The sequence below is a fragment of the Hordeum vulgare genome, chromosome 5H (assembly GCF_904849725.1).
Source record: "Hordeum vulgare subsp. vulgare chromosome 5H, MorexV3_pseudomolecules_assembly, whole genome shotgun sequence".
NCBI lineage: Eukaryota > Viridiplantae > Streptophyta > Magnoliopsida > Poales > Poaceae > Hordeum > Hordeum vulgare.
This window is the reverse complement of record NC_058522.1, coordinates 395,338,393-395,626,750: the sequence shown is the minus strand read 5'-3', so window position 1 is coordinate 395,626,750 and position 288,358 is coordinate 395,338,393. Positions and strand designations below refer to the sequence as shown.

Sequence of the window (288,358 nt, the reverse complement as noted above, 5' to 3'; positions counted from 1 at the left end):
GGGGGAAGTTTCAAATCGTCAAGCGGAGTGTTGGGGTCCTCATACCAGATATTGATGTAGTCTAGGATGACTTTTGGGTCCATGGCCAGAGGAATGGAGCTGCCAGAAGCTTGAGCTACCCTCTCTTGCTTGTTTCTGATCATTGCTTGCAAAGTTTCATCATCATATTCATCACTACCCTATGATGCAGAAGGGACCGTGATGATTTTGCTTGGGCTGGGTCTTGTCCTCTCCCAGCAGTCACCTTAGTCTTCAGAGGAGTTGGTGAAGACTTTGTCTCTGAGCTGGTTGCAGCTGGGAGTGAGGAGCTGGAGGTAGCTGGCAGTGGCTTCAATATCGGCTTCTGTTCAGGTTTTGAAGCCTATGGTGGTGCTGAGGATTTTGGAGCTGAGGGTTTTGGCGCAGATGGTTTTGTTGGTGATGCTGGAGCTGATTTATCTTGAGGCTTTGAAGCCTTTGGTTTTGATGCCACTGACTTTTGTTGAGGAATTGCCGAGCCAGAAGTCTCAGCAGCAGAGGAAGTAGCGGCAGTTGAAGCAACAACAGATGATTCGTTGAATTTCCTCACAGCAGCATCTGCCTACTTCTTGAGCTTTGCCAAGTGCTTCCTCTTTTCGTCAGGATAGTCATCAAGGGTCTTGAGGCTTGTGGGATGTGCTTCTTGATAATCCTCAAGTGGAGCCCGTTTCCCAGGAGGGTTCAGAATGAATTTCATCGCATATTTGGGAGTGACGAATCTGTACTCCTTCCACTCCTTAGCCCATCGGCGTTCTATCCTCTGAAGCCGAATTTTTCTCTTGGCCATAGTTTCATGTTCATCAGGGGTGCAGTAATCTAGGTATATATCCTCAGGGATGTCTAAGGCTATATTCTGCTCAAGTTTCTTGCCTCCCTTTTGCTTCCTGTCATCCTCCATTTTCTTCAGCTGAGGATTTTGCTGATGAGATTGAACTCCTGAGGACTGTGATGAGACTTCAAGAAATGCTGCAAATGAGTTAATTTGATGAGAACCGAGAGATTCATCAGCTGACATGTGTGTACCTGTGAACAGAGTATAGTTGCGAGGAATTTGGAGAGGTCATATGCGTTCTCAGATTTGAATAAAATGGAAAAATTTGACAGTTGAGGAATTTGCCTAAGCATAATGTTCTTGGGTTCCAGAGTTGTACAGATCCGAAAATTCACACAATTGAGGAATCTCGTGAAAATCTTAGATGCTTAGTGAAGTCATCAATAGTGTGGTGATAAGCAGTGTTTGAGGAATCAGATGCATATGGATTCTTGAGGAAAAACAGATTTCACATCTCAGAGGTAAAATAGTAGATCAAACTTGCTGTAAAAATAGGGTTTTTATTTACCCTAGATGGCGCACACGAAGAACAGAGAAGAGTTGCAGGGAGAAGCTCTTTCGGTGCGTGTCCAATGCGCCATAACCCGGCAGCAGAGGACGTCTACGGTGGCGGCGAACGAGGATGGTCTGACTCCTGCATAGTTTCGGCGACGGAAAAGTCGAGGCAGCGAAGCTCTTCTTCGCTGGCGACGAGACTTCCAGCGGTGGCGCTAGGGTTCGGTGCTTTTTCTGTAGCAGGAGTGCGATGGAGCGAAGAAGTGTTTTACCGAGGGGGATGGGAACATATTTATAGCCAGGTAGTTACTGTTGGCGCGAAGAAATCGGACCAAATAGCCCCTGCCTCTACATCTCCACAGGACACGTGTAGCTTACGGGCAAAGCGGTGGAGATCGTGGTTATCCGAACGAGGAAAGTGGGGTTCAGTTATTGTTCATTAATTTTTTTTGAAGAATTGAGGATTTTGTTACAAAATCATCGGCTGACAAGGACGCAGTGAGGATTTCGAACAAGGTTTCAAGTAGAATGCATATGCTGAATTGAATAGACTGGATGAGAATAGCATAGAGGGAAAGTAGGGTCCGATCACATTCACTTAGATGGAATATCAACTTGAAGAAATAGCTATAAGTGAATGCTGTTGAGGACTTGAAATCACAGTCTATCTAGGTAAACGAAAATCATCAAGTATTTTTGAAGATTTGACTAACTTGAGGATTTTGTGATAAATCGTCACAATGATGGAATTCAGTTTTTTTTGAAGAAAAATGATTTTGAAGAACAACTGTTTTAAAGAAACTCAAATTTTGAGGAAATTGAACTTTGAAGAAAATCAACTTGAAGAATGTTGATTACAGACGCCGCGTACAATTGTTGTAGGGCCTTGAGAATCAATTTCTTTGTTGATTTCTTCACACTCAGAGTGATATTCTTCATTAGTTGAGGAAAATCGAGTCATCGTGTGTTGCACATAAGTCATCAATTTTGCATAAGTGTTAGGATGTGTGCATGTTTTTAGAAAACATTTGAAGATTCTAAGATATTTAGCTCACACCGCAACTTGCAAAATCTTTTCTCATCCAAGGGCTTAGTGAAGATATCTGCCAGTTGATCATCGGTCTTCACATGGTCGATGAGGATATTGCCCTTGAGGACATGGTCCCGAAGAAAATGATGACGAATCTGGATGTGCTGGATCTTCGAGTGCTGTACTGGGTTGTATGCAATCTAGATTGCACTCTCATTGTCGCAGTAGAGAGGCACATTCTTCATGTTGATGCCGTAGTCCTTAAGGGTTTACTTCATCCATAGCAATTGAGCACAACCTGAACCAGCAGCAATGTACTCAGCTTCGGCAGTGGAGAGTGATACACAGTTCTGCTTCTTTGAGGACCAGCAAACTAGTGATCTTCCGAGGAAATGGCATGTGCCAGATGTTGACTTGCGATCCACACGGTCACCAGCATAGTCAGAATCAGAATACCCTACCAGATGAAGATTTGAGCCCTTGGGATACCATAATCCTAGTGTTGGTGTGTGAGCTAAGTATCGAAGAATATGCTTCACAGCCTTATGGTGTAATTCCTTCGATTTTGCTTGAAAACGTGCACACATGCAAACACTAAGCATTATATCTGGCCTAGATGCACATAGATACAATAAAGAGCCAATCATAGAGCGATATACCCGCTGATCGAACTCTTTACCATTTTTGTAGCGACCCGACTCAAAACGAGTCAAGCCTATGTGTTTCTGTGCCATCCCTGGATCAGTATGCTGGCACACACAGTACATCAATGTATATATCAAAGTGCAATCACATGTAAAAAGCGTAAAACTGATATATACCTTAAATATTTCAGCGGAAGCAGTCAAGGGAGTGGAGTCCCAATAACACCAACGGCAAGTTGAGTGTAGACCGTAACCCTGAATCGTACTCTTACTCGTCAAAGAAACATATCTGCAACATAAGATGTTGCAGCCGTGTAGGTCAGCATATTGAATATGCCGGCAAGTCACATAAGAGAGGGGTGATAAGTAATCATCTATACTATATGCATATATGGTAGGTGGGGCTATAAATTTTTAGCGAAAAGCAAGTTTTCTCCTACATCAAGAGAGGCTAAAAGCAAAATGTTACTACAAAGGTTGGTTGTTAACGAGATGGTTCCGCCAACCAGTTCTCGTACCCGAGTTGTCAATAATTACCCTCATCAAATATATATATAATGGTGTTGAGAAATCCAGATAACTTCAGTTCCTTTGGCTCAAGTTGTCCATGACCGTGGACACGGCTAATCGATTAGGTTTGAGTACTCTGCAGAGTTTTGCACACGTTCCCCACAAGATTTGATCGCTTCCGTGTATGTCCTCGCACTTCGGGGTGTTTGAAGACCGGATGATCAAAACATGGTCTTTCAACGGGTCCCTCTGAATCCCTGTCGGTGCCCATCCATTCCTACCGTTCTTCTACATCTGCTAGCACCGCCTGTCCAGAGTCGCCGCGTTGTCCAACCAAGCCAGAGCCCATAATGACTTGTGGTTGTGTAGGTAAGCCTTGGGCCTTGAAAATATCCGTCCGTCTCTTTGAGCCTGGGTGAAGCTTTCCGCAGGATGACATGGCCTCTCCAGCATCCCGGGCATCCACTGGGTTTTCCAGGGAGCCGATCAACCATCCTTCACCCAGAGTTGCATTGCGTCCGAGGTCTTGAAAATCTTTTCTTAACCGGTCTTGATTATTTAATCAACCTCGCATCACTCGTGTTATGCACTCAACCGAAATCCCGTCTACTCAAGCATAGCAATATGAAATTTGTCGTCCCGGGCCAAGTATCGGGGTTGTTGTGTGCCTACCACATGATACTACAATCTATACTAAAATTCCAAGTACCTAAGCAGCATGCAATTGGGGATAGGATGGTAGAACTACGATGCATAAAACATAGGTGATAGTATGATCAAAGTGACTTGCCTGGTGATGTTGACGAAGAAGAATTTCTCGAGAAAATAACTTGATAGACTACTCGTCACTCTCCGATGAAATCTATATAACAAACATATCATTCACATAAGCACTCATACTAGCAAGCATTCTAACAATCAAAACAAAAGAGAGAGCGAATAGGAATCTGAAAGAAACTTCAAATAAGACTAGGGAGTCTTCTACTACGTCAAACACTAAATAGTTTTGTCTAACAGAAAATAATAACAAGGAACTAAGATATGAGTTTAACTAAGATAAAATAAAGTATTTTTCACAAAACCTTGTGAAAGTATTCCCAAACGGGATTTGAAACAACGGTGAAAACAATTGCAAGTTACTAAGGAACTAGAATTGATTTCATGAAAACAAATAAAAATTTGTTGCAAAACTACTGTTAACTAACAGAGACAAAACATAACAATGTTTCTGAAATAATAAAGAAAATATTTTAAAACAAAGATAGAAAAGGAATTTGCCGAAATCCTAAAAGAGGTGAAACAGAAATTGTTTCATATGGAACAGTGAGCTAAATTTTTTACTACTGATACATAAGATCACTAGTGATCAGTACCAAAAGGAATAAAATTAAAAGCTATTTTTAAACTCCTGGAATAGGCAAAATAAGGTTTAAACTAAATCTGATCTAACTTATATTTGAAAATTTCAAACATAGACAAATTATATCTTTCTAAAAACTACAGGAAATTTGTGAGCTACTGGAAAAAGAATCACTATCATTGGACTTCGGGATCAAAAGTTGTGACCAAAACAAAATTGGAACTTTCTGTTTTTTGCAAACAGGCAGAAAAAACTGAAGCTAACTATCTACAAATAGGGGGTACACGTGGCATGTTGTGATAGGTTGCGGGAGGTGTTTGCTGCTAACTTAGGAGCAAACGGCCTAGTCTTAACAAAAACCACTGGCTCATAGTATAAGTGAATATAAACCGCTGGTTTACTCAACTAAACCGAAAGGGTACTAAAAGATCTAATCTACACCACTGGTTAAAGATCTAAGGGCTACTACATAAAACAAAAAGAAACAGGAGGTGGGTGGAGACTTACCGTGGCTGGAGGTGCTCCCGTGGCTGCCAATGGCCGAGGTGGAGGGGGCTCCGGTGGGGTGGGGAGGGGCCGACGGGGGGGGGGGGAGTGCTCCGGCGGGGGTGGGGAAGGGGGCCGAAGGGTGGGGAGGCGAGGTGGAGGGAGGGGGCTGCAGGGGGGGGCGAGGTGGAAGCTGCTGCTGTTCGCTTGTGATGGAGATGGGAGGTGCAGCAGGGGGTGGAGGGGTGGCGGGGTGGCAAGGGGGCGGCGGTGGAGGAAGCCGAAGTGGAGGAGGGGGGTGCCGCGAGGGAGGAGAGGTGGAGGGGCCGGCGAGGTGGAGGAGGAAGCTCCTGTTGGTGCTCTCCGGTGAGTTTCCGGTGACGACTCCGGCGAGGTGGGGCACGAGCTAGGGGCGAGGAGAGGTGAACTTTTCGACGGGAATGGAACGAGCAGAGGTAGGGGCTTCTTATAGAGGCGACGGGAGGCGCCGGGAAGGTATGTGCGTCGCGAATCCCGGAGGAGGGGATCTCCTCTCCATGGAGGGAAAGTTTCTCTGTCACGTGAAAGGAGGAGGAGGAAGAAGATGATCTTCTTGGGCCAAGTTTGGAAAGCTCTTAATGGGCCAGGGGGTATTTCCTAATAAAAGTAATCTCCTTCCTATTTTCAAAACTAGGAAACTAAAACATTAAAAAGGAAATCAAATCAATTCGGAATAAAGAGTTTTTTATATACTAAAATTATCAGAAAAATAAAATATAGATGATAGGCATTTTTCCACGGCAAAAATAAAAACTTCAGAAAAAATTATTTTCACAAAATTGCCTAAAAGGTTTATTTTCTTTTGCAAGTAATTTTCAAATGACCCTCTAAGCTTGAGGGTTCAAATAACTTTCAAAATGCCCGTGTGTTTGAGGGTCATGTTCCTCCTCTCTTTTCTGTTTGACAGAATGTATTTCCCGGCATTTCTTGCACGAAGAAAACAAATGGAAATGCAAAAAGAATTCAATGCAAATGTCTCCGTTCAAATTCTTTGTAGTTGAAGAAGTCATGTCATCTTCTCTCTTTGTTTTTAAATGATTGAATTTGAATTCACCGGAGAAGGGGGAAAGTCATTTTATTCCCTCTCATTCAAAAATTTCGAAAAGTTTCAAATTTCACACAAGTTTCAATCACTTAGCAAACAAACAAACAATCAATCTAATAATTATATTAACATTTCAAAATTTATAATTTTGGGATGTTACAATTTTCATCAGTGCGGAGGTGGCCGTTGGTAGATATTGGAGTCTTGGCACCTTTGCATTCATGCATGTCGAATTTCCTCAGAACATCCTTGTGGTATTTCTCCTGTGATATGAAGATTCCATTGCGTTGTTGACGAATTTGAAGACCTAAGAAGAATTTCAGCTCCCCCATCATAGACATCTGATATTCTTCACTCATCATGTAAGCAAAATCATCACTATATCGTTTGTCAGTACAGCCAAATAAAATATCATCGACATATATCTGGCACACAAATAGCTCATTATCATAGGATTTAGTGAAAAGAGTTGGATCGAGTGAACCAGGTTTGAAGCCTTTCTTCATGACGAATTCCTTGAATGTATCATACCATGCCCGAGGGGCTTGCTTGAGACCATAGAGCGCCTTTTTCAGTCTGAAGACTTTGTCTGGATTCTTTGGATCCTCAAAACCTGGAGGCTGAGCAACATATACTTATTCCTCAAGCTTACCATTGAGGAATGCACTTTTCACATCCACTTGATATAATATGATGTTATGATGATTAGCATAAGCAAGTAGTATTCAAATAGCTTCAATTCTAGCAACAGGTGCAAAAGTTTCACCGAAATCTATTCCTTCAACCTAGGTGTAGCCTTGGGCTACAAGTCGTGCCTTGTTCCTCACCACTTGACCATCCTCATCTTGCTTGTTTCGAAAAATCCACTTGGTTCTGATGATGTTGTGCTTGCGAGGATCTGGTCGTTTGACGAGCTCCCATATGTCATTCAGCTTGAATTGAAGAAGTTCGTCTTGCATAGCTTGGATCCACTATGGTTCCAGGAAAGCCTCAACAACTTTTGAGGGTTCTGTGATAGATAAAAAGGAGAAATGCCCACAAAATGTTAACTAAGTGTGAAACTTTTGAGCGAGTGAGAGGACCTGGCGCGTTGATGTCATTGAGGATTTTGTCAAGTTCTACTTCATTTGCAATCCTCGGATGAGCTGGTTGAGGATTTCGTCTCGGCTGAGGAAGTGGTTCTGGAGCAATTTCCTCAGGAGCACCTTCTTGATTTTCATCAGTGATGGGGATGGTTTCTTCATCAATTTCCTCAGTGGGAACAATGTCTTCAGTAGGTTTGAGGTTTATTGCTTCCTCAGGAGACAACTTATCTGGATCAGAAGGCAATTGCTCTCTTTGCGAGCCATTAGTTTCATCGAACTGCACATCTACAGTCTCAACAACTTTGTTGTGATAGTTATTGAAGACTCTGTAGGTGTGCGAGTCCTTTCCATAACCGACCATAAAACCCTCATGTGCCTTAGGTGCAAATTTTGAGCAATGGTGAGGATCTCTAATCCAACATTTTGCACCGAAGACTTTGAAATAACTGACATTGGGTTTCTTATCAGTGAGGAGTTCATATGAGGTTTTCTTGAGGAATTTGTGAAGATATACCCTGTTGATGATATGGCATGCAGTGTTGATTGCTCTAGGCCAAAAACGACAAGGAGTCTGATATTCTTCAAGCATGGTTCTTGCCATCTCAACCAGAGTCCTGTTCTTCCTTTCGACGACACCATTCTGTTGAGGAGTATAAGGAGCAGATAATTCGTGAGTAATACCAAGTTCATCAAGACCAGCGTTTTTGAACTCTGTTCAATTATCACTCCTGATATGTTTGATCTTGATGCCGAAGTTCATCGATGCCCTTGAAGAAAATCGTTTGAAGATTTCCTGCACTTCAGTTTTATATAAGATGATATGCACCCATGTATATCTGGAATAATCATCAACTATGATGAAGCCATATAAAGATGCTGCATTTGTTAGTGTGGCATAATGAGTAGGTCCAAATAGATCCATGTGAAGCAATTCGAATGGACGGGTAGTAGTCATGATAGTCTTCGAGGGATGCTTGGATCTGATCATTTTCCCAGATTCACATGCACCACAGACATGATTCTTGAGGAATTTGACTGATTCGATGTCGATGACATGCTTCTTCTTTGCGAGCGTGTGCAAATTCCTCTGCCTGCATGACCTAGTCTTCGGTGCCAAAGCCATCCTTCTGAGGTTTTTACTAGTAAGCAAGTGGCTGGTTGAGGACCTGTAGAGAAATCAACAATGTACAAATCCCCTCTTCTGACACCTTCGAAGACTTTGGATCTATCAGATTCCATGATGACAACACATCTATATCTACCAAAGATAACAATCATATCAATATCACAAAGCATCGAGATTGACATGAGGTTAAATCCAAGGGATTCAACAAGCATCACTTTGTCCATATGCCTATCCTTGGAAATAGCCACTTTGGCAAGTCCCAATACCTTGCTTTTACATTTGTCAGCATATGCGATTTGCTTCAGGGGTGATAGAGTTAGTGGCATATTCATCAGCAAACTTTTATCACCAGTCATGTGATGTGTGCAACCACTATCAAGAACCCACTCAGTACTCTTGGGTTTGTCACCGTGCAGATGAATTAGTACAGCTTACCATCTCATATGCTTCAGACTTGAAGAATATGATATCAATTTCATCATAACAGAATTATAAGGACGTGTGAAATATTTCTATTTGATCAATATTAGCTTGCGTCCTATCAAGCATTTCCTCAGGTCTCCAGCAAGTTCTTCACATGATGATTTTCATCTGGAGACCTGACCTGCAGAAGTGATTAGTTCAATTTCTTCACCACCCACATTTGAAGGGGTGGTAAAGCATTCATCATCCTGCGAGCACCATATGAGAAAGGAGGCATTGAAGGTAATACACTTCTCTTAGCAGTAGGGGGTTAAAGTACTCATATGAATATGCAGAGAACTAGTTTGAGGATTTATGAACATAATGATTTGAAGAGTAACGCTCATATTCATATTCCTTGTAGTTTCCATGCATGTTAGAAGCATTAGCACGGGTACAAGCATAGTTTTGACCAGTTGAGGATTTTGATCCTCTTGAAGACTTTGGTCCTCCTGAAGAATTTGATCTGGGGTTCAAATTCTTCATAGGTGATGTCATGAGGACATTTACCTGAAGATTTTGAAGACAACTTTTAGGAACCCAGATTTTCCTCAGGGGAGGGCCATTCCTGCAGTTAGTTCCAACATATCGAGCAAATACTTCACCAGCTTGATTTTTGAACAGTTTATAGTTGGATTCAAATGACTCATCTGAGGAATAGGATAAATTACATGATAAGCCAGTTAGATTGGATGGATCAAAAGGAGGCCTAGTAGCAGCAACCCATGAGGTTTTGAGATACTGCTCATGTTTCCAATAGGATCCATCAGAATTCATTGTCAAGCCTCTTGAAGCGATTGAAGAGATTGCGAAGAACATCAACTCGAGAATCACGCTGGGTTGATACTCCTTCATTTACTTTGCACAGTCTCTCCCAGATAAGTGTTGGTGAGCCCAAATCACTTACTCTTCCAAACTGGCCTAGGCTCAGATGGCCACAGATGATATTCTTCGCTTGAGAATCAAGTTGCTTGAATTTCTTAACATCAACAACAGAGACTCTAGCAGAGATAATGGGGACGCCATGTTCCAGAATATACTAGAGATCATTGTCAATAACTTGTAGATGCATCTGCATCTTGGTCTTCCAGAAGGGAAAGTTCTTTTCTTCGAAAGTAGGACATGCTACAGTAACCTTAATCATGCATGAAGTAGAAATAACTAAAACTCCAGGTGGTTAAACCAAAATCACACAGAACAAGGGAGTACCTTGCTCTGATACCAATTGAAAGTGCGTTATATCGACTAGAGGGGGGTGAATAGGAGATTTTTAGAATTTCATCACTGAGGAAATTCCTTTTGAGGAAATTCCTCACTGATGACTAACTTACAGCGGAAACAGTAAAGGATCAGGAGTGCGAAGTTTCACTACAGCAGTTTTTCAGTATGAGGAATGTGAAAACAGATTGCACAGTGAGCAGGCATGCAGAAAACAGATGAGGATTAACTTGCGTGAAGAATTTGGGGTTGAGGAATTTCAGAGAAAGTCTTCAGCAAATTCTTCAAACAGTGACTGTGAAAGTCATCAACACATAATCTAAGGAATATAAAGAGTTGAGGAATTAGAACCCGTTTCACAACGAAGACAGTAGTTGATGACACAGTTCCAACTGCTGTGACAGTTCTACATCTGGTTTGGAGCGGCTTGGTATTGAAACCAAAAGACACACAGTCCCGAGACACATAGTCCCTACCGTATTCTTCTTGGGCTAAGAACACACAGTCCTCGCCCAATACTCGTGGTAAGTCTTCAGGGCAGACTTCCAAACCCTCACAAACTTGGTCACCCGGAGATCCACAATTGACCGCTAGATTGCTCTAGACCATGACGCCTAACCGTCTGGAGGATGCACAATCCTCAAAGGTAAAGGGCTTTAGTCCCGCATAGGAACAACTTCTTCAGTGCTGCTCAATCACTTGGTTCTAGGTTTGTGGTTTGGTGTTTGGGGTATTTCCTCACTGATGAATTACTCTCGAAGACTCTGAGGAATTGGGTTGCTTTTATGACAAGTGGTAGTTTCTAACGGAGCAGCCAACCAGCTAATGGTTGTGGGGGCGGCTATTTATAGCCTGGGAGCATCCCGACATGATCTGACACTAATGCCCTTAAATAATATGACTGTTGGTGTGGATAAGACCAATGATGTGGCGTGGCTATCGAAACGGTCGGAACCCTCAACTGTGAGAGTCCTCATGTCACTCATATTTCTCACTTGAGGCTTTTGGTAGGATTAGGCTTGGGTTGAGCATCATGAGGAAATTCATTCCAAAGTGTTACCTCGACCCCCTTTAACAGTACGGTGTTCCTATTACTCAAGTGTGAAGCAAACAAAACAGAAAGAGTAAATCTTCATGCTTCAAAGTCTTCAGAATGATTTTCTTCAGGACACACCGAATTACTCAATTTTAATATCTTCATGAGGAATATCAATTTCATCGCAGATTCTTCGCGATTCAATTTTTCACCTTCAGACCAATTTCTTCAACCGAAGATATACATTTTTAGGGGTCGATATTCATCAAATATTTCAAACTCCTCAGTGACTTATATGTGACAGCCCGACACCGACATTCCAGAAGATTCCCCTTTTCTTTCCGTTTTCGTCGTGTGTCTATTTTGTTTTGTCGCACCATCATCGCATCATGCGCATCATCAGCATTGCATCGGCATCCCGTTGCTGCTAGTTTTCAAAACTTGCATTCATTGTTAGTTGTCGGTTCTCGTCGTTGTCCGTACTGAGTCCGACCGCACATGCACGCGCCCGCGGCCTCGTCGAAACCTTGTTTTAAAAGTGTGCGTAAAACTTTCACTGATTGGGTTGAGATTTGACGTGCGGTCTTATTTTAATATAGGTAGGCCGCCTGTCAAATTTCGTCGCGATCGGAGTCCGTCTGGTACCCGAACGGTCGACCGTAGCGGCACCGTATTCGGTCTATCGTCGGAGGTGTCCCGGTGTTTTAAATCGTTGCCGCGCCGCCCGTTCTCCCTCTCGTCTCCGGATATCCCCTCAACACGGCTTCGTAACCGTTCCTGTGTTCGGAATTACCCAAATCCGACCGCACGGTTGGATCCGGAACGAAATTTCGCTAAACCTAGCCCCCCTTGCCTATATATAGGACCTCCCGAAACCCGAACCGGGTGCTCGTGACCGTTGGGTCCAGATCAACCCGGTTTTACCGCAAACTGTCTTCGGTTTGTCCATTGAACTCCCTAACCTAGCTATTTCTTATCTTCCGATTTAATCGGAGGGTCCAGATGCCATTTAGTCTAACCCAATTACCGTATATAGTCAACCTAGACCTAACCCTGGCGTACACAACCCCTCACCTCGAACCTCTCCCCTCTTCCCGACAACGCCGCCTCCTGCCCAGTATGAGAGAGCCCTGCAGCCGCCATCCTTCCCTCGATCTGCGAGCACCCCCGCAGCCCTCTCCGCTCGGTCCCACAGCCCGCGCGTGCGGCATCCCCAGATTCCCCCACCTGCGACGTTTACCCCGCCACCAGATCCCTGACGCCTCGTCCGAGGCATCGATCCCGCAGCGGGTCGTCTCATTTCGCTCGATGTGGGTCGAGCCAGATTCGATCGGGATGGGACTTGACTGAGGCAGCCATCCTCCCCAACGTCCTGCACGCTACTTCCCCGCCGCGTGGGCTCCCGCGGTGCCGAGCCCCCCCCCCTGCGTTGACTGAGCTAGTCCAGGCTCGATCTAGCGCGCCCCACGGCCTCACCGCCCTGGTGGCCCAACTCCCGTGAGCCGACGGCCCAGGCTCCTCCGCCCCGAGGCCCACCTCTCCACCAGCTCGGCCCATCCGCCTCGCCTCTCTCTCCAGCCCCGTTGACCAGCAGCAACTGCCGGCCCATCTCCAGGCAGTCCCGAGGTGAGCAGCTCGAGATTTCCCCCGCCTGTGCACATCTTTGCTATGCTGCGCCCCCAATTCGGCCCGTTTGTTATATTTTAGATTCCTGAGAATTTAATTATTTTCAGGAGATATGCTAGATATTTGAATGCCCGTATATTTTAATCCGTAAGTTTGATCGCGACGTGTAGTATATGGTTTTCTGGTAGTTTTGCACGTAGAATACGAATTTAAAACTTGCATATTTGTTTGACGTGTTTTAGCGTGCTATATGCATAGATTTACGTGATGTCCTAATAGAATAGTGCCCGTATTTATTTCTCGTGCGTGTCCGAATTGCCCGTATGCTGTGGTAGAAATGTCCATGTTTTAGGAACCTATTTTCATGTATTTTAGAGTAGACGTTGGTATTTTTGCGTGTAGGGATTGCCGCTAGTTTATTTTCCCATGTATAGGTTATTATCTCGCATTTACGTGTGGCGTTATTTTTGTTCTGCAACCCCACATATTTTATATGTTTCCGGGGTAGAAATCCATGGGATTTTTCTGTGCAGTTAGTTTTAGCTATTGAGCAAGTTAGTTCGCGCGATATTTTGCCATGTTGCCCTCTTGTCTTTTTCGTAGGATTTATTCCGTGCCTCGTTTGATTAAGTTTTCAACTAGAGAGTTCATCTTTGATGTTTAGTCTAGCCCCTGGTATTTTTGGTTGCAATAGAAATGCATGTTTAGGTGTGGTTTGCTTGCTCTCAAGTTGCTAGAAATAGTGCTAATTTGGAGGTGCTGAAATATTTCTAAGTCTGAAATCTGTTATATTTTGTTGATGTCTTGTCGTGCTTCTATCTTTTGTTTTGTACCTCTTTTGAGGTTGGTGCAATGGAGATGTTGTAGACCTTGTGTTTCTCTAGCATGCTGTGAATTTTAATGTCATTTTGAGTCCTGTAGCTATTGGTTTTGGTGCTGTCAATATGCCTTCAGGTCGAAAACTGCATTTTCATGAAGTGTAATTTTCACTAAGTCTGAAATAGTGTGTGAGATGCCATTTTGTGTTTTCTTTCCTTAGTGATCCATGATGCCATGGTAGTTGTTGTTAGTTGTTTGTTGTAGTGATTCTTGCCCTATTTCGTGTCATGCCTTGGTTGATTATATTTGAGTTGAGTAGCTCGTAGTTGTGGGGTGTAGAAAATGCTATGTGGCTGATTTTGGCAGATTGTAGTGATATCTTGTTTTGCTCGTAGTTTTTGAACCGTAGCTCCGTTTTGATCGTGTCCTACATGAAACTTTCTTAGAATCTCGTGTAGTTTCATTTTATCTTGCTGTTTGTATGTTTTGAACTGCTGGTAGCCGTCGTTGAACACATATTGCATTCATGCCATCATATCTTGTGGTGCTTGTAACTTTTGATCCGTAGCTCCGATGCAGATGTTCTCTATGTGTAAATTGCTTATAACGACACGTAGAATCACGTGAACCTATTTGTTTTGCTGTTTAACAACTAAATAAATGTGTTAGTTCTGATCTAGACAGAATTGTAAATTAACATGTGAGGTCGTCTCGGAGGTGCTATATGTCATTTCCGACCTCATTTAAAATGCCTAGATAGGTAGATTAATTGCGCTTCACCTCTTGCCATGTTTAATAACATTTAATATTGCCGAGTACCTAATCGGGATAGAACTAAATAAATAAACGTGGAGTTTCGTCAATATGCAACTTGTTGCATATTGAACTTCACTTAATGTGTAGTGTTTGATTGTGTGAATTGTCATGCCGTGACTTGCATGTATTCAGCTGCTCATGCATCATATGTGTTGTGCACCGTGTGATGAATTCCGTGTGTTGATTTGTGTTTCCGGTTTGCTTCGTCTCGATAGAGTTCCGCAGCATGCCGGATTGTGAGGACCCGTTCGACTACGTCGGTTCGTCTGCTTCATGGAGGCATTCTTCTTCCAAGCAGGATCTCAGGCAAGATGACCATTTCCCCAGATACCATTACTATCATTGCCATGCTAGTTTACTGTTTCTATCGATTATGTCTCGTTGCCTACCACATGTTAAATATCAGCCTCTCAACAACGCCATGAAAACCTTCAACCTGTTCAACCTAGCAAACCACTGATTGGCTATGTTACCGCTTGCTTAACCCTGTGTTAGTGTTGCTAGTTGCAGGTGTAGTTACTTCCATGTGAAAACATGGGTTCTTTGTTATATCACCATATTAATGCTATTTAATTTAATGCACCTATATACTTGGTAAAAGGTGGAAGGCTCGGCCTTTCTAGCCTGGTGTTTTGTTCCACCTTTGCCCCCTTAGTTTCGGCTACCGGTGTTATGTTCTATAACTGTGCGCTCCTAACACGATCGGGGTTGTTATGGGGACCCCCTTGATACTTCATTTCAGAGTAAAGCTGGTCTGGCAAGGCCCAACATTGGTACTACATTTGCCCAACATAATAATTCCGTTAAACTGAAATGCATAGGGAGTTAGCGCTACCCGAGGAGTAATTCTACATAATACAGGGGGCCAGTGATGTTCGTGTTGGTCCAAAACTAGAGCCGTTTGCGGGGCCAACCCGGGGCAACTCGGGAGATTTCTATCAGCCACCGTATGCTCTGCTCATCCATCGTGTCCTGAGAACGAGATACGCGGCTCCTATCGGGATCATCGACACGTCGGGCGGCCTTGCTGGATTAGTTTTACCTTTGATGAGATATCTTGTGCATCGGGATTCCGGTGATGCTTTGGGTAATCTCGGAGTTGAGGATTTCCACTAGGGAATCTAACGAGATCGCGAGCTTCGTGATTGAGGATTTATATGCGGCTTGTGGTAATTTGTGATGGACTAGTTGGAGCACCCCTGCAGGGTTAAATCTTTCGGAAAGCCGTGCCCGCGGTTATGTGGCAACGTGGAAACTTTGTTTAACACTGGTTCTAGATAACTTGAAGTTAACTTAAATAAAACTTGCCAACTGTGTGCGTAACCGTGTCTGTCTCTTTCGTGAGTTCTTTCTCCGATCGAGGACACGGTGGGGTTATGTCTGACGTAGGTAGGTGTTCAGGATCATTCATTTGATCATCAGTAGTCACGTCCGTTATGCGTAGATCTTCCCCCTCTTATTTCTTGTACTCGTAAGTTAGGCACCAAATATATGCTTAGCCGCTGCTGCAACCTCACCATTTAACCATGCCTCGCCTAATAAGCTTTGCTAGTCTAGATACCTTTGGAAATGAGATTGCTGAGTCCCCTATGGCTCACAGATTAGTACAACACCAGTTGCAGGTACAGGTAAAGGGTACTTGACGCGAGCGCGTTGATTGTTCATTTGGAGTTGCTTCTTCTTCTTCTTCTTCATCGATCTTAGATGGGTTCCAGGCCGACAGCCTGGGATAGCAAGGATGGACGTCGTTCTTATTTTTCTCGTTTGTTTTCGTCCGTAGTCGGACCCTGCTCTTACTCTTGATGATTACGTAATGTACTGATGTGACTCTGATGTAGCTTGTGGCGAGTGTAAGCCAATTCTATATATATATCTCTTCTTTTCAGTACATGTACTTGTAACGATATCCATTCTTGCGACACGACGAGATGCGCTTCTATCCCTGACGAGGCCTTCGTGCCAAACTGAGGATAGGGTCGCATCTTGGGCATGATAAGGCGGTATCAGAGCAGTACCGACCTAGGAGCCTTCTTGATTGATCGAACTTGGCCGAGTCGAGTCTAGTGAAAAAACTGCTTTGAGTCTAGTTATATATCGGAGAGTAGGATTGTTTTTTCTCCTCTTCTATGCTCTGGTGAGGAATCTTGACGTAATAATTTATTCTAATCCTCTTCTCACTCAAATTTTTTTTAGGATCACGCGGATATTTTTGTGATCTATATGATGCCGATGTGACGGAGTTCTGTCTTGGTGCCTCCTGTCTGACTTCATTTTCTTCCGGGGAGTTGAGCTCCAGGGGATTCTTGAGCACATCGTTATCATTCAGATTTCTTAGAATCTCAGAACGAAGGATGTTCGTAATTGCTTCAATACTAGTAGTGGCGAGATAACCCCGATGTCCCCAGTACTGGTGCGGATTGTTCGGGAGTACTGCCATACTTTGTATTGTTGTGATCACGAGGGTCTGTTGTAGATGAAGGTCCGAGATTCTGGTTGTGTGTTGACGGATGTGATACAGGTGACGGGTTAGTATAGGAGTTGTGTGATATTATTCCTTGTATCCGTGTACCAGATTGCATGGCCAGATATTTCGGGAATTCTTAGCTGGGAATTCTAGTAGTTACTTATAGGACAATCTTCCAACAAATACATGATGTTAGGTTGGGGTTCGACATCAAGTGGATGCGTTTGTTGACGGTCGACTTACAGCGGTACACGTTGTGTCTTAAAGAGTCCTTGTAGCTTGCTACGACTCGGGGACACTTCGTATGTCGGGTGCACTTCCTTGCACTTGATGGCTACTGTAAAAATCGAGCCCGTGCGATCCTGTCCACGAAAATATCGGACGAAATCTTTCTCATGAGTTTGTTCTGGCTTGTTTCATAAGCCGCACCCCTTGTGTTGTTGGAATACGGTAATTCAAGTTGCTTCGATGTCAAGTGGTGATTTCAGATCTTTCCTAAGAGGTGTTCTCATATTTTCATGTGGGAATGCAAATTCTTTTGCTCAAATCATTTGTCTTATTAATTCTTGTCAGCCGGAGTCATCTTGTTAATTCTTTTTCAACCGGTGTGGTTCTCTTCAAGTGTATTCTATCCTCTATAATTTTGCAAGATTATTCTCTTATTCCATCCGGAGTTCATCTCATCTGTCCCAAGTTGTCTTTGTTTTTCCCCGCCCTCCCGTCCTTTTCTTCAGTGTTTGGATTTCATCCAAGTGCCTTCTTATTCAGTGATGCTTCCGCTATCTCTTCTTCCTTTTTGTAGCCGGTGATTCATTGTGAACATTCTGAGGAGTCGAGTTCATCATTTCTTCATTTTGTTCCTTCCCGGTGAATTTAATTCAGTTGTCCGTGTTCATCATATCCGTTTCATCCTCGTAAATTATTTCCCATGTTGGGAATTCTTATGAGTCTTCTTGTTATTCATTCCTCTCTTTTATATCCGGAACGCTGAAGTTATCTCAGAGTTTCTTGTTTCCAATCCTTTTAATTATTTCGAGGTGCTAACCTCATCTAGTCTTCATTTGTACCGGTGCAATATCAATCTTTCTAGCAATCTTTTCAACGGTGGTTTCTTTTAGTGGGCCCATAACCCACAGGTTTTTCCCAGGATCTTATATAGCTCTTGTAATCTTTCCGGAAATCTTTAATTCTTTTCAACCATGACGTAAGTATGACTTTCTTCAGTCATATTATTTCTTCACGATCTATTCGAATTAATTCCCACATTTGGCTCAACCTTTCATTCTTCATTATTCCGGAGTGTCTCATTATCCTTGGTGCTGTTTCTCCTCATCATCCCCAGCTTGCAAATTCGAAGGAGTGTTCCTCTCAAATCTTGGTCTATTCTCTTGGATATTCGTCATTTCAGCTTCGTGTTATCATCTTGAATTTGTTCCCAATCATGAGAATCCATTTCTCGCTAGCCGGTGCTTTTCTGAGTTGTTTTTATTTCTCGTTCCTCCGAAGGCCATCATTTCAGAAGATTCTTCGTTCTCACCTTTCAGCTATCATCCTCAATTCTTCTCAATGGTTGTCTCTTCATTCATATCTCGATTATCCGGTGCTTTGTTCAAGTTTTCCTTCAAGTGGATCATGATCTTTTCATTCTCTTGTATCTCCATTAATTCTTGGTTTTCCCATTCAATTGTGAATTCTTACCGGTGCTTCCTTAATTTTACTTCAAGTGGTGCTTATCTCTCTGTCTCTTCAAGATTCTTTCAAGAAGAATAAGTGGTATGCTAAATCCGTTGCTTGTCATCAATTTAACTTGATGAACAATAAGCATAACATAATTCTTATACTTGTTCATAGTAATCTGAATTCTTCTTCCGGAGTGGCTCTTGATATCAATTCTTTATCTCATGTGCTTATCTTTCTTTTGCGAAGTTGCAAGTTTTCTCAAGTATTTCTTCGTGAAGCTTCATCTAAATCTTGGTAAGGTCATAATCTTATTCTTTTCTACCTTGTTATCTTTGCTTCATTCATTCGTATACGGAGGTCCTTCATGGTGGTTCATCAAGGTTTCAATTCTTTCTCAAGTGTTCTTCAAGATTCTTGTTGGAGAACCTCAAGTATCCTTTCTCTTGCATTTCAAAGTGCAATTCTTCTTCCTTTATCCTTTGAGGTGGTATTATAGCATTCTTGTTAGTGTAGGAGCCTCGAAGAGTTTTCCTTTAAAGAGTGAGATAATTAAACCCACCAATTCTATGATCATGAGATATTTTCAACCCGTGATTTCTTCATTGAGCTATCTTGCTTTGGATTTCACCTAAAGCTTTTCCTATGGATTGTTGATATCATGGTGCTTGTCATTAATCCAAGTTCTCAATGTATCCTCTTGGTGTAAGAAATTGTTCTTATATTGTTTCTCCCAAACAATCCTTGTTTCTGTTAGTCACTTCAATAGTTTGAAAAGGTTTCCATAAGCCCACTACTGTCTTGTTCTTTTCGTTGTTGTTTTTCCAACAACTTCGTTCAATTCTTCTCGCAAGGGTGCTTGTCAAGTTCATTGGAGTTAGTAGTTGTCATTCTTTTCTTCTTTCTCTTCTTCCGTATGAGCTAGTTCATATTCTCTTCTTCCGGAGGCATTGTGATGTTGCTCTTTTGAGTCTATTATGTTGTTCTACCAAGTTCATAGTGTTCCCTTGTTCTATTTAGTTGTTTGTTATGAATATTGTCTAATTCTCTCTTCTTATCGAATTTTTTGTCCCATTTTCCTACCGAAGTGCTGCCGAAATTTTCCGTGAATTCTTGTTTGTTTCTCATATCATTCCTCATCGCTTTGCAACCTTCAAGGATCGTTGGTTTCACTCTATGTCAAAGAAGCGACTAAGTTTTACCTCTTGTTTTCTCATCCTCTCCCCCTTTCATTCTTGGATCTCGGGGCGAGATCCTCTTGTAGTGTAGGACAGTTGTGACAGCCCGAGACTGACGTTCCAGAAGATTCCCCTTTTCTTTCTGTTTTCATCGTGTGTCTATTTTCTTTTGTCGCATCATCATCACATCATGCGCATCATCAGCATTGCATCGGCATCCCGTTGCTACCAGTTTTCAAAACTTGCATTCGTTGTTAGTTGTCGGTTCTCGTCATTGTCCGTTCTCAGTCCGACCGCACATGCACGCGCCCGCGGCATCGTCGAAACCTTGTTTTAAAAGTGTGCATAAAACTTTCTCTGATTGGGTAGAGATTTGACGTGTGGTCTTATTTTAATATAGGTAGGCCGTTTGTCAAATTTCGTCGCGATCGGAGTCCGTCTGGTACCCGAACGGTCGACCGTAGCGGCACCGTATTCGGTCTATCGTCGGAGGTGTCCTGGTGTTCTAAATCGTTGCCGCACCGCCTGTTCTCCCTCTTGTCTCCGGATTTCCCCTCTACACGGCCTCGTAACCGTTCCTGCATTCGGAATTATCCGAATCCGACCGCACGGTTGGATCTGGAATGAAATTTTGCTAAACCTAGCCCCCCTTGCCTATATATAGGACCTCCCGAAACCCGGACCGGGTGCTCGTGACCATTGGGTCCAGATCAACCCGGTTTTACCGCAAACCGTCTTCGGTTTGTCCATTGAACTCCCTAACCCAGCTATTTCTGATCGTCCGATTTAATCGGAGGGTCCAGATGCCATTTAGTCTAACCCAATTACCGTATATAGTCAACCTAGACCTAACCCTGGCGTACACAACCCCTCACCTCGAACCTGTCCCGTCGTCCCGACAGTGCCGCCTCCTGCCCAACACGAGAGAGCCCTGCAGCCGCCATCCTTCCCTCGATCTGCGAGCACCCCCGCCGCCAGCTCCGCTCGGTCCCACAGCCCGCGCGTGCCACGTCCCCAGATTCCCCCACCTGCGTCGTTTACCCCGCACCAGATCCCTGCCGCCTCGTCCGATCGAGGCATCGATCCTGCAGCGGGTCGTCTCATTCCGCTCGATCTGGGTCGAGCCAGATCCGATCGGGACGGGACTTGACCGAGGCAGCCATCCTCCCCGCGCCCTGTGGAGAGCGCCAACCGCCGCAACGTCCCGCTCGCTGCTTCCCCCCCCCCCCCCCCCCCCCCGCGTGGGCTCCCGCGGTGCCGAGCCTCCCGCCTTGACCGCGCCAGTCCAGGCTCGATCATGTGCTCCCCCTCGGCCTCGCCGCTCTGGTGGCCCAACCCCCACGAGCCGGCGGCCCAGGCTCCTCCGCCCCGAGGCCCACCTCTCCACCGGCTCGGCCCATCCGCCTCGCCTCTCTCTCCAGCCCCGTTGACCAGCAGCAACCGCTGACCCATCTCCAGGCAGGCCCAAGATGAGCAGCTCGATATTTTCCCCGCGTGTGCACATCTTTGCTATGCTGCGCCCCAAATTCAACCCGTTTGTTATATTTTAGATTCCTGAGAATTTAATTATTTTCAGGAGATATTCTAGATATTTAAATGCCCGTATCTTTTAATCCCTAAGTCGGATCACGATGTGTAGTATATGGTTTTGTGGCAGTTTTGCGCGTAGAATACGAATTTAAAACTTGCATATTTGTTTGACGTGTTTTAGCGTGCCATATGCATAGATTTACGTGCTATCCTAATAGAATAGTGCCCGTATTTATTTCTCGTGCGTGTCCGAATTGCCCGTATGCCGTGGTTGAAATGTCCAAGTTTTAGGAACCTCTTTCCATGTATTTTAGAGTAGACGTTGATATTTTTGCATGTAGGGATTACCGCTAGTTTATTTTCCCGTGTATAGGTTATTATCTCGCATTTACGTGTGGCGTTATTTTTGTTGTGCAACCCCACATATTTTATATGTTTTCGGGGTAGAAACATCCATGGGATTTTTCTGTGCAATTAGTTTTAGCTTTTGAGCAAGTTAGTTCGCGCGATATTTTGCCATGTTGCCCACTTGTCTTTTTCGTAGGATTTATTCCGTGCCTCGTTTGATTAAGTTTTCAACTAGAGAGTTCATCTTTGATGTTTAGTCTCACCCCTGGTATTTTTGGTTGCAATAGAAATGCATGTTTAGGTGTGGTTTTCTTGCTCTCAAGTTGCTAGAAATAGTGCTGATTTGGAGGTGCTGAAATATTTCTAAGTCTGAAATTTGTTATATTTTGTTGCTGTCTTGTCGTGCTTCTATCTTTTGTTCTGTAGATCTTTTGAGGTTGGTGCAATGGAGTGAGTTGTAGACCTTGTGTTCCTCTAGCATGCAATGAATTTTCAAGCCATTTGGAGTCCTGTAGATATTGGTTTTGGTGCTGTCAATATGCCTTCAGGTCGAAAACTGCACTTTCATGAAGTGTAATTTTCACAAAGTCTGAAATAGTGTGTGAGATGCCATTTTGTGTCTTCTTTCCTTAGTGATCCATGATGCCATGCTAGTTGTTGTTAGTTGTTTGTTGTAGTGCTTCTTGCCGTCTTTCGTGTCATGCCTTGGTTGATTATATTTGAGTTGAGTAGCTTGTAGTTGTGGGGTGTAGAAAATGCTATGTGGCTGATTTTGGCAGATTGTAGTGATATCCTGTTTTGCTCGTAGTTTTTGAACCGTAGCTCCGTTTTGATCGTGTCCTACATGAAACTTGCTTAGAATATCGTGTAGTTTCATTTTCTCTTTCTGTTTGTATGTTTTGAAGTGCTCGTAGCCGTCGTTGCACACATATTGCATTCATGCCATCATATCTTGCGGTGCTTGTAACTTTTGATCCGTAGCTCCGATGGAGATGTTCTCTATGTGTAAATTCCTTGTAACGACGTGTAGAATCACGTGAAACTATTTGTTTTTCTGTTTAACAACTAATTAAATGTGTTAGTTCAGATCTGGACAGAATTGTAAATTAACATGTGAGGTCGTCTCGGAGGTGCTATATGTCATTTCCGACCTCATTTAAAATGCCTAGATAGGTAGATTAACTGCGCTTCACCTCTTGCCATGTTTAATCACATTTAATATTGTCGAGTACCTAATTGGAATGGAACTAAATAAATAAACGTGGAGTTTCTTCAATATGAACTCGTTGCATATTGAACTTTACTTAATGTGTAGTGTTTGATTGTGTGAATTGTCATGCCGTGACTTGCATGTATTCAGCTTCTCATGCATCATATGTGTTGTGCATCGTGTGTTCAATTCCATGTGTTGATTTGTGTTTCCGGTTTGCTTCGTCTCGATAGAGTTCCGCAGCGTGCCGGATTGTGAGGACCCGTTCGACTACGTCGGTTCGTCTGCTTCACGGGGGCATTCTTCTTCCAAGCGGGATCTCAGGCAAGATGACCATTTCCCCACATACCATTACTATCATTGCCATGCTAGTTTACCATTTCTATCGATTATGTCTCGTTGCCTACCACATGTTAAATATCAGCCTCTCAACAACGCCATGAAAACCTTCAACCTGTTCAACCTAGCAAACCACTGATTGGCTATGTTACTGCTTGCTTAACCCTGTGTTAGCGTTGCTAGTTGCAGGTGTAGTTACTTCCATGTGAAAACATGGGTTCTTTGTTATATCACCATATTAATGCTATTTAAGTTAATGCACCTATATACTTGGTAAAAGGTGGAAGGCTCGGCCTTTCTAGCCTGGTGTTTTGTTCCACCTTTGCCCCCTTAGCTTCGGCTACCGGTGTTATGTTCCATTATTGAGCACTCCTAACACGATCGGGGTTGTTATGGGGACCCCCTTGATAATTCGTTTTAGACTAAAGCAGGTCTTGCAAGGCCCAACATTGGTACTACATTTTCCCAACATAATAATTCTGTTAAACTGAAATGCATAGGGAGTTAGCGCTACCCGAGGAGTAATTCTACATAATATAGGGGGGTCAGTGCTGTTGGTGCTGGTCCAAAACTAGAGCCGTATGTGGGGCCAACCCGGGGCAACTCGGGAGATTTCTATCAGGCCACCGTACGCTGTGCTTATCCGTCGTGTCCTAAGAACGAGATACGCAGCTCCTATCGTGATCGTCGACACGTCGGTCGGCCTTGCTGGATTAGTTTTACCTTTGACGAGATATCTTGTGCATCGGGATTCCGGTGATGCTTGGGTAATCTCAGAGTTGAGGTTTTCCACTAGGGAATCCGACGAGATCGCGAGCTTCGTGATTGAGGATTTCTATGCGGCTTGTGGTAATTTGTGATGAACTAGTTAGAGCACCCCTGCAGGGTTAAATCTTTCGGAAAGCCGTGCCCGCGGTTATGTGGCAACGTGGAAACTTTATTTAACACTGGTTCTAGATAACTTGGAGTTAACTTAAATAAAACTTACCAACTGTGTGCGTAACCGTGACTGTCTCTTTCGTGAGTTCTTTCTCCGATCGAGGACACGGTGGGGTTATGTCTGACGTAGGTAGGTGTTCAGGATCATTCATTTGATCATCAGTAGTCACGTCCGTTATGCGTAGATCTTCCCCCTCTTATTTCTTGTACTCGTAAGTTAGGCACCAAATATATGCTTAGCCGCTGGTGCAAACTCACCATTTAACCATGCCTCACCTAATAAGCTTTGCTAGTCTTGATACCTTTGGAAATGAGATTGCTGAGTCCCCTATGGCTCACAGATTACTACAACACCAGTTGCAGGTACAGGTAAAGGGTACTTGATGCGAACGCGTTGATTGTTCATTTGGAGTTGCTTCTTCTTCTTCTTCATCGATTTTGGATGGGTTCTAGTCCGGCAGCCTGGGATAGCAAGGATGGACGTCGTTCTAATTTTTGTCGTTTGTTTTCGTCCGTAGTCGGACCCTGCTCTTACTCTTGATGATTATGTAATGTACTGATGTGACTCTGATGTAGCTTGTGGCGAGTGTAAGCCAATTATATATATATATGTATCTCTTCTTTTCAGTACATGTACTTGTAACGATATCCATTCTTGCGATACGACGAGATGCGCTTTTATCCCTGACGAGGCCTTTGTGCCAAATTGAGGATAGGGTTGCATCTTGGGCATTACATTATAGATCTTGTGTATACTCATGAACACATTAGATACTTAACCTATAAGTCTTCAAACCACCAAAATCACTAAGGGGCACTAGATGCACTTACATTGATCCTATCTTGCAAGTTGTAGTCACCTTCTATGTGTTATGACCCGGCAACCCCGGAGTGACAATAGTCGGTCCACTCCCGGAGATGACCATAGTATGAGGAGTTCATGTATTCACTATGTGCTAATGCTTTGTTCCGGTTCTCTATTGAAAGGAGACCTTAATATCCCTTAGTTTCCATTAGGACCCCGCTGCCACAGGAGGGATGGACAAAAGATGTCATGCAAGTTCTTTTCCATAAGCACGTATGACTAAATACGGAATACATGCCTACATTACATTGACGAACTGGAGCTAGTTGCATATCACCCTATGTTATAACTGTTACATGACGAATGCCATCCGACATAATTATCCATCACCGATCCAATGCCTACGAGCTTTTCCTATACTGGTCCTTGCTAAGTTACTTTACCGCTACTCGTGTCACAATTGCTATACAAATGACTACTGCAATTGTTACCACCGCTACCGTTACTATCATACTACTTTGCTACTAAAACTTTGCTGCATATACTAAGTCTTTCAGGTGTGGTTGAATTGACAACTCAATTGCTAATACTCGAGAGTATTCTTTGGCTCCCCTTGTGTCGAATCCATAAATTTGGGTTGAATACTCTACCCTCGAAAACTGTTGCGATCCCCTATACTTGTGGGTTATCAAGACCTTTTTCTAGCGCCGTTGACGGGGGCATAGCTCTATTCTTGGAGTCACTTGGGATTTATATATGTTGATCACTATGAGTAATCCGAGAGATCCAAAAACTAAAGTCGTGCCCTCAACTACGAGCACAGCTAGGGAAATGCCATCTAGCTCTGCATTTGATTCACCTTCTGTTATGAGTAAATTTGCGACACCACCACCTACTAGTAATTCTGATATGTCGCCTGTGCTTGATGAAGCTACTTCTGCTATCCATGATGCTTATGATGATGCTTTGCTTGATACTAATATGCGACTGGGTGAATTTCTTGATGCACAAATTGCTAGAGTTATTGCTGAATCTGATGATACTTCTCAAACTGCTGAAATTATTGTAATGGAACCTGATGTTACACCTGTTAGACCTAGCTCTCCTAGATATGAATTGCCTAGTATACCTAAGGGTTATGTTATGGAGGGAGAGGTATCTGAAGACTTTCTTGCTTGTAAGGATAGCTATGATCTTGAGAATTTATTACGCAAGTGGAAAGAAAATCTCTGAATGCTAGAATGAAATATGATCCTAAGTTTGCTACTTCACCCATCTTTGTTACTGATAAGGATTATGAATTCTCTGTCGATCCCGAGTTAATCACTTTGGTTGAATCTGATCCTTTTCATGGTTATGAATCGGAAACTGTTGTAGCACATCTTACAAAACTGAATGATATAGCCACCCTATTCACTAATGAGGAAACAAATTCGCTATTAGTATATCCTTAAGTTGTTTCCTTTCTCACTAAAGGGTGATGCTAAAACTTGGTTTACTTCTCTTGCTCCTAGTTGTGTGCGTAGTCCCCAGGATATGATATACTACTTCTCTGAGAAATATTTTCCTGCCCATAACAAAACAAGTTGCCTTGCAGGATATATATAACTTTGTGCAAATTGAAGAAGAGAGTATCCCACAAGCTTGGGGGAGGCTTGTCGAGATACTTAAAGCTTTGCCTGATCACCCTCTTAAGGAAAATGAAATACTTGATATCTTTTATAATGGACTAACCGATGCTTCTAGGGGCCACCTAGATAGTTGTGCTGGTTGTGTTTTCAGGGAACGAACTATGGAACAAGCTGAAATTCTATTAAATAATATCTTGAGCAACGATAATGCTTGGACTATTCCCGAACCACCTCCGAAGCCAACTCCGAAGAAAAGAGGTATTCTATTCCTCAGTCCTGAAGATATGCAAGAATCCAAGAAATCTATGCAAGAGAAAGGTATTAAATCTGAAGATGTTAAGAATCTACCACCTATTGAAGAAATACATGGTCTTGATAACCCGACACAAGTAGTAGAGGTAAATTCTCTTCGTAGATTAAATGAGAGTGATATTCCTTATGATAAACCTGCTAGCTTATGCTTAGATGAATTTGATAACTTTGTTGCCAAACAACAAAGTTTTAATGATTATGTTAGCAGACAACTGAAACAAAATGCTTGTATGATTAATCATATAAGTGCTTGTGTGGATAGAAATGTTAATGCTCTTAAGCTTATTGGTAAACATGCTTCTATGGTCATTACTCAAGTAGAACAAATACTTAAGGCTCAAAATGACTTGCTTAATGAATTGAATGACAATTATGTTAGAGTTGTTACTAGAGGTGGTAGAATGACTCAGGAACCTTTGTATCCTGAGGGCCATCCTAAGAGAATAGAACAAGATTCTGAAGGAGTTAATACTAATGCACCTATTCATCCTGGTAATAGGAAAAAAAGAAAGATGATAGGAACTTGCATGCTACTAAACCTGTTGCTGATACACCTGAGAATCCAAATAATGTTTCTATTTCTGATGCCGAAACACAATCTGGTGATGAACATGATCCTAGTGATAATATTGATAATGGTGTTCATGTTGATGCTCAACCTAGTGATGATAATGATGTGGAGATTGAACATGTTGTTGATCTTGATAACCCACAGCCTAAGAATGATTTTATTGCTAGGAAGCATGGTAAAGAAAGAGAACCATGGGTTCAGAAACCCATGCCCTTTCCTCCCAAACCGTCCAAGAAAAAGGATGATGAGTATTTTGAGAGCTTTGTTGAAATGATTAGACCTATCTTTTTGCAAATCCGTTTGACTGATATGCTTCAAATGTCTCCTTATGCTAAGTACATGAAAGATATTGTGACTAATAAAAGAAAGATACCTGATGTTGTGATTTCCACCATGCTTGCTTATTACACTTTTAAGGGCGGGACTCCTAAGAAACTAGGTGACCCCGGAGTGCTCACTATACCTTGCTCCATTAAAGGAAATTATGTTAGAACTGCTTTATGTGATCTTGGAGCCGGTGTTAGTGTTATGCCTCTCTCTTTATATCGTAGACTTGAATTGGATAAGTTGACACCTACTGGAATTTCTTTGCAAATGGCCGACAAATCAACTGCTTTACCTATTGGCATTTGCGAGGATGTGCCTGTTGTGGTTGCGAACGTTACTATCTTAACGGATTTTGTTATTCTTGATATTCCCGAGGATGATGCCATGGCGGTCATCCTTGGAAGACCCTTTTTAAACACTGCAGGGGCTGTTATTGATTGCAACAAAGGCAATGTCACTTTCCATGTTAATGGTAATGAGCACACGGTGCACTTTCCGAAGAAACAATATCGAGTTCATTGCATTAATTCTATTGAAAAATCTTCATCGATTATTATTGAAAGCTTTGAATTCCCTATACCTACTCTCAAGATGAAATATGATATACTTGTTATTGGGATATGCACATCCCCATTGAGGTAACCTAGTGATTATTCGAAAATTCTCCGATTTTATGTGATTCGAAAAAAGTTTGTCAATGAGACTTGATCAACCTCATTGACGGATTTCTTTTGATGACCATGAGATGGATGAATCTAGAAGTCACAACCTTCTGTTCCCAACTTTTACTTTCTGTTATTTAGTAGAACAATAATAAATATAGCATTATTTCCCTGTTTTCTGCATTATCCGTTCAATAAAACAATGACCTGAAAATAAAAGTTCTCCAAATGCCATGAAATTCAAGTATGATTTTTCTGGAATATTTAAGAATTTCTGAGATAGATAACTAGTCAGGGGGATGCACCAGTGGGCCACAAGCCCAGGAGGCGCGCCCACCGCCCTGGGCGCGCCTGGCAGGCTCGTGGGACCCACGTGACCCCACTCCACTTATTCCAGCACCCATCTCCTTCGTCTACCTCGAGAAAAATCATTCCACAACTCAAACCCGTGTTCTTGCTCATTTTGCTGCATTTCTCGATCTCCTTGTGCAAAGCCCTATTCACCAAACTATTTTGGGGAATTGTTCCTTGGTATGTGACTCCTCCATTGATCCAATTAGTTTTTGTTCTAGTGCTTTATTCATTGCTTATTATTGTTGCCTTGGTGACCCTGTTCTTGAGCTTTGCACGTTAATTTTAGTTGGTCCCAAGTAGTATTGATGCATGATATGGCCTCTAGGCACTTATAGGAGTAGTTGCTATGAGTTTTGTTAAGCCTTGTTCACTTTTATTTCGAGTCACCAAAAATTTCAGAAATTTTCAGAGAAAGAAAAAGGAGTAAATGAGGAGGTTCCTAAGAGGCTCTTCGAGCCGTGACCCCAAGGAAGATGAAAATGAGAAGAAGAAACCCAAGTATCCGGTCCCTCGAGTTGCAGAAGTTCGAGCATGCGAGTGGCCAAGCGATGTGTTCTTACACGCCGTTCGTCTTTATGAGGAATTTTATTACTTGGTGGAGAACGCAGGCCTTACCGCATTTGTCGAAGATAAGTGTCCACAATACCTCCTCCTCACTAATACTTTCGTGCAAAGCTTTAATTTTTATCCGAGGAAGAGTCCTCCTATGGTTGAGTTCAAGTTATATGATATCCCCTAGCACATGTCACTTCAGGATTTCTGCAATGTTTGCAATTTACTTTAGGTTGGGGATATTCATGAACCTCTTCCACGGGACTTCGAGGCTTTCATTGATACTATTGTTGTACGACAGGAGAGAGGGGTGCCTGGTGCTAGAGTTGCTAGTGTACATTTTCAAGTCCTTCGGTATTTCTCATTATTCGTGGGAAAATGTTTGATTGGCCATGGGAAAGTTGGAGCTCTTAGCTCCCCAGATCTTGCGGTTTTGCGCGAATCTATTTATAATGATAGAACTTATAGCTTGGGTGTTATAGTGGCTCAACGGTTGAACACGAACCGTACCAAAGGCGTTGTTTGTGGAGGTATCTATGCTACTCGTCTTGCTAAACATTTTGAGATACCTATTAGACTGTACGAGGAAGAAGAGATGCTTCTTCTGAGAGATATTTAGATTATGATAGCATGGTTCGCCATGATTTTCTTCATAAAGATAATGATAAGAGGATGATTTATAACTTGGTATTTAGCCAGGGTACTCGTGAGACTATTACTTTGCCCGCTCCTTCTTTGTTCAACCTTCATCTAGGCAGGCACATTATTATGCCCTCGGACATCCACGCAAATTGGGGCATGGCGCCACCACAGGCACCCATGCATGAGCCACCAGTCGAGTACGAGATGCCAGTTTATCAGTGGGAGACAGAGGAGCTCACCCAGCAGTGGCAACCTCAGTACACTCCAGAGTACCCCGGAGACGGTTACTTCCCTCCACGGGAGTAGACGAACTTAGGCCAAAAGCCTAAGCTTGGGGGAGTACGTGTTTCTCACCGACTTTATATTCATGCTCACACATTCACTTTGATAGTCGGTGTTCACACTTTTCCACAGTATCATCCATGCTAGTTTACTTCTTTTTCTTGCATTCTTCTCGTGTGTTTGTTTAAAAATGAGAAAAACAAAAAAAAATAGTTGTAAGTTTACTTTACAGAATGCTTAGTGGTAATTAAAAAGAAAACCCAAAAAGATTTCCCATTCTTCTTTTGCTTGTTGGGAGCTTTCCCGTGTAAATAGTTTTCTTTTTCTTTGGGTCAAGGTAGAAGACCATGATTAAAATGATTAGTGGTTCCCATATGCATTATTGTTTATCTATCAGAGAGCCCGTATTACTTTGTCTTCTCCTCTGAGTTTGCTTGCAGATTCCAGCTTAGTCTAATACACGAACACTCTTATTATTATTCACATCATTCGGTCGTGCAAGTGAAAGGCAATAATGATGATATATGATGAAGTGACTGAGCCTGGAAAAGCTGGTATGAACTCGACCTATTTTGTTTTTGTAAATATGACTAGCTCATCGTTCCTAATTCAGCATTGTTATGAGAGAACCATGTTTGCAATGATGTAACATCCCAAAATTATAAATTTTGGAATGTTAATATAATTATTATTAGATTGTTTGTTGGTTGCGTGAGTGATTGAAGCTTGTGTGAAATTTGAAACTTTTCGAAACTTTTGAATGAGAGGGAATAAAATGACTTTCCCGTTCTCCGGTGAATTCAAATTCAAGCTTTTAAAAGCAAAGAGAGAAGATGACATGACTTCTTCAACTATAAATAATTTGAGCGGAGATATTTGCATTGAATTCTTTTGCATTTCCATTCGTTCTCCTCGTGCAAGAAATACCGGGAAATACATTCTAAAGAGAGGAGGAACATGACCCTCGAACCCACGGGCATCGGAGAGTGACGAGTAGTCTATCAAGTTATTTTCTTGAGAAATTCTTCTTCGTCAACATCACAGGCAAGTCACTTTGATCATACTATCACCTATGTTTTATGCATCATAGTTCTACCATCCTATGCCCAATTGCATGCTGCTTAGGTACTTGGAAATTTTAGTATAGATTGTAGTACCATGTGGTAGGCACACAACTACCCCGATACTTGGCCCCGGGACGACAAATTTCATATTGCTAGCATATGTCATTATGGGCTCTGGCTTGGTTGGACAACGCGGCGACTCTGGACAGGCGGTGCTAGCAGATGTAGACGAACAGTAGGAATGGATGGGCACCGACAGGGATTCAGAGGGACCCGTTGAAAGACCATGTTTTGATCATCCGGTCTTCAAACACCCTGAAGTGCGAGGACATACACGAAGGCGATCAAATCTTGTGGGGAACGTGTGCAAAACTCTGCAGAGTACTCAAACCTAATCGATTAGCCGTGTCCACGGTCATGGACAACTTGAGCCAAAGGAACTGAAGTTATCTGGATTTCTCAACACCATTAATATATTTGATGAGGGTAATTATTGACAACTCGGGTACGAGAACTGGTTGGCGGAACCATCTCGTTAACAACCAACAATGTAGTAACATTTTGCTTTTAGCCCTCTCTTGTTGTAGGAGAAAAATTTGCTTTACGCTAAAACTTACAACCCCACCTGCCATATATGCATATAGTATAGATGATTACTTTTCACCCCTCTCTTATGTGACTTGCCGGCATATTCAATATGCTGACCTACACGGCTGCAACGTCTCATGTTGCAGATATTTTTCTTAGACGAGTAAGAGTACGATTCAGGGTTACGGTCTACACTCAACTTGCCGATGGTGTTTATTGGGACCCCACTCCCTTGACTGCTTCCGCTGAAATAATTAAGGTATATATCCGTTTTATGCTATTTACATGTGATTGCACTTTGATATATACATTGATGTACTGTGTGTGCCAGCATACTGATCCAGGGATGGCACAGAAACACAGAGGCTTGACTCGTCTTGAGTCGGGTCGCTACAAATGACAACTTAGAGATCATAGTTTCTGATGCCATGCTTAATTAGCTAGGAGCTTATAATGGTTTGTCTTGGATGCCAACATGAATTTCAAAAGGATTATGATGTAGTATGATAGGATGGTATCCTCCTTTGAATGATTCAAGTGGCTTGACTTGGCACATGTTCACGCATGTAGGTGAAACAAAATCAACATAGCCTCTACGATATTCATGTTTATGGTGATTTATATCCTACTCATGCTTGCACTCAACATTTGTTAATTTCAATGCATATTGATGACTGTTGTCTCTCTCTAGTTGGTCGCTTTCCAGTCTTTTGCTAGCCTTCACTTGTACTAAGCAGGAATACTGCTTGTGCATCCACTTCCATAAACCCAAAGTTGTTCCATATGAGTCCACCATACCTACCTATATGCGGTATCTACCTGCCGTTCCAAGTAAATTTGCATGTGCCACTCTCTAAATCTTCAAATAATAATCTGTTTTGTATGCCCGAACCGCTCATGTGCTTACAAGGGGCGGCCAGTATCTTCCATGCTAGGCGTGTTATCCTCGATACGTGTTTATTCACTATCAGTCATGAGAAAGGGGCCGGTAATCGGAATGCCCAGTTCCACGCTCTAATCAAATGAAAAATATAATTGCAAACAGAACTCCCCCTAGATTGTTGTTGGTATGGACGGCACCCGAGGATTGGTCTAGTCGTGGAGTGTGATTGATCGGTGGTGGGGAGTCAAAACTTTACTATTCTGTTTGGGATCCGCCTATAATATGTGTAGCATGGAAGATGGTGAAAATTCCTGGTCAACGCGTTGACAATGAAAGCATGCCACCCAAAATTATTTATCTCTATTTTAAAAAGCTTGAGATCTGGCACCTCTGCAAATCAATGCTTCCCTCTGCGTAGGGCCTATCTATTTACTACTATTGAGTCATCATCTTCTTATAAATGGCACTAATTAGAGAGCACCTCCGTCATTTTTATGCTTTGCTATTAATTGAAATTGAGTATGACTGTGACTGGATCTTCTTTGCCATGAATTACAATGTTCAGTCAGCCCTTGCTCTTTGAATGTGCTATGCATTTAGGTTTTGCTTGTCTCAGAAAGGGCTAGCGAGATACCATCTATTCATATTGTATCATGATTGTTTTGATTGAAGTGTTGACGTTTGAAACTTATTATTATTGCTCGCTAGTTGATTATGCCATTGATATGAGTACACCATGAGACCTAAATGTTATTGCTTATGTGGTTAGCTTATGATCTTGCTGAAAATCCGAATATGAGTTAGACATAATTACAACAACAAGATCAAACAGAGTTCGTAAAAGTTTTTCTTTTGTCTCTTTCAGTTTGTCAACTGAATTGCTTAAGGACAAGCAAGTCTTTAAGCTTGGGGGAGTTGATACGTCTCCATCGTATCTACTTTTCCAAACTCTTTTGCCCTTGTTTTGGACTCTAATTTGCATGATTTGAATGGAACTAAACCGGACTTACGCTGTTTTCAGCAGAATTGCCATGGTGTTGTTTTTGTGCAGAAATAAAAGTTCTCGGAATGACCTGGAAACTTACGAGGATTTTTTGTGGAATATATAAAAAAATACTGGCGCAAGAATTACCCGAAGACACGGAGCCAGGGGCCCATGAGCCCAGGAGGCGCCCCCCTAGGGCGCGCATGGCAGGCTCGTGGGCCCACGTGGCTCCGTAGCCTCCAACTCCAACTCTATATAGTCTGTCTCGCCCAGAAAAAACCCTGAGAGAAGAGTTCATCGCATTTCACGATATGGAGCCGCCGCCACTGCCTATTCTTCCTCAGGAGGGTAGATCTGGAGTCCGTTCTGGGCTCCAGAGAGGGGAAATTGACGGCGTCGTCATCATCAACCATCCTCCATCGGCAATTCCATGATGCTCTCCATCGTTCGTGAGTAATCTCATCGTAGGCTTGCTGGACGGTGATGGGTTGGATGAGATCTATCCTGTAATCGAGTTAGTTTTGATGCGGTTTGATTCCTAGTATCCACTATGTTCTAAGATTGATGTTGCTACTACTTTGCTATGCTTAATGCTTGTCACTAGGGCCCGAGTGCCATGATTTCAGATCTAAACCTATTATGTTTTCATAAATATATGTGTGTTTTTTGATCCTATCTTGCAAGTCGTAGTCACCTACTATGTGTTATGACTCGGCAACCCCGGAGTGGCAATAGCCGGAACCACTCCCAAAGATGACCATAGTATGAGGAGTTCATGTATTCACTATGTGCTAATGCTTTGTTCCGGTTCTCTATTAAAAGGAGACAATAATATCCCTTAGTTTCCATTAGGACCCCGCTGCCACGGGAGGGATGAACAAAAGATGTCATGCAAGTTCTTTTCCATGAGCACGTATTACTAAATACGAATACATGCCTACATTACATTGACGAACTGGAGCTAGTTGCATATCATCTTATGTTATAACTGTTACATGATGAATGCCATCCGACAGAATTATCCATCACCGATCCAATTCCTACGAGCTTTTCCTATACTGGTCCTTGCTAAGTTACTTTACCGCTACTCCTGTCACAATTGCTATACAAATTACTACTGCTACTGTTACCGCCACTATCGTTACTATCTTACTACTTTGCTACAAAACTTTGCTGCAGATACTAAGTCTTTTAGGTGTGGTTGAATTGACAAGTCAACTGCTAATACTCGAGAGTATTCTTTGGCTCCCCTTGTGTTGAATCAATAAATTTGGTTTGAATACTCTACCCTCGAAAACTGTTGCGATCCCCTATACTTGTGGGTTATCAGTATCTCACGGCCCACTCGGTAATACAACATCACAAACAAGCCTTGCATGAAATGTGATACAAGTGTTAGTCACGGGATCTTGTATTTCGGCACGAGTAAAGAGACTTGCCGGTAACGAGATTGAAATAGGTATAGGGATACCGACGATCAAATCTCGGGAAAGTAACATACCGAAGGACAAAGGGAATGGTATACGGGATTATATGAATCCTTGGCACAGAGGTTCAACCGATAAGATCTTTGTAGAATATGTAGGATCCAATATGGACATCCAGGTCCCGCTACTGGATATTGACCGGGGAGTGTCTCAAGTCATTTCTACATAGTTCTCGAACCCGCAGGGTCTGTACACTTAATGTTCGGTGACGTTTCGGTATAGTTGAGTTATAGGTGTTGGTAACCTAAGGTTGTTCGGAGTCCCGGATGAGATCACGAATGTCCTGAGGGTTTACGGAATGGTACGGAAACAAAGATTGATATATAGGATGGTTTCATTTGGTCACCTAAAAGATTTCGGGCATTACCGGCAGTGTACCGGGAGTGACGAATGCATTCCGGGTTTTCACCGGGAGGGGCCCACCCACCCGATAGTGAGCCCAATAGTCCTAGGGTGGCGCACCAGCCCTTAGTGGGCTGGTGAGGCCAGCCCAAGAGGGCTATGGCACTATAAGAGAAAACCAAAAGAAAAGAAAAAAGAGAGGGAGGTGTGATGGGAGAGGACTCCTCCTTCCCAAAACGAATTGGAGTTGGAGTCCTCCTCTCCACTTCGGCCTACGCCCTATGGGGCTCCCTTGAGCCCCAAGGCTAGCCCCTCCCCTCCTCCTATATATACTAGAGGTTTTAGGGTGTTTTAGACACAACTTTTCCACGTGCAAGTCAAACCTATACCTCGTAGTTCTTCCTCTAGATCGGATTTCTGCGGAGCTCGGGCGGAGTCCTGCAGGAATAGATCATCACCATCACCGGCGTGCCGTCACGCTGCCGCAGAACTTATCTACTTTCCCGTCTCTCTTGCTGGATCAAGAAGGTGGAGATCGTCATCGACCTGTACGTGTGCTGAACGCGGAGGTGTCGTTCGTTCGGCGCTAGATCGGAACGGATCGTGGGACGACGGTAATTTGAATCATGAAGTTGTACCACTACATCAATCGCGTTTCTTTAACGCTTCCTGCTGAGTGGTCTATAAGGGTATGTGGATCCAATCTCCCTCCCATAGATGAACATCACCATGATATGTCTTCGTGTGCGTAGGAAACTTTTTGTTTCCCATGCAACGTTCCCCAACATGGTTAAGCAAGCGGTAACATAGCCAATCAGTGGTTTGCTAGGTTGTAGAAAGCTTGAAGGTTTTCAGGGCAATGTTGGGAGACTGATATTTAACACGTGGTAGGCAGCAAGACATAATGATAGAAATGAAACAACTAGCATGACAATGATAGTAATGGTATCTAAGGAAATGATCATCTTGCCTGAGATCCCGCTTGTAAGAAGAACGACTCCGTGAATCACACAAACCGATGTAGTCGAACGGGTCCTCACATTCCGACACGCTTGCGAAACTCTAATGAGACAAAGCAAACCGGAAACAAGAATCAACACACGATATTGACCACAAACATGCACGATATGATGCACACCCTAATATGATGCATGATCAGTTTCAAATATGCAAGGTAGGGCATGTTAATTCACATCACGCAAACACTACACATTAAGTGAAACTCAATATGCAACGAGTTGCATATTGACGGAATTCTACATTTAATTATTTAGTTCATTCCCATTTACTTACACGGCAATATTAGAATGTTGTTAACATGGCAAGGGGGTGACGCACAATTAAACTACCTATCAAGGCATTTTTAAATGAGGCGGGAAACAACATATGGCATCTCTGAAATGACCCCATGTGTTCAATTCTAAATCTATCCAGATTTGTCCTAATCACATTTTATGTTTGTTAAATGGCAAAACTAAGTGGTTCACGTGATTCTACTCGTCGTTCTAGTCCATTTACATATATGTCTCATCTCCAACGGAGTTACGGTTAATTAATTACGACCTAAACCATTTATATCACATTGACATGCAAAGCGAACCAAACATCATGCTAAACAGCTTTAAACATGCATGAGAGCTGGAAAATCCTAATCTACGTGAAATTCTACATGTTTTACATATTTAATTTGTCGTGATCCAATGCACGGTTTAAAAACTACGGGCGTTTGAAAATCTTGCTCTTTTCTAAAAATTACTAAATTCGTCAGAATAAAAAAAACCTACGGGCCAAAACCAAGATCTGGCCCGAATAAGGCAAGAGCGCAGGTTAGATACACTACGCACAGGGCAGGGAATAGGGCAGACTTCTTACCTCAGGCCTAGCCCGATGGAGAGGTGGAGCAGGCCGAGCTAGGCCGTGCGGGGCGATGCGGTCGGTGGAGGGCGCTGGTGCGAGGGATGATGTCGGGTCGTGGTTGGTGATGACAACAAACCATCCCCTGCAACGGCACCAGTAGAATGCTGCTAGCACTCCCCGGCAATGAAACTAGAAGAATGATGTTGATGGCACACCAGCGCGTGGGTTCGCAGCAGTTTTCGAGGGTAGAGTATTCAACCCAAATTTGTTGGTTCGCACGACGGGAGGTGAGAGAATACTCTCAAGTATTAGCAGCTGAATTTGTCAGATTCAACCACACCTGAAAGATTAGTATCTGCAAGCAAAGTAGTAACAGCAAAGTAGCGAGTAAAGGCAGTGTAACAAGCAATAGCAGCGGCAAGGAACAACAGTAGTGACAGCAGTAGAACGTAGCAACAGTAGCAAGCGACAGTAATAGCAACAGTAGCAGCAGAGCAAGACAAGTAACATGAGTAGCAACAGTAGTAGTAGCAGCAGCAGAGCAAGACAAGTAACAACAGTAGCAACAGTAGTAGTAGCAGCAGCAGAGAAAGACAAGTAACAACAGTAGGACAAACTCGTAGGCAATGGGCCGGTGACTTGTTTGGATGATATTCATCATGCAACAACTATAACACGGAGAGATATGTGGCTAGCTCCCGTTCGTCAATGTAATGTAGGCATGCATTCCGTGTGTCGTCATACGTGCTTAGGGAAAAGAACTTGCATGAGATCTATTGTCCATCCCTCCTGTGGCAGCGGGGTCCAAAAGGAAACTACGGGATATTAAGGTTCTCCTTTTAATAAAGAACCGGACGAACGCATTAGCACTTGGTGAACACATGAACTCCTCAAACTATGGTCAACACCGGGAGTGTTTCCGGTTATTGTCACTCCGGGGTTGCCGGATCATAACACATAGTAGGTAACTACAACTTGCAAGATCGGATCTAAAACACACATATATTGGTGACAACATAATAATTTCAGATCTGAAATCATGGCACTCGGGCCTTAGTGACAAGCATTAAGCATGGCAAAGTAGTAGCAACATCAATCTCAGAACATAGTGGATACTAGGGATCAATCCCCATCAAAACTAACTCGATTACATGATAGATCTCATCCTACTCATCACCGCCCAGCGAGCCTACAAATAGATTAATCACGAACGACGAAGAGCTTCATGGAATTGGAGAGGGAAGAAGGTTGATGATGACGATGGCGACGATTTCCCCTCTCCGGAGCCCAAGACGGACTCCAGATCTGCCCTCCAGATGAAGAACAGGTGGTGGCGGCACCTCCGTATCGCAAACGCGATGAAAACTCCTCCGTTTTATTTTTTCTGGGACGAAAGGGATCTTATAGAGGTGGAATTGGGGGCGGCAAAGCCGTGTGGGCCCCACAAGACTGCCTACCGCCACCAGGGGGGTGGTGGCGGAGCCAGGGCTTGTGGCCCACTAGCCCACCCCGAGAGGTGGAACTTGGCGCAGATATTTTTCTTATTTTCAAAAACTGCTCCCCGTAAATTTTCAGGACGTTTGGAGAACTTTGATTTTTGCACAAAAATAACACCAAGGCAATTCTCCTGAAAACAACGTCAGTCCAGGTTAGTTCCATTCAAATCATGCAAATTAGATTCCAAAAGAAGGGCAAAAGAGTTTGGAAAAGTAGATACGATGGAGACGTATCAACTCCCCCAAGCTTAAAACCTTGCTTGTCCTCAAGCAACTCAGTTGACAAACTGAGAGAGAAAGAAAAACTTTGACAAACTCTGTTTGATCTTGTTGTTGCAACTATGTCTAACTCATAACCAGAATTTCAACAAGATCACAAGGTAACCACATAAGCAAATGACACAAAGGTCTCATGGTAAACTAATATCAATGGCATAATCAACTAACGAGCAAATAATAATGAGTTTCAAATACCAACACTTCAATCAAAACAAGCATGAAGCAATATGAATAGGTGGTATCTCGCTAGCTCTTTCTGAGACCGCAAAACATAAATGGAGAGCACTTTCAACGATCAAGGGCTGACTAAACATTGTAATTCATAGGAACGAAGATCCAGTCATAGTCATACTCAATATCAATCAAAAGCAATGCATAAAAATGGCAGAGGTGCTCTCTAATTGGTGATTATATAAGAGGAGGATGACTCAATAGGAAAATAAATAGACAGGCCCTTCGCAGAGGGAAGCATTGATTTGCAGAGGTGCCAGAGCTCAAGCTTTGAAAACAAAGATAATAATTTTGGGTGGCATGCTTTCATTGTCAACGCAATGACCAAGAGTTCTCAATATCTTCCATGCTACTCATGCTATAGGCGGTTCCCAAACAGAAAAGTAAAGTTTTAACTCCCCCACCACCAATCAATCACACTCCACGGCTAGCCGAATCCTCGGGTACCGTCCATACTAACATCAATCCGGGGGGAGTCTTGTTTTACAGTTATGTTTTCGATTTAAGCATGGAACTGGGCATTCCAAATACCGGCCCCTTTCTCGTGAATGACTGTGAATAAACACATGTCGAGCATAACACTCCTAGCATGGAAGATACCAATAGCCCCCTATCACCACATGAGCGGTTTGGGCATGCAAAATAGATTATTTCTTGAAGGTTTAGAGAATGGCACATGCAAATTTACTTGCAACGGCAAGTAGATACCGCAAATAGATAGGTATGGTGGACTCTCATGGAAAAACTTTTGGGTTTAAGGAAGTGGATGCACAAGCAGTATTCTCCTTACTACAAGTGAAGGCTAGCAAAAGAATGGGAAGCGACCAACTAGAGAGCAACGACAATCATCAAGATGCAATGAGTTTGACTAACATTGAATGCAAGCATGAACAGGATATAAATCACCATGAATACGAACATCATAGAGGCTATGTAGATTTTGTTTCAACTACATGCATGAACATGCGCCAAGTCAAGCCACTTGAAACATTCAAAGGAGAATACCATCCTATCATACTACATCATAGTCATCTCAAAATCTATGTTGGCATTCAAGACAAACCATTATAAGCTCTCAGCTAAATAAGCATGGCATCAGAAACTATGATCTCTAAGTTGTCATTGCAAACATGGTTCTCTCACAACATAGCTAAATCTGGGTCGACAAGCGAGTCATATTTACAAAAACAAAATAGATAGAGTTCATACCAGCTTATCAGTCTCAGTCACTTCATTATATATCATCATTGTTGCCTTCCATTTGCACGATCGAACGATGTGAACAATAATAAGCGCATAGGACTAAGCTGAATCTGCAGGCAAACAGAAAGGAGAAGAAAAAATAATGTGGCTCTTTGAAAGCTAAACAGGTAAGCATGCAAGAACCAATAAACATTGTAACCAATATCTTCTACCTTGACACAAAGAAAAAAGAAAACTATTTACATGGGAAAGCTCCCAACAAGCAAAAGAAGTAAGAAAAATCTTTTTGAGTTTTCTCAAAAGGACACAAAACAAGAAAACAAGAAAACGAAAAGAAACTAGCATGGATAATACAGTGGCAAAGTGTAAACACCGGCTAACAAAGTGAAAGCATAAGCATGAATGTAAAGTCGGTGAGAACACATACTCCCCCAAGCTTAGGATTTTGGCCTAGCTTGGTCTACTCCCAAGGTGGGAAATAACCAGCTCCAGGATACTCTGGAGCAGACTGTGGATGCCACTGCTGTGTGAGCTCCTCTGGCTCCCACTGATAAACTGGTGTCTGGTACTCGATTGGCGGCTCGGGCACGGGCGCCTGTGGTTGGGCCAAGCCCCAATATGCGTAGATGTCCGCGGACATATTAGTGTACCTGCCTGCATGAAGATCAAACAAAGAAGGAGCAGGCAAAGTAATAGTCTCTCGAGTACCCTGACTAAACACCAGGTTATAAATCATCCGTCTACTAGCATCTCTATCCCGAAAATCATGGCGAACCATGCTATCATAATCCAGATATCTCTCATGGAGAAGCATCTCTCCTTCCTCTCCCAGTCTAATTGGTATCTCAAAGTGTCTGGCAAGATGCGTAGCATAGATACCTCCATAGACAACACCTTTAGAATGGTTCAAGTTCAACCGTTGAGCTACTATAGCGCCCAGGCTATAAGTCTTATCGTTATAAAGGCCTCCAGATCGCAAGACGGACATCATCAGAGAGGTCATGGTGTTGATGAAGAAGCCCTCTGTATCCGAATCCCCCCTCCGGCAGGGCACCAGAACGTGCCCCAGATGGGATCTTGCAAAGACAGAAGCTTGAGGCGGCGGAAAAGTACTTTCGATGATCTCCTCATTTTTTCTGGAATTTATGGGAATATATAGGCAAAAGACCTAGGGCAGAGGTGGCCCAGGGAGCCCACAAGCCTGGGAGGCGCAGGCCCCCTTGGCCACGGCTAGGGGGCTTGTGGGGTCCCTGGTGCCCCCTACCCTGATTATCAGGTTCCCCGATTTTCTTCTGTTTCGGAAAAAATCTTTTTGGAAGTTTCGTTCCATTTGGACTCCGTTTAAAATCCTCCTCTGAAATGGGTCAAAATAACAAAAAAACATGAACTAGCACTTGGCACTGAGTTAATAAGTTAGTCCCAAAAAAGATATAAAAGGCATACAAATCATTCGAAGTTTGACAGGATAATAGCATGAAACCATCAAAAATTATAGATACGTTAGAGACGTATCAAGCATCCCCAAGCTTAACTCCTGCTCGTCCTCGAGTAGGGAAGTGATAAAGACTGATTTTTTGATGTGGAATGCTACCTAGCATAGTTGTCCTTTGTAACTTCTTTCACATGACATGAATGTTCAGATCCGTAAGATTCAAAACAATAGTTTGCTATTGACATGAAAACAATAATACTTCAAGCAAACTAGCAAGGCAATCATGAACTTTTGAAATAACAAGGCCAAAGAAAGTTATCCCTACAAAATCATATAGTCTGGCTATGCCCCATCATCCTCACACAACTAATGTAAATCATGCACCACCCCGGTATTGGCCAAGTAATTATTTTCGCACTCTTACTTTCTCAAACTTTTTATAACTATCACGCAATACATGAGCGTGAGCCATGGCACTATAGGTGGAATAGAGTGTGGTGGTGGTTGTGAGACAAAAAGGAGGAGATGGTCACATTGACTCAGCGTATCAAAGGGTTATGGAGATGCCCATTAATAGATATCAATGTGAATGAGTAGGGATTTCCATACAAATGATGCACTAGAGCTATAAGTATGTGAAAGCTCAAAAGGAGAACTAGTGGGTGTGCATCCAACTTGCTTGCTCACGAAGACCTAGGGCAATTTTGAGGAAGCCCATCATTGGAATATACAAGCCAAGTTATATAATAAAGATTCCCACTAGCATATGGTGGTGACGAAACGAGTGGCTCTCTATCATCAGGAACATGGTGCTATTATGAAGCACAAGTGTGGAAAAAGATAGTACCATTGTCCCTTCTCTCTTCTTTTTATTTGGGATCTTTGGCCTCTCTTTTTTTGGGCTCTTTGGCCTCTTTTTTTTCCTCACATGGGACAATGCTCTAATAATGATGATCATCACACGTTTATTTACTCACAGCTCAAAGCTTAGAATGATGATGACTCTATAGGAAATGCCTCCGGCAGTGTACTGGGATGTGCAATGATCTAGCTTGCCGTATGACGTTGAAACATCTCGCTAGCTATATTCGATCATGCATTGGCAATATGAGAGTGACGACACAAGTCATGAGATGGAACGGTGGGAGTTGCATGGCAATATATCTCGGAATGACTATGAAAATGCCATAGTAGGTAGGTATGGTGGCTGTTTTGAGGAAGGCATATGGTGGGTTTGTGCACCGGCAAGAATTGCGCGGCACTAGAGAGGCTAGCAATGGTGGAAGGTGAAAGTGCATCTATACCATGGACTCACATTAGTCAGGAAGAACTCACATACTTGTTGCGAAAGTTTTTATTAGTAATCGAAACAAAGTGCTAAACGCATACTCCTATGGGAAGGGTTGGTAGGTATTAACCATCGCGCGATCCCGACCGCAACACAAAGGATGACAATCAATAGATCAATTATGCTCCGACTTCCTAACATAGCGGTTCACCATACGTGCATGCAATGGGAATCACTAACTTCAACACAAGTATTTCTAGATTCACAACACCCTACTAACATAACTCTGAATATTACCAAATCCAGTCTCAAAACTAATTGAGAGGAACCGAAACTTCTCTTTCTACTCAATGCACATGAAGATGGAAGTTTTTGTATCCTCTTTGGGTACCTGTCACCTTTGGGGACTATTTTCATAGCACAAGCCAACTACCAAGTCACACACCTCCGTGCTCTAAAAGATCTAAGTGAAGTACATAGATCAAAATTATCTAGCTCAAAAGATATAAGTGAAGCACTATGAGCATTCTAGCAAAATCACGATGAGTGCATGTCTCTCTCAAAAGGTGTGCGGCAAGGATGATTGTGACACAACAAAAAGAAAAGACTCCTCCGATACAAGACGCTCCAAGCAAAACACATATCATGTGGTGAATAAAATATAGCTCGAAGTAATGTTACCGATGGATTGAAGACGAAAGAGGGGATGCCTTCCCGGGGCATCCCCAAGCTTAGGCTTTTTGGTGTCCTTGAATTTGGCTTGGGATGACTTGTGCATCCCCAAGCTTGAGCTCTTTCCACTCCTTATCTCTTTGTCCATGAGAACATCACCCAAAACTTGAAAACTTCACAACACAAAACTTAAACAGAAACTCGTGATATCGTTAGCACAAGAAAACAAACTACCACCTCCTTAGGTACTGTAGCAATCTTGATTTCTATTTATATTGGTGTTAGATTAGTGTATTCTCACTTTTGCATGGCTAGTACCCCCCCCCCCGGTATTATCCATAGTTTCATCAAAACAAGCAACCATGTCAACAAAAATAGAATCTATCAAAAACAGACCTGTCTGTAGCAATCTGTATACTTTGTATACTTCTGGTACCTCAAAAATTCTGAACAATTACGACTTCCTGGGAAAAAGGCATATCAACCAGCAGCAAAAAGAATCAACTCAAAAGCTCTTTCAGAATAAAAATGAAAAATCATATCTTGAGCGAAAAGTTTCTGTCTTTTTCCAGCAGGATAAAACAACCATCACCAAGGCTAGTCATAAAGGTTTTGCTTGGCTCAAACACAAAAAGAAACACAAAAGACACTATCATAACAGAATTATGATGGTGTAGACTCAACAAAACAGAAAGAAAAAGATAAATTCATTGGGTTGCCTCCCAACAAGCGCTATTGTTTAACGCCCTTAGCTAGGCATTGATAGTTCAATGATGCTCACACAAAAGACAAGAATTGAAGCACAACGAGAGCATCATGAAGCATGTGAAAATCAAATCTAAGTCTAACATACTTCCTATGCATAGGCATTTTATAGGAAAACAGATTGTCAAGACAACCAATAGTTACCATATGCAAGGAAGAAGAAAGAGACAATATCAACCTCAACATGACGAGATGTAATTTGGTAACATGAAAGTTTCTACCACAATATTTTCCTCTCTCATAGCAATTACATGTGGTATCATAATCAAATTCAACAATATAGCTATCACAAAGGATATTCTTTTGATGATCCACATGCATGCAAAGTTGACGCTCTTCAAAAATAGTGGGATTATCATCAACTAAAGTCATGACTTCTCCAAACCCACTTTCAATATTATTGCAAATATCATAATCACCATGAGGTTTAAACAAATTTTCAAGATCATAAGAAAAATCATCACCCCATTCATGATCATTGCAACAAGTAGAGGACCTAGCAAAACTAGCATCCCCAGGCTTAGGGTTTTGCATATTTTTAGCATGATTGTCATTAATAGAATTTATAATGAAATCATTGCAATCATGCTTTTCATTCAAGGAGCCCTCGTGAATCATTTCATAAATTTCTTCATCACGATTTTTAGATTCATGCATCTCAAGTAAAACTCCATAGAGAAAGTCAAGTGCACTCAACTCACTAGTAATTGGATAAATATGATTGGATCTGTTAAAGAGATTAGCAAGTGGATGAGGATCCATATCAATAGATTTTCAGCGAGCGAAGATGCAAGCATATTGAAGACACATAGCCCACAAGCAAAGGAAAGACAAATGAAAAAGGCAAACGAAAAAGGCAAATATTTTTGTAATTTTTGTTTTTCAGAAATGGGGGAGAGGAAAACGAGAGGCAAAAAAAGTAAATGCAAGAGATGAGTTTGCGACACTTACTTGGATGAGTTCTTGACTTGATCCTCCCCGGCAACGGCGCTAGAAGTTCTTCTGCTACGGCAACAGACAACAGCGGCAGAGATTGACACGTTCACGGAGGCTGGGCTTGTGTTGGTTTTTCCCTTGAAGAGGAAAGGGTGGTGCAACACAGGAGCAGTAAGTATTTCCCTCAGTTTGAGAACCAAGGTATCAATCCATTATGAGAATCTCGTCAAAAGAGCTTGCACCAACGCTATAAAGGGGTTGTCAATCCCTTCAAGATTGATTGCAAAGTGAGATCTGAAGGCTGAAAGTGCAACGAAGTAAAAGACTAAGGCTGACAATATGGTCTGGAGTAGACCCGGGGGCCATAGTGTTCACTAGAGGCTTCTCTCAAAATAGCAAGTATTACGGTGGGTGAACAAATTAGTGTCGAGCAATTGATAGAACCGCGCAAAGTCATGACGATATCTAAGGCAATGATCATACATATAGGCATCACGTCCGAGACAAGTAGACCGATACTTTCGGCATCTACTATTATTACTCCACACATCGACCGCTATCCAGCATGCATCAAGTGTATTGAGTTCATGACGAACAGAGTAACGCCTTAAGCAAGATGACATGATGTAGAGGGATAATCTCAAACCAATGATGAAAACCCCATCTTTTTACCCTTGATGGCAACAACACGATGCGTGCCTCGCTACCCCTTCTGTCACTGGGTGAGGTCACCGCACAGTATGAACCCAAAACCAAGCACTTCTCCCATTGCAAGAATCATAGATCAAGCTGGCCAAACAACACCCACAACTCGAAGAGAATTACAAGGATATGAAATCATGCATAAGAGAGATCAGAAGAACCTCAGATAAGATTCATAGATAATCTGATCATAAATCCACAATTCATCGGATCTCGACAAACACACCGCAAAAGAAGATTACATCGGATAGATCTCCATGAAGATCATGGAGAACTTTGTATTGAAGATCCAAGAGAGAGAAGAACCCATCTAGCTACTAGCTATGGACCCGTAGGTCTATGGTGAACTACTCACGCATCATCAGAGAGGTCATGGTGTTGATGAAGAAGCCCTCCGTGTCCGAATCCCCCCTCCGACATGGCACCAGAACGTGCCCCAGATGGCATCTTGCGGAGATAGAAGCTTGCGGCGGTGGAAAAGTACTTTCGATGATCTCCTCATTTTTTCTGGACTTTATGGGAATATATAGGCGAAAGACCTAGGGCAGAGGTGCCTAGGGAGCCCACAAGCCTGGGAGGCGCGGGCCCCCCTTCGCCGCAGCTAGGGGGCTTGTGGGGTCCCTGGTGGCCCTGTGTCCTGATTCTCAGGTTCCCCGATCTTCTTCTGTTTCAGAAAAAAATATCTTTTTGGATGTTTCGTTCCATTTGGACTCTGTTTAAAATCCTCCTCTGAAAAGGCTCAAAAACACGGAAAAAACAGGAACTGGCACTTGGCATTGAGTTAATAAGTTAGTCCCAAAAAAGATATAAAAGGCATACAAAACATCCAAAGTTTGACAGGATAATAGCATGAAACCATCAAAAATTATAGATACGTTGGAGACGTATCAACCTACAACTGGTGTTCTAGTAATCTGTGAGCCATAGGGAGTCAACAATCTCATTTCCAAAGGTATGAAGACTAACAAAGCTTAATGGGTGAGGTATGGTTAAGTGGTGGTGCTGCAGCATGCAACTAAGCATTTGTTTGAGGTGGCTAACTTACGAGTACAATAATAAGAGGGGGATGATCTACGCATAAAGGACATGAACTACTGATGATCAAATGAATGATCCTGAACACCTACTTACGTCAGACATAACCCCACCGTGCCCTTGATTGGAGAAGGAGCTCATGAAAGAGACAGTCACGGTTACACACTCAGTTGGCAAGTTTTAATTAAGTTTACTTCAAGTTATCTAGAACCAGATGTTAAACAAAGTTTCCACGTTTCCACATAACCGCGGGAACGACTTACCGAAAGATTTAACCCTGCAGGGGTGCTCCAACTAGTCCATCACAAACTACCACACGATGTGACGGAATGACCTCGATCAGGGAAAGCCGTGATCTCCTCGGGTTCCTTTTGGAAAACCTCAACCTCAAGATAACCCAAAGCTTCCTCGGAATCCCTCACACAAGAAGCTCGAGAAAGGTAAAACAAATCCAGCAAGGCCGCCCGGTGTGTTGATGAACCCGATAGGAGCCAAGGATTTATGTTTGATGCTATAGCATGGTCGACTCTAGTATCTGGATAGGCTCCTCTGATCACTGGTCGGGGTATCTGATGGGGTCACCCACTAGTGGTAGGGTCATGGGCTAGACATCTAGGGGCCACCTAGGGACTCACATAGCCATTAAAGTCTAAGGACTGTAGATGCATTCAGATGCATACATAGGATCCACTCGAACCAATGAGGTCACATGGACGTCTTCTAGTCAGTCGGCCATACACCAGCACTCGGACTATGACGAGTGTGGATGACGTGGTACTTCAATAGCTGGGGGAATTAAAACCACACATGAAGTGCAGTCAAGACTAGTGTTACCAGTAACGGCCGTAGTTAGAGTTGCAGTGTCTAGTAGCGAGTGTAGTTACTCACATTAAATGCCCTTGTAATGATGCTCGGCGGGTCCTGGCGAAATCTATATAAGCCAACCCCGAGCTGTCTGACAAGGGTTCATCACTCGTTGTAACTAGACACCCCCAGAGAAAACATCAGCCTCACGCACGATACGTAGGGTCTTTACCTCCTTTGAGAGGGGCCCAAACTCGCTAAATCCGAGTAACATTTGCGCCGTAGCTAGGCTCAGCCCATCATTCATACCCCCAGTATTCACTATCAGGATCGTTCCCACGATATTTGTCACCCAGCATGGGGCTGCACGTCTAGCAATTTACAAAGCACGTGGAGTTTTCCGGTTACCATGATGAACATCGGTGGAGAGATCCTGTTCGATTCCCTCAGCTCCATCGGTGAGGATTCGACGTGGCTGCAGGAAGTTGCACTGGACACGGATGCGCTGCCCGCTCTCGGCGTGGCGCATTTCAGTGCAACTTCATTTGGAGTCCTACTCAGGGACCAGTCAATTACCTACCGTTCGGAGCCCCGTCACTCCGTTTTGCACCGTCGCAAGCGCTCCGGGCACTCTCGGCTCCACTGATGGATCAAGCATGCCATGGCTCTTCAAACTACGGCAGAGCAGGTGGCCACGATCGAGTCCGATGAGTTCACTCTCAACTTGTTACCTTCCTCGTGCGACTCTCCAACGAGTACGAGTGCGAGAGTAGCGAGGGAGCTGCAGAAATTCTGATTGCTGGCACTGTCGGAGCACCTCTTGGGTTCTCCACAGGAAATGCCCACAGACGTCATAAAGACGGCCACCACGACAACACCGACATCTACATTGCCCAACAGCTCACTCGGGATTAGTGGGAGCAACTCATGCAAAGGAATGAGCATTCCCTACTCACCCCTATTACCGGGACCACCCCGGAAGAGATAGCTTTGGAGACCACAAGTAAGGTGATGTCTACTATGAAACTTTATTCTAGTAGACGTTGTTGGGCCTCCAAGTGCAGAGTTTTGCAGGACAACAACAAATTTCCATCAAGTGTATGTCCTAAGGTTTATAAATCCGTGGGAGGTGTAAGATGAAGATGGTATCCATCAAGCAACCCTGTAATCGAATACAAGAAATCCCTTGTGTCCCCAACACACCCAATACAATGGCAAATTTTATTGGTGCACTGGTGTGGTGAAGAGATGGCGATGCAAGTGTAGTATGGATAGTAGAAATATATTTTTATATTCTGAATAAATAAAAATAGCGAGGTAACAAGTAGTAAATTGCGAGCAAAATATTGTAAAATGCTTGGAAATAAGGCCTAGGATTCATGCTTTCACTAGTGCAATCTCTCAGCAATGCTAACATAATAGAACAATATCATCACCCCTTAATGTGCAACAAAGAATCTCTCCAAAGTTCATAAGTAGCGAAGAACATAAAATAAAATTATTGTAGGTAGTAGAACCACCTCAAAGTTACCCTTTCCGATCGATCTATTTGGCTCTTCCTATAGGTGTCACACACAACCCTAGAGTTCATACTAAATTACATCATTGATACATATCAATCAACCCTAATGTCACTTAGACACTCCAATGTCACCACATGTATCTCCGGGTTAATTATTTGACATGCATCGAACAATTTCAGATTCATCATATTTGATCCACCACACAGAACTTCAAAGAGTACCCCAAGATTTCTATGAGATAAAGTAGGCTGAAAACGTGCAATCAACCTGTACGCATAGATCCCCAAGGTCATCGAAATCCACAAGTTGATGCCATAACATATATCAAGTGAACTAATAGAATACCCCATTGTTAACAGGGGTATCCACATGCAACCATACATCAAGTGTTCTCAAACCCAAAATAGTCAATCCAACATAAAGAGATCTCAAAGGGAAAGATTCAATTCATCACAACAAGATAGCAAGGGAACAACACCATATGATCAAACTATATTAACAAAGATCGCGATACATCAAGATCGTGCATCTCAAGAACACAAGAGAGAGAGAGAGAGAGATTAAACACATGTCTACTGGTACATACCCTCACCACCGAGGATGAACTACTCCCTCCTTGTCATGGCCTCCGCCGAGATGATGAAGATGGCTAATACGTTTCCAACGTATCTATAATTTTTGATGGTTCCATGCTATTATCTTGTCAAACTTTGTATGTCTTGTATGCTTTTTATATCTTTTTTGGGACTAACTTATTAACTCAGTGCCAAGTGTCAGTTCCTATTTTTTCCGTGTTTTTGACCCTTTTCAGAGGAGAATATTAAACGGAGTCCAAACAGAATAAAACCTCTGAAAATATATTTTTTCCGGAACAGAAGATACACAGGGAGCGTGAGAACCAAGGCAGAGGCCACCAGGGGAGGCCACAAGCCCCCTAGGCACAGCCAGGGGGATCGCGCCTAGCAGGCTTGTGGGCCCCCTCTGGCTCGTCTCCCTACTTCTTCCGCCTATAAATCCTCAAAAAATCCAAAACCACGGGAGAGATCCACGAAAATACTTTTCCGCCACCCCAAGCTTCTGTCTCCGCAAGATCCCATCTGGGGCACGTTCTGGTGCCCTGTCGGAGGGGGATTCGGATATGAAGGGCTTCTTCATCAACATCATTGCCTCTCCTATGATGCGTGAGTAGTTCACCATAGACCTTTGGGTCCATAGCTAGTAGCTAGATGGCTTCTTCTCTCTCTTGGATCTTCAATACAAAGTTCTCCGTGATCTTCATGGAGATATATCCGATGTAATCTTCCTTTGCGGTGTGTTTATCGAGATCCGATGAATTGAGGATTTATGATCAGATTATCTATGAATCTTATTTGAGTTTCTTCTGATCTCTTATATGTATGATTTCATATCCTTGTAATTCTCTTCGAGTTGTAGGTTTTGTTTGGCCAACTTGATCTATGATTCTTGCAATGGGAGAAGTGCTTGGTTTTGGGTTCATACCGTGCGGTGACCTCACCCAGTGACAGAAGGGGTAGCGAGGCACGCATCATGTTGTTGCCATCAAGGGTAAAAAGATGGGGTTTATATCTATTGCATGAATGTATCCATCTACATCATGTCATATTGCTTAAGGCGTTACGCTGTTGGTCATGAACTCAATACACTAGATGCATACTGGATAGCGGTCGATGTGTGGAGTAATAGTAGTAGATGCAGAAAGTATTGGTCTACTTGTCTCGTACGTGATGCCTATATGTATGATCATTGCCTTAGATGTCGTCATGACTTTGTGCGGTTCTATCAATTGCTCGACAGTAATTCGTTCACCCACCGTAATATTTGCTATCTTGAGAGAAGCCTCTAGTGAACACTATGGCCCCCGGGTCTACTTCACATCATATTTTCAGCCTTACACTTTTACTTTGTTGCACTTTCCGCCTTCAAATCTCACCTTGCAATCAATCCTGAAGGGATTGACAACCCCTTTGTAGCGTTGGGTGCAAGTTTGCTGTTTTTGCGCAGGTACATCGGTGCTTCATCTTGATACTCCTACTGTATTAATACCTTGGTTCTCAAACTAAGGGAAATACTTACTGCTATTGTGTTGCATCACCCTTTCCTCTTCAAGGGAAAAATCCAACGCAAGCTCAAGAGGTAGCACTGGCCATCAAAGATGATATCCCCTCCGGCAGGGTACTGGAAAGGCTTCACATGATTTATTTTTCTTTGATACTGATAGTTGAGGCAGTGGAGCAGAGCTTCAAGGTTAACTTTAGAGGGTTTATGGAATTATAGGAATTTTTAGCGCTGGAAACATGTCGGTCGGAGCCACATGGGCCCCACAAGCTAACAAGGTGCGCCTAGGGGGTGAGCGTGCCCTGTTGGCTTGTGGCCCATAGGTGGCTCCCCTCCGGTGTTTTTTCACTCCGGTATTTCTTATTTCCTCCAAAAAAAATCATAAAAAAGTTTCGAGCAGTTCCAAGAAGTTTTATTTTCCCCAGAAAAAACAATACCACGACAATTCTGCTTTAACAACGTCAGTCCGGGTTAGTTCTAAATAAATCATATAAATTGCATCAAAACCATATAAAAGTATTGTAAACATAGGCAACTATGGCATTAGTACTTCATAAATCATAGATACATTGGATACGTATCATCTGGCCAGTCTAGTCGATCGCGAGCGGCCCGACCGGCTCTAGAGGTCACTAGACAGCCGAGCGGCTCGGGAGCAATCCATCTCTAACCAACACCGCAAGCGATTGTTCGAGAATGATCACCCCCGCAGCTGCCATGTGATGCACAACCCGTTGCAGAACCTGGTCGTAGTCACTCGAATCGTTGATTCCATTCAGCCGTCTGATTCCGCAGCCGGGGAAGGCATTCCGCACATCCAGACGCTCGTGAAAACCACTTTGGAGCAGAATTCTACGGTGTCGTAGTCGCACAACCGCATCCACAACAAGTCCATCCGGGCGGACATGGTGTAGTCGGTCCATAGCCCGCTTGCATCGAGGAAGCACCATCGCTCCCCCCTCCGAGAGAGCAATATAGAGATCGCAGGCATGAGGACAGTCGTCACGGTCGTACGCCCCATCCGAGGGGTGGTTCATACGTACGGCAGTCCTATGACTATAGGCGGCCTTACAAAGATGACCGGAGGTGTAGGACCATTCGATGCAGAGAATATGTGGAAGAAGATTTCTGAGCACACCAGCTCAATTCTAGATCCATCATAGCCCACGGCATGGTTGATAGGGCCAAGGCAAGTAGAGAGCGGCCGAGTGGACAGGGCACATCTGGCCATGAATGTTTTAGCAGATACATCCGGGAGGCTGAGATACCCTCCAATTACAGGCTAGCAACGAGAATCATAAATTTTAACGACGAGTCAAAACAGGAGACTTGGCTCGAGGATTATCGAGTGGCCGTTCAGATCGGTGGCGGCAACGAGTTCGTCGCCATGAAGCACTTGCCCTCATACTAGAGGGGTCCACGAGGGCATGACTGCATCAGCTGGCCCCTGGCAGTATTTACAACTTGGAAGACCTGGACTGAGTGTTCGTCAAGACATTCAAGGGCACTTACAAGCACCTAGCCGGATTGACTGAGTTGCAGCATTGCATACAGCGGAACAAGGAGACTCTCCGTGAGTATATCCAATGTTGGACCACGCTCCGCAACACTACGGAAAATGTAATGGAATGAAGCCATCTATGCCATCAAGGCACGCATCCGGTACCACGAGCTCATCCTAATGTTTGCCCTGATTGATGTTCTATCCCTTAGTCTGGCTATGGAAATCACGAGTAGATACGCGAATGGCAAAAAAGAAGACTTCCTTAGCGGCAAAGGCCGCACCAGCGAAGCCCCTTACTCGGGAGGCAACGCTAGGAAGAAATAGAAGCGGAAAGTTGAGTCCACCGGTAAAGAGAGGTTGCAGCCATCCCCGAGCAAAGCAAGGGCAATACAAAGTAGAAGAATAAGAAAGACTGGGCTACCAGGAATAAAGGCGAACCAAAGGGAGGCATCTTGGACCAGCCCTGTCCGGTTCACACCAAGTGGGACGAAGATGGAAATCCCATCTAGCTGAAGCACTCCACTCGGGACTATCGTATGCTCAAGCAGGAGATGTGAGGAGATCCCTCCGAGGGCAAGGAGGACAACGATGTGGAAGGGGTGATGCTTTCGAGTACCCCTACATCGAAAAGGTCCTCATGATCTTCGCGGACATCGAGAGCAAGAGCCGACTGAAGGTCATCAACTCAGAGATCAACATGGCAGTTCCGACTCCCACCAATTATTTGGATTGACCCAAGACGCCCATCACATTCGACCAATGGGACAACCCAACCCACGTACCGACACCCGGGCAGCAAGCGATGGTCATTGATCCAGCTGTCAACGGAGTCCTACTGTGCAAAGTCCTCATGGACGGTGGCAGCGGGCTCAACATCATCTACGCCGACACACAGAGTGCGATGGATATCCCTCTGTCCCAACTAAGCAGGAGTAGCATGAAATTCCATGGGGTCATACCAGGGAAGAAAGTGAAGTCATTCAGACAGTTCGCTCTCAATTTTGTTTTCGGCGACGAAAAGAATTACCGGAAGGAACGACTTACGTTCGAGGTGGTCAAGTTTGAGAGTGTGTACCATGACATCCTAGGTAGGCCCACCTACGCACCTTTAATGGTCCGACCATGTTACGTGTATCTTAAACTTAAGATGCTAGGTCTGAATGGCGTGATCATAGTCACGGGTAATCAGCAACTCATTAAAGAGGGCCTCTAGAAGGGCTCCAAGATCGCTGAGGACCACATAGCCGTCACCCATCTCGAAGAGTACAAGAAGAAGGTGGATGTTGCGGAACTTCTCAGGTCAAAGAAGCCAACCACGGAGTCCACTTTTTAGTCGACCGGCGAGACGAAGCAAGTCCACGTCCATCCGTCAGACCCGAATGCGGCAACAACGAACATCTCCACATCACTCAGCGAGAAATAGGAAGGCGAGCTCATCCAGTTCCTCCATGAGAATTGGGACATCTTCGCATGGAAGCCGTCTGACATGGTAGGTGTTCCCAGGGAGCTGACTGAGCATCAACTCCATGTCGACTCGAAGGTCAAGCCCGTCAAGGAGCATTTGTGTTGTTCCATCACCGAGAAGTGCAAGGCGATTGGCGAGGAGATTGCTCGGCTCCTAGCTATCGGGTTTATTTCTGAGGTGTACCCCTCCGAGTGGATCACCAACATTGTGATAAGTCTCCAACGTTGATACTCATGATCAGCGTTGGATTTTCCGTGAAGAGGAACGGGTTATCACAGCACATAGTGGGTAAGTATTTCCCTCAGTTATGAAACCAAAGTTTATCGAACCAATAGGAATATCAACTACAACTGTCTTTAGCGGCTGCACACAAAAGATAAAACAACTTGCACCCAACGCGGACAAGAGGGTTGTCAATCCTCTTGTCTTGGTATTTGCAAGCAAGCGAGGTGTGTAGATAATTTTAGATTGCAAGATAAAATAAAAATAAGTAAATAACACCAAGGTAATAACGGTTAATTGAATATGTTGTCAATAGACTTGGGGGGGCTAATGGCAATATTTGTGGAAAATAGCATACGGCGGGTAAACAAATTAGTGTTGAGCAATAGATAGAAAAGCGAATAGTTATGCAATATTCACGGCAATGATCATGTGTATATAGGCATCACGTCCATAAACAAATAGGCTGACTCCTTCCTGCACCTATTACTATTACTCCACTCATCTACCGCTATCCACCATGCATCTAGAGTATTAAGTAAAATAGAGTAATGCATGGAGAACGATGACATGATGTAGACAAGTATAATCAAGCAATATGAATAAACCCCATCATTTTATCCTTAGTAGAAGCAACACAAAGATGCATCTTGTCCCCTTTTGTCACTGGGATATAGAAATTTGCCAGGTTGAACCTACCACAACCCACCTCTCTCACCAAAGAAATATCGATCTAGTTGGCCAAACTATTTCAATTGATCGGAGAGAATTACGAAGCTATCATAATCATGCACATAAGAATAATACAAGTATTCATAGGTGACTCAAATATTTATCATGAATAATCTATAACTCCAAAAATTCTTAACAATTAGGACGACCTGAGGAATTGGTATAGCAATAATGTGTAAAACATTTAGCTTAAAAATACGTTCGAGTAAAATCAGAGAAATTCCGCACTGGACGTCAAAGTTCCTGCTTTTGCACCATATCAATTCTATTTATCTTGCAAATCATCCCAAAGGCTTTACTTGGAACACACACGAAAACATAAAAACACAATCATTACAAAGGCAACAATCATGTTATCACAAACTAACAGAACATAAATGATAACTATTAGGTTGTCTCCCAACAAGCTCTTTCATTATAGCCATTAAGATAGGCGTGTGGTAAAAATGATGCTCACATAAATACAAGAATTGAAGCACAAAGAGAGCATCATATAACATGTGACAAGCACATTTAAGTCTAACATACTTCCTATGCATAGGCATTTTGTAAGCAAACAATTTATCAAGACAAGAAGTGTCTAGCACAATCAAGTATGAAGAATGAAGCACTAACAATATGAATATCAAGAGAGGTAAGTGAGTAACTTTACATGTAGGATCATATTCAAATTCAACAATATAGCAACCATGCTTTTCATTCGAGAAACTATCACGAATCACTTTATAGATTTCACAATTTTTAGATTCATGATTTTGAAACAAGACCTCATAAAGATAATCTAGTGCACTCTCACTACCAATTGTTGATCCACTTCGACTAGGCCGTGTCCGATCATCATGTGAGACGGACTAGTCATCAATGGTGAACATCTCCGCGTTGATCGTATCCGCCATAGGACTCATGTTCGATCTTTCGGTCTCTCATGTTCCGAGGCCATGTCTATACATGCTAGGCTCGTCAAGTCAATCTAAGTATTTTGCGTGTGTAAATAGGGCTTACACCCGTTGTATGCGAACGTTAGAATCTATCACACCCGATCATCATGTGGTGCTTCGAAACAACGATCCTGCGCAACGGTGCACACTTAGGGGGAACACTTTTCTTGAAATTTTAGTGAGGGATCATCTTATATACTACTGTCGTTCTAAGAAAATAAGAAGTGGAAACATGATAAACATCACAAGCAAATCATATAGTGACATGATATGGCCAATATCATCTTGCGCCTTTGATCTCCATCTTCGGGGCACGGCATGATCACCATTGTCACCGTCATGACACCATGATCTCCATCATCATGATCTCCATCACTTTGTCTTCATGAAGTTGTCTCGCCAACGATTACTTCTACTACTATAGCTAGCTGTTAGTAACAAAGTAAAGTAATCCCATGGCGTCATATAATAAATTAAGACAACTCCTATGGCTCCTCCCGGTTGTCATACTCATTGACATTCAAGTCGTAATCCTATTACAAGAACATGTTCAATCTCATACATCACATATATTTCATCACATCCTTTTGTCCATATCACGTCACATAGCATACCCTGCAAAAACAAGTTAGACGTCCTCTAGTTGTTGTTGCAAGTTTTACGTGGCTGCTATGGGTTTCTAGTAAGAACATTTCTTACCTACGTCACAACCACAACAATAATATGCCAATTGTAATTTACCCTTCATAAGGACCCTCTTATCGAATCCAATCCGATTAAACTGGGAGAGACAGACACCCTCTAGCCACCCTATGCAACAAGTGCATGTCGGGTGATGACCCACAAGTATAGGGGATCAATCGTAGTCCTTTCGATAAGTAAGAGTGTCGAACCCAACGAGGAGCAGAAGGATCTGACAAGTGGTTTTCTGCAAGGAAATATCTGCAAGCACTGAAATTATCGGTAACAAGTGATTGTGTGGTGAGATGATTTGTAGCAAGCAACAAGTAACAAAAGTAGCAACGGTGCAGCAAGGTGGCCCAATCCCTTTTGTAGCAAGGGACAAGCCTGGACAAAGTTTTATAGGAGGAAAAACGCTCCCGAGGACACACGGGAATTTCTGTCATGCTAGTTTCGTCATGTTCATATGATTCGCGTTCGTTACTTTGATAGTTTGATATGTGGGTGGACCGGCGCTTGGGTACTGCCCTTACTTGGACAAGCATCACAATTATTATTAACCCCTCTCGCAAGCATCCGCAACTATGGAATAAGAATTAATACAAATCCTAACCATAGCATTAAACTAGTGGATCCAAATCAGCCCCTTACGAAGCAACACACAAACTAGGGTTTAAGCTTCTGTCACTCTAGCAACCCATCATCTACTTACTACTTCCCAATGCCTTCCTCTAGGCCCAAATAATGGTGAAGTGTTATGTAGTCGACGTTCACATAACACCACTAGAGGAAAAACAACATACAACATATCAAATTACCGAACGAATACCAAATTCACATGACTACTACTAGCATGACTTATCCCATGTCCTCGGGAACAAAAGTAACTACTCACAAACCATAATCATATTCATGACCAGAGAGGTAATGAGTAGCATCAAGGATCTGAACATAAACTCTTCCACCAAATAATCCAACTAGCATCAACTACAAAGAGTAATCAACACTACTAGCAACCTTACAAGTACGAATCGGAGTCGCGAGACGGAGATTGGTTACAAGTGATGAACTAGGGTTTGGAGATGACATGGTGCTGATGAAGATGTTGATGGTGACGAGTCCCCTCCGATGAGAGGAGTGTTGGTGATGACGATGGCGACGATTTCACCCTCTGGGAGGGAAGTTTCCCCGGCAGGATCGTCCTGCCGGAGCTCTAGATTGGTTCTGCTCAAGTTCCGCCTCGTGGCGGCGGCGAATCCACGAAAAAGCTCCTCCCTGATTTTTTTTCCTGGACGAAACCCTTCATATAGCAAAAGAGTGGGGCAAGTGGGCCAGCAGGTTGCCCACAAGCCCTCATGGCGCGGCCTTGGGGTGGCCGCGCCGTGCAGGCGTGTGGCCAACCCCTGGCACCCCTATGGCACTTCTTCATGTTGGAAATATGCCCTAGAGGCAATAATAAATTAGTTATTATTATACTTATTTGTTCATGATAATCGTTCATTATCCATGCTATAATTGTATTGATTGGAAACACAGTGCATGTGCAGATACATAGACAAAACACTGTCCCTAGTAAGCCTCTAGTTGACTAGCTCGTTGATCAAAGATGGTCAAGGTTTCCTGACCATAGGCAAGTGTTGTCACTTGATAACGGGATCACATCATTAGGAGAATCATGTGATGGACTAGACCCAAACTAATAGACGTAGCATGTTGATCATGTCATTTTGTTGCTACTGTTTTCTGCGTGTCAAGTATTTGTTGCTATGACCATGAGAGCATATAACTCACTGACACCGGAGGAATGCTTTGTGTGTATCAAACGTCGCAACGTAACTGGGTGACTATAAAGATGCTCTACAGGTATCTCTGAAGGTGTTCGTTGAGTTAGTATGGATCGAGACTGGGATTTGTCACTCCGTGTGATGGAGAGGTATCTCGGGACCCACTCGGTAATACAACATCACACACAAGCCTTGCAAGCAATGTGACTTAGTGTAAGTTGCGGGATCTTGTATTACGGAATGATTAAAGAGACTTGCCGGTAAACGAGATTGAAATAGGTATGCGGATACTGATGATCGAATCTTGGGCAAGTAACATACCGAAGGACAAAGGGAATGACATACGGGATTATATGAATCCTTGGCACTGAGGTTCAAACGATAAGATCTTCGTAGAATATGTAGGATCCAATATGGGCATCCTGGTCCCGCTATTGGATATTGACCAAGGAGTCACTCGGGTCATGTCTACATAGTTCTCGAACCCGCAGGGTCTGCACACTTAAGGTTCGACGTTGTTTTATGCGTATTTGAGTTATATGGTTGGTTACCGAATGTTGTTCGGAGTCCCGGATGAGATCACGGACGTCACGGGGGTTTACGGAATAGTCCGGAAACGAAGATTGATATATAGGATGACCTCATTTGATTACCGGAAGGTTTTCGGAGTTACCGGGAATGTACCGGGAATGACGAATGGGTTCCGGGTGTTCACCTGGGGGGCAACCCACCCCGGGTAAGCCCATAGGCCTTGGGGGTGGCGCACCAGCCCTTGGTGGGCTGGTGGGACAGCCCAAGAAGGTCCTATGCGCCAAGGATAGAAAATCAAAGAGAAAGAAAAAAAGGGAGGTGGGAAAGGAGAGAAGGACTCCACTTTCCAATCCTAGTTGGACTAGGATTGGAGGAGGACTCCTCCTCCCTTGGTGGCGCAGCCCTTGGGGCTCCTTGAGCCTCAAGGCAAGCCTCCCCTCCCTCCTCCTATATATATGGAGCTATTAGGGATGATTTGAGACAACTTTTGCCACGGCAGCCCGACCACATACCTCCACGGTTTTTCCTCTAGATCGCGTTTCTGCGGAGCTCGGGCGCAGCCCTGCCGAGATCAGATCACCACCAACCTCCGGAGCGCCGTTACGCTGCCGGAGAACTCATCTACCTATCTGTCTCTCTTGCTGGATCAAGAAGTCCGAGATCATCCTCGAGCTGTACGTGTGTTGAACGCGGAGGTGCCGTCCGTTCGGCACTAGATCGAAGCGGATCGTGGGACGGATCACGGGACGGTTCGTGGGACGGTTCGCGGGGCGGATCGAGGGACGTGAGGACATTCCACTACATCAACCACGTTTATTAACGCTTCTGCTGTGCGATCTACAAGGGTACGTAGATCGGAAATCCCCTCTTGTAGATGAACCTCACCATGATAGGTCTTCGTGCGCGTAGGAAATTTTTTGTTTCCCATGCGACGTTCCCCAACAGTGGCACCATGAGCTAGGCTCACGCGTAGATGTAATCTCGAGTAGAACACAAAAGTTTTTGTGGGCGGTGATGTGCGTTTTTCTGCCCTCCTTAGTCTTTTCTTGATTCCGCGGTATTGTTGGATCGAAGCGGCTCGGACCGACATTACTCGTACGCTTACGAGAGACTGGTTTCATCGCTACGAGTAACTCCGTTGCTCAAAGATGACCGGCGAGTGTCGGTTTCTCCAACTTTAGTTGAATCGGATTTGACCGAGGAGGTCCTTGGATGAGGTTAAATAGCAATTCATATATCTCCGTTGTGGTTTTTGCGTAAGTAAGATGCGATCCTACTAGATACCCATGGTCACCACGTAAAACATGCAACAACAATTAGAGGACGTCTAACTTGTTTTTGCAGGGTATGCTTGTGATGTGATATGGCCAACGATGTGATGTGATATATATTGGATGTATGAGATGATCATGTTGTAATAGTTAATATTGACTTGCACGTCGATGGTACGGCAACCGGCAGGAGACATAGGGTTGTCTTTAAACTAACGTTTGTGCTTGCAGATGCGTTTACTATATTGCTAGGACGTAGCTTTAGTAGTAATAGCATGAGTAGCACGACAACCCCAATGGCGACACGTTGATGGAGATCATGATGATGGAGATCATGGTGTGACGCCGGTGACAAGAAGATCGTGCCGGTGCTTTGGTGATGGAGATCAAGAAGCAGATGATGATGGCCATATCATGTCACTTATGAATTGCATGTGATGTTAACCCTTTATGCACCTTATCTTGCTTAGAACGACGGTAGCATTATGAGGTGATCTCTCACTAAAATTTCAAGACGAAATTGTGTTCTCCCCAACTGTGCACCGTTGCGAGAGTTCTTCGTTTTGAGACACCACGTGATGATCGGGTGTGATAGACTCAACGTTCACATACAACGGGTGCAAAACAGTTGCACACGCGGAACACTCGGGTTAAGCTTGACGAGCCTAGCATGTGCAGACATGGCCTCGGAACACATGAGACCGAAAGGTCGAGCATGAATCTTATAGTTGATATGATTAGTGAAAGTGCGTTATATCGACTAGAGGGGGGGTGAATAGGAGATTTTTAGAATTTCATCACTGAGGAAATTCCTTTTGAGGAAATTCCTCACTGATGACTAACTTACAGCGGAAACAGTTAAGGATCAGTTGTGCAATTGTTCACAACAGCAGTATTACTGAGTGAAGATTATGAAAACAGATTGCACAACAAGCAGGCACGCAGAATACAGATGATGATTTACTCAAGTGAAGAATTTGGGGTTGAGGAAATTCAGAGAGAGTCTTCAGCAAATTCTTCAAACAGTCACAGTGAAAGTCATCAACACATAATACAGAGAATGTAAAGAGTTGAGGAGTTAGAACCCGATTCTTGGTGAAGACTGTTGTTGATGACCCAGTTCCAACTGCTGTGACAGTTGTACATCTGGTTTGGAGCGGCTTGGTATTTAAATCAAAGGACACCCAGTCCCTACCGTATTCTCCTTGAGCTAAGGACACAGAGTCCACGCCCAACACTCGTGGTAAGTCTTCAGGGGAGACTTCCAAACCCTCACAAACTCGGTCACCCGGCGATCCACAATTGACTGCTGGATTTCTCTAGACCATGACGCCTAACCGTCTGGAGGATGCACAGTCCTCAAAGGTAAAAGGCTTCAGTCCCACACAGGAACAACTTCTTCAGTGATGCTCAATCACTAGATTTGGTTTGTGGTTTCGGTGGGTGGTGTATTTCCTCACTGATGATTTACTCTCTAAAGCTCTGAGGAATTGGGTTGCTCTTATGACAAGTGTCAGTTTCTAGCGGAGCAGCCAACCAGCTAGTGGTTGTGGGGGTGGCTATTTATAGCCTGGGAGCATCCCGACATGATTTGACATTAATGCCCTTAAATAATATGACCGTTGGAGTGGATAAGATCAGTGACTTGGCGTGGCTCATCGAAACGGTTGGGACTCTCAACTGTGAGAGTCCTCATGTTACTCATATTCCTCACTTGAGGCTTTTGGTAGGATTTGGCTTGGGTTGAGCATCATGAGGAAATCTATTCCATGGTGTTACTTTGACCCCCTTTAACAGTACGGTGTTCCTATTCATCGAATGCGAAGAAAGTAAAACAGAAAACGAAAATCTTCACGCTTCAATTTCTTCAGAACAATTTTCTTCAGAAACACCGATCTTCTCAATATCAATATCTTCATGAGGAATATCCATTTCATCGCAAATTCTTCGCGATTCATTTCTTCAGCTTCAGACCAATTTCTTCAACTGAAGACATATATTTTTAGGGATCGATATTCTTCAAATATCTCAAACTTCTCAATGACTTATAGATCCTGTGTACACTTAAAAACACATTAGATACTTAACCTATAAGTCTTCAAACCACCAAAATCACTAAGGGGCACTAGATGCACTTACAATCTCCCCCTTTTTGGTGGTTGATGACAATTAGGTTAAGTCTTCAACAGGGATCAAAAATATGAAGTGTAAATGCTCATTTGAGGAATTTGAAAACAAGATTCACAGAGACTCCCCCTGAAGATGTGCATACCTTGAGGATTTTGCTTTTATAGCATATGCACATTGATGATTTATATCATGGAGATCTCCCCCTGAATCTTGTAAATCATGCATACATATAACATGTCATATGAAGAATATGAAGATGCATCATGGCAAATGGTATCTGACGAATTCCAGCATGCGTGCATTAAAACTTGAGGAATAAGCATGCGAAGAAAAACGTTCAAAAGCGTCAGAGTACCATCGGGCTTAAGTTACAACTCATTACATAAAAACTTCAGAAGAGCCAAGAGTTTGTAACTTAAATATAGTTCATAAGCCCCAAAAATAAATCCCGTTTGAAGACTAACTCTCAAGTTTCTCCCCCTTTGTCATCAAGTGACAAAAAGGGACAAACTGAGGACTAACGCCCGTGAAGACTTCATTGCTTGGCAGTTGATGAAGATCCTTGGCGCTTCTTGGGTGTGGTCTTCTTCCTTGGGCCTATCGCGGTGTCAAGTTGTTCCTCATCAGATTCGGCGGTGCGGAAGGACGAGAAGGAGCTGTCTTCAAGATCTGGCACTGGAATGGGCCTGAACTTCTTCTTGGGAGGCCACGACCAGTCAAAGTCCTACTCAAAGTTCAATTCTTCAAGCTCAGTCTGGGTCTTCAGATGTGCAAGGGTAGCCCAGGTGCGATCAAAAACCTCATGCAGATAGTGATGATTAAGCTTCACACTGTTCTGTGTCTCAGTGAGGGTTTTCACAATGGCACCAAACTGGCGTTTGACCCATTTGTGGTTGTGATCCACCTTCTGATGAAGAATGAGAAGAAGTTCTCTGGTGGTTAGCACGCGAGGAGGAACTGGGCTTGGCGGACGAGTCTCAGTGTCGTCCCATGAGGAATATGCATCTGGTTCTTTGAACTGGCCATCAAGGGGCCTGCTTCCTTCATCAATCACAGACTTGCCTTTTCCCTCAATGGGCTCGAAAGTCTTCTTGTTGACCCGGATAGGAGGCATATAACCAACATGGTTCTGGAAATCTGCGTGAAAGTTGATGCCTGTCCTTGTCCTGAGGAATCTCATGATCCATGGTGCATAGATTTTGTGATCATAGGGGCACATTGCATTGTCAGCCAAAGTCCTCAAGAACAAATCATGGATATTCATGGGGATACCGTGAATGATGTTGAAGAGGATGTTCTTCATGAGGCCGACGACATCTTCGTCATCACCATGGCCTTTGATTGGCGCTAGCACACTGCAGAGAATGCGGTAGACAGACCGTGGTGTGTACTTTAGCTCATGGACGAGGAATGTGGTTCTTGAGGGTTTTCCTGCAGCCAAAGGCTTCATGAGGACTTCCATCATTCCATTTGGCAGCTCACGCTCACCATAAAGCTTCACTGTCCCTTCTGAAGGAATTGGTACGGGCAGTTCTCTGAGGAGTTCAGACGCTGGAGCCTTGTAGTTAGTATTTTGGGTCATCGAGTCGAACACCCAAATGTTGATGTCATCAGCATTGCCCGAGATGTGCAGAGTTGAATAGAACTGAAGAATTAACTCACTATTCCAATCTGATATGTCGGAGCACATAGGGAGCAAACCTGCATCATGTAGTACACTGAGGACTGGTTCCATGCAGGGAATTTCTTCAAGGTCAGCATGAGGAATGTGCCTGTGCTGGAATATCTTGTTGCGGCCACATAGCACAGAAGCATAGTAGTTCATCTGTGTTCTTGTCCAAAACTTGAGATGCCGCATTTGAGGCTTGTCATAAGGATTCTCTCCGATGAAATACATGCGTTCCTCAAAGAAATTTTCTTTCTGAAACTTTGGCCTCTTCGAGAATGGCAGGCACTGAACTGGATTGAGATTGTGCTGAGGAATGGGAGGGGAAACAACCATGGCAGATTCTGGGTTGAGGACAATGAACTCATTGTCAGGGGCGGGAACATTTTCTTCAGCAGTTTCCTCAGGATGAGGAATTTCTTGTTCTAGCTGAGCATCAGGCTGAGGAATTTCTTCATCCTTCTCAGCTTGAGGAGTTTGATCAGCTTGTTCAGTGGGAGCCTGCTCAGACTAGACATTTTCTTCAGCTTGATTTTCATCAGCTGACTTTGCGGCAGAAGCAGATTCATCAGCTGCTGCAGCTGAGGCTTCAGTAGTCTCTTTCTGAGGAATATGAGGTTGAGGACTGTCATCAATTTGTATTTCCTCATCAGTATGCTCCTCAGAGGCAGCATCCTTCATTTCCTCTTCTGCCCTCATAGTGTGGTCACCAACGACGACCATTTCAAATGAGGGTGCAACATTAAGAGGCACCGGGTCCAGTGGGGCAGATTCTTCAATTTCCTTGAGGCGTTTTGCCTTAATCTTTTCTTCTGCTGAGGAAGCTTTTCTCTTCTTCGCTTCCTTCTCAGCGGCCCTTGTCTTTTTCGCGTCTGATGCAGACGGAATTAACTTCTTCACCTTTGAAGTTTTTGGGGAAGGTGTATTCTTAACAGATTCTTCAGCTGGCAGTGAGGAACCAGCTGGAACATAGTCATCAGCCTGCTTTGGTGAAGCAGCTGGATCGGTAGGGTTTTCAGTTTCATCAGGAGCGGTCTCAGTGACGATTTCTTCAATGGCTGGCTCATCAGCACGGCGCTCTTGGTATGGTTCCTCAGCTTGAGTAATTTCCTCCTCAACAGGAGATGCATCTTTTGGCTGTTCAACCAGGGGCTGAGGAGTTGGTGCTGGTGGGGGGTGACGTCTGTTGTAGTCATCAACAGCACTAGTGGCTAGCTTGATTAAATTGCTTTTGATGCTTGTTAGATCTGACAGTTTCTCACACTTGTCAGTCAAGACTTGCAGTTCTGCCTGGGTGGACACCAATGCTTCAGGCATCAGTTTGAGAACATTCTGCCTGAGGAATTTCTCCTTTCTGGCCTTTGCAATCTTGGCCTTCTGTTCCTTCCACTTGGCTTCGTTTATGAAAGTAGCCACCATGTGGCTGACACCAGGAGGAAGTTTCAAATCATCAATGGGTGTGCTTGGATCTTCATACCACACATTGATGAAATCGAGGAGGACCTTGGGGTCCATCGCCAGAGGAATAGCACTGCCTGATGCTTGTGCTACCCTTTCTTGTTTGTTCCTGATGATGGCTTCTAGAGTTTCATCATCATATTCTTCACTTCCCTCTGATGTAGACGGGACTGTGATGATTTTGCTTGGACTGGGCAGAGGTGCAGGTTCAGTAGTAGCCAAAATCTTCACATGGGGTGTTGAAGACTTTGTCTCCGAACTAGTTGCAGCTGGGAGTGAGGAGCTGGAGCTGGCAGTCGTAGTCTTTACGACTTTCTTCTGTACTGGCTTTGGAGGTGGAGCTGAGGACTTTGGTGTAGATGCGATTGGTGCTGAGGGTTTTGGCGCTGGTGGTTTTGGTGTGGACGGTTTTGGAACCGAGGGTTTTGGAGCTGAGGGTTTGGTGACAGAGGCCTGTGCAAAATTTTCTTGGGGTTTTGAAGCTTTTGCCTTTGCTGGCACAGACTTTGGTTGAGGAATCTCGGAGCCTGAGGTTTCTGCTGCTGAGGAATGAGCAGCACCAGAGGCAGCAGCTGAAGATTCATGAAATTTCTTCACTGCTGTTTCTGCTTGCTTCTTGAGCTTGGCCAGATGTCTTTCTTTTTCCTCTGGGTAGTCATCAAGTGTCATGAGACTTGAGGGATGAGCAACTTGATGATCCTCAAGTGGGGCCCTTCTGCCAGGAGGCTTCAAAGCGAATTTCTTCGCATATTTTGGAGTCACAAACCTGTACTCCTTCCACTCCTTTGCCCATCTGCGTTCAATTTTCTGCAGCCTAATCTTTCTTTTAGGCATAGTCTCAGGTTCATCATCAGGCGTGCAGTAGTCCAGGTATATGTCATCAGGAATGTCCACAGCTGTGTTCTGCTCCAGTTTCTTTCCTCCCCTCTGTTTCCTTTCTTCCTCCATTTTCTTCAGACGAGGAATTATCTGAGGATTTTGAACTCTTGAGGATTCTGATGAGCCTTGAAGAGTTTCTTCCAGAATCGCTGCAAATGAGTTAATGTGATGAGAACCGAGATTTTCATCAGCTGACATGTGTGTACCTGTGAACAGAGTATAGTTGCGAGGAATTTGGAGAGGTCATATGCTTTCTCAGATTTGAAGAAAATGGAAAAGTTTGACAGTTTGAGGAATATAACCAGTGGTTGAGGAATTTGCTTAAGCATTCTGTTCTTGGGTTCCAGAGTTGTACAGATCCGAAAATTTGCACAACTGAGGAATCTCGTGAAAATCTTAGATGCTTAGCTAGTTCATCAATGATTGTGGTGATGGATAGTGTTTGAGGAATCATGTGCGCATCGTATCTTGAAGAAAAACAGATTTCACAGGGGAGAGGTAAAATTTTAGATCTAATCTGTTGTAAAAATGGGATATAATTACCCTGGAAGGTGCGAGCGAAGAACACAAAAAAAGGTGGTGTTGGAGAGGTTCTTCGGTCAAGTGTCCAATGCACCCTAACTTGGCAGCAGAGGACGTCTACGGCGGCGGCGGACGTAGATGTTCCGTCTCCGGCGTGATCCTGGCGGCGAGAAGGTTGAGGCAGTGAAGCTCTTCCTTGCCGGCAACAAGACTACCAGCGGTGGCGCTAGGGTTCGGTGTGCTGTGGCAGGAGAGCGATGAGGCGAAGAAGATGATACCGAGGGGGTTAACGACATATTTATAGCCCGAAAGTTACTGTTTGGCGCGAAAGTTTCGGACCGAATAGCCCTTGCCTCTACGTCTCCGCAGGACACGTGTAGCTCCCGTACGATGCGGTGGAGATAGTGGAGATCGTGGCTATCCAATCGTGGGAAGTGGGGTTTCCGTTACTGTTCCTTTGAAGAAAACAATTTTTCGAAGATTTGAGGATTTTCGTTACAAAATCATCAGCTGACAAGGATGCAGTGAGGATTTTGGACAAAGTTTCAAGTAGAACGCATAAGAAGAATTGAATAGACTGGATAAGTATAGCATAGAGGGAAAAAGGGTCCGATCACATTCACTTAGCAGAAACATCAACTTGAAGAAATAGCAATAAGTGAATGCTGTTGAGGACTAGAAATCACAGTCTACCTAGACAAATGAAAGTCATCAAGTGTTTTTGAAGATTTTGCAATAGATCATCACAATTAAGAACAGCTGTTTTGATGAAAAATGCATTGTGAGGAATTTGATCATTTGAAGAAAATCCACTTGAGGAATTTCACATTGGGCGGTGGCGTTGCCCACCATATACGAATGTTGATTACAGACGCCGCGTACAATTGTCGTAGGACCCTGAGAATCAATTTCTTCGTTAATTTCTTCACATTCAGAGTGATTTTCTTCATTTGTTGAAGAAAATCGTTTCATCATGTGTTGCACATCTAAGTCATCAACTTTGCATAAGTGTTAGGATGTGTGCATGCTTTTACAAAACATTTGAAGACTCTAAGATATTTAGCTCACACCGCAACTTGCAAAACCTTTTCTCATCCAAGGGCTTAGTGAAGATATCAGCCAGTTGATCATCAGTCTTCACATGGTCGATGAGGATATTGCCCTTGAGAACATGGTCCCGAAGAAAATGATGACGAATCTAGATGTGCTTGGTCTTCGAGTGCTGTACTGGGTTGTAGGCAATCTTGATAGCACTCTCATTGTCACAGTAGAGAGGCACATTCTTCATGTTGATGCCGTAGTCCTTGAGGGTTTGCTTCATCCATTGTAATTGAGCACAGCAAGAACCAGCAGCAATGTACTCAGCTTCGGCAGTGGAGAGTGAGACGCATTTCTGCTTCTTTGAGGACCAGCAAACTAGTGATCTTCCGAGGAAATGGCATGTGCCAGATGTTGACTTGCGATCCACACGGTCACCAGCATAGTCTGAATCAGAATACCCTACCAGATGTAGATTGGAGCCCTTGGGATACCATAATCCTAGTGTTGGTGTGTGAGCTAAGTATCGAAGAATATGTTTCACAGCCTTATGGTGTGATTCCTTCGGTTTTGCTTGAAAACGTGCACACATGCAAACACTAAGCATTATGTCTGGCCTAGATGCACATAGATACAATAAAGAGCCAATCATGGAACGGTATACCTGCTGATCGAAATCTTTACCATTTTCATCAGTGTCGAGGTGACCGTTGGTAGGCATTGGAGTCTTGGCACCTTTGCATTCATGCATGTCGAATTTCCTCAGAACATCCTTGAGGTATTTCTCCTGTGATATGAAGATTCCATTGTTTTGTTGACGAATTTGAAGACCTAAGAAGAATTTCAGCTCCCCCATCATAGACATCTGATATTCTTCACTCATCATATAGGCAAATTCATCATTGTATCTTTTGTCAGTACAGCCAAATATGATATCATCAACATAAATTTGACATACAAACAGTTCATTATCATAAGATTTTGTGAAAAGAGTTGGATCGAGTGAACCAGGTTTGAAGCCTTTCTTCATGAGGAATTCCTTCAATGTATCATACCATGCCCGAGGGGCTTGCTTGAGGCCATACAGAGCCTTTTTGAGTCTGAAGACTTTGTCTGGATTCTTTGGATCCTCAAAACCTGGGGGCTGAGCAACATATACTTCTTGCTCAAGCTTACCATTGAGGAATGCACTTTTCACATCCATTTGATATAAGATGATGTTATGATGATTAGCATAAGCAAGTAGAATTCGAATAGCTTCAAGTCTAGCAACCGGTGCAAAAGTTTCATCGAAATCTATTCCTTCAACCTGGGTGTAGCCTTGGGCTACAAGTCGTGCCTTGTTCCTCACCACTTGACCGTCCTCATCTTGCTTGTTTCGGAAAATCCACTTGGTGCCGATGATGTTATGCTTGCGAGGATCGGGTCGTTTGACGAGCTCCCATACGTCATTCAGCTTGAATTGAAGAAGTTCGTCTTGCATGGCTTGGATCCACTCCGGTTCCAGAAAAGCCTCAGCTACTTTTGAGGGTTCTGTGATAGATACAAAAGAGAAATGCCCACAAAAGTTAACTAAGTGTGAAGCTTTTGAGCGAGTGAGAGGACCTGGCGCATTGATGTCGTTGAGGATTTTGTCAAGTTCTACTTCATTTGCAATCCTCGGATGAGCTGGTTGAGGATTTTGTCTGGGCTGAGGAAGTGGTGTAGTTGCAATTTCCTCAGGAGCATCTTCTTGGTTTCTGTCAGCGATAGGGATTATTTCTTCTTCAATTTCCTCAGTGGGAACTATGTCTTCAGTAGGCTTAAGCTTTATCGCTTCCTCAAGGGACAGTTTATCTGGATCAGAAGGCAAGTGCTCTCTTTGCGAGCCATTAGTTTCATCGAACCGCACATCTACAGTCTCAACAACATTGTTGTGATAGTTGTTGAAGACTTTGTAGGTGTGCGAGTCCTTTCCATAACCGAGCATAAAACCTTCATGTGCCTTAGGTGCAAATTTTGAGCTATGGTGAGGATCTCTAATCCAGCATTTTGCACCGAAGACTTTGAAATAACTTACATTGGGTTTCTTCTCAGTGAGGAGTTCATATGAGGTTTTCTTGAGGAATTTGTGAAGATATACCCTGTTGATGATATGGCATGCAGTGTTGATTGCTTCAGGCCAGAAGCGACGAGGAGTCTGATATTCTTCAAGCATAGTTCTTGCCATTTCAACCAGAGTCCTGTTCTTTCGTTCGACAACACCATTTTGCTGAGGAGTATAAGGAGCAGACAATTCATGAGTAATACCAAGTTCATCAAGATAATCATCAAGAACAGTGTTTTTGAACTCGGTTCCATTATCACTCCTAATATGTTTGATCTTGATGCCGAAGTTCGTCGAGGCCCTTGAAGAAAATCGTTTGAAGATTTCCTGCACTTCAGTTTTATACACTATGATATGCACCCAAGTGTATCTGGAATAATCATCAACTATGACAAAGCCATATAGAGATGCTGCATTGGTTAGTGTTGCATAGTGAGTAGGTCCAAACAAATCCATATGAAGCAATTCAAATGGACAGGTAGTGTACATGATGGTTTTGGAGGGATGCTTGGATCTCGTCATTTTCCCAGATTCACAAGCACCGCAGAGATGATCCTTGAGGAATTTGCTGATTCGATGCCAATGACATGCTTCTTCCTAGCAAGTGTGTGCAAATTCCTCATGCCTGCATGACCTAGTCTTCTGTGCCACAGCCATCCTTCTGAGGTTTTTGCTAGTAAGCAAGTGGCTGGTTGAGGACCTGTAGAGAAGTCAACAATGTACAAATCCCCTCTTCTTACACCTTCGAAGACTTTGGATCTTTCAGATTCCATGATGACTACACATCTATATGTACCAAAGATAACAATCATATCGAGATCACAAAGCATCGAGACTGACATGAGGTTAAAACCAAGGGATTCAACAAGCATCACTTTCTCCATATGCCTATCCTTGGAAATAGCTACTTTGCCAAGTCCCAATACCTTGCTTTTACCTTTATCAGCATATGTGATTTGCTTCAGAGGTGAAGGAGTTAGTGGCATATTCATCAGTAGGCTTTTATCACCAGTCATGTGATGTGTGCAGCCACTATCGAGAACCCACTTAGTATTTTTGGGTTTGTCATCCTGCAGATGAATTAGTACAGCTTACCATCTCATATGCTTCAAGTTTGAAGAATATGATACTAATTTCATCAGTATAGTAATTTCATCATAACAGAAATGTAAGGATGTGTGAAATATTTCTATTTCATCAATCATTAGCTTGTGTCCTATCAAGCATTTCCTCAGGTCTCCAGCAAATTCTTCAGATGATGATTTTCATCTGGAGACCTGGCTTGCAGAAGTGATTAGTTTGATTTCCTCACCACCCACATCTGAAGGGGTGGCAAAGCGTTCAACATCCTACGAGCACCATATGAGAAAGGTTGCATTGAAGCTAATGCACTTCTCTTAACAGTAGGGGGGTTAAAGTACTCATATGAGTATGCAGAGAACTGGTTTGAGGATTTATGGACATAATGATTTGAGGAGTAGCGCTCATAATCATATTCCTTGTAGTTTCCCTGCATGTTAGACGCAGAAGCATGGGTACGAGCATAGTTTTGACCAGTTGAGGATTTTGATCCTCTTGAAGACTTTGGTCCTCCTGAGGATTTTGATCTGGGGTTCAAATTCTTCAGAGGTGATGTCATGAGGACATTCACTTGTAGATTTTCAACACAGCTTTTGGGAACCCAGATTTTCCTCAGAGGAGGGCCATTCCTGGAGTTAGTTCCAACATATCGAGCAAATACTTCACCAGATTGATCTTTGAACAGTTTATAGTTGGAATCAAATGACTCATCCGAGGAATAGGATAATTCACATGAGAAGCCAGTTAGATTAGATGGATCAAAAGGAGGCCCAATAGTAGCAACCCATGAGGTTTTGGGATACTGCTCAGGTTTCCAATAAGATCCATCAGCATTCAATTTCCTCTCAAAGGGAATTCCTTCTTTCCTCGGGTTCCTATTCAAGATCTGCTTATTGAGCACATCACAAAGGATTTGATGTCCTTTGAGGCTTTTGTACATGCCTGTCACGTACAATTCCTTCAACCCTGCATTTTCATCAGTGACATTTGTGTTTTCCTCAAGTGAGGAAATTGACACAACAGGTGCAGTTGAAGAATCTGTAGCAGTGGTAGCATTTGAAGATTCTGGTGAAGAATTAGCAGTTTCACGATCAATGCATTTAAGACATGGAGGAATAAATTCAACTTGACTAGCGCTGATCTGTTGAGCTAGTAATGAATCATTGTCCATACGAAGATCATCATAAGACATCCTCAGCTTCTCAAGATCAAGCTTCCTTTGAAGAAATTCGTAGGAAATCTTCTCATGATCAGTGAGGAGTGTATCATAACGATCCTGAAGAATGTCAAATCTAGACTGAAGATTTTTCATGTCATCAGCGAGGATTTGATTAAGATTCATTTCTTCATTCAACAGATCATCACTTTTGTCTAGCAGTTTTTGAAGCTTTTCAAGAGCAGTTTGTTGTTTAGTGGCAATAATGGCAAGTTTACTGTAACTGGGTTTTTTGTAATCATCATGTTCACAGTCACTTGAATCAGAGGTGGAGGCATTATGTGATACCTTTGAACCTTTTGCCATGAAGCAATAGGTTGGAGCGAAGTCATCAGCATAGTCATCAGTATGGATGGTGCACTCATTTTCTTCAAGATTGAAGATTGACTTGCTGACGAAATTGGTTGCTAGTGCAAGACTAGCCTGTCCGGATTCTGAATCTTCTCCAGAGCCTTCTTCATCATCACATTCTTCTGATTCTGCCTCGGAATCCATTTCCTTGCCAATAAGTGCCCGAGCCTTTCTGAAGCTAGTCTTCTTGTGTGAAGAGGACTTTGATGATGAGGATTTTGAAGATTTCTTCTTTTTCTTTGAGTCATCAGAACTGTCATCCTTGTATTTCTTTTTCTTTGATTCCTTTCCCCAGCAAGGACAATCAGCAATGTAATGGCCTCATTTCTTGCACTTGTGACAGGTCCGTTTCTTGTAGTCCTCAGATGCAGATTCTGATTTCCTCATGTCTCTTCTTGATGATTTACCGAACTGTCCTCGTCGTGTAAATCTCTGGAATTTCCTCACAAGCATTGCAAGCTCTTGTCCAAATTCTTCAGGGTCACAACTGCTGTCATCCGTTTCTTCTTCAGATGAGGAAATTGCTCTAGCCTTCAGAGCTCGTGGTCTGGAATAGCTTGGTCCATATAGATCTCTCTTTTCTTCCTGCTGGAATTCATGAGTATTTATCCTTTCAAGAATCTCAGCCGGATCTAGCATCTTGTAGTCTGGTCTTTCTTGAATCATCAGAACTAGAGTGTCAATTGAGGAATCCAAGGATCTCAGCAGTTTCTTCACAACTTCGTGATCAGTGATGTCTCGAGCTCCCAGTGCTTGCAGTTCATTGGATATATCAGTGAGGCGATCAAAGGTGTCTTGGCAGCATTCATTGTCATGTCTCTTGAAGCGATTGAAGAGATTGCGAAGAATATCAACACGAGAGTCACGCTGGGTTGATACTCCTTCATTTACCTTGCACAATCTCTCCCAGATCAGTGTTGCAGATCCCAAAGCACTTACTCTTCCAAACTGACCTGGGCTCAAATAGCCACAGATTATGTTCTTCGCTTGAGAATCGAGTTGCTTAAATCTCTTCACATCAGCTGCAGTGACACTAGCAGAAACGAGGGGAACGCCATTTTCCACAATATACCAGAGATCATTATCAATTGCTTGCAGATGCAGTTGCATTTTGTTCTTCCAGAAAGGAAAGTTCTTTCTTTCGTAGGTGGGACATGGTGCAGTCACCTTGAACATGCCTGCAGTCGACATAACTAAAACTCCAGGTGGTTAAACCAAAATCACACAGAACAAGGGAGTACCTTGCTCTGATACCAATTGAAAGTGCGTTATATCGACTAGAGGGGGGTGAATAGGAGATTTTTAGAATTTCATCACTGAGGAAATTCCTTTTGAGGAAATTCCTCACTGATGACTAACTTACAGCGGAAATAGTTAAGGATCAGTTGTGCAATTGTTCACAACAGCAGTATTACTGAGTGAAGATTATGAAAACAGATTGCACGACAAGCAGGCACGCAGAATACAGATGATGATTTACTCAAGTGAAGAATTTGGGGTTGAGGAAATTCAGAGAGAGTCTTCAGCAAATTCTTCAAACAGTCACAGTGAAAGTCATCAACACATAATACAGAGAATGTAAAGAGTTGAGGAGTTAGAACCCGATTCTTGGTGAAGACTGTTGTTGATGACCCAGTTCCAACTGCTGTGACAGTTGTACATCTGGTTTGGAGCGGTTTGGTATTTAAATCAAAGGACACCCAGTCCCGGGACACACAGTCCCTACCGTATTCTCCTTGAGCTAAGGACACACAGTCCACGCCCAACACTCGTCGTAAGTCTTCAGGGGAGACTTCCAAACCCTCACAAACTCGGTCACCCGGCGATCCACAATTGACTGCTGGATTGCTCTAGACCATGACGCCTAACCGTCTGTAGGATGCACAGTCCTCAAAGGTAAAAGGCTTCAGTCCCACACAGGAACAACTTCTTCAGTGATGCTCAATCACTAGATTTGGTTTGTGGTTTCGGTGGGTGGTGTATTTCCTCACTGATGATTTACTCTCTAAAGCTCTGAGGAATTGGGTTGCTCTTATGACAAGTGTCAGTTTCTAGCGGAGCAGCCAACCAGCTATTGGTTGTGGGGGGTGGCTATTTATAGCCTGGGAGCATCCCGACATGATTTGACATTAATGCCCTTAAATAATATGACCGTTGGAGTGGATAAGATCAGTGACTTGGTGTGGCTTATCGAAACGGTCGGGACTCTCAACTGTGAGAGTCCTCATGTTACTCATATTCCTCACTTGAGGCTTTTGGTAGGATTTGGCTTGGGTTGAGCATCATGAGGAAATCTATTCCATAGTGTTACTTTGACCCCCTTTAACAGTACGGTGTTCCTATTCATCAAATGCGAAGAAAGTAAAACAGAAAACGAAAATCTTCACGCTTCAATTTCTTCAGAACGATTTTCTTCAGGAACCACCGATCTTCTCAATATCAATATCTTCATGAGGAATATCCATTTCATCGCAAATTCTTCGCGATTCATTTCTTCAGCTTCAGACCAATTTCTTCAACTGAAGACATATATTTTTAGGGGTCGATATTCTTCAAATATCTCAAACTTCTCAATGACTTATAGATCTTGTGTACACTTAAAAACACATTAGATACTTAACCTATAAGTCTTCAAACCACCAAAATCCCTAAGGGGCACTATATGCACTTACAATTAGCACAGAGATGCTTACCACTGAAACTATTCTCGACTCACGTGATGATCGGACTTGAGATAGTGGATTTGGATCATGTACCACTCAAATGACTAGAGAGATGTACTTTTTGAGTGGGAGTTCTTAAGTAATATGATTAATTGAACTAATTGTCATGAACATAGTCTAATGGTCTTTGCGAATTACGATGTAGCTTGCGCTATAGCTCTACTATTTTTTATATGTTCCTAGAGAAAATTTAGTTGAAAGTTGATAGTAGCAAACTTTGCAGAGGATTGTCCTCGTTGCTGCGCAGAAGGCTTATGTCCTTAATGCACCACTCGGTGTGCTGCACCTCTAGCGTCGTCTGTGGATGCTGTGAACATACGACATACACGTTTCTGATGACTACACGATAGTTCAGTGCAAAATACTTAATGGCTTAGAAGCAAGGGGCCGAAGACGTTTTGAAACGTCACGGAACATAAGTGATGTTCTAAAGAGATGAAATTGTGATTTCATGCTTGTGCCCTTGTTAAGAGGTACGAGACCTCTGACAAGATTCTTTGTCTGCAAAGTAAAGGAGAAAAGCTCAATCGTTGAGCGTATGCTCAGATTGTCTGAGTACGACAATCGCTTGAATCAAGTGGGAGTTAATCTTCCAGATGAGATAGTGATGGTTCCCCAAAGTCACTGCCACCAAGTTGTGAGAGCTTTGTGATGAACTATAACATATCAAGGATAGATACAATGATCCTTGAGCGATTCGCGATGTTTGACACTGCGAAAGTAGAAATCAAGAAGGAGCATCAATAGTTGATGGTTAGTGAAACCACTAAGTTTCAAGAAAGGCAAGGGCTAGAAGGGATACTTCGTGAAACGGCAAAGCAGTTGCTGCACTAATGAAGAGACCCCAGATTAAACCCAAGCCCGGGACTAAGTGCTTCTGTTATGAGGGGAACGGTCACTGCGGCGGAGCAACTCTAGATACTTGGTAGATAAGAAGGCTGGCAAAAGTCGAAAGAAGTATATTTGATATACATGATGTTGATGTGTACTTTACTAGTACTCCTAGTAGCACGAGGGTATTGGATATCGGTTCGGTTGCTAAGTGATTAGTAACACGAAGTGAAAGCTACGGCATAAACGGAGACTAGCTAAAGGCGAGGTGACGATACGTGTTGGAAGTGTTTCCAATGTTGATATGATGAAAACGTCGCACGCTCCCTCTTCCATCGGGATTGGTGTTAAACAAAAATAATTTTTATGTGGTGCTTGCGTTAAGCATGAACATGATTGGATCGTGTTTATTGCAATACGATTATTCATTTAAAAGAATAATAGTTACTCTATTTGCTTGAATAATCACCTTCAATGGTTTATTGAATCTCGATCGTAGTGTTACACATGTTCATGATATTGGTGCCAAAAGATACGAGGTAATGATGATAGTACCACTCACTTGTGGCACTGCCGCCTGAGTCATGTTGGTATAAATTGCATGAAGAGGCTCCATGATGATGGATCTTTATACTCACCTGATTTTGAATCACTAGTGACATGCAAATCATACCACATGAGCAAGGCCTTGTTTTCATTGAGATGAAACAAGATAGTAACTTGTTGGAAGTGATACATTTTGATGTATGCAGTCCAATGGGTGCTAAGGCACGCAGTGGATATCATTATGTTCTTACTTCAATGACGATTTGAGTGGATACAAGAGTATTTACTTAATGAATCACAAGTCTGACATATTGAAAAGTTCAACTCTGTTTCGGAGTGAAGTTCGTCGTAACAAGAGGATAAACTGTCTACGATATGATCATAGAAATGAATATCTGAGTTAGGAGTCTTGGTACGCAGTTAAGACAATGTGGAAATTGTTTCGCAGTTGATGCCACCTGGAACATCATAGTGTGATGATGTGTCTGAACGTCATAGCCACGCATTATTTTTGTATGGTGCATGCTATGATGTCTCTTATCGAATTACCACTATCGTTTATGGGTTATGCATTAGAGACAACCGCATTCACTTTAAATAGGGCACCGCGTATTTCCGTTGAGATGACACAGTATAGACTGAGGTTTAGAGAAAGCTAAACTGTCGTTTCTTGAAAGTTTGGGGCTTCACACTTATGTGAAAAAGTTTCACTCTGATAACCTCGAACCCAAAGCGGATAAATGCATCTTCATAGGATATCCAAAACAGTTGGGCACATCTCCCATCTCAGATCCGAAAGCAAAGTGTTTGTTTCTAGAAACGGATCCTTTCTCGAGGAAAGGTTTCTCTCGAAAGAATTGAGTGGGAGGGTGGTAGAACTTGATAAGGTTATTGAACCATCACTTCAACCAGTGTGTAGCAGGGCGCAGGGAGTTGTTCCTGTGGCGCCTACACCAATTGAAGTGAAAGCTTATGATGGTGATCATCGAGCATCGAATCAAGTTACTACAAATCTCGTAGGTTGACAAGGTCGCGTACTACTGCAGAGTGGTACGGTAACCCTGTCTTGGAGGTCATGTTGTTGAGCAACAATGAACCTATGAGTTATGGAGAAAGCAATGGTGGGCCCAGATTCCGACAAATGGCTGGAGGCCATGAAATCCGAGAGAGGATCCATGTATGAAAACAAAGTGTAGACTTTGGAAGAACTACTTGATGGTCGTAGGACTATTGAGTAAAGATGGATCTTTAAAAGGAAGACAGACGACGATGGTGATAAGTCACTATTAAGAAATGCTCCACTTGTCACAAAGATGTTTCCGACATGATCAAATAGTTGACTATGGTGAGACTTTCTCACTCGTAGCGATGCTAAAAGTCTGTTAGAATTATGTTAGTAGTTGTTGCATTATTTTTGAAATATTGCACATAGGATGTCAAAACATTGTTGTCACGCCCAAGATGCGACCCTATCCTCAATTTGGCACGAAGGCCTCGTCAGGGATAGAAGCGCATCTCGTCGTGTCGCAAGAATGGATATCGTCACAAGTACATGCACTGAAAAGAAGAGATATATATAGAGTTGGCTTACACTCGCCACAAGCTACATCAGAGTCACATCAGTACATTACATAATCATCAAGAGTAAGAGCAGGGTCCGACTACGGACGAAAACAAACGGCAAAAGAAGAACGACGGCCATCCTTGCTATCCCAGGCTGCCGGCCTGGAACCCATCCTAGATCGATGAAGAAGAAGTAGAAGAAGAGGCAACTCCAAATGAACGATCAACGCGCTCGCGTCAAATAACCTTTACCTGTACCTGCAACTGGTGTTGAAGTAATCTGTGGGCCACAGGGGACTCAGCAATCTCATTTCCAAAGGTATCAAGACTACCAAAGCTTAATGGGTGAGGTATGGTTAAGTGGTGAGGTTGCAGGAGCGGCTAAGCATATATTTGGTGGCTAAACTTACGAGTACAAGAATAGAGAGGGGAAAGATCTACGCATAGCGGACGTGAACTACAGATGATCAAATGAATGATCCTGAACACCTACCTACGTCAGACATAACCCCACCGTGTCCTCAATCGGAGTCAGAACTCACGGAAGAGACAGTCACGGTTAAGCACACAGTTGGCATGTTTTAATTAAGTTAACTTCAAGTTATCTAGAACCAGTGTTAAACAAAGTTTCCACGTTGCCACATAACCGCGGGCACGGCTTTCCGAAAAGATTTAACCCTGCAGGGGTGCTCCAACTAGTCCATCACAAATTACCACAAGCCGCATAGAAATCCTCAATCACGAAGCTCGCGATCTCGTCGGATTCCCTAATGGAAAACCTCAACTCTGAGATTACCCAAAGCATCACCGAAATCCCGATGCACAAGATATCTCATCAAAGGTAAAACTAATCCAGCAAGGCCGCCCGACGTGTCGACGATCCCGATAGGAGTCGCATACCTCGTTCTCAGGACACGACGGATGAGCTATGGTTACCACGCCAAACGCCGAGTTGCCCCGGGTAGCGTTAATAAGCTGCTCTGTTTTGGACTAACACTCATGAGGAGCACTGGCCCGGGGGTTGATTAAGATAGTCCGCGGGTGCCGGCGGGTCCCTATGCAATTTTATTAGGTGATTAGGCAAATGTAGTACCAATGTTGGGCCTTGCCAGACCAGCTTTAATCTAAAACGAATTATCAAGGGGGTCCCCATAACAACCCCGGTCGTGTTAGGAGCGCTCATTTATGGAACATAACACCGGTAGCCGGTAACTAGAGGGGGCAAAGGTGGAACAAAACACCAGGCTAGAAAGGCCGAGCCTTCCACCTTTTACCAAGTATATAGGTGCATTAAAATTGATAGCATTTAATATGGTGATATAGCAAGGAACCCATGTTTTCACATGGAAGCATCTGCACCTGCAACTAGCAATGCTAACACAGGGTTAAGCGAGCGGTAACATAGCCAATCAGTGGTTTGCTAGGTCGAACAGGTTTGAAGGTTTCATGGCATTGTTGAGAGGCTGAATTTAACAGGTGGTAGGCAACGAGACATAAACGATAGAATCGATAAACTAGCATGGAAATGATAGTAATGGTATCTAGGGAAATGATCATCTTGCCTGAGATCCCGCTTGGAAGAAGAATGCCTCTGTGAAGCAGACGAACCGACGTAGTCGAACGGGTCCTCACATCCGACACGCTTACGGAACTCTATCGAGACGGAGGGAAACGGAAACAAGCATCAACACACGATATTCACCACACGATGCACAACACATATGATGCATGAGCTACTGAAAACATGCAAGTCACGGCATGACAAATCACACAATCACACCTACACATTAAGTGAAGTTCAATATGCACGAGTTGCATATTGACGAAACTCCACGTTATTTATTTGGTTCACTCCCGGTTATCTACACGGCAATATTAATGTTGTCAAACATGCAAGAGGTGAAGCGGAAATTAAACTACCTATCTAGGCATTTTAAGTGAGGTCGGAAATGACATATAGCACCTCCGAAACGACCTCACATGTTAATTTACAATTCTGTCCAGATCTGAATTAACACCTTTAATTAGTTGTTAAACAGCAAAAAAAAATAGGTTCACGTGATTCTACGCGTCAAGGCAAGCAATCTACACATAAAGAACATCTCCAACGGAGCTATGGTTCAAAAGATACAAGCACCGCAAGATATGATGACATGAATGCAAAATGTGTGCAACGGCGGCTACGAGTACTTCAAAACATACAAACAGCAAGGGAAACTGAAACTACACGAGATTCTAAGCAAGTTTCATGTAGGACTCGATCAAAACGGAGCTACGGTTCACAAACTACGAACAAAACAAGAAATCCCTACAATCTGCCCAAAATCAGCCACATAGCATATTCTACGCCTCACAACTTCGGCTACACAACTCCGATACGCTCAAGAAAGGCATGGCACGGAAGAGGGCAAAAAGCACTACCACGAACATCTAACAGCAACTAGCATGGCATCATGGATCGCTAGGAAAAGAAGACACAACATGGCATCTCAAACACTATTCCAGACTTAGTGAAAATTACACCTCGTGAAAGTGCAGTTTTCAGCCTGAAGGCATATTGAAAGCAGCAAAATCTATAGCTACAGGTCTCCAAATGGCATGAAACTTTCCAGCATGCTAGAGAAACACAAGGGGTACAACTAACTCCATTGGACCAACCTCAAAAGAGCTACAGATCACAAGATGCAAGCAAGACAAGACAGCAACAAAATATAACAGATTCCAGACTTAGAAATATTTCAGCACGTCCAAAACAGCACTATTTCTAGCAACTTGATAGCAAGCAAAACACACCTAAACAAGCATTTCTATTGCAACTAAAAATACCAGGGGCTAAACAAAACATCCAAGATCAACTCTCTACTTGACAACTAATTCAAACGAGGCACGAAATGAATCCTACGAATTAAACAAAAGAGCATCACGGCAAAATATCTCGCGAACTAACTTGCTCTAATGCTAAAACTAATTGCACAGAAACATATACAACATGTGGGGTTTGCAACAAAAAATGATGCCACACATTAATGCGAGATAATACCTATATACGGGAAAATAAACTACCGGCAAACCCTACACGCAAAAATATCAATGACCGCTCTAAAATACGCGGAAAAATAGTCTCTAAAACATGGACATTTATACCACGGCATCCGGGCTATCCGTACTCGCGCGAAAAATAGATACCGGACGTTCCCCTATTGGGACAACACGCTAAACAAAGCATTTGGCGCATTAAACTAGCTCCAATAATTATGCAAGTTTTTTTATAAACGGGTTCTACTCGAGAAACTACACGAAAAGCATATAAAAATCATCGCGATCCGACATACGGATAAAAAGATAAGATCGTTTAAATATTTAGCATTATTCTGGAATTAATATATCGCCAGATAAATAGAAAATGCCGCTCGGGCCGAATCTGGAGCTTAACGGGCCTAACAGAACGGCGCAAATCAGCTAAGCCACGCCTAGGCGGGGAATAGAGGTGACAGCTCACCTTGGGGCCTCTCAGCCTGCTCGGCGGGGAGGAGGACCTGGGCCGACGGGGCGGCCCACGGGGCGAAGCGGGAGGCCGGGCAGCTCGGGCCTTGGCAGACCCTGGAGGCGGCGCTGGCGCTTGGCCTAGGGCGCTCGGCCCAGGCGCGCTGGGGCGGCCCACGCGGGCGACGGGCGGCTGCGCCTCGTCGAGCTCGGGTCATGGCGGCGCGGATCTGGCAGCTGACGCTGCTGGCGGCACCGGCAGGTGCATGGGCGGCCGAAGGGAGCGGCAGGGCACGAGGCGGCCTGGCGACGGCGGCTCGGCTTGCGGGGCGCGGGAACAAGCGGCGGCGCGACACGCAGGGCGGCGGGGCACGGGAACAGGCGGCGGCGCGACACGCAGGGCGGCGGGGCACGGGAACAGGCGGCGGCGCGGCACGCAGGGCGGCGAGGCACGACGCGGATCTGACGCGGGGGCGGCCGGCGAGCTTCGGGCAGGCGGCCGCCGGCGGGCTCGGGAGCGAGGCTGCTCGGCTGCGGGCAGGGGGCGCACGGGTGCACAGGAGGCGGCGGTTGGCGGCGGCGCAGCTGGGAGGCTCGGCGCAGGGACGAGAACGGGGCGGCGGTGGCGGCCGGATGGGCCTGCCCGGGACCGATCTGGGCTCGGCGGGCCCGCGGCGGCTGGGGGAGGAGAGAGGCTGTGGGGGCGGCTAGGGTTTGGGCGCGGAAAATGAGGCAGGATTAGGGGGAGGCTGTCTAAATGTGATGGTGGGGTATATATAGACAAACGGGGGGCTCGGTTAACCGGAATCGCGTTCCGGATCCAACCGCGGGGTCGGATTCGGACGATTCCGAACGTGGGAATAGGTACGTGGCCATGTAGAGGGGTTTACCGAAGACGAGAGGGAGAGCGGGCGGCGCGGCACGAATTTAAAAACACCGACAGACGTCCGACGGTAGCCCGAATATGGTGCCGCTACGGGCGACGGTTCGGGTACCAGACGGTCTCCGATCGCGACGAAATTCGACAGGCGGCCTAGCTATATCAAATCGCGACCGCGTGCCATGTTTCACCTCGATCCGAGGAAGTTTAAAACGCACATTAAAAACAGGGTTTCGACGGTGCCGCGGGTGCGTGCGTGTGCGGTCGGACTTAGAATGGACAACGACGAGGACCGGCAACTACTAGCGGTTGCAAGTTTTGAAAAACGGGTGGCAACGGAGACGCCGATGCAATGCAGATGATACGCATGATGCGATGATGCTGCGGCAACTGAAAATACCCACACGACGAAAACGGAAAGAAAAGGGGAACCTTCTCGAACGTCGGCATCGGGCTGTCACAATTGTTTCCTCGACGGTTTCCTTGAGCAAACATTGTATGTGATACAACCAGAAGGTTTTGTCGATCCTAAAGATACTAACAAGTATGCAAGCTCCAGCGATCCTTCAATGGACTGGTGCAAGCATCTCGGAGTTGGAATATACACTTTGATGAGATGATCAAAGATTTTGGGTCTGTACAAGGTTTATGAGAAACTTGTATTTCCAAAGAAGTGAGTGGGAGCACTATAGAATTTCTGATAAGTATATGTGGTTGACATATTGTGGATCAAAAGTAATGTAGAATTTCTGTAAAGCATACAAGGTTGTTTGAAAGGAGTTTTTAAAGGAATACCTGGATTGCGCTACTTGAACGTTGAGCATCAAAGATCTATGGAGATAGATCGAAAGCGCTTAATAGAAGTTTCAACAAGATGCATGCCTTGACAAGTTTTTGAAGGAGTTCAAAATAGATCAGCAAAGAAGGAGTTCTTGGTTGCGTTGTAAGGTGTGAATTTGAGTAAGACTCAAAACCCGACCCTGGCAGAATAAAGAGAATAGACGAAGGTCATCTTCTATGCCTTGGCCGTAGAATCTGAAGTATGCCATGCTGGGTACCGCACCTGATGTGTGCCTTGACTCAAAGTCTGTTGAGAGGTACAGAGAGTGATCCATGATTGAATCACTAGCAGCGGTAAAAATTTATCCTTAGTAACTGATGGACTAAGGAATTTTTCTCGATTATGGAGGTGGTTAAAGAGTTCATCGTAAAGGGTTACGTCGATGCAAGCTTTGACACTAATCCGAATAACTATGAGTAGTGAAACGGATTCGTATAGTAGAGTAGATATTTGGAGTATTTCCGAATAGCACATAGTAGCAGCATCTATAAGATGACATAAAGATTTGTAAAGAACACACGGATCTGAAAGTTTCAGAACCGTTGACTAAAACCTCTCTCACGAGCAAGACGTGATCAGACCCCATAACTATATGGGTGTTGGATTCGTTGGAATCACATGGTGATGTGAACTAGCTTATTGACTCTAGTGCAAGTGGGAGACTGTTGGAAATATGCCCTAGAGGCAAAAATAAATTAGTTATTATTATATTTCTTTGTCCATGATAATCGTTTATTATCCATGCTATAATTGTATTGATTGGAAACACAGTGCATGTGTAAATACATAGACAAAACATTGTCCCTAGTGAGCCTCTAGTTGACTAGCTCGTTGATCAAAGATGGTCAAGGTTTCCTGACCATAGGCAAGTGTTGTCACTTGATAACGGGATCACATCATTAGGAGAATCATGTGATGGACTAGACCCAAACTAATAGACGTAGCATGTTGATCGTGTCATTTTGTTGCTACTGTTTTCTGCGTGTCAAGTATTTGTTCCTATGACCATGAGAGCATATAACTCACTGACACCGGAGGAATGCTTTGTGTGTATCAAACGTCGCAACGTAACTGGTTGACTATAAAGATGCTCCACATGTATCTCCGAAGGTGTTCGTTGAGTTAGTATGGATCGAGACTAGGATTTGTCACTCCGTGTGACGGAGAGGTATCTCGGGGCCCACTCGGTAATACAACATCACACACAAGCCTTGCAAGCAATGTGACTTAGTGTAAGTTGCGGGATCTTGTATTACGGAACGAGTAAAGAGACTTGCCGATAAACGAGATTGAAATAGGTATGCGGATACTAACGATCGAATCTCGGGCAAGTAACATACCGAAGGACAAAGGGAATGACATACGGGATTATATGAATCCTTGGCACTGAGGTTCAAACGATAAGAGCTTCGTAGAATATGTAGGATCCAATATGGGCATCCAGGTCCCGCTATTGGATATTGACCAAGGAGTCACTCGGGTCATGTCTACATAGTTCTTGAACCCGCAGGGTCTGCACACTTAAGGTTCGACGTTGTTTTATGCGTATTTGAGTTATATGGTTGGTTACCGAATGTTGTTCGGAGTCCCGGATGAGATCACGGACGTCACGAGGGTTTCCAGAATAGTACGGAAACGAAGATTGATATATAGGATTACCTCATTTGATTACCGGAAGGTTTTCGGATTTAACGGGAATGTATCGGGAATGACGAATGGGTTCCGGGTGTTCACCGGGGGGGCAACCCACCCCGGGGAAGCCCATAGGCCTTGGGGATGGCGCACCAGCCCTTGGTGGGCTGATGGGACAGCCCAAGAAGGTCCTATGCGCCAAGGATAGAAAATCAAAGAGAAAGAAAAAAAAGGAGGTGGGAAAGGAGAGAAGGACTCCACTTTCCAATCCTAGTTGGACTAGGATTGGAGGAGGACTCCTCCTCCCTTGGTGGCGCAGCCCTTGGGGCTCCTTGAGCCTCAAGGCAAGCCTCCCCTCCCTCCTCCTATATATATGGAGCTATTAGGGCTGATTTGAGACAACTTTTGCCACGGCAGCCCGACCACATACCTCCACGGTTTTTCCTCTAGATCGCGTTTCTGCGGAGCTCGGGCGCAGCCCTGCCGAGATCAGATCACCACCAACCTCCGGAGCGCCGTCACGCTGCCGGAGAACTCATCTACCTCTCCGTCTCTCTTGCTGGATCAAGAAGGCCGAGATCATCGTCGAGCTGTACGTGTGCTGAACGCGGAGGTGCCGTCCGTTCGGCACTAGATCGAAGCGGATCGTGGGACGGATCGCGGGACGGTTCGTGGGACGGTTCGCGGGGCGGATCGAGGGACGTGAGGACGTTCCACTACATCAACCATGTTTCTTAACGCTTCTGCTGTGTGATCTAGAAGGGTACGTAGATCGGAAATCCCCTCTCGTAGATGAACATCACCATGATAGGTCTTCGTGCGCGTAGGAAAATTTTTGTTTCCCATGCGACGTTCCCCAACACTTCGGCCCAGTATTTTTGATAAATCTGGAAAAAAAATCCTCGTTGATTTTCACGGCGTTTGGAGTTGCGTAGAATAGGTATCTCAACTTTGCTCCACTTTCAGGCCAGAATTCCAGTTGTCGGCATTCTCCCTCTTCATGTAAACCTTGCAAAATAAGCGAGAAAAGGCATAAGAATTGTACCGTGAAGTGAAATAACAGCCCAAGAAGCGATAAATATCAACATGGAAACATGATGCAAAATGGACGTATCAACTCCCCCAAGCTTAGACCTCGCTTGTCCTCAAGCGAAAGCCTAGCTCAATAAATATGTCCACATGTTTAGGGAGAGAGGTGTCGACAAAACAAGATACGAACATGCATGCATCATGATCAATATCAGAATAGCAATACCAACATATAATCTCTCATGCTAAAGTGATAATTCCTTCACAAAGTAAAGCATGGATCAAGAACCTTACCGAGAAGTAACAACCGACAGCCTTTAGTCATTGAAGCTATTGCAATTTATCACAACATCAGAAAGAGTCAAATAAGAGCTTGTAAAGCAAATCCACATACTCAATCATTCTTTCGTTCTCTACAATTGCTACAACTCACGTGGTACTCATGAGATCAAAGTTTTAGCTGGACACAGAGAAAGATAGGGGCTTACAGTTTTGCCTCCCAACTGCTCACCTCAAGGGTAATGTCAACAATAATAATTCATGAATGCCTACCTCCAAGTTGACATATGAATATAGATATTTCCCAAGCATATGATGTTAGCCAAGATAAAGGAAAAATAGGGAATTGGTGAAGATCACCATGACTCTTTGAGGGACAAAAAGTAAAGGTACAAGATAGGCCCTTCGCAGAGGGAAGCAGAGGTTGTCATGCGCTTTTGAGGTTTGGATGCGTGTCACCTTAGTGCGGAGGAACGTCACTTTATATTTCCTCCTGTGATAAAGAACTTTATTATGCAGTATGTCGCTTTTATGTCTTCCTCATCACAGGTTCGTATAAAGCTTATTTTCCACACACTAATAGATCATACATATTAGAGAGCATTTTTTATTGCTTGCACCGATGACAACTTACTTGAGGGATCTTATTCAATCCATAGGTAGGTATGGTGGACACTCATGGAAAAACTGGTTTGATGGTTTATGTATGCACAAGTAGTATCTCTACTTAGTGCGGGAGGTTTGGCTAATGTGAGGTGGAAGCAATCATCACATGCTAAGGGATCTCTAATCATATAACATTGTTCGGAGCCAAGCAAACACAATTCATTATGTTGTCTTCCTTGTCCAACATCTACTTCTAGGCATGCAATAGTTTAGTGAGTGTTCACAATCATAGATGGTGTCAGAGATGACATATTTATATGTGAACCTCTCCTTCTTTATCACTTCCTATTAATTGCAACAATGAACAAGGTCTACATTTGCCTACCCTCAACAAGTTTCAATCCTCATTCTTTCTATATGTGAAGCCATCACTTCCCATAAGATCATTCCATGATCTTTCATGCTTTTGTTCTATTCTCACTCTTTTGATCATGGCAAGAGGAAAATACCTTCAACTAAGATACTCTTTATTATATGGCTCACGAGCTCGAATGCATCAGGGGTGACACAAAGAAAAACTCAAGACTAAAACACTAAGACTTTTAATCTACTAGAGAAAAAGAAAACTGAAAAGGAAAATTAAAACAAAGGTAAAGGCAAAAGATGTGATGGTGATACGATACCGGGGCAACTCCCCCAAACTTGGCACAAGCCAAGGGGATTGCCCATACCAATGCCCAGTTGTCTTCCTTTGGTGGTGATGGTGGAGTTGTTGCAACATGAGTTTGATCCTCCATCTTCCAAGGGATAGGTGCTCCATCATGGAAACATGAACGAGTCTCCGGAATCCTCAAATCTGCAGCCAACCGTATTGATTTAAATATATACTCATACTCACAGTTTTGGTTCTGCAGGTCATAGATCTGGGCCTGGAGTTGATCAAACCTGTCATAGAGCCTAGAGAGGTGCTTCCCAATGTCATTGGCGTCAATCCTGTGCTTGTTGGTGAACTCCGTGATCATCATGTGGTTGGCGTTGAGTCCATGCTCCACCATCCCTTGGCACTTGAAGACTTGTTGCTCCATTGCTTCGAGCCTCGTCTCCACGCTTCCGGTCTTCTTAGGCCCCTCAACATCACAGATGTGCAACATCACCTCACGCATCTCGATAGATTGAGGGTGTTGCAGCACTCCCGTGAGGTAGGGATTGATGACCTTCTCGAAGATCTTGTCCTTCGGAGCTTTTGGGGAAGTCATGGCGATCTAGATCTGCAACAGAAACAGGCTCGAAATGAAAAACAAAGGAAATTTGCATGATGCAGGGGTAAAACGAAACGGAAGTATATATAATGATTTTTTTTCAGACCAGAAGGAGTACCCCGCATGAAAATGGAGTCCGGGAGGCGCACGAGGTGGCCACAAGCCCTCACGGCGCGACCACGGGGTGGGCATGCGCCGTGCAGGCTTGTCGCCTCCTCGCGCACTTTCTGGACTACTTCCAATTTTTGTATTTTTTCAAATATTCCAAAACGGAGAAAATTTCCTACTGGAAAAGTTTTGGACTCTCTTTTCTTACCGAATCACATACCTCTTCGTTTTCGGAGTCTGAAACAGGCTGATAAATATCCCTTAGGTATTCTTCTGGAGTTATGGTATTGATAATATTGCTTTCAACATTTATGGGAGTACCTGAGATATAATGCTTGATTCTCTGCCCATTCACCACTCTCGGACAATTACCTTCCGTGTTGTTGATCTTGATAGCACCGGAACGATATACTTCCTCAACAACATAGGGTCCTTCCCATTTGGAGAGAAGCTTGCCTGCAAAGAATCTTAAACGAGAGTTATATAGCAAGACATAATCACCTACATTGAACTCACGCTTTTGTATCCTCTTATCATGCCACCTCTTAACCTTCTCGCAAGCTAATATCAAATAACCTCTTATCACCGGCAAGTTTGAAATCAAAGTTGAGCTCTTTGATTGCCCAATAAGCCTTATGCTCTAGCTCAAGAGGTAAATGACATGCTTTACTGTACACCATTTTGTACGGAGACATGCCCATGGGATTCTTATAGGCAGTCCTATAAGCCCACAGTGCATCATCGAGCTTCTTAGACCAATTCTTTCTTGACCTGTTGACAGTCTTTTGCAGAATCAGTTTAATCTCTCTATTGCTTAGCTCTACTTGACCATTGGACAGAGGGTGGTAGGGAGACGCAATTCTGTGGTTGACATCGTACTTAGCAAGCATTTTACAGAAAGCACCATGAATGAAGTGTGAACCACCGTCGGTCATTAGATATCTAGGGACTCCAAATCTAGGGAAGATGACTTCTTTCAGCATCCTGATAGAGGTGTTGTGATCAGCACTACTAGTGGGGATAGCTTCTACCCACTTAGTGACATAATCAACAGCAACTAGGATATGAGTATACCCGTTGGATTTTGGAAAAGGTCCCATATAATCAAAGCCCCAGACATCAAATGGTTCAATGACAAGTGAATAGTTCATAGGCATTTCCTGACGTTTGCAAATATTACCTATTCTTTGACATTCGTCACAAGACAAGACAAACTTACGGGCATCCTTGAAGAGAGTGGGCCAATAGAAACCTGATTGCAATACCTTGTGTGCAGTTCTATCTCCCACAAGGTGTCCTCCGTAGGCCTCGGAATGACACTTCTGTAGGATCTGTCCCTGTTCATGTTCAGGTACACAATGTCTAATAACACCATCTACTCCTTCCTTACAAAGGTGAGGATCATCCCAAAAGTAATGTCTCAAGTCAAAGAAGAATTTCTTCTTTTGCTGGTACGTGAAACTAGGTGGTATATATTTGGCAACGATATAGTTTGCATAATCAGCATACCACGGTGCACTACGTGAAGCATTGATGACATTCAATTGCTCATTGGGAAATCTATCATCAATAGGTTGTGGGTCATCAAGAACGTTCTCCAACCTAGACAAGTTATCTGCTACTGGGTTATCAGCACCCTTTCTGTCGACAACGTGCAAATCAAATTCCTGTTTTTCGTTGGATATAGGTGATCATGATTCATTATTACTGACATTATCCCTAAAATAAATAAATTGGGAGGCGAAAAATTAATCCCCTATCTTCCTATGTGTTTGATTGAAACTTCTTGTTATAAAAATATGCCTTGAGTGTCAACGATCATGGAAGACTAAATGATAGTTGAGTATGTGGAATTTGCTAAATCAAAGCTCTTACATAGACCCTTCCCGAAAATTATATGAATTGTCGTTGCTTGAGGACTGGAAATATAGTTTGCTAGCTTTCAAGAAAGTTTATGGTCTATACTTTAACATGTGAATAGCTTGTTACTAGATCATGAGAAGTTTTATGAGAAAAAAGTTGTTGTTTTATGATGCTAGAAAAAGTGATTGAAAGCTTGGGGATGCTCATACGTCTCCAACGTATCGATAAATTATGAAGTATTCATGCCATGTTTGCCTATGTTTTTAACACTTTTATATGGTTTTGATGCACTTTATATGATTTATTTAGAACTAACCCAGACTGACGTTGTTTCAGCAGAATTACCGCGGTGTTGTTTTTGTGCAAAAAATGAAAGTTCTCGAGATCGCCCGAAACTTATATTTTTTTTGGAGGAAATAATAAATATTGGAGCGAAGAACCACCACAGGGGAGCCGCCTGTGGGCCACAAACCAATAGGGCACCCCCCCTAGGTCGTCCCCTGATGGCTTGTGGGGCCCACGTGGGTCCGTTTGGCGTGATTCCAATGTTGAATAATCCTATATATACTCGAAACTCTAGAAATAAAGAGATACCTTCTGCTCCACTGCTGCAACTCTTTGTATCGACGAAAAACCAATCTAGAGAGAAAAGAGTAGCGAAAATAGGAGAGAAATAAAGAGAGAAATGCAATCTCGGAGGGACTCTCGCTCCTCCGGGAGCCACGGCGGCCAAGGAATAGAGGGGAGAACCTCTTAACATCTAGGGATAGTCCATGGAGGAGTAATCCTAAGGGGGGGACTCTCTCCCCCTCTCTTTCGGTGGCGCCCGAGTGCCGCCGGATGAACCATCGCTGTGGTGATCATCTTCATCACATCACCTTCCCTCATATATCTATGGCGGTCCACTCTCCCGCACCCCACTGTAATCCCCTACTTGAACATGGTGTTTCATGCCACATATTATTAATCAATGATGTGTTGCCATCATATGATGTTTGAATAGATTTATGTTGTCCTTTGGGTTGATTGATGATCTTGATTGATTTGGGTGTATGTTTTATTTTGGTGCCCTTCGTGCAGCGCACACGTGAGTGTGATTCTCGTTGTAGGTTTTGGAATATGTTCATGATTCTATTATAGTGGGTGGCTAGAGTGACAGAAGCTTACACTCGAGTAAGGGAGTTGTTTACATACAAGAGTAAAGGGGGCTTGATGTTTAATGCTATGGTTTGTTTTACCTTAATGATCTCTAGTAGTTGTGGATGCTTGTTAGAGATCCAATCATAAGTTCATATGATCCAAGTACGGAAAGTATGTTAGCTCATGCCTCTCCCTCGTATAAAATTGCAAGAATGATTACCGATCTTGTTATCAATTGTCTAGGATGATTCCGCACTCCATACTATTATTATTACACACTCGCTATTTATAATATATTGTAATATATTCTAACTCTTCTTAGTGCAGAAACTATTTTCATAATTAATTCTCCAATATCATGCAAAGCTATACTCTTTATACCCACAACATTGTTTTATTTCTTGTTACTAGATAGAAGCAAACGTTCGGTGTATTTAAGGTCGTATTGGTGGCAGATAGGACTTGAGAGAAAATTGGTCTTACCTTTACTCCTTGTTGGTTCGACACTCCATACTTACCACTTCCATCTTTGGAAAGTGCTATGATGATTCCTTGCACTTGGGGATTATCATTCCCTTAGGACCTATGGGTCTATAGTAGTATCTAGATGGTTCTATCTATCTTTTGGACCTCCAATACCATGTTCTCATTCTTGATCGAGTTCAATTCAATGTAATTGGTGGTGTGTTTGTCGATACATGATGAATTGTGACTTTATGATCAGATTGTTCATTGAAATCAATTGAACCTATCTCGGTTTTGTTGTTGCATAATTAAATAGCGTTGTGTGCTCTCCGGCCTATCTTTTTTCTTTGGCCAAGTTCGATGGATTTTTCTTGAGAGGTGGTTGTGATTTTTAGTCTGTTCAATCTTGTGATGCTCTAACCTAGTGACGAAAAGGGTCGAAACACGTATTTTATTGTGCCATTAAGAATAAAACGACGGGGTTTAGTCATGTTGATTGACTTCTTCATGTCTACATTATGTCATCTTTCTTATTGCCATACTCTATTTCTTGCAAACTTAGTACTTTGAGGTGCATTGTTGGATAGCAGTTTTGGGTTGGAGTATTAGTAGTAGATGTAGTTGGATTAATAGTCTGCTTATCACATACATAATGCTTATATGAGATTATGCCATGAATGATCATAGTCATAAATATTGCAATTTGTTCAATTACCCTACTGTAATGTGTTTACCATGTCATTCGCCTATTATCAAGAGAGATGTCACTAGTGAACCTATGACTCCTCGGTATATTCTCTATTAGTAAATTCGTCTTCAAAATTACTTCTTTTATTTTCCTTATTGTTTTACCACTACTTAACTCTATTTACTTTTAATCTTGTAACGAGCAAGACAAGGGGCTTGACAACCCTCATATCACAGTGGGTGCAAGTTTTTGTTTTATTTGTGTGTGGGTGTTTTTTTATCTTGCTCACTTAGTTGACTTCTACTGGATTGATTACCATGGTTCTCTAACCAAGGGAAATACTTTGACGTTGTTCTACTTCACCCTTCCTCTTTGGGGAATCCAAGCAACTCCTACGAGAGTAGCGGTTAGACAATTGACTCTCGATGCAGGTCGTGACATACATTGGACACATCCCTCACTTCATCACTTTTCGGGCACATCGTAACAAGTGGCTACTAGAACCATGTTGTATATCAAGATGAGATCGCACACACTGGTACAATGTTGTAACTGTAAGTCTTCATAGCCATTCCCATTTCATATCATTGTTTACATTAAAAGGGTTATTTAAAGGTTAAAAAAACTAAAACATTTTGCAAGGATAATAATTATCTCGAATCTTTGTCATGGAGCACATCCTCTCATGGTTTTGATACCCAAAATCACTCTTGAAAAATGGTAGAGGAATATATGCAATCACAAACCGAATTACACAAGGGAGGCATCATGATTCCCCTTCCCAACGGTCACCGGAGTGGCCGATAGAGGGAAGGTTGATCCATGGTTTCACCGGATCAAGAGGGAGGCTTTTCATAGCCACCTTGCGAAAGGGGAAAGAAAGAGTTGTCATTCCAAAATAAAAGTAAAAAATAGTAGTCTATGTTTCTTCTTTTAACACAATACAAACTCATACACTCACCCTACGAATGCATGCACACACACCCTATCTTCATGAGCACCTAGAAGAGACTAGGCTCACACATTATTTTTAGATTGACGAAGTCACCACCGACGCCTTTGTAGTGGAGGGGAATGTCTCCTCCATCTCAACGTACATCCCGAGAAGTTTTGAAATAAATTCAGAAAAATGCGAACAACAGTATCAAGTCTAGAACTTGAAACCTGATGGGATGGGATACCATCCAACCATAAGATGGTTTGCAATCTTTTTTCTCAATAAAATGGTATAACCTCCGTTCCTAAATATAAATCTTTAAAGATTACACTACAGATTACATACGAACTAAAATAAATAAATCTATATTTTAAAATATGTTTATACATATCTGTATACAATCCATGTGTAATATTTTAAAAGGTTTATATTTAGGAACGAAGAGAGAGTAATCTTTAGACAACCCTAGAAAGGCAAACCTGGTTTACATAGAAACGCCCTATTAAGGCAAGAACCCAGCTATTGTGTTTAGCTAAAGAAAGAAGAGATCGTGCCGACGACGCAAGAAAATACTAGAAAATATAGTTTCGTACCGGAAAACGACACCATGACGTGTCCTGAGAGAGAAAAAAAGAGGCACCATGACAGTAGTAGCACATAAAGCGGTTCAGATCACACGGCTCTAAACCAAAACAGGAAAGTACATCGTCACGAGCTGAGTCACCTCGGAACGCGCAACCCTGCTGAGTCGTTGCATCCCTCCCAATCCCATTGGACGTCCCTCTGCCCCCAAGTACACGTAAAGAAATACTCTGCCACACAAGTGGGCCGCCATCATTACTCCCAAGATTGACGTCGAAGCTCGCTCGACGCCTCCCTCTTGCACGGGGATATTTTTGCCGACCGGCCGCAAATAAACTTTACTTAACGCGGCACAAAAGGAATATCAGTATCAGCCCGAGGGATGCTCCGGCGAGCACGTTATCACAAATGGAGGACGACTCGGGAGTTGCGATGCGGGCACGTTACGGCCGTCGAGATATTCCTTGGCCCTTGCCCAAGAGGCAACGACTCTTCCAGATTCTCGTTAGGCTAGATTTTTTTTTTTTGAAGTAGTAGTGGTAGTTTTGTTTAACATTTGAATTTTGAAACGACCACTTGATCTATCTTTCTGTCACCATTGCAGCTGTCTTGTTTTAGGAGTAGATGAGGAGGGTGACCGGAAAGCTGCACCCTAGATCTAATAGATGCCTACGTTCGAACTTCCAAGTACTACGTTAGCTGTGCAACGCGCTTTCAGGTTAAATAGAGCCGTTTCTCAGGAAGAAAAACGAAAACAAAGTTAAGTAGAGCCGTGGGGTCACGTACAGCAAACGTGTAAAGCTATGTGTGCAAGGGTTAACGTCCACTTTTGCGATAAGGGCTGCATTAACATTCACTTTTTGCGATAAGGGCTGACAAGAGCAACTTTAACAGGACCATCCATTCCGTCCGCGGTCGTTCGCTTGGGTCGGCGCGGACACAAAAAGCGACCCAACGCGTCGACCTTAACGGATGCGGGTCCGTTTTTCGTCCGCAAGTGAACCATTCCCGATCTATTTTTGAACCGGATTTGCGTCGGTGCGGACACGCGACGGACGCGCGCACGCTCGCCTTTTCTTCCTCCGAGTCCGCTTGTCGGAGGCACATTGGCCTCTCCACATCCAACCCTCGCCCGCCTCCTTCGTCGTCCATTTTTTCGGTGACTCTCCCAGCTGCCGGCACCTCCACATTCGCCCAGCAATACCGCCCACTCCCACGTCGCCCGCCGCCGTCGCCGTCTTGCCGACGGGGAGCCAACTGATTCCCACTCCCGCACCCCCACCACACAGCCCGCCGGGGAGCCGCCTCGTCGCCCGGTCAGATCCTCACCGGCACGCTTGTCGGACACCGATAGTGCAGCTAGCTGGTCCGTGCGCGCCACGACTCCCTTCGCCGGCCGTCTTCTTCGTCGATGCCCGCAAGGTGTTCAACAGTTTGCCAAGGTACAAAATGGACTCCGCCGACGAGTTCTTTTTTCATAATTTCCTTTACGACTCCGACGATTCGTCGTCCGATGACCAGGATGAGGTATTGGCTCCCGTGTTGGTCCATCACCAGCTCAACGGCCAGTGGTCATTGTTCTGTGGCTCCATTCCGGGCCACCTTCCGGTGTTGAATCGCAACCGAGAGAGCAGACATTTCCTTCTTTGAAAGGACTACTTTGATACAACAAACCCGTTGTTCAAGCATCAAAAATTTCGCCGCCGTTTCCGTATGAGTAGGCATCTTTTCAACCGTATTAGAGAGGGGGGTGGTCGGCTATGATGACTATTTCGAGTGCAAAGAGGATGTCGTTGGCAAGATGGGTTTTTCCTCTTATCAGAAACGCACTGCCGCCATCCGAATGCTTGCATACGGAGTGCCCAGTGATCTTATTGACGAGTACGTCCGAATGAGCGAGTCTACTTGCCTAGAGTCCCTGTATAAGTTCTGCAAGGCTGTTATTGTTGTGTTTGGCCCTGAGTACTTGAGAGGGTCGACTGCCGAAGATACAATCCGTTTGTTGGCGATGAATGCCAGCAGGGGCTTCCCAAGGATGCTTGGTAGCATAGAGTGCCTGCACTAGGAGTGGAAGAACTGCCCTTCTGCTTGGCAAGGGCAGTATAAGGGTCATGTCAAGGCTTGCATTGTCATACTAGAGGTCGTTGCGTCTGAAGATCTCTGGATCTGGCACTCTTTCTTTGACATGGCCGGATCACACAATGATATCAACGTGCTTCAGCGCTTGCCGGTGTTTGCTAGGCTTGCCGAAGGCAACAGCCCAGCGGTGAACTTTACTGTGAACGGCCACAACTACGACAAACGATACTACCTGGGTGATGGTATGTATCCTAAGTGGACCACTATTGTCAAGACAATACCCAACCTTGTCGGAGAGAAGAGGAAAAGATTTGTTCAAGAGCAAGAGGGTGCTAGCAAGGATGTCGAACGTGCCTTTGATGTTTTGCAATCTCGATGGGGCATCGTTCGGTATCCTGCTAATACCTAGAGCACGCAAAAACTGTGGGAGCTGATGACTGCTTATGTGATCATACATAATATGATCGTAGAAGAAGAGCACCCGGAACATCTATACGATCAAGGGTTTTAGTTTCAGGGTGAGAATGTTTTGCCTGAGCATGGAGGAGCGACAACGTTTGAACAGTTCATCCAATTTCATCAAGACATGTGTGATTGGGAAACTCACGTGCAACTGCAAAATGATTTGGTTGAGCATATGTGGGCTCATGTTGACAACCAATAGATTTATCTTCTTTTATTCGTTTGCAAAACTCTGTGCGAACTATGTGAGACATTTTTACTTTTATTCAGCTTGTAATAACTATGTTATTTTTGGTTTATTTCATTCAAACTATGAAAATCATGCAAAATAGAGCGGCCAGCCGGCACATATGGATCGCCGCGTTGGGCGCGCTGCCGATCTATATCTAAAACAGGGCAGACGTCGGGCGAGCGACCGACCTAAACGGACAAAAAGCAGGCGAAATTGTTGTCCGTTTGGGTCGGCTTGTTGAAGTTGCTCTGAAAATCGCAACAGCACAGGGCACTGGCTGCTGCCAAACAAACTGTGGCAAATCACAAGAAGTGTTGGCCGCTGAGATTGCTCGGGACAATTACTCACATCTTCAAAATGGCACAGCCATGGTAACAAGTCTGGCATGACCCTAGTAGAGCATGCTTTTTAGTACATCACATCTTCAATTTACAGGGGAGCACGTTGCGTCTGAAGCTCCATGCCAAGCAAGTTCAAGCGAATATTCTAAGACAGATCAAGCAGGGCTATGCATTCTGAGCACACAACTAGGCAAGGACCACTGCATGCATGTCAGACAACAAGTACTGCTATTTCTGTCATGCAAACAGACGGGGTGCCGTGGGTACGCGAGAGCATCTCACATGCGCTGCACGCTAGCTATACTAACCACCAGTGACGAATCGACATGGTGCAAGAATATCTTTAAAGCAATCGGACAAAGACACCAAAGAAATGGCTGTATTTTGTACAGCAACGCATGCTCATCAGGACTCGGCGATTAGTGGCCAGGAAACACGATGCCAGTTGTTCGGCGATTAGTGGCCAGGAAACACGATGGCCATGGTGCATCTGTTGATCACAGCCAGGAATTGTCTAGGACTTGACAAATTACTCTTAGTTTCACATTACTCCCTACGTTCATAATATAGAAAACGTTTTTAACCCTAAACTAGTGTCAAAAACACTCTTATATTATGAAACGGAGGGAGTACATCAGTTATGCAAGAACAGTAGCATGGAATTGTAGTCTCTGGTTTTGCGCCAAGACAAATGATGCTACGGATTGTGAACTTATGATATACAGATGCAAACACAAAACCAATGGATAGTATCTTTCTTGAATTGTCCGGCGAATCCAGCTAGACAGTCTCTAGGCAGCATATAACACGGTTCGTAAATCTGAAAACTTGATCACAGCGAAAACTATTTGACAACTCTTCAGAAATAGCAGAATCAAGAATAGTGTTTCTATGCCCTGTCAACTATTTTAACAAGCCATTTTACAAATGCCTACAAGTAGATACAAAGAAATTGTCACTCCAGTGAATGGAAAATATGTATCAAACCATGAAGGGCATACACACGCAGTAGACAAAATGGCTAAACGTTTATTATTGGAATCGTCATGTTTCCCAAAACGCAGTTCAAGCTGGCCATAGCAGCAGGATATACATGCTACCAACCATCAATTGAGTTTACAGTTTCATGAACTTGCAAGCAAAATGAAATGGGTGTAAAGATAAGCCACGGATCTATGATATAAATCAAGTACCATTGATAATAGTTACCGTGATAGGGAGAACCCAATAATCTAAATATGGTGTACAAGTACACAACTGAAGCATGAACCCACGATTGAACTGCAAAGATAGTCACTTGGTAACACGAAAAATCCAACACGACTCCAACAGCTAAATAGATCAATCTCTCTATGCAATCGAGAAGCAATCAGATAATTGCTCGACCCTAGCAATTGTGTCATACTCCAGTCCTGATCCCAGTCATCCATGGGTGTTCAAAGCTTCCCAGACCAGATTCTTGGGCGCAGATCCAGTAGTGGCGTCCCTGGCCTGCAATGCTGCAGCCCTTAGCGTCTTCCATGTCATTACATTTGCCTCCCAGAATGTGGCAGCACCATAAGACAGCCCGTGCTTCTTGCAAAGGTCGCGCACAATCGGCGCGACCATCCTATAGTGGCACCGAGGCAGGCGGGGAAACAAATGGTGTTCAACCTGGAACTGCAGACCACCATGGAACCAATCCATCCACGGGGAGCACTTGATATCAAGTGTGCCCGCGGTTTGCCTCTCAAACCAGTCGTTCCCCTTTGGTGGCCCGACATAAACTGCTGATGAGAAGTGGTTGAGGCAGAACTGCACATGCTGAATCCCCGTGATCACAAAGCTTGCAAGCACAAAAGCCACCCTCTCCCACCAATTCGGCAGGCAAGACACCAGCAAGGGGTACCAAACCCAGAACGCGGCCACACCGGCGATCTCCAGCCAACGCTGCCGCACCTTCTTTTGTGTGATGAGGAACACGATTGACTGCACTAGAAGATTTATCCTTGCAAATCCCATCACCGGGTAAAATGTCCAGTGCTGGTAGCTGACGAAGAACTTGGATATGGCATCGAACGCCAAGGTGCGCTCGTAGCAGACTGACCAAAGGTTGTTGAAGAGCTTGGTGGAAACCGCGAAGAGCGGCAAGTGCTGGAGGTCCGGGTCATGGTCGAGGCTGTTGCAGGAGATGTGGTGTGTGTTGTGGTTGAACTTCCACCAGGCGATGCCGAGGCCGGTGAGGCAGTTCCCGGAGACCACCTGCAGGAGGCGGTTGAGCGCGGGGTGACTGGTGATCTGGTGGTGGCCGGAGTCATGGCCAATCCAGCCCGACTGGATCCAGATGAAGCCAATGAGGCCGCCGGCGAACATGTGGGCCCCGGTGCTGGAACAGGCGAGGACGCAGTAGAGGGCGACGCAGAAGAGCACCGACATTGCGACGAGCAGGAACTTGGGGGTGTGGCCGACGCGCTCGAAGAGGCCCGCGGATGAGAGCTGCGCGAGGAGGCGGCGGAAGTCGGCGGAGGCGGGGGGGACGGTGTAGTCGGAGAGGCGGCCGACGAAGAAGCGGCGGAGGAGCGGGCGCACGGAGGGCGGGTGGTAGGCCATGAAGGCGTCGGTGGCGTCCTGGCCGGCGAGGGTGATGAGCGGGACCTCGCCGCCCGGGTGGTAGCGCAGCCACGGCGTGACGTCGTAGACGTCCCCGGAGATGGAGATCCAGAGGTCGTCCGCGGCGGCGTGCGCCTGCAGCTCCTTGGTGGAGATCATGCGCACGTCGGCGGCGTCCTTGGTGGCGGCCGGCATTGCGTCGGCGTCCGGCGCCGTAGCGTCCGCGAGGCCCGTGCGGGCCATCGGTGGCGTGGATTTAGCTGGAGCGCGAGGAGGGGGTGGTCAGGAGGGAGGGAGGGGGAGGGGGGAAGAGGAGATCGGATCTTAAAACAGGAACGGGGGTTTGTTAGGGAGGGTCCGGTGGGGAAGGGAAGCTCCTTTCTTTTAGTAGACGGCTAGACGCGCTTCTCCCCACGCCCTGGATGTGCTGTTACGTTTTCTGTTTTCTAATACGCCCTCTTCACTCCACGGTAAGGATTATCTCAAGATGGCTCAGGGGAAAATATGTGATGCACCGGAGGTTGTGATGCTATCGGTGCATCAAATTCAAGTTGCGCTTTTAGAAGGTTTAAAAAAAATCTGAAAAAAGAAATTATCACTTTCACACAACATCCATGTATGTTCTCATAAAAATTTCAAGTCAAAACTCGAAACATAAATCAAAAAACAAAAATGACAAATTCAAAACTGAACAGTATATAACATAACTTATGCTTTAGATTTGACGCATTATTACATTGATGTCAAATTTGTCATTTCTGTATCTTAAAAAATATATTGAATTTTGATATGATTTTTTGTGACATCCTACATCGATGTTGTGCTAACGTGCTAATTATTTTTCAGATTTTTCGAGATGTTATATAGCATCCGGTGCATCGATAGCACCACAAGTACGGGTGCACCAGATACATTCCCGTTGGCTCATCGACGTCCTCCTTTGCCACGGATCCGGATCCACCTAGTCCACCTCCAACGCCGATCCTAAAAAATAAAACACTGCATCCGATCAACAAATTGGGGGAAGTCAGACCGCGAATGCTAATGCGGGAAATAGCCATTCAAAACTAGTCGCATATATCCAGTTGTATTTTGTTTGAAATTTAATGAAATTGAATAAATTTGATGCATATTTAAACTACTCAACCATATTCATTTCTACTTGGATAATTTTACATAAAATCGGATAGTTTTTGACATATTTAAACTAGACCGGACTCTAACTCTAGCCTAAGATGATCGTTGACGTCCTTTCCTCGTGTCCGATCGGCCATGAGCCCCATAAAATGAAGCTTTGCCTTCGCAGCCTGCTTGTTGCTAATCCGCCGACGATGATCAGCTCGCCAAGCTTGGCTTCAACGACACGGGAGGAGTCGTGGACTTCGTGGGACCCCGAGCACCAACAACCTTGCATGCTCTACTCTTCCTCGCTATCGACGGCGCCTGCTGACATGACGACATCGTCGTCGTGCCGGCGAGGCGCCGAGGAGCTGGCGACGTCTTTGTCCTCGTCATCCTTGTTGTAGACTTCATCTTCCGCTTCGTCGAGCTCCTTGAAGGCTAGCTGTGCCTAACGGACACGGTACCGCGAGTGGTAGTGGCAGGATTCACAAAACGGTGTGGAAGTACGGAAGCAACACCTCGTTCTCGCCCACGTACACACCCTCGCGATGGTCGGGTTGGCGGCGAGTTGCTCCTCTGCGCGTCGGTGCTTGTCACGAAGGCGGACGTTGTACTCCTGTTCGGCCTATGCCCGTAGGAATGCAAGCCGCCAGTCTTCCAACACCATCTCGGTGTAGTGAGTACGAGCCTTGATACATCTCGACCTATCTATATTTTTTATTGTTTTCTTATCACTTCCACATACTTTTGGCAACAATTATCAGCCTCTCTCGTGTAATGATAGGCAAATAAACCCCCATCTTGAAAATAACCTCATTACCTTGGAAGATACTAACCGTTCTTTTGCTCCAGGAGGAGTACGAGCACACACAATAGATGTTTATTTGAGTGAGTAGAGGTGTCACATGTAAATTTACTTGGAACAACGGGGCAATACCACATGTAGGTAGGTATAGTGGGCTCATTTGGAACAACTTGGATTTAAGGATTTTGGATGCACAAGCAGTATTATCGCCTAGTACAGGTGAAGGCTAGCAATTAGATTGAGAAGCGACCAGATAGAGAGCGAAAATGGTCATAATCATGCATTGAAAATAATTAACGATGAACACTAGCATGAGTAGGATGTAAACACGCTGAATATAAATATTAGGAAGGTTGCATTGGTTTTGAATCAACTACATGGTTGCACATGTGCCAAGTCAAGCTACTTGAATTACTCACAGGAGAATAACATACTAACATACTACATCACCACCATTTCAATGGATGTTGACACACAAGATAAATCATTATCCACCCATAGCTATTTAAGCATGGCATGAGTGATACTCATGATCTGCGCTGGGTTTTCGTGAAGAGGAACGGGTTATCGCAACACAAAGTGGCTAAGCATTTCTCTCGGTTATGAAACAAAGGTATCGAACCAATAGGAATATCAACCACAACCGTCTTCATCGGCCGCACACAAAATAACAAACAATCTGCACCCAATGCGGGCAAGAGGGTTGTCAATCATGTTGTCTTGTTATTTGCAAGCAAGTGAGGCATGTAGATAATTGTAGATAGCAATATGAAATAAAAACAAGTAAATGGCAGCAAGGTAATGAAGGCTTTATCAATATGTTGTGAATAGACCCGGGGCCATAACTTTCCCTAATGGCATCTCTCATGGAAAAATATCATACGATGGGTAAACAAATTAATGTTGGGCAACTGGAAGAAAAGCGGATAGTTATGTCATTTTCACAGTAATGATCATGTGTATATAGGCATCATGTCCATAAACAAATAGGACGACTCATGCGTCACCTGTTACTATTACTCCACTCATTGACCGCTATCCAGCATGCATCTAGAGTGTTAAGTAAAACAGAGTAATGCATAGAGAACAATGACATGATGTTGACAAAGTAAACTCAAGCAATATGAATAAACCACATCATTTTATCCTTAGTAGCACCAACACAAAGGCGCATATTGTCCCCTTTTGTCACTGGGATATAGAAATTGCCAGGTTGAACCTACCACGATGCACCTCTCTCACCGAAGAAATATCGATCTAGTTGGCCAAACTATTTCAATAAATCGGAGATTATTACGAAGCTATCATAATCATGCACATAAGAATCATATAAGTATTCAGATGTGAATCAAATATTTATCATGAATAATCTGAACATAAACCCACAATTTTTAGGATCCCAACAAACGCACCGCACAAAAGGAATTACATCATATGGTACAAAGCGAAGATGTGATGATCATTGTATTGAAGATCAAAGAGAGAGAGAGAGATTGCCATCTAGGTACTGACTGTGGACCCGTAGGTCTGTGGTGAACTACTCACACATCATCGTGAGGGCAGCAAGGTTGATGAAGAGGCCCTCCGTAATCGATCCCCCCTCCGGCAGGGTGTCGGATCGGAGCTCCATATGGCCTCCCATCGGAATAGAGACTTCCATCTGCGTAAAAAGTGTTTTGGGACTCTCTATGGTGTTTTTAGGGTAGATGAGAATTTATAAGCCAAAGAACAGAGTTGGGAGGGCCACGAGGGAGGCACAAGCTATCAGGGTGCCCCCTAGGTCATGCTCTATTAGCTCGAGGGCCCCTCGAGAGGCCTCCAGCCTTCTTTGATGCTCGTTGGTCTTCCTTTGGTCCGAGAAAAATAACCAAAAGGTTTCAGCGCAATTGGGCCTCGTTTGGTATGGAAAACCTGCAAAGTGAAAAACACGCACAAAACAACAACTAACACTGGGCGCTGGGTCAATAGGTTAGTGCTAAAAAATAATATAAGATGGTAAATAAATACCCCAAAATCATACTAGAATGGTAATATATCAGCATGGGACAATAAAAAATTATTGATACGTTGCAGACGTATCAAGCATCCCCGAGCTTAGTTCATGCTCGTCCTCGAGTAGGTAAATGATAAAACATTTTTTTCATGTGACATGCTATCCATGATGTAACCTTATGCATGTATGCTCATTAATAAACAACGAATTAACAAACATAGCAATACTTATAGGTATAAGCAGCAAATCATTAATCTTTAAAAGTATACGATCCTCAAAAAATGTTTTACCCCCTATCCATCTTTATTATATTAGCAAGGCATGGCTCCATCTTCACCACATTAATATAAATGTCAAGCACCACGGTCTTCAAGTCAGGCAATTGCATCGTACTTTTTCAATATGCATCAACTTTTCATTTGTCACGCAGTACATGAGTGTGAACCATTGGACATAGCATAAAGGTTGAATAGAATGTGGTGGTAGGTTTCAAAGGGGTAAAAGTGTAGAAGATGGTCTCACATCAACTAGGCATACCGACAAGCTATGGAGATGCGCGTCGATAGATATTGATGTGAGGAGTAGGGATTGCCATGCAAACGATGCACAAGAGCTATAAGTGTATGAAAGCTCCACTGAAGCTAAGTGGGTGTGCATGCAACTTGCTTTCTCATGAAGACCTCGGGCATTTGAGGATGCATGTCATCGTAATAGACAAGCCAACTTTATGAAAATAGTTTCCCACTAGCATATGAATGATATAACATGAGACTCTCTATATGAAGAACAAGGTGTCACTTTGAGGCACAAGTGTGGTAAAGGATAGTAGCAAAGTCCCTTGTCTGTTTTTTCTCTTTTTTTTATGGTGGGTTCATTTGGCCTCCCCCATTTTCATTTCCTCACTGGGACAATGCTCTAATAATTATGATCATCACACTTTTATTTACTTACAAATCATCATGAAAACTGATAGGACGATATGACTCTGCATGAATGCCCGTGGATGTGTACCAGGATGTGCAAAGATCTAGCGTGACATGTATAAAAAATATGATGAGCGGTGGCTTTGTAAAAAATACTATGTCAGCTCTATATGATCATGCAAAGCATTATGTGTTGGGGAACGACGCATGGGAAACAAAAATTTTCCTACGCGCACGAAGACCTATCATGGTGATGTCCATCTACGAGAGGGGATGAGTGATCTACGTACCCTTGTAGACCGTACAGCAGAAGCGTTAGAGAACGCGGTTGATGTAGTGGAACGTCCTCACGACCCTCGATCCGCCCCGCGAACAATCCCGCGATCAGTCCCACGATCTAGTACCGAACGGACGGCACCTCCGCATTCAGCACACGTACAGCTTGACGATGATCTCGGCCTTCTTGATCCAGCAAGAGAGACGGAGAGGTAGAAGAGTTCTCCGGCAGCGTGACGGCGCTCCGGAGGTTGGTGATGACCTTGTCTCAGCAGGGCTCCGCCCGAGCTCCGCAGAAACACGATCTAGAGGAAAAACTGTGGAGGTATGTGGTCGGGCTGCCGTGGAAAAGTCGTCTCAAATCAGCCCTAAAACCTCCGTATGTATAGGTGGGAGGGAGGGGAGGAGGCAGCCTCAAAACCTAAAGGTTTGGCCGAAATTGGAGGTGGAGGAGTCCTACTCCAATCCTACTTGGAGTAGGATTCCACCTTCCCACTTGGAAACTCTTTCCACCTTGTGTTTTTTCCTTCTCAAACCTTATGGGCCTTAGTGGGAACTTATTCCAGCCCACTAGGGGCTGGTTTATCTCTTCCCACAGCCCATGAGACCCCTTGGGGCGTGACACCCCTCCCGATGGTCCCCGGCACCCCTCCCGGCACTCCCGGTACACTACCGATGAGCCCGAAACTTTTCCGGTAATGCACGAAAACCTTCCGGTAACCAAATGAGGTCATCCTATATATCAATCTTCGTTTCCGGACCATTCCGGAAACCCCCGTGACGTCCGTGATCTCATCCGGGACTCCGAACAACATTCGGTAACCAACCATATAACTCAAATACGCATAAAACAACGTCGAACCTTAAGTGTGCAGACCCTGCGGGTTCGAGAACTATGTAGACATGACCCGAGAGACTCCTCGGTCAATATCCAATAGCGGGACCTGGATGCCCATATTGGATCCTACATATTCTACGAAGATCTTATCGTTTGAACCTTAGTGCCAAGGATTCATATAATCCCGTATGTCATTCCCTTTGTCCTTCGGTATGTTACTTGCCCGAGATTCGATCGTTAGTATCCGCATACCTATTTCAATCTCGTTTACCGGCAAGTCTCTTTACTCGTTCCGTAATACAAGATCCCGCAACTTACATTAAGTTACATTGCTTGCAAGGCTTGTGTGTGATGTTGTATTACCGAGTGGGCCCCGAGATACCTCTCCGTCACACGGAGTGACAAATCCCAGTCTCGATCTATACTAACTCAACGAACACCTTCGGAGATACCTGTAGAGCATATTTATAGTCACCCAGTTACGTTGCGACGTTTGATACACATAAAGCATTCCTCCGGTGTCCGTGAGTTATATGATCTCATGGTCATAGGAACAAATACTTGACACGTAGAAAATAGTAGCAACAAAATGACACGATCAGCATGCTACGTCTATTAGTTTGGGTCTAGTCCATCACATGATTCTCCTAATGATGTGATCCCGTTATCAAGTGACAACACTTGCCTATGGCCAGGAAACCTTGACCATCTTTGATCAACGAGCTAGTCAACTAGAGGCTTACTAGGGACAGTGTTTTGTCTATGTATCCACACAAGTATTGTGTTTCCAATCAATACAATTATAGCATGGATAATAAACGATTATCATGAACTAAGAAATATAATAATAACTAATTTATTATTGCCTCTAGGGCATATTTCCAACATTATGATGATGAACGAACTAGTCATGTGAAGTGACGATGGCATTTGCATGGCAATATATCTCGGAATGGCTATGAAAATGCCATGATAGGTAGGTATGGTGGCTGTTTTGAGGAGGATATAAAAAAGGTTTATGTGCAACAGAGCGTGTCATGTCACAGGGTTTGGATGCACCGACAGAAGTTGCACCAATCCTCAAGGTGAGAACGGGCGATGCACGATACCGAAGAGTCTAGCAAATATGAGGAGGTGAAAGTGCGTATGCCATGGTATCATATTAGTCATGAAGAACTCATATACTTATTGCAAAGTTTTATTAGTTTTATCACAAATCAAAGTACTACTCGCATGCCCCGAGGGAGAGGGTTGGTTGGAGTTAACCATCGCGCGACTCCGACTAAAAACAACACAAGGTTTTCAACGAGGAATAGAAATGCTCACACATCATCATCATGCCTTTTTAAATTTTTAGATGAACAAGAAGTTTAAGATCTTTTAATATCGATAAATATATGAATTAATAATAATGCACTCACACCTCTTTCATATCACCACATCAATATCATTAACCCACAATTAATCTATATGTGTTACATGATGTTTTTATCATCTCTTATGACCCACACAAATTACCATCACTATTTGTACAACTATAAATATAAGTGAAGAACGAGCGCATAATATTTATATAAAATTTACATGCCATCGTGCTTAAAAAGACTTAAGTGAAGTACTAGAGCAACTTCTAAGCTCAAAAGATATAAGTGTAGCACATAGAGTATTCTAACAAATTGTGTTGATGTGGTATCTCTATCAAATTGGTGTGTCCAACAAACAATGACTATGGTATACTAAAAGTAAAATAAAATGACACTCCAAGAAAAATTCATGTCATGTGATGAATAAAAATATAGCTCCAAGTAACATACCGATGGATTGAGACGAAAAGAGGGGATGCCTTCCGGGGTATCCCCAAGCTTAGATGCTTGAGTCTTCCTAGAATATTACCTTGGGGTGCCTTGGGCATACCCAAGCTTAGGAGTTTGATGCTCCTCAATCCTTTTTCCATCGTGACAATACCCAAAACTTGAAAACTTCAATCACATAAAACTCAACAAAACTTCGTGAGATCCGTTAGTATAATCAACATATCAAATACGTTCAGGTGATGTTACATATTGATTCTTATTTTATTTTATCATAGGTCACTTTATCTTAACTCTTCCATGTCTTATACCCCCGATACAATCCATAGCACTATCAAAACAAGCAAATTACACGTGCAAAAACAAAATCTAACTGAAACAGAACATTGTGTAGTAATCTGTATTGAACCTATACTTTTGTAAGTCCAAAAATTCTCAAAACTTAGTAAAACCTGAGGAATTTGTATAGAAATACTGAGTAAAAAATTAAGCTTAAAAAGGCTTTCCAGTAAAATCAGAGAAATTCTGCACTTGACATCAAAGTTTCTGTTTTTGCACTGTATCAATTCTACTCATCATGCAAATCATCCCAAAGGCTTTACTTGGCACAAGCATGAATTAAAACCTAAAAATACAATCATTATAGAGGAAATAATCATTTTACCACACACTAACAGGAATAAAAACCAAAATGCTAAGATAACTATTGGGTTGCCTCCCAACAAGCGCTATTGTTTTACAACCCTAGCTAGGCATATTGCATAGTTTCAAGTGTTGGATCCCTTCATATATTTAAAAATTATTTCCTCCAAAATTTTACTTAATAAATAACCTTTTCCCATCCTGGTTGAAGCAATCAAGTACTCAAAGGGATTTATACAATCATTCCTAACATCATAATCATCTAAGGGTTCCTCATATAAGACATGTATTTCATAACTAATAGGATCCCTAATAGTATGTTCTTGCCAATCTTTATTAAACCCTTAGTTAATTCCTTTAGAAATACATTCAAATTTATCACAAGTGTGGAGAAACAAAGAATGTGTTAATTCTTCGGGAAGCACATTCCTCCTCATATTCATACCAAATCCGTGATAGTCATTATATTCCATCCTACGCATATCATCTTTATTATGGAGGATAGCTTCTATGGGAGGACGTTCAGATTTTATTCCATAGAAGATAAAATTTTCATTTGCTTCACAAAATATAATCAAATTCATGAATAAGGATGGTGGTGGCAAATTCCTTAATCTCGGGATCATGCAAGCTGGGAAGTCCCAAGAATATCATTTGAAGCATAGGATGGAGATGCACAAATTTTCTTTCCATTTCCAAAATAAGCATAGTGATAGCATCCACATAACAATTTGTTTCATCAATTATAGATCCTTTAACGAGAGGGGAAGCTAAAGAATACTCAATGAATTTTTGGATGACATTCTTTCCAATAATGTTCCCGCCACCCACATGATAAATTTTAGAATTTAGGGTTGTGTGAGTGTTAGTAGTAGGGACTTGATCCATAGGAGGGTCATGAGTGGGGTTAACAAATAGTAATCTCGCTTCCTCCAACTCACCGGCACTAGCTTCACTAGCACTTTCAATGATAACATTCTCAAATTCAGACATGATAGCAACTTTCAAGTATACTAGAGAGCGAAGATGCAATCTAGTGACAAGCTAAGCAAGAAAAGATAAATATTTTTGTATTTTTATTTTTTATGAGACATACTAAATATACCAGAAAATAAAAAGAGGAACAAGTGAATGAAATTTTGTGTGGAGTTACTTGGTATTTGGTGATGATGTTCCCCGGCAACTGCGTTAGAAATCCTTCATGATACTCGTTATCTGCGTTGGGTTTTCCGTGAAGAGGAATGGGTTATCACACCACAAAGTGGGTAAGTGTTTCTCTTAGTTATGAAACCAAGGTTTATCGAAGCAATATGAATATCAACCACAGCCGTCTTCAGCAGTTGCACACAAAAGAACAAACAACTTGCACCCAATGCTCGCAAGAGGGTTGTCAATCCTCTTGTCTTGTTATTTGCAAGCAAGTGAGGCGTGTAGATAATAATAGATGGCAAGATAAAATAAAAACAAGTAAATGTCAGCAAGGTAATGAAGGTTTTATCAATATGTTGTGGATAGACCCCGGGGCCACAGCTTTCCCTAATGGCATCTCTCATGGAAAAATAACATACGGTGGGTAAACAAATTATTGTTGGGCAATTGACCGAAAAGCGGATAGTTATGCGATATTCACACAAATGATCATCTGTATATTGCCATCACGTCCATAAACAAATAGGCCGACTACTACCTGCACCTATTACTATTACTCCACTCATCGACCGCTATCTAGCATGCATCTAGAGTACTAAGTAAAATAGAGTAATGCATGGAGAACAATGAGATGATGTAGACAAAGTAAACTCAAGCAATATGAATAAACGACAATGTTTTATCCTTAGTAGGAGCAACACAAAGACGCATCTTGTCCCCTTCTATCACTGAGATATAGAAATTTGCGAGGTTGAACCTACCACAATGCACCTCTCTCACTGAAGAAATATCGATCTAGTTGGCCAAAATATTTCAATAGATTGGAGAGAATTACGAAGCTATCATAATCATGCACATAAGAATCATATAAGTATTCAGAGGTGACTAAAATATTTATCATGAATTATCTGAACATAAACCCACAATTCATCGGATCCCAACAAACGCACCGCACAAAAGGAATTAAATCATATGGATCAAAGCAAAGATGCGATGATCATTGTACTGGAGATCAAAGAGGGAGAGAGAGATTGCCATGTAGGTACTAACTATGGACCCGTAGGTCTATGGTGAACTACTCACACATCATCGTGAGGGCATCAAGGTTGATCAATAGGCCGTCCGTGATCGATCCACCTCCGACACGGTGCCAGAATGGAGCTCCAGATGGCCTCCCATCGGAACAGAGACTTATAGTAGTGTAAAAAGTGTTTCAGGACTCTCTTTGGTGTTTTAAGGGTAGATGATAATTTATGAACCAAAGAACAGAGTCGGGAGGGCCACGAGGGAGGCACAAGCTATGAGGACCCCCTGCTCCACCCATGTCATCCCATGTTAGCTTGTGGGCCCTCGTGAGGCCTCCCGATGCTCGTTAGTCTTCTTTTGGTCCAGAAAAAAAATCACCAAAAAGTTTCAGGGCAATTGAACCTCGTTTGGTATGGAAAAATCTGCAAAGTGAAAAACACATAGAAAAGAATAACTGGCACTAGGCACTGGGTCAATTGGTTAGTGCTGAAAAATAATATAAAATGGTAAATAAATACCCCAAAAGCATACTAGAATGATAATATATCAGCATGGAATAATAAAAAATGATAGATACGTTGGAGACGTATCAATGAGCAACTATAATCTCTAATTGTCATCACAAACATGTTTAATCATAATAAAGACCGACCAAGCTAAACATATTTACAAAAACGGAGAACATGAAGAGTTCATACCAGCTTCCTTTATTGCAATCACTTCACCGAATCATCGTCATTATTTCCTTTCACTTGCACTACCAAATGATGTGAAAATAATAATAATAAGCAAGTGTGCCATGGACTAAGCTGGAATGTGCAAAACAATTTATTTAAAGGAGAAGACAAGGTAACATTGACTCTTTGTTAGATCAACAATATTGCACATGAGAGCCATTCAAAAGTTTAGCATAGTCTTGTCCTCACGATGACTCAAAGAAAAGAAAAGAATTTCAGAGAAACACAATGAAATGTTTTTGGAGTTTTTAGCTTTTCTAAAGAAAGCAAAAATATTTTAAAAAATAAAAACTTATTCACACTGGAAATCTCCGAACAAGCAAAACAAGAATAGGAAATCTTTTGAGTTTTATTTTTAACACTACAAACTAGAAAAGCAAGAGAGCAAAACCGAAAAGAAGCGAGAAATATTTTTGGATTTTCAAAATTTTATCAAACACATAAAAGAAAAGCGAAAATAAAGCTAAAAATGGATATACAATGAAAAATAATATGAACACCGACAAGTGGAATGAATTGAATGTCAGTGCGAAATACATACTCCCCCAAGCTTAGGATTTTGGCCTAACTTGGTCTATGTCTACGGTTGGTAAATCAGATCGAGGTGGGTACTGTGGCTCCTAATGATCCCACTGGTAAGTGGGTTCATGTGGCTCACACTGATGGGATGGATCCTTAGGCTCCCACTAATATGTATACTCCGGTGACGGCTCCAACACTGGTGCTGCTCGTGGTGTCACGTCCCAGTAGATATGAATATTTGTGGGCATAATAGTGTACGTTCCACTAGAGTGATCGAACAAATAAGGGGCAGGCAAAATAATCCTCTCACGGGAATTTTGACTGAATACCAAGTTCTATACAATTTTTATATCCACAGAGTCAATAAAGTTATGCACAACCATGCTAGAATAATCAAGGTATTATTATCTAAAAGCTCATCATCCCCATGTGTGATAGGAATACCAAAAGGTTTAGCGAGGAAAGAAGTATAAATGCCACCATAAATGGCACCCTTCGACCGGTTTGTGTGCAACCGTCGAGATCCAATAGCTACCAAACTAAAAGATCTATTACCATAAAGAGCTTGACATAAAATAGCAAGGTCACGCGAGCTAAGCGTTCCTCTCTCCCATCTACCAGTTATACACCTTCCCGCAAATAATGCATAATAATGTAGAACGAGAAAATGTAAAGTCATCGACTTCTCTAGGTCGTGAATCTAGATGGTTGTCCTCGTTAGGAAGCAAACAAACTTGTGTGAAATCCTCAAGTGTAAATTCTTTTGATACAACATATAGCTTGAACTTATAGTGGGTGGATGATGTGAGGCCCCCGATTTTGATCGTACGCGAATCATACACACAAATGCGTACGACCAAGATTAGGGACTCGCGGGAAGATATTACAACACAACTCTAGACAGAAAGAAAAGCCATACAAGCTTCATATTACAAACCAAGGGCCTCGAGGGATCGAATACAAAAGCTCAAAAACACACGAGTCAATGGAAGCAAATATATCTGTGTACAAACATAGAAACAAGTTTTGCCTTAGAGAAGGCTAGCACAAAAGATACATAGATCGAAAGAAGCGAGGCCTCCTGCCTAGGAACCTCCTGAACTACTCCTAGCCGTGAGCGACCTCCACGTAGTAGTGGGCACCGTCGGGGTAGTAGTCGTTGCCGGTGGGATATGTCATCTCCTAGGCTCCATCATCTGGTCGCGGCAATCGTATCAAGGGAAAATGGGAGCAAGGCAATGGTCAGTACTCATCCAAAGTACTCGCAAGACTGCCATCAGAACTATGCCTAAGTATGCATCAGTATCAAAGGAGTGGGGTATATCTGGACGGATTGCAGCAATGCGAGAATAGAGGGAAGGGACTAGTCCTATCGAAGACTAGCATCTTTAGTGTCTTGCAACATTATAAGAGTGTAGATAAATAACACATATATAGTCATAAATTTGCAACAAAATTAATTAAGTAATGCCTAGAGATTCTTCCTCGACTCTCTGCGAGAAAGCAATCTTGGAGCCAAATATTCCAATTAAGTCACAGTTCTAGTTGTATTAGATCGGGATACAATTCCAAGTCATCCTGTTCCCGTGGACACGGTTATTCAAATAGATAATTTTCATCTCTGCAAGGGTGCACCACAATACCGAACACGCTCAATCAACTCTGGCCGGACACACTTTCTTGGGGCATGCCCGGCCTCGTAAGATAGACACGTCGCAACCATTCCTAAGCTCAACAAAGAGGCTAGCCCATCGGTCTACCTCCTAAGCGGGCAGGGGTCTTGGGCATATTACGCTTTGCACTCCGGTACATTGCATGGGTGGCCGAGATCAGTCCTGGCACCTCTAATACAAGATCAATGCTTACGCGGACCATGCACGCGCGCGTCGCTCCATTGCTCACGTCTGAATAGCTTCGGCTGATACAACGACACTGGGTACCCATAACTTCTCCCACGTGAAGGTTAGTGCAAAAGAGGTCATCGACCAACTCAGATCAAATACCCAAATCCCATTAGCATTTTAATTAACATTGCGGCGACGATGACAAATCCACGAATGTGGTCCCATCGCCCCGTCTTGAGGATGTGTGGTAAGGGCCAAGAATGCCCAGCCACACCTCGTCACATCCACCCTGGAATCCACCCGCAACACACCTCATCAAGTTCCCAGTAGTAAGGTCAAGTAACCATGTGGCTGTAACATCAACGAGATCCGAGGTATCACCCTCAATGGATTCCAAATGATGTAACCGGCAAGGTGACCAGGGAGGAATCACCCTCGATGGTCCACGCTTGAGGGGTTGCATGACAGAGTCGTTATGGAAGTGGTGAAGGAGGAATCATCCACCGTGAACCACCGTAGGTTAATTACACTACAATTCTAACTTCAGGAGTATATAACAAGCTGTCACCCTTGGTACTCGATAGTAGCTCTGCATCTTCGATGCACAAGACAGGTCTTGGCTCGTCAATCAGTTGATCGAGTCTTCGATGATAAAGCAGGGGCAACTGGGACTAAGGGGTTGAAAGTGCATTATCTTGACTAGAGGGGGGTGAATAGGAGATTTTTAGAATTTCATCACTGAGGAAATTCCTTTTGAGGAAATTCCTCACTAATGACTAACTTACAGCGGAAACAGTAAAGGATCAGAAGCGCAAAGTTTCATGACAACAGTTTTTCAGTGTGAGGAATGTGAAAACAGATTGCACAGTGAGCAGGCACGCAGAAAACAGATGAGGATTAACTAGCGTGAAGAATTTGGGGTTGAGGAATTTCAGAGAAAGTCTTCAACAAATTCTTCAAACAGTAACAGTGAAAGTCATCTACACATAATCTGAGGAATGTAAAGAGTTGAGGAATCAGAACCCGTTTCACAGCGAAGACAGTAGTTGATGACCCAGTTCCAAGTGTTGTGACCGTTGTACATCTGGTTTGGAGCGGCTTGGTATTGAAACCAAAAGACACACAGTCCCGGGACACATAGTCCCTACCGTATTATCCTTGGGCTAAGAACACACAGTCCTCGCCCAACACTCGTGGTAAGTCTTCAGGGCAGACTTCCAAACCCTCACAAACTTGGTCACCCGGCGATCCACAATTGACTACTGGATTGCTCTAGACCATGACGCCTAACCGTCTGGAGGATGCACAATCCTCAAAGGTAAAAGGCTTCAGTCCCACACAGGAACAACTTCTTCAGTGATGCTCAATCACTTGGTTCTAGGTTTGTGGTTTAGTGTTTGGGGTATTTCCTCACTGATGAATTACTCTCGAAGATTCTGAGGAATTGGGTTGCTCTTATGACAAGTGTCAGTTTCTAACGGAGCAGCCAACCAGCTAATGGTTGTGGGGGGCGGCTATTTATAGCATGGGAGCATCCCGACATGATTTGACACTAATGCCCTTAAATAATATGACCATTGGTGTGGATAAGACCAATGATGTGGCGTGGCTATGGAAATGGTCGGAACCCTCAACTGTGAGAGTCCTCATGTCACTCGTATTCCTCACTTGAGGCTTTTGGTAGGATTAGGATTAGGTTGAGCATCATGAGGAAATTCATTCCAAAGTGTAACTTCGACCCCCTTTAACAGTACGGTGTTCCTATTACTCAAGTGTGAAGAAAACAAAATAGAAAGAGTAAATCTTCATGCTTCAAAGTCTTCAGAATGATTTTCTTCAGGACACACCGAATTCCTCAATTTCAATATCTTCATGAGGAATATCAATTTCATCGCAGATTCTTCACGATTCAATTCTTTAGCTTCAGATCAATTTCTTCAACCGAAGATATACATTTTTAGGGGTCGATATTCATCAAATATTTCAAACTCCTCAGTGACTTATTTAAAACTCATTACATAAAAACTTCAGAAGAGCCAAGAGTTTGTAACTTAAATATAGTTCATAAGCCCCAAAATATCCCGCTTGAAGACTAAATCTCAAGTTTCTCCCCCTTTGTCATCAAGTGACAAAAAGGGACAAACGGAGGACTAACGCCTGCGAAGACTTCACTCCTTGGAGGTTGATGAAGATGCGTGGTGCTTCTTGGGAGTAGTGTTTTTCCTTGGACTGGTGGCAGTGTCGAGCTGTTCTTCATCAGATTCAGCAGTGCGGAATGAAGAAAAGGAACTGTCTTCAAGGTCTGGAACTGGAATTGGCCTGAACTTCTTCTTGGGAGGCCACGACCAGTCAAAGTCTCGCTCAAACTCCAATTCTTCAAGTTCTGTCTGAGTCTTCAGATGAGCAAGTGTGGCCCAGGTGCGATCAAAAACCTCATGCAGATAGTGATGGTTAAGCTTCACAGAGTTCTGTGTTTCGGTGAGGGTTTTCACAATGGCGCCGAACTGGCGTTTGACCCACTTGTGATTGCGATCCACCTTCTGGTGAAGACTGAGGAGAAGCTCTCTTGTATTCATCACGCGAGGAGCAACAGGGCTTGGAGGGTGAGTCTCAGTATCATCCCATGAAGAATATGCTTCTGGCTCTCTGAATTGGCCATCAAGGGGCCTACGACCTTCATCAATAATTGACTTGCCTTTTCCTTCAACTGGCTCAAAATGTTCTTGTTGACCGTGATAGGAGGCATATAACCAACATGGTTGTTCAAATCAGCATGGAAGTTGATGCCTGTCCTTGTCCTGATGAATCTCATGATCCATGGGGCATATATCTTGTGATCAAATGGACACATGGCATTGTCGGCCAAAGTCCTCAAGAAGAAATCATGTATGTTGATAGGAATACCATGGATGATGTTGAAGAGGATATTCTTCATGATGCCTACAACATCTTCTTCATCATCATGGCCTTTGATCGGCGCAAGAACACTACAGAGGATTCTGTAAACAGACCTTGGTGTATATTTGAGCTCGTGGACGAGGAAGGTTTTTGTCGGTGGTTGCCCTTTAGCCAAAGGCTTCATGAGGACTTCCATCATCCCATTGGCTAAAGGGTCGTGAAGCTTTATGGTGAGCTCTATGGCTCATGTTGTGCTTCAGGTTGAGGAACGGGATCTGGCTGTGCCTCAGGCTGAGGAATGTCATCAACTGGAGCATCCCGTTGAGGGTTCTGCTCAGGAGGAGGAATAGGTTCATTCCGAGCCTCAGTATGAAGATCTTGCTCAGGAGGAGGAGTTGGGTCAGCCTGATCCTCAACTTGAGTATTTTTCTCAGGACTCTGAATTTCATCAGCTTGAGGATTTTCACTTTGCAACCTGAAGCCCGTTCCTCACGCTCACCATAAAGCTTCACGGCCTCCTCTGAGGGAATTGATACTGGCAATTCACGTAGTAGCTCAGTAGCGGGAGCCTTGTAGTGAGTGTTTTGCGTCATCCAGTCAAACACCCAGGTGTTAATATCTTCAGGATCGCCAGAAATGTGAAGAGTGGCATAAAATTGAAGAATGGGCTCGCTGTTCCAATGAGAGATATCTGAGCACATTGGTAGCAATCCAGCTTCATGAAGGACATTCAGGACTGGAGCCAGGCATGGTATTGCTTCAAGTTCAACATGAGGAATATGCCTGTGCTGGAATATCTTATTTCTTCCACATAGCAGAGAGGCATAGTAATTCAGCTATGTCCTCGTCCAAAACTTCAGATGTCTAATTTGAGGCTTGTCATAGGTATTTTCTCCAATGAAGTACATGCGTTCTTCAAAGAAGTTCTCCTTTTAAAACTGTAGTCGCTTGGAGAATGGCTGACGCTGCATTGGCTGAAGATTTGGCTGAGGAACTGGAGGGGAGACAACAATTGCAGTCTCTGGATTGAGCACGACGAAAGCATTGTCTTGGTCTGGTGCATTTTCCTCAGCATTGTCCTCAGGGTGAGGAATTTCATCAGCTTGGGCTTCAGGCTAAGGAGCATGCTCATGTTGTGCTTCAGGTTGAGGAACGGGATCTGGCTGTGCCTCAGGCTGAGGAATGTCATCAAGTGGAGCATCCCGTTGAGGGTTCTGCTGAGGAGGAGGAATAGGTTCATTCTGAGCTTCAGTATGAAGATCTTGCTCAGGAGGAGGAGTTGGGTCAGCCTGATCCTCAACTTGAGTATTTTTCTCAGGACTCTGAATTTCATCAGCTTGAGGATTTTCACTTTGCTCTTCCTCAGCTTGCTTGGTGACCGAGCCAGATTCATCAGCTGCTGCAGCTGATCCTTGTGCAGTTGTTACCTGAGGAATGTAGGGCTGAGGACTGTCGTCAATGCGAATTTCTTCGTCAGTGTGTTCCTCAGATGCATCATCCTTCATTTCCTCATCTGGCCCTTTCTCCTGGTCTTCAAAGGTGACTATTTCATAAGATGGGGCGACGTTGAGGGGCACAGGGTCCAGTGGAGCATTTTCTTCAAGCGCTTTGAGGCACTTGGCCTCAGTGTTTTCTTCTGCTGAGGAGGCCTTTCTCTTTTTGGCTTCCTTCTCAGCAGCCCTTGTCTTCTTCACGTCTGATGCAGACGGAGTCATCTTCTTCACCTTTGAAGCTTTTGGTGAAGGTGTTTTCTCAGCAGATTCATCAGCTGGCTTTGAGGAACCAGCCGGATCAGAGTCATCAGCTTGCTTTGAAGCCACAGCTGGATCAGGGGCAGTCTCACCAGCTGTAGCAGATTCATCAGCTGGATTTTCCGTGGTGATTTCTTCAATTGCCGGTACATCCACACGGCTTTCTTGTGGTATTTCCTCAGCTTGAGGAGTTTCATCAGCTTGAGGAGATTTGTCGGCTGGCTCTTCAATTAGAAGCTAAGGAGTTGGTACTGGAGGGGCAGCCTTCTTGTTGTAGTCGTCAATAGCTTTAGTGGCAAATTTGATGAAACTGCTCTTGAGACTCTGACAATCAGATAGCTTGGAGTACTTATCTGTCAAAGTCTTCAACTCAGCCTGTGTTGACACCAGTGCATCAAGCGTCAGGTTGCGGAGATTCTGCTTGAGGAATTTCTCCTTCTTGAGCTTAGTAACTTTGGCCTGTTTGGCTTGCTGCTCCTTCCACTTGGCCTCGTTGATGAATGTGGACACCATGTGGCTGATGCCAGGGGGAAGTTTCAAATCATCAAGCGGAGTGTTGGGGTCCTCATACCAGATGTTTATGTAGTCTAGGAGGACTTTGGGGTCCATGGCCAGAGGAATGGCGCTACCAGAAGCTTGAGCTACCCTCTCCTGCTTGTTTCTGATCATAGCTTGCAAGGTTTCATCATCATATTCATCACTACCCTCTGATGCAGAAGGGACTGTGATGATTTTGCTAGGGCTTGGTTTTGTTCCTCTTCCAGCAGACACCTGAGTCTTCATAGGAGGTGGTGAAGACTTTGTCTCCGAGCTGGTTGCCGCTGGGAGTGAGGAGCTGCAGGTAGCGGGCAGTGGCTTCATGACTGGCTTCTGTTCTGGTTTTGAAGCCAGTGGTGGTGCTGAGGATTTTGGCGCTGATGGTTTTGTAACTGATGCCAGAGCTAGTTTCTCTTGAGGCTTTGGAGCCTTTGGTTTTGACGGCACATACTTTTGTTGAGGAATTGCTGAACCAGAGGTCTCAGCGACAGAGGAAGTAGGTGTAGTTGAAGCTGCAGCAGATGATTCATTGAATTTCCTCACCGCGGCATCTGCCTGCTTCTTAAGCTTAGCCAAGTGCTTTTCCTTTTCATCAGGATAGTCATCAAGGGTCTTGAGGCTTGAGGGATGTGCTAATTGATGAGCCTCAAGTGGAGCCCATTTGCCAGGAGGCTTCAGAGCGAATTTCTTCGCATACTTGGGAGTGACAAATCTGTATTCCTTCCACTCCTTAGCCCATCGGCGTTCTATCTTCTGAAGCTGAATCTTTCTCTTGGCCATTGTTTCATTTTCATCAGGTGTGCAATAGTCCAAGTAAATATCCTCAGGGATATCCAAAGTTGTATTCTGCTCAAGTTTCTTGCCTCCCTTCTGTTTCCTGTCATCCTCCATTTTCTTCAGCTGAGGATTTTGCTGATGAGATTGAACTCTTGAAGATTCTGATGAGACTTGAAGATTTTCTTCAAGAAACGCTGCAAATGAGTTAATGTGATGAGAACCGAGAGATTCATCAGCTGACATGTGTGTACCTGTGAACAGAGTATAGTTGCGAGGAATTTGGAGAGGTCATATGCGTTCTCAGATTTGAAGAAAATGAAAAAGTTTGACAGTTGAGGAATTTAACCAGTGGTTGAGGAATTTGCCTAAGCATACTGTTCTTGGGTTCCAGAGTTGTACAGATCCGAAAATTCGCACAATTGAGGAATCTCGTGAAAATCTTAGATGCTTAGTGAAGTTCATCAATAGTGTGGTGATAGGCAGTGTTTGAGGAATCAGATGCATATGGATTCTAGAGGAAAAACAGATTTCACATCTCAGATGTAAAATAGTAGATCTAACTTGCTGTAAAAATAGGGTTTTTATTTACCCTAGATGGCGTGCACGAAGAATAGAGAAGAGTTACAGGGAGAAGCTCTTCGGTGCGTGTCCAATGCGCCCTAACCCGGCAGCAGAGGACGTCTACGGCGGCGGCAGACGAAGATGGTCCGACTCCGGCGTGGTTTCGGCAACGGAAAAGTCGAGGCAGTGAAGCTCTTCTTTGACAGCGACGAGACTTCCAGCGGCGGCGCTAGGGTTCGGGGCTTTTGCTGTAGCAGGAGAGCGATGGAGCGAAGAAGTGTTTGCCGAGGGGGATAAGGACATATTTATAGCCAGGCAGTTACTGTTGGCACGAAGACATCGGACCAAATAGCCCGTGCCTCTACGTCTCCGCGGGACACGTGTAACTCCCGAGCAAAGCGGTGGAGATCGTGGAGATCGTGGTTATCCGAACGAGGGAAGTGGGGTTCAGTTACTCTGGATTAAAGAAACATTTTTGAAGATTTGAGGATTTTGTTACAAAATCATCAACTGACAAGGAAGTAGTGAGGATTTTGAACAAAGTTTCAAGTAGAACGCATATGAAGAATTGAATAGACTCGATGAGAATAGCATAGAGGGAAAGTAGGGTCCGATCACATTCACTTAGATGAAATATCAACTTGAAGAAATAGCTATAAGTGAATGTTGTTGAGGACTTGAAATCACAGTCTATCTAGTTAAACGAAAGTCATCAAGTGTTTTTGAAGATTTGACTAACTTGAGGATTTTGTGATAAATCGCCACAATGAAGAAAAATTGTTATTTTTTGTTGAGGAAATGGAACTTTGAAGAAAATCAACTTGAGGAATTTCACGTTGGGCAGTGGCGTGACCCACCATATAAGAATGTTGATTACAGACGCCGCGTACAATTGTCGTAGGGCCGTGAGAATCAATTTCTTGATTTCTTCACATTCAGAGTGATATTCTTCATCAGTTGAAGAAAATCGATTCATCATGTGTTGCACATCTAAGTCATCAATTTTGCATAAGTGTTAGGATGTGTGCATGTTTTTACAAAACATTTGAAGATTCTAAGATATTTAGCTCACACCGCAACTTGCAAAACCTTTTCTCATCCAAGGGCTTAGTGAAGATATCTGCCAGTTGATCATCAGTCTTCACATGGTCGATGAGGATATTGCCCTTGAGGACATGGTCCCGAAGAAAATGATGACGAATCTGGATGTGCTTAGCCTTCAAGTGTTGTACTGGGTTGTATGCAATATTGATTGCACTCTCATTGTCGCAGTGGAGAGGCACATTCTTCATGTTGATGCCGTAGTCCTTGAGGGTTTGCTTCATCCATAGTAATTGAGCACAACATGAACCAGCAGCAATGTACTTAGCTTCGGCATTGGAGAGTGATACGCAGTTCTGCTTCTTTGAGGACCAACAAACTAGTGATCTTTCGAGGAAATGGCATGTACCAGAAGTTGACTTGCGATCCACATGATCACCAGCATAGTCAGAATCAGAATACCCTACTAGATGAAGATTTGAGCCCTTGGGATACCATAATCCTAGTGTTGGTGTGTGAGCTAAGTATCAAAGAATATGCTTCACAACCTTATGGTGTGATTCCTTTGGTTTTGCTTGAAAACGTGCACACATGCAAACACTAAGCATTATATCTGGCCTAGATGCACATAGGTACAATAAAGAGCCAATCATAGAGCGATATACCAGTTGATCGAATTCTTTACCATTTTCATCAGTGACGAGGTGGCCGTTGGTAGGCATTGGAGTCTTGGCACCTTTGCATTCATGCATGTCGAATTTCCTCAGAACATCCTTGAGGTATTTCTCCTGTGATATGAAGATTCCATTGCGTTGTTGACGAATTTGAAGACCTAAGAAGAATTTCAGCTCCCCCATCATAGACATCTGATATTCTTCACTCATCATGTAAGCAAATTCATCACTGTATCATTTGTCAGTACAACCAAATATGATATCATCGACACATATTTGGCACACAAATAGTCGTTATCATAGGATTTAGTGAAAAGAGTGGGATCGAGTGAACCAGGTTTGAAGCCTTTCTTCATGAGGAATTCCTTCAATGTGTCATACCATGCCCGAGGGGCTTGCTTGAGACCATAGAGCGCCTTTTTGAGTCTGAAGACTTTGTCTGGATTCTTTGGATCCTCAAAACCTGGGAGCTGAGCAACATATACTTCTTCCTCAAGCTTACCATTGAGGAATGCACTTTTCACATCCATTTGATATAAGATGATGTTATGATGATTAGCATAAGCAAGTAGTATTCGAATAGCTTCAAGTCTAGCAACAGGTGCAAAAGTTTCATCGAAATCTATTCCTTCAACCTGGGTGTAGCCTTGGGCTACGAGTCGTGCCTTATTGCTCACCACTTGACCATCCTCATTTTGCTTGTTTCGGAAAATCCACTAGGTTCCGATGATGTTGTGCTTGCGAGGATCTGGTTTGACTAGCTCCCATACGTCATTCATCTTGAATTGAAGAAGTTTGTCTTGCATAGCTTGGATCCACACCGGTTCTGTCACGCCCAAGATGCGACCCTATCCTCAATTTGGCACGAAGGCCTCGTCGGGGATAGAAGCGCATCTCGTCGTGTCGCAAGAATGGATATCGTTACAAGTACATGTACTGAAAATAAGAGATATATATACAGAGTTGGCTTAGACTCGCCACAAGCTACATCAGAGTCACATCAGTACATTACATAAACATCAAGAGTAAGAGCAGGGTCCGACTACGGACGAAAACAAACGGCAAAAGAAGAACAACGGCCATCCTTGCTATCCCAGGCTGCCGGCCTGGAACCCATCCTAGATCGATGAAGAAGAAGTAGAAGAAGAGGCAACTCCAAATGAACGATCAACGCGCTCGCGTCAAATAACCTTTACGTGTACCTGCAACTGGTGTTGAAGTAATCTGTGAGCCACAGGGGACTCAGCAATCTCATTTCCAAAGGTACCAAGACTAGCAAAGCTTAATGGGTGAGGTATGGTTAAGTGGTGAGGTTCCGGCAGCGACTAAGCATATATTTGGTGGCTAAACTTACGAGTACAAGAATAAGAGGGGGAAGATCTGCGCATAACGGACGTGAACTACTGATGATCAAATGAATGATCCTGAACACCTACCTACGTCAGACATAACCCCACCGTGTCCTCGATCGGAGAAGGAACTCACGAAATAGACAGTCACGGTTACGCACACAGTTGGCGTATTTTAATTAAGTTGACTTCAGGTTATCTAGAACCAGTGTTAAACAAAGTTTCCTCGTTGCCACATAACCGCGGGCATGGCTCTCCGAAAATATTTAACCCTGCAGGGGTGCTCCAACTAGTCCATCACAAATTACCACAAGCCGCATAGAAATCCTCAATCACGAAGCTCGCGATCTCGTCGGATTCCCTAGTGGAAATCCTCAACTCTGAGATTACCCAAAGCATCACCGGAATCCCGATGCACAAGATATCTCGTCAAAGGTAAAACTAATCCAGCAAGGCCACCCGGTGTGTCGACGAACCCGATAGGAGCCACGTATCTCGTTCTCAGGACACACCGTTTATGCAAAGTGGACGGGAACCAAACCTCGAGTTGCCCCGTGGTGGCACCGCCGACTGCTAGGTGGGTGGACCAACACTCATGAGGAGCACTGGACCGGGGGTTGATTAAATTTCCTCGGGTTAATTACTCCCTATGCAGTTCATTAGTTATTAGGGAAATGTAGTACCAAAGTTAGGCCCTGCCAGACCAGCTTTAATCTAAAACGAATTATCAACGGGGTCCCCATAACAACCCCGATCGTGTTAGGAGCGCTCGTTTATGGAACATAACACCGGTAGCCAAAACTAAGGGGGCAAAGGTGGAACAAAACACCAGGCTAGAAAGGCCGAGCCTTCCACCTTTTACCAAGTATATAGGTGCATTAAATTAAATAGCATTAATATGATGATATGACAAGGAACCCATCTTATCACATGGAAGCAACTGCACCTGCAACTAGCAACTCTACAACATGGTTAAGCAAGCAGTAACATAGCCTATCAGTGGTTTGCTAGGTCGAACAGGTTGAAGGTAATCATGGCATTTTTGAGAGGCTGATATTTATCAAGTGGTAGGCTACGAGACATAAACGATAGAAGCGATAAACTAGCATGGAATTATAGTAATGGTATCTGGGGAAATGGTTATCTTGCCTGAGATCCCGCTAGGAAGAAGAACTCTGTGAAGTCGGCGAACCAACGTAGTCGAACGGGTCCTCACATTCCGACACGCTTGCGGAACTCTAATGAGATGGAGCAAACCAGAAACATACATCAACACAGATATTCACCTCACGATGCACAACATGATGCATAACCTACTATGATGCATGATCAGGCCAACATGCAAGGGATGGCATGGCAATTCACCTCACGCAAACACTACAAATTAAGGGAAGCTCGATATGCAACGGGTTGCATAGCGACGAAACTCCACGATTAATTATTTAATTCACTCCCGATTATTTAACACACAATATTAAGTGTGGTTAAAATGGCAAGGGGTGAGCGATGATCCTACATGACATCCTAGTCGGGTAACACGCGAAACATAGATCGGAGCTACGGCAGAAGAAACATGCAACACACGATTATATGCCATGAATGCGTTATGCATGCAAGTTCAACCATGACAAGAAGGGAGAGAAGCAGGTGTCGCCACGGCGAGCGAAAGGGAAACTGTGTCGGCAAGACGGAAACGATGCCACGACAACGTACCTATCCCGATACTCAACGAGATATCGGTGCCCCGATCTAGAAGCGTGTGCGGGAACGCTAAATAAGAATTGGGTGATCCCGTATATCGGGTTCCCATGTGTCGGGGCACAAAAAAAGTGAGACAACGTGCAACGGGCAATATACGGTGCAACATACATTCAACTCATACAACACATGCATACGGTACACGACACGTCTCATCGGTATACCTTCGACGCGTGCGAATTGGAGCGGTTTGGTTCGGTGAAGGGGAACAATGGTCGTCGTGGACGTCGTGGAAGTAGTGGTCGTCGTGGTCGTCGTGGAAGTCGAGATACTCGGTCTCGTCGACGATAGTCGTTCGCTCGGCGTCGTGGTTCACAGTCTTCGGCGACGGTAGTCGAACTCGTTTATGGGGGTCGTCAAGGGCGTCGTGAAACTCGGCGAGCTCGATGTCGACCCACGGGAGGCGGGGATGGTGCACGTGGTCTTTGGCGACGTAACCAGCGGCAGCAAACACAACGCGATGCAAGCATCAAGCAAACAGCAAGGCAAACAACATCAAGAGCAACTCCTACAACAACTACAACACTAAGCAACATCATCTACAACAAGGCAAAGCGGCAAGCAACAGCATGCATCCATGCATCGGCAGGCAAGCTGGGCAGCATCAACAGCAACATGCATCAACTAGCTAGCAGCTAGCCTACAGCAACAGCCAGCGACAGGCAACAACATTAGGCACACATGCAAGCAACTAACACAAGCTCACAACAACAACTAAGCAACGGCCAGCAAGAGCAAGCTAGCATGCATCAACTACAGGCAGGCAACGCGGCACAAACAAACAACAACATCATCTACAACAAGCTAACAGCCGAGCAAAGAAACTACTAGCTGACAGCAAGGCACGACAAGAGCAACAACACAACTCAGCCGCAGCAACACATCAACAGCAACACCTGCATCGGGAGCAAGCTCGGCAAGGCATCTGCCACGGCATCTACAGCAGCAGTACGCGGCAACAAGTAGACAAGAAGAACAACAGCTTCGCGCTGACAGCAAACAACATACAACAAGGCACATCAGCGGCGACACCACCAGCAGTCTTCAGCTAGAGCAACAGAACGGCAGCAGCACACGGCATGAACCGCTCGAGGGAACGGCGACGAGGTTGAGACCGAGGCATGGCGCTGCGGTGGACGGGCACCGCAAGCACGGCAGGGAACCTTCGGGCCGGCCATCGGGATGGGGCAGGGAGGAAAGCACGCGGGCGAGCTGGTGGCGGCGAAGGGGACGACACCGACGGGGAGAGGTCAACGGGGTGAGCACCATGGGGCGGGGAACAGCGAGCTCGGCGGCGGCGCGGAAGGGCACCGGCGGGGAAAGGCTCGGGCACCTGGGCCGAGGGCGGCGCGCGGAAGATGCGTGGAGGCGGCGACTGCGCGGGTGCAGAGGACGGCATGGCGGTGGAGCAGCGCGCGGGGAGGAGGAGGCGGCAGTAGGAGGGGCTGAGCGCGGCAGGGCACCGAGGGCGAGGGGAATCGGGGGAACGCACTGCACGGGAGGGGGAGACGGCGCGAGGTCGAGGGACGAGGGAAGCGGGGCTCGGGACGACGAGGGACGCTAGGGCACGGGAGGGGAGGCCTTGGGCCTTGGCCGGCTGGGCCTTGGTCCGGGGTCCTCCTCTCTCAATTTTTTTTGTTTTCTTCCCTTTTAAATAAAACAGAAAACTCAAACAAAATGAAAAGGCTTTTAACAAAATAGAAAATAATGCCTTTGCTCCTTTAAAAATACACCCCAACTTTACAATTAGTTTGGGCTTTTTTTAAACGAATAAAAACTAAAACCTTTTTAAAGAATTAAAAATCAAAACCCTTTTGAAGAATAAAATAAAACCTCTTTTATTTAAAGAATAAAATAAAAGCCCTTTAAAAGAGAAAAGTAAATGCGACGGTTTTAAAATAAAACCAAAGGAGAAAATAAAGAAAACCCAAAGGTTGCCCCCGCATTTAATAAAAGGACCTTTTATTGAAAAGAAGAAGGCGAACCCTTTTTAAATAGGGGTTTTAAAACGGGAAACTTAGCAAACCGCCAAAACAGATAAAAGAGGAGAGGAGGGGAGAGCTACTATCGCACTACGACTCGGTGATCACTCGAAGCACATCACTCAAAACACCACACGCAACCGACGATGCAAGATGCCATGCATGATGCGACGATGCAAACTAAATGACGATGCAACAAATAAAACTAATCACACGACGGAAACGGAAAGAAAGGGGGATCTTCTGGAACGTCGGTCTCGGGCTGTCACAACTCTCCTACACTACAAGAGGATCTCGCCCCGAGATCCAAGAATGAAAGGGGGGAGAGGATGAGAAAACACAAGAGGTAAAACTAAGTCGCTTCTTGACAAACAAGTGAAACCAACGATCCTTGAAGGTAGCAAAGCGAAGAGGAATGGTATGAGAAGAATCAAGAATTCACGGAAAATTTCGGCAGCACTTCGATAGGAAAATGGGACAAAAAATTCGATAAGAAGAGAGAATTACACAATATGCACCACAAACAACTAAGTAGAACAAGGGAACACCATGATCTTGATAGAATGACATGATAGACCCAAAAGAGCAACATCACAATGCCTCCGGAACAAGAGAATAGGAACTAGCTCAAGCGGAAGAATAGGATGAAGAAAGAATGACAACTACTAACTCCAATGAACTTGGCAAGCATTCTTGCAAGAAGAATTGGACGGAGTTGTTGGAAAAACAACAATGAAAAGAACAAGATAGTTGTGGGCTTATGGAAACCTTTTAAACTAATGAAGTGACAACCAGCCACTAACAGAAACAAGGATTGATTGGGAGAAACAAGATATGAACAATTTCTTACACCAAGAGGATACATTGAGAACTTGGATTAATGACAAGCACCATGATAGCAACAATCCATAGAAAAGCTTTAGGTGAAATCCAAACCAAGATAGCTCAATGAAGAAATCATGGGTTGAAAATATCTCATGATCATAGAATTGGTGGGTTTAATTATCTCATTCTTGAAGGAAAAAATCTTCGAGGATCCTACACTAACAAGAATGCTATAATACCACCTCAAATGATAAAGGAGGAAGAATTGCACTGGAAATGCAAGGGAAGGAATGCTTGAGGTTCTCCAACAAGAATCTTGAAGAACACTTGAGAATGGGTTGAAACCTTGACGAACCACCAAGAAGGACCTCCGTATACGAATGAATGATGCAAAGATATCAAGGTAGAAAAGAATAAAATTATGACCTTGCCAGGATTTAGATGAAGCCTCACAAGGAGATACTTGAGAAAACTTGGAACTCCGGAAAAGAAAAGATAAGAACACTTGAGAAAAAGGAATTGATATCATGAGCCAATCTGGAAGAAGAATTGAAATCATAATGAAATAGGAATAAGAATTATGTTATGCTAATCCTTCATCAAGTTTAATTGATGACAAGCAACGGATTTAGCATAGCACTTATTCTTGAAAGAATCTTGAAGAGGCAGAGAGATAAGCACCATTTGAAGCAAAATTGAAGGAAACACCGGTAAGAATTCACAAATAAATGGGAACACCGCGAATTAATGGAGATACATGAGAATGAAGAGATCATGAGCCACCCGAGAGAAAACTAGAACAAGGCACCGGATAAACAAGAGATGAACGAAGAAACAACAATGGAGAAGAATTTAGAGAATGAAAGCTGCAAGCTGAGAACGAAGAAGTCTTCTGAAACGATGGCCTTCGGAGGAACGAGAAATAAAAACAACTCAGAAATGCACCGAATAGCAAGAAAGGGATTACTCATGATTGGAACAATTGAGAGGATAACATGAAGCTGAGATGATATCTTCAAGAGATTGGACCAAGATTCGAGAGAAACACTCCTTCGAATTTGCAAACTGAGAATGATGACGAGAACAACACCCAAAATTACTAAGACCCTCCGGAATAAAGAAGAATGAAATGTTGAGCCAATATGATAATTAATTCAAATAGGCCTTGGAGGAGGGATATGACTGATGAAATTCATACTTACATCATAGTTGAAAAGATTTAGAGGTCTCTGGAAAAGAGTACAAGAGCCAGAAAAGATCCTGGGAAAACCTGTGGGTTATGGGCCCACTCAAGGAAACCACCGTTGAAACAATAGATTAGAAAGAGAGATTGCACCGGTATAAAGAAAACTAGATGAGGTTAGCACCTCGAAATACTTAAAAGAATTGAAAACAAGAAACTTCTGGGATAACTTCAACGCACCGGATGAAAAGAGAGGAATGAATAACCAAGATAGGCTGAAAGAATCTCCAACATGAAAGAGAATTACAAGGATGAAAAGGATATGATGAACACGGATAGCTGAATTAAATTCACCGGGAAGGAACAAAATGAAGAAATGATGAACTCGACTCCTGAGAATGTTCACAATGAATCACCGGCTACAAAAAGGAAGAAGAGATAGCGGAAGCACAATGAAAAGAAAACTCTTGGATGAAAATTGAATCACTGAGAAAAAGGGCGGGAGGGTGGGGAAAAACAAAGACAACTCGGGACAGATGAGATGAACTCCGAAATAAATGAGAGAAAGATCTGCAAGAATTAGATAAGATTGAATTCAGTTGCAGAGAAGCACACCGGTTGAATGGAATTGATACGATGACTCCGGTTGAAAGGAATTGATAAGACAATGGATAGAGCAAAAGAATTAATACTCTCATAAAAATATGAGAACACCTCTTAGAAAAGATCTGAAATCACCACTTGACATCGAAGCAACACGAATTACCACATTCAACAAAACAAAGGGATGAGGCTTATGAAACAAGCGAGAACAAACTCATGAGAAAGATTTCGTCCGATATTTTCGTGGACAGGAATCCACTATATGTCGAACCCCAACCTAACAACATGCATTTGTTGGAAGATTGTCCTATAAGTAACTACTTGAATTCCCACCTAAGAATTCCCAAAATATCTGGTCATGCAATCTGGTACACGGATACAAGGAGTAATATCACACAACTCCTATACTAACCCGTCACTTGTATCACATCCGTCAACACACAACCAGAATCTCGGACCTTCATCTACTACAGACCCTCGTGATCACAACGATACAAAGTATGGCAGTACTCCTGAACAATCTGCACCAGTACTAGGGACATCGGGGTTATCTCGCCACTACTAGTATTGAAGCAATTACGAACATCCTTCGTTCTGAGATACTAAGAAATCTGAATGATAACGATGTGCTCAAGAATCCCCTGGAGCTTAACTCCCCTGAGACTTAGAGCAGATAGGAGGCACCAAGACAGAACTCCGTCACATCGGCATCATATAGATCTCAAAAATATCCGCGTGATCCTAAATTTTTTTTGAGTGAGAAGAGGAGTAGAATTAAATTATTAAGTCAAGATTCCTCACCAGAGCATAGAGAAGGAGAAAAAAGAATCCTACTCTCCGATATATAACTAGACTCAAAGTTTTTTTCACTAGACTCGACTCGGCCAAGTTCGATCAATCAAGGGGGCTCCTAGGTCGGAACCTGGCTCTGATACCAACTTGTCACGCCCAAGATGCGACCCTATCCTCAATTTCGCACGAAGGCCTCGTCAGGGATAGAAGCGCATCTCGTCGTGTCGCAAGAATGGATATCGTTACAAGTACATGTACTGAAAAGAAGAGATATATACAGAGTTGGCTTACACTCGCCACAAGCTACATCAGAGTCACATCAGTACATTACATAAACATCAAGAGTAAGAGCAGGGTCCGCCTACGAACGAAAACAAACGAGAAAAATAAGAACGACGTCCATCCTTGCTATCCCAGGCTCCCGGCCTGGAACCCATCCTAGATCGATGATGAAGAAGAAGAAGAAGCAACTCCAAATGAACAATCAACGCGCTCGCGTCTAGTAACCTTAACCTGTACCTGCAACTGGTGTTGTAGTAATCTGTGAGCCACAGGGGACTCAGCAATCTCATTTCCAAAGGTACAAAGACTAGCAAAGCTTAATGGGTGAGGTATGGTTAAGTGGTGAGGTTGCAGCAGCGACTAAGCATATATTTGGTGGATAAACTTACGAGTACAAGAATAAGAGGGGGAATATCTGCGCATAACGGACGTGAACTACTGATGATCAAATGAATGATCCTGAACACCTACCTACGTCAGACATAACCCCACCGTGTCCTCGACCGGAGAAGGAACTCACGAAAGAGACAGTCACGGTTACGCACACAGTTGGCATATTTTAATTAAGTTGACTTCAAGTTATCTAGAACCAGTGTTAAACAAAGTTTCCACGTTGCCACATAACCGCGGGCACGGCTCTCCGAAAAGATTTAACCCTGCAAGGGTGCTCAACCTAGTCCATCACAAATTACCACAAGCCGCATAGAAATCCTCAATCACGAAGATCGCGATCTCGTCGGATTCCCTAGTGGAAAACCTCAACTCTGAGATTACCCAAAGCATCACCGGAATCCCGATGCACAAGATATCTCGTCAAAGGTAAAACTAATCCAGCAAGGCCACCCGGTGTGTCGACGAACCCGATAGGAGCCGTGTATCTCGTTCTCAGGACACACCGTCTATGCAAAGTGGACGGGAACCAAACCTCGAGTTGCCCCGTGGTGGCACCGCCGACTGCTAGGTGGGTTGACCAACAGTCATGAGGAGCACTGGCCCGGGGTTTGATTAAATTTCCTCGGGTTAATTACTCCCTATGCAGTTCATTACTTATTAGGCAAATGTAGTACCAAAGTTGGGCCGTGCCAGACCAGCTTTAATCTAAAATGAATTATCAAGGGGGTCCCCATAACAACCCCGATCGTGTTAGGAGCGCTCGTTTATGGAATATAACACCGGTTGCCGAAACTAAGGGGGCAAAGGTGGAACAAAACACCAGGCTAGAAAGGCCGAGCCTTCCACCTTTTACCAAGTATATAGGTGCATTAAATTAAATAGCATTAATATGATGATATGACAAGGAACCCATGTTATCACATGGAAGCAACTGCACCTGCAACTAGCAACTCTACAACATGGTTAAGCAAGTAGTAACATAGCCTATTAGTGGTTTGCTAGGTCGAACAGGTTGAAGGTAATCATGGCATTTTTGAGAGGCTAATATTTAACAAGTGATAGGCAACCAGACATAAACGATAGAAGCGATAAACTAGCATGGCAATGATAGTAATGGTATCTGGGGAAATGGTCATCTTGCCTGAGATCCCGCTTGGAAGAAGAACTCTGTGAAGTCGGCGAACCAACGTAGTCGAACGGGTCCTCACATTCCGACACGCTTGCGGAACTCTAATGAGACGGAGCAAACCGGAAACAAACATCAACACAGATATTCACCTCACGATGCACAACATGATGCATAACCTACTATGATGCATGATCAGGCCAACATGCAAGGGATGGCATGGCAATTCACCTCACGCAAACACTACAAATTAAGGGAAGCTCGATATGCAACGGGTTGCATAGCGACGAAACTCCACGATTAATTATTTAATTCACTCCCGATTATTTAACACGCAATATTAAGTGTGGTTAAAATGGCAAGGGGTGAGCGATGATCCTACATGACATCCTAGTCGGGTAACACGCGAAACATAGATCGGAGCTACGGCAGAAGAAACATGCAACACACGATTATATGCCATGAATGCGTTATGCATGCAAGTTCAACCATGACAAGAAGGGAGAGAAGCAGGTGTCGCCACGGCGAGCGAAAGGGAAACTGTGTCGGCAAGACGGAAATGATGCCACGGCAACGTACCTATCCCGATACTCAACGAGATATCGGTGCCCCGATCTGGAAGCGTGTGCGGGAACGCTAAATAAGAATTGGGTGATCCCGTATATCGGGTTCCCATGTGTCGGGGCACAACAAAAGTGAGAAAACGTGCAACGGGCAACATACGGTGCAACATACATTCAACTCATACAACACATGCATACGGTACACGACACGTCTCATCGGTATACCTTAGACGCGTGCGAATCGGAGCGGTTTGGTTCGGTGAAGGGGAACAACGGTCGTCGTGAACGTCGTGGAAGTAGTGGTCATCGTGGAAGTTGAGGTACTCGGTCTCGTCGACGGTAGTCGTTCGCTCGGCGTCGTGGTTCACGGTCTTCGGCGACGGTAGTCGAACTCGTTTATGGGGGTCGTCAAGGGCGTCGTGAAACTCGGCGAGCTCGATGTCGACCCACGGGAGGCGGGAATGGTGCACGTGGTCTTTGGCGACGTAACCAGCGGCAGCAAACACAACGCGATGCAAGCAGCAAGCAAACAGCAAGGCAAACAGCATCAAGAGCAACTCCTACAGCAACTACAACACTAAGCAACATCAGCTACAACAAGGCAAAGCGGCAAGCAACAACATGCATCCATGCATCGGCAGGCAAGCAGGGCAGCAGCAATAGCAACAGGCATCAACTAGCTAGCAGCTAGCCTACAACAACAGCCGGCGACAGGCAACAACATTTGGCACACATGCAAGCAACTAACACAAGCTCGCAACAACAACTAAGCAACGGCCAGCAAGAGCAAGCTAGCATGCATCAACTACAGGCAGGCAACGCGGCACAAGCAAACAACAACATCAGCTACAACAAGCTAACAGCCGAGCAAAGCAACTACTAGCTGGCAGCAAGGCACGACGAGAGCAACAACACAGCTCGGCCGTAGCAACACATCAACAACAACACCTGCATCGGGAGCAAGCTCGGCAAGGCATCTGCCACGGCATCTACAGCAGCAGTACGCGGCAACAAGCAGGCCAAGAAGAACCATAGCTTCATGGCGACAGCAAACAGCATACAGCAAGGCACATCAGCGGCAACACCACCAGTAGTCTTCAGCTAGAGCAACATAACGGCAGCAGCACACGGCATGAACCGCTCGAGGGAACGGCGGCGAGGTTGAGACCAAGGCACGGCACTGCGGCGGACGGGCACCGCGAGCACGGCAGGGAACCTTCGGGCCGGCCACCGGGATGGGGTAGGGAGGAAAGCACGCGGGCGAGCTGGTGGCGGCGAGGGGACGACACCGACGGGGAGAGGTCGACGGGGCGAGCACCGTGGGGCGAGGAACAGCGAGCTCGGCGGCGACGCGGTAGGGCACTGGCGGGGAAAGGCTCGGGCAGCTGGGCCGAGGGCGGCGCGCGAAAGACGCGTGGACGCGGCGACTGCGCGGGTGCAGAGGACGACATGGCGGCGGAGCAGCGCGCGGGGAGGAGGAGGCGGCGGTAGGAGGGGCTGAGCGCGGCAGGGCATCGAGGGTGAGGGTAATCGGGGGAACGCGCTGCGCGGGATGGGGAGACGGCGCGAGGTCGAGGGACGAGGGGAGCGGGGCTCGGGACGACGAGGGACGCTAGGGCACGGGAGGGGAGACCTTGGGCCTTGGCCGGCTGGGCCTTGGCCTGGGGTCCTCCTCTCTCTATTTTGTTTTTTTGGTTTTCTTCCCTTTTAAATACAACAGAAAACTCAAACAAAATGGAAAGGCTTTTAACAAAATAGAAAATAATGCCCTTGCTCCTTTAAAAATACACCCCAACTTTACAATTAGTTTGGGCTTTTTTTTAAACGAATAAAAACTAAAACCTTTTTAAAGAATTAAAAATCAAAATCCTTTTGACGAATAAAATAAAACCTCTTTTATTTAAAGAATAAAATAAAAGCCCTTTAAAAGAGAAAAGTAAATGCGACGGTTTTAAAATAAAACCAAAGGAGAAAATATAGAAAACCAAAGGAGAAAGTAAAGAAAACCCAAGGATTGCCCCCGCATTTAATAAAAGGACCTTTTATTGAAAAGAAGAAGACGAACCCTTTTTAAATAGCGGTTTTAAAACGGGAAGCTTAGCAAACCGCCAAAACAGATAAAAGAGGAGAGGAGGGGAGAGCTACTATCGCACTACGACTCGGTGATCACTCGAAGCACAACACTCAAAACACCACACGCAACCGACGATGCAAGATGCCATGCATGATGCGACGATGCAAACTAAATGACGATGCAACAAATAAAACTAATCACACGACGGAAACGGAAAGAAAGGGGGATCTTCTGGAACATCGGTCTCGTGCTGTCACAGGTTCCAAGAAAGCCTCAGCAACTTTTGAGGGTTGTGTGATAGATACAAAGGAAAAATGCCCACAAAAATTAACTAAGTGTGAAGCTTTTGAGCGAGTGAGAGGACCTGGCGTGTTGATGTCGTTGAGGATTTTGTCATGTTCTACTTCATTTGCAATCCTCAGATGAGCTGGTTGAGGATTTCGTCTGGGCTGAGGAAGTGGTTCTGGAGCAATTTCCTGAGGAGCATCTTCTTGATTTTCATCAGTGATGGGGATGGTTTCTTCATCAATTTCCTTAGTGGGAACAATGTCTTCAGTAGGTTCGAGCTTTATTGCTTCCTCAGGAGACAACTTATCTGGATCAGAAGGCAATTGCTCTCTTTGCGAGCCATTAGTTTCATCGAACCGCACATCTACAGTCTCAACAACTTTGTTGTGATAGTTGTTGAAGACTCTGTAGGTGTGCGAGTCCTTTCCATAACCGAGCATAAAACCCTCATGTGCCTTAGGTGCAAATTTTGAGCTATGGTGAGGATCTCTAATCCAACATTTTGCACCGAAGACTTTGAAATAACTTACATTGGGTTTCTTATCAGTGAGGAGTTCATATGAGGTTTTCTTGAGGAATTTGTGAAGATATACCCTGTTGATGATATGGCATGCAGTGTTGATTGCTTGAGGACAAAAGCGACGTGGAGTGTGATATTCTTCAAGCATAGTTCTTGCCATCTCAACCAGAGTCCCGTTCTTCCTTTCGACGACACCGTTCTGCTGAGGAGTATAAGGAGTAGATAATTCGTGAGTAATACCAAGTTCATCAAGATAATCATCAAGACCAGTGTTTTTGAACTCTGTTCCATTATCACTCCTGATATGTTTGATCTTGATGCCAAAGTTCGTCGAGGCCCTTGAAGAAAATCGTTTGAAGATTTCCTGCACTTCAGTTTTATATACGATGATATGCACCCATGTATATCTGGAATAATCATCAACTATGATGAAGCCATGTAAAGAGGCTGCATTGGTTAGTGTGGCATAGAGAGTAGGTCCAAATAGATCCAGATGAAGCAATTCGAAGGGACGTGTAGTGGTCATGATAGTCTTCGAGGGATGCCTGTATCTTGTCATTTTCCCAGATTCACATGCACCGCAGAGATGATCCTTGAGGAATTTGAGTGATTCGATGCCGATGACATGCTTCTTCTTCGCGAGCATGTGCAAATTCCTCATGCCTGCATGACCTAGTCTTCGGTGCCACAGCCATCCTTCTGAGGTTTTTGCTAGTAAGCAAGTGGTTGGTTGAGGACCTATAGAGAAATCAACAATGTACAAATCCCCTCTTCTTACACCTTCGAAGACTTTGGATCTATTAGATTCCATGATGACTACACATCTATATCTACCAAAGATAACAATCATATCAAGATCACAAAGCATCGAGACTGACATGAGGTTAAAACCAAGGGATTCAACAAGCATCACTTTGTCCATATGCCTATCCTTGGAAATAGCCACTTTGCCAAGTCCCAATACCTTGCTTTTACCTTTGTCAGCATATGTGATTTGCTTCAGAGGTGATGGCGTTAGTGGCATATTCATCAGCAAGCTTTTATCACCAGTCATGTGATGTGTGCAGCCACTATCAAGAATCCACTCAGTATTCTTGGGTTTGTCATCCTGCAGATGAATTAGTACAGCTTACCATCTCATATGCTTCAGATTTGAAGAATATGCTATCAATTTCATCAGATAAGAATTTCATCACAACAGAATTATAAGGACGTGTGAAATATTTCTATTTCATCAATATTAGCTTGTGTCCTATCAAGCATTTCCTCAGGTCTCTAGCAAATTCTTCAGATGATGATTTTCATCTGGAGACCTGACCTGCAAAAGGGATTAGTTCGATTTCTTGACCACCCACATCTGAAGGGGTGGTAAAGCATTCATCATCCTACGAGCACCATATGAGAAAGGTGGCATTGAAGCTAATGCACTTCTCTTAACAGTAGGGGGGTTAAAGTTCTCATATGAATATGCAGAGAACTGGTTTGAGGATTTATGAACATAATGATTTGAAGAGTAACGCTCATATTCATATTCCTTGTAGTTTCCGTGCATGTTAGAACTATTAGCACGGGAACGAGCATTGTGTTGACCAGTTGAGGATTTTGATCCTCTTGAAGGCTTTGGTCCTCCTGAGGATTTTGATCTAGGGTTTAGATTCTTCATTGGTGGTGTCATGAGGACATTCACCTGAAGATTTTCAAGACAACTTTTGGGAACCCAGATTTTCCTCAAGGGAGGGCCATTCCTGCAGGTAGTTCCAACATATCGAGCAAATACTTCACCAGATTGATTTTTGAACAGTTTATAGTTGGAGTCAAATGACTCATCTGAGGAATAGGATAATTCACATGAAAAGCCAGTTTGATTGGATGGATCAAAAGGAGGCCCAGTAGCAGCAACCCATGAGGTTTTGGGATACTGCTCAGGTTTCCAATAAGATCCATCATCATTCAATTTCCTCTCAAAGGCAATTCCTTCTTTCCTTGGGTTCCTGTTCAAGATCTGCTTTTTGAGCACATCACAAAGGGTTTGATGTCCTTTGAGGCTTTTGTATATGCCTGTCACATACAATTCCTTCAACCCTGCATTTCCATCAGTAACATTTGTGTTTTCCTCAAGTGAGGAAATAGACACTACAGGTGCAGTTGAAGAATTTGATGATTCTGGTGAAGAATTAGAAGTTTCGCGTTCAATGCATTTCAAGGCATGGAGGAATGAATTCAGCTTGAGCAGCGCTGATCTGTTGAGCTAGTAATGAATCATTTTCCATGCGGAGATCATCATGAGAAATCCTCAACTTCTCTAGATCAAGCTTCCTTTGAAGAAATTCATAGGAAAGTTTCTCATGATCAGCGAGGAGAGTATCATAACGATCTTGAAGATTATCAAATCTAGACTGAAGACTTTTCACATCTTCAGTGAGGATTTGTGTAAGATTCATTTCATCATTCAACAGATCATCACTTCTATCTAGCAGTTTCTGAAGCTTTTCCAAGGCAGTTTGTTGTTTAGTGGCAATGATAGCAAGTTTACTGTAACTGGGTTTTTTATAATCATTAGGTTCACAGTCACTTGAATCAGAGGAGGAAGCATCATTCGGTACCTTTGAGCCTTTTGCCATGAAGCAATATGTTGGAGCGAAGTCATCAGCATAGTCATCAGTGTGGATGGTATTATCATCTTCTTTAAGGTTGAAGATTGACTTGCTGGCGAAAGTGGTTGCAAGTGCAAGACTGGCCTGTCTGGATTCTGAGTCTTCATCAGAACCCTCCTCTTCGTCACATTCCTCTGATTCTCCCTCTGAATCCATTTCCTTGCCAATAAGTGCCCGAGCCTTTCTGAAACTAGTCTTCTTGTGCGATGAGGGCTTTGAAGATGAGGATTTTGAAGATTTCTTCTTCTTCTTCGAGTCATCAGAACTGTCATCCTTGTATTTCTTCTTCTTTGATTCCTTTCCCCAACGGGGACAATCAGCAATGTAGTGACCTGACTTCTTGCATTTGTGGCAGGTTCTTTTCTTGTAATCCTCAGAGGAAGATTCTGATTTCCTCATATCTCTTCTTGAAGATTTACCGAACTGGCCACGTTGTGTAAACCTCTGGAATTTCCTCACGAGCATTGCAAGCTCCTGTCCAAATTCTTCAGGGTCACCAATGCTATCATCCGAATCTTCTTCTTCAGATGAGGAAATTGCTCTAGCCTTCAGTGCACCTGGTCTAGAATAGCTTGGTCCATATAGATCTTTCTTTTCTTCTTGCTGGAATTCATGAGTATTGAGCCTTTCGAGTATATCAGCTAGATCAAGCATCTTGTAGTGTGGTCTTTCTTGAATCATCAGGACTAAAGTATCAAATGTAGAATCCAAAGATCTTAGCAGTTTCTTCACAACTTCATGATGAGTGATGTCTCGAGCTCCGAGTGCTTGCAGTTCATTTGATATGTCAGTGAGGCGATCAAAGGTATCTTGGCAGCTTTCATTGTCATGCCTCCTGAAGCGATTGAAGAGATTGCGAAGAACATCAACACGCGAGTCACGCTGGGTTGATACTCCTTCATTTACTTTGCACAGTCTCTCCCAGATAAGTGTTGCAGAGCCCAAAGCACTCACTCTTCCAAACTGGCCTGGGCTCAGATGGCCATAGATGATATTCTTCGCTTGAGAAACAAGTTGCTTGAATTTCTTCACATCAGCAGCACAGACACTAGCAGAGATGATGGGGACGCCCATGTTCCACAATACACCAGAGATCATTGTCAATAGCTTGTAGATGCATCTGCATCTTGGTCTTCCAGAAGGGACAGTTCTTTCCTTCGAAATTAGGACATGCTGCAGTAACCTTAATCATGCCTGCAGTCGACATAACTAAAACTCCAGGTGGTTAAACCAAAATCACACAGAACAAGGGAGTACCTTGCTCTGATACCAATTGAAAGTGCGTTATATCGACTAGAGGGGGGTGGGGGTGAATAGGAGTTTTTTAGAATTTCATCACTGATGAGTAACTTACAGCGGAAATAGTAAAGGATAAGAAGCACAAAGTTTCACGATAGCAGTTTTTCAGTGTGAGGAATGTGAAAACAGATTGCACAGTGAGCAGGCATGCAGAAAACAGATGAGGATTAACTAGCGTGAATAATTTGGGGTTGAGGAATTTCAGAGAAAGTCTTCAGCAAATTCTTCAAACAGTAATAGTGAAAGTCATCAACACATAATCTGAGGAATGTAAAGAGTTGAGGAATCAGAACCCGTTTCAGCGAAGACAGTAGTTGATGACCCAGTTCCAACTGTTGTTTCAGTTGTACATCTCGTTTGGAGTGGCTTGGTATTGAAACCAAAAGACACACAGTCCCGGGACACACAGTCCCTACCGTATTCTCCTCGGGCCGAGAACACACAGCCCTCGCCCAACACTCGTGGTAAGTCTTCAGGGCAGACTTCCAAACCCTCACAAACTTGGTCACCCGGCGATCCACAATTGACTGCTGGATTGCTCTAGACCATGACGCCTAACCGTCTGGAGGATACACAGTCCTCAAAGGTAAAAGGCTTCAGTCCCACACAGGAACAACTTCTTCAGTGATGCTCAATCACTTGGTTCTAGGTTTGTGGTTTAGTGTTTGGGGTATTTCCTCACTGATGAATTACTCTCGAAGATTCTGAGGAATTGGGTTGCTCTTATGACAAGTGTCAGTTTCTAATAGTGCAGCCAACCGGCTAATGGTTGTGGGGGGCGGCTATTTATAGCCTAGGAGCATCCCGACATGATTTGACACTAATGCCCTTAAATAATATGACCGTTGGTGTGGATAAGACCAATGATGTGGCGTGGCTATGGAAATGGTCGGAACCCTCAACTGTGAGAGTCCTCATGTCACTCGTATTCCTCACTTGAGGCTTTTGGTAGGATTAGGATTAGGTTGAGAATCATGAGGAAATTCATTCCAAAGTGTAACTTCGACCCCCTTTAACAGTACGGTGTTCCTATTACTCAAGTGTGAAGAAAACAAAACAGAAAGAGTAAATCTTCATGCTTCAAAGTCTTCAGAATGATTTTCTTCAGGACACACCGAATTCCTCAATTTCAATATCTTCATGAGGAATATCAATTTCATCGCAGATTCTTTGCGATTCAATTCTTCAGCTTCAGACCAATTTCTTCGACCGAAGATATACATTTTTAGGGGTCGATATTCATCAAATATTTGAAACTCCTCAGTGACTTATAGATCCTGTGTACACTCATGAACACATTAGATACTTAACCTATAAGTCTTCAAACCACCAAAATCACTAAGGGGCACTAGATGCACTTACAGGGGTCAATGGGGATCACTGACCAACCTATATTAAGCATTTGGTATACATCGGAGTTTAATAGCAGTTTAACAAAAATAGGTTATGCATCAGAATAGGAGCTATCTACAACAGTAGTAAAATCTAATGCAAGCATGAGGGAGAAGGACTGGGCGATATAGGAATGATCAAGGGGGGTTGCTTGCCTTGTTGCTTTGCTACAAAAGGATGGTCATCAGGAGGGTAGCCATACCCGGCAGCAGTAGCATCATCGGCGTCTACGGGAGAGAAGAGGGGGAAAACAATAAATAACAGGAAGCAGGTGCATCATGATGCATGCCATGACTATATGCAATACTAGGCATGAGCTGACGCAGCAGTACACGTCATGGACGGAACGGGAAAATATCTGACGATATTTTCCGGGTCCGTGGCTACTACAGGACAGATGAAATCGATGAAAAAGTACCACGTTTGTTATGCTAGGGACAAGTGGGAGACGAACAAATAACGTATGCGGGTTCTTCTTGTGTTTCTGATCTACTTTTATGTACAAATTATTTTCATCCGAGTTACAGATTATTGTATATTAATTTTTAAAGTTTTATTATTATTATGAAATTAAACATATTTATTTTACTTAAAAAATGCAATTATGACATCATCATGACATCATGCTGACATCATCAGTCAACAATCGGAGTTGACTCGTCAAACTGGTTAGTGGGTCCCACATGACATTCACTGCTAATTAATTAACAAAATTAATTAAATAGATCTTGTTTAATTAATCAAATTAATTATCGCAATTAATTATTCTAATTAATTAAGTTGGTCAATCACAAGTTAATTAGGTTGATTAGTTACTTACTATTTAAATAATTAACTTATTTATTTATTTATCATATATTTAATATTATTTACTTATTTACTTTTTATTATATATATTTTTATTTAAAACGTTCTAAAGGGGGTGTCGCCCCGTGGTGTTATTCTGACTCGGGGAGGGGAGGGGATTAGCCCAATGGGGTGTTATCCTCATAGTTCCCAGGGCTACTAGGGGGGGGGGGGTCGGCCGGGGCCTGACTGGCCATGGCCAGTGGCGCGGTCGCCGGCGGGAGCGGAGCAATGTGAGCGGGGGCCGATGCGGCCGGTGAGGGGTTGCGGGGGATCACCGGAGTGAAGTCACTGAAGGAGGGGGGTGCTGCTGTGCGAGGGAGGGGCTCCCGCCGGTTGAGAGCACATAGGGAGTGAGGGGGAGTGGGTGGGAACCGGTTAGGGTTGGGGTGAGGGGGGTTTATACCCCATGGGGGAGTGGGGTGAAGTGTGTTGGGGAACGTTGCATGGGAAACCAAAATTTTCCTACGCACTCGAAGACCTATCATGGTGATGTCCATCTACGAGAGGAGATTTGGATCTATGTACCCTTGTAGATCACACAGCATGAAGCATTAAGAAACGCAGTTGAGGTAGTGGAACGTCTTCACGTCCCTCGAACCGCCCCACGAACCGTCCTTGAACCGTCCCCCGATCCGTCTCACGATCCGTTCCGATCTAGTGAAGAACGAACGACACCTACGCGTTCAGCACACGTACAGCTCGACGATGATATCGGCCTTCTTGATCCAGCAAGCAAGAGGAAGAAGTAGATGAGTTCTCCGGCAACGTGATGATGCTCCGGTGGTGGTGACGATCTACTCCTGCAGGGCTCCGCCCGAGCTCCGCAGAAATCCGATCTAGAGGTAAAACTATGGTGTCTAGATCTGAGTTGCACGTGGAAAAAGTTGTCTCAAATCAGCCCTAAATCACCACTATATATAGAAGGGAGGGGGAGGAGGCTTGCCTTGAGGGCAAAGCCCTCAAGGGTGCGCCATCCAAGGGAGAGGAGGAGTCCTACTCCAATTAGGATTGGAAAGTGGAGTCCTTCTCTTCCTTCCCATCTCTTTTTTTACTTTTTCTTTGGTTTTCTTTCGTTGGCGCCAAGGCCCTCTTGGGCTATCCCACCAGCCCACTAAGGGCTGGTGCGCCACCCCTAGGGCCATTGGGCTTCCCCCGGGTAGGTTGCCCCCCTCCCGGTGATCTTCCGGAACCCATTCGTCACTCCCGGTACAATGCCGACAATGCCCGAAAACCTTCCGGAACCAAATGAAACCATCCTATACATCAATCTTCGTCTTCGGACCATTCCGAAAACCCTCGTGACGTCCGTGATCTCATCTGGGACTCCAAACAACATTCGGTAACCACACATATAACTCAACTATACTAAAACATCATCGAACCTTAAGTGTGCAGACCCTGCGGTTTCGAGAACTATGTAGACATGCCCCGAGGTACTTGATACATCTCCAACGTATCTATAATTTTTGATGGTTTCATGCTATTATCTTGTCAAACTTTGGATGTTTTGCATGCCTTTTATATATTTTTTGGAACTAACTTATTAACTCAGTGCCAAGTGCCAGTTCGTGTTTTTTCCATGTTTTTGACCCCTTTCACACGAGAATTTTGAACGGAGTCCAAATGGAATGAAACCGCCAAAAAGATTTTTTCAAAAATAGAAAAAGATCGGGAAGCCGGAGAATCAGGGCAGGGGGCCTGCAGGGACCCCACAAGCCCCCTAGTCGCGGCCAGGGGTGCCTCGCTCCTCCCTGGCTTGTGGGCTCCCAGGGCCACCTCTGCCCTAGGTTTTGCGCCTATATATTCCCTAAAATACTAGAAAAAATCAGGAGATCATCGAAAGTACTTTTCCGCCGCCGCAAGCTTCTGTCTCCACAAGATCCCATTGGGGGCACGTTCTGGTGCCCTGTTGGAGGGGGGATTCGGATACGGAGGGCTTCTTCATCAACACCATGACCTCTTCGATGATGCGTGAATAGTTCACCATAGACCTACGCGTCCATAGCTAGTAACTAGATGGCTTCTTGTCTCTCTTGGATCTTCAATACAAAGTTCTCCATGATCTTCATGGAGATCTATCTGATGTAATATTCTTTTGCGGTGTGTTTGTCGAGATCCAATGAATTGTGGATTTATGATCAGATTATCTATGAATCTTATTTGAGTTTCTTCTCATCTCTCTTATGCATGATTTCATATCCTTGTAATTCTCTTCGAGTTGTGGGTTTTGTTTGGCCAACTAGATCTATGATTCTTGCAATGGGAGAAGTGCTTGGTTTTGGGTTCATACCGTGCGGTGACCTCTCCCAGTGACAGAAGGGGTAGCGAGGCACGCATCATGTTGTTGCCATCAAGGGTAAAAAGATGGGGTTTTCATCGTTGGTTTGAGATTATCCCTCTACATCATGTCATCTTGCTTAAGGCATTACTCTGTTCGTCATGAACTCAATACACTAGATGCATGATGGATAGCGGTCGATGTGTGGAGTAATAGTAGTAGATGCAGAAAGTATCGGTCTACTTGTCTCGGACGTGATGCCTATATGTATGATAATTGCCTTAGATATCGTCATGACTTTGCGCGGTTCTATCAATTGCTCGACAGTAATTTGTTCACCCACCGTATTACTTGCTATTTTGAGAGAAGCCTCTAGTGAACACTATGCCCCGGGTCTACTCCACACCATATTTTCAGCCTTACACTTTTTCTTTGTTGCACTTTCCGCCTTCAGATCTCATTTTGGAATCAATCTTGAAGGGATTGACAACCCCTTTAAAGCGTTGGGTGCAAGCTCTTTTGTGTTTCGCATGTACTCTGGACTTGACGAGATTCTCCTACTGGATTGACACCTTGGTTCTCAAACTGAGGGAAATACTTACTGCTCCTGTGCTGCATCACCCTTTCCTCTTCAAGGGAAAAACCAACGCAAGCTCAAGAGACGACAGAAGGATCTCTGGCACCATTGCCGGGGAAGGACTTTTGTTGTCGTAGCAGTACTCCTCGGTCAATATCCAATATCAGGACATGGATGCCCATATTGGATCCTACATATTCTCTGGAGATCTTATCGGTTGAACCTCAGTGTCAAGGATTCATATGACCCCATATGTCATTCCCTTTGTCCTTCGGTATGTTACTTGCCCGAGATTTGATCGTCGGTATCCGCATACCTATTTCAATCTCGTTACCCACAAGTCTCTTTAATCATTCTGTAATACAAAATCTCGTGACTTACACTTAGTCACATTGCTTGCAAGGCTTGTGTGTGATGTTGTATTACCGAGTGGGCCCCAAGATACCTCTTCGTCACACGGAGTGACAAATCCGAGTCTTGATCCATACTAACTCAACGGACACCTTCGGAGATACCTATAGAGCACCTTTATAGTCAACCAGTTACGTTGCGACGTTTGATGCACACACGGTTCCCTCCGGTGCGAGCGAGTTATATGATCTCATGGTCATAGGAACAAATACATGACACGCAGAAAACAATAGCAATAAAACGACACGATCAATATGCTATGTTCATAGTTTGGTTCTTGTCCATCACATGATTCTCCAAATGATGTGATCTCGTGATCAAGTGACAACACTTGCGTATGGCCAGTAAACCTTGACCATCTTCGATCAATGAACTAGTCAACTAGAGGCTCACTAGGGGCAGTGTGTTGTCTATGTATGCACACATGTATTTGAGTTTCCAATCAATACAATTCTAGCATGGATAATAAACGATTATTTTGAACAAGGAAATATAATAATAACTAATTTATTATTGCCTCTAGGGCATATTTCCAACAGTCTCCCACTTGCACTAGAGTCAATAATCTAGTTCACATCACCATGTGATTTTAACGAATCCAACACCCATATAGTTCTGGGGTCTGATCATGTCTTGCTCGTGAGAGAGGTTTTAGTCAACGGTTCTGAATCTTTCAGATCCGTGTGTGCATTAAAAATCTTTATGTCATCTTATAGATGATGCTACTATGTGCTATTCGGAAATACTCCAGATATCTACTCAACTATATGAATCTGTTTTAGTACTCAGAGTTATTCGAATTAGTGTCAAAGCTTGCATCGACGTAACCCTTTACGACGGACTCTTTAATCACCTCCATAATCGAGAAAAAAAAATCCTTAGTCCACTAGTTACTAAGGATAACTTTGACCGATGTTTTAGTGATTCAATCCTGGATCATCTTTTGTACCCCTTGATACGTCCATTTTGCATCATGCTTTTATATTGATATTTATCGCATTATGGGCTGTTATTACACATTGTGGTACAATACTTATGCCTTTTCTCTCTTATTTTATAAGGTTTACATGAAGAGGGAGAATGCCGACAGTTGGAATTCTGGGCTGGAAAAGGAGCAAGTTTGAGATACCTATTATGCGCAACTCCAAAAGCCGTGAAAATCAGCGAGGAATTATTTTGTAATATATAAAAAATATTGGGCGGAAGAAATACAAGAGGGGAGCCACCAGGAGGTCACAAGCCTGCCAGGCGCGCCCCACCCCCTAGGCGCACGTGGGTGGCTCGTGGGCCCCCTATTACCCCTCCGTCTCCCATCTTCTGCTATAAGGAGGGTTTCGTCCCAGAAAAAAATCAAGAGAGAGCTTTCGAGAAGAAATGCCGCTGCCACGAGGCGGAACTTGAGCAGAACCAATCTAGAGCTCCGACAGGGTTGTCCTGCCGGGGAAACTTCCCTCCCGGAGGGGGAAATTGTCGCCATCGTCATCACCAACACTCCTCTCATCGGAGGGGACTCATCTCCATCAACATCTTCATCAACACCATCTCGTCTCCAAACCCTAGTTCATCTCTTGTACCCAACACTACTAGGAAAAGGGCTATAGATGATATAGATACTAATGGCGCACCACACAAGCAGTGCGCCACTACTATATAGTAGTGGCGCACCATGTGAGGTGTGCCATTAGTGTGATGGACACTAATGGCGCACCACACACTCGTTGCGCCACTACTATATTTTTTTTTATTTTTTTGCAAAACTACTAATGGCGCACCAGCAGCTGGTGCACCATTAGTAACCAGGGTTACTAATGGCGCATCTGTTAGTAGTGCGCCACTACTATAATTTTTTTGGGTTTTTTTTGCAAACTACTAATGGCGCACCACAGCTAGTGCGCCATTAGTAACCAGTGTTACTAATGGTGCATCTGTTGGTGGTGCGCCAGTACTTTTTTTTTGCAGAACTACTAATGGGGCACGAGAGGAGGTGCGCCATTAGTAACCAGGGTTACTAATGGCGCATATGTAGGTGGTGCGCCATTAGTAACATGGGACCAGCTAGATATTTTGGACAGCCACCTACCACACTCACTTTCCCCACTTTCATTCTCTCCACCTCCTCCTCCAAGCTTGTATCGGGTGCCTCCTCCTCCTCACCTCATTTGCATCATAGATTCACCCAAATTAAGTGGTTCAATTACCTTTTTTTGATAGGTAAGTAAGGGGAAAGCTTTTATGTTGTAGATCTACTTTTTTCTCCCTCCAACAACGTGCACATGCACTTTTTATGGCCTAGCTAGATCTACATATGTTTGTGGTGTTGCATATGTTTGTGGTGTTGCATATATGTTTGTGTTTGCAGGTACCGGTATTTGAAATGTGATAGTTGCCAATATTTTCCCGGAATGTTGATTCATTTCTGTTTCGGCGAGAATTTGGCACTATGCATTCTTTTTTGTCCTATTTTTAGGAAAAGTCATGCCAAATTTTTTTTGGTTCTAAAATATCGTTTTGCTCTACCCAGCAGGCGACCATGGTCCGCACGATGACCGAAGGCATCGTGAATAGGTTTTTGAGCTGCGCGAAGGCCGAGATGCTTCAAAAGAACGAGACGGAGATAAGATGTCCGTGTCGAAGATGCAAGCTGAAGAGCCTTACGGACCCGGATTCCGTAAAGGTGCGGGACCACCTGCTCTTGCGTGGTTTCATGGATGGCTATCGGTGGGAAGGTGATGAAGATGATTATGAAGTCGTCCATGGGGGCCGGGAAAGAAATGAGGAAGGGCATGAGCAAGACAACCGCGGCAAGGGCGGGCGAGAAGACGAAGAATCTCCAGGACACATTCATCATGTAGAAGATGCCGGACATGATGATGAGGAAGATGCCGGAGCAGACGAAGGCCATGATCATGAAGATGAAGCTGCCGGAGCAGACGACGATGGACCATCGATGGCCTGGGTGCAGGACCCTCATATTCAAGAGTTGCTTCTCAAGCAGACGGATAACGCAAGAGCTGCCGCCCGAGAGAAAGCCAAGCTGGATCAACTGGAGATAGACGCGGTTACTCCATTGTATGAAGGATGCAGGCCCGAGGATACCCGCCTGAAAGTAACGCTCATGGATCTGGAGATGAAGGTAAAACACACTCAAGAAGGTGGTCTCTGAGCAGATGAACTCGATCCCATTACATCAGCAGAAGAAGGGACGGAAAAGAAAGACTAACAAGGGTGCGAGCCAGCCGGCACTGAGTACGATCCGTGCTCTGGACGGGCCACCTTCACCTAAGGATATCTCGAGGAGGGTGCATGTTGCGGGTAGGCCGATGCTACCGACTAATCTGCTCAATGCTGCAACCGGTGCTATGCAGAGTCTGCATGACAATGTTCTTTGTTTGGAGAAGCAGCGTCTCTCCGAGAATAATGTGGCATACCCGGTTTTCGTGGCCAAGGTGCCATAGGGCAAGGGCTTTGTCGATAGTGCCATCGGGGGTATGATCGTCCTGCGGTTCACTACTAGAAAAAGGGCTATTAGTAACCTGGGACCAGCTAGATATTTTGGACAGCCACCTACCACCCTCCCGTGTCTCCTCGCTCGGTTCGCTCGAACGGAATCGGCCGAGCGCACCACCCACCCCCTCCCTCCCACCCGAGCGCCATTGCTATCCAAATTTTTTTTTACTAATGGCGCACCTCTCTGGGGTGCGCCATTGCTATCCAAAAAAAGATTACTAATGGCGCACCTCTCTGGGATGTGCCATTGCTATATAATTTTTTTTACTAATGACGCACTCCATGAGGATGCGCCACTGCTATAAAAAAACATTCTAATGGCGCACCGCTCGGGGTGCGCCATTCCTAACCCCTATGTCCTCGCCTCTCCTGTGCCCTCGCCCTCGTCCACGGAGACGCCGCCCACCCCCTCCCCCACCCTCGTCCACGGAGACGCCGCCCACGGAGACGCCGCCGCCGCCCTCCCCCTCCCCCACCCTCGTCCACAGAGACGCTGCCCACCTCCTCCCCCACCCTCACCTATCCTCTGCCCTCGCCCTCGTCCACGAAGACGCCGCTCCTCCTCATCGCCGCCTGCGCCGCTGCCTCCGCGCTCGATTCCTTCCACGTCCCCTCCGTCGAGGCCCAAGCCCACGTACGTATGCCGTCCGACCCTCCCCTCTCCTGGCCTCTCTCTAGAGCGGTCTTCTACAATTGAGCCCTTTGAACCGCGAGCGCTCGCCTGAATCTGTCACGCGATTCGCGGAGGTGGTGTCGCCAGTAGTAACACCGGAATTTCGCGATCCTGTGAGGAGCCTAGTAGTAGGGTTCGGGGCTTGACGTCGCCGGTGGGCGTGAGCTTTTGGGGATCTGGCCGGTTCTCTGTCCGTGAATTCGCCAATCTGCCCGGATGCATCTTGGCAGGGCAGGTTCATTGTACCAAGAGATTCATTTACCTAGTTTTCTATACGAGTACAAGTGTTTAGGCTCTTACGAGTTGTATGAAAGTTGGGTTCAGATTCCATGGCTTGTTCCTTGCGGTCACCGGAAAGTCTGTTGCTTTATCAGACATGATTTTCTCGTTGTTGTGGAACGCACGCCTTCAACCCCCCTGCTTGTTCCTGTTTTATACATGTAGTAAAGCCCGATTATTGATTCTAATGTGCTCCCGTAGGTAATGAAGATAAATCGATTCCACAAACAGATCAATGGGAACGACAAGGTTTGTGCTTTTACGCCGCCCTGTTTCAAAACGAACGGAGGGAGTACTTCTATTGTAGCACCACTGACAAATTTCTGAAAACAAATGTGACAGGTGACCTTGACCTTCAGTCTATCTGCAAATTTGGAATCACTTTTCACGTGGAACACAAAGGAGGTGATATTTTCATTCTAGTAGGATGTGGAATGCTAAACTATTCTCTAAATGTGTAGATGCCTAGTAATCGGTCGAGCGCACCACCCACCCCTCCCTCCCCCCGAGCGCCATTGCTATCCAAAAAATATATATTACTAATGGCGCACCTCTCTGGGGTGCGCCATTGCTATCCAAAAAAAAAGATTACTAATGGCATACATCTCTGGGATGCGCTATTGCTATATAAAAAAAGATTACTAATGGCGCACTGCATGGGGATGCGCCATTGCTATCAAAAAAAATTCTAATGGCGCACCGCTCGGCGGTGCGCCATTGCTAACCCGCACTGCTCTCTGCATCTGCCCTTGCCTCTCCTCTCCCAAATCCAACCGACATACCACCTCGCTCGTCCACGCCCCGGAGAGATCCCGCTCGTCCACGCCCCGGAGAGATCCCGCTCGTCCACGCCCCGGATTTCTCTCGCTCTTTCCTCCCCTCCCTCCCCCGCGTCTCCGGTTGACCGGCGAGGGTCCCGCTTGGCGATGTGTGGTGGTGGTTGGCGGGGCGGGGAGTGCAGGGCCTTGACCGTCATCCGTGCAAGCCAGGAGGATAGGCGGCGGCGGCGACCACGACTGCAAAGCCGAGGAATTCCCCACCAAAGGTTAGAGCTTTTCCAAGTCTTGTTGGATTGCGCCCTTGCCCGGCGGGTGTTCGGCGGATTGCGCCTTTGCGCCGGAGGAAGGGAAGGGGGAGATGGCTAGCAAGGCGGAGACGGTGACCTGGGAGGAGATGCTGCGGCGGATGCTGCCGCCCGGGGCCACCATCCCGGAGGGCGCGGCGGGGAACCCAGTGCGCCACTACTATAATTTTTTTTTGCAAAACTACTAATGGCGCACCACCACGTGGTGCGGCATTAGTAACAAGGGTTACTAATGGCGCATTTGTAGGTGGTGCGCCATTAGTAGTTTTGCAAAAAAAAAACGCGGGACATAGCCGAAATATCAGGCGGGCTTTCCCCAAATCGACCGCGCGCCAATGATTTTTCCCCCCAAATCGACCGTTCGCTATCCCCTGCCCTCTCCCTCCCGTAGCCTCCCCAAATCTCAGCGGCGCCTTGAACAGAGCCTGCTCCACTGGCGCCCCACCCCACCCTCTACCGGCTCACCCCACCCGCTCGACCGGCGCCCCACCGGCGCCCTGTCGAGCCCGCGAAGGAGGGGCCGCCTCGTCCCCACCCGCCGCCGCGTGGGAGGATGGCGACGCCGGGCGTCGCGCCGAGGGCGGCGCACATGGTGCGCGACTTGGCGGAGGAGGGGAAGAAGCGGGCCGTGCTGCTCCTCGTCTTCGCCTTCGGGCTCACCTTCCTCATGTCCCGTGAGCCCCCTCCCCCACCCCCAAACCCTATGCTACTTATGCCCCCGCCGGCGGTCTCGGCCTCACGTCGGGGCGCGAGCCCTTGATTTCGGTCAGTCGGTCGTCGTTGCCCCTGATGCGCGGGCGCTGATTTGGGGAGGCATCATTTCAGGCGCATCCGTGGAGTAGCAGTATTGGTTTGTTCAATTGGCGCTGTGATTTGTTGCATTGGGAATCGGTAGGCTCGACTTAGCTTGATTACTTCCATTCTAGATGATTGGTGTGAGTTCTCTGGGCTGTCGTCGAAAATTTTACTGCTATTTCAAGATGCCTGGAACCTGTAGTGAGTTTTAGATGTTGCATTGGGAATTTGTAGACTGGACTTAGCTCCGAGTAGGTTGTTTGCTTTTCCATTCTAGATGATTGGTGAATTCTTTGGGGCATCGCAATTTTTACTGCTACCTCAGGATGATTCAAGTTTGTGATGAAATTGTATAAGGTGAAGTATATTTGCCGATAGTTGTAGCCGGATTATACCATGGAATACACGGTGTAGTCTAGAGACTAGGAACATACGAGCTAGACATGTAGGTTCCATGTTAAATTGAAATATGACTAGCAATTTTATCAAGTCTTTCTAAAAGTTGCCAAAAACGAAAGGCTGTACATATCAAGGCAGATTTATATTGCCGTCACACATTTTTTTAATTCTGTTTAAATATTATTGCTCCCTCATGGCTGTGCTGAATGCCTGACTTTCTCCATTGCAGTGACAAGCTCTTCAGTTTGGATTAACTTCCCATTCGCCATATGTTTGATAGTTCTGTTTCACTACCTATCACTTGACTATGACTTCCGTAGAAAGAGCACAACTGCCACAGACCATGGTACCAGTCGCCCACTTGCCAAAACAAAAAGTATTGAACTAAGAAAACCCTCCCCTGAGAAGAAGAGTGGAAGTACTGGTCGAAGGAGCATGGTGAATTCGCCTCCAGTTGAAGCAGCATTTGAACAGTTCACAAGGCATCTTGTCACAGAGTGGGTAACAGATCTTTGGTACTTCCGTATAACACCTGATAAGGACGGACCGGAGGAACTCATCAGCATAGTTAATTCCGTCCTTGGAGAGATTTCTAAATGAGCAAAAAGCATTAACATCATCACTCTGCTAACCAGGTTAGAAATCTTCTTTTATCTCATGAAATGCATGAACAGTTGTATCTTAATCTTTTCAGAACGTTGGGTGTCTTACGAAGACTTTATCTACCTTATGCAGGGACCTGGTTGATCTCGTGAATTATGTTCAGATAATGCAGTGCTCGCCAAGGAGGCCACTGATGTGTTCATCTGGTGCCTGACTCAGAGTCCAGGTATCCACCATCTGTTTAGCCCAATCACATATTTTGCCCAAGCTTGAAAACCTTGTATCATGAAGTATATTATATATGAAGAGATCAAGTTCATGCTCAAGTCAAGACTACCATATCTCTGTGATTGAGATCATCAAGATAAAGCTTAGCTAATTCCAGCAACTTCTTGCTTGTTCCCTGTCAAATAATTAAAGTATTGATTGTAAAAATAGATAGAAAGCGTGCTAGTAGTGGCAGACTAGCAGGACAACATGAAAATACTAGTAATAAAATGGATTGCCAGATTAAATTTCTTTGAAATGATTCTCGAACGGTACAATTTAACCTACCAATTTAATGTCATGCCGGATTGACTTTAGGAGTTGGGATGAGATGAATAAGCTCGGGGATGGGCACTTTAGGAGTTGACGATTTGTTTCTTTGTGTACTTGATTTTCAGCCTATTAATTGATCTCCCAAGAGTCGAAGCGGCAAGTAGCAGCCAACTTCTCCTCGCGTTCACCGCTCTGTGTTGCCGCACATACATCCCCTTATTACACATTCCTTTATTATTTTTCTCACTTTGGTTTGCTTCTTTTTCATGGGCTTTTACAGGCGGGATGATGGAGTGGGGGCACCCGCTTTAGCCTGACCGGGGGCCTGCTGGCTGGCATCGATGTTTATAGTGGGACTACACGAAGTTGAGTGGGGTCCTGGGCCCCCACTCGTCATAACGTGGGCCTGCCCCTGCATCGATTTACATGTTAAATCTGTTACCTGTAAGTGTCTCTATGGCGTCAAATGCCTCTTTAAATGAGTGGCCCATGCCATGCATTTTAGAAGATGGCAGCAGCACAAGCAACTTTTTCTTCAGAATTTACTTGGTTTCTTAGAACTGGCTAACTCTGTAAGTTGTTCAGCAGCTACTCCCTCCGTTCCTACATACGGAGCAAAATGATTGAATCTACACTCTAATGTATGTCTATATACATCCGTATGTAGTTTTTTAGTAGAAACTTTTAAAATACTTATATTTAGGAACGGAGGGAGTACATTCTTTCTGTATTACATTGTTAAGCCCAACTTAGAGTCAGAGAAGATTTAGTTTAAGTTGCATATTTGCTTCTCTGTTCTTTTAAGATAGTATTGCTTATAGATGGAATCTGGACTGTGCTGTGCAGATTAGCGTATCAGGTGTAATTATTTACATTGATAATAATATTCGTTTTAACTCTTCAAATCAGTAAAGGTATATACTGTTCTAAACTTGTAAATATATTGCTGCCTCCAAACACATATGCCACTGGTCCATGTTGTTGTTAGTTTCTGTTTCCTATATTTTGTTGTTAGTTTCTGTAAAGGTATATACTATTTTGTTGTTAGTTTCTGTTTCCTATATTTTGAAAGCTGACCATTAACCACTGGTCCATGCTGTTCATTGCTACTACATAAATGGCATTGGATCTGCACTGATGTGGTCCTTAGTTCCTTACCAAAGGCATGACCATGAGAGTTCTCTATGGTGAATTTCCCTTGTGTAAATCTCTAGGTAGCAACTGTCAAACATCGCCGGGAAAGATTTTATGTAATCCAGTATTCTTAATTATTGTCGTGCTTAGTGGCAGACTCATTTTATTGTGGTTCTGTTGTTTATTCTTTGAATCCTGTTTCGTCAATATATATGTAGAGCTTGTTGCCTTACTGTCAAACACTGTTGTGCCATTTTGCAGGTTGAAACCCAATATTGATTTTCAGTACGAGGTAAATGCAAAAGGATCCTCCCCAGCTGAGATCCTTGGTACCACCTACCAAACCAACCTGAAGCCTGCGCTCAAGGCTCTTGCTAGTGCCAAATATTACTTACTAATGCCCGCAAAGTATCGTTGTGTATTATATTTTCTATGGAGCTATGTATGTATGGATGCTATGGAACTATATGTATATATGGATGCTATGGAATTTTGGATGTATGGATGCTATGGAGTTTTGATATATGGATCATGAAATTTGTTATGCAACTTTGCATATATGTTATGTGTTGTGGATCAGTAAAACTATTGGGCACATATTATGTATTATATATTTGATATATATGTTATGTGCTGTTGAATTTGTGGTTTTGAAACAAAACATATATATGCTAGAATACCAGATACTAATGGAGCACCATGGGCTATACTAGTGGCACACCTGGGAGGCATACTAATGGCGCACCTGGGAGGCATACTAATGGCGCCCTGGGAGGCATACTAATGGCGCACCTGGGAGGCATACTAATGGCGCACCTGAGAGGCATAGTAATGGCGCACCTGGGAGGCATAGTAATGGCGCACCTGAGAGGCATACTAATGGCGCACCTGGGAGGCATACTAATGGCGCACCATGAGCAATACTAATGGCGCACTGCCTGGTGCGCCGTTAGTATACCAGATACTAATGCCACACTTGTGGTGCGCCATTAGTAAAAAAATCTAATGGCGTGATGCTAGTGGCGCACCTATAGTGCGCCATTAGTAGCCAAAATAGGTGCGCCATTAGCAGGCCTTTTCCTAGTAGTGCAATCTCCGTCTCGCGACTCCGATTGGTACTTGTAAGGTTGCTAGTAGTGTTAATTACTCCTTGTAGTTGATGCTAGTTGGTTTACTCGGTGGAAGAGTTTATGTTCAGATCCTTGATGCTACTCATTACCTCTCTGGTCATGAATATGATTATGCTTTGTGAGTAGTTACTTTTGTTCCTGAGGACATGGGATAAGTCATGCTAATAGTAGTCATGTGAATTTGGTATTCGTTCGGTAATTTGATGTGTTGTATGTTGTTTTTCCTCTAGTGGTGTTATGTGAACGTCGACTACATAACACTTCATCATTATTTGGGCCTAAGGGAAGGCATTGGGAAGTAGTAAGTAGATGATGGGTCGCTAGAGTGACAGAAGCTTAAACCCTAGTTTACGCGTTGCTTCGTAAGGGGCTGATTTGGATCCACTTGTTTATTGCTATGGTTAGAGTTTGTCTTAATTCTTCTTTCGTAGTTCGGATGCTTGCGAGAGGGGTTAATCATAAGTGAGATGTTTGTCCAATTAAGGACATCACCCAAGCACCGGTCCACCCACATATCAAATTATCAAAGTAGCGAACGCGAATCATATGAACATGATGAAAACTAGCTTGACAGAAATTCGCATGTGTCCTTGGGAGCACTTTACCTTATATAAGAGTTCGTCCAGGCTTGTCCCTTGCTATAAAAGGGATTGGGACATCTTGCTGCACCTTTGTTACTATTGTTACTTTCTACCCGCCACGAATTATCTTATCACACAACTATTTGTTACCGATAATTTCAGTGCGTGCACAGAATACCTTGCTGAAAACCACTTGTCATTTCCTTCTGCTCCTCGTTGGGTTCGACACTCTTACTTATCGAAAGGACTACGATAGATCCCCTACACTTGTGGGTCATCAAGACTCTTTTCTGGCGCCGTTTCCGGGGAGTGAAGTGCCTCTGGTAAGTGGAATTTGGTAAGGAAACATTTATATAGTGTGCTGAAATTTATTGTCACTTGTCACTATAGAAACTAACCCTTTGAGGAGCTTGTTTGGGGTATCTTCACCTCGAATGGAAGAACAAAGAGGTGCTCCTTAACCTACTGCACGTACTGAAAATATTTATTATGAAATTCCTTTGGCTATGCTAGAGAAACTGTTGGCTAATCCTTTTACAAGAGATGGAACATCACATCCCGACTTGCATCTAATCTATGTAGATGAAGTTTGTGGTTTATTTAAGCTTGCAGGTTTGCCCGAGGATGAGGTCAAGAAGAAGGTGTTTCCATTATCTTTGAGGGATAAAGCATTGACTTGGTATAAGCTATGTGATGATACTGGATCATGGAACTACAACCGATTGAAATTGGAATTTCATCAAAAGTTTTATCCTATGCATTTGGTACATCGTGATCGGAATTATATCTATAATTTTTGGCCTCGTGATAGAGAAAGTATCACTCAAGCTTGGGGGAGGCTTAAGTCAATGTTATATTCATTCCCCAACCATGAGCTCTCGAGATAAATTATTATTCAGAACTTCTATGCTCGGCTTCTCATGATAATCGCACCATGCTGGACACTTCTTGTACCGGTTCTTTTATGAAGAGAGATATTGACTTCAAATGGGATTTATTGGAAAGAATTAAACGCAACTATGAAGATTGGGAGTTTGATGAAGGTAAGGAGTCAGGTATGAATCTTAAGTTCAATTGCGTTAAATCCTTTGCTAAAACAAATACTTTTCGTGATTTTAGCGCTAAACATGGACTTGACTCTAAGATAGTAGCTTCATTATGTGAATCTTTTGATGCTCATATTAATCTCCCTAAGGAGAAGTGGTTTAAATATCATCCTCCCATAGAAGTCAATGTAGTAGAACCCAATCCAGTTGAAGAGAAAGTTATTGCTTATAATGATTCTATTGTTCCTAGTGCTTACATTGAGAAACCACCTTTCCCTGTTAGAATAAAGGATCATGCTAAAGCTTCAACTGTGATACGTAAGGGCTACATTAGAACACCTACACCCCCTGAGCAAATTAAAGTTGAACCTAGGATTGCTATTATTAAAGATCTCTTGGCCGATAATGTTGATGGGCATGTTATTCAATTCTGTGAAGATGCTGCTAGAATTGCTAAACCTCATGGTAGAGACAATCATAAACCTGTTGTTGGCATGCGTGTTGTTTCTGTTAAGATAAGAGATCATTGTTATCATGGTTTATGTGACATGTGTGCTAGTGTTGGTGAAATACCTCGATCTTTATATAATGAAATTAAAGATGAGATTGCACCTGTCGAGATGGAATTTATTGATGTTACTATTCAACTTGCTAATAGAGATATTATCTTCCCTGTGGGCATTGTTAGAGATGTTGAAGTCTTGTGTGGTAAAACTAAGTATCCTACTGATTTTCTCGTTCTTGCTACCACACAAGATAGCTTTTGTCCCATCATATTTGGTAGACCTTTCCTCAATACTTTTAAAGCTTAGATTAATTGTGAGAAACAAACTGTTACTGTTGGCTTTGAAGGTGTGTCACATGAATTTAATTTTTCTAAGTTTGGTAGACAACCTCATTTAAAAGAATTGTCTAGTAAGGATGAAATTATTGCTCTTGTTTCTATTGTTGTGCCTCCTACTGATCCTTTAGAGCAATACTTGCTTGAACATGAAAATGTATGCATATGGATGAAAGGAATGAGATAGATAGAGTTATCTTTGAACAACAACCTATCCTTAAGAATAATTTGCATGTTGAATTACTTGGAGATCCATCTCCACCAAAGGGTGATCCTGTGTTTGAGCTTAAACAATTACCTGATACTCTTAAGTATGCTTATCTTGATGAAAAAGAGATATATCCTGTTATTATTAGTGCTGAACTTTCAGAGCATGAAGAAAAGAAATTATTGAAAACTCTGAGGAAGCACCGTGCTGCTATTGGATATACTCTTGATGATCTTAAGGGCATTAATCCCACTCTATGCCCGCATAAAATTAAAACTGATCCTGATTCCAAACCAGTTGACGATCATCAATGAAGATTAAATCCTAAGATGAAAGAGGTGGTAAGAAAAGAAATACTAAAGCTCCTGGAAGCAGGTATTATCTATCCTTTTGCTCATAGTGATTGGGTAAGTCCGGTACATTGTGTCCCTAAGAAGGGAGGTGTTACCGTTGTGCCTAACGATAAACATGAGTTGATCCCACAGGGAATTGTTACCGGCTATAGGATGGTAATTGATTTCAGGAAATTAAATAAAGCTACTAAGAAAGATCATTACCCTTTGCCTTTTATTTATCAAATGCTAGAAAGATTGTCTAAACATACACACTTTTGCTTTCTAGATGGTTATTCCGATTTCTCCCAAATACCTGTTGCACAATCTGATCAGGAGAAAACCACTTTTACTTCCCATTTTGGTACCTTTGCTTATAGACGTATGCCTTTTGGTTTATGTAATGCACCTGCTACCTTTAAAAGATGTATGATGGCTATATTCTCTGACTTTTGTGAAAAGATTGTTGAGGTTTTCATGGATGATTGCTCCGTTTATGGATCTTCTTTTGATGATTGCTTGAGCAACCTTGATCGAGTTCTGCAGAGATGTAAAGATACTAACCTTGTCTTGAATTGGGAGAAGTGCCACTTTATGGTTAATGAAGGCATCATCTTAGGAAAAATTTTCTGAAAGAGGTATTGAAGTCGATAAGGCTAAAGTTGATGCGATTGAGAAAATGACATGCCCTACAGACATTAAAGGTATAAGAAGTTTCATTGGTCATGTTGGTTTCTGTAGAAGGTTCATTAAAGACTTCTCTAAGATTTCTAGGCCTCTCACCAATCTCTTGCAAAAAGATATTCCTTTTGTTTTTGATGATGATTGTGAAGAAGCATTTGAAATACTTAAAAAGGCCTTGATAACTGCGCCTATTGTTGAACCACCTGATTGGAATATACCTTTTGAAATTATGTGTGATGCTAGTGATTATGCTGTTGGTGTTGTTCTAGGACAATGAGTTGATAAGAAATTAAATGTTATTCACTTTGCTAGTAAAACTCTAGACAATGCCCAAAGAAACTATGATACTACTCAAAAAGAATTTTTAGCAGATGTGTTTGCATGTGATAAGTTCAGATCTTATATTGTTGATTCCAAAGTTACTATTCACACTGATCATGGTACTATTAAATATCTCATGGAAAAGAAAGATGCTAAACCTAGACTTATTAGATGGGTTCTCTTGCTACAAGAATTTGATTTAAATATTGTTGATAGAAAGGGTGCAGAGAACCCCGTAGTAGATAACTTGTCTAGGTTAGAGAATGTTCTTGATGACCCACAACCTATTGATGATATCTTTCCTGATGAACAATTGAATGTCATCAATGCTTCACGTGGTACACCATGGTATGTTGATTATGCTAATTATATTGTTGCTAAATATATACCACCTAGTTTCACTTATCAACAAAAGAAAAAGGTATTTTATGATTTGAGACATTACTTTTGGGATGATACTCACCTTTATAAAGAAGGAGTAGATGGGGTTATTAGACATTGTGTACCTGAGCATGAACAGGGACAGATCCTACAGAAGTGTCACTCCGAGGCTTAAGGGGGACACCATGTGGGAGATAGAACTGCACACAAGGTATTGCAATCTGGTTTTTATTGGCCTACTCTCTTCAAGGATGCTCGTAAGTTTGTCTTGTCTTGTGATGAATGTCAAAGAATCGGTAATATCTGTAAACGTCAGGAAATGCCTATGAATTATTCACTTGTTATTGAACCATTTGATGTTTGGGGTTTTGATCATATGGGACCTTTTCCAAAGTCCAATGAGTATACTCATATTCTAGTTGCTGTTGATTACTTTACTAAGTGGGTAGAAGCTATTCCAACTAGTAGTGTTGATCATAACACCTCTATTAAGATGCTTAAAGAAGTCATTTTCCCCAGATTTGGAGTCCCTAGATATTTAATGACTAATGGTGGTTCACATTTTATTCATGGTGCTTTCCGTAAAATGCTTGCTAAGTATGATGTCAACCATAGAATTGCATCTCCTTATCATCCTCAGTCTAGTGGTCAAGTAGAGTTAAGTAATAGAGAAATTAAATTAATTCTGCAAAAGAATGTTAATAGGTCTAGAAAGAATTGGTCTAAGAAACTTGATGATGCACTGTGGGCTTATAGAACTGCTTATAAGAATCCCATGGGCATGTCTCCGTATAAAATGGTTTACGGTAAAGCATGTCATTTACCTCTTGAGCTAGAGCATAAGGCTTATTGGGCAATCAAAGAGCTCAACTTTGATTTCAAACTTGCTGGTGAGAAGAGGTTATTTGATATTAGCTCACTTGATGAATGGAGAACTCTGGCATATGAAAATTCCAAGTTGTTTAAAGGAAAAGTTAAGACGTGGCATGATAAAAGGATACAAAAACGTGAGTTCAATGTAGGTGATTATGTCTTGCTATACAATTCTCGTTTATTATTTTTTGCAGGCAAGCTTCTCTCTAAATTGGAAGGTCCTTAAATTGTTGAAGAAGTATATCGTTCCGGTGCCATAAAAATCAACAATGCGGAAGGTAATTTTCTGAGAGTTGTAAATGGGCAAAGAATCAAGCATTATATCTAAGGTACTCCCATAAATGTTGAAAGCAATATTATTAATACCATAACCCCGGAGGAGTACATAAGGGATATTTACCAGCTTGTTTCAGACTCCAAAAACGAAGAGGTATGTGATTCGGTAAGTAAACCGACTCTAAAAGTTTTCCAATAGCAATTTTTCTCCGTTTTGGAATATTTAGAAAAATAGAAAAAATTTAAAGTAGTCCGAAAAGCACACGAGGAGGTGACAAGCCTGCCAGGCGCGCCCCACCCCCCTGGGCGTGCCTGGGGGCTCGTGAGCACCTCATGTGTCTCCCGGACTCCTTTTTCTTGTGGAATACTCCTTTTGGTCGGTAAAAATTCATTATATAATCTCCCGAAAGTTCTGACCCTTGTATGGCGCAAATATCCTATATTTTCGTTTCGAGCTGCTGTGTAGACAGATCCAGATCGCTATGGCGTCCCCAAAAGTTCCGAAGGACAAGTTCTTCGAGAAGGTCAGCAATCCCTACCTCGCGGAGGTGCTGCAACACCCTCAATCTATCAAGATGCATGAGGGGGTGCTGCACATCCGTGATGTTGAGGGCCCCAAGAGGACCGGAAGCGTAGAGGCGAGGCTCGAAGCAATGGAGCAGCAAGTCTTCAAGTGCCAAGGGATGGTGGAACACGGACTCAACGCCAACCACATGATGATCACGGAGTTCACCAACAAGCACAAGGTCGATGCCAAGGACATCGGGGAGCACCTCTTCAAGCTCTATGACAGAATCGATCATCTCCGAGCCCAGATCTACGACCTGTAGACCCAAAACTGTGAGTATGAGTATAGATTTAAAGCAATGCAGTTGGCTGCAATTTTGAGGATTCCGGAGACTCGATCATCTTTCTATGATGGAGAACCTATGCCTTGGAAGACGGAGAATCAACCCCAGACTCCAACAACTTCATGACCATCACCCCCGAAGGAAGACAATTAAACACGGGTATGGGCACTCCCCTTGGCTTGTGCCAAGCTTGGGGGAGTGGCCCCGGTATCGTATCACCATCACATCTTTTGCCTTTACCTTTATCTTAGCTCTATCCTTTTTGGTAATATCTTTATCTAGTAGAATAAAGTTCTTAGTATGATCTAGGCTTGGGTTTTGCTTTATATTACCCCCAATGTAATCGAGTTCGCGAGTTATATAATAAGGAGTGTTTTAGTTAAGGGCCTTGCTTCATGCTATGATCTAAAGAAAAGAATAATAAAAGAACAAAAGCATGAAAGATCATGTAATGATCTTATGGGAAGTGAAGGCTTCACATATAAAAAGAATGTTGATTGAAACTTGTTGTGGGTGGACAAACGTAGACCTTGGTCATTCTTGCAACTAATAGGAAGTAATAAAGAAAGAGAGGTTCACATATAAATATATCATCTTTGACACTGTCTATGATTGTGAACACTCATTAAACTATTACATGCTAAGAAATAGATGTTGGACAAGGAAGACAACATAATGAATTATGTTTGCTTGGTTCCGAACAATGTTATATGACTAGAGATCCCTTAGCATGTGACGCTTGCTACCACCTCATATCAGCCAAGACTTCCACACTAAGTAGAGATACTACTTGTGCATCCATTAACCCTCAACCTAGTTTTGCCATGAGAGTCCACCATACCTATCTATGGATTGAATAAGATCCCTCAAGTAAGTTGTCATCGGTGCAAGCAATAATTTTTTTGCTCCGTAAATATGTATGATCTATTAGTGTGTGGAAAATAAGCTTTGTACAAACCTGTGATGAGGAAGACATAAAAGTGACATACTGCATAATAAAGTTCTTAATCACATGAGGCAATATAAAGTGACGTTCCTTCACACTAAGAGATCACACATCCAAACCTCAAAAGCGCATGACAACCTCTGCTTCCCTCTGCGAAGGTCCTATCTTGTACCTTTATTTTTTATCCTTAAAATAGTCATGGTGATCAACACCAATTCTTTATTTCGCCATTATCTTGGATAGCGTCATGTGCTAGGGAAAGATCTATATTCATTTATCAACTTGGAAGTAAGTAATCATGAATTATTATTGTTGACATTACCCTTGAGGGAAATAGTTGGGAGGCGAAACTATAAGCCTCTGTCTTTCTCTGTGTCCAACTGAAACTTTGATCTTATGAGTACCGCGTGAGTTTTAGCAATTGTATAAAATTAAAAGATGATTGAGTATGTGGATTTGCTTTACAAGCTCTTATTTGACTCTTTCCGATGTTATGATAAATCGCAACGGCTTCAATGACTAAAGACTATTGGTTGTTAATTCTCAATAAGGTTCTTGATCCATACTTTACATTGTAAAGGAATTGTCACTTTAGCATAAGTGATTATATGACGATATTGCTGTTCTAAATATGATCATGATGCCTGCAAGTCCGTATTTTATTTTATCGACACCTCTATCTCTAAACATGTGGGCATATTTATTGATCTCGGCTTCCGCTTGAGGACAAGCGAGGTCTAAGCTTGGGGGAGTTGATACGTCCATTTTGCATCATGCTTTTATATTGATATTTATCGCATTATGGGCTGTTATTACACATTACGGTACAATACTTATGCCTTTGCTCTCTTATTTTATAAGGTTTACATGAAGAGGGAGAATGCCGGCAGCTTGAATTCTGGGCTGGAAAAGGAGCAAGTTTGAGATACCTATTCTGCGCAACTCCAAAAGCCGTGAAAATCAGCGAGGAATTATTTTTGAATATATAAAAAATACTGGGCGGAAGAAATACTGGAGGGGATCCACGAGGAAGTCACGAGCGTGCCAGGCGCGCTCCACCCCCGTGGGCGTGCCTGGGTGACTCGTGGGCCCCTGTTACCCCTCCGGCTACCATCTTCTGCTATAAGGAGGGTTTCGTCCCAGAAAAAATCAATAGAGAGATTTGGGAAGAAACGCCGCCACCACGAGGCGGAACTTGAGCAGAACCAATCTAGAACTCCGGCAGGGACGTCTTGCCGTGGAAACTTCCCTCCCGGAGGGGAAATCGTCGCCATCGTCATCACAGACACTCCTCTCATCGGTGGGGACTCATCTCCATCAACATCTTCATCGGCACCATCTAATCTTCAAACCCTAGTTCATCTCTTGTACCTAATCTCCGTCTCGCGACTCCGATTGGTACTTGTAAGGTTGCTAGTAGTGTTAATTACTCCTTGTAGTTGATGCTAGTTGGTTTACTCGGTGGAAGATCTTATGTTCAGATGCTTAATGCTACTCAATAGCTCTCTAATCGCGAACATAATTATGCTTTGTGAGTAGTTACGTTTGTTCCTCGGGACATGGGATAAGTCTTGCTATAATTAGTCATGTGAATTTGGTATTCGTTCGATATTTTGATGCGTTGTATGTTGTCTTTCCTCTAGTGGTGTTATGTGAACGTCGACTACATAACACTTCACCTTTATTTGGGCCTAGAGGAAGGCATTGGGAAGTAATAAGTAGATGATGGGTTGCTAGAGTGACAGAAGCTTAAACCCTAGTTTATGTGTTCCTTCGCAAGGGGCTGATTTGGATCCACTAGTTTAATGCTATGGTTAGACTTTGTCTTAATTCTTCTTTCGTAGTTGCGGATGCTTGCGAGAGCGGTTAATCATAAGTGGGATGTTTGTCCAAGTAAGTACAGCACCCAAGCACTGGTCCACCTACATATCAAACTATCAAAGTAGCGAACGCGAATCATATGAACATGATGAAAACTAGCTTGACAGAAATTCCCATGTATCCTCGGGAGCACTTTACCTTATATAAGAGTTCATCCAGGCTTGTCCATTGCTACAAAAGGGATTGGGCCATCTTGCTGCACCTTTGTTACTATTGTTTCTTGCTACCCGTTATGAATTATCTTATCACACAAATATCTGTTACCGATAATTTCAGTGCCCGCAGAGAATACCTTGCTGAAAACCACTTGTCATTTCCTTCTAATCCTTGTTGGGTTCGACACTCTTACTTATCGAAAGGACTACGATAGATCCCCTACACTTGTGGGTCATCACCCCTTGACAGACTCATGGCAAGGCACACATCATGTGCGGTACACAGCTTGGCATACTTTAGAGCCTACGACTAAGACATAGAGGACGACCTTCGTCCTTTCTCTTTCTTCCGCCGTTGTCGGGCTTTGAGTCTTACTCATATTCACACCTTACAACACATCCAAGAACTCCTTCTTTGCTGATCTATTTTGAACTCCTTCAAAAACTTGTCAAGGCATGCATTTCATTTGAAAGTTTTATTAAGCGTTTTGATCTATCTCTATAGATCTTGATGCTCAATGTTCAAATAGCTCTATATAGGTCTTCCTTTGAAAAACTCCTTTCAAACAACCTTTTATGCTTCACAGAAATTCTACATTACTTCTGATCAACAATATGTCAACCACATATACTTATCAGAAATTCTATAGTGCTCCCACTCACTTCTTTGGAAATACAAGTTTCTCATAAACCCTGTACAAACCCAAAAGCTTTGATCATCTCATCAAAGCGTATATTCCACCTGTGAAATGCTTGCACCTGTCCATAGAAGGATCGCTGGAGCTTGCAGACTTGTTAGCATCCTTAGGATCGACAAAACCTTCTCGTTGTATCACATACAACTTTTCCTCAAGGAAACCGTCGAGGAAACAATGTTTTGACATCCTATGTGCAATATTCATAAATAATGCAACAACTGCTAAGATAATTCCAGCAGACTTTTAGCATCACTATGAGTGAGAAACTCTCATCATAGCCAACTCTTTGATCTTGTCGGAAACTGTAACATCCCAATTTTCGTAAATTCGGATGTTAATAGATCATTCATTTGCATCCCACATTTTATGCATCATTGTGTTCCTCTGAAAAATTTTATCGTTATGTGACTGCAGGCAATTTATCGGAGCGGAGATAATATGACTTCTTCCCTGTGAGTTAAAGTCATCATTTTTGATTTTTGCAAATTTTTCCAAACTCCGAATTATTTTAGTCGAGTTTTTTTTTCGATCGCGTTGTGTGATCCTAGTGCATAAAACTTTTTTTTAGTTGCATTAGGTGGAACTAGGGTTCCTATATATATTATATATGTATTAGTTGTATATGTATTTTGTTTTCCTAAGTATTCTAGCGCATATATGTATATTAGTACCTTTTTTTTCTAGTATTTTGTTAGCTAGGAAAATATATTTTTTCTGTTTTGCCTATTCCAGGAGTTTGAAAAATGATATTGAGTTGATTCTTTTTGCTACTGTTTTCTAGTGATAAAACCTTACTGTAGTAGAATTTTCAGAATTTTCCAAGTATTTTTACTGGTGTTTTCAACAGAAACAAGTTTCTGTCCTACCGACGCGCGATAAAATTCTTTTGCGTAGTCGTTTGCCAATCATTGCATGTGATGTTATTTTTACTCGTGGCATGATTGAATTGCTTATGGTGTGCTTTGTGTTTGTATCGGTAGATCATCCGGAGTGCGAAGCGTGTTACTTAGAGACGCTCGAGCAGGACAACTATCATCAAGGCAAGTCATCTTTGATCATGTTATTTTACCTATGTTTTCAATGCATAGTAGATCACCTTCTTTGCCCTATTTGCATGCTGCCTAGGTACTTGGAAACTTTAGTCATAGGTGTAGTATCATGTGGTAGGAACACCAACACCCCGATACTTGGCCCCGGGACGACAAAGTTATATATATGCTATGCTTAAGTAGACGGGTTATCGGTTGAGTGTATGCCACGAGAGATGCGAGATTGATATAATAACCAAGATTGGACTAAGACAAGATTTTCAAGACCTCGGACGCAATGCAACACTGGGTGAAGGACGGTTGATCGGCTCCCTGGAAAACCCAGTGGATGCCCGGGATGCTGGAGAGGCCATGTCATCCTGCGGAAAGCTTCACCCAGGCTCAAAGGGACGGACGGAGACTTCAAGACTCAAGGCTTACCTGCACAGCCACAAGTCATTATGGGCTCTGGCTTGGTTGGACAACGCGGCGACTCTGGACAGGCGGTGCTAGCAGATGTAGACGAACGGTAGGAATGGATGGGCACCGACAGGGATTCAGAGGGACCCGTTGAAAGACCATGTTTTGATCATCCGGTCTTCAAACACCCTGAAGTGCGAGGACAAACCCGGAGGCGATCAAATCTTGTGGGGAACGTGTGCAAAACTCTGCAGAGTACTCAACCTAATCGATTAGCCGTGTCCACGGTCATGGACAACTTGAGCCGAAGGCATTGAATTTCCCCTGAACTCTCGACACAACTTAATAATGATGTGGGTGTTAACAACTATTCGGGTACGAGAATTGGTTGGCGGAACCATCTCGTTAACAACAAACTATGTAGTAATATTTTGCTTTCAAACCCTTTTGTTGTAGGATAAAACTAGCTTTATGCAAAAAAAAAAACTTAGCTCCACCGGCCAAATATGCATGTAGAGATAGTGATTATTTTACTCCCTCTCTTGATGATTTGCCAGCATATTCAATATGCTGACCTACACGGCTGCAACGTATCATGTTGCAGAGTACTTTTCCGACCAGGAGTGAGGCTACCGTTCTACGCTCAGCGACATGCCCTTGGAGTCGGATGGACTCGTCTACCTGATGCTTCCGCTTAGTCTTCGTTAGATAATCTCATGAGTTGGCCTTCAGCCACTTTATGGTACTCCTTTATTGTAATAAAGTACTATTTATGAGATTTCGATTAATAAAGCTGTGTGATTGCACTCTTGAATATATACATTATGTACTGTGTGTGTACCAGCATGATCTTGGGATGGTACAGAAACACCAGAGGCTTGACTCGTTGAGTCGGGTCGCTACAGAAATGGTATTCAGAGCACACGCTGACCTTAGGACGTAACCTCTAGGAATGGAAAAGCCTTAGGAAGAAAACTATTTTCTCTAAAATCTTCTATTTCCTCTTCTGATCATTTCTGACTTCTCTCCGATTTTCCAATGTTTAGATGGCCACCTTCATCCCTCTTATGTTCACGGAGTTTTGCCAGCCCGACACCACTATGCCGTTCGGAAAAGAGCTGGTGCAGATCACCAAAGACTTGAGGATTGCTGTGCCGACTATCACAGGGAAGCCAACTTCATCTTACCTGGAGGATTCACGCTACAGGATCGAGGTGCATATTCCCGGAAGGACATTCGAGCCGCGCACTGAGCCGATGGATTTCAAGTTCATCGCACCCAACTGGATTCTCGGAAGGGACATGGCGATCCATTGTGCACTCGGACGTATCAAGGATAAATACAAAGGCTGCCCTATTTCTCCATACCTATTCGTTGTATCCTGGAGAAATGAAGACGGAGACATCATCTCAAGCAAGACCAACGACGCTCTCTTATCTTATGCCCAGACCTTGGAGAAGCACAGCGGAACTCTAGAGTATCACGCGATCAAGGACGCCAAGAAGATCAAGCAACTGTCACTCCGCGAGCTTGAGCTTGAAGATGCAGCCCAGGAAGCCCACTATGAGCATGAGCTGGAAGTGAAGGACTTTCTGGAGCGGATCGAGAAGCTGAAGACTCGAGTTGCATACCTGGAGGAGGAACTGGACATGGGCGAGAACCTTCATCCCGAAGGAGACGTAGCCCCCGTGATCAGCAACGACGAGGACTATGAAGAAAGCTCCACCGAAGGACCCGACACTATGCTATTTTGAGGAGGACACTTAGACTAGACCACCAATTTTTACTTTATCGTTTTACGTTTTAGGCCGATGTTTAGGATTATCGATTTTGTATCCTCGTGTGAACCTTTGTGATGTTTGAATAAAATGTGTGGTGTGATATTTGTGTGTTGCATTCATATGGGTAGTGTAATTCCTCTAGACCATTGTTCTATGCTAATCTCACCCCTCTACAAACATCAGATGCCTCCAAGACGCGCCCCTACCTCCAACTTTCCGCCGGAACTCACCCAGTTGATCCAGCAACAAAACACCCTGATGCAACTGATCATCCAGAACCAGAACAACAACAACCATCATCCACCCCAGGCCGACAACCTTACCCGTTTTCTGAGGTTGAACCCTCCAACTTTCTCCAGCAGCATTGAGCCCATTGTGGCAGATGATTGGCTTCGCAAGATGGAGCGTGAGCTCATCACCGCTGGTTGTTCTGAAGCTAAGAAGGTGCGTTTTGCCGCGCATCAACTTGAAGGCCCTGCAGCTGCTTGGTGGGAGAACTACACCACCACTTATCCCATTGCTGGAGTCACTTGGGAGCAATTCAAGCAAGCCTTCCGCACCGCGCATGTCTCAGCTGGTGCAATGAGTCTGAAGAAGCGTGAGTTTCGCAACTTACGCCAGGGGAGTCGCACTGTGGCCCAGTACGTTGATGATTTCAGCATGCTCGCCCGTTATGCACCCGGAGATGTGGCCGATGATGCGGCCAAGCAGGAAAAGTTCTTGGAAGGACTGAATGATGAGCTGAGCATTCAGTTGATGGTAGCCACCTTCAACAACTACCAGGAGCTGGTTGATAAGGCCCTCATCTTGGAGGGGAAACATCAGCAGATGGAGAACCGCAAGAGAAAGTATGGGGTTGGAAAGTTCAACTCCGGCACTCAGCAGAAGCCTCGCTACACCCCCTACTCAGGGAATACCGGGACTGGATCCGGTAAGTTTGGTGGACATGTTCAGCATAACCACCCTGTGCACAACCATGGAGGCCACAACCATGGAGGAAATGGGAATCACCGCAACAACAACAACTTCAAGAATGGCGGTACTGGCACTCAGCAGAATTCAACTCCAGCTCAGAAGGATCTGACTCACATCACTTGCTTCAAGTGTCAGAAGAAGGGACACTATGCCACTGATTGTCCCCAGAACAAGCAGGGAAATGGAAACGGCAACGGCAACGGCAACGGAAACTCTGCAGCAAAGAAGCCCAATCCTTTTCCTCGAGCTCAGGTGAACCACATTGATGTGGAAGAGGTCTATGATCACCCCGATACTGTGGTTGGTAAGTTTTTGCTAAATTCACATCCAGTATTGGTACTTTTTGATTCTGGTGCAACGCATTCATTCATATCAAGGGTAGTTGTGGAAAAGTATAGTTTGCCAACTAGAACCCTCAGCCAACCTATTAAGGTCAGTTCCCCAGGAGGCATGATGACAGCCGGGATAGGATGCCATGCTTTGAGTCTCAACATCGGGAACCATAATTTCCCCACCGACCTCATCGTATTAGAGTCCCAGGGATTGGATGTAATCCTAGGCATGGATTGGATGGCCAAGTATGAAGGTAATATCGATTGTGCCCTTAAGTCTATTTTGCTCACCACCCCCGAGCAGAAGCGGATTAAGTACGTGTCTCAGCGCCCGACACGGAGTAAGCGAGTAAACTCTCTCACGGGAGTAGTCCAGGAGGAGGTACCAATCGTACAGGAGTATCCAGATGTATTTCCGGAGGAATTGCCGGGCATGCCACCCGATAGAGAGATTGAGTTCTTGATTGAGCTATTACCCGGAACAGCACCGATATCCAAGAGACCTTATCGGATGCCCGCAAATGACTTGATAGAAATCAAGAAGCAAATTAAAGAGTTATTGGACAAAGGGTATATTCGCCCAAGTTCTTCACCTTGGGGAGCCCGAGTGCTCTTGGTTGAAAAGAAGGACAAGTCCTTGAGAATGGTTGTCGATTATCGTGCATTGAACGATGTGACCATCAAGAACAAGTACCCCTTGCCGATGATCAATGATCTGTTTGATTAGTTAGTTGGAGCTCGCATATTCTCAAAGATCGATCTTCGATCCGGGTATCATCAGTTGAAGATTCGTGAACAGGATATACCCAAGACAGCCTTTACCACTCGGTACGGCTTGTATGAGTACACGGTCATGTCATTTGGACTGACTAATGCTCCGGCATATTTTATGAATCTGATGAACAAGGTATTTATGGAGTACTTGGACAAGTTTGTTGTGGTGTTCATCGATGACATACTGATATTCTCCAAGAACGAAGAGGAACACAAGGAACATCTGCGTCTAGTTCTGGAGAAGCTTCGAGAGCATAAGCTATATGCAAAGTTCAGCAAATGTGAGTTTTGGTTGAAGGAAGTCGGATTTCTCGGACACGTCATCTCAGGAGAAGGAATAGCAGTGGACCCTGCCAAGGTCGCAGCAGTCACCGAATGGGTAGCACCCACTTCAGTCAAGGAGATCCGCAGTTTCCTCGGACTTGCCGGATATTACCGGAGGTTCATTGAGAATTTCTCAAAGATTGCCAAGCCCATGACAGAGTTATTGAAGAAGGAATCCAAGTATGTTTGGACTGAGGATTGTGAAACCAGTTTTCAAGAGCTGAAGAAACGTCTTGTGACAGCCCCAGTGCTGATATTGCCGAACATTCAGAAGGAGTTCCAGGTTTATTGTGACGCTTCTCGTCAAGGACTCGGAGGAGTGCTCATGCAAGAAGGCAATGTTGTTGCCTATGCATCCAGACAGCTCAGACCTCATGAGTTGAATTATGCCACACATGACTTGGAACTAGCAGCCGTAGTGCACGCTCTCAAGACCTGGAGACATTTCCGGATCGGAAATAGTTGTGATGTTTACACTGATCACAAGAGCCTGAAATGTATCTTCACGCAGAAGGAGTTGAACCTCAGACAGAGGCGATGGCTAGAGTTGATCAAGGACTACGACATGAGATTGCATTATCACCCAGGCAAGGCAAATGTTGTAGCCGATGCGTTGAGCCGCAAGAGTTATGTGAACACGCTCACAGCAGGAGGATTACCCCAGGAGTTAGTCGATGATCTCCGAGAGCTCAAATTGGAGATAGTTCCAAGAGGATTTGTTGCCACACTGGAAATTCAGTCTACTTTGACGGAAAAGATCCGTGAAGCACAGAAGGCTGACAAAGAGATAGCTGAGATTAAGCAGAAAATGGAAGACGGGAAAGCTAAAGGTTTTCGTGAGGATGAACACGGAACTTTATGGTTTGAGGATCGCATCTATGTGCCCAATGATCCCGAACTCAGGAAGTTGATACTTCAGGAGGCTCATGATTCCCCGTACTCGATACACCCCGGTAACACCAAGATGTATCTGGATCTGAAAGAAAGTTTCTGGTGGACAGGATTGAAGAAAGACATTGCCGAGTACGTAGCTATATGCGATGTTTGTCAGCGAGTAAAAGCCGAGCATCAGAAGCCAGCAGGTTTGCTCCAACCTCTGCCGATACCCGAATGGAAATGGGAAAAGCTTGGTATGGACTTCATCACAGGATTACCTCGGACCCGTTCTGGCTATGATTCTATTTGGGTTGTGGTCGATCGGTTGACCAAGGTAGCTCACTTCATTCCGGTGAAGACTACCTACACTAGTGCCAAGCTGGCCAAGATTTATATGACGAGGATCGTATGTCTGCACGGAGTACCAAAGAGCATTGTGTCTGATAGAGGGACTCAGTTCACATCAAAATTTTGGCACAAACTGCACAAAACCTTGGGAACAAGATTGGAGTTCAGCATAGCATTTCACCCGCAGACAGATGGACAGACCGAGAGAGTTAATCAAATTCTGGAAGACATGTTGAGAGCTTGCGCACTAGACTATGGGTCTAGTTGGGATGACAATTTACCGTATGCCGAGTTCTCATACAACAACAGCTACCAGACCAGCCTGAAGATGGCCCCTTTCGAAGCTCTATACGGAAGGAGGTGCAGAACACCATTGACGTGGGATGGAGTTGGCGACCGACAACTTTTTGGTCCCAACCTCATCCGAGATTCTGAAGAGAAGGTCAAGCTTATTCGTGACCGACTCAAGATAGCTCAGTCCAGGTAGAAGAGTTATGCCGACAGCAAACGCAAGGAAGTAACATACGAAGTGGGAGATCGAGCATATCTTCGGGTGTCTCCACTTCGAGGAATCAAGAGATTCGGTGTGAAAGGAAAACTAGCACCACGTTTCATTGGCCCCTACAAAATTCTTGAACGTAGAGGCGAAGTTGCATACAAACTGGAACTGCCGGAAGGATTGTCCGGAGTTCATGATGTCTTCCATGTTTCCCAGTTGAAGAAATGCCACGCTGAGATGGCCGATGTTCCGTTGAGAGATACATTGCCCCTAGAGGCCATACAGCTTGACAGCGATCTGACGTATGAGGAGAAACCCGTCCGAATTCTCGAGACCGCCAACAGAGTTACCCGCAGCAAGATCATCAAGTTCTGCAAGGTGTTGTGGAGCCACCACACCGAGGAAAAAGCCACCTGGGAACGAGAAGAGGATCTTCGTCGAGACCAGCCGCACCTATTTTCTAGTCAACCCGAATCTCGAGGGCGAGATTCATCTTAAGGTGGGTAGGTTTGTAACATCCCAATTTTCGTAAATTCGGATGTTAATAGATCATTCATTTGCATCCCACATTTTATGCATCATTGTGTTCGTCTGAAAATTTTTATCGTTATGTGACTGCAGGCAATTTATCGGAGCGGAGATAATATGACTTCTTCCCTGTGAGTTAAAGTCATCATTTTTGATTTTTGCAAATTTTTCCAAACTCCGAATTATTTTAGTCGAGTTTTTTTTTCGATCGCGTTGTGTGATCCTAGTGCATAAAACTTTTTTTTAGTTGCATTAGGTGGAACTAGGGTTCCTATATATATTATATATGTATTAGTTGTATATGTATTTTGTTTTCCTAAGTATTCTAGCGCATATATGTATATTAGTACCTTTTTTTTCTAGTATTTTGTTAGCTAGGAAAATATATTTTTTCTGTTTTGCCTATTCCAGGAGTTTGAAAAATGATATTGAGTTGATTCTTTTTGCTACTGTTTTCTAGTGATAAAACCTTACTGTAGTAGAATTTTCAGAATTTTCCAAGTATTTTTACTGGTGTTTTCAACAGAAACAAGTTTCTGTCCTACCGACGCGCGATAAAATTCTTTTGCGTAGTCGTTTGCCAATCATTGCATGTGATGTTATTTTTACTCGTGGCATGATTGAATTGCTTATGGTGTGCTTTGTGTTTGTATCGGTAGATCATCCGGAGTGCGAAGCGTGTTACTTAGAGACGCTCGAGCAGGACAACTATTATCAAGGCAAGTCATCTTTGATCATGTTATTTTACCTATGTTTTCAATGCATAGTAGATCACCTTCTTTGCCCTATTTGCATGCTGCCTAGGTACTTGGAAACTTTAGTCATAGGTGTAGTATCATGTGGTAGGAACACCAACACCCCGATACTTGGCCCCGGGACGACAAAGTTATATATATGCTATGCTTAAGTAGACGGGTTATCGGTTGAGTGTATGCCACGAGAGATGCGAGATTGATATAATAACCAAGACTGGACTAAGACAAGATTTTCAAGACCTCGGACGCAATGCAACACTGGGTGAAGGACGGTTGATCGGCTCCCTGGAAAACCCAGTGGATGCCCGGGATGCTGGAGAGGCCATGTCATCCTGCGGAAAGCTTCACCCAGGCTCAAAGGGACGGACGGAGACTTCAAGACTCAAGGCTTACCTGCACAGCCACAAGTCATTATGGGCTCTGGCTTGGTTGGACAACGCGGCGACTCTGGACAGGCGGTGCTAGCAGATGTAGACGAACGGTAGGAATGGATGGGCACCGACAGGGATTCAGAGGGACCCGTTGAAAGACCATGTTTTGATCATCCGGTCTTCAAACACCCTGAAGTGCGAGGACAAACCCGGAGGCGATCAAATCTTGTGGGGAACGTGTGCAAAACTCTGCAGAGTACTCAACCTAATCGATTAGCCGTGTCCACGGTCATGGACAACTTGAGCCGAAGGCATTGAATTTCCCCTGAACTCTCGACACAACTTAATAATGATGTGGGTGTTAACAACTATTCGGGTACGAGAATTGGTTGGCGGAACCATCTCGTTAACAACAAACTATGTAGTAATATTTTGCTTTCAAACCCTTTTGTTGTAGGATAAAACTAGCTTTATGCAAAAAAAAAAACTTAGCTCCACCGGCCAAATATGCATGTAGAGATAGTGATTATTTTACTCCCTCTCTTGATGATTTGCCAGCATATTCAATATGCTGACCTACACGGCTGCAACGTATCATGTTGCAGAGTACTTTTCCGACCAGGAGTGAGGCTACCGTTCTACGCTCAGCGACATGCCCTTGGAGTCGGATGGACTCGTCTACCTGATGCTTCCGCTTAGTCTTCGTTAGATAATCTCATGAGTTGGCCTTCAGCCACTTTATGGTACTCCTTTATTGTAATAAAGTACTCTTTATGAGATTTCGATTAATAAAGCTGTGTGATTGCACTCTTGAATATATACATTATGTACTGTGTGTGTACCAGCATGATCTTGGGATGGTACAGAAACACCAGAGGCTTGACTCGTTGAGTCGGGTCGCTACAGAAACATCTTTGTGACAAGTCGAGCTTTTCTTAATGGTGACTTTTCACCATCAATGACTGTCTTTATTTTAAAGATCCATCTTCACTTAATAGTCCTACGACCATCAAGTAGTTCTTCCAAAGTCTACACTTTGTCTTCATACATGGATCCTCTCTCGGATTTCATGGCCTCTAGCCATTTGCCGGAATCCGGGCCCACCGTCGATTCTTCATAGCTCATAGGTTCATTGTTGTTCAACAACATGACCTCCAAGACAGGGTTACCGTACCACTCTGCAGTAGTACGCGACCTTGTCGACCTACGAGGTTTGTAGTAACTTGATATGAAGCTCAATGATCACCATCATCAGTTTCCACTTCAATTGGTGTATTCGGCATAGGAACATCTTCCCGCGCCCTGCTACACACTGGTTGAAGTGACGGTTCACTAACCTCATAAAGTTCCACCACCCTCCCACTCAATTCTTCCGAGAGAAACCTTTCCTCGAGAAAGTACCCGTTTCTATAAACAAACACTTTGCTTTCGAATCTGAGATAGGAGATGTATCCAACTGTTTTGGATATCCTATGAAGATGCACTTATCCGCTTTGGGTTCGAGCTTATCAAACTGAAACTTTTCACATAAGCGTCGCAACCCCAAACTTTTAAGAAACGACAGCTTAAGTTTCTCCAAACCATAGTCTATACTATGTCATCTCAACGGAAATACGCGGTGCCCTATTTAAAGTGAATGCGGTTGTCTCTAATGCATAACCCATAAACGATAGTGGTAATTCGATAAGAGATATCATAGTATGCACCATATCAAATAGGGTGTGGCTATGACGTTTAGACACATCATCACACTATGGTGTTCTAGGTGGCGCGAATTGTGAAACAATTTCCACATTTTCTCAACTGTGTACCAAAAACTCGCAACTCAGATATTCATCTCCATGATCATATCGTAGATAGTTTATCCTCTTGTCACGTCGAACTTCACTCTAAAATAGCCACTTTATCTCGTTAGATAATCTCATGAGTTGGCCTTCAGCCACTTTATGGTACTCCTTTATTGTAGTAAAGTACTCTTTATGAGATTTTGATTAATAAAGCTGTGTGATTGCACTCTTGAATATATACATTATGTACTGTGTGTGTACCAGCATGATCTTGGGATGGTACAGAAACACCAGAGGCTTGACTCGTTGAGTCGGGTCGCTACAGAAACATCTTTGTGACAAGTCGAGCTTTTCTTAATGGTGACTTTTCACCATCAATGACTGTCTTTATTTTAAAGATCCATCTTCACTTAATAGTCCTACGACCATCAAGTAGTTCTTCCAAAGTCTACACTTTGTCTTCATACATGGATCCTCTCTCGGATTTCATGGCCTCTAGCCATTTGCCGGAATCCGGGCCCACCGTCGATTCTTCATAGCTCATAGGTTCATTGTTGTTCAACAACATGACCTCCAAGACAGGGTTACCGTACCACTCTGCAGTAGTACGCGACCTTGTCGACCTACGAGGTTTGTAGTAACTTGATATGAAGCTCAATGATCACCATCATCAGTTTCCACTTCAATTGGTGTATTCGGCATAGGAACATCTTCCCGCGCCCTGCTACACACTGGTTGAAGTGACGGTTCACTAACCTCATAAAGTTCCACCACCCTCCCACTCAATTCTTCCGAGAGAAACCTTTCCTCGAGAAAGTACCCGTTTCTATAAACAAACACTTTGCTTTCGAATCTGAGATAGGAGATGTATCCAACTGTTTTGGATATCCTATGAAGATGCACTTATCCGCTTTGGGTTCGAGCTTATCAAACTGAAACTTTTCACATAAGCGTCGCAACCCCAAACTTTTAAGAAACGACAGCTTAAGTTTCTCCAAACCATAGTCTATACTATGTCATCTCAACGGAAATACGCGGTGCCCTATTTAAAGTGAATGCGGTTGTCTCTAATGCATAACCCATAAACGATAGTGGTAATTCGATAAGAGATATCATAGTATGCACCATATCAAATAGGGTGTGGCTATGACGTTTAGACACATCATCACACTATGGTGTTCTAGGTGGCGCGAATTGTGAAACAATTTCCACATTTTCTCAACTGTGTACCAAAAACTCGCAACTCAGATATTCATCTCCATGATCATATCGTAGATAGTTTATCCTCTTGTCACGTCGAACTTCACTCTAAAATAGCCACTTTATCTCGTTAGATAATCTCATGAGTTGGCCTTCAGCCACTTTATGGTACTCCTTTATTGTAGTAAAGTACTCTTTATGAGATTTCGATTAATAAAGCTGTGTGATTGCACTCTTGAATATATACATTATGTACTGTGTGTGTACCAGCATGATCTTGGGATGGTACAGAAACACCAGAGGCTTGACTCGTTGAGTCGGGTCGCTACAGAAACATCTTTGTGACAAGTCGAGCTTTTCTTAATGGTGACTTTTCACCATCAATGACTGTCTTTATTTTAAAGATCCATCTTCACTTAATAGTCCTACGACCATCAAGTAGTTCTTCCAAAGTCTACACTTTGTCTTCATACATGGATCCTCTCTCGGATTTCATGGCCTCTAGCCATTTGCCGGAATCCGGGCCCACCGTCGATTCTTCATAGCTCATAGGTTCATTGTTGTTCAACAACATGACCTCCAAGACAGGGTTACCGTACCACTCTGCAGTAGTACGCGACCTTGTCGACCTACGAGGTTTGTAGTAACTTGATATGAAGCTCAATGATCACCATCATCAGTTTCCACTTCAATTGGTGTATTCGGCATAGGAACATCTTCCCGCGCCCTGCTACACACTGGTTGAAGTGACGGTTCACTAACCTCATAAAGTTCCACCACCCTCCCACTCAATTCTTCCGAGAGAAACCTTTCCTCGAGAAAGTACCCGTTTCTATAAACAAACACTTTGCTTTCGAATCTGAGATAGGAGATGTATCCAACTGTTTTGGATATCCTATGAAGATGCACTTATCCGCTTTGGGTTCGAGCTTATCAAACTGAAACTTTTCACATAAGCGTCGCAACCCCAAACTTTTAAGAAACGACAGCTTAAGTTTCTCCAAACCATAGTCTATACTATGTCATCTCAACGGAAATACGCGGTGCCCTATTTAAAGTGAATGCGGTTGTCTCTAATGCATAACCCATAAACGATAGTGGTAATTCGATAAGAGATATCATAGTATGCACCATATCAAATAGGGTGTGGCTATGACGTTTAGACACATCATCACACTATGGTGTTCTAGGTGGCGCGAATTGTGAAACAATTTCCACATTTTCTCAACTGTGTACCAAAAACTCGCAACTCAGATATTCATCTCCATGATCATATCGTAGATAGTTTATCCTCTTGTCACGTCGAACTTCACTCTAAAATAGCCACTTTATCTCGTTAGATAATCTCATGAGTTGGCCTTCAGCCACTTTATGGTACTCCTTTATTGTAGTAAAGTACTCTTTATGAGATTTCGATTAATAAAGCTGTGTGATTGCACTCTTGAATATATACATTATGTACTGTGTGTGTACCAGCATGATCTTGGGATGGTACAGAAACACCAGAGGCTTGACTCGTTGAGTCGGGTCGCTACAGAAACATCTTTGTGACAAGTCGAGCTTTTCTTAATGGTGACTTTTCACCATCAATGACTGTCTTTATTTTAAAGATCCATCTTCACTTAATAGTCCTACGACCATCAAGTAGTTCTTCCAAAGTCTACACTTTGTCTTCATACATGGATCCTCTCTCGGATTTCATGGCCTCTAGCCATTTGCCGGAATCCGGGCCCACCGTCGATTCTTCATAGCTCATAGGTTCATTGTTGTTCAACAACATGACCTCCAAGACAGGGTTACCGTACCACTCTGCAGTAGTACGCGACCTTGTCGACCTACGAGGTTTGTAGTAACTTGATATGAAGCTCAATGATCACCATCATCAGTTTCCACTTCAATTGGTGTATTCGGCATAGGAACATCTTCCCGCGCCCTGCTACACACTGGTTGAAGTGACGGTTCACTAACCTCATAAAGTTCCACCACCCTCCCACTCAATTCTTCCGAGAGAAACCTTTCCTCGAGAAAGTACCCGTTTCTATAAACAAACACTTTGCTTTCGAATCTGAGATAGGAGATGTATCCAACTGTTTTGGATATCCTATGAAGATGCACTTATCCGCTTTGGGTTCGAGCTTATCAAACTGAAACTTTTCACATAAGCGTCGCAACCCCAAACTTTTAAGAAACGACAGCTTAAGTTTCTCCAAACCATAGTCTATACTATGTCATCTCAACGGAAATACGCGGTGCCCTATTTAAAGTGAATGCGGTTGTCTCTAATGCATAACCCATAAACGATAGTGGTAATTCGATAAGAGATATCATAGTATGCACCATATCAAATAGGGTGTGGCTATGACGTTTAGACACATCATCACACTATGGTGTTCTAGGTGGCGCGAATTGTGAAACAATTTCCACATTTTCTCAACTGTGTACCAAAAACTCGCAACTCAGATATTCATCTCCATGATCATATCGTAGATAGTTTATCCTCTTGTCACGTCGAACTTCACTCTAAAATAGCATTGAACTTTTCAACATTTCAGACTTGTGATTCATCAAGCAAATACTCGTGTATCTACTCAAATCGTTAGTGAAGTAAGAACATAACGATATCCCCTGCGTGCCTCAGGACTCATTGGACCGCACACATCAAAATGCATTGCTTCCAACAAGTCACATTCTTGTTCCATGTGGTATGATTTTGCAGGTCTCAAGTGATTCAAAACCAAGTGAATCCAAACGATCCATCTGCATGGAGTTTCTTCATGCGTTTATACCAATAGGTATGGTTTGCATGTCTCAAACGTTTCAAAAATGAGTGAGTACAAAGATCCATCACTATGGAGCTTTTTCATGCACTTTATAGCGTCATGACTCAAGCGGCAGTGCCACATGTAAGTGGTACTATCATTACTACTTTGTATGTTTTGGCACCAATATTATGAACATGTGTAACACTACGATCGAGATTCAATAAACCATTGAGGGTAATTATTCAAGAAAATAGAATAACTATTATTCCTTTTAAATGAATAACCATATTGCAATAAACATGATCCAATCATGTTCATGCTCAACGTAAAGACCAAATAAAAATTATTTAGGTTTAACACCAATCCCGATGGTAGAGGGAGCATGCGATGTTTTGATCACATCAATCTTGGAAACACTTCCAACACTTATTGTCGCCTCGCCTTTAGCTAGTCTCCGTTTATTCCGTAGCTTTCATTTCGTGTTACTAATCACTTAGCAACTGAACCGGTATCCAATACCCTCGTGCTACTAGGAGTACTAGTAATGTACACATCATTATCATGTATATCAAATATACTTCTGTCGACTTTGCCAGCCTTCTTATCTACCAAGTATCTAGGGTAGCTTCGCCTCAATGACCGTTCCCCTCATAGCAGAAGCACTTGGTCTCGGGTTTGGGTTCAATCTTGGGTTTCTTCATTAGAGCAGCTACTGGTTTTCCGTTTCATGAAGGATCCCTTCTAGCCCTTTCCCTTCTTGAAACTAGTGGTTTTACTAACCATCAACAATTGATGCTCCTTCTTGATTTCTACTTTCGGAGTGTCAAACATTGCGAATCGCTTCAAGGATCATCATATCTATCCTTTATATGTTATAGTTCTTCACGAAGCTCTAGCAGCTCAGTGACAGTGACTTTGGAGAACCATCACTATCTCATCTGATTCTCCTTGATTAACTCCCACTTGATTCAAGCGATTGTTGTACTCAGACAATCTGAGAACATGCTCAATGATTGAGCTTTTCTCCTTTACTTTGTAGACAAAGAATCTTGTTAGAGGTCTCATACCTCTCAACAAGGGTACGAGCATGAAATCTCAATTTCATCTCTTAGGACATCTTTTATGTTCCGCGACGTTTCAAAACATCTTCGGCGCCTTGCTTCTAAGACATTAAGTATTACTCACTTAACTATCACGTAGTCATCAAAACGTGTATGTCAGATGTTCGCAACATCCACACACGATGCTCGAGGTGCAACACACCGAGTGGTGCATTAAGGACATAAGCCTTCTGCACAGCAATGAGGACAATCCTCAGTTTTACGGACTCAGACCGTAAAGTTGCTACTTTCATCTTTCAACTAAATTTCTCTAGGAACATATAAAAACAGTAGAGCTATAGTGCAAGCTACATCATAATTTGAAAATACCTTTTGAATATGTTCATGATAATTAGTTCAATTAATCATATTACTTAAGAACTCCCACTCAAAAAGTACATCTCTCTAGTCATTTGAGTGGTACATGATCCAAATCCACTAACTCAAGTCCGATCATCACGTGAGTCGAGAATAGTTTCAGTGGTAAGCATCTCTATGCTAATCATGTCAACTATACGATTCATGCTCGACCTTTCGGTCTCTTGTGTTCCGAGGCCAGGTCTGCACATGCTAGGCTCGTCAAGTTTAACCCGAGTGTTCCGCGTGTGCAACCGTCTATCACACCCGATCATCACGTGGTGTCTCGAGACGATGAACTGTCGCAATGGTGCACAGTCGGGGAGAACACAATTTCGTCTTGAAATTTTAGTGAGAGATCACCTCATAATGCTACCGTCGTTCTAAGCAAAATAAGATGCATAAAAGGATTAACATCACATGCAATTCATAAGTGACATGATATGGCCATCATCAAGTGCTTCTTGATCTCCATCACCAAAGCACTGATATGATATTCTTGTCACCGGCGCCACACCATGATCTCCATCATTGTGCCGCCATCGAGGTTGTCGTTCTATCTATGCTATTACTACTAAAGCTATGACCTAGCAATATAGTAAACGCATCTGCAAACACAAACGTTAGTTTAACGACAACCCTATGGCTCCTGGTGATTGCCGTAGCATCGACGTGCAAGTCGATATTAACTATTACAACATGATCATATCATACATCCAATATATCACATCACGTCATTGGCCATATCATATCACAAGCATACCCTGCAAAAACAAGTTAGACGTCCTCTAATTTGTTGTTGCATGTATTACATGGCTGCTATGGGTATCCAGTATGATCGCATCTTACTTACGCATAAACCACAACGAAGATGTGCAAATTGCTATTTAACCTCTCCAAGGACCGCCTCGGTCAAAACCAATTCAACTAAAGTTGGAGAAACCGACACCCGCCAGTCATCTTTATGCAATGAGGTTGCATGTCAATCGATGAAACCAGTCTTTCATAAGCGTACGAATAATGTCGGTAAGGGCCGCTTCAATCCAACAATACCGCTGAATCGAGAAAACACTAAGCATGGCATCAAATCAAACATCACCATCCACAAAACTTTTTGTGTTCTACTTGAGATAACATCTACGCATGAACCTAGCTCATGATGCCATTGTTGGGGAACGTTGCATGGGAAACAAAAAATTTCCTACGCACACGAAGACCTATCATGGTGATGTCCATCTACGAGAGGAGATTTGGATCTACGTACCCTTGTAGATCACACAACATGAAGCATTAAGAAATGTGGTTGATGTAGTGGAACGTCTTCACGTCCCTCGAACCGCCCCACGAACCGTCCCGCGATCCGTCCCACGATCCGTTTCGATCTAGTGCCTAACGAACTACACCTTCACGTTCAGCACACATACAACTCGGCGATGATCTCGGCCTTCTTGATCCAGCAAGCAATACGAAGAAGTAGATGAGTTCTCCGGCAGCGTGATGGCGCTCCGGTGGTGGTGACGAATTACTCGTGTAGGGCTCCGCCTGAGCTCCGCAGAAATCCGATCTAGAGGTAAAACTATGGTGTCTAGATCTGAGTTGCACGTGGCAAAAGTTTTCTCAAATCAGCCCTAAATCACCACTATATATAGGAGGGAGGGGGAGGAGGCTTTCCTTGAGGGCCAAGCCCTCAAGGGTGCGTCGGCCAAGGGAGAGGAGGAGTCCTACTCCAATCCTACTCCAATTAGGATTGGAAACTGGAGTCCTTCTCTTCCTTCCCACCTCTCCTTATTTTTCTTTGGTTTTCTTTCCTTGGCACCAAGGCCCTCTTGGGCTGGCCCACCTTCCCACTAAGGGCTGGTGCGCCACCCCTAGGGCCATTGGGCTTCCCTCGGGTGGGTTGCCCCCCTCCCGGTGAACTTACGAAACCCATTCGTCACTCCCGGTACAATGCCGGTAATGCCCCAAAACCTTTCGGTAACCAAATGAAACCATCCTATATATCAATCTTCGTTTCCACACCATTCTGGAAACCCTCATGACGTCCGTGATCTCATCCGGAACTCCGAACAACATTCGGTATACTAAAACATCATCGAACCTTAAGTGTGCAGACCCCGTGGGTTCGAGAACTATGTAGACATGCCCCGAGGTACTCCTCGGTCAATATCCAATAGCGGGACCTGGATGCCCATATTGGATCCTACATATTCTCCGGAGATCTTATCGGTTGAACCTCAATGTCAAGGATTCATATAATCCCGTATGTCATTCCGTTTGTCCTTCGGTATGTTACTTGCCCGAGATTTGATCGTCGGTATCCGCATACCTATTTCAATCTCATTACCGGCAAGTCTCTTTACTCGTTCCGTAATACAAGATCCCATGACTTACACTTAGTCACATTGCTTTCAAGGCTTGTGTGTGATGTAGTATTACCGAGTGGGCCCCGAGATACCTCTCCGTCACACGGAGTGACAAATCCCAGTCTTGATCCATACTAACTCAACGGACACCTTCGAAGATACCTGTAGAGCACCTTTATAGTGACCCAGTTACGCTGCGGCATTTGATGCACACAAGGTATACCTTCGGTGCGAGTGAGTTATATGATCTCATGGTCATAGGAACAAATACTTGACACACAGAAAACAATAGCAATAAAACGACATGATCAATATGCTACCTTCATAGTTTGGGTCTTGTCCATCACATGATTCTCCTAATGATGTGATCCCGTTATCAAGTGACAACACTTGCCTATGGCCAGGAAACCTTGACCGTCTTTGATCAACGAACTAGTCAACTAGAGGCTCACTAGGGACAATGTGTTGTCGATGTATCCACACATGTATTTGAGTTTCCAATCAATAGAATTCTAGCATGGATAATAAACGATTATTATGAACAAGTAAATATAATAATAACTAATTTATTATTGCCTCTAGGGCATATTTCCAACAAAGTGGGCCGGCCCCGGGGGGACGGTATCTCGCTCGGCCGGCCAGCTCGGCCGAGGCCCGGGGGGTCTTATTTATTTACTTTTCTATTTCCTTTTTCTTTTATTTGTTTTATGTTTTATTTAGTTTTAGTGTGGAAGAACTTTTCTAAAAATATATCAACCGACCAAATATTAAAGTTATAATATTTGATAGTGCCACAAAATTTTTGGGGCCGTTTTGAATTAATTTGAATACTTCACAATTTAAAAGAGGGTTTCATAATTGATTTGGTCTTTGTTTTTTTAGGCACGAGAAGACTTGATAAAATATGGTGTCACATTTTATAATTGCGATGTGAATATTTGCAATCCAACCATGATTTTTATTTATAGGTTTGCAAAACTTTTAAATCCACATTTCAAATGAATTTGAATTGAAAGTAAAATGATTTTGGATTTGATTCCCAAGGTGATTACACATGGATAAGAAAAATGGATTAGCTTAATCCGAGTCTAGCTTAATTACATTGATCACTATAGCATAATCCGGAGATGTCATAAATGATTCCTAGCATGAAAGCAAAAAAATGAACAAAAAGTATCGGTGAGAAGGAGATACTGATCACACTTATCTCTGAGAAATGGAGTGAGTCCGCCTTAGTGGACCAAAAGATAGAAGTCATAATAAATTTCCGTGTCCCTCAAGAATGTGTTGCACGGCCACTCGCATGACCGCACCTTGGATGCGCGAGGAAGATGGTAGTTGGGCTTCTCTTCTGGGGTTTCCTTTGGACCTTGGATCGAAGAACCTCTCAATAACCTCTTAAGCATATTTGTTTCTCTCTGCTTTTTTTTTTGAAACTTTTAGTCCCTCAAAATAGAAGTGAACAAGACTCAACAAAATTGATAGCAATGCTACTTGTAAACTGTGTTGGGTTTTTACTAGAAGAGGAGAGGAGATGCAGCAGAGTAGAGATAAGTATTCCCCCTAGTGGAAACCAAGGTCATCCAACCAATAGAAGGACCATGGATATGCTCATCGCGAGCACTAACACACACAATAGCAAACACTTGCACCCAACGCGGTCAAGTGGGTTATCAAGCCCCTTGAACTCGTTACTTGCAAGTATTAAGTAGTGATAGATGGATGGTATAAATATAAAATAAAATAACAGAATAAAAAGTGCAGCAATGTTTTTAGGGTTTTGGTATTATAATTTGTGAAGACCCGGGGGCCATAGTTTTTGCTAGAGGCTTCTCTCTCGATGCTATCATATGGTGGGTAAACAAATTATTGTTGGACAATTGATAGAAAATCCATAGTTATGTAATATTTATTCACAACAATGATCACACATATAGGCATCACATCCATAAGCAAGTAGACTAACTCCTTCCAGCATCTACTACTATTGCTCCACTCATCAAGTGCTATCCAACATGCATCTAGAGTAGTAAGTATAAAACAGAGTAATGCTTGAAGCAAGATGACATGATGTTGACAAAGTAAACTCAATAAATATGAATAAACCCCATCTTTTTATCCTCAATGTCAGCAATACAATATGTTTCATGTCCCTTTCTGTCACTGGTATTGAGCATCGCAAGATTGAACCCATCACAACGCACCACTCCCACTTAAAATAAATCAATCTAGTTGGTCGAACCAAACCGATAAGTAGAAGAGGAATATAGAGCTATCATAATCATGCATATAAGAATTCAGAGATGACTCAAATAATTTTGATAAATAATCTCAACATCAGCCCACAATTCATCAGATCCCAACAAACACATCGCATAGATGATTACAAAGAATAGATCACCGTGGGAATCGGGGTGAACTTTGTATTGAACAACATAGAGAGAGAGATAGACATCTAGGTACTAGCTATGGACCCGTAGGTCTATGGTGTACTACTCACACATCACCATCGGAGCTGCAAGGTTGATGTAGAGGCCCTCCATGATCGATCGCCCCTTTGGCAGGGCACTAGAACAAGGCTCTAGATGGGATCACAACGGAACAGAAGCTTGCGGTAGCGAAAAAAGTGTTTCAGGTGTCTCTCTAGTGATCGATCGCCCTTTGGCAGGGCACTAGAACAAGGCTCTAGATGGGATCACAGCAGAATAGAAGCTTGCGGCGGTGAAAAACGTGTTTCAGGTGTCTCTCTAGTGTTTTCCCTACATATTAGATTTATAGAGGCAGAGTTAGGTCAAGAGGCGCCGGGAGGTGGTCCCAAGACATCAGAGCGCAACCACCCCCTAGGCGCGCCTTTTGGCTAGGCGCCACCTCATGTGGCATGTGGTCTCCCTCCGAAGCTTCCACATCTTATTTTTGTCCAGAAAAAATTATCAAAAAGTTACACTGGATTTGGACTTTGTTTGGTATTGATTTCGTGAAAAGCAAAAAAACAGGCAGAAAACAACAACCAACACTAGGCACTGGGTTCATAGGTTAGTTCCCAAAAATTATATAAAACAACATACAAATGCATATAAAGAATCCAAGAATGATAATGCAATAGCATGGAACAATAAAACATATAGATATGTTGGAGACGTACCAGCATCCCAACCTTAATTTATGCTCGCCCTCGAGTAGGTAAATGATAAAAACAATTTTTTTGATGTGACGTGCTATGTAACATGTCATATTTTTCAGGTATGGTCATTGAGAAATGATGAACTAATAAAAATCAACATAGTAATATCCATGAACATAAATAACACAACCATACTTCCAAAATATATGATCCCTAAAGAATGTTACCCCCCATTCATTTTATCATACTAGCATGGCATGCTTCGTCTTCACTGCATAAGTACAAATGGGGTAGCACGATGTTAAGCCACACATCTGGATCATACTTCTAACACGCTTCAGTATTTTCAACTTCACTCAATACACGAGCGTGAACCATGGACATAACATATGGGTGGAATAGAGTATAGTGGTAGGTAACAAAATAAGTAAAAGCGGAGAAGAAAGTCTCGCATAAACTAGGTGGACCAATGAGCTATGCAGATGCCCGTCGATCAAAATCCATGCAAGAAATAGGGATTTCTATGCAATGGATGAATCAGTGCTATAAGTGTATGAAAGTTCAACGCAAGCTAAGTGGGTGTGCAGCCAAATTGCTTGATCATGAAAACCTTGGGCATTTGAGGAAGCTAGTCATTGGAATATACAAGCCAAGTTCTATAATGAAAAAATCCCACTAGCATATGAAAATGACAAAGCATAAGACTCTCTCTATGAAAAACATGGTGCTTTCTCTAAGCACAAGTGTGGAATAAGAGGTAGTAGCACTGTCCCTTCTCTCTTTTCTCTCATTTTTGCTTTTTTCTATCTTTTTTCTTCTTTTTTTCTCATTTTTTTACTTTTTCCTTTTTTTCCTTTTTTTATTTCTTTTCCTTTTTCCTTTTTTGTCCAGAGTCTTATCCCGACTTGTGGGGGAATCATTGTCTCCATCATCCTTTCCTCACTAAGACAATGCTCTAATAATGATGAACATCACACTTGTATCTAGTTACAACTCGATATGAAAAACTACTAAACAAGACAACTTTATATGAATGCCTCTAGCAGTATACCAAGATGTGCAATGATCTAGTGTAACATGTAAATAATGATGAACGGTGGGTGTGCCATGAATACTATGTTAGCTACATGATTATGCAAAGCAATATGATGATTAAGACACAAGTCATGTAATGTAATAGTGGAAGTTGCATGGCAATATATCTCGGAATGGCTATGGAAATGCCATGATAGGTAGGTATGGTGTTTGTTTTGAGGAAGATATAAGGTGCCTTATGTGTGATAGAGAGTATCATATGACGGGGTTTGGATGCACCGGCAAAGGTTGCACCGATCCTCGAGGTGAGAATGGGCAATGCACGGTTCCGAAGAGGCTAGAAAATATGGAAAGGTGAGTGTGTGTACATCCATGGATTGACATTAGTCATAAAGAACTCATATACTTATTGCAAAGTATTATTAGATATCTCAAAGCAAAGTACCACCGCATGCCCCTAAGGAAGAGGTTGGTAAGAGTTGACCATCACGCGCCCCAAACCTAAACAACACTAGGCCTTTAACAAGGAATAAGAATGCTCACACATAATCACCATGCCATAAGAAATATTTAGATGAACAACAAGTAACGCCCATTATATATCAATATTTCTACTAACCAACAACCATGTACTCACGCCCTTTCATATTACCACATCAATATCATTAACCCACAATTTCTCTTTTGTGTGCTAATGATTTTTTTATTATGTCACCCTTGAATACGTATCCTTTTTGGACTAGTCTTATCTACTCCATCTGTTCCTAAATATAAGTCTATTTAGAGGTTCCACTAGAGGACTACATACAAATGTATATAGATATACTTTAGAGTGCAGATTCACTCATTTTGCTTCGAATGTGGTCCCCTATTGAAATCACTAAAAAGACTTATATTTAGGAACGGAGGGAGTATAACCCATGCAAATTACCATTACCCACTATTGCACTCTCAAACAAACATAATTGAAGAACGAGATTGCAATTATTTCTATAAAATCTACATGCCACCATGCTATAAAAGATATAAGTGAAGCACTAGAGCAACTACTTAGCTCAAAATATATAAGTGAACCACAAAGTGTATTCTTAAAAATCTTGATGAACACGTGTCTCTCTAAATTAGGTGTGTCCAACAAACAATGATTGTGGAAAACTAAAACAAAAGAGGGGTTACCTTTCGGACACCCCCAAGCTTAGATGCTTGAGTACTCCTAGGATATTACCATGGGGTGCCTTGGGAATCCCCAAGCTTAGGATCTTGCTACTTCTTATTCCTTCGTCCATCGTGATCGTACCCAAAACATGAAAACTTCAGCACACAAAACTCAACAAAAACTTCATGAGATCCCTTAGTATAATCGGCAAGCCATAAAATTTAGGTAATGTTATAAATTGATTCATATTTCATTATTTCATAAGGTGTTGTATTATGACTTCTCCAACGTATCTACAATTTTTGATTGTTCCATGTTGTTACATTATCATTCTTGGATGTTTTATGATCATTTTATAAAAAAAATTATATAATTTTTTGGGACTAACCTATTGACATAGTGCCTGGTGCGAGTTGCTGTTTTTTTCTTCGGAGAAAATCAATATAAGATGAAGTCCAAATGCCACAAAACTTTACGGAGATTTATTTGGACTAGAAGGAAACTTGGGAGCCAAGTATGATAACAAGACGAGGCAAGCCAGCCCACTAGGCACCAAGGCGCGCCCAAGGCCCTTGGTGTGGCCTAGTGGCTAGTGGGGTATAAATACCCCAATATTCCAAAAATCCTAGAGGAGTCGACGAAAATTCGTTCTAGCCGCTGTAAGTTCGAGAAGCCACGAAATCCAATCTAGAGCCTGTTCCAAAGAGGAACATGATCACGGAGGGGTTCACCGTCCTCGTTGGTGCTCCTCCGATGATGCGTGAGTAGTTCATATCAGACCTACGGGTCCATAATCAGTAGCTAGATGGCTTTCTCTCTTGTTTTGCTTCTCAATACAATGGTCTCTTTGATATCTATTTGATGTAACTCTTTCTTTTGTTGCGTGTTTGTTGGGATCCGATGAATTGTGAGTTTATAATCAGATGTATGAAATTATATTCATGCTTGATTATTATAGGCTCATATTTATTCTCCCATATTTGTTTTTTTCTGGCAACCTTGATCCTTTATCTTGCAATAGGAAGAGGTGCTTTATGATGGGTTCGATCTTGCAGTGGTCAATCTCAGTGACAAAAAGAGACATGACACAGATGCATCGTTTCTACCAAGGATAAAATGATGGGGTCTATTCCTATATGAATATATCTTGTCTACATAATGTCATTGTTCTTAAGGCATTACTCCGTTTCTCCATGAACTCAATACACTAGATGCATGCTGGATAGCGGTCGATGTGTGGAGTAATAGAAGTAGATGCACACAGAAGTCAGTGTACTTGTCTTGGACGTGATGCCTATATACATGATCATTGTCTTGGATATTGTCATAATTATTCGCTATTCTACCAATTGCCCAGAAGTAATTTTTCTACCCTCCTTTTGCTATTTTCTCAAGAGAAGTCACTAATGAAACATACGCCCCTGGTCTATATCACATCATCTATTTTCAATCTCTACTTTGCTATTCACAATTCTATTTTATTTTCAGATCAATATTATAAGAAAACCCAAAAAATACCTTGCTGCGTTTTATTTGCTATCACTTTATTTGTATCTATCAATCTATCTTTTACTTTATCCATGAGGGATTGATAACCCCAACACGCCTTGGGTTGCGAGGATTTGTTATTTGTGTGAAGGTATCGCTTACATAGTCTTGTGGATCTTCCTGCTGGATTTATACCTTGGTTTCATAACTAAGGTAAATACTTGCCGTTGCTGTGCTGCATCACCCTTTAAGCTTTGAGGGAAACCAACACAAATCAGCGGGGAGTCAAGATTTCTCGCACCGTCGTCGGGGAAGATCAAGTCAAGATCTACCAGGTTCCTACACACAAACTCTCATCTCCTTGCAATTACATTATTTGCCATTTGCCTCCCGTTTTCCTCTCCCCCACTTCACAAAAAAATGCCTTCTTTCCGTTTGTCGTTTTCTTGCCATATCTATTGTTTCCTTGTGTTCTTGTTTGCGTAGACACGATGACTCAAGAAAACACTAAGTTGTGTGATTTTCCAATACCAATAACAATGATTTTATTAGCACCCCGATTGCTCCTCCAGCCACTAGTGCGGAGTCTTATGATATTAATGTCGTTTTGTTGAATCTTGTTATGAAGGACCAATTCTCCGGTACTCCTAATGAGGATGCCGCATCCCATATAAACACTTACATCGAATTGTGTGATATGAAACATAAGAAAGATGTGGACAATTATATTGTTAATTTGAAATTATTTCCATTCTCTTTGTGTAATTGTGCTAAAATTTGGTTTTCTTCTTTGCCACAAAGTAGTACTGATTCTTGGAACAAGTGACAAGATGCTTTTATCACGAAGTATTTTCCTGCCACAAAAATTATTTCTTAGAAATCAGATTATGAATTTTAAACAACTTGAGCATGAGCATGTTTCCCAATATTGGGAAAGGATGAAATTGATGATAAGAAATTGCTCAACTCATGGTTTGAATTTATGGATGATCATACAATTTTTTTATGTGGGATTGAATTTTGTTTCTAAAAATCTTTTAGATTCCGTCGCGGGTAGTACTTTTTTGGAAATTACTTTCGGTTATGTTACTAAATTTCTTGATAATATTATGTTTAATTATTCACAATGGCATACTGAAAGAGCTCCTACTAGTAAAAAAGTTAATTCTATTATAGAAATTGATGCTTTGAGTGATAAAGTTGATGCTCTTATGAAATTGGTTGCTAGTAAGCATGCTCCTATTGATCCTAATGATGTGCGTTTGTCTACTTTTATTGAGCAAGATAATGATCTCGTAGATGTGAGTTTTGTCTCGCAAAACAACTTTAATAATAATGCTTATAGGAACAATTTCAATCCTAGGCCTTATCGTGGAAGTTCTTCAAATAATTATGGTAATTCCTATGGTAATTCTCATATTAATAATAATGGTAGGATCCCCTCTGATCTTGAGAGTAATATTAAGGAATTTACCAATGCGCAAAAAGCTTTCGATACTACGATAGAAGAAAAGTTCAATAAGATTGATGATATGTCTAGAAGCATTGATAGAATTTCGCATGATGTAGAAAATATCTGGAATAATTTTTTCCTAAGGTTGATATTAATGAATAAATTAAATCTTTATATGTTTTCATAGAATAAAGTAAGAAAAGAACCACTATGCTTATAGATAAAAGAGAATTTCTAGAAAGAGCGTTTCCTGATTTCTTTCATAAAAATGATGAAGAAATTAAAATGATTGGCGTTTCTTCTATCGAATCCATGTTTATTAATGTTAAAATTATTTATGCGGGAACTCAAAAAGATTAAACTTTACCTAGAGGGCGTTCCCATGATTTGGAGGGTGAAAATCTTATTGAAAAAATTGATAAAACTGGGATTGAAGAGGTCAAAACTTTAGCTCGTGATGCACCCACTATGTCGGATTATAATTTTTTAATTTTTTATAGTTGGTCTTTGATTGAGTGTATTTCTGTGCTATAATCTATGATAAATTAACCCACTGACCATGAAAAAAATAAAGCTTTTACTAAACATATTTTGGATGCGATAATAAAAGCTTTCGAAGAAAGTTAGAACTAGAGATTTCAATCCCTAGAAAATTATATGATGAATGGGAACCCATCACTAAGATCAAGATTAAAAAAGTTGAGTGCTATGCTTTATGTCATTTGGGTGCAAGTGTTCCCATAATTTCAAAATATGTTTGAAGAATGTTCTCTCAATTTGCACTTGACGGATTCTACTATTAAAAATCCTATGGTAAGAGTTAATGATATTCTTATTCTTGTAAATAGAAATTATGTGCCCATTGATTTTATTGTTCCTGATATTGATTGCAATCCTTCTTGTCCAATAATTCTTGCTAGACCGTTTTTGCGTACTATAGGGGCCGTGTTTGATATGAAAGAAGGGAATATTAGATTTCAGTTTCCACTAAGAATGGGGATGTAACACTTTGCTAGAACTAATATCAAATTGCCGTATGAATCAATAATGAGGGAAACCTATGGAGCAATCAACAAAGATGACAATACCTGAAACCCCTGCTATATGCCTAACTAGGGGCGTAAAACGATAGCACTTGTTGGTAGGAAACCCAATGAATAAAATTTATTTTTTCACTTTTGCTTTCTGTTTTTGAGTGCTTGCACAATTATGCTACTGTTAAGATTGTGTTTTTATGTTTGATTTAGTTTTTGTGCCAAGTAAAATCCTTTGGGATCATGTGGGGTGCGAGTTGCTTTAATCCTCTTGAAAAACACAAACTTTTGCGTCTAGTAGAAAAAATTCTAAAAATCACAGAAGGGTCAAAAGTGTCTATATTGTTTACACAAGATTTACGTACAAACTCCCTAATTTTTACTAATATTTCAGAATTTTTGGAGTTACAAAAGTATGAGTAAAATTGGAATCTTTACACATTGTTGTGTTTTTGACACATTATGTTTTCTTTGCATTATGTGCTTATTTTGATGATTCTATGGTTTGTATGAGGGGGTATAAGCCATGGTAAAGTTAAAATACAGTAGGTATAATGCAAAAATAATTTTGGAATAAGTTTTCAACAGCACCTAATGTAAAGTTTGGTTTTATTTTACTAACGGATCTCACGAAAGTCTTGTTGAGTTTTATGTGATTGAAGTTTTCAAGTTTTGGGTGAGATCACAATGGATGAAGGAATAAGGAGTGATACAAGCCTAAGCTTGGGGATTCCCCATGGCACCCAAAGGTAATATCCTAAGAGTACGAAGCAACTAAGCTTGGGGATGCCCCGGAAGGCATCCCCTCTTTCTTCTAACAACCATCGGTAATTTTACTTGGAGCTATATTTTTATTTGTCACATATCATGATTTTTTCTCAGAGCGTCTTGTATTATATGTGTCTTTGCTTTCTTTGCTTGTTAGTTTTTCATAATAAACCTTGTTGGACACACCCATTTGAGATAGCCAAATTTTGCTATGATTTTTTAGAATCGCTCTTTATGCTTCACTTAAAGTTTTTAGGGCCATGGAATTGCTCTAGCGCTTCACTTATATCTTTTTGAGCATGGTGGTGCTTTATTGTGAAGAAATTTTCTCTCATGCTTCTCTTAGATTATTTTTAGAGTTGTAGAAATTTTGAATAAATCCTCTCTTGCTTCACTTATATTATTTTGAGAGTTGAAAATTTTAAAGAAACTTGTGCTCTCGTTCTTCACTTATGTTTGTTTGAGAGGTTGTTATTTGCAATGGAAATTTTCTTAAAATGAAATTAGTCCCGAAGTGATAAATATCGAGGGGAGATGTGATAAAAACTTTCATGAAGATCATTGGATGTTAAACTTGATTCTTTGCAATAGCTTTGAGATATGAAAAAGTGATATGTGAGTATGTTTATGAGTAATTATGCCTTAGTAAGAATATTGGTGTTAAAGTTTCTCATTCCCTATGCATGCACATGAAGTCAATAATTATGCTATGAAATACATCCTACTTGTGTTTCATTATTTGGTGTTAGTTATGTTGAATGTTCACTTATGATGGTTTTTGTTCCTTGGTTGGGCACTTCTCAATCTATTTGCTAGCCTTCACTTGTACTAAGCGGGAATACTGCTTATGTATCCAAATGTTAAACCCAAAGTTGTGCCAAATGAGTCCACCATACCTACCTATATGCGGTATTTCAACGCCGTTCTAAGTAAATTTGCAAGTGTCAACTATAATGTTCAAAATAAATTTATGTTTTGTGTGCCCGTACCGCTCATGAAGCGGCAAGGGGTGGCTGGTATCTTCCATGTTAAATAGGTTACTCTCAAGATGAGTGTTTATTTACTTGTCATTGCACAAGAGCATGGCGGTAATAAGGATGCCCAGTCCCAAAATGCAAAGAAATTATATTTTATGTTGACAACTAATAAATTTCTTGGAAAGTGTTGGTATGGACGGTACCCATGGATGCGTCTTTTGTCAGTGGAAAAATGGTGGAAAAAGGAACAAACTTTATTTTCAGTTTGGGAACCGCCTAAGATTTGTTCAGCATGGTAGATATTGGAAACTCTTAGTCGTTTTCGTTGATAGGAAAAGCATACCACCAAAATATTTTATCTCGAAATTTTTCACTTTGAGCTCTGGCACCTCTATAAATCCCTGCTTCCCTCTATGAAGGGCCTATCAATCTACTTTATGCAATTTTTATTTTTGAATTTGAGTCTCCATATTCTCTTATAAAGAAACAACTAAGGAACACTATTATCATACTTGAGCATTGGATGTAGCTAATATTTGGGTGTGTGGCATTAATGGATCAATGATGGAGCATGATGGGCTAGGCATAACGTTGTTTAGCATTGATATTTTGAAAGACTTGGTTGCTTATTGATATGCTTGAGTATTCAAGTTTTCACGTCAAATTATAGACTATTGCTTTGCATCATCTACAAGTCCATATGTCCATGCTAAAAGTAAAGAATATGATGAACACGCGAGGCAGCATTCCACATCAAAAATTCTATTTTTATCATTTATTTACTCGAGGACGAGTAGGAATTAACCTTGGGGATGTTGATACATCTCCAACATATCTATACATTTTGATTGTTCCATGTTGTTATATTATCATTCTTGGATGTTTTATGATCATTTTATAGCAACGTTATATCATTTTTTGGGAGTAACCTATTGACATAGTGCCTAGTGCCAGTTCCAGTTTTTGCTGTTTTTTCCTTCGCAGAAAATCAATATAAGATGAAGTCCAAATGCCACGAAACTTTACGGAGATTTTTTTGGACCATAAGGAAACTTGGGAGCCAAGGATGATCACCACAGGAGGCGGAGGCAGCCCACTAGGCACCAGGGCGCGCCCAGGGCCCCTGGCGTGGCCTGGTGTCTAGTGGGGGACTCGGGCGCCTCCTCCACCGCCTGTGAGATCTATAAATACCCCAATATTCCTGAAATCCTAGAGGAGTCAATGAAAAATTATTTCAGCTACCGCAAGTTCCAAAAGCCACGAAATCCGATCTAGAGCTCGTTCTTGAGAGGAACACGATCATGGAGGGTTTCACCATCCTTATTGGTGCTCCTCCGATGATGCGTGAGTAGTTCATATCTGACTTACGGGTCCGTAGGTAGTAGCTAGATGGCTTTCTCTCTCATTTTTCTTCTCAATACAATGGTCTCTTGGAGATATATTTGATGTAACTCTTTCGTTTGTGGTGTGTTTGTTGGGATCCGATGAATTGTGTGTCAATGATACGATCTATGAAATTATATTCATGCCTAATTATTATAGCCTCATATTTATTGTTTGATATTTGGTTTTTGTCTGGCCAACTTGATCTTTTATCTTGCAATGGGAAGAGGTGCTTTGTGATGGGTTCCATGTTGCAGTGCTCAATCTCAGTGACAGAAAGAGACATGACACACGTGTATCATTGCTATCAAGGATAAAACAATGGGGTCTATTCCTATATGAATAGATTGTGTTGAAAGCACAATTGCTCCCTAGGTTGGTTTTGATAATTGATCACAACATATGCATCATTGGACTAATGTGTTTTCCAAGTACATTTTAGAAAAGTTCAAAAAAAGCTATGACTTAAGATTTTTGTGGAGATGCCCCTTGATGCAACAAAGGAATAATATAGGCTCAAGCTTCAAGCTAGAAGACTCTTCATTTTATATTCGTGAGAAATCAGTTTTGGGTCCATAGGAAAGCCAATACTATTAAAAGGGGGTGAGTTAGTAAAATGAACTGATTGCTCAAATGCTCAAAGTTTGCCACCAAAACACTCAGTCATTTTTCCCACATATCCACTCTGTCAAGTTCAACATTCAAAAATTCGGTGTCACCAACATTTCCACATCAGACCCACCGAGTTGGAACCTCAGATAGAACCCTATCCATTCCCACCAAATTGGTGCAAGTGAAACTGCATCGGTGCTACGGAGTTTAGTGTGACCAACATTCTGTTGCCAAGATACACAAAATTGGAATTTCCGAGTTTGAGTATCGGCGTCACCGAGTATGGCCATCTGACCGTTAGTCTCCTTTTAGGTGCCACCAAGTTCTATATATTGGTCTCACCAAGATTCAAAAGTTCACACCTTTAGTGCTAGTCGATACCACCGAGTTTCCAACTTCGGTGTCACAGAGTTTGCTCTTTTGTGTGTAACGGTTGGATTTTGGCTACTACCTATATATACCCCTTCACCCACCTCTCATTCGTGGGAGAAGCACTCAGAACACACACTTCATTTCCAGATCCATTTGCCGAGAGAGAACCACCTAATCATGTGTAGAGACCAAGATATTCCAATCCAATCATTTGAAACTTGGTCTCTGGCCTCCCGAAACTGCTTTCCACCAAATTAACCTCTCCTACTCATGCATATTCTGTGAGAGAGTGATTTGTGTTGAGGAGACTATCTTTAGAAGCACAAGAGCAAGGAGTTCATTGATCTACCCCATCTATTACCTTTTGGAGGGTGGTGCCTCCTAGATTGGTTAGGTGTTGCTTGGGAGCCTCCTAATTCGTGTTCTGTGATACGTCTCCAACGTATCTATAATTTTTGATGGTTCCATGCTATTATCTTGTCAACTTTGGATGCTTTGTATACATTTTTATATCTTTTTTTGGGACTAACCTATTAACTCAGTGCCAAGTGCCAGTTCCTGTTTTTTCCGTGTTTTTGTCCTTTTTCAGAGAAGAATATCAAACAGAGTCCAGACGGAATAAAACCTCCGAAAAGATTTTTTTCCGGAACAAAAGATACGCACGAAGCTTGAGAACCAAGGCAAAGGGCACCATGGGAGGCCACAAGCCCCCTAGCCGCGGCCTGGGGAGGGCGCCTAGTAGGCTTGTGGGCCCCGTGTGGCTCCTTTGCCCTACTTATTCCGCCTATAAATCCCCGAAAAATCTGAAACCACGGGAGAGAGCCACGAAAATACTTTTCCGCCGCCGCAATCTTCTGGCTCTGCAAGATCCCATCTGGGGCACGTTCTGGTGCCCTGCCGTAGGGGGGATTCAGACACGGAGGGCTTCTTCATCAACACCATTGCCTCTCCGATGATGCGTGAGTAGTTCACCACAGACCTTTGGGTCCATAGCTAGTAGCTAGATGGCTTATTCTCTCTCTTGGATCTTCAATACAAAGTTCTCCATGATCTTCATGGAGATCTATCCGATGTAATCCTCTTTTGCGGTGTGTCTGTCGAGATCCAATGAATTGTGGATTTATGATCAGATTATCTATGAATCTTATTTGAGTTTCCTCTGATCTCTTATATGCATGATTTCATATCCTTGTAATTCTCTTCGAGTTGTGGGCTTCGTTTGACTACCTTGATCTACAGTTCTTGCAATGGGAGAAGTGCTTGGTTTTGGGTTCATACCATGCGGTGACCTCACCCAGTAACAGAAGGGGTAGCGAGGCACGCATCGTGTTGTTGCCATCAAGGGTAAACAGATGGGGTTTATATCTATTGCATGAATTTATGCCTCTACATCATGTCATCTTGCTTAAGGCAATACTCTTTTTGTTATGAACTCAATACACTAGATGCATGCTGGATAGCGGTCGATGTGTGGAGTAATAGTAGTAGATGCAGAAAGTATTAGTCTACTTGTCTTGGACGTGATGCCTATATGTATGATCATTGCCTTCGATATCGTCATGACTTTGCGCGGTTCTATCAATTGCTCGACACTAATTCGTTCACCCACCGTAATATTTGCTATCTTGAGAGAAGCCTCTAGTGAATACTATGGCTCTCGGGTCTACGTCACATCATATTTTCAGCCTTACACTTTTACTTTGTTGCACTTTCCACCTTCAGATCTCACCTGGAATCAATCATGAAGGGATTGACAACCCCTTTGTAGCGTTGGGTGCAAGTTTGCTGTTTTTGCGCAGGCACTTTGGAGACTTGGCTTGATTCTCCTAGTGGATTGATACCTTGGTTCTCAAACTAAGGGAAATACTTACTGCTACTGTGTTGCATCACCATTTCCTCTTCAAGGGAAAAACCAACGCAAGCTCAAGATGTAGCAAGAAGAATTTCTGGCGCCGTTGCCGGGGAGGATCAAGTCAAGAATAGTCTCCCGTCAACGTGCCAATTTCTGGCGCCGTTGCCGGGGAGCATCAAGTCAAGAATAGACTTCCTCCTACATGTCAATTCCTCGCACCGGGGATTATTCTAAGTGAAGCTTATCCAAGTAACCGTCGCAAACTCAGCTCTTGCATTTACCTTTTTTGCCTCTTGTTTTCCTCTCCCCCACTTCTGAAAAACAAAAAATTTACAAAAATATCTGCCTTTTTCATTCGCCCTTTTCTTTCGCTTGCTTTCTCTTCGCTTGTGTGCTTGTATGCTTGCTGAAGTCGCCATGACTGAAAACACCAAACTTTGTGACTTCTCGAGTACTAATAACAATGATTTTAGTAGTACTCCGATTGCTCCCGCCACTAGTGCGGAATCATATGAAATCAATGCTGCTTTGCTGAATCTTGTTATGAAAGAGCAATTCTCCGGCCTTCCTAGTGAAGATGCCCCATCCCATATTAATACCTTCATTGAGTTATGTGATATGCAAAAGAATAAAGATGTGGATAATGATGTGATTAAATTTAAGCTATTTCCGTTCTCATTGCGAGATCGAGCAATAACTTGGTTTTCATCTTTGCCCAAAAATAGTATTGATTCTTGGAACAAGTGCAAAGATGCTTATATATCCAAGTATTTTCCATCGGCTAAGATTATCTCTCTCCGTAATGATATCATGAATTTTAAGCAACTAGATCATGAACATGTTGCACAATCTTGGGAGAGAATGAAATTGATGATTAGAAATTGTCCCGCTCATGGCTTGAGTCTTTGGATGATTATACAAATCTTCTATGCTCGTTTGAATTTTTCTTCTAGAAATATCTTGGATTCCGCTTCCGGTGGAACTTTCATGGAAATCACATTAGGAGAATCCACAAAACTCCTAGACAATATCATGAAAAACTATTCTCAATGGCACACTGAAAGGTCACCTACTAGTAAAAAAGTGCACACTATAGAAGAAATTAACTCGTTGAGTGCTAAGATGGATGAGTTAATGAAATTGTTTGCTAGTAAAGGTGCTCCTTTAGATCCAAATGATATGCCCTTGTCTTCCTTGATTGAGAGTAGCAATGAGAGCCTGGATGTTAATTTTTTTGGTAGGAATAATTTTGGCCACAACAATGCTTTTAGAGGTAACTATATTCCTATGACTTTTCCTAGTAATCCCTCTAATAACTTTGGCAATTCCTACAACGATGCTCATGGAAATTACAATTAATTACCCTCTGATCTAGAGAGTAATATTAAAGAGTTTATTAAATCGCAAAAGATTTTCAATGCATCCATAGAAGAAAAACTGCTCAAAATTGATGATTTGGCTAGGAGCATTGATAGAATGTCTCTTGATATTGATGCTTTGAAATTGGGAGGTGCTCCTCCCAAGATCAATATGGATGAAACTTTGAAACCTATGCGTGTTTCCATGAATGAGAGTAAGGAAAGAACCGCCCAAATTCATGCTAGACACGAATGGCTTAAAAAGGCGTGTTCTCGTGATGAGAATCACGAAGATCTTAAAGTGCTTGGTGTGACTCCCATTGAATCCTTGTTTTCTAGTGTCAAACCTAATGATGATGGGGTTTCATATGAATCCACTTTGGTTGAAAAACTGTAGCGACCCGACTCAAGACGAGTCAAGCCTCTGTGTATCTGTGCCATCCCTGGATCAGTATGCTGGCACACACAGTACATCAATGTATATATCAAAGTGCAATCACATGTAAATAGCGTAAAACTGATATATACCTTAAATATCTCAGCGGAAGCAGTCAAGGGAGTGGAGTCCCAATAAACACCAACGGCAAGTTGAGTGTAGACCGTAACCCTGAATCGTACTCTTACTCGTCGAAGAAAAATATCTGCAATATAATACGTTGCAGCCGTGTAGGTCAGCATATTGAATATGCCGGCAAGTCACATAAGAGAGGGGTGAAAGGTAATCATCTATACTATATGCATATATGGCAGGCGGGGCTATAAGTTTTTAGCGAAAAGCAAGTTTTCTCCTACATCAAGAGAGGGCTAAAAAGCAAAATGTTACTACATTGTTGGTTGTTAACGAGATGGTTCCGCCAACCAGTTCTCGTACCCGAGTTGTCAATAATTACCCTCATCAGATATATTTAATGGTGTTGAGAAATCCAGATAACTTCAGTTCCTTTGGCTCAAGTTGTCCATGACTGTGGACACGGCTAATGGATTAGGTTTGAGTACTCTGCAGAGTTTTGCACACGTTCCCCACAAGATTTGATCGCCTCCGTGTATGTCCTCGTACTTCAGGGTGTTTGAAGACCGGATGATCAAAACATGGTCTTTCAACGGGTCCCTCTGAATCCCTGTCGGTGCCCATCCATTCCTACCGTTCGTCTACATCTGCTAGCACCGCCTGTCCAGAGTCACCGCGTTGTCCAACCAAGCCAGAGCCCATAATGACTTGTGGCTGTGCAGGTAAGCCTTGGGTCTTGAAAATATCCGTCCGTCTCTTTGAGCCTGGGTGAAGCTTTCCTCAGGATGTCATGGCCTCTCCAGCATCCCGGGTCATCCTCTGGGTTCTCCAGGGAGCCGATCAATCTTCCTTCACCCAGAGTTGCATTGCGTCCGAGGTCTTGAAAATCTTGTCTTAACCGGTCTGGATTATTTAATCAACCTCGCATCACTCGTGGTATGCACTCAACCGAAATCCCGTCTACTCAAGCATAGCAATATGAAATTTGTCGTCCCGGGGCCAAGTATCGGGGTTGTTGTGTGCCTACCACATGATACTACAATCTATACTAAAATTTCCAAGTACCTAAGCAGCATGCAATTGGGCATAGGATGGTAGAACTACGATGCATAAAACATAGGTGATAGTATGATCAAAGTGACTTGCCTGGTGATGTTGACGAAGAAGAATTTCTCGAGAAATAACTTGATAGACTACTCGTCACTCTCCGATGAAATTTATATAACAAACATATCATTCACATAAGCACTCATACTAGCAATCATTCTAGCAATCAAAACAAAAGAGAGAGCGAAATAGAAAACCGAAAGGAACTTCAAATAAGACTAGGGAGTCCTCTACTACATCAAACACTAAATGATTTTTGTCCAACATAAAATAATAACAAGGAACTAAGATATAAGTTTAACTAAGATAAAAAAAGTATTTTTTTTCACAAAACCTTTTGAAAGTATTCCCAAACGGGATTTGAAACAGCGGTGAAACCAATTGCAAGTTACTAAGGAACTAGAATTGATTTCATGATAACAAATAAAAATAAAATCAAAACTTGTTGCAAAACTAATGTTAACTAACATAAACAAAACAATAATGTTTCTGAAATAATAAAGAAAATATTTTAAAACAAAGATAGAAAATGAATTAGCCGCAATCCTAAAAGAGGTGAAACAGAAATTGTTTCACTAGAAACCATAAGCTAAAATACTCAAACAAATCTGAAACTTTTACCACTTATAAATAAGATCACTAGTGATGAGTAGAAAAGGAATCAAATTAAAAGCTATTTTTAAACGCCTGGAATAGGCATAACAAGGTTTAAACTAAATCTGATCTAACTCAGATTTGAAAATTTCAAACATAGACAAATTATATGTTTTTAAAACCTACAGGAAATTTGTGATCTACTGGAAAAAGAATCAACTCTATTGGACTTATGGATCAAAAGTTATGGGCTAAACAAGATTGGAACTTTTCTGTTTTTGGAATTAAAGAGAAAAAAAGGAATAAATGCTAACTAACTACGTGGCAGTCCCTGATTGGCTGCGGGGCTGTGCGCTGCGTAGGTTGACCAACGAATGGTCGCTAAATAAGAAAAAGTTCTCTGGCTAAAAGTTAAGTGAATAAAACCGGCGGTTTTTGTTTAAAAACCGAAAGGTTATCCTATTCTAATCTACACCGTGGGATCTAGATCTAACGGTAAAACAAAACAAGTAAAAGAAAAAAAAGAAAGGAGGGAGCCTTACCGTGATGGAACGTAGCAGGAGGTGGCTGGAGCCTTCTCCGGCAAGGTGGGGTGGCGAAGGAGGGGGGGCCAAAGGGGTGGGGGATCCGGCGGAGGAGGGGTTGGGTGGGGCTCCTGGGGGAGGGAGGCGAGGTGGAGGGAGTGCGGGGGGGGGGGGCGACGTGGTGGTGTTCCTGGGAAGTTTCTGGCAGCTCTCTGGTCGTGGTGATGGGGAGGGAGTGCAGCGAGGTGGAGGGGCCGACGGGAGGGGTGGTGGAGGAGGGCCGAAGTGGTGGAGGGGTGGCGGTGGGGTGGGGTGGGTGCAGCGAGGTGGAGGAGGGGTGCATGGGCGATGTGGAGGAGTTCCTGGCGAGCTCTCTAGTGCCGACTCCGGCGAGGTGGCGCGCGAGCTAGAGGCGAGGAGAGGGGGTTCTCTTGGGAAAAATGGAGAGAGGAGATGCTGAGGGTTTTATAGGCGGCCTCGGATGGCGTCCGGAAGGAAAGAAGAGGGAGATCGGGAAGGAGAGGATTCCTTCCTCCATGGATGGAAGTTCCTGTAACATGAGGAAGGAGAGAGGTAGGAGATGATCTTGTTGGGCCAAATTTGGAAAGTGTCTCAATGGGCCAGCTCTTATTTCCATTAAATAGAGATTTCTTTCCTATTTTTAAAACTAGGAAACTAAAACGATAAAAGGGAAATCAAATAAATTCGGAATATAGAGTTTCTATATACTAAAATTATCACAAAAATAAAATCTAAATGATGGGCAATTTTTCACGGCAAAAATAAAAACTTCAGAAAAAAATATTTTCACAAAATTGCCTAAAAGATTTATTTTCTTTTGCAAATAATTTTCAAAGGACCCTCTAAGTTTTAGGGTTCAAATTACTTTCAAAATGCCCGTGTGTTTGAGGGTCATGTTCCTCCTCTCTTTTCTGTTTGACACAATGTATTTCCCGGCATTTCTTGCACGAAGAAAACAAATAGAAATGCAAAAGAATTCAAATGCAATATCCGTTCAAATTCTTTATAGTTGAAGAAGTCACGTCATCTTCTCTCTTTGCTTTTTTAAAATGATTGAATTTGAATTCATCGGAGAAGTGGAAAGTCATTTTATTCCCTCTCATTCAAAAGTTTTGAAAAGTTTCAATTTTCCACTCAAGTTTCAATCACTCAAGTAAACAAACAATGAATCTAATAATATTATTAACATTCCAAAATTTGGGATGTTACAAACCTACCACACTTAAAATGAATCTCGTCCTCGAGATTCGAAGAGGCTAGAAAGAAAGGTTAGGGTTTGGGGGCCTTCTAACAAATCAAATATCCGGCAAGGTGGTATGCTACCACACTTAAAATGAGAGATACTGGTCGCTCAAATTTTTAACAATCCTCTGGGGTCTTGGCATCTCGCTCGTCACATTCTTCATGGTAACTTCTTTGGTGAAGTTCTTCCATTATATTCATAATGTTTTCCATCAAAATCGAGTGCTCTTCTGTTGATATAATCTTCTTCCGTCACTGGGTCTTCTTAACTGACAAGTCTCGTGACCATTCTAAATAACCTATCGATGATTCTCATGGTGGTCTACCATTTGTGGTTATCCTGCAGAGAGAGGGGTCTTGGTTTCATTCTCACCGTAAAATTTCCTACACGTGACAACAAGTGCCATGTACATGGGCTTTTCTGATACCACTCTAAGGTTTAAACAAAAGCTTCAAAGAACGTCATCTCTCACTATGGGTAAGTCTCTCAGATTTACCATTCCAAATAGCAAGAGAATGATAATAGTAAGTCGTCATGCTGGCCAAGCCATGTCGCACTGAAATCATTACCTTGTATAAGGCTTAGTGAATCTCGTATTCTAACACTTGGGCATCCTCACAAGCGTTGCAGAATTTCTCTTGTCCACGAATGGAGTTCGGATAATCCATTGGTTCTGCAAGCTGAACAAAACATCTATCGTATCTTCACAACTCTCTGGCTTTCGTATGTTCCTAAGAAAACGTTTGCTGATCCATCATAGCTTCTTCCATAAATCATATTCATTTCATAATCAATCCTTTATTACATCCTTGCTTTCTTCAAAATTCCAACTCAAAAGTAATTTATTACAAATGTTGCCATCCACATTGTTCGGTATGGTCAAGCATTTCTGCCAACATTATTCATTCATCTCTCTTGGAGGTACTTTAGTTCCACTCGAACTTTCCGAGGTGCTCCTTGAAATCATCCATCTTTCGCTTCATCATGGTGGTCATGAGCTTCATCTCCATCATCTCCGCATGCACTTCACTCAGGTATTCCTGGGTATGACAGAGTCTTGCTTCAAGTATCTCTCCAATCTGACGTATGGCTTCCATGGCATCTTCACGAACAGCATCAAAGAAGGTTGCTCGTGGTACACGTGAAATGAAAAAGTATTGCCCCATAGTCTTTGGACAAACTCCTTCCACATGGTGGAGGTGTACTTCCACGTACCAAAGTTCTACTCCACTTTCCATGAATGGGTAGCCTTTGTAGACTGCATCTCCTTCAAGACGAATGTGCTTCATCATGTCCTTCAGGATTTTCGGGTAATCATGATCACTGGTGAGGGTCATGATCGTTTCTGGGCCCTTGAGGAATGACTCGTAGAGAGTTGTCATCTGCAGGTGTCAGTAAATAGGTACTCAGAGGAATGTATGTGTCTCCTTGGTAATCATGGTACACTCCTACTCAATGGATCCTGTGGGGTTGCCGATTACTACCACACTTAAAATGTATTATACTCATGCCTGCATTGACCATATTTTCTCATATCCTCATAAGTGTTCAGAGATATTTGTTCGTAGAGAAACAACGCATACATTTTCAACGTAAGCAATCATGAGACAATAAATTCCATTTATTCATGATGTTATTACAATCTCAGGGACTTCTGTTATAATTTTTTTCTATCCATGATCTCATGAAAAACAAGAGTTCTTCATATTACACCAATTGCCGCGGTCAAAACATAACTACTCCTTCTTAGCTTTCTTCCTTTGTGGACAATCGCTAGCAAAATGTCCTGCTTCCTTGCAACGAAAGGAAATGAGTTCTGACAAGTCTCGAGGCGTCTTAGTGTTTGCTTTTGCTCCTTGGGTTTCCGGCTTCCTTCCTGAGCACATGTATTTGTGGTGGCCAAATTCCATACACTTGTAACATCTGACATGACTCAGGTCTATGTCTGCAGAGATTTGGCTCTTCCGAGGGTACTTTATCTTCTTTTTGGACTCCTTTATTTTGGCCAGTTCTTCTATTTCAAGTGGATCAAACTCCACTTCTTTCGTCGGGAAGTTTCCCAGATACTCTTGGCTTCCCTTCGTGCAATCCTGTGAATAATGTCCTTCTTCTCCACATGAGTAGCATGCATTGGAGAAAATCTGGTCAGACCTTGTCCATCAGGGTCTTCAATATTTTCGTTCATCACCGGTTCTTCTAGAATCTTCTTCTTGAGTGTTTCCTTCACTGCATCTTTCTGCTGCTTGACAACTTGTTGCACCTTGGGGTAAATGTGACACTGAGCTGGGTAGTGGGTGGTTCCTTCATACAAGAAACAAGTCACCTGACTACTTGGGCACTCCTTAGCTAGGTGATTTCCTTCACAATGAGTGCATCCATCCTTGTGTTCTTCCTGGGTGTGTCCTATTTCTCCACAGATCTTGCATGCACAAGTCTTCTCCTTCGGATTATCATAGCCCTTCTGGATGAGACGGGATCTTAACAGGGTCTTCTTGAATTCTTCCCAACTTTCTGCTCCACTAAATCCTTGTATGGCATGGTGCATTTTCCACCAGATTGCAGCACTTTGTGTAAAGTACTGGAGAGTGTGTGCCACTTCATATTTCCTTGAAATCAAATTGCTCCCGAAGTGGTTCTCCATGTTCTGAATCCATATATCAGCCTCCAGCTGGGTCATTGGTCCAGAGATTACGAGTCCAGCTTCATACTCCATCTGGTAGGGTTGAGGTTTTGGGGATGAGATGGGTAAGAGAGGGAGGGAGATACACACAATACAAACAATATTTTTGAGAATAGGTTTTAGTTGTGGCCGTCGGAAAACACACACCAATGACGGCTCACAAATCATCGTAACTAACGTGGGTATATAATTGGGGTTTGGACTTCTAATAAACATTGGAACGTTTCGGGGTCTTCGAGTTCTTCGGGTCTTGAGAGTCTTCAATTGGTGTAGCTTCAACTGCATGATGAAATCCTCTTTACTTTGAAGCGGGAGTCGGTTGATCCTTCACGTGGTCAAAGGGGAAAGGGCATTGTCTAACTATTTGAGGTGAGAGAGAACGTTTGATGAAATCAGAAGAGATGAGAAGTAAAAGGTGTTATTGAAGAATTTTTAGAGAGATCATATCCTAAGAAATTTCCAGTTTCTAGGGTCACGTCCTACAGTCAACATGTGCTCTGATACCATCTCTGTAGCGACCCGACTCAAGACGAGTCAAGCCTCTGTGTATCTGTGCCATCCTTGGATCAATATGCTGGCACACACAGTACATCAATGTATATATCAAAGTGCAATCACATGTAAATAGCGTAAAACTGATATATACCTTAAATATCTCAGCGGAAACATTCAAGGGAGTGGAGTCCCAATAAACACCAACGACAAGTTGAGTGTAGACCGTAACCCTGAATCGTACTCTTACTCGTCGAAGAAAAATATCTGCAACATAAGACATTGCAGCCGTGTAGGTCAGCATATTGAATATGCCGGCAAGTCACATAAGAGAGGGGTGAAAGGTAATCATCTATACTATATGCATATATGGCAGGTGGGGCTATAAGTTTTTAGCGAAAAGCAAGTTTTCTCCTACATCAAGAGAGGGCTAAAAAGCAAAATGTTACTAAATTGTTGGTTGTTAACGAGATGGTTCCGCCAACCAGTTCTCGTACCCGAGTTGTCAATAATTACCCTCATCAGATATATTTAATGGTGTTGAGAAATCCATATAACTTCAGTTCCTTTGGCTCAAGTTGTCCATGACCGTGGACACGGCTAATCGATTAGGTTTGAGTACTCTGCAGAGCTTTGCACACGTTGCCCACAAGATTTGATCGCCTCCGTGTATGTCCTCGTACTTCAGGGTGTTTGAAGACCGGATGATCAAAACATGGTCTTTCAACGGGTCCCTCTGAATCCCTGACGGTGCCCATCCATTCCTACCGTTCGTCTACATCTGCTAGCACCGCCTGTCCAGAGTCACTGCGTTGTCCAACCAAGCCAGAGCCCATAATGACTTGTGGCTGTGCAGGTAAGCCTTGGGTCTTGAAAATATCCATCCGTCTCTTTGAGCTTGGGTGAAGCTTTCCGCAGGATGTCATGGCCTCTCCAGCATCCCGGGTCATCCTCTAGGTTCTCCAGGGAGCCAATCAACCATCCTTCACCAGAGTTGGATTGCGGCCGAGGTCTTGAAAATCTTGTCTTAACCGGTCTTGATTATTTAATCAACCTCGCATCACTCGTGGTATGCACTCAACCGAAATCCCGTCTACTCAAGCATAGCAATATGAAATTTGTCGTCCCGGGGCCAAGTATCGGGGTTGTTGTGTGCCTACCACATGATACTACAATCTATACTAAAATTTCCAAGTACCTAAGCAACATGCAATTGGGCATAGGATGGTAGAACTACGATGCATAAAACATAGGTGATAGTATGATCAAAGTGACTTGCCTGGTGATGTTGACGAAGAAGAATTTCTCGAGAAATAAATTGATAGACTACTCGTCACTCTCCGATGAAATCTATATAACAAACATATCATTCACATAAGCACTCATACTAGCAAACATTCTAGCAATCAAAACAAAAGAGAGAGCGAAATAGAAAACCGAAAGGAACTTCAAATAAGACTAGGGAGTCCTCTACTACATCAAACACTAAATGATTTTTGTCCAACAGAAAATAATAACAAGGAACTAAGATATAAGTTTAACTAAGATAAAATAAAGTATTTTTTTCCACAAAACCTTCTGAAAGTATTCCCAAACGGGATTTGAAACAGTGGTGAAACCAATTGCAAGTTACTAAGGAACTAGAATTGATTTCATGATAACAAATAAAAATAAAATCAAAACTTGTTGCAAAACTAATGTTAACTAACATAAACAAAACAATAATGTTTCTGAAATAATAAATAAAATATTTTAAAACAAAGATAGAAAATGAATTAGCCGCAATCCTAAAAGAGGTGAAACAGAAATTGTTTCACAAGAAACCATAAGCTAAAATACTCAAACAAATCTGAAACTTTTACCACTGATAAATAAGATCACTAGTGATCAGTAGCAAAAGGAATCAAATTAAAAGCTCTTTTTAAACGCCTGGAATAGGCATAACAAGGTTTAAACTAAATCTGATCTAACTCAGATTTGAAAATTTCAAACATAGACAAATTATATGTTTTTAAAAACTACAGGAAATCTGTGAGCTACTGGAAAAAGAATCAACTCTATTGGACTTATGGATCAAACGTTATGGGCTAAACAAGATTGAAACTTTTCTGTTTTTGGAATTAAACAGAAAAAAGGAATAAATGCTAACTAACTACGTGGCAGTCCCTGATTGGCTGCGGGGCTGTGCGCTGCGTAGGTTAACCAGCGAATGGCCGCTAAATAAGAAAAAGTTCTCTGGCTAAAAGTTAAGTGAATAAAAACCGACGGTTTTTGTTTAAAAACCGAAATGTTATCCTATTCTAATCTACACCGTGGGATCTAGATCTAACGGTAAAACAAAACAAGTAAAAGAAAAAAAGAAAGGAGGGAGCCTTACCGTGATGGAACGCAGCAGGAGGTGGCTGGAGCCTTCTCCGGCGAGGTGGGGTGGCGAAGGAGGGGGGGCCGAAGGGGTGGGGGATCCGGCAGAGGAGGGGTTGGGTGGGTCTCCTGGGGGGAGGGAGGCGAGGTGGAGGGAGTGCGGGGGGGGGGGGGTGGCGACGTGGTGGTGTTCCTGGGAAGTTTCTGGCAGCTCTCTGGTCGTGGTGATGGGGAGGGAGTGCAGCGAGGTGGAGGGGCCGACGGGAGGGGTGGTGGAGGAGGGCCGAAGTGGTGGGGGGGTGGCGGCGGGGTGGGGTGGGTGCAGCGAGGTGGAGGAGGGGTGCATGGGCGATGTGGAGGAGTTCCTGGCGAGCTCTCTGGTGCCGACTCCGGCGAGGTGGCGCGCAAGCTAGAGGCGAGGAGAGGGGTTCTCTTGGGAAAAACGGAGAGAGGAGATGTTGAGGGTTTTATAGGCGGCCTCGGATGGCGTCCGGAAGGAAAGAAGTGGGAGATCGGGAAGGAGAGGATTCCTTCCTCCATGGATGGAAGTTCGTGTAACGTGAGGAAGGAGAGAGGTAGGAGATGATCTTGTTGGGCCAAATTTGGAAAGTGTCTAAATGGGCCAGCTCTTATTTCCATTAAATAGAGATTTCTTTCCTATTTTTAAAACTAGGAAACTAAAACGATAAAAGGGAAATCAAATAAATTAGGAATATATAGTTTCTATATACTAAAATTATCAGAAAAATAAGATCTAAATGATGGGCATTTTTCCACGGCAAAAAAAAAACTTCAGAAAAAATTATTTTCACAAAATTCCCTAAAAGATTTATTTTCTTTTGCAAATAATTTTCAAATGACCCTCTAAGTTTTAGGGTTCAAATAACTTTCAAAATGCCCGTGTGTTTGAGGGTCATGTTCGTCCTCTCTTTCCTGTTTGACAGAATGTATTTCCCGGCATATACTTAGGAGGCGGGGGTGGTGCATCGTTGGCAGGGCCACGCGGGCGGCCAGCTGGTCTAACCATCCTGTTAAATATTTAGCAGGGGTAGTTTAGCTTAAAGTAATTGAAAGGCATCGCACGCATTCATGAAGTAATCAAGCATAATGAAAGGAAATGCGATAGATACTCCATAGTAGTTGAGTTCGACATACAGACCCATACATAAGTTTGATTACAGACTAACGATTAAAAACTCGAAATTTGGCGATTGCCCAGACGCATTTGACGATACCCTGGACTCACTAGGCGGCGCGCAGGCACGCGGTGGAAGAGTACCACAACGAGATGTAGCGATAAGGCTACATCAACGTCGGAGAGGACGATCGAATCCTGGTAGCTGGCGGTGATAGAAGGTAGGGACAGGACCCTGTGTCCCGTTGTGACTCTGGTGAGGGTACCGCATCCAGTCGAGCAGCTGAGGTCCAAGTGCAGGGGTTCTACCCCCAACATCAGCCCACTCGAGAGCTGATGGTAGCTCTGTCCTGCTCGGCTCGCGGATTCGCATAGGTGGAACCCTCGGACAGTGTGATGGCTGCAGCTCTGTCAACGCGTCGTAAAGACGAGCGCGCGTAGCATACAACTCCACAGTCAGAGCTCGGAAAGCGCGATCCATTGCCTCAGTGTACTGCACCAGAATCCGCGCGTCGTAGCGACACGTCACGTAGGGGGCGCAGACAACGACGTAGGAACGGTCGCTGCGCTCCCGAACGTCAGAAGCGTAGGCAGTGAGATCAGATCCAGTCTCACCCCCAGCAGGAGCATGCGGGATGTATCTGAAAGGGCTCTCCTCCAGGTGAGGGTACGCTCCACGGAGACGGGTGATGGCGATGTAGGCCGCATCATGGACGGCCATCTCGACCGACACTCCAATACCACAGAACACGTGGCGCTCGAGGGTCTCGCCGCCCCTCTGGTCGAAGATGCGCACCTCAGCCTGGTACTGGTACTAGTTGTACTCGCGGAAATCCTCGAACATAGTGTACTCGGGGTACCAGCGATATCCCAGCCTGGTCAGGAGATCGACCAAAATGGCCGGGAACCCAGTCGTCTCGGTGGCCTGTGTCAGGCGCACGTGCTGTCTTGCGGGACGCATCTGAAAATAAGATTGACGGATGTCAATGACAGTGTGTGTAATACATATTCAGGAGAAAAGAGTAGATAGTCCAGCGCTCCGGATCGATGTGATTCGAGAACCTAATGTTAGAGTTAGTAAAATCTTTGACCCGAAAGAGAAGAGAAAGTAGAGCCCAGAGTATAGGAAAGGAGTAAAAGATACTAATACCACCCAATTGAGATGTTGGCCCGTAAGCCACACCATCAGTGTTAGTAAAGTTTTTCAAACACTAGACTCAACTTCGGCCAAGGAGTTGGAAAGGGGGCTACCTACAGGCAGTCGGCTCTGATACCAACTTGTGACGCCCTCGGCTTAATCGTACGCTAATCATACACGCAAATGCGTACGATCAAACCCAAGGACTCACGGGGAGATATCACAACACAACTCTAGACACAAATAAAATAACATCAGCTTCATATTACAAGCCAGGGGCCTCGAGGGCTAGAATACGAAAGCTCGATAAACACACGAGTCAGCGGAAGCAACAAATATCTGAGTACAGACATAAAACATGGGGTGCCTTAGAGAAGGCTAGCACAAAAGATACAACGATCGAACGAGGCGAGGCCTCCTGCCTGGGAACCTCCTAACTACTCCTGATCATCAGCGGCCTCCACGTAGTAGTAAGCACCGTCGGGGTAGCAGTCGTCGGCGGCGGGACCTCCATCTCCTGGGCTCCATCATCTGGTCGCAGCAAACAGATCAAGGGGACAAGGGGGGAGCAAAGCAGCGGTGAGTACTCATCCAAAGTACTCGCAAGTCTTACATCAGAACTATTCTAATTATGCATCAGTATCAAAGAAGGGGGTTATATGTGGACTGACTGCAGTAATGCGAGAATAGAGACAGAAGGCCTAGTCCTATCGAAGACTAGCATCTTCAGGGTCTTGCAGCAATAGACGAGAGTAGAACAGGGGTAACACATTAATAGTCATATTGTTGCAGCAATATTAAAGTGAGGTCACGCCTAAAGATCCTCCCTCGACTCCCTGCGAGGAAGCAATCCCGAGGCAAACTAATTCGAGTTAAGTAACAATTGTAGTTGTATAAGATCGGGGCACAACTCCAAGTCGTCCTGTAACCGTGGACACGGCTATCCGAATAGTTAATTTTCATCCCTGCAGGGGTGCACCACATGTCCCCTCACGCTCGATAACACTCTGGCCGGACATACTTTTCTAGGTCCTGCCCGGCCTCGGAATATCGACACGTCGCAGCCCCACCTAAGACTAATCAGAGAGGCCAGCCCGCCGGTCTAAATCCTAAGCACAAAGGGTTCATGGGCCCAGTTCCCCTTCACGCTCCTGCACGTGGCGTGGGCGGCCGACGTCAGTCCTAGCATCCCTTAATCACAAGCGCGATGCATCTCGGGACCACTCGGGCGTGCGCCGCTACATTGCTGGCATCTGAAAAGCTTCGGCTGATACCGCGACGCCGAGTACCCATAATTCTTCCCGCATAGCCGGTTAGTGCGAAAAGGTCTCCGACCAACCCAGATCAAATACCCAAATCCATTAGCATTTTAATTAGGCCAGCAACACAATCTCGCGGGAATCCACCCGTCTTACAACTAATCACCGAAGATCCCAGTAACATGGTCGAGTAACTGTGTGGTTGTAACATCGGGGGAATCCGAGGTATCACCCTCGTTGGATTCCGAACGATGTACCCGTCAAGGTGGGCTTAGAGGAATCACCCTCGGGGGTCCCACACTCGCGGGGTGGCACGACAGAGACGTCATCGGGAATGGTGAAAGAGGAATCACCCTCGATAACCACGACCGACTAGCTATACTACAGAGATATCATCAGGAGTACTTAGCGAGGTGTCACCCTCGGTACCCGATAGTATCTATGTAGCGTCGTACAACGAAGGGGGGTGAATGTGTTGTCTCGAGTCTGGCTCGTCGATCAGAGATCGAGATTTGAAAACAAGCGGGGCAACTGAGCTACGGGGTCAGAGGGGATGACTGCTCCACCTATACTAAGCATATTAAAAGTACATGACTGAAAGTAGCAGTTCATCAAAAACAGGCTATGCATCAGATATAGGAGCTAACTACAACAGTAGCAAAAATACTAATGCAAGCAGTAGGAAGAAAGACATAGGCGATATAGGAATGATCAAGGGGGGGTTTGCTTGCCTTGCTGCTCTGCGGCAAAGGACTGATCGGCAGGGTCGTAGATGTACCCGGCAGCAGCGTCAGTCTCGGGGTCTACCGGTAAGAAGAGGGGGAAGAAACAATAAATAATAGCACCGATGCAACACAAGGCATGACATGGAAAGATGCAGGCTAGATATGAGCTAACGCAGCAACATCCGTCATAGACGGGTCGGAAGAATATCTGACGATATTTTCCGGGTCTCGGGCTACTACCGGTTACACTGGAAACGGAGGAAAAGTTCCAAGTTTGCTATGCTAGGGACGCGTGACAGACGAATGGACCGCGTATCCGGGTTCGTCTCGTTTTGCTGATCAACTTTCATGTTGAAAATATTTTGATCTGACTTACGGATTATTTAATATTAATTTTCAAAGTTTTATTAATTATTTAAGAATTAAAAACAGATTTAAAAGATTTAGTAAAATCCTATTATGACATCATCACGATGTCATGCTGACATCAACATTTGACCGGTCAACTGACCTGCGGGTCCCGAACGTCATAGGCACAAGTTTTTATTAAGATTAATTATTTATTAATCAGATTAATTCAACGAGGGACCCACGTGTCATACTCTAATTATTTTAATTAATTATTTTAACTAATATATCTATTTATTTATTTAATAAAACATCATTTTTTTATTATTTATATTAACTACCGCGTGGGGCCTCCCTGTCATAGACAGCGGGTGCATTGGCCCCACCGGTAAGTGACCCTAGGCCATTTACTCATCTTTTTTTATTAGATACCTAACCGTGCAAATACCGTATTCCTCTAAATATCCATATACGCAAATACATACATCACATCCCATACATACATACATACATACATACGCATCTAATACATCATTTGTTTTTTTTTATTTTCTCTTCTCTCTCAACACTCATCTCTCTCTCTTTGTTAACAGACAGAGAACAACTCTGTGCTAACTCCACCTAGAAGAACCGAAATTTCAAATCCTCCTACCGGAGTCTACCGTCGACGGATGGAGGTCCCGTTTGCCGGAACGGAACCAGGACGGCGAGGAGATCGACATGGTGGGAGGAGCCCGAGGAGGGGCTCACCGACGGTAACGAGACGGGCCGGTGAAGCCGGAGTTCACGGGACGGGGCGGAGGAGACGGCGTGGAGGCGGACGAGGCGGTGACGGTGACGGTGACGGCGCGGTTCCGGCAAGGAGGAGCCCGAGGTGGCCGGGACGCCGTGGCCGTGGTGGTGGTGGTTGCCGAAGTTGGTGAAGGGGGGCCGGCCGATGGTGGGCCGGGGGATGGCCGGCCGGTGGAGGCCGAGGCAGCCGGGGCCCCCTGCCGGTGGGGTGGAGGCCGAGGGGCTGGCCGGCGCGGTGGAGGTGGGGGCTCGCCGGCCGGGAGGGGGGAGGGGCCGCCGGGGAAGGAGGAGGCCGTGAGGGGGGGCGTCGGGGGAGGAGGAGGCTCGCCGGCGGGAGGAGGGTTCGTGACGTTGGGGAGGATCTGTGGGGGAAGAGGGGCCGCCGGCCGAGGGAGGGGGCGAGGTGGAGATCTGGGGCGACGGGAGAGGAGGGAGAGGAGGGATCGAGGGGAGGGATCCACGGGAGAGAGAGGGAGTTGCTCTCGTGGGTGGGGTTGTCGGTGGGGGTGGGGGGGACCGAGAGGGGAGGAGGTGGCGCTGTCGTGGGGGTGAGGCCCCCCACGAGGGGGAGGCTGGCAGCGGCGTGGGAGGAGGGAGTAGCGAGGGGGGAGTCGGCTCCCTCGCCAGGGGGCTAGGGTTTGCGGGATGGGGGTGGGTGGCCGGCTGGGCCTTGAGCCCAGTTGGGCCAGGGGGTGGGGTTGCTTTCCTTTTTTTTTCTTTTGCTTTGTTTTTTTTTGTTTTCTTTTTCCCTTTTTTATTATTTCTTTCTTTCAATTTTCTTTTCTATCTTTTATCATTATTATTTTTTTAATAATTTATTTTTTTACATATATAATCTTTTGATATTTAACATGAATTTATAATATACTTTTCTTTTGTTCTCAAATTTTGAACCCGGATAGGCTTGAATCAACGCGGGTCTGAGATGGGAATTCGATGACGTGGCATCATTAGCGGTTGATCACTGTAGCTTAATTACAATAATTACTGTTGCAAAAGTCGAGGATGTCACAAAATGACCCGAAGTTTGTCAGTTCGCCTATCTTTGTCACTGATAAGGATTATGAATTCTCTGTCGATCCTGATATAATCTCTCTAGTCGAATCTGATCCTTTTCACGGTTATGAGTCTGAGACGGTCATAGCCCGTCTTGCCAAACTATCCGAAATAGCCAACCTTTTCACTAATGAGGAGAAGATCTGCCACTACTATATCCTAAAGTTGTTTCCTTTCTCTCTAAAGGATGACGCTAAAGTCTGGTTCACCTCTCTTGCTCCTGGATGTGTGCATAGTCCCCAGGAGATGGTCTATTACTTCTGTGAGAAATATTTCCCTACCCATAAGAAGCAAGCTGCCTTGCAGGAAATATACAACTTTGCTCAACTCCAAGAAGAGAGCCTTCCACAAGCTTGGGGGAGGCTCGTCCAGCTACAGAATGCTTTGCCTGATCACCCTCTTAATAAGAACGAGATACTTGATATCCTCTATAACGGAGTTACCGATGCCTCTAGATACCACCTCGATAGTTGTGCCGGTTGTGTTTTTAGGGAACGAACTGAGACCCTACTGAATAACCTCTTGATCAACGATAATGCTTGGACTATTCCCGAACCACCTCCTAAGCCAACTCCTAAGAAAAGAGGTATTCTATTCCTCAGTCCCGAAGATATGCAAGAAGCCAAGAAATCTATGCAAGAGAAAGGCATTAGATCTGTAGATGTCAAAAATCTACCACCTATCGAAGAGATCCATGGTCTCGATAACCCGATACAGGTAGTGGAAGTGAATTCTCTGCGTAGGTTTGATGAGAGTGATATTCCTTTTGATAAACCTGCGAGCCTATGCTTTGATGAATTTTACAACTTTGTTGCCAAACAACAGAGTTTCAATGATTATGTTAGGAGACATTTGGAACAAAGTACTCGTATGCTTAGCCATTTAAGTGCTTGTGTAGACAGAAATGTCAATGATCTGAAGCTTCTCAGTAAACATGCCTCTATGATTACTAATCAGGTAGAACAAGTACTTAAAGCTCAGAATGACTTGCTCAATGAATTAAATGACAACTCTGTCAAAGTCATTACTAGAGGAGGCAAAATGACTCAGGAACCTTTGTATCCTGAAAGTCATCCTAAGAGAATTGATCAAGATTCTCAAGGAATCAATGCTGATACACCTAGTCATCCTAAGGAGAAGAAGAAGGATGATAGAAACCTACACGCCAGTTCACCAAATACTATCACACCTGAAGAACCTAATGATATTTCTACGTCTGATGCAGAAACACAATCTGGTGATGAACATGAACCTGGTGACAATATGGACAGTGATGTTCATAATAATGCTCAACCTAGCAATGATGAGGATGTGGAGATTGAACCTACGGTTAATCCTGATAACCCACAGCCTAAGAAATAAGATAAGAATGACTTCACTGCTAGGAAGCATGGTAAAGAAAGGGAGCCATGGGTTCAGAGACCTATGCCCTGTCCTCCTAAGCCATCCAAGAAAAAGGATGATGAGGATTTTGAGCGCTTCGTTGAGATGATAAGACCCGTCTTTCTGCAGATGCGGTTAACTGATATGCTCAAGATGTCTCCATATGACAAGTACATGAAAGATATCGTGACTAATAAATAGAAGATACCAGATCTTGAGATCTCCACCATGCTTGCCAATTATAGTTTCAAAGGTGGAACTCCTAAGAAACTTGGTGATCCCGGAGTGCCCACTATACCTTGCTCCATTAAAGGAAACTACGTAAGAACTGCCTTATGTGACCTTGGAGCCGGTGTTAGTGTTATGCCGCTCTCTCTTTATCGTAGACTTGAATTGGATAAGTTGACACCCACTGCAATTTCTCTGCAAATGGCCGACAAATCAACTGCTTTCCCTATCGGCATTTGCGAGGATGTGCCTGTTGTGGTTGCCAACACCACTATCTTAACAGACTTTGTTATCTTGGATACTCCCGAGGAAGATGCCATGGCTGTCATCCTCGGAAGACCCTTTTTAAACACTGCAGGGGCTGTTATAGACTGCAACAAAGGCAATGTCACTTTCCATGTCAATGGTAATGAGCATACCGTGCACTTTCCGAAGAAACGATATCCAGTACATTGCATCAATGCTATCGAAAAGACTTCATCGATTCTCATTGGGAGCTTTGAATGCCCTATTCCTCGTGTCAAGATGAAGTATGATTTGCTTGTTGGGGAGATACATATCCCCATTGAGGTGCCTTAGTGGCTATTAGAAAATTCTCCGTTCTCTCTTGAGATTCGAGAAGGTTTTTTCATGAGGACTTGATCAACCCCATTGACAGATTTCTTTCGATGACCATGAAACGGATGAATCAAAGAGTCACATACCTCTGTTTTGAGCATTCATTTTCTTTTGGTTAGAAGAAAATCTTAGAATTAGTTTAGCTTTTCCTGTTTTCTATTTTAGCATCCCGGAGAAAAATAGCTCGAAAATAAAAGTTCTCCGATGGTCCTGAAAATTTAGTATGATTTTTTCTGGAATTTTTGAAAATTTCTGGGCCTGAGAGCTGGCCTGGGGGCTAGACCAGTGGGCCACAAGCCCTGCCACTGCCACCTACCCCCCTGGTGGTGGGGTGCAAGCTTGTGGGGACCACAGGCACCCCCTCCACTCATTCCAGCTCTCAGCCTCTTCTTCCACCTCTAGAAAAAATTGTTTCGTAGCTCAAACCCGTGTTCTTGCTCATTTGGCTGTGATTTTCGATCTCCTTGCTCAAAGCACCATTCTCCGAACCGTTTTGCGGAAATTACTCCTTGGTAAGTGACTCCTCCATTGGTCCAATTAGTTTTTGCTCTAGTGCTTTATCCTTCGCGAATTCTTGCTACCTTGGTGACCCTGGTCTTGAGCTAGAAATGTTGATTTTAGCTGGTTCCAAGTAGTTTTAGCGTGTGATACGGTCTCTAGGCACTAGTAGGAGTAGTTGCCACAAGTTGGGTTAATCCTTGTTCGCTTTTCTTTCGAAGTCTCTACAAATTTCAGAACTTTTCAGAGCTAGAAAAAGGAAAAGATGAGGAGGTTCTTGAGAGGCTCCTCAAGCCGTAACCCCAAGGAGGATGAGAAGAACCACCCCAAGTACGTAGTTCCTCGAGTCACACAAGTTCGAGCGTGCGAGTGGCCAAGTGATGAATTTTTGCACGCCGCCGGACTTTATGAAGACTTTTATTACTTGGTGGAGAACGCAGGTCTTACTGCGTTCGTTGAAGATAAGTGCCCACAATACCTCCTCCTCACCAATATTTTCGTTCAAAGCTTCAACTTTTATCCAAGAAAGAATCCTCCCATGGTTGAGTTCATGATATACGATGTTCCCCAGTGCATGACGCTACAGGATTTTTGCAATGTATGCAAATTACCTTATGTTGGGGATATCCGTGACCCTCGTCCACGGGACTTGGAGGATTTCATTGGTACTATTGCTGTTGGAGAGGAGAGAGGAGTGTCTCGCGCTAGAATTGCTAGCATACATTTTCCTGTGCTTCGGTACTTCTCACTATTTGTGGGAAAATGTTTGATTGGCCGTGGGGAGGCTGGATCACTTAGTTCTCCAGACCTTGCGGTTTCGCGTGAAGGCCTTTATAACGATAAGACTTATAGCCTAGGTGCTATAGTAGCTCAGCGGTTGAACGCAAACCGTTCCAAGGGTGTCGTCTATGGAGGTATCTATGCTACCCGTCTTGCCAGACACTTTGAGATACCCATTAGACTGGGGGAGGAAGGAGAGATGCTTCTCCCTGAGATATATCTGGATTATGACAGCATGGGTCGCCATGATTTTCTGGATAGAGATGCTAGTAGACGGATGATTTATAACCTGGTGTTTAGTCAGGGTACTCGAGAGACTATTACTTTGCCTGCTACTTCTTTGTTCGATCTTCATCCAGGCAGGTACACTATTATGCCCGCGGACATCTACGCATATTGGGGCTTGGCCCAACCACAGACGCCCGAGCCCGAGCCGCCAGTCGAGTACCAGACGCCAGTTTATCAGTCGGAGCCACGGGAGCTCACATAACAGTGGCATCCACAGTCTGCTCCGGAGTATCCTGGAGCTGGTTATTTCCCACCTTGGGAGTAGACCAAACTAGGCCAAAAGCCTAAGCTTGGGGGAGTACGTGTTCTCACCGACTTTACATTCATGCTTATGCTTTCACTTTGATTAGCCGGTGTTCACACTTTGCCACTGTATTATCCATGCTAGTTTATTTTGGTTTTCTTGTTTTGTGTCCTTTTGAGAAAACCCAAAAAGATTTTTCTTTCTTCTTTTGCTTGTTGGGAGCTTTCCCGTGTAAATAGCTTTCTTTTTCTTTGTGTCAAGGTAGAAGATATTGGTTACAATGTTTATTGGTACTTGCATGCTTACCTGTTTAGCTTATAAAGAGCCATATTATTTTGTCTTCTCCTTTGTGTTTGCGTGCAGATTCAGCTTAGTCCAATGCGCTTATTATTGTTCACATCGTTCGGTCGTGCAAATGAAAGGCAACAATGATGATATATGACGAAGTGACTGAGACTGAAAAGCTGGTATGAACTCTATCTATTTTGTTTTTGTAAATATAACTAGCTTGTCAACCCAGATTTAGCTTTGTTGTGAGAGAACCATGTTTGCAATGACAACTTAGAGATCATAGTTTCTGATGCCATGCTTATTTAGCTGAGAGTTTATAATGGTTTGTCTTGAATGACAACATAGATTTTGAGATGACTATGATGTAGTATGATAGGATGGTATTCTCCTTTGAATGTTTCAAGTGGCTTGACTTGGCGCATGTTCATGCATGTAGTTGAAACAAAATCAACATAGCCTCTATGATGTTTGTGTTCATGGTGATTTATATCATGTTCATGCTTGCATTCAATGTTAGTCAAACTCATTTCATCTTGATGACTGTTGTCGCTCTCTAGTTGGTCGCTTCCCAGTATTTTGCTAGCCTTCACTTGTACTAAGCGGAATACTGCTTGTGCATCCACTTCCATAAACCCAAAAGTTTTTTCATGAGAGTCCACCATACCTACCTTTTTTGCGGTATCTACCTGCCGTTCCAAGTAAATTTTCATGTGCCATTCTCTAAACCTTCAAGAAATAATCCGTTTTGCGTGCCCGAACCGTTCATGTGGTGACATGGGGCTATTGGTATCTTCCATTCTAGGAGTGTTATCCTCGACATGTGTTTATTCACTGTCATTCATGAGAAAGGGGCCGGTAATTGGAATGCCCAGTTCCATGCTTAAATCGAAAACATAACTGTAAAACAAGACTCCCCCCGGATTGATGTTAGTATGGACGGTACCCGAGGATTCGGCTAGCCGTGGAGTGTGATTGATTGGTGGTGGGGGAGTTGAAACTTTACTTTTCTGTTTGGGAACCGCCTATAGCATGAGTAGAATGGTAGATATTGAGAACTCTAGGTCATTGCGTTGACAATGAAAGCATGCGACCCAAAATTATTATCTCTGTTTTCAAAGCTTGAGCTCTAGCACCTCTGCAAATCAATGCTTCCCTCTGCGAAGGGCCCGTCTATTTATTTTCCTGTCGAGTCATCCTCCTCTTATATAAGCAACAATTAGAGAGCACCTCTCTCATTTTTATGCTTTGCTGTTGATTGATATTGAGTATGACTATGACTGGATCTTCGTTGCTATGAATTACAATGTTTAGTGAGCCCTTGATCTTTGAAAGTGCTCTGCATTTATGTTGTGCGGTCTCAGAAAGAGCTAGCGAGATACCACCTATTCATATTGCCTCATGCTTGTTTTGATTGAAGTGTTGGTATTTGAAACTCATTATTATTTGCTCGTTAGCTGATTATGCCATTGATATTAGTTTACCGTGAGACCTTTGTGTCATTTGCTTATGTGGTTAACTTGTGATCTTGCTGAAATTCTGGTTATGAGTTAGGCATAGTTGCAACAACAAGATCAAACAGAGTTTTTCAAAGTTTTTCTTTCTCTCTCAGTTTTTCAACTGAGTTGCTTGAGGACAAGCAAGGTTTTAAGCTTGGGGGAGTTGATACGTCTCCATCGTATCTACTTTTCCAAACTCTTTTGCCCTTGTTTTGGACTCTAATTTGCATGATTTGAATGGAACTAACCTAGACTGATGTTGTTTTCAGCAGAATTGCCTTGGTGTTATTTTTGTGCAGAAATCAAAGTTCTCGAAACGTCGTGAAAATTTACGAGGAGCAGTTTTGGAAAATAAGAAAAATATCTGCGCCAAGTTCCACCTTAGGGGGTGGGCCAGTGGGCCACAAGCCCTGGCTCTGCCACCACCCCCCTGGTGGCGGTGGGCAGGCTTGTGGGGCCCACACGGCTCTCCGCACCCAACCTCGGGTCTATAAGTCCCCTTTCGTCCCAGGAAAAATAAAAAGAGAAGTTTTCGTCACGTTTTCGATACGGAGGCGCCGCCACCACCCGTTCTTCATCTGGAGGGCAGATCTGGAGTCCGTCTTGGGCTCCGGAGAGGGGAAATCGTCGCCATCATTATCATGAACCTTCTTCCCTCTCCAATTCCATGAAGCTCTTCGTCGTTCGTGAGTAATCTATTCGTAGGCTCGCTGGGCGGTGATGAGTAGGATGAGATCTATCATGTAATCGAGTTAGTTTTGATGGGGATTGATCCCTAGTATTCACTATGTTCTGAGATTGATGTTGCTACTACTTTGCCATGCTTAATGCTTGGCACTAGGGCCCGAGTGCCATGATTTCAGATCTGAAATTATTATGTTGTCACCAATATATGTGTGTTTTACATACGATCTTGCAAGTTGTAGTTACCTACTATGTGTTATGATCCAGCAACCCCGGAGTGACAATAACCGGAACCACTCCTGGTGATGACCATAGTTTGAGGAGTTCATGTGTTCACCAAGTGCTAATGCGTTGGTCCGGTTCTTTATTAAAAGGAGAACCTTAATATGCCGTAGTTTCCTTTTCGACACCGCTGCCACGGGAGGGATGGACAATAGATGTCATGCAAGTTCTTTTCCCTAAGCACGTATGACGACACACAGAATGCATGCCTACATCACATTGACGAACGGGAGCTAGCCACATATCTCTCCGTGTTATAGCTGTTGCATGATGAATATCATCCAAACAAATCACCGACCCATTGCCTACGAGTTTGTCCTACTGCTATTACTTGTCTTGCTCTGCTGCTGCTGCTACTACTGTTGCTACTGCTGTTACTTGTTTTGCTGTGCTGCTGCTGCTACTGTTGCTATTACTGTCGCTTGCTACTGTTGCTACTTGCTACTACTGTCACTACTGCTGTTCCTTGCCGCTGCTATTGCTCGTTACACTGCTGCTACCTGCTACAATCTTGATTCGCTGATCGTTGACGGGAACTGACAATTTCCGTCAATGAGGCAACTTGGCGCCATTGATACAATCGTTAGGAATAGTCTGCCGTCAACAGATCATTTCTCACACCGTTGTTATCATAATACTTTTCTACTGATACGTTGCTTGCAGATACTAATCTTTCAGGTGTGGTTGAATCTGACATATTCAGCTGCTAACACTTGAGAGTATCCTCTCACCTCCTATAGGCGAATCAACAAATTTGGGTCGAATACTCTACCCTCAAAAACTGCTGCGAACCAACAAGCTGGTGGGCCATCAACAACATTCTTCTAGTTATGTTGCCAGAGATTGCAATCAACATTTTTCTGGCGCCGTTGCCGGGGAAGGTTTGTTGTCATGACCATTCGTCTAGCCATCGCCAGAGATTGCAATCACATTCCACATCAAAAATCCAGTCTTTATCACTTCCCTACTCGAGGACGAGGAGGAGTTAAGCTTGGGGATGCTTGATACGTTTCCAACGTATCTATAATTTTTGATGGTTCCATGCTATTATCTTGTCAACTTTGGATGCTTTGTATACATTTTTATATCTTTTTTTGGGACTAACCTATTAACTCAGTGCCAAGTGCCAGTTCCTGTTTTTTCGTGTTTTTGACCTTTTTCAGTGGAGAATATCAAACAGAGTCTAAACGGAATAAATCCTCCGAAAAGATTTTTTCCAGAACAGAAGATACGCAGGAAGCTTGAGAACCAAGGCAAAGGGCACTAGGGGAGGCCACACGCCCCCTAGCCGCGGCCTGGGGGGGGGGCGTGCCCAGCAGGCTTGTGGGCCCCCTGTGGCTCCTTTGCCCTACTTCTTCCGCCTATAAATCCCGAAAAACTCTGAAACCACAGGAGAGAGCCACGAAAATACTTTTCCGCCGCCGCAAGCTTCTGTCTCCGCAAGATCCCATATGGGGCACGTTCTGGTGCCCTGCTGGAGGGGGATTCGGACACGGAGGGCTTCTTCATCAACACCATTGCCTCTGCGATGATGCGTGAGTAGTTCACCATAGACCTTTGGGTCCATAGCTAGTAGCCAGATGGCTTCTTCTCTCTCTTGGATCTTCAATACAAAGTTCTCCATGATCTTCGTGGAAATCTATCCGATGTAATCCTCTTTTGCAGTGTGTTTGTCGAGATCCGATGAATTGTGGATTTATGATCAGATTATCTATGAATCTTATTTGAATTTCCTCTGATCTCTTATATGCATGATTTCATATCCTTGTAATTCTCTTCGAGTTGTGGGTTTCGTTTGGCCAACTTGATCTACAATTCTTGCAATGGGAGAAGTGCTTGGTTTTAGGTTCATACCGTGCGGTGACCTCACCCAGTGACAGAAGGGGTAGCGAGGCTCGCATCGTGTTGTTGCCATCAAGGGTAAAAAGATGTGGTTTATATCTATTGCATGAATTTATCCCTCTATATCATGTCATCTTGCTTAAGGCGTTACTCTATTTGTTATGAACTCAATACACTAGATGCATGCTGGATAGTGGTCGATACGTGGAGTAATACTAGTAGATGCAGAATGTATCGGTCTACTTGTCTCGGATGTGATGCCTATATGTATGATCATTGCCTTAGATATCGTCATGACTTTCCACGGTTCTATCAATTGCTCGACAGTAATTCGTTCACCCACTGTAATATTTGCTATCTTGAGAGAAGCCTCTAGAGAACACTATGGCCCTCGGGTCTACTTCACATCATATTTTCAGCCTTACACTTTTACTTTGTTGTACTTTCCACTTTCAGATCTCACCTTGCAATCAATCGTGAAGGGATTGACAACCCCTTTGTAGCGTTGGGTGCAAGTTTTCTGTTTTTGCGCAGGTACTTTGGAGACTTGGCTTGATTCTCCTAGTGGATTGATACCTTGGTTCTCAAACTAAGGGAAATACTTAATGCTACTGTGCTGCATCGCCCTTTCCTCTTCAAGGGAAAAACCAACGCAAGCTCAAGAGGTAGCATTGTGGAGTTGAACCAAGATGTTTGTAAGGGCAAAGAGATCGCCTACTTCGTGAAGATCTACCGTGAGTAAGGCTAGTCCTCCATGGACGGAAGCCGTGGTGGGATAGACAAGGCCGCTTCTTTGTGGACCCTTTGTGGGTTGTACCCTCCGTGGACTCCCGCAACCGTTACCCTCCGTGGGTTGAAGTATCCATTAATAGGAACATACGGTAGCGCCACCTATCGGAACCATGCCAAAAATCACCGTGTCAACCTCATGCGTTCGATCTCCCTACCTTACTCCTCTATTTACACTTGCATGTTTAGTTTTCGTTGTTATACTATTAGAACTGCATGTGTTGGGTGTACTTGACTTGTTATAACTGTCATAGCTGCCTCTCAAGTAAAATTGGGAAAATGCAAAAAACTATCTTGTTAAGTAGTCTAATCACCCCCTCTAGACATACTTTCGGTCCTACAAGTGGTATCAGAGCTTTGGTCTCCATTTCATTGGTTTAGCAACCTAGGAGAGTATGGCATCTAGTGTGAGAAATTATCAGTTTAGAGGTCCTTAATTCAATGGCACTAATTTTGCTAGTTGGAAGCATAAAATCAAAATGCATATACTTGGCTTTAATCCTCATGTTTGGGCTGTTATTCATATTGGTGTGCAAGGTAAATTGTTTGGAGAAGGGCATCAACCAGATCATGATGCGACAACTCATGAACTAAAGATGTTGCAACTTCATGCTCAAGCGTGCGATATCGTCTTCAACAACCTTTCCCCGAGGAATTCAACAAAATAAGTCTTATTGAGAATGCAAAAGAAATTTGGGATACTTTGGTTGATATGCACGAAGGTATTGATTCTGTCAGAGAATCTAAGTTGGATGTGCTTTAAAGTCAGCATGACAAGTTCAAGATGAAGGATGGTGAAGGAGTTGCTGAAATGTACTCTAGGCTAGCTCTCATCACCAATGAGATTGCCGGCTTAGGTAGCGAAGAGATGACCGTCAAATTCATCATCAAGAAGATACTTAGAGCTCTTGATGGCAAGTATGACACACTGTGCACATTGATCCAAATCATGCCAAATTACAAAGATCTCAAGCCAACTGAAGACATTGGTAGGATTGTTGCTCATGAGATGTCACTCAAGGACAAAGATGAGCTGCACAACAAGTCAAGCGGTGCTTATCAAGCTTCATGTGATGCTCCCGCTACTTCAGAAAACAATCTTGTCACTGATGAAGAGATAAGCCTCATGGTCAGAAAAATCAACAAGTTCTACAAGAGTAGAGGCAAAGATAGAAGCTCAAGTTCAAAACATGATGAGAAGCATTCGTCCAGTCATGAGCGAAACTGCTACAAGTGTGGAAAGACAAAACACTACTCAAATGAGTGCTCGGTTCCCTAAAAAGAAGAGAAGAGTCACCTCGAAGACAAAATTCAAGACATGAGTCACCTCGTAGATAGAGAAGGAGTAGAGAAGATCAGTATGAACGAAGACACTCACGGAGAGGCAAGGAATCAGAGAAGAAGGACAAATACACTATGATCAGTTCAGGAAGAAGACATCAAGCTCATGTTGGTGAATGGGTCTTGATGTTTGCTGTGTATCCCCGGCAAGGTGCCAGAAACACTTCTGATGTCCGTTATGCTACTGCACAAAAGACCTTCTAGTGGCGCCAGAAATGGGCACGTTGACGGCACCAGGAATCCTTCTGCGTTGGTGTTCCCTCGAAGCGGAGAGGATGATGTAGCAGAGCGGAGGTAAGTATTTCCCTCAGTTTTGAGAACCAAGGTTTCAATCCGGCAGAGGAGTATCTCAAGATCCTGCACAAACACAAAAACATGCAGCCAAAGCTATGAAGGGGTTGACAATCCCTTATAGATTGTTTGCCAAGTGAGAACTGAAAGCAACAAAGTAACAAAGCAAAGTAAAAGTGGATTTGTAAACGAAGGATGTGAATAGACCCCGGGGCCGTAGTGTTTACTAGTGGCTTCTCTCATGAAAGCAAGAAGACGGTCGGTGAACAAATTACTGTCGAGCAATTGATAGAAATGTGCAGAGTCGTGATGATATCTATGCAATGATTATTTCTATAGGCATCACGTCCGAAACAAGTAGACCGATACTATCTGCATCTACTACTATTACTCCACACGTCGACCGCTATCCAGCATGCATCTAGTGTATTAAGTCCATAAGAACAGAGTAACGCCTTAAGCAAGATGACATGATGTAGAGGGATAATCTCAAACCAATGATAAAAACCCCATCTTTTTACCCTTGATGGCAACTACTTGATGTGTGCCTTGCTGCCCCTACTGTCACTAGGAAAGGTCACCACATGGCAGAACCCAAAACCAAGCACTTCTCCCATTGCAAGAATCATAGATCTAGTTGGCCAAACAAAACCCAAGACTCAGAGAGACTTACAAGGATATCAAATCATGCATAAAAGAAATCAGCAAAGACTCAAATATATATCATAGATAATCTGATCACAAGTCCACAATTCATCGGATCTCGACAAACACACCGCCAAAGAATATTACATCGGATAGATCTCCATGAAGATCATGGAGAACTTTGTATTGAAGATCCAAGAGAGAGAAGAAGCCATCTAGCTACTAAATACGGACCCGTAGGTGTGAAGTGAACTACTCACGAGTCATTGGAGGGGCGATGATGATGATGAAGAAGCCCTCCAACTCCAAAGTCCCCTCCGGGAGGGCGCCGGGAAGGGTCTCCAGATGAGATCTCGCGGAAACGGAAGCTTGCGGCGGCGGAAAAGTATTTTCAAGGCTCCCCTGATTTTTTGCGGAATATTTGGGAATTTATAGGCCAAAGATCTAGGTCAGGGAGTGGCCAGGGAGGCCACAAGCCTGCGCACCGCCGCCTCCACCTGGTGGCGGAGTGGGGGCTTGTGGGCTCCCTGGAGCTCACCTGGCTTGGCCCAAAAGCCCCCTGGACTTCTTCCGTTCGGGAAAAAAATCATTTCGGGGTTTTTCTTCCGTTTGGACTCCGTTCCAAAATCAGATATGAAAAGAGTCAAAAACACGGAAAAAACAGGAACTGGCACTTGGCACTGAATTAATACTCCCACCTCCCACCTCCTACCGCGGCGACCCAATGGCGATCTGGCACTCTAGCCAGTGTATCCTCCCTCCTCGCCGCTCCTCTGCTCAGGTGAACCCTCCGGACCCTCCTCACGTGGTCGTGATGGCTCGCATGGGTGGCTCTACGTTGGATTTGGATTTTTCGCATGATTTGGCTTTCTCTGATGAGGTTTATCGTCACTCTGGTGTTACGGTGCACCCTATGAAGCACCGCCGCTCTTTCATCATGGTGGTTTCTTTTGGTCGTCATGTGTTCCGTCTCTCGACGGACACAGTCGCCGCAGCTCTGGAATCAGTGATTGGGGGATCGGCTATTGAGTTTCGTGTCTCTCAAGTGACAGACTCGGTTTTCTCCTTCAAAGTGTCCTGCATGCAAGTCGGTTTTCATATTCTGGATTTACGCTCATTCAAGTGCCCAAGTTTTAAGTGCTTCTTCCATCTATGGGGACATGGTGGTCCTAATTGGCGTCGGGAATTTGCTCTGTGGAAGAAGCAATGTGATGCTGAATGGATTATTGTGAGTCCTTCTAAGAGGAGAGCCTCATTAGGTCTGATGGCGATGCATTCCAGACCCCTAAAATCTTCTCTTAAATCTGGATCATCTGTTCGTAAGAAGCTCACATTCGCATCCCTCCAGCAATATGAAGTTTGCAAGGGTTACAGATGTCCTCTTTCCCACGACGAGCTACTCACGCTTGAACAGGCTGGTTATTCGGTGCCTTCTCCTGAACGTGTCATCATCTCGGCGCCACCGCCGGCAGATCTCCGGTGGACGACAGCCATGCCGCATATTACGTTCGGCACCGTTTCTCGCCAAGATTCATCCCCCGGATTTCCCGGCGATGATTTTCAAATTGCCAAATTTAACGGAACTTCTCCCGTGCAACAAGGTGCTGCAGCTGATCCCGTCGAGATTCATGGTATTTTGAATTATGAGAATCACTTTTCGGTGGCAAGTTTTGATTCTAGGCCTATTTCCACGCTCATTAGTGAGCCTGCTGAGGTTACCTCCTTCTCTCGGCCCGACCCTAATCCTAGGATGGATATTCCCTCCTCGCAGGAAGCCCATCTGGCCTTTGATGAACTTATTAATGGCATGGTCGAGGATATCTTTTCTTGCTCAATTTGCAACGCTCGGGGCCATCTAGCTGCCAACTGCACGGCTTGGCCTGGATTCGCTGACAACACTGTGGGCCACGCAAGATCTAGAGGAGCCTCTTTTATGCATAATAATTGTCTTACTTGGAACTGTAAGAGACCCACCACCTCCCCTGCCGCTGATATCTCGGGAACTGCTGATACTCTTGGTGAAACCGCAATGCCTGCAGCACAGCTCCGTCGTGTCTCATCACCGTCGCTTCCTCGAACTCCCTCCGAGACGCCGCCTGCCACTCCGCCACCGCCTCCCGCAATGGCGAACTTCGAGCTTGATCCTGAGTTCTTCCTCCTGCCTGGCCATAACATCATCGACGGAGGTCCGGACCGGCTACCTCGGACCTACACCACGCCCGCGGTCCCCATCACCAGACGTGATGAGCGTTTCGTCATCGCTGACGTCCACCCAACACCTCCGGCTGACAACGTGGTCCAGGTACGGCAAGAAGTTGCTGCTCTTCTTCTTCACCGAGGGTTACATGTTCGGTCTACCCAGCCATGGATTGAGGGTGTTGGATTGTTTGAACTCCGAGATGCGGCGGAAAGCTATGCTGCGGTCCACATGGTTCCGTAGGAAGTTGCTCATAACTCTGTTGTGCGCTTCCTGTGTCATGATCAGGGTGATGGTTTCCATGGACAAGAGGGTTTTCGTCATGGATGTCTCATGATTCTGGGGGTCCCCCTAGACTTCAGCAACACTGAAGATCTCTGTGCTACTGTCAACACCTTCGGAGAGTTCCACCATTGGTTCGCTCCATCATGTTTTCTTCGTTCCCAGATGACCGACTGGTCCCTCGCAGTATCAACTTTCTGAATATGCTGCTTGGGGGGGGGTGCCAAGGTCTCCTGGTCTGCGCCGGTTTACATCCTGGGAGCGGAGGCTGCCGAGATTCTGCCCAATGATGAGGATCCCATGCCCTCAATGGCAACCCCCACCCGCTCCCTGGACACCTCGTCCATGACAATGTGCAATTTGCTCTGCCCCCGTATCCTGCGTTGGGTTGGAATGCGGTGCCGCTGGCGCCTGAAGATCCAGTGGTTCCTGCTGCTAATGCTGCTGATGCCGGAGGTTGGGGACAGCCGCCTGCTGCCGCTGATGGAGGAGGATGGGAACCTGAAGCGGCCCTGGAAGCACCTGCTGCCGATCCTGTTCAGGATCAAGAGTCTATGGTGATTGATCAACCGAGTCCTTCTTCGGACTTGGTTCATGAGCTTGTGGACCTCGACCCTCAGCCGCAGGGTGACATGGAGGCGGAACCTGCTCATCAAGAACCCCCGGCCCCTCACCTGGAGGGGATACTGGCTAACCCTGTTTCCCGTGATGCTGACATGCCACCGGCTGCCCAGGGCCACGATGCTGAGCCAGAGGAAGATGTGCCTGTGTTGTAGGAGGCGCATGATGACAATCCTCTGGCAATTGTCCTCTACAAACCCCCTCACATTCAGACTGACAACATCTTTGTTGGGGCTGCAAGGGTTGTATACGGGCCTCCTCTGCCGCCAGTTATTTCCTGGGCTCGCACCTTCGATGCTCTCATGGGGGCTACTACTGCTATGCACGTGCCTCGCCAACTGCAGATGCCAATTCTGGAGCCCATTATGATCCCCAAGCGATCCTGGGCGGCGGCTTTCGACCCTGATGCTCTAGAACCACCACCATCAGAGCCTGCTAGTAGCTCTCTCTCAATGCAAGAGGTAAGCCCTCTCAGTCCTTCTTCATCTGCAGAGGACTTATCTTTTCATTCTCCTGCTCCATCGAAGAAGGGGACCCGCAAGAAGGCCACTCCGGTCGTTGACTCCTCTGTCCGTCGTTGTACTCGCAGCTCCATCAAGCGCGATGGCTTCAAACCAATCCTGCAGGAGCTGCCTGCGCACGTCCCCAAGAAGAGGAAGCCCAAGGCCAAGCCAATGCCCTCTACATCGCAGGAGACTGAGGTTGTGCAAGTACCTCCTGCCACTCCTATCCCAGTGATTCAGGAGATTGGGCAGTCATTAGGTATTGCCCCTGAGAACCTAACAGTGGATCGACTTACGGAAGATCCTGCTGATTCCGCGCCATCGTCCGCTGATGTTTAATCCACCTATGTTAAGTTGTTACGATACTGGCTCCATGTACTGTGAAACTTCTGCTTGCTCTGTCTTTTGGTTTTCTGAACCTTGGACGCACTGGCTATTACATAGCCCTGCTTTTCCTATATATATATTGTGCAATGGATAATCGTTCTACGAGAAGTTGGCGTGTGCTGTGTTGGAATGTGCGTGGCCTAAATTCGGACCATAGGCAACGTGCGGTCCGTAACAAGATTGATGAGAGCCTAGCTGCTGTGATGTGCTTGTAGGAAACCAAAATGCAGTCAATCGAGTTTCGTACAGTCAAATGTTTCTGTCCCAAACGCTTTGATCAGTTTGCCTACTCTCCTTCCAGTGGTGCATCAGGGGGGCTTATCACCCTTTGGAACTCTTCCATCCTTACTGGTCAATTAGTGGAATGCACACCCTATGGTTTGATTATATCTTTTACCTCAAATCACACTGGTGAAACATGGACTTTAGTGAATGTCTATGGTCCTTGTCAAGGTGAAGCCAGAGATCTTTTTGTTAGCTGGCTCTATAATCTTAATATTCCCACTGGGGCTAATTGGTTGCTTCTTGGAGATTTTAATTTCATTAGATACCCCTGACAACAGAAACCTTCCTGGGGCTGATGTAAATGACATGTTCATCTTCAATGAAATTATTGGACATCTTGGATTGCTGGAACTACCCATTAAAGGCAGATCTTTCACTTGGTCCAATATGCAAGATTCCCCTCCTCTGGAGCAGCTTGACTGGTTTTTCACATCAGCCAACTGGATCTCCTCATATCCTCTTACACAAGTGCTACCCCTTGCAAAGACTGCTTCTGATCATGTTCCTTGGTGCTCACTGTCAACACTTCCATCCCTAAATGCAACCTATTTCGCTTTGAAAACTACTCGGTTGAAATGGAGGGCTTCATGGAATGTGTTCAGCAATCCTGGCTCATTCCTTCAAGGAAAACCCATGTTACTGCTGTCATTATGGATAAGATGAAGCATCTTAGGCTAGCTCTGAAAAAATGGCAGACAAATCTATCACAGTTAAAAACTTTTATTTCCAGATGTAACCAAGTTGTGATGTGCTTGGATGAGCTTGAGGAGTTGAGGTCACTTTTCAGACCGGAAGCTAATTTCAGGAAAATTGTCAAATTACATTTGGAGCATCTTCTGCATCTTCAGTGCTTATACCGGAATAAGAGAGCCACTATCATATTTGTTAAGGTTGGTGAGGAAAACACTAAATTCTTCCATGCTATGGCTACTGAGAGATATAGGAGGAATTCCATTGCATCTCTCAAGTTAAATGATGGTTCTATCATATCTGATCATGAGCAAATTGCTGCATGCTTTTGGGCATCTTTTAAGGATAGAATGGGAACTTCTCTTGGCATTAACATGGCATTTGATTTAAAATCCATGCTACATGAGGTGGAGGGTCTAGATATTCTCACAGAACCTTTTTCTAAGTCTGAAATGGACATGACTGTTCAGAATATGCCCATTGACAAAGCTCCAGGTCCTGATGGGTTCAATGGTCTTTTCTTCAAGAAATGCTGGCCCATTATCTCCCGTGAGTTTTATCAACTTGCTGCGGCTTTTCATGCTGGTCAGGCTCAGCTTGAGAACATGAACTCATCTTATACTACTCTGATTCCAAAGAAGAGATCACCTGAACATGTGGGAGATTACAGACCAATATCACTTACTGGGATGGGTCTCAAATTTCTGTCCAAAATGATTGCTAACAGGCTGCAGTTGCAGATTGTGAAGTGTCTTCACAAGAATCAGTATGGTTTTATCAAGTCTAGGACCATTCAAGATTGTGTTGGATGGACCCTGGAGTACCTGCACCAATGCCACCAATCCAAGAAACCTACAGTCATTCTCAAGCTGGATTTTGAAAAGGCAATTGATTCTGTGGAACATGAGTTCATTTTCCAGATCCTCAAGCACAAAGGCTTCAATGACAGATGGATACTTTGTGTCAAGCAGCTCCTAACTTCTGGCTCATCTTCAGTTCTGATCAATGGTGTGCCTGGAAAGAAGTTTATGTGCAAGAAAGGTGTCAGGCAGGGAGATCCCATGTCTCCACTGCTTTTTTGCTATTGCTGCTGACTTCTTACAAACTCTGGTTAATCAGCTGCTCGTGGAGGGGCTGATTCAGCTGCCCATACCTTGTCATGATAAGGATTTCCCCATAGTGCAAAATGCTGATGATACCCTTATCATCCTACCTGCTGACAAACCTCAGTTGTTGCAGTTCAATAAAATGTTCTTACTTTTCTCCCAGTCCAGTGGATTAGAGGTGAACTATCACAAATCTGCCCTTCTACCTGTTAACACTTCTCCTCGGCATCTACAGGATCTGGCAGACTCCATTGGTTGCAAAGTGGGATCTTTGCCCTTCACATACCTTGGACTTCCTGTTGGGACAACTAAACCAAGAATCATTGCTCTCATGCCACTGGTGGATAACATGGAAAGAAGACTCAGTGCTAGTTCATCCTTTCTTGCTCAGGGGGGAAGGCTACAGTATTTAAACTCAGCACTGTCTTATGTGCCTATCTTCTTTCTATGCAGTCTGGATATCCCACCAGGCATACTGAAGCAGCTGGAGAGAATTCAAAGGCAATGTCTATGGAGAAGAAATGGGAATGATCATGCACCTTCTCTTGCTGCCTGGCCTCTGGTGTGCAGGCATAAAAATAAAGGGGGGCTAGGAATTATGAACCTAGCAGTCCAGGATGAAGCACTCCTGCTCAAGATTTTGATAAATTCCTCAATCATGCTGATATCCCTTGGGTTCACTTGATTTGGAACACTTACTATCATGACACAGTACCTCAGGGAACTGCCCTTTGTGGTTCTTTTTGGTGGAAGGATATCTATAAACGGCTTGACAAATTCAGATCAGTTACATATGTTCTCCCGAACAAGGGTGACTCCTTCCTGTTTTGGTCTGACTCCTGGTTGATTGGAAACTCCATTATGCCACTGGCTGCCAGATTCCAAAGACTGTTTTCTTTTGTGACTGATCCTTTCTGCACAGCTCATGAGGTCTTTACAGCCTTTTATGATGAGAGCATGCTCTCCATGTTCCACTTACCATTGTCTGCTCAAGCTTACCAGGAGCTGCTTTCGGTCCAATCTTTGCTTCAAGACCTGGATCTTGATCATCAGGCCTCTGATAGATGGGTATGGGGAAAGGATGCTAAGGCCTACACAGCCAAGAGTTACTATGCTCACATTCACAACAGTATTACACCAAACCCTTTACTCGACTGGATCTCGAGAAGCTGCTGTACCATGAAGATTAAGATGTTTGCATGGATGCTCATCATGGACATGCTGAATACTCAAGACATGCTTGAACGACATCACTGGAATGTTTCCGACTCCAATCTTTGTGTTCTATGTCACGCTCGAGTCAAGGAAGACAGGGATCACTTATTCTTCATCTGTCTTTTCAGTACCAGGGTTTGGAATTACCTGCAGATCACATGGCAGGGTCCATCCATGTGAAGTGCTACTGTTGCTGCTAAAAGGGACTTCCATAACCCCTTCTTTGCTGAGGTGGTCTTCACTGCATGTTGGAACATCTGGACTATCAGAAATGCAAAGGTCTTCAACCAGGAGCAGCCAAAGTTCAGAAAATGGAGATCTGGATTCATTCATGACATTTCCCTGTTAGCTCATAGAATTAAGGCTAGTTTCAGGGATGATCTCCTTAAATGGGTTTCCTTTTTGCCTCCTTGAGGTTTGTAATCTTTGCTCCTCTTCCCCTTTGTACATTCTAACTTCCTCTTGTACATAATGATCTCATATATGGGAATAAAATAAAAAAGGCTGTGGGGGGTTTTCCCTACAGTAGCCGGTAAAAAAAAGATATAAAAAGGTACATAAAACATACAAAGAAGGCAAGATAACAGCATGAAATCATCAAAAATTATAGATACGTTTGAGACGTATCAGGTCTCTGGCTCGGAGTTTGATCACCACTCCGAGAGAAAATACCACTCCAAGTCCGACTATAGTCAAGATGAAGGTGTTGCCGGGATTGCGCTTGTTTCCACCAACTCCACCAACTTATTTGATTCACCAAATGAGGGAGTCGGAAACTGCTTAATGGCTAAAGGCCCCAAGGTAGCACATCCTGAGTATCTTGATTTCAATAGTGATGAGGATGACTTGTGAGGAGTAGATGACTTGCTTCTAGATAAAACTAGTGAATGCACTCAAAATGAACTTGCTATTTATCATGCTAGTCAAGAGAAATTGAATGATGATGATAAGAAAGAAATTGAATGACTAACTCAAGAATTAAAAGCTCTTAAGTTAGCTCATGAGACTACTCTAGAAGATCATAGAGAGCTTGCAAGAACCCATGAGAAGCTACACTTCAAGAAGCTCAACTTGGAGCAAGAGCACGAGTTCTTAAAAGAAATCAATGATGAACTTCGGAGAAGAGTTCTTCTTATTTAGGCAAACGATTACTCTTGTCTAACTTTGTTCCACAAGTTAAACCTAGGAACACTAGTAACAAAGGCAAGAAGGTTTGTTCATCTAGTAACAACAATGCTAAAGCTAAATCCAATAATGTAGTTGCTAGTAACTCTGTTGATTCCACTAGTGATTCTCATAGACAAGTTACACTTGAGAAATAAAATGATCTATTGAAAGCGATTATAGAGAGAGGTGTCTTCAAGAGTCTTGTTGGAAGTAATAAATTTGAGGAAATTGTGTGCAAGCAAGGAGGATATCAGAAGAAACAAGGTGTTGGCTACTGCAACGTAAATGGAGACGTTTGGGAAGAAGGTTCATATCCCACTCCCAAGTTTGTTCCCCAGGAAGAGAAGTGTGATTCCACTTCTTCCAAAGGAACAAGCTCACAAGATGGCCTTGTACCACAAGACCACAAAGGCATGGGAAAGCTTCAAAGATGGCATTGACCTATTTGAAGAAGAACCCCAAGCCAAGGTCAAGTGGATTCCCAAGGATACTACTAGCTCTACCTCAACAAGTTCTACCACAAGTCCAAGGATTTCCATCAATTTGGTGTGGATTCCCAAGAGGAAGAACTAGAAGTTCTTGAGGGGTGACTTTGCAAATGAAATTCACTCTTATTCATTTTGGCAAGAACTATATGCAATCAACCTCAACCATATGCATTAGTTAAAGGAGTCACACATTCCCTCAAAGGTAAGCGAGGAACAAGGTAATTAATTCATCTTTGGACATTATCTCATTTGTGCTTCACTCCATGTCCATAGATATTGTTGCATATGTTCCTTCTACTTTGGAACTAACCAATGTAGGTTAAAGGAGTATGAAAACAACAAGGATTGCTCTCAACTCAAGATGATCTTCATAAAAATTGAGCATCCACCACTACTTCATCTACTTGAAGTCTTCTACGACAAAACCCAAGGTTAGTTGATCCCTCCTAGTGGGGATATCATATCAAGGGGGAGCTTTACTCTAAGACTTGAGTATAAGCATCTTCGAAGGATATGAACACATTAATGCTTATGTAAAAGTGGTAACCCCACTTGTGCTTAATGGTGAGTATGGCCTATGACCAAGTATTCGTACTTGGCTCCTATGTCAATATACTCATATATAGATGACTTTGTCATCGCCCAAGTGCTTGATAGCTGCTAGGAAGTTTGTGCATGTTCACCATGTTTTATTCATCATTCTTATTGTGTGGGCATGTTGTTCTTCATGTGTTTGATCATTCGAGGACATCCAATTGTTGTTATTTGTCTTTTGATTTATCTTTTGCCAATTGGATGGACAAGAATGCCTAGGACCCTTCTCTAGCTATCTATTCTATCTCATCTCAAGTTCTATTAATGCTTCATCACAAATCTTGAACAAGCACTTGTCGGTCCCTCTGTGTGAAGGTGCACTCGGAGTTCCGTATCGTTAAAGGGTGCCTTCCAAAACCTCTTTGAAAAACTCGATGTGACCAACTCCACAAACTCGGTGCCACCTATTTTTCAAAGTTGATCAGGTTGTCCTATCTCAGTACCACCGATATCTCCAACTCGGTTAGACCGAGCTTCCCTGTCCACTCACAATTGAGGAACTCGGTGACACCGATTTTGCAATCTCAGTGACACCGATAGCGCACGGGTATATATATCCGTGGACTGAATCTTTTGACTTCACTTCGTCAAAACGTTCGTTTGCCAAACCCTCACTGCCCCCAAGACCCCAGGTCACCGCCTTTGTCTCCCCGAGCGCCGCCGCCTCTCGGATTCGCTGCCGTCGAGGCAATCTGCTCCACCGTCGTCGCCGTAGCCGAACCGCCACCAAGCTAGGGTACAGTTCGATCTCCTTTGCGTTTCCCCGTCCGGTTCACACACATTGGAATATTTATTCTTCATACCACCATGTGCAAACCTCCTATCTACCAGATGAATCCTTAGATTAGGAGAAGTAGGAAATTTCCGATCTCATGTGCTGCAGTATGCAACTCGGTGAGACCGAGTTTGTAAAATAGGTTCCACCGATTCTTGTTTTAGGGTTCCTGAGAAGCAACTCGGTGAGACCGAGCAACTCTTTTCGGTGCCAAAGAAAATGACTGTGAAGTTTTTGTTAAGCGAGTGAGCTTTCTGGTGACTCCAAAAATGCCAACTCGGTGCCCCCGATTTACATCCTGCAGAAGATTATACCTTAAGTTTCACACTTAAAATTTTCAAAAACATCTGAATTTTGTGATGCTCATCCATTATGTCTTTCCTATATCCACTTCAGAGGTTCTGCTATTTGCTGCTGAGCGTGTCTGTCAGTATGTCAGGTTCAGGTGACAGTCAGAATGACTTCACAGAGGAGAGTGTTGAGATGGACCCACACACTAGTCCAGAGAAGTCTGCTTCAGGCCCAAGTTCTCCCGGCTCTCATGGCTTGCCCAAGGCAGCCACCAAGAAAAGGAAGAAGCTAGTTTCTGATGAGGATGACTCAGATTTTATGCCAGACGAAACTTCAGCTCTTTCAAAGGCTCCAAGGAAAGGTGTGAGGAAAGTAACTGCTACCCTTGCTGATCTCACAACACGTGAATATGCAAGGAAAAGCACACCACTTTCCAAGGATGCACCTGCCAAGAAGGCTGGTGTGAAGAGGCCCAAGAAGAGAACTGTTCATCTTGTTGGGAGAAATACTTCAATGTTTGAAGACCCAGAAGATGCTGAGGAAGAAGCTCCTGAGGAGATCCCAGTTCCTCCCAAGAAGAAGAAGTTGATGGCTGATGCAAGGAAATCTGCTCCTAAGCCTGCTGCTAAAGCAAAGAAGGTTGTGGCTTCTGGGAAGACCACCAAAGACATACTTGAAGCTCCCAAGAGCAAAGGCCCTGAATCCAGTGCCCATGCTGCAGAGGAGGAAGAAGATGAGAATGCTCCAATTCTCAGGAAGCTCATACCAACCCTTCCACTCCGCAATGCTGCTCATCCTATAGCAGAAGATATGAAGAAGAGGAAGGATGCCGGACTAAGAAAGTGGAGAGCTAATGATCCATATGCTGTCAGAAGAAGAATTGTTGTTGATCCAAGGTTTCACACCAAGGAACAACAAGATTTTTATGAGATTGTCTTGTATGAAAAGAGTCCTACTATGAGTGATATGAGGTATGTCGACTGGGCATATATCAAGGAAAAATTGAATTTCTTTCCCCGTGTCCAAGAGAACTTCATGCTAGTTGACATTGAGATTTTTTTGGCAAAGAGATGATTCCATGGAATGACGAGCTGATCATGCAATTCTATGCAAATGTTCATTTGTATGATGGCTCTTTACTCTGGATGACTGATGGTCACAAGTACAAATCTACAATTGCTGAATGGGTTGCTATCATTGGTGCTCCCGAGCAGGAAGAATCAGATGTAGATGTGTATGCAGAAGCTAAGCAGAATCACAACTCCATGGCCAATATGTACAAGACCATTCCACATGAGTACTTGGACAGTCACAAGGTTGGTTCAGTGTATTTTCTTCAAGCTCGCATTCCTACGATGAACACTATACTGCGATTCACCCTCATGCCTAAGTTATGATATTCTATCAACCTGCTGCACCTACTAGACACCCATACCAGATTCGGAGTGATGGATTTGATAGTTGAGACTATCCGGAGAACTGTTGCGGATCAAAAGAGATCCTTTGGATATGCACCTTACATTCATATGCTCATCAATGCCAAGCTAGGAAAGCATGCATATCTACTCTATCGTTCCCACCTACCTCTTTAGCCTGAATTTGAAGATAATGAGGTTCTGATGGATGACAATGATCCCAACTCAGCTGCAGTAGGAATGACAGCAGAGGCTGAAGCTGCTAGAAATTGGCCACCTCCAGTTCCACCGCTCAGAACTCAAGATGAGTAAATGGCATTTCTAGTGAGCACTGTCCAAGGCATGGAGAAGAACATCCAAGAGATCATGCAAAATCAGAAGAGTCTTGAGAGAGTTGTGGAGACAAAATTCCATAACATGGATGTGAAGGTAACTGAGTTGACCACCATTGTGAGACAACTTCAACATGAAGTTGTCTCTGTGGAGATTCCACACTCACATGATGAAGATGAAGATGAAGATGATGATGATGACGAGGATGAGTCTCCTCCTCCCACTACTACTAGGTTCAGCACCAAGCATTGATCAGCTGTTGTTCCTACTCAGGAGACACGACAGACATCTTCAGCACAAGCTTCATCACCTTCAGCACCAGCTCCAGCTCAAGCTCCTTCAGTATAAACTCCTCCAGCTCCAGTACCTTCAGTAGAAGCTTCACAGACGCTGTTTTCTCGACTCCATCATCAGCTGGCCAGAGAGACGAGCAGTTCTATACTTTTGAACTTTTTGGTAACTTGTTGCCTGATGACCCACAAGTATAAGGGATCAATCGTAGTCCTTTCGATAAGTAAGAGTGTCGAACCCAACGAGGAGCACAAGGATCTGACAAGTGGTTTTCAGCAAGGTAAAATCTGCAGGCACTGAAATTATCGGTAACAAGTTATTGTGTGGTGAGATGATTCGTAGCGGGCAACAAGTAACAAAAGTAGCAAATGGTGCAGAAAAGTGGCCCAATCCCTTTTGTAGCAAGGGACAAGCCTCGACAAAGTCTTATAGGAGGAAAAATGCTCCCGATGACACACGGGAATTTCTGTCATGCTAGTTTTCATCATGTTCATATGATTCACGTTCGTTACATTGATAGTTTGATATGTGGGTGGACCGGCACTTGGGTACTGCCCTTACTTGGACAAGCATCCCACTTATGATTAACCCCTCTCGCAAGCATCCGCAACTACGAAAGAATAATTAAGACAAAGTCTAACCATATCATTAAACTAGTGGATCCAAATCAGCCCCTTACGAAGCAACACATAACCTAGGGTTTAAGCTTCTGTCACTCTAGCAACCCATCATCTACTTACTACTTCCCACTGCCTTCCTCTAGGCCCAAATAATGATGAAGTGTTATGTAGTCGACGTTCACATAACACCACTAGAGGGAAAACAACATACAACACATCAAATTACCGAACGAATACCAAATTCACATGACTACTATTAGCATGACTTATCCCATGTCCTCAGGAACAAAAGTAACTACTCACAAAGCACAATCATATTCATGACCAGAGAGGTAATGAGTAGCATCAAGGATCTGAACATAAACTCTTCCACCAAGTAATCCAACTAGCATCAAGTACAAAGAGTAATTAACACTACTAGCAACCTTACAAGTACCAATCGGAGTCGCGAGACGGAGATTGGTTACAAGTGATGAACTAGGGTTTGGAGATGAGATGGTGCTGATGAAGATGTTGATGGTGATGAGTCCCCTCCGATGAGAGGAGTGTTGGTGATGATGATGGCAACGATTTCCGCCTCCAGGAGGGAAGTTTCCCAGGCACGATCGTCCTGCCGGAGCTCTAGATTGATTCTGCTCAAGTTTCGCCTCGTAGCGGCGGCGAATCCATGAAAAAGCTCCTCCCTGATTTTTTTTCTGGACGAAACCCTTCATATAGCAGAAGAGGGGGGCCAGTGGGCCAGCAGGCTACCCACATGCCCCCTTGGCGCGGCCACGGGGGGTGGCCGCGCCAAGTAGGCTTGTGGCCACCTGCTGGCGCCCCTCTGGCGCTTCTTCGGCCCAGTATTTTTTATAAATACGGAAAAACTCCTCGTTGATTTTTACGACGTTTGGAGGTGCTTAGAATAGGTATCTCAACTTTGCTCCTTTTTCAGGCCAGAATTCCAGCTGCCGGCATTCTCTCTCTTCATGTAAACCTTGCAAAATAAGAGAGAAAAGGCATAAGTATTGTACCCTGAAGTGAAATAACAGCCCAAGAAGCGATAAATATCAACATGAAAACATGATGCAAAATGGACGTATCAACTCCCCTAAGCTTAGACCTCGCTTGTCCTCAAGCGAAAGCCTAGCTCAATAAATATGTCCACATGTTTAGGGAGAGAGGTGTCGACAAAACAAGATACGAACATGCATGCATCATGATCATGATCAGAACAGCCATACTAGCATATAATCTCTCATGCTAAAGTGATAATTCCTTCACAAAGTAAAGCATGGATCAAGTACCATACCGAGAAGTAACAACCGATAGCCTTTAGTCATTGAAGCAATTGCAATTTATCACAACATCAGAAAGAGTCAAATAAGAGCTTGTAAAGAAAATCCACATACTCAATCATTCTTTCGTTCTCTACAATTGCTACAACTCACGTGGTACTCATGAGATCAAAGTTTCAGCTGGACACAGAGAAAGATAGGGGCTTACAGTTTTTCCTCCCAACTGCTTACCTCAAGGGTAATGTCAACAATAATAATTCATGAATACTTACTTCCAAGTTGACATATGAATATAGATATTTCCCACGCATATGACATTAGCCAAGATAAAGGCGAAATAAGGAATTGGTGAAGATCACCATGACGCTTTCAAGGGCAAAAAGTAAAGGTACAAGATAGGCCCTTCGCAGAGGGAAGCAAAGGTTGTCATGCGCTTTTGAGGTTTGGATGCGTGTCCTCTTAGTGCGGAGGAACGTCACTTTATATTGCCTCCTGTGATAAAGAACTTTATTATGCAGTCTATCGCTTTTATGTCTTCCATATCACAGGTTCGTACAAAGCTTATTTTCCACACACTAATAGATCATACATATTAGAGAGCAATTTTTATTGCTTGCACCGATGACAACTTACTTGAGGGATCTTATTCAATCCATAGGTAGGTATGGTGGACTCACATGGCAAAACTGGGTTGATGGTTTATGGATGCACAAGTAGTATCTCTACTTGGTGCGGGAGGTTTGGCTAATGTGAGGTGGAAGCAATCGTCACATGCTAAGGGATCTCTAATCATATAACATTGTTCGGAGCCAAGCAAACACAATTCATTATGTTGTCTTCCTTGACCAACATCTACTTCTAGGCATGCAATAGTTTAGTGAGTGTTCATAATCATAGATGGTGTGAGAGATGATATATTTATATGTGAACCTCTCCTTCTTTATCACTTCCTATTAATTGCAACAATGACCAAGGTCTACGTTTGTCTACCCTCAACAAGTTTCAATCATCATTCTTTTTATATGTGAAGCCATCACTTTCCATAAGATCATTACATGATCTTTCATGCTTTTGTTCTATTCTCACTCTTTTCATCATGGCAAGAGGCAAAACCCTTCAACTAAGACACTCTTTATTATATGGCTCACGAGCTCGAATACATCAGGGGTGACACAAAGCAAAACTCAAGACTAAAACACTATGACTTTTAATCTACTAGAGAAAAGAGAAAACTGAAAAGGAAAACTAAAACAAAGGTAAAGGCAAAATATGTGATGGTGATACGATACCGGGGCAACTCCCCCAACCTTGGCACAAGCCAAGGGGATTGCCCATACCAATGCCCAGTTGTCTTCCTTTGGTAGTGATGGTGTTGGAGGAATTGTTGCAACATGGGTTTGATCCTCCGTCTTCCAAGGCATAGGTGCTCCATCATGGAAAGATGAACGAGTCTCCGGAATCCTCAAATCTACAGCCAACCGTATTGATTTAAATCTATACTCATGCTCAAAGTTTTGGTTATGCAGGTCATAGATCTGTGCCTAGAGTTGATCAATCCTGTCATAGAGCCTGGAGATGTGCTTCCCAATGTCATTGGCATCAATCCTCTGCTTGTTGGTGAACTCCGTGATCATCATGTGGTTTGCGTTGAGTCCACGCTCTACCATCCCTTGGCACTTGAAGACTTGTTGCTCCATTGCTTCGAGCCTCGTCTCCACGCTTCCGGTCTTCTTGGGCCCCTCAACATCACGGATGTGCAACATCCCCTCACGCATCTCGATAGATTGAGTGTGTTGCAGCACTCCCGTGAGGTAGGGATTGATGACCTTCTCAAAGATCTTGTCTAGATTGATTCTGCTCAAGTTTCGCCTCGTAGCGGCGGCGAATCCATGAAAAAGCTCCTCCCTGATTTTTTTTCTGGACGAAACCCTTCATATAGCAGAAGAGGGGGGCCAGTGGGCCAGCAGGCTACCCACATGCCCCCTTGGCGCGGCCACGGGGGGTGGCCGCGCCAAGTAGGCTTGTGGCCACCTGCTGGCGCCCCTCTGGCGCTTCTTCGGCCCAGTATTTTTTATAAATACGGAAAAACTCCTCGTTGATTTTTACGGCGTTTGGAGTTGCTTAGAATAGGTATCTCAACTTTGCTCCTTTTTCAGGCCAGAATTCCAGCTGCCGGCATTCTCTCTCTTCATGTAAACCTTGCAAAATAAGAGAGAAAAGGCATAAGTATTGTACCCTGAAGTGAAATAACAGCCCAAGAAGCGATAAATATCAACATGAAAACATGATGCAAAATGGACGTATCAACTCCCCTAAGCTTAGACCTCGCTTGTCCTCAAGCGAAAGCCTAGCTCAATAAATATGTCCACATGTTTAGGGAGAGAGGTGTCGACAAAACAAGATACGAACATGCATGCATCATGATCATGATCAGAACAGCCATACTAGCATATAATCTCTCATGCTAAAGTGATAATTCCTTCACAAAGTAAAGCATGGATCAAGTACCATACCGAGAAGTAACAACCGATAGCCTTTAGTCATTGAAGCAATTGCAATTTATCACAACATCAGAAAGAGTCAAATAAGAGCTTGTAAAGAAAATCCACATACTCAATCATTCTTTCGTTCTCTACAATTGCTACAACTCACGTGGTACTCATGAGATCAAAGTTTCAGCTGGACACAGAGAAAGATAGGGGCTTACAGTTTTGCCTCCCAACTGCTTACCTCAAGGGTAATGTCAACAATAATAATTCATGAATACTTACTTCCAAGTTGACATATGAATATAGATATTTCCCACGCATATGACATTAGCCAAGATAAAGGCGAAATAAGGAATTGGTGAAGATCACCATGACGCTTTCAAGGGCAAAAAGTAAAGGTACAAGATAGGCCCTTCGCAGAGGGAAGCAAAGGTTGTCATGCGCTTTTGAGGTTTGGATGCGTGTCCTCTTAGTGCGGAGGAACGTCACTTTATATTGCCTCCTGTGATAAAGAACTTTATTATGCAGTCTATCGCTTTTATGTCTTCCATATCACAGGTTCGTACAAAGCTTATTTTCCACACACTAATAGATCATACATATTAGAGAGCAATTTTTATTGCTTGCACCGATGACAACTTACTTGAGGGATCTTATTCAATCCATAGGTAGGTATGGTGGACTCACATGGCAAAACTGGGTTGATGGTTTATGGATGCACAAGTAGTATCTCTACTTGGTGCGGGAGGTTTGGCTAATGTGAGGTGGAAGCAATCGTCACATGCTAAGGGATCTCTAATCATATAACATTGTTCGGAGCCAAGCAAACACAATTCATTATGTTGTCTTCCTTGACCAACATCTACTTCTAGGCATGCAATAGTTTAGTGAGTGTTCATAATCATAGATGGTGTGAGAGATGATATATTTATATGTGAACCTCTCCTTCTTTATCACTTCCTATTAATTGCAACAATGACCAAGGTCTACGTTTGTCTACCCTCAACAAGTTTCAATCATCATTCTTTTTATATGTGAAGCCATCACTTTCCATAAGATCATTACATGATCTTTCATGCTTTTGTTCTATTCTCACTCTTTTCATCATGGCAAGAGGCAAAACCCTTCAACTAAGACACTCTTTATTATATGGCTCACGAGCTCGAATACATCAGGGGTGACACAAAGCAAAACTCAAGACTAAAACACTATGACTTTTAATCTACTAGAGAAAAGAGAAAACTGAAAAGGAAAACTAAAACAAAGGTAAAGGCAAAATATGTGATGGTGATACGATACCGGGGCAACTCCCCCAACCTTGGCACAAGCCAAGGGGATTGCCCATACCAATGCCCAGTTGTCTTCCTTTGGTAGTGATGGTGTTGGAGGAATTGTTGCAACATGGGTTTGATCCTCCGTCTTCCAAGGCATAGGTGCTCCATCATGGAAAGATGAACGAGTCTCCGGAATCCTCAAATCTACAGCCAACCGTATTGATTTAAATCTATACTCATGCTCAAAGTTTTGGTTATGCAGGTCATAGATCTGTGCCTAGAGTTGATCAATCCTGTCATAGAGCCTGGAGATGTGCTTCCCAATGTCATTGGCATCAATCCTCTGCTTGTTGGTGAACTCCGTGATCATCATGTGGTTTGCGTTGAGTCCACGCTCTACCATCCCTTGGCACTTGAAGACTTGTTGCTCCATTGCTTCGAGCCTCGTCTCCACGCTTCCGGTCTTCTTGGGCCCCTCAACATCACGGATGTGCAACATCCCCTCACGCATCTCGATAGATTGAGTGTGTTGCAGCACTCCCGTGAGGTAGGGATTGATGACCTTCTCAAAGATCTTGTCTAGATTGATTCTGCTCAAGTTTCGCCTCGTAGCGGCGGCGAATCCATGAAAAAGCTCCTCCCTGATTTTTTTTCTGGACGAAACCCTTCATATAGCAGAAGAGGGGGGCCAGTGGGCCAGCAGGCTACCCACATGCCCCCTTGGCGCGGCCACGGGGGGTGGCCGCGCCAAGTAGGCTTGTGGCCACCTGCTGGCGCCCCTCTGGCGCTTCTTCGGCCCAGTATTTTTTATAAATACGGAAAAACTCCTCGTTGATTTTTACGGCGTTTGGAGTTGCTTAGAATAGGTATCTCAACTTTGCTCCTTTTTCAGGCCAGAATTCCAGCTGCCGGCATTCTCTCTCTTCATGTAAACCTTGCAAAATAAGAGAGAAAAGGCATAAGTATTGTACCCTGAAGTGAAATAACAGCCCAAGAAGCGATAAATATCAACATGAAAACATGATGCAAAATGGACGTATCAACTCCCCTAAGCTTAGACCTCGCTTGTCCTCAAGCGAAAGCCTAGCTCAATAAATATGTCCACATGTTTAGGGAGAGAGGTGTCGACAAAACAAGATACGAACATGCATGCATCATGATCATGATCAGAACAGCCATACTAGCATATAATCTCTCATGCTAAAGTGATAATTCCTTCACAAAGTAAAGCATGGATCAAGTACCATACCGAGAAGTAACAACCGATAGCCTTTAGTCATTGAAGCAATTGCAATTTATCACAACATCAGAAAGAGTCAAATAAGAGCTTGTAAAGAAAATCCACATACTCAATCATTCTTTCGTTCTCTACAATTGCTACAACTCACGTGGTACTCATGAGATCAAAGTTTCAGCTGGACACAGAGAAAGATAGGGGCTTACAGTTTTGCCTCCCAACTGCTTACCTCAAGGGTAATGTCAACAATAATAATTCATGAATACTTACTTCCAAGTTGACATATGAATATAGATATTTCCCACGCATATGACATTAGCCAAGATAAAGGCGAAATAAGGAATTGGTGAAGATCACCATGACGCTTTCAAGGGCAAAAAGTAAAGGTACAAGATAGGCCCTTCGCAGAGGGAAGCAAAGGTTGTCATGCGCTTTTGAGGTTTGGATGCGTGTCCTCTTAGTGCGGAGGAACGTCACTTTATATTGCCTCCTGTGATAAAGAACTTTATTATGCAGTCTATCGCTTTTATGTCTTCCATATCACAGGTTCGTACAAAGCTTATTTTCCACACACTAATAGATCATACATATTAGAGAGCAATTTTTATTGCTTGCACCGATGACAACTTACTTGAGGGATCTTATTCAATCCATAGGTAGGTATGGTGGACTCACATGGCAAAACTGGGTTGATGGTTTATGGATGCACAAGTAGTATCTCTACTTGGTGCGGGAGGTTTGGCTAATGTGAGGTGGAAGCAATCGTCACATGCTAAGGGATCTCTAATCATATAACATTGTTCGGAGCCAAGCAAACACAATTCATTATGTTGTCTTCCTTGACCAACATCTACTTCTAGGCATGCAATAGTTTAGTGAGTGTTCATAATCATAGATGGTGTGAGAGATGATATATTTATATGTGAACCTCTCCTTCTTTATCACTTCCTATTAATTGCAACAATGACCAAGGTCTACGTTTGTCTACCCTCAACAAGTTTCAATCATCATTCTTTTTATATGTGAAGCCATCACTTTCCATAAGATCATTACATGATCTTTCATGCTTTTGTTCTATTCTCACTCTTTTCATCATGGCAAGAGGCAAAACCCTTCAACTAAGACACTCTTTATTATATGGCTCACGAGCTCGAATACATCAGGGGTGACACAAAGCAAAACTCAAGACTAAAACACTATGACTTTTAATCTACTAGAGAAAAGAGAAAACTGAAAAGGAAAACTAAAACAAAGGTAAAGGCAAAATATGTGATGGTGATACGATACCGGGGCAACTCCCCCAACCTTGGCACAAGCCAAGGGGATTGCCCATACCAATGCCCAGTTGTCTTCCTTTGGTAGTGATGGTGTTGGAGGAATTGTTGCAACATGGGTTTGATCCTCCGTCTTCCAAGGCATAGGTGCTCCATCATGGAAAGATGAACGAGTCTCCGGAATCCTCAAATCTACAGCCAACCGTATTGATTTAAATCTATACTCATGCTCAAAGTTTTGGTTATGCAGGTCATAGATCTGTGCCTAGAGTTGATCAATCCTGTCATAGAGCCTGGAGATGTGCTTCCCAATGTCATTGGCATCAATCCTCTGCTTGTTGGTGAACCCCGTGATCATCATGTGGTTTGCGTTGAGTCCACGCTCTACCATCCCTTGGCACTTGAAGACTTGTTGCTCCATTGCTTCGAGCCTCGTCTCCACGCTTCCGGTCTTCTTGGGCCCCTCAACATCACGGATGTGCAACATCCCCTCACGCATCTCGATAGATTGAGGGTGTTGCAGCACTCCCGTGAGGTAGGGATTGATGACCTTCTCAAAGATCTTGTCCTTCATAGCTTTTGGGGAAGTCATAGCGATCTAGATCTGCAACAGAAACAGGCTCGAAACGAAAAACAGAGGAAATCTGCGTGATGCAGGGGTCAGACCAAACGGGAGTATATGTAATGATTTTTTCAGACCAGAAGGAGTACCCTGCACGAAAACGGAGTCCGGGCGGGGCACGACGTGGCCACAAGCCCTCCCGGCGCGGCCAGGGGGTGGGCCCGCGCCGGGCCAGCTTGTCGCCTCCTCGCGCACTTTCCGGACTACTTCCAATTTTTGTATTTTTCAAATATTCCAAAACAAAGAAAATTTCCAACAGGAAAAGTTTTGGACTCTGTTTTCTTACCGAATCACATACCTCTTCGTTTTCGGAGTCTGAAACAGGCTGATAAATATCCCTTAGGTATTCTTCTAGAGTTATGGTATTGATAATATTGCTTTCAACATTTATGGGAATACGTGAGATATAATGCTTGATTCTCTGCCCATTTACAACTCTCGGACAATTACCTTCCGTGTTGTTGATATTGATAGCACCGGAACGATATACTTCCTCAACAACATAGGGACCTTCCCATTTAGAGAGAAGCTTGCCTGCAAAGAATCTTAAACGAGAGTTATATAGCAAGACATAATCACCTACATTGAACTCACTCTTTTGTATCCTCTTGTCATGCCACCTCTTAACCTTCTCTTTGAACAACTTGGAATTCTCATATGCCTGAGTTCTCCATTCATCAAGCGAGCTAATATCAAATAACCTCTTCTCATTGGTAAGTTTGAAATCAAAGTTGAGCTCTTTGATTGCCCAATAAGCTTTATGCTCTAGGTCAAGAGGTAAATGACATGCTTTACCGTACACCATTTTGTACGGAGACATGCCCATGGGATTCTTATAGGCAGTTCTATAAGCCCACAGTGCATCATCGAGCTTCTTAGACCAATTCTTTCTAGACCTGTTGACAGTCTTTTGCAGAATTAGTTTAATCTCTCTGTTGCTTAGCTCTACTTGACCACTGGACCGAGGATGGTAGGGACACGCAATTCTATGGTTGACATCGTACTTAGCAAGCGTTTTACGGAAAGCTCCATGAATGAAGTGTGAACCACCGTCGGTCATTAGATATCTAGGGACTCCAAATCTCGGGAAAATAACTTCTTTAAGCATCCTGATACAAGTGTTGTGATCAGCACTACTAGTGGGGATAGCTTCTACCCACTTAGTGATGTAATCAACAGCAACTAGGATATGAGTATACCCGTTGGATTTTGGAAAAGGTCCCATATAATCAAAGCCCCAGACATCAAATGGTTCAATGAGAAGTGAATAGTTCATAGGCATTTCCTGACGTTTGCAAATATTACCTATTCTTTGACATTTGTCACAAGACAAGACAAACTTATGGGCATCCTTGAAGAGAGTGGGCCAATAGAAACCTGATTGCAATACCTTGTGTGCAGTTCTATCTCCCGCATGGTGTCCTCCGTAGGCCTCGGAGTGACACTTCTGTAGGATCTGTCCCTGTTCATGTTCAGGTACACAACGTCTAATAACACCATCTACTCCTTCCTTATAAAGGTGAGGATTATCCCAAAAGTAGTGTCTCAAGTCAAAGAAGAATTTCTTCTTTTGCTGGTACATGAAACTAGGTGGTACGTATTTGGCAACGATATAGTTTGCATAATCAGCATACCACGGGGCACTACGTGAAGCATTGATGACATTCAATTTCTCATCGGGAAAGCTATCATCAATAGGTTGTGGGTCATCAAGAATGTTCTCCAACCTAGACAAGTTATCTGCTACTGCGTTATCAGCACCCTTCCTGTCAACAACGTGCAAATCAATTTCTTGTAGCAAGAGAACCCATCTGATAAGTCTAGGTTTAGCGTCTTTCTTCTCCATGAGGTACTTAATAGCAGCATGATCAGTGTGAATAATGACTTTGGAATCAACTATGTAAGACCTGAATTTTTCACATGCAAACACGATTGGTAAAAATTCCTTCTTCGTAGTAGCATAGTTTCTCTAGGCACCATCTAAAGTTTTACTAGCGTAGTGAATAACATTCAACTTCTTATCAACTCATTGCCCAAGAACAACACCAACAGCATAATCACTAGCATCACACATGATTTCAAAAGGCAAGTTCCAATCAGGTGGTTGAACAATAGTTGCAGTTATCAAAGCCCTCTTAAGTATTTCATAGGCTTCGTCACAATCATCATCAAAAACAGAAGGAATATACTTTTGCAAGAGATTGGTAAGAGGCCTATAAATCTTAGAGAAGTCTTTAATGAACCTTCTATTGAAACCAGCATGACCAAGGAAACTTCTTATACCTTTGATATCTGTGGGGTATGGCATTTTCACAATTGCATCAACCTTAGCCTTATCGACTTCAATACCTCTTTCTGAAATTTTATGTCCTAAGACGATGCCTTCATTAACCATAAAGTGACACTTCTCCCAATTCAAGACAAGATTGGTGTCTTTACATCTCCGTAAGACTCGATCAAGGTTGCTGAGGCAATCATCAAAAGAAGACCCGTAAACGGAAAAGTCATCCATGAAAACCTCGAGAATCTTTTCACAAAAGTCAGAGAATATAGCCATCATACATCTTTGAAAGGTGGCAGGCGCATTACATAAGCCAAAAGGCATACGTCTATAAGCAAAGGTACCGAAAGGGTAGGTGAAAGTGGTTTTCTCCTGATCAGATTGTGCAATTGGTATTTGGGAGAAACCAGAAGAACCGTCTAGAAAGCAGAAGTGTGTGTGTTTAGACAACCTTTCTAGGATTTGGTCGATAAAAGGCAAAGGGTAATGATCTTTCCTAGTGGCTTTATTCAATTTCCTAAAATCGATCACCATCCTATAGCCAGTAATAATCCTCTGTGGGATCAATTCATCCTTATCATTAGGGACAACGGTAATGCCTCCCTTCTTAGAGACGCAGTGCACCAGACTCACCCAATCGCTATGAGCAACAGGATAGATAATACCCGCTTCCAGGAGCTTTAGTATTTCTTTTCTTACTACTTCTTTCATATTAGGATTCAATCTCCTTTGATGATCAGCAACTCGTTTGAAATCAGGATCAATTTTAATCTTGTGTTGGCATAGAGTGGGACTAATGCCCTTAAGATCATCAAGAGTATATCCAATAGCAACACGATGCTTCATCAGAGTTTTTAGTAACTTCTTTTCTTCATGCTTTGAGAGGCTAGCACTAATAATAACAGGATATATCTCCTTTTCATCCAGATAAGCATGCTTAAGAGTATCAGGCAACTGTTTAAGCTCGAACACAGGATCACCCTTTGGTGGGGGTGGATCCCCAAGCAGTTCAACAAGCAAGTTATTCTTAAGGATAGGATATTGTTCTAAGACAACTCTATCTATCTCATCCCTTTAATCCGTATGCATATCATTTTCGTGCTCAAGCAAGTATTGCTCTAAGGGATCAGTACGAGGCACGTCAATAGAAGCTAAGGCAATAGTTTCATCCCTACTAGGCAACTCTTTTTCATGAGGTTGTCTACGATATTAATTTGGAAAATTGAACTCATGTGACACACCTTCAAAGCCAACAGTGACAGTTTGCTTCTCACAATCAATATGAGCATTGACAGTATTGAGGAAGGGTCTGCCAAATATGATGGGACAAAAGCTATCTTGTGCAGTAGCAAGAACGAGGAAATCAGCAGGATACTTCGTTTTACCACACAAGACTTCAACATCCCTAACAATTCCCACAGGGCAGATAGTATCTCTATTGGCAAGCTGAATAGTGACATCAATAGGCTCTATCTCAACAGGTGCAGTCTCATCTTTGATTTCATCGTATAAGGATTGAGGTATTGCACTAACACTAGCACCCACGTCACATAAACCATGATAACAATGATCTCCTATCTTAACAGAAACCACAGGCGTGCCAACAACAGGCCTATGTTTGTCTCTAGCGTGATGTTTAGCAATTCTAGCAGCATCTTCACAGAAGTGAATATTATGTCCCTCAACATCATCGGACAGAAGATCTTTGATACTAGCAATGCTAGGTTCAACTCTAATTTGCTTAGGGGGTGTAGGTGTTCTAATATAGCCTCTATGTATCACATTTCAAGCTTTAGAATGATCCTTTATCCTAATAGGGAAAGGTGGTTTCGCAATGTAAGCACTGGGAACCATAGGATCATTATAGGCAATGACTTTATCTTCAACTGGAGTGGGTTTAACTACATTGACTTCTAAAGGAGGATGATATTTAAACCACTTCTCTTTGGGGCGATCAATATGGGCAGCAAAGAATTCACACAATGAAGCTACTATCTCAGAGTCAAGTCCATACTTAGCGCTAAAGTCACAAAAAGTATTTGTCTCAACAAAGGATTTAACGCAATCAAACGTGAAATTCATACCTCACTCCTTACCTTCTTAAAGCTCCCAATCTTCAGAGTTGCGTTTAATTCTCTCCAATAAAGTCCATTTGAAGTCAATATCTCTCTTCATAAAAGAACCGATACAAGAAGTGTCAAGCATGGTGCGATCATCATGAGAAAGCCGAGCATAGAAGTTGTGAATGATAATTTCTCTCGAGAGCTCATGGTTGGGGCATGAATATAGCATTGATTTAAGCCTCCCCCAAGCTTGGGCGATGATTTCTCTATCACGAGGCCAAAAATTATAAATATAATTCCTATCACGATGTACTAAATGCATAGGATAAAACTTTTGACGAAATTCCAATTTCAACCGATTGTACTCCAATGATCCAGTATCATCACATAGCCTATACCATGTCAACGCCTTATCCTTCAAAGATAAAGGAAATACCTTCTTATTGACCTCATCCTCGGGCAAACCTGCAAGCTTAAATGAACCACAAACTTCATCTACATAGATTAGATGCAAGTCTGGATGTGATGTTCCATCTCCTGTACAAGGATTAGCCAGCAGTTTCTCAAGCATACCCAAAGGAAATTCAAAGCAAATATTTTCAGTAGGTGCAGCAGGTTGAAGAGCAACTCTTTGTGCTTCTGTTCAAGGTGAAGATACCACGAACAAGCCCCTCAAAGGATTAGTATCCATACTGACAAGTGACAATACATTTCGGCACACTATATGAATGTTTCCTTACCAATTTCCACTTACCAAAGGCGCTTCACTCCCCTACAATGGCGCCAGAAAAGAGTCTTGATGACCCACAAGTATAGGGGATCAATCAGAGTACTTTCGATAAGTAAGAATGTCGAACCCAACGAGGAGCAGAAGGATCTGACAAGTGGTTTTCAGCAAGCTAAAATCTGCACGCACTAAAATATTCGGTAACAAGTGATTGTGTGGTGAGATGATTCGTAGCGAGCAACAAGTAACAAAAGTAGAAACGGTGCAGCAAAGTGGCCCAATCCCTTTTGTAGCAAGGGACAAGCCTGGACAAAGTCTTATAGGAGGAAAACGCTCCCGAGGACACACCGGAATTTCTGTCATGCTAGTTTTCATCATGTTCATATGACTCGCGTTCGTTACTTTGATAGTTTGATATGTGGGTGGACCGGCGCTCGGGTACTGCCCTTACTTGGACAAGAATCCCACTTATGATTAACCCCTCTCGCAAGCATCCGCAACTACGAAAGAAGAATTAAGACAAAGTCTAACCATAGCATTACACTAGTGGATCCAAATCAGCCCCTTACGAAGCAACGCATAAACTAGGGTTTAAGCTTTTGTCACTCTAGCAACCCATCATCTACTTACTACTTCCCAATGCCTTCCTCAAGGCCCAAATAATGATGAAGTGTTATGTAGTCGACGTTCACATAACACCACTAGAGGAAAAACAACATACAACACATCAAATTACCGAACGAATACCAAATTCACATGACTACTATTAGCATGAATTATCCCATGTCCTCAGGAAGAAAAGTAACTACTCACAAAGCATAATCATATTCATGACCGGAGAGGTAATGAGTAGCATCAAGGATCTGAACATAAACTCTTCCACCAAGTAATCCAACTAACATCAACTACAAAGATTAATTAACACTACTAGCAACCTTACAAGTACCAATCGGAGTCGCGAGACGGAGATTGGTTACAAGTGATGAGCTAGGGTTTGGAGATGAGATGGTGCCGATGAAGATGTTGATGGTGATGAGTCCCCTCCGATGAGAGGAGTGTTGGTGATGACGATGGCGACGATTTCCCCCTCTGGGATGGAAGTTTCCCCGACAGGATCGTCCTGCCGGAGCTCTAGATTGGTTCTGCTCAAGTGCCGCCTTGTGGCGGCGGCGAATCCACGAAAAAGCTCCTCCCTGATTTTTTTCTGGACGAAACCCTTCATATAGCAGAAGAGGGGGGCCAGTGGGCCAGCAGGCTACCCACATGCCCCCTTGGCGCGGTCAGGGGGGTGGCCGCGCCAAGCAGGCTTGTGGCCACCTGCTGGCGCCCCTCTGGCGCTTCTTCAGCCCAGTATTTTTTATCAATTCGGAAAAAATCCGCGTTGATTTTTACGGCGTTTGGAGTTGCGCAGAATAGGTATCTCAACTTTGCTCCTTTTTCATGCCAGAGTTCCAGCTGCCGGCAGTCTCCCTCTTCATGTAAACCTTGCAAAATAAGAGAGAAAAGGCATAAGTATTGTACCGTGAAGTGAAATAACAGCCAAAAAAGCGATAAATATCAACATGGAAACATGATGCAAAATGGACGTATCATTGCCAAAGGGGGAGCAATGTATAGATTATAGACTTCGTGTGAGATAGACCTTTTGACTTTATTTTCTCTCATTTGGTTTTAAGAACTTTGGTTGTTGGATGACTTTATCCTATTTGTGTAATTGATCATACGCTTTATCCTGTGTGATGCTACAATACCATCTCTTAGCTATCCTTGTGATGATCACTCACTTATCTTGTGTGTGTCATGTGCATTGCTATTATTTTTACGCACCACGAAGATGTATGTGACATGGAAGAGTAACCCATGATCCTAATCTATTGTGCATTTGCATTCAAACGCAAATTCTAAATAATGCACAAATTTAGGGGGAGATCTTGCTTTTCTCATACTTCTCAAAGGGTCGATGCTAATTGTCGTGGTTTTGTCACGACAGATGTCCTCGTGCAAGGACTTAGGTGTGAGGCCATCGCAACCATGTGGCAACTTGAGAGGGGTTGGTCGGAATTGAGAGACGTGAGTTTACCCAGGTTCGGCCCCTCAGATTGAGGTAAAAGCCTACGTCCTGCTTGTGTTTCATTGATGAAGATGATGATCTCGATTACAAGGGTGTGGACTCGCCACCTCTAATCTCGTGGACGTCTAATCTGTCTATCTCATGATTTGTCTTGTCCAGACCTAAGTTCAGAATCTTGTCCCTCTTGGGGCGCCTTACCCCTCCTTATATAGGTGGAAGGGGTAGGTTTACATGTAGAGTCCTACTAGAAGTAGGAATAGGACTAGTGTCTCTTGAATCCTAATCCGGGTCTTGTTTCCTTTGTGAGGGAGTCTCTCCTCTTCTTGGGCCTTCTCTTGTGAGCCGGACCTCCTGGCCTCTCTATGAGCCGCCTTATACCAGGGTGTACGCCGGGCCTTGGGCCTTCGTCATTTATCTAAGTCGCTTGTGGGGACAAGTATGAGTCGCCCGCCAGGTCACTGCTGAGTCACCGGTGAGTCACCAAGTCCTTTGGCGGGTCATACCCCAAGCTGGGTTACAGTGCGGGGTATATCCCCGACATTAGCCCCCAGGTTAGCTTAAATTTATTCATGGTAAGCTCCTGAAATCAGAATAATAAATAAGTTAAGGGACCGGCTTGCTCCTCTGGCCGGCTTGATTTACTGAAGTGGCTCCTTGAAAAATCCGGGTTTCTTCTTCATAATAACGAGCCGTCTTCACAATCATCTTGTTGGTACATGTCCTTTGTAATAAAATACATATGCCATTGAGTCAGCCTCCAATGCTTTGGCTTGATGAAAATTTGGGGAATAAGAAATCCATACAATGTTGAACCAGCTTCTCTTGGTTCAGCGGGTTATGATTCACAATGGCGGGTCATGATTGCTAATGGCGGGTCATGATTATTGATAGTGCCCCATCAAACAACTGAACTTCAATTGACTATATCGAATTATTGGGAATAAACAAATCCGTGTGATGTTGAGCCGGTCTTTCAATGCTTCAACTAGATAAAAATATGTTGAACCGGTCTCCCAATACTTCACCTCCATGATGAAATGAAATGTGTTGTTCAATTTTTTTCTATATCCATATTACCTGTAGCCCCCAAGGGCCGGGTCATCAGTGTGTGATGGGTCGGGTCTTCAATTTGAACCTCATGATCTATGGAACAACTTAGTGATGTAGCCCCCAAGGGTCGGGTTGTCTTGCCTGCGGCAACCTGGGACTTTAGAAATTATGATCTGAATAGTGTAGCCCCCAATTGACGGGTCGATTGCTTGCAGCGACTCGGGACTTCCACGTTCTTCTCCTTTGAAAATAAAACATCATATGATGTAGCCCCCAAGGGCCGGGTCATTATGCAATAATGAGCAGGGGCTTCCTTGAATCCATATTTGAATAAAGAGCGACCTGTAGCCCCCAGGGCCGGCTTATCTCCTTGAAATAGTTGGGTGTGTTGATGATGTGGTGATCTGAAAAGCTGATTGCATTAGCCCCCAAGTGTCATGGTGCATGCTTGCAGCGACATGGGACTTTCATACTTTGATGTAATCTTGATTTGAATAATGTATTCCCCAAGTGCCGGATTGTGTGCCTGCAGCGACTCGGGGCTATTCCTTCCACTGTAGAATAAAATCATATCCACTCTGTGAGCTGATGATGCCTCTGTGATAAAAGAAATCCTTGATCGTGGTTGCAATGTAACCTAGCAAATATATCCTTGAGAAATCCATAAGTGTTGTAGTTTACTACAAAGCACAAGTTGAAGAAATCCAAGGGCCGGTCAATTAGATGACCCGACATTTATATATGATAGGGCGGCTCTTCGACAATAGACAATTATTCCGAGCTGGCTTAAAAACCCCAATCATTTAACACTGGTTATGATAAACCATGACAAAAATCCAGCCAAATTGGCTATTCAAAGATTTATTTGCACCTGCAATAATTTATGCTTTGACCCGGTTTGAAGACCAGCATGATATGTATGTATGATGTATGATGCAATGCAATATGATGCATGTATATGATATGACAAGTATGACATCAAGCTATTTTAAATAAGCCGGCTCAGTGAGTCACGGCGGGTAGGACGAGCTTGTACGGCTCTAGTGCTACACCAAGAGGCTATTGTAGCTGCCTTAGTTGTGTTTAGACCGGCTGATCAAGCTCGAGTCAAGCTTTAGTGAAGCAGGTTCAGTGAACCAATGGTTTGTCTATTTTCCATGTGTTAGCTCTTGCCGGTACCTTTCATGTTTTAACCAAGGCAAGTTCAGGGTCCAGAAACGAAATAACTCGCCAAGAGTACATGGGACCATGGGGCGATTTGTCCAACACATAGTCCAGTATAACCATTTGTAATGCGTTAATTTTTTGCTAGCCAAGAGGGTATTCAGGCTGATCTCAGTGAGAGGAAGCCCCCAAGTGACCTATGATTAGGGAAAAAACCAGACATAGGATTGCAGAAGCGTATACGCTCTTACTGCAAAACGACTTGGCAGCTAGTAGCCCCCAAGTAAGCCGGCTTAATTCTCAGAATCAAATAAGGCGCCCATGTTTGAACCGTGCAACATGGCAACTTTCGTCCTCTTTGACTTACCAGTATCCAGTTTGAAATAAGTGCAGCATGACGACTTATGCTATTTGATACTGATAGCGTCCATGCTTGGACGACATTATGAATCATCCGCCAATAAGGCCGGGCACCCATGTTTGGGCGGTCGCATCATGGCGACTTGTCTTCTTGGCGATTCTTAAATCTTCTCGTCAATGAAGCAGCAGCCCCCAAGACCGGCTTAATTTTCCTGTAACAACCCGGGGTTCTTGAATTATTCATCCCAGTTGAGTCTCCTAGCGATGTCCATGTAGCCCCTGAGTCTTAAGTCGACTCAAGGAGGCGGCTTGAGATTCTTCATACTTGATTGTGGCACAAACCGGCATAAGATATGACAGTTGACGATGGATATTTGACCCATGCTCAATTCTCGGGTGGTCCGGCTCTCGTGGTTTCTCCACGACCACTGTCCTTTTCCTTTGCTGCTTGCTTTGAACTGTCGGCTCTATGATGGCCGGCTCAAATTCTAGTTTCACCGGGGATGTTCCCATCATGAATTTTTTTGTTACTTTTGATATATTGAAGTAAATAGTATTGGCCAATGCGTCATGGGGATGGCGGCTTGCACGCGTCCGTTGGGCGGGTCGTATCAGCGAGCACTGCGGCGATATGTTAATGTCATCTGGATGGCGGCATCTTGCATCCATCTCTTGGGCGGCTCGTACAGGCGAGCTCGGCACCGGTGTGTTGACATAATCTGGGCCGTGAGGGCGGCGTCTTGAATGCGAGAGTTGTCTAGCATTTTGGAATGGACTCGAGAATCGACCCCGGCATTGTAAACTGCCTTTGATCATGCGGACGTGAGAGCTGGCCGCGATATTGTAAGTGGCCTTGGTCGCGCGGATGTAAGAGCTGGTCGCCTCATTGTAAACCATCTTGATCGCACGGGCGTGATAGTTTGCCGCGTCACTGTAAGCCGGTGCCGACTGCGAGTCGCCCGCGTCATTGTAAGTCGCCTTGGTTGCGTGGACGTAAGAGTTGGCCACGTCATTGTAAGTCGCCTTGGTTACGCGGACGTAAGAGTTGGCTGCGTCATTGCAATCTGTCTTGGTTGTGCGGATGTAAGAGTTGGCCGCATCATTGTAACTCGCCTCGGTTGCGTTAGAGTTGATCGCGTCATTGGAAACCGGTGTGGACGGCAAATTGACCACGCCGTTTCTAAACCGGCGTAGACGGCGAGTTGGTTACCTTGGATTGATGTAGCGTGGATGGATGCCGGCGCGCGATTATCGTGAGCTTCATATCCACAATATTATATCGCCTTTGTAGTGAGAACTTGTCCTGAACAGGAAAATATTATGAACGAAGTAATTATTCTCAAAAGAATTTATGTGTATTGATGAAAACAAAACGGATAAATATCACCTGATGTTTTTGCACAGCAGATGATCTCTGTACATATTACTGCATTGATCATGGGTCCAGATGGATTATAATCTCATAGTATCTTGAAGCCGGTCTTTGAAAGGATTTTGCGCTTAGTAGTAGTACTACTACTTAGTAGTATAATACCATGGTGTCACCTTTTTCTTTCTCAATCCAGCATGCTTGTTCTTGTTAGCCTAATCCTGCCGCACCATTTACCTGCTGTTTTCCCTTTCTTTAGTTTCGTCAGATAAGAATGCTGCAGCCGCAGCCGTAGCTAGGTTCGTTATATCTTCAGTTAGACTCGTTCTTTTGCTCGTTAGTTAGTCTACGCCGCAAGACGCGCCGTGTGCGATCTGCGGCGACATAGTAGGAGTGGCAAGAGCGCGCTCGAGGTCGTGGGATGGCACGATATAGTAGCTGAGCGGGTCTCGCTGCATGCACACATCGATCACTGAATAAAAGGAAAAGAAACGCGAAAAGCTACAACAAGTATTGCCAGCACAAAAACCCTGGTTGTTCCTCTCGTGTCCTTCGATCCACCCATCGAAACAACAACAATTGGTATCAGAGCCATCAAGCATCCATGGCTGGAGGGCCCGGCGCACGGCAGGGCGCTGGTGGCAGTGTTCATCAGGCGCTGGCCGGTAATGAGCAGCAAGGCGACGGCAGCGGCGTCCAACAGGACGTGGGCGGCAACGGGCAGCGAGACGACAGCGGCGCCGGAGACGGCACGCAACGCCTCGGCTCCAGGTCGCCAGTCCGCCCGCGTAGGGTGTCGCACTCGCCTCCGCCACGGCGTGGGCGTCATGGCGAGCTGGTGTTTCGCGAGCGAGCGGTGAGGGAGATCGGAGGTTCTTCCCAATACCCGACACTCACTCGCACCAACTACGTCGACTGGGCCATGGTGATGCGCGTGCAACTGCAGGCACAGGGCCCGTGGGAGGCCGTGGAGTACGGCGACGGCGATCACGACGATCGCGCCGCGCTGCTCCGCGCGGTGCCTCCTGAGATGATCCGTGCCCTCGCCGGCAAGGACTCGGGCAAGGAGGCGTGGGAGTCTCTACGCACGATGCGCATGGGCAGTGATCGTGTGCGGGAGGCCAAGGCGCAAACCCGTCGCCGCGAGTTCGAAGAAATCCGCTTTCGCAATGGTGAGTCTATCGAAGATTTCTCTCTTCGCCTGACAACAATCGTGAACGAGCTGGAGCAGCTTAACGACCCGGTGTCGGAGTACCGCGTCGTGCTGAAATTTCTGCATGCGGTGCCCCGCAACTTCAGACAGATGGCACTGGCTATCGAATCCTTCGTCGACCTGCGGACGTTCTCGATTGAAGAGCTGTGCGGGCGTCTGCGTTCCATCGAGGAGAGCTATGCTCTGGATGACGTCGTTCGCGGGGTTGGCGAGCTACTCCTCACCGAGAGGGAGTGGCACGCCCGCATGCAACACCAGGGCCAGGGATCGTCTTCGGCCACCAAGGACGGCAGGGGACACTCCAACCCACGCCCGCAGGGTGGCGAGCGGGGCGGTGGATGAGGCGATGGCGGCAAGAAGCCCGCCGGCGTGAAGCGGAAGGGCAAGTGCCGCTACTTCAACATCCCCGGCCACCGGGCCAGGGAATGTCGCAAGGCGGAGCGCGATCGTCAAAACCAAGGCGAGGCGGCGAACCTCGCCGAGGCGGATGTCGAGCCACCAGCGCTCCTGCTGGCGACCATCGAGGAGGGCGAACGCCCGGTCCAGGACACGGGCGTGGCGAGAAACGTACAGGAGGTGCCAGCGCGCGCTCAGGCAGTCTTCCTCAATGAAGAGCGCGTCGTTCCGGCCACCACCGGAGCGCATGGCACCTGGTACCTAGACACCGGCGCCAGTAGTCACATGACCGGCTCGCGCGACACGTTCACCAGCCTCGACGACACCGTGCACGGCTCCGTGCGCTTCGGGGACGGCTCCCTCGTCAGGATCAGTGGCAAGGGGAGCGTGATGTTCCGTTGCGCGACCGGCAACCAGCGTGTGCTCGCGGACGTGTATTATATCCCCAAGCTGCGGGCCAACATCATCTCTCTTGGACAACTTGACGAGAAGGGCTGCAGGTCAGTGATCCAGGGCGGACATCTCTGCGTCTACGATCAACAGCGGCAATCCTTGTCCTGGTCCAGCGCACAGCAAATCAACTGCACGTACTGCGACTGGACCTTGCCATGCCGGTCTGCCTGGTGGCCAAGCTGGACGAACCAGAGTTGCTGTGGCACGCACGGCTAGGGCACCTCCACTTCCGGGCGATGAAGGCCATGTCCACGAGGGGCATGGTGCGCGGGATGCCGCAGGTGGACCACGTCGACGAAATCTTCGACGGATGCACGCTCGGGAAGCAGCATCGCCTGGCGTTCCCGCGCGCGAGCCCGCACCGTTCAGAGCGCGCTCTGGAGCTCGTGCACACCGACCTCTGCGGCCCGATCAAACCAGCTACGGCAGGCGGTAATCAGTACTTCTTGTTGGTAGTTGACGACTATAGTAGATACATGTGGCTCGAGGTCCTCAGGTCCAAGGACGAGGCCTTCTCATGTTTCAAGAAGATCCAGGCCCTCGCTGAGGCGAAACAGAGCTGCCGCCTGCGCGCATTCCGCTCGGACAGGGCTGGCGAGTTCAGCTCCGGCGAGTTCAAGGCCTACTGTGAGAAGAACGGCATCGCACACCACACCACCGCCGCCCTACTCACCGCAGCAAAACGGCGTCCTCGAGGGACGCAATCAGACCATGGTGGAGATGGTTCGGTGTATGCTGAAAGGGATGGGCATGCCGGCCATGTTCTAGGGAGAGGCGGTCAAGTGCGCCGTCTACATCCTCAACAGAGCTCCGACGAGAAGCCTCAACGGCGTGACGCCGTACGAGGCCTGGAACAGGAGGATCCCCACGGTCAACGGCGGGCATGGCCATGGACAGCTAAGGTTGAAGGAGGCGAGTCGCTGTCGGCGTCCTTCTCTGTGACATACAGCACCGAGACAAGCGAGCAGGTGTTCGACGCCGGCGACACAGGGATGCACTTGAAACCCCCTGACACTCCCAGGCAGGCATCGCCCGCGGTCGCCACGCTTGCGGTCGCCACGCCCCTGCCAACAGAAGACCGGCGCTCCCCCTCCTCACGCGACAGCAACCGAGACGCGGCAGTGCACACAGATGCAGTTCCCAAATATAGGTACCTGGTGAGCGTGTACAACGCTACCAAGCCCGTGCCCACACCTCCGGAGGCGCCCGATCCAGCGTTCGACGACGACGAGCTCGAGACATTATGCCTCGCCGCAGCGGACAAGCCGGTGTGTTGAGGAGGTGCTGTCCACCCCCGAGTGGAGGGCAGCGATGGAGGAGGAAATGAAGGCCATCGCCGACAACAACACATGGACGCCGGCGGCACTGCCCACCGGGTCACGAGCGATCGGGCTTAAATGAGTCTTCAAGTTCAAAAAGGACGCCGTCGGAAACATGGTCAAGTACAAGGACAGGCTCGTCGTCAAAGGGTACGCCCAGCGCCAGGGGGTGGACTTCGACGAGGTATTTCCACTAGTGGCACGGATGGAGACGGTGCGCGTGCTGATCGCGCTTGCCGCGCACACTTGCTGGTTCGTCCACCACATGGACGTCAAGTCGGCGTTCCTGAATGGTGATCTCGCCGAGGAGATCTTCGTCCACCAGCCAGAAGGTTTCATCAACAACGACAACCCGCACGGCGTACTCAAGCTCAGCAAAGCCCTATACTGGCTTCGACAGGCTCCACAGGCATGGTACGCAAAGCTCGACGCATCCCTTTGTGAACTCGGCTTTGTACGCAGCCCCTTGGAGCATGCCGTGTATAGGCGCGGCAACGACACCTCATACCTGCTGGTAGGCGTCTACGTCGACGACCTGATCATTACAGGGACAGACGGCGATGACATCGCTACGTTCAAAGCCGAGATGCAACACTTGTTCAAGATGAGCGACCTCGGACTGCTGTCATACTATCTCGGGATAGAGGTGAAGCAGGGGCACAATGGGATCACTCCCTCACAGCGAGGCTACGCCGAACAGGTGCTGGAGCGCGCCGGCATGGCCGGCTGCAACCCGAGCCCAACCCCCATGGAGGTGAGGCTCAAGCTGAGTAAGGAGGATGGATCGCCGCCGGCGGACGCGACTGAATATCACAGCATCATAGGATGCCTGCGCTACCTCGTCAACACGCGCCCCGACATCGCCCTAGCTGTCGGAGTGACAAGCCGATACATGGAGGCGCCAAGCTCACGGCATAGGACCGCGGTGAAGCAAATTCTCAGGTACATCAGAGGCACTTTGCACTATGGATGCAACTACAAAAGGGGTGCCGGCGCCCCTACGCTGGTCGGCTTCAGCGACAGCGACCATGGCGGTGATATGGACGACCGCAAGAGCACATCTGGCATGGTGTTCTTCCTCGGAGGCAGCACGGTCACCTGGACCTCGCAGAAGCAGGAGGTGGTCGCAACCTCATCCTGCGAGGCGGAGTATGTGGCCGCGGCGGTGGCGACGTGCCAGGGAGTGTGGCTCAGCCGCCTGATGGCCGACCTAACGGGGAGATCAACGGAGAAGTTCCAGCTCTATGTCGACAACAAATCCGCAATCGCCCTGAGCAAGAATCCGGTGCACCACGATCGGGGCAAACACATCGACATCAAGTATCACTTCATCTGTCAGTGCTTGGAAGAGAACAAGCTCGACGTTGATCACGTCGGCACTGATGAGCAGCTCGCGGACATCCTCACCAAGGCGCTGGGGAAGATCACGTTTAGATGCGAGCGAAGATCGGCGTGGCAGAATTAAGGGGGCGAACTGTTAACCTAATCCTGCCGCACCATTTACCTGCTGTTTTCCCTTTCTTCAGTTTCGTCAGATAAGAACGCTGTAGCCGCAGCCGTAGCTAGGTTAGTTATATCTTCAGTTAGACTCGTTCTTTTGCTGGTTAGTTAGTCTAGGCCGCAAGACGCGCCGTGTGCGATCTGCGGCGATATAGTAGGAGTGGCAGGAGTGCGCTCGAGGTCGTGGGATGGCACGATCTAGTAGCTGAGCGGGTCTCAGTGCATGCACACATCGATCACTGAATAAAAGGAACAGAAACGCGAAAAGCTGCAGCAAGTTTTGGCAGCACAAAAACCCTGGTTGTTCCTCTCGTCTCCTTCGATCCACCCATCGAAACAACAACAGTTCTCCCTTTCTCTTCATACTCTGACAGCCGACAGGGGCACGGGGCAAGGTGAAGCCGGAGAAAACCCGGCGCGGAGCGGGTCGAACGGTGATCGGGCAGGCGCGGCGAGGTGAGGTGAGGTGGAGCCGAGCGACTACGTCTACGGCAGGCGTGGCGTCCGAGGCCGGTGGGTGATGGCAAGTCGTCGAGCATGACAGCAGCATAGGCGGGTCGCGATCGTGGCCCGGCTAGAGAGGCTTGTCAGCGCCGACCCGCGGCAAAGGCGGAAGTCTCGGCGGCGGCTCGACCGGGGCGGTTGACGGGGCCGGCCCGCGACAGGGGTGGAAGAGTGGCCCGGTGGCTTGGTGGACGTGACGGCGGTGGCTCGGTGAGCTGGCGTGGGCGAGCTTTGTCTCCATGGCCTTTCACAGCCGCAACGTGCACCTCATCGGGTCTGCCCTTCTCTCTTCTTCTTGATGTATGATCGGGTTGCTGGCTGATGCATGGATAAGTGCCTTTGTGAGTTGTGGGCGTGGACAGTGTCTGCGTGATGGATGGATGGATGATGCATGATGGATCCTTTTCACCTCCGTGATGGATGGATGCGGTGTGTGGTCGACGAGGTAGCTAGCCATGGCGAGGCGCAGCAAGAAGAGGCGAGGCCACTGCGGTTTGACGCGAGGCGAGTGGAGGCGAGCCAGCGTGCTGGAGCGCAAACGCGGGTGAGCAGAGGCGAGCCGGCGTGGCTTGGATCTGCTCTGCCACATACATCTATTTTGTTCGTCTAGACTGCGTGCTTCTTCTTCTTTTTTAGCTTTTTTTGTATGACATAGCAGATTTTGCTGGAGTACATGACCATGTCCATCTCGTGGGCAAGCGGGCTTGGATGAATCTGCTAGTATGCTATCTGTGTGGAGATTGCCACCGTCTCGGACTCTGTCATTGGATTGCTAGTAATATATTCAGAAAACAATTGCATGCATCGCTTATAAATTTCTCAACTCTAGTATACTTTTGCGCACTGCTAGGTGCCGGCGCACCAGTCCAAGTAGCTGCGCCGGTCATGCCCTAGCCGTCCGATGTAGCCAGCCCTATCGTTTGATCTGCGTTTTATTTTTTCGTTCTTTTTTCGAGCGCAGCCTCATCCCGCCCCGCACTGATATAAGCCGCCTCCGTCCCCACCACAGCGCCGCAAACCGCACCGCGCAGCGTTCCGAAGCCGTCCCGTCCTCGTCGCTGGTCGCCGTCCTTGCAGCTCTAGTCATGGTCGCTCCCCGTTGTTTTTTAGAAAAGCTTCAACCGCGGAGCCTTCTGCCCCCACGTCGGCCCGTCCCCGATCCGCGGCTGCGGCGGCCAGATCCACGGTGGCGGCGGACGGATCCGGGGCTGCGGCGGCCAGATCCGCGGCGGCGGCGGACGGATCCACGGCGGCAGGCAGGATTAGCTCGAGGAGGGTTTTCCCCATCTATCACGGGCTGTCATGGATTTGGGCTCAAGCTTCGGGATGAGCTCCGTTGCCAGAATACGGTTGCAACAATATAATACGGTTGCAACAAAACAGAATGACGGATGTAGCAAATTTGTATAATGGTTGTAGCATTTTGCCTCATGTGAAGAAAAAAAATTGTCGGTGGAAGGAACAAAACAATATGGTTGCAACAAAAATAGAACGAGGATGTAACAAAAAATATAATGGTTGTATCATTTTCCCATCATGGTTGCAGCTCACCATGCCAACGATTGTAGCAAAAAAACAATATGGTTGCAACAAAACAGAATGATTGATGTAGCAAAATTGTATAATGGGTGCAACATTTTTCATCATGGTTGCAACTCCGGCTACAAACTCCGGCGAAGTTTGGTTGCAACTCTCACAGACGTGGTTGTAACTTTTTTTATGAATGGTTGTAGATTTTTTTGGATGCTTGCAGATTTTGTGGTACGTGGTTGTAGCATTCGCGACATCATCCCTGCAGATCCTCGTGCAGCAACCTCACCTGTCGGCCATGGGATCACTCGCCCGCCGTCGCCATTCTGGTTGCACCTCCTGTCGTCTGCCGGTTGAAGCTCCCGTGTAGCCGGATGAAACTTTTCCATCCACCATGGATCTGATGGGAACGGATAATAGATGTGACAGAGATGAGAGGAAGAATAGGTCGCTGGAGAACGTGCCCGCCGCGGGCCCTGTCGCCGGAGCAGACGCCGGCCCTGTCGCCCTCGAAGTCGCCCATGTATGAACCGTTGAAGCAAATCGGTGGTAGGTGGGAAAAAATCCACGTGGCTGTCTGAGGAGGGGATAGCGCGTGCTTGTGTGGAGACGACCGACGCGCCGTTCCCAAGCATTTACCTATACTTTTTGGTCACGTCTTTGCATATTTGTAATCATACAAGGAAAAGGACTCGGGTAAATTCCTTATCAGGAGTTGTACAGGAGGAAGTACCAGCGGTGAAGTATTTCCTTGATGTAATTCCAGAGGAGTTGCCAGGCATGCCACCGGACAGAGACATTGAGTTTTTGATTGATCTTTTGCCAGGCACAGGACCAATATCCAAGAGACCATATCGGATGCCTGCAAAGGATTTGGAAAAAATTAAGAAGCAGATTAAGGAGTTACTGGATAAAGGCTATATTCGCCCAAGTTCGTCACCTTGGGGATCACCAGTACTTCTAGTGGAGAAGAAGGATGGATCATTGAGGATGGTTGTTGATTATCGAGGGTTGAATGAAGTGACAATTAAGAACAAATATCCACTGCTGATGATCAATGATTTGTTTGATAGTTTGCAAGGAGCTAAGGTATTTTCCAAGATCAATCTGCGATCAGGATACCACCAGCTGAAGATTCGAGAGCAGGATATACCTAAAACAGCTTTTACCACGAGGTATGGGCTATATGAGTATACTGTTATGTCATTTGGTGTGACCAATGCACCTGCCTATTTCATGAACATGATGAACAAGGTATATATGGAGTTCTTGGACAAGTTCGTCGTGGTGTTTATTGATGATATTCCGGTCTTCTCGAAGAATGAAGAGGAGCATGAAGAGCATTTGCGTTTGGTACTTGGGAAACTCAGAGAACATCAGTTATATGCCAAGTTCAGCAAGTGTGAGTTTTGGTTGAAGGAAGTTGGTTTCCTCGGACACGTTATATCCAGAGAAGGAATAGTAGTAGACCCCGCCAAAGTTGACACTGTGACAACATGGGAATCCCCCACAACAGTTGGAGAGATACGGAGTTTTCTTGGACTCGCAGAATACTACCGGAGGTTCATTGAGAATTTCTCAAAGATTGCAAAGCACATGACGGAGTTGCTGAAGAAGGACACCAAGTTCAATTGGACTGAGGAATGTGAAGCCAGTTTTCAGGAGTTGAAGAAATGCTTGGTTACAGCCCCAGTGTTGATTCTTCCAGATCAACGCAAAGATTATCAAGTGTATTGCGACACTTCTCGTCGAGGACTCGGAGCAGTGCTGATGCAGGATGGAAGAGTTGTTTCGTATGCTTCACAACAACTTAAACCCATGAGTTGAACTATGCTACTCACGATCTGAGTTAGCAGCCGTAGTGCATGCACTAAAGATGTGGAGACACTTTCTCATTGGAAACCATTATGAAGTATACACGGATCACAAGAGTTTGAAGTGTATCTTCACTCAGAAGGAGTTGAATCTCAGACAAAGGAGATGGTTGGAGCTCATCAAGGATTATGATATGAGATTGAACTATCATCCCGGAAAGGCAAATGTAGTAGCCGATGCGTTAAGCCGCAAGAGTCATGTCAATACACTCATAACCAAAGGATTGCCCGAGGAGTTGGCCGAAGATCTTCGCGAGCTATGCTTGGAGATAGTTACGAAGGGTTATGTAGCAGCATTGGAAATTCAGTCTACCCTGATGAGTAAGATTAGAGAAGCTCAGAAGTCTGACACAGAGATTTTCTAGATAAAGGAAAGAATGAGCAAGGGAAAGGCCAAAGGATTTCGTGAGGATGAGCACGATACCTTATGGTTTGAGGATCGCGTATATGTGCCCAATGACCCTGAGATCAGGAAGTTCATTCTATAGGAGGCACATGATTTGCCGTATTTGATTCACCCAGGAAATACCAAGATGTATCTGGATTTGAAAGACAGTTTTTGGTGGACTGGAATGAAGAAGGATATTGCGGAGTGTGTGGTAGTTTGTGATGTTTGTCATTGAGTGAAGGCGGAGCATCAGATGCCAGCAGGATTGCTACAGCCATTGCTGATACCCGAATGGAAGTGGGACACGCTAGGCATGGATTTCATCACGGGATTAGCCCGAACGCATTCAGGCTATGACTCGATTTGGGTTGTAGTCGACCGTTTGACGAAGGTAGCTCATTTCATCCCAGTAAAGACTACTTACAATAGTGCTAAGTTGGCAAAGATATACATGACCAGGATCATATGTCTGCATGGAGTTTCGAGAACCATTGTATCAGATAGAGGAACCCAATTTACCTCAAAGTTCTGGAATCAGTTGCACGAAACCTTGGGAACCAGGCTAGAGTTCAGTACAACCTTTCATCCACAAACAGATGGACAGACTGAGAGAGTCAACCAGATTCTGGAGGACATGCTAAGAGCTTGTGCACTAGATTATGGATCTAATTGGGATAATAATTTGTCGTACACAGAGTTCTCCTACAACAACAGCTATCATGCCAGTTTAAAGATGGCCCCTTTCGAAGCTTTGTACGGGAGAAGGTGCAGGACACCATTGTTATGGGACGAAGTTGGAGACCGTCAGCTGTTCGGAACAGATTTGATTAAGGAATCTGAAGAAAAGGTTAAGTTGATTCGTGATAGACTGAAGGTAGCCCAGTCCAGACAAAAGAGCTATGCAGATTGAAAACGCAAGGAGACAGTTCATGAAGTCCAAGACAGAGTTTATCTTCGCGTGTCCCCACTTCGAGGAGTTAAGCGTTTTGGAGTTAAAGGAAAATTAGCACCACATTTTGTGGGACCATACAAAGTTCTGGAACGTATGGGGAAGTTGCTTACAAGTTGGAATTGCCAGAAGGATTGTCGGTAGTTCACGATGTCTTCCATGTTTCCCAGTTGAAAAAGTGGCACGCAGATATGGCCGATATTCCTCTAAGAGATAGAGTACCACTGGAAGCAATTCAGTTGGATAGTGATTTGACCTACGAGGAGAAACCAGAGAAAATTCTCGAGTATGCCAGCCGAGTCACACGCAGCAAGGTTATCAAGTTCTGCAAAGTTCAATGGAGCCACCATACCGAGGAAGAAGCCACCTGGGAACGAGAGGAGGATCTACGAAAAGATCACCCGCACCTATTTTCTAGCCAACCCGAATCTCGAGGCCGAGATTCATCTTAAGGGGGTAGGTTCGTAACATCCCAAATTTCCAATTTGGAATGTTATTGCACTAGAGCATTCTTGCATATCATATTTTATTTGCATAATTGCTCATCCTAAAAATTCTAAGCAACTCAAGGACCCTTGAAGAGAGTTGGGAATTTGTTTATTTTCATATTGGGATTTTCTCAAATAATGAGAAGAGGATCATTGGTTTTTAATTATTTTTCTCTTTAAATATTTCATATATAAAAATATGATAGAGGGGATAAAATGACTTTCCCAAAATTTAGATATATTTAAGAGGAAATATTAAAGGCAAATAATAATTTTTATTTGGATTTTATTTGCTATTTTATTGGATGTACGAAAATACGCGTTTTTCAAAATATTATTTCGGCCTTTTAAAAATGTCCACGTTGTAGGGCTCATTTTTAGGAGTGCGGCAAAATTTGTTTCATCGAAATCGGAGTTCGTATGGACTTCCGTTTTAATTTTCAATCTCGTCCGATTTAAAAAAAAACGAACCGATCCCGAAGGCCTATATAAGCCCCCCGCCCCCCTGCGCACTAACCCTAGCCGCCGCCGCTCGCCGGCACTCGCGTGAGCACGCCGCTCGAGGTAGAAAAAAAAAATATTTTTTCAGATTTTTTTTGGTTTATTTAATTAACGGACGTTCGTCCGTACGATCATTTTAACGAGCACTGTTCGTTAATTAATTTCACACGACGAACGTTCGTTCTTCCGTCTGTTCGTCAGATTTATTTTTGGGGATTTTTCCGTGATTAATTTCGATCACGATTCCTGATCCGAATTTCGTTTTAGTATAACTTTTCGCTCGTTTATCGGAATTAGGTGATTCAAACGCCCAGATTTTCGTCACGAAAATCTCTTTCCGATTAATCCACTTGCACACGATTTTTATAAATAAAATTTTGACTTTAGTCCAGATTAGTAAACGAATCTCGTTTCTTTCGCAGTTTGAGTTTCGTTGATCCGTTTGATTTGATTCATTCTGCAAACCAGAGTTCTTTACTTTAACTTTCTGGTTAGATCTTAATCGATTTTACCCGTGCGTCTATATTTTTGCTTATGTGTGCTATTGTTTGTTGCGATAGAATAGCCGGATTGTGAAGCGTGCTACTACGAGTCCCTAGGTTTTGCGGATCATCAGCAAGGCAAGTAACACTTTGATCATATGCCTTATTACCCAGTTTTATTGCATTAGTCTGCCCTCACACATTGCATGGTTAGGATCCAATTAACATGTGGGTATTGGGAAGTAGATACAGAGGTAGAACCTATTACCTGTTTACTATCAAACTTTTGGGAGTTACTTCTACGTTATGCTATTATTGCTATGCTATGCTCGTAGACGATTATTGGGTGAGTGATTTCCATGACAGATGTGAGTATTGTTAATTAAAGGTTAACTTAAGGTGGCTATTTAAATACACATCTGGGTGGATTGCTTGAGGCACCCTGGAATCCCAAGTGGTTGTCAGGATATCCGAGGGGAACCGTGTGATCATCCTAAGGTCTGCCACCCAGCTTCAAAGGGATCATAAGACTATTCATACCTGAAACTTACGTGTGCAGCCGCAAGCTATTATGGGCTCTAGCATAGTTGAGTAAGTTGTGTGAAGCTCTCGAAGTGGTAGACTAGCAGATGTAGAGGGTATAGGTGGTACGGTCTACCCATAAGTAGAGAGTTAATGCTTCAGAAAGACTGTGTCTCGAATCTCCGACCATGGATGTATTTAGAGTCTTGTGGGAAAAGTGCACAACCTCTGCAGAGTGTACAAACTAATCATGATTAGCTGTGTCCCCGGTTATGGACATCTTGAGTATCTGGTTCTTGGATTTTCATGTGTATCTCAACACTCTAAATTAATTTATGGGTTAAAGATGATTATTTTTGAGTTTGAGTTGGAGGAACCTTCTCATTGTTTAATAACTAACAACGTAGTTAAATAAACTTTGTTCCACTAATATAGGAAGAAATTTGGCTTTATGCAAAACTGTTAACCATAGAGCTTTCCACCAGCCAAATATGCATGTAGATATAGCATTTATTTTCTGTTCACTCCCTATGTGTTTACCTTGCCAGCATATTCCATGTGCTGACCCGTTTCGGGCTGCAACGTTCATGTTGCAGACTTCTCAGATATCGAGTAAGTGCCATAGGTCGTTGTTTTGCACTCAGCTATGCCGTTGGAGTTGATGGACCTACTTTATCTTCCAAGCCTTCCGTTGTTATCATATTTAGATGGCTTAGGCCATATTATTGTAATAAGTTCTCTTTGAGACATTTGTTGTAATGTGTGTGTGATTGCTACTCTATTATAATACCCATTGAAGTATTGTGCGTGTCAGTATACCGATCCAGGGATGACATAGATGCATAGAGACTGGACTGATTGAGGTCTGGTCGCTACAGATGCCCTCGTGCATCCCCTTCTCTATCAACAATCATGAGGTCGTCCATCTCCATGCTATATTTTTACCACTTCATATGATATGTGCTATGCTTGGAGCGTCCCGCTATTTTCTTTTTAGTTTTTATAGTTTTGCTTAATGGTCATAACAAGTCAGAACCTAGCCTACCTTGTTTGGGAGAGAGATACGCTCCATTCCACTCTAGAACACAACATAGGTTTTCATGCTTATTCTTTTTTTGTGTTCTTCATCTTTTCATAGCTATTGTCATGCTTGGCTCTTAGCTTTCATGCTTATCTTTTTAAGAGCTTTTATTTAGGTTGATTTTGGAACTCTCTTGAGTTATCATGCTTATCTTGTTTAGGGAGTTGGCTTGTTGCACTGAGTTGTGCGTCTTGCATGAGTAGGTAATTGATCTTGCTATTTAAGTATAGTAGTAACTTGCAATAGTTTTGAGGTATTGATTTGAGTAATGTTTGGACTATTGGTGCCAAGAGCTTGAGCCTATTAGTGATAGGTGTCGTACTTTCGGAAATCCATGTGTTTTTCAAAAACTTAAAATTAGTTGAGAACTCTAGCTAGTAAATTGTTTGCTAACCTCTGGAGGGGTTGGAATATATAGAGTACCCTTGCGTTACCATGAGTCGAGGATGCGCAAGGATAACCAAACCCCCAAACATTCCTCCTCGGGGTACTTCTCTCTTTGTGAATTTCCAAACTAGATAGAGAGTTACCGATAATAAGTGTATGAGTTCTTTGGACTAATGTGAGTATTCGATTGTTGGCACGTCCACCATCCATATTTTACTAGCCTCTTCAGTACCGTGCATTGCCCATTCTCACATTGAGAGTTGGTGCAAACTCCACCGGTGCATCCAAACCCATGACATGATACGCTCTGGCATACATAAGCATCATTATATCTTTCCTGAAAACAGCCACCATACCTACCTATTAAGGCATTTCCATAGCCTTTCCGAGATACATTGCCATGTAACATCCATCATCTCATGACTTGATCTTCATGCCATACATTCTTTTGCTTGATCATAGAGTCGCATGCTAGTTGGGCCTTGCCCTTATTACTGCTCCATGACGCGCTAGTATCATTGCATATCCTACTACACTGGCAGAGGCATACATTTGCATACATCATGATAGTTTTTGACTTGTCTTTATGTTGATTACTTCTTATAAAGTGTGACGATTTTTCTTTTTATTCATGTAAAACATAGAGTGTTGCCCTTAAGAGAGGAAAAGATCCCAAAGAGGACAAACAAAAGATCCCAAAGAGGACAAATGAGAGAGAAAAAGAAAGAGCCAAAGAGGCCAAAAAATAAAAAGAAAAAGAAAAAAAAGAGAAATAAAAATAGGAAAGGGGGCAACACTACTATTCATTTTGAAAGATCCACACTCATACTCCATTGCTATATTTGTACTACATAGAGATTATCATTCATACATAACTATGTGGGGACCCTTACACTACATAACTTGGCTCCTCAAATGAGCTCTAGGTCTTCATGAGCAAGCAAGTTGGATGCACCCCCACTAGTTCCATTGGAGAGCTTACCTTAGCTCATATGTGCATCCGTTACATGGCAATCCCTACTCCTCACATCATATCTATCATTTGGCTTTCTCTCGCCTATGGTTGTCCTTATTGATGTGAGCCTTTCACACCTCTTTTTCTTCCTTCCCCATCATTATTCTATTTTCCATCCTAAGTGCCAACATATCTTGCTTACACTCATCCACTGCATGAGTGCTTAAAGTCAAAAGGGAGAGGATCATCTTGACTTGTGCCTGACAAGTGGTCTAGGGATGAGTCAAAATAAGATTTCGAAGGAGACTAAGTGTGAGGTTTAGTAGATTGAGTTCTCAATTAAAAACTATTTTATGATCTCAACCCATCTCCCACTTCTTGGATGCAAACACCATTTGGAGACATTCGAGTCACGGACAGCGAGAGCTCTTGCACCTTTATGTTCTTACTTTGCTAAATTCAATACTAGATATAAACTCTTGCTTGTTATTGTCTTGACTTGAATTGCATATCTCACTTGCTTTACTTTGAAGTTCTTATATGTGTTTTAGCATGTCACCATAGAAATTATTGTGTTATCATTTATCTACTCGAGGACAAGCAAAAATTAAGCTTGGGGATGTTGATACGTCCCAAACGTATCTATAATTTCTGCTTGTTCCATGATCTTTTGGGTGACATCGTTATATGTTTTGCTACACTTTTATATCATTTTACACATATTTAGACTAACATACTAACCCAGTGCACCAGTGCCAGTTTTTGTGTGTTGATGTCTATTTTGCAGGGGCTTTTACCCAGTTTTCCGAAGCCCGAAAAAATCCAGAAAATATATATAAAAAATCAGCGAAACAGAAGCTTCCGGATCACCGAAGGGTGGCCACGGGCCTCCCACGCGGCCTGCAGGCTGCACCAGGAGGTCGCCTGGGTGGGTCTCACCTCCTCCGGTGCCCCTTCTGGCCTATATTTAGAGTCTCGAGGGGAAACCTACGCAGACTTTTTGGAATCGCGAATTTCTCCATCGTTCCGCTGCCGCAGCGCTTCCGAGATCGGGAGCGTTAGGAGACCTCTTCCCGGCACCCTTTGAGAGGGAGGATTGACCTCTGGGAGCTTCAACACCACCATGGACGCTTCCTGGATGTGCCGTGAGTAGTTTCCCTTGGACCATGATTCCACGACAAGTAGCTATGTGATGTCTTCTCTCCAATCTTGTGCTTCAATGGTTAGTCCTTGTGAGCTGCCCTACATGATCAAGGCATCTATGTAATTCTCTTGCTATTGCTATGCTCGGTTTGTTGGGATCCGATGGAATATGAGATTATGTTCAGATTGTTATGAGTTATATATTTGATTATCTTTTTATATTATGTTCCTTAGTGATTCATGCATGTTCTCCGTTGCTTTTTATTGCTTTGGCCAAGTAGTAGATCGTAACTCCAAGAGGGAGCGTTATGCATGATTGTGGGTTCGGGCCTCTCGATGTCTAGCTTGAGTGACAGAAACATGAGACTAGGAGATGTGCTTGTTGCCACTAGGAGAAGACAACGGTGCTTGTGACCACACTTGCAAGGATTCTTTACCTTACACATAGTTCGTTAATGCAGTTGTCCGTTGCTTTGACTTTACACTTTGGGTGGGGTTCGCAACTTAATACCGGAGAGATGTTCTGGATAGATATCTGAAGGTGGATGATTAGTAAGTAGATGCTAATGAATAAATGGTCTACTTGTCTTGGCGTACCGCCCATTACTATTGAACCTCTAACTATCAAGGAGCATAATTAGCATTGCGGTGCGATCATAATTCTGTCAATTGCCCAACTGTGATTTGTTTACCCTAGCATAGTTGTTTATCGTCTTTTGGGAGAGAGACATCACTAGTGAACGTCATGTGGCTCTGGTCCATATCACCATCATTATTTACACCTCCATCATTTACCGTTTTCTTTACTTTTCCGTTGCAATCACTATTACCTTCCCGCTTGTGTTTCGATCCTTTGCAAACTACAAGGCCGGAGAGATTGACAACCTCTATGTATTCGTTGGGAGCAAAGTTATTTGTTGTGTGTGCAGGTCCACGTCTTCTGCTAGCGCTAGGGTGGAAGACACCTACTTGTTGAGCCTAGGAGTTCTCCTGGTTCGATAAACCTTACAGTCTCCGTGTAAGGGAAATTTGCTGTTGACTACATCTCCACCTTCCACTTGGGGTCCAACAAGGGGCGAGAAGTATATACATCACCTCATCATCAGATGTGCTTCAAAGTCTCCTTGACAAGTTCAAGATGAAGGATGGTGAAGGAGTCGCTAAAATGTAATCTAGGCTATCTCTCATCACCAATGAGGTTTCCGGCTTAGGAAGCGAAGAGATGACCGTCAAATTCATCACCAAGAAGATACTTAGAGCTCTTGATGGCAAGTATGACACAATGTGCACATTGATCCAAATGATGCCAAATTACAAAGATCTCAAGCCAACTAAAGTCATTGGTAGGATTGTTGCTCATGAGATGTCACTCAAGGAGAAAGAAGAGCTGCACAACAAGTCAAGTGGTGCTTATAAAGCTTCATGTGATGCTCCCGCTACTTCAAAAGACGATCTTGTCACTGATGAATAGATAGGCCTCATGGTCAGAAAATTCAAAAAGTTCTACAAGAGTAGAGGCAAAGATAGAAGCTCAAGTTCAAGGCATTATGAGTAGCATTTGTCCAGTCGTGACCGAAACTGCTACAATTGTGGGAAACTCGGACACTACTCAAACGAGTGCTCAGCTCCCTACAAAAGAAGAGAAGAGTCACCTCGTTGAGAGATAAGGAGTAGAGAAGATCACTATGAACGAAGACACTCACGGAGAGGCAAGGAATTGGAGAAGAAGGATAAATACACCAAGAACAGTTCAAGAAGAAGACATCAAGCTCATGTTGGGGAATGGGTGTCTGGCTCGAGTGCGATCACCACTCCGAGAGAAGCGATCACTCCAACTCCGACTGTACTCAAGATGAAGGTGTTGCCAGAATTTCGCTTGTTTCCACCAATTCCTACGACTTATTTGATTCACCAAATGAGGGAGTCAGAAACTGCTTCACAGCTAAAGGCCCCAAGGTATCACATCCTGAGTATCATGACTTCAATAGTGATGATGATGACTTGTTAGGAGAAGATGACTTGCTGCTAGATAAAGCTAGTGAATGCACTGAAAATGAACTTACTATTTATCATGCTAGTCATGAGAAATCGAATAATGATGATAAGAAAGAAATTTAACGACTAAATCAAGAATTAAAAACTCTTAAGTTAGCTCATGAGACTACTCTAGAAGATCACCGAGAGCTTGCAAGAACCCATGAGAAGCTACGCTTTGAGAATCTCAACTTGGAGCAAGAGCATGAGTTCATAAAAGCAATCAATGATGATCTTCGGAAGAAGAGTTCTTCTTATCTAGCCAAACGATTACTTTTAACTAAATTTGTTCCACAAGTTAAACCTAGGAACACTAGTAACAAAGGAAAGAAGGTTTCTTAATCTAGTAACAACAATGCTAAGGCTAAATCAAATAATCTTCTTGCTAGTAACTCTATTGATTCCACTAACGATTCTCTTAGCCAAGTTACACTTGAGCAAGAAAATGATCTATTGAAAGGAATTATAGAGAGATGTGTATTCAAGAGTCTTGCCGAAAGTAAGCAATTTGAGGAAATTATGCGCAAGCAAGGAGGACATCGGAAGAAACAAGCTGTTGGCTACTTCAACATCAACATAGACGTTTGGGAAGAAGGTCCATATCCCACTCCCAAGTTTTTACCCCAAGAAGAGAAGAGTGATACCACTCCTTCCGAAGGAACAAGCTCACAAGATAGCCTTATACCACAAGACCACAAAGGCAAGGGAAAGCTTCAAGATGACATTGACCTATTTTAAAAAGAACCCCAAGCCAAGGTCAAGTGGATTCCCAAGGATACTACTAGCTCTATCTCAACAAGTGCTACTATCGGATTTCGGGCTCCGCAAAACCCTAAAGATTCGAAACGAGGGGCGTGCGCGGAGACCTCATGCAACTTGGATTCGCCTAAATCGCTACTCGTCGTGGATGGCAAAGAACTCACTCGATGGTGAGGAAGTCACAGAACATGGCAGTTTACCCAGGTTTGGGCCGTTGAGAAGCGTAATACCCTACTCCTGCTTTGGTGGATTGCCTCTCGTGGAGGTTGGTGGATCAACTAGTACAATGCTCGGGGGTCTCCGGAGGCTGGGTGGCTTTGTGTGGTGCTAGTGGGTGAATGAATGAATTCGGTCGTCCCCTACGAAGTAACCTACTCTCTATATATAGTGGCGGCCCCGGTCCTCTTCCCTTATAGTTTCGGCGGGAAGGGATCCCACAGTGACCAATTTTGAAGGGGGACAAGGGAACATGCTCCCATGCTCAAAGGTGGTCTTCGTCTGCAAACTAGCTACTTGTGCTGCAGGGACGGGCCCGGGGATGACGTCTGTCCTGCTGGAAGGCGGCGACGACCTTGTTGCACCAGAAAGGAAACCTTTGGAAGATGCCTTGGGAACCCCAGCACGTCCTTGCCCCCTTTCCACTAAAGGGGAAATCGCACCGCCCTGCTGTCTGTTGCTCGCCTACCCTTTCCCTATGTTCTCCTTAACTCCTGAGGCCGAGCCTCGCCTCGGAATGTCCGCCGCTCCAGCGGGGTCCGGAGGAGACCCCCTGCAGGTCTTGATGCTTCTCCTCCTCGCGAGGCTTGGCCCCTCGCGAGCGCCTTGTCTTGAGCGGTGTCGGGCCCGCTGGTTTGTGGTTGATGAAGTGGGCCAGCCTTGGGCCGCAAGCAGGCAGGTCTGGGTACCCCCATTCCCAGAACACCAACAGTAGGCCCCGCGCCCAAGGCGCGCCTGGGCTGGCTTCTTGGCGAAGCCTTGGGGCGGCATGAAGCGTTGCGGTCCCTAATGTCTGCAGACCTGGCTTCACATGCGCCGTGCAGCCATGCGGCTACACTCCCAGTTCTTGAGGTGCTCGGAGACGCGCCTGGTCAAACTGATGCGACGTCCGGGTGCTGCACCAGCCATCATTGCTCCTTGGAGGCGCCTCCTCTTCGCAAGCCACGTGGGCGCGCTCCCTATGAACTACATGGGCCCAGGAACACGGAGGGGCACCATTCTGCCCTCGGTTGTATATTTATCATGGCGAGGGTGATAAGGTCCACATTGCCTTTATCTTCGTCATCTTCTGCTTCGAGCCCTCCACCCTCTCAGCATGACGCCAGTGAGGAGGTTCTCTGCTGCAGAGAAGGGGAAGGCTTCCGGGGAAGGTCTTGCCGCTCCACCATTCGGGAGGGGCCGTGGCCGCCCTCGGAAGTACGCGGCAGTGTCGATGGCGGCCTCCGGCGGGCACGACCGTGGTTCTGCCTGTCCTGGAATCACTATCGGCAGCGTCGGTGGGGCGCTGATGAGCGCGAGCGTGTGTGGTGGCCGAGGTGGGAGGTCGGCGGTGGCCACCCGGCCGCCACGCTCGCGGCTCCATTCAGCTGACACGGCGATGGAGCTTGTGATGTGGGTGAAGTGGCCGAAACTCGCATGGTTCCACCTCCCCAACTTCTTCGTGAAGGTGCTGCCGACCAGCGGGCTGCCAGGCCTCTGGTTGCAGGCCGACGACTGCTGTGGTGGGGCATCCTGGGTGGCGGTCGAGGTCAGCCCCACGGCTATGTATACATGAACTGTGGGTGGCAGACGTTCGCCCGTGCTCGAGGCCTGAAGAGGAGGCACTACCTCCACTTCAAGTATGATGGGGAGGCGATGCTCTTTGTCAAGATCTTTGGGGACGAGGGCGAGCGCCTGGTTTGCTGCCCGGAAGACGCTGGCCACGGCGATCCCCCAGATGAGCTCGGGGGCCGCCTCGCCTCCGGCAGCAGAGACACCCCCTCTGGAGGAAGCCAACGCAACAACAAAGATAGCAGCTATGACGAGCCGCCTTGCCACCGCGCCCGGACTATGAGGGGAACCTCCCAAGCGCGGTACCGCTCGTCTGCTCCCGCGACGTGTGTGAAGGAGGAGGAGGACACGGACTAGGAGTCGGCGCGCAGGTGTCGGACGTCTGCAGCGCCCCCCCCTTGGGACCTCCATCGCTAGCTATCTCCTCCTTACTCCTGATCATGCGTCCATGAAAACAAGGGTAGGCCCTTCGGGCATGTAATGGGTTTGTGCGACCGCCCCTTTTGCTAGTACTGTTGCATCTAGTCGGTTTGGGTACTTATCTCGGTGTGCTTGCAGTGAACCTCTTTGGTTGAGAGGCATGATTATGATGCCCGAGGATCTTGTTGCTCGGTTGGCTTCTCCTCGTTGTGGGTGAAGAGAGTCAATGCTTTATGTTAGCAGGCCCCAGTCCCGCACATTTCCCTGCTGTCGTGAGGCACGACCCGTAACCAAGGTAGTTCCTCACGGGGCAAGACCCTGACACCCCTGATACCGATCGAATGTGCCTGGACGACACCAGGGTGGCCAAGTGGCTTTGCGACCGGTAAGGCTCCGGAGGTGCGATGCTCAAGGGCCCCCTTAGACATTCAAGAGGCTCTACGTCGGTAGGTCCGAGTCCCACACATTTCCCTGTCGTCATGAGGCGTGACCCATTACCAAGGTCGTTCCTCACGGGGTCAGGCCTTGACCTCCCCTAACACCAACCGAATGTGCCTCGACGGCACCAAGGTGGCCAAGTGGCTTTGCGACCGGTAAGGTTCCTGAGGCGTGATGCTCAGGAGCTCCCTTAGATGTCCAAGAGGCCCCCGGGGATTCTGCTTTGTGGTTTTGGAAGGTATGATTTCTGGAGATCCCTAGTCTGCATTCAAGAAGCTCTGCGTCGGCAGGTCCAGGTCCCGTACATTTCCCTGCCGCCTTGAGGTGCGACCCGTTACCAAGGTTGTCCCTCAGGAGGCAAGTCCCTAACACCCCTGATACTGACCGCAGACGGCACCAGGGTGGCCCAGTGGCTTTGTGACCGGTGAGGCTCCTGAGGCGCGATGCTCAAGAGCCCCCTTAGGCGCTCAAGCTTTCCCAAGAGAAACAACTGTTGTAAGAAAAGACCAAATTTTGTTCCCCCTCCAGGATGGTGCGTCGAGCCGTGAATGGGACTCTTGAGCGAGTATCACGTGGCATGAGTCTGCCGACTCGTCTGTGAATGCCAAGCTTGGGTCTGGGCGCCAAGGCCTTGGCGAGGTGTCGGCACCGTGCCCCCAGCCCCCTCTCGCGGGGTACGAGCGGGGGGAGGCAGGCGAATGCTCGACTCAGAGGAAGAGAGTGTGCTTGAAGAACGACCAAGAAAACAGGTTTTCATAAAGACTTCATTTGGAAAGGCCCCGAGTTTGATTTCGTAAACATCAACAAATCCAAGCCAAAAAGCGAATGAAAGCCGCGTCCGGCACCTAATCTATTCACCGCCTCCGTCTCCCCCAGTGTAGAGCATAGGGCTTCCAGTAGGCGTGGGATGGACCCCTTCCGCGTCCTCGGGGGGCCCTAGGCGTATACAACCTCGTCTTGTTATTATGTGAGAGTGTCAGGGTGGGGGTGTATCTGGGAGGTCGCAAGGATGCTTTGGCCTCGCGAGTGTCCCTACCCCCGAGGCATAAGCGTCGGGTTCCGTAAATCATTGGTGGACTATGTCGGATTTTGAGCTGCGCAAATCCCTAAGGATTCAAACACTGGGGCATGTTCGAAGGTTTCTCCCTGCTTTGCCTCGCCTAGCCCACTACTCGATGGAAATAATGAAGGGCTCACTCGATGGCGAAGGGAACACAGAACACAATAGTTTACCCAAGTTCGGGCCGCTCCGAATGATACGTCCCAAACGTATCTATAATTTCTACTTGTTCCATGATCTTTTGTGTGACATTGTTATATGTTTTGCTACACTTTCATACCTTTTTACACATATTTGGACTAACCTACTAAATTAGTGCACCCAGTGCCAGTTTCTGTCGGCTGATGTCTTTTTTCTGGGACTTTTACCCCAATTTACAGAGTCCCAAAAATCCTGAGAAAAATATATAACAATCAGCGTGATGGAAGCTTCGTGAACACCAAAGGTGGGTCCCAGGGGAGCCAGGGCTTGCCCAGGCGGCCTCCCTGCACCGCCTACCTCCTGGTTGCGCCTGCAGGTCGCTTGGGTGGGCCCCACCTCCTCTAGTGCCCTACCTTAGCTCCTATTTTTAACCCCGTGGAGGAAACGGTGATGCCCGAACCCTTTTCTCCAGATGCAATTCCGATCTCCGCCGCCATCGCCAACAAGTTTCAGGGGACCAGAATTCCTGTGCCGGCACCCTATCGGGATGGGTAAGTGCCCCCGAATTCATCTCCATCGACGTTGCTTCCTCCCTCCATGAAGAGGGAGTAGTTCCTCCTCGGGGATGAGGTCTTCTACAGTAGCTATGTGGTTAATTCTCTCTCCCATGATGTGATCTTGATTGTGATCATAGGCTATGTTAACCTAGGGTGATCCCATGATGTTTCCCCTTCTTCTATGTATTGGATTGATGTACTCACTTGATCTTATCTAGTATAATCGCCAAGACCATGGTGACAGCGGTCTATTGGACATGGATTAGAAGAATATTTTCATGAGTGATTTCCTCTTTTGTGAATTGATTGAAGATTGAGAGTCTCTTGGTGCTTGTCTTTGACTATCCTTGAGATATGTTGTGGTGATTGTGGTACTCTCTTTGGATGGCCGCGGTGACATTGGGAAATCCATAGATGAGAACTACAACTCTGAGGTGTGCTTTTGTAGCCCTACATAATTCTCCTCCTCTCTTGGTCACAAAGGAATGACCTCCGAGTACGTCACTATTGCATGTTTTAGTGGAAATATCATGTGATTAGACTATGTTAATGTTCTTGGGAGTTGCCACTTGTGAAAGTATGAAGCCTCAACCTTGTTTCTCACCATTTTTACACCATTTATGCTCACTTTTGTCACTTGTTACCTTGCTGCCATTTTTATTTCTGATTTACAATACCTTGTTTTACCATCCGTATCACTTTTTTTAACATCTCTTCGCTGAACTAGTGCACCTATACAACTGACAATTGTATTAGGTGTGTTGGGGACACAAGAGACTTCTTGTATATTAATTGCAGGGTTGCTTGAGAGGGACCATCTTCAACCTCTACTTCCCTGAGTTCGATAAACCTTTGGTCATCCACTTGATGGAAATTGCTGCTGTCCTACAAACCTCCGCGCTTCGAGGCCCAACATAGTCTACAAGAATAGAAGCATGCGTAGACATCACACTATTTCTGGCGCCGTTGCCGGGGAGGTGAGTGCTTGAAGGTATATCTTTAGATCTTGCAATTAAATCTTTTCATTTCTTGTTTTTATTTTCACTAGTTAGGCTTATGGAAAACTTCACTCTTAGTTCGCAGCTTGGGGAAGGCCGCTTTACCACACCCGTGTTAGAGAAGTCTCCTCCACCTAGTAAATGTATCCCATTCGAAATACCACTTGGGATAATTGAAATAACTAGGAAAGATTGTTATGCAGGAGATGGAACAGTCGGTCCTAGTAATCATTTGTTGAAACTTACAGAACTTTGTGAGTTGTTTAAGTTTTCAAGTTTGACAAGAGATGGAGTCATAAGGAAATTATTTGCCTTGTCACTGAAAGTAAAAGCATTGGAATGGTATAGGCTACTAGATGATTCTCACCTACGGAATTGGGAAGAGATCGAGTCTCTCTTTTACTTCAAGTTTTATCCTCTTCATGAAGTCCATGAGAATAGGAATTATGTTTATAATTTCTATCCTCATAACGATGAGAGCATAGCTCAAGCTTGGGGGAGACTGAAAACTATAATGCTAAAATGTCCTAACCATGGGCTCCCCAAAGATATGATTATTACTAATTTCTATGCGAGGCTCTCTCGATAGGATAAATACTTGCTCGATGCTTCCTCTATGGGTTCTTTCACAAACAAAAGGATTGATGCTAAATGGGAAGTCCTTGAAAGAATTCAACGCAATACTGAAGATTGGGAGATCGACAAAGGTAAAGAGTCAGGTACAAATTATGAGTATGATTGCATTAAGGCCTTTGTTGAAGCTACAAGTTTTAATAAGTTTAGTGCTAAGATTGGGCTTGATTCTCAACTCCTTTCGATTTCCTCAAATCTTTTGCTTCACATCTTAATATGCCTAAGGAGAATTGGATCAAGCATCATGAACCTTTAAAGATATTTGCGAAGAAAATGAAATTGTTAATGATAATTGCAACATGCATGATCCAATTCCTGAAAATGAAGTTTTATATAAGCATGTTAATTTTTGTGGAGTGGATAGACCTTGTGAAAGGCCTATGATTGAAGAAGAGAAGTATTGTGAGCAACATAAGCATGAAATAAGAATCACTTGGGTTAGATATTGAAATGAAATTGCTATAAAATTGTGTGACCTTTATCCTTTTACTTGTGGACTTTGTGGTATAGAGGGTCACTTTAATTTTCAATGCATGTATTTTCAAAACAAAGTTGTTAACTAGTTGTGTGATAACATAATCACTTCTGATCTTTATGATGAACTTATGTTATTTTTGATGTGTGAAGAGTTATTAGAAAAAACTTCTTGGCTAGATGATAATGCCTCGGGAATAAACAAAACTTTGCAAAAATGCCATCTCTATTGTGTTGTTAATTGCCATGAAAATAATTACATAAGTAAGAATAGAAAGGAGGGAACTTTACCAAAGCATAAAAATGTCTCTTATTTTTCCACTAATAAAAAGGAGAGTTTCTCCAAAGTTTCCCCTATTGTTTCTAATGATAAACCAGAATATGTGGAGAAGCTTCCTCTCTGACCATTCCCTCCTAAGGTGAAGAAGAAGAAAAATAAGAGGAGGAAGAGGAACAAGAAGGAAGAAGAATGGGCATCAACCTGGCGTGAGCATATTCCTCGCATCAAGTTTTATCCTAACAGACATAAAGTTATGGAGGATGATGAGCTTGATTGCATTCATAACTATCTTGATGATAAGTCTGTAGGTAGTATTGAAGATGATTTTGATTATGATATGCATGTTACTTACTGTGAGTGGGAAGATGATGATAATGCTACTTATGATCTTGAAAATCTTTTTGGTACCAACTTTGAAAATGATGATATGGAAAGCTCTAAGCATGGGGATGATAGGATTGCAAGTCCTTTACCCATTATTGATGTGATAATTGATAATTCTTTTGCTAGTAAGAATAAAGACATCATGTTTTCAAATATAGTTGCTAGCAATAATAATGCTCTTCTCTACCATGATGATGTTATAACTCCTACTATAGTGATTGTAAAGATACCTCTGACACAAGGAGAAATTATCCATATGAAACTTTTCATAATCATGGAGGGAATTACTCCCTTGCTGAACACCATCTCCCCAATACACAATTAATCTATAGTGTTCAGGTTGTTTATGATAGTCCTACTCCCACCATTACCAATGAGAAAGATTATGCTTATGTGGAGAGTAAGAGTACCTTTTTCCATGTGGATCATGGTAACAATGCTTTTTGTGATACTTATATTGTTTAGTTTATTCATGATCCTACTGAAAATTATTATGAGAAGGGAACATATGCTTATAGATATTTCAATAATATCAATTTCCCTCTATTTATGACGAAGGTTTTGAAGCTGCACTTGTTTTGCCTTCCTATGCTTATTGCTTTGTGCTTTAGTGAATTATTCTATTGCAATATTCCTTTGAATATGAAGCATGTTAGACTTAAATGTGTTTGGTATTTGATTTTTGATGCTCTCTTTTGTTCTACAACTCTTATTCCTACGAGAGCATCATTAAAATCTTAAGCCTGTCTTTATGGCTATAAAGAAAGAGCTCTAGGGAGACAACCCTTGCTATCTTTACTTTTAGTTTTTAATTTCAGTTTTAGTGGTCTTGATGTGTGTTACTACTTTAGCAACATCATTGTATCTTTATTTTTAAGCTTTGTGCCAAGTTTTAGCCTCCGATTTCAAGAAAGTTCAAAAGTTGTGACATGCTGTCCAGAAACGGATTCTGTGTGCTTGACGGAAACATTCACCAAAAATCACGAGATCATATTTTTGATCTGATTGTTTTTGACAGTATGCTCCATACAATTGTCTTTCTGTCATGTTTTCTGAGTTTTTTGATTTGAGTTGCATAAGTGCCCCAAAAAAATTATTTACTACCTATTGTTCTGTTTTTCACAGATTCTACCACGTTTTGTGTTTTCATCATTTCGCAAATCTT

At 44.0% G+C, this 288,358-nt stretch overlaps 1 protein-coding gene across 1 annotated transcript; it reads right to left on the bottom strand.

The window, feature by feature from the left end:
- Positions 1-99,250: 99,250 nt before the first annotated feature.
- LOC123394924 (delta(8)-fatty-acid desaturase 2) lies at positions 99,251-101,245 on the bottom strand. The gene has a single exon (XM_045089810.1). The coding sequence runs from the start codon at positions 101,071-101,073 to the stop codon at positions 99,664-99,666; it is 1,410 nt and encodes a 469-aa protein (XP_044945745.1). The 5' UTR covers positions 101,074-101,245; the 3' UTR covers positions 99,251-99,663.
- Positions 101,246-288,358: the final 187,113 nt, after the last annotated feature.

Bases quoted from the DNA above. Each gene is read 5' to 3' on its own strand.
- LOC123394924 (XM_045089810.1), bottom strand. From the start codon at position 101,073: ATGGCCCGCACGGGCCTCGCGGACGCTACGGCGCCGGACGCCGACGCA.